The following is a 286454-nucleotide window of genomic DNA, read 5'->3' on the forward strand; positions in this document are numbered from 1 at the left end:
AGAATTTGGGCATTTTTAACGACACTAGAGTTGTATGTTAATTTTAAGTGACTTTGTATGGAAAAGGTGAAGTGATACTTGATTTAGTCGCAGTGAGTATGAGGTTAAGATGGCGCCGAAGAAAGGTCCCGAGGCTGGAGTGCGCGCGCTGGGGTGGGACTGCGCGCTCCCGTGAGGGATAGAGAGGAAAGGATACTTCCTGTTTTGGTGTTTCGGCGAAGACAAAAGTCCCTTTAAGTTCTGCGAGCAATTGTTTCCACCCCCTGTTTTTTTCCCCCCTCATATTTTCGAGGGCGGAGTCCGTACGAATTTCGTATAAAAGAGTCTATATTTCTAGTTTTCGGTTATTTTACAGTTCGGAATATTACGCTGGCTAGGTGGATATGAGCAAAATGCCAACAGAGCGAAAGTTTAATGATGTGGGATTTCATTTCGACGTTAAGGAAATGATAACCGTTGTGTGACTCATCGATGTCTGGGTATAAGTAAGCATGTTAAATGTCACGGGCTTGAATGCTGTCAGTGTCCGCCATGTTGTCGTCCAGCGCCTGGGCTTCCACGGCTCGACGAGTAAATGGCGAGTCGGTGCCTTTGCGCCGCTGACGCAGACGTGCCCGGTTTCTTTTGCGGGGAAGCTTCCCAAGACCCCGCTGCTTTTTTCCCACATGCTCGGGTCTTTTGCAGTTACGTATCACAGGCTTATTTTTGAAACTTAATTTTCTCTCACATCGGAGTGGAATGATCGCTGACCAATCTAGAAAATGATGCCGCAATAGTGGTAATTTTTGGGGGAAAAAATCTCCGGTTAATCCCTTACAGACCGTACATTAACATTGTAACTAATAACTGCTTAATTATCTCGATTTTAAGTGCAACACTTACATGAAATGCTCTGGATTGCCAACTGTTACGTTAAACAGTTAACAGTAAGTCGTCGTTGCTTTGTGCCGTTTTCTTCCACGCACCAAATTTAGACCTAAATGCTGCGCGCCGTTGAAAGGTTTAATTTAGCTGGGAGCTGCACTTGCCTGTGGTGAAGCCAGGAGATGTAGTGTAGCTGTAACGGCTTGCCCCGTCCAGAAACTGTAGATATTTTTTTTTTGTCCAGTGTGTTTGGAATTTCCCATGCTTTAGACAGTCTAGTACATATGTCACACTTTCATTGGATTTGAATATGTGAGTGTTAGGCTTACCTGGTCTTTTTGTCCCGATAAACAGCAAGACTAATCAGATACACCCTGCATTTTCCCCTTTTGCTGTTATTCACCAGTCTGGTCCAATACTCTGCTTGTGGGAATAACCTCTGTGGCAGATCTGTTATTCTCTCTGAGATCAACTTTTTCCCTGGGTCCCTATGGTACCACTGCTGTAATGAGAACAGAAACAAAATTGTGTGAAATGTGGTAATCGTTCATTGGCAATTGAGCACCAGGTTGGCGATGTCAGGTCTGTGTCGTATGCTGATGTGCGTTGACATATCTGCTCACTACCACCAATAATTCAGTCTAACCGCTTCTTAAAGTACCGAATTGTTCTGGCTATTTTATGCTCTGTTCTCCGAGTCTTAATGTTCTCGGATTTAGGAAAATTCTCGTTTGCTTCTTTCCCTTCGTTGTGGGTACTTTTTGCAGAAAGGGTTTCTGGGGTATCGGTGAAGGAGGCTGTACAACCCCCCCACCCCACCCCTCCATGTACCTTACTGTATGTCCAGTTAAGCCAGTACTCTTGTTGCAGTTGCTACCATTTCCGGTATAGCCAGGAGATGTGAAGAGTTCCACAGACAAACTCCCTGTTTGAGCAGCTGCAAACCCATATTTTTCCTGTCCTTAATAAATTGTTACTGCAAAGTAGTTTGATTACAAAGCAGAATGATCATTAAAATAATGTAATTACAACATTACAGTTGCTCTCATCTTCAAAATCTCTATGAGAAGGAATGATGCAATGTCATGTATGAATACAGTAATCCTATGTTGGGATTTTACAAGCCACTCATTAAAAATGAAATGGTGTGTGACTGCTACAGTTTATGTACAACCCAAACAGCCTCTGCAAATAATATAGCCTGACTAGGTCCTTTGTATGGCCAGGGATACAGACTTCTTAAGTCTCGATCATTTTATTGTGGAAACATTTTAAGTTTACAATAGTCACAGAAAGAGTTTTATTGCCTACCTGATGTGAGTGACACCGTTCTGCAAAATAATTACCCCTCCCCCAGTATTATGTGTTTTTCGGTTTTAAATGTACAGCTGTTAATTCTTCAGTGTTTAACATCTGTGGTTTTACACGCTTGCATTGACATTTCACCTGTAATTTGCATACATTTCTTTTGTAAATGTACAGGCGGAAATATTTACACCAAGTATTTTTGAACGCTGGTTTTAATAACCATCCTATGTACATTTTCAGTCGCACATGCTTAATGCAGCCGTTACTTATGCAGGATAATACATTTCCCTCCAGATAGAGTCAATATCACACATGATGATTTCACCATTTCTTTGTGGGGAGTGGGGGGGGTTATGCTGAAGATTAGCAACATTATCAGTATAACTGCTTGTCAGATTAACACCTCCAGCTAACTTAGACATGGTGGGGGTACATTTTAGTTTTGTAACCTCATTGGAAACAGCATTGATAATTGTCTCGTCCACGTGTTCCGTTTTTATTTTGCGGTCACATAATTTGCACTGAAATCAGTTCATGCTTTTATGTTTGTAACACTAATAAAGTGATAGTTGCATTATATTACTGAACATGACTCTATGTGTGATTTTTTTTTTTGCATAATGAAATTGCTTCTGGACTGTCAAAATTATAAGCTCGAAGGATAGGTGTCTGTCCCTCGTATATTTACATCGCTGCAGCAGAATAACAAGTCTCATTTTGGAAGCTAGCTATCAAAGAAGACATTACCATTTTCAACAAGAAACACAACTGTATAAACCTACTACAGAAATAAACACTATCTTCTGCTTTGGCATGTTCCTGGTCTGTTTTCCACGTATTTACTCTTCAGTGGGACTTTGAATTCAACAAAGATCATTGTCTCCCTCCAGTGGACAGACAAACACAACCTGCATCTGACGGATATACTCACCTAATACGTATTATATAGGGGAAATACTTTTCTCTCAATCAATAAAAATAATTTAAGACGAATAGTTTTTATGATTGAAGGAGGAAAATACAACTTGTGGAAAACTGCCAAAATACTTAAATACGAAGAAGTTATTTCATCACAAGTATATTTTTTCGTGGTTCGTAAAACGCCATCCATCCATCCATCCATCTTACAAGCACTTGTCAGCTAGTGAAATTCGTTATATGGTTTTGAACCAGGGTTCAAATCGGTTACATTTTAGTTACGTAAGTCCTCCTTTAAAAACGGAGTCACCCTTGGTTCCCGGGATCCAACTGAAAGCTCACGCATCTTACGTCATGTATAAATTATTTACGATGATATAAACATTTATGCGCCTATCTTCCAACGGCTTACACAGAACGGGGTGCTCGGAGTGGGGCTACTGGAACATATTCCATGCAGTATAATGCAGAAAACGAGGGAAAACCCTGGATGGGGTGCCAGTCCCACGGAGGGAGCAGTAATACACTCTTTTTATTAGCATTAGGAGCGAAATGGTGCTTTACATTCCCACCCAGTAGATGGCGGCATGCCATATTACCCTACATACTAAACCTTATGGACGGGTAAATAACATGAAGAAGAAGCTGGGCCAATCACAGAGCCTGTTGTTGACATGTGCACACACAGTCGGAAGAAGAAGGTGACATTTTGAATAAAATAGATGTTTTCAAGGTTGTGAAAAAAGGAAAGGACAGGGACGGACGAAGAAAATAGTATAAGATGTCTTCTCTTGGAAGAGTTTTATCTGTCTTCAGAGAAGGGACACGACTTGTTAATCGTGGACCTCAGAGAATTGTCGTGCGAAGGTAGGTAAGCACGTTTGTGTTGTAGGGGGTAGCTAGTTTGAATAGCCACATCGACAGAATGTTTTTTTAATAGGCACTGTTTTTTTCTGGTTTGTTGTGTTTATTATTTTGCTGTCTCGTATAGTTCTGTGGGTTTTATAATTTATATGATTTTAATCCTGGAGAATTTTGCTACGTAGCTTGTTTGCAGACCACCGTTGCTCTCAGTTTAACAGTGTTACTGTGTGACATTGAGGTGATCTGTGTCAGTGAAAGAAAGGCATTATTCTTATAGAAAAATGTTCCGTCTCGATTTGTTTCTGGATCTGGATTTTTAGTGAGGGCAGTAGGGAGTGTGATGGACAGGATCAGGCGCTCGTAACCCCATTGCTACTAATTGTCGAACAATAATAGTAATACCGAGTTAAATGAATTGGGATAAACCGTAATTTGTAACCAAGCAATTGCAAAATTTCAATTTCTTGTCAGTGGTTCCTAGTCTTCTCCTTTCGCTCCCAGCCGATCTTGATGTTTCGTCTCTTCCCTAGTTAGACAATGTAACCTTCAACTAATACTATATCCCATAATTAGTCTAGTTGTGTGATGTGGAAGAGAAATGACCTAATATATGAAATGGCTATGTGGTGATTGGGAAAATCTGGTTTAGTGTAGGGTATGTAAACAGAACTGCTACTGTAAAATATTCATGTAAGCTACAGTGTGATGATAACCCTTATATATTATTACTGTTATCTACTGGTATTACGTATGTTTTGTATATCCTCAAGTGTGTGGCATGTAGGCATGCAGGCTGTTGGTTAGCAGGCTGTTCTTTCCGAAGCTTGACTTTTGTGTGCATTTACAGAGCAGGTGGTGAACCTCACATAGAGGCCCAGTACCGGCAAGCCCCTCAGCTCACTAGAAACCAGCAATTCCAAGCAGAACTACTCAGTGGTGCCATGTGGTTCTGGATTCTGTGGCACTGCTGGCATGATCCAGATGCAGTGCTGGTAAGCTGGGAGGATGTTAACTGCCAAGTCCCAGAATGGGCCCATTTTAGACGACATGTCTTTCGGCTGCCTACTTTAGTTTCCTGGCGGTCAGCTTGCCACTCCTGATGTCACTATACTCTCTGTACACTGAGCTTTTGTTGACCACACAGTTAGACTGTCCTGTAAAATGGAAATTGTTTTCCTCTCTCCTCAGGGTCACTTTCCATGGCCTGATGCCTCTCAGTGGACAAATGAAGAACTTGGGATACCTGCAGATGATGAGGAATGAGGTATAACTCCCCACGCCCCCATTCTAAGGAGTGCATATAACTAGGAAAAGTTTCTCTACTGGGCTTTAATTCTTGTGGCAGTCACATAACTTTTTTGTCTGACTTTTCATTTAAAGTTGACATTTTAAGCTGTTTAACTTCTGTAGTTGAGAGTTTCAAATTAACGTTCAACTAGTGATTGTATGTTTGTAGCAACTTGTATGCATCATAAGATGTGCTTCACTCTGAGACTATTCATTTTCTGCTGCTAGGATCATCCTTTCATGTGCTGGATTCCTGCTGGACTAACTGGTGCAGTCGTTCATCAGTCAGTATTGTAAATAGACTAATAAAGACATGTGGATTCATCCCATTCTGCAAGCTCCTTTGCTTTTCTTGGGTAAAGCAGATCAGATGTTGAGCCTATAGCTCTCAGAATGCAATGAACACAACAAGAAACTGTTAGAACTATTTTAATATTTACAAGCCATTTTAATTCAGAAATTAATGTGTATAAATACACTGAAACAGTGAAGAACTGCAAGACAAAAAATACCTTTTACAGCTGAGTGAATGGAGGAAATTATGGTTGGGTAAACTGCAAATTTAAGTTTATCAAAAAATACAATAGGCAAATACTGTACAATTCATAGCACTGCATAAGACAGACTCTGCCAATTATAATTTAAAAGATTGGCGCCTGATCATATGTGGTTGTTATGGAAACAAAAAGCCAAAGAATAAAGACATAGTGGCAGCTTTTTTTTTTTATCAATCTGACAGAGGGAGGAACAAACATGCAGAAAAACCAAAAAGTAGAAACTTTAGGGCCAAGATTTCCACTAGTGTTGGTCACCTGGATAAGCAAATTGCACTTTTGGCTACTTGGAGGTCGTGTGTAGACTGGGAGAGACCTGGAATTCTGCTTTCCAGTCAGACATGATTGAAAAGGTACCAGCGGAGCAACCTGGGAAACTTGCGCTAAAGGTAGTAATGTCGTCCTGACATCATGTAAGGCCTCGCTTGTTGGTTTTACCCTGTGCTTTAAGTTCAGACGCTCAGATTCGACAGCAGTCACCATGACATAAAAACAACCTTTTCAACTTCCTGCAGCACTCCTTAAATAATTAATAAAAATAGTTCGTTATCGGAATCGTGTAGCGCAGGCAGACGTCAATCCCCATTCACACTCACTTTGGGCCTAGAAGTAGCATTAGCAGGCAAAAGCAATGGATGGCAGAGAGGTACGGTCTGCCGTGCTGGTCTGTGCTGGTGTTTACGATGACCGAGGAGGGGAGAAATTCTGCAGGCATCGGCAGGGATTAGGGATGAGCGGATCGGCGACAAGGACAATAGGGTGCTCTTCAATTCCCACACAAACTAATGTCTGAAGATTACCTTCACAGAGAGAGCAAGAAGCTAATGCTAGCGACAGCGGTGTCGGTCCCTGAGAAAGACTGGCTCAGTGCCCCAAGAACGCGAAACATGGCAGGTTTTGCAGTAGAAGAGCTGTAAACTTTTACCTGAGGTCACTGAGGGTATTAAAAAAAAACCAACATGGGAAGCAGGGAATTTAACTTACAAGCCTCACAAAATCGCCATCTAAAGCTGATGGCATCTTAAAGCCAAGGGTTGGGGGAAAAAGTAATAAGTATAATAAAGCGATTAGTGTGGACAGGATGAAGGTCTGAGATGCACGGGGAGGGGGGGGGATGGGGCAGACAACAGCATGAAAACAATCATGTTGGCTAAAACAGTCATGGACAACCAAAACTGTCCTACAAGGAGGGAAGAGATACTCGGCACACAGGTTCACAACCCAGCCGTTAGCGAGAACGCTGCAGGCTCACCACAGACGCAGGGACGGAGATAGTACAGCACGTCAGCAAAGCAACATGAACTAGGGACTTCAAACTTCAGTTTGTACAAAAGCTAAAGCTAACAGTGACTAGCAACTGAGAAGGAAACCACGAAAGCCAGAAGACCAGCAGTAGTGTCAAACGGATAGCCGCGCGGCGAGCTTCCTCTTCAAAAGCTCGAGTACAAAATCATGTGGACTGATAAAAACAAAATCAGTCCTTTGCATCAAACTGTACACAGGTGTCTTCACATTCAAACAAAACAGTTATTCAACTTTCAATAATAAATACACCATTCAAAAGTCATAAAACAATGCCAACGGAAATACAAAATAAATTAAGTGGGATTTTTCCCTGTACATTTAATGCTTCAGTAAACTTTTTTTGTCCTTTGAGAAACATTTTCCGGCAGACAGCAGCATTCTCAAACTGCAGGTCTTCCTCCCTCCAATAGATGGCGACAAAGAAACCGGCGTTCCTTGATGCTGAACATTTATGAGGATGGTTACTGTATTTTTGAGGTATTAATACATTTTGTGTATGAAAAAAAAGTATAGAAATGACTTTCAGTTATCTCAAACCATTATAAAAGTAGGAGCTGCAAACTCAGCTCGTCTGATTGATATGTGAGATATTTGGAGGGATCGTACTCTGGAGAGCAGAGCAGGCAGAAAAATCACCGGATCACGATGAACTGAATACGGCGATGCAGGGTGGCCACAAGAACATTCCCTGAAAAGCTGCAATGACGGCAATTAATTGAACAGCTCTGTACTGGACTGTGAGCCTCCGGAAAACTGGAGACCCAAGGAAATACGAGTTCTGTCCACATCTTCACCCACGTTATTGCTGGTACGAATGGACCGGGGAGGAGGGGATCAAGGGGACGGAGGTATATGCAACCTTGAGCACCATTTCAAACAGCAGTTTGTCTCTGCACCTTTGTTGTTCTACAATCCTATATTTTAAAATAAAGGGGGGGGTCCACACTGCTAGATGGGGACAGCAGATGAGAGCGGCCCAAGAAGTGGAAGAACACCAGGGGAAAAAAAGAATGAGTGACTCGGAAGTAAAAGCAGGGTCCTCCTACAGTCATTAGTGTACTCTCAGCTCGGCACATCGGACCCAGGTAACCATGTGACCCAGAGGCTTTCTCTGCGTTTTAGCTGCCCCCCCTCCCTGGTCCCCCGAGCCGCCTGGGCCCACAACGGGCCTCTGTGACGTCAGAGACGGAGATGGAGTCCCAGCGATTCCACAGCAAGCAATCCGCGTCAGGTCCATGCGCCTTCCTGTCTTTGTGAAGGAACAGTATAGGAATGCTGTACCCTGAGACCCGAGTGAGGGGAAGGGGGGGGGGGGGGGGGGGCGTCTACCTGCACACGTAGCCCCAGATCCCATAGTAACATAACCCGTAACAGTCAGACTGGGAAGACTGGGAGAGGGTGGAGGTGTGGGGTGGGCTGGGAACAGTCTTTCTGATCCGCTACACGAAGAAGCGACTCTGCCGGTTCAGCTTCAGGATCTTGCCCAGCCGTTGCTTGGCAGTCGCCATGCCCTTCTTGGGTCGCTTACCTGCAGGAAACGTTAAATAAAACAAACCAACCGATAAGGTACGGCACCTATACATACACATGCATAATGCCAACTCCTGCTTTCATCACCATGTACAACCATAGCGCAGCAGTTTAAAAACACAATGCCGTAACCACGAGGTTGTAGGTTTGAGTCCCAGAAGTCATGCTGCACTCGTTAAGCAAAGTAGTAAAAATCGTGAAACCAAAGCAGGATAAATGACTAGCAAAAGAACACATTTTGTTCTAACCAATGCCTAGTTACACTGAGAGGGGGCTGACCTTTCGTGGCCTGGTTACTGACGGGCGGGGGGTTGCAGGTGGACCTCTTGGAGGGGTGCAGTGGGGGCGACAGTGAGATCTCAGTGTACTGGTAACAGTCATCCTGGTGCAGGGGGGTGGAGCTGTCCGCCCAGGATTCTCCACTGTGTTTGTGGGGTCGGAGCTCATCCTGGCACACGAGGAATATTAACATCAACAAAAACAGTAACTATAGTAACAAGAAGTGCTACAGAGTACCAAGTGACGCCACTATCGTAACAGGGCTCCACCTAGTGGACAGCTGGTCGTACTGTAGTGAGGCAGACCAGCAACAGTACCTGATGGTTAAAGGTGGAGTTACTGTCAGAGTCACCCTGACTCTCCCCTTCAGAGACGAGCTCTACTCCGTCTGGAGAGCAGAGAGGAGGAGGAGCTGTTAGAGACAGGCAGATACGCACACAGATGCTCTCCTCATCGGCTGCACACGTACCACACTCAGGTGAGCCGTGAGTTGGGCTTGACCACCAGGGTTCCTGCAAGGTGGCGCCCACTTCAGGCTTGGGGCACAGTAAGCCTGCCATGGACAACATGCCCTCAATGGCTTCTTCCGTGCTTGGTGAGGTGGGGCGTTCCCTGCAGAATACACAAAGTTCATTCACAAAACCAACATTTCAAATCAAGATTTAACTGACATTAACATTTAAATAAACCTAAATGCTTCTGGTATATCTATAAAAAATAGTCTCGGATTAAAAAGAAATTATGCATGGTAATCTTACATTCATAAGCAAACCTTTACATTAAAAAATTTAAATCCACCTGAACGGTTCTACCTATCACAATACATTCTAGAAGATTCCACCATGTTTCCTCACCTTTTGAGAAGCTTGTCTTGATGGTGAAGCCTCTGGCTGGCTTGGTACAGGTCCGCTATGCCCCTCGAACCACCCCGCATCTTGCCTGGGGAGGAATCTGCCTGGCACTCCTCCTCCTCCTCCGCCGAGCTTTCTGAAGACTCCTCTGAGGAGTCCTTTCGCTGGGAACACCATGGCAGTGCAGAAATGCAGGTGAATTTTGGGGCAAGGGGGGGGCAGACAGCAGGCAAGGCGTGGCAGAGGAATGGGGGGGTTACCTGTGCACAGCTGCTGTCGGACGCGGAGTCCGAAAGATCCGAGTGTCCTGACAGTTCATTCCTGAGTTCTGATCTGACGCTTTCCAAAATGTCTGCTCAACACAACAGCAGTATTATAATGGTTAGATGCTGCACTAAAGCTTAGAGTTAGTTTCTCATGCCTGGGGGGGGGGGGGGGCAATTACAGTTGTAGTTTTTTAGCAGGTACTTTTGTCTAAAGAGACGTACAAGTGAAGGCAGGGTCAACAGTCCCTGGCGCATCTGGGGGTGAAGGAGCTTGGTCAGGGGATCGACAGCGACACAACTCTACAAGCCATGGGATTCAAACTGGCGACCTTCCGGTGACAGGCACAGTGTTCTAACCCGCTGAGCCACACACCGTCCAATCACAAACTGATTAGTGGAATGATGTCAGAAGTGAAATGTGTCGACTGTCAGTTTAAGGCCATTTTCACTTTCCTACACGCGCCTGCAGTTCACGCGCAGGGCGAGTGACGGAAACCTCACAGGTCTGTGTCGGACGGTGGCCATGCAACCCGGCACATTTTATCATCTCCGGTGGAGATCGTGCGCATATGTGTGCACCGACTGCATGTGTGCAAAGACATTGACTTCCAGTAGGTGGCAGCATTCATTTTCACAGAGCAGAAGCAATGAAGAAAGAGTAAAAGAAGAATAGTTGTTGCAGGAAGTGCAGAAGTCTCCCCAGAAGTAATCTGTCAAGCCTATTAAAACCATTCAGAAAAAAATATACACATTTTGCTACACTGCTTGTGTTTCTGTTTGTCGCAATACATCTGCCCTCTGCTGGTCTGGCGGAGTATCACTGCTGTACGCAGACGCCAACCATCTGCACTCAAGGAAAAATGTAGAATGCACACAAGAGTGCGCACTCACGATAACGCGCAGACCTACACACACACTGAAAAGTGAAGCATGAGCGAAGCTGTACGTGACAGCAGCACGCCGCTGCAGCTCACCACCAAGGCGGCCAGCCTCTGCTTCCTTCCTGACGGCGCCGGGTGTTTCCTGCCCCAACTCGGCGGCCTCCATCTTGATCTTGGCTTCATCCTTTTGCTGGTTCGCCGGCCTCTCGCTTTGCGGTGCCCCTAAGCTCTTCGCTGTGACGTGACGCCTCTCATCTCTATACAGAAAAAGGTCGGAGGTCACTGTGAACACAGCCGTCTTCACTGGGAAGCACTTGTCCGCGATCGTGCACCATTTGCCTGGAGCTATCTTATTATTTCAGCCGTTAGATGTGTAATCCCCCACATGGCCTGCAGGTGGTTCCCCAGCTTACTTGATGATCTGTCCATTACACATCACCAAGCGCAGGTTGTTCTCCATGCACTTCTCGGCGGCGGCCGTGGACACCGTGGAGGCCTTGTTGAACTTCCCCTTCACCTTGGAGCAGATGGCAAAATCCTACAAGGGGAGAAGGCATCTGACCAATGAGGCTCGTGGATTTGACGAGCGCGCTCAGTACCACTACAGGAATTATTACCGCCGTCTGTGGCCCAGTGACCGTGGAGGGAGTAAGCGTACCTCCTGGAAAGGGGCCACCTCCAACCTCCGCAGCACCTCCCGCGTATGCAGCTCCAAGACGTCTAGGCTGGAGGGCGTCTTGGAACCGCCGTGGTCCCGCAGTCGCCGGGCGGTCCTGCGCGCCCGAGAGCCCCGCTCTCCTGTCGAGCGTGTCACAGGGCACGTGCCGCTCCCCTGAGGTTTGCTTGTCTTGAAGCCGCCACCTACCTGCTCATCCTGTGGCATTGTGGGGGAAAAAAACGGTTGAGTCAGGAGATGGCCGGAGAGCAGATTAAGACCACAATCCGGCCCTGTGCTTCCCTCCAATCCCACCCAACCCTAATCCAGACACAGGGGCCCCTCTGTTCCCCCACAACATCCCTCGTGAGGCTCACCTCCTGGTAGCGTACCTCCTTGGTCAGTTCCTTAATGAGATGGTTGGGTCTGATGTGATCGGGAACCTCACTGGTTGACTCTGTGACCTAGCAGGGTGGAAAGGGGGACAGTGAGGATTACGTAGAGGGAGGCTGCCCCCCCCAGCTTTATTTTCATTGCGCTTTATCATTCCATGGTGGGGTTCTGCATAGAGCAGGTGACTGCAGACCCCATGGAGCTCCAGCCTCTGGTCTCTCACCTCCCTCTTTATCCAGTTCCTCAGCGCAGTGATTAAAGCTTTTACTCCATCCATAAGGTAAGATGGAGGCTGGCAGTTGTCCTCCCGTAATTCTGGAAAGAGCAAAGCAGATGAGGGCTGGGCTGAGAGCGCAGTACAGCGTATTATCTTACACAGACGAAGCCCCTCTCACATTCACCCCCATGCCGTTTCTGCTCACCTTTAAGGGTCTCCAGCAGGTTTTTGGCCACGTACCAGCAGATGGCCTCAAAGTAGGGGAACTTGAAAAGCTCTGGGGTCTTTAGCCGTCGCTCCATCTCATAGCACCTGATGGGGGAGAGGAAAGGCCGGGCTAAGGGGGGGGGAGTAACCATAGACATCGCTGTGTGACCACCGTCAGACGCAAGGAAATTGACTCGGTGTTTCCAGTAGGTGGCAGCAGTGACTAGGAACAGAAGTGAACCAAGAAAGAGTAGAGGGAGAAGAGTAGTAATGGTGAGACTGCCCCCTATCTGCTATATGCTGTGCAGGCAGGCCCTGGCTCATTCTGCCGTAAGGATTTCATAAGGCATGGTGGTGCAGCCTCACACCTTTGGGACCAGGGTTCGAGTCTCCGTCGGGGTTCCATGTGTGGGGAGTTTGCATGTTCTCCTCGTGTCATTATGGGGTTTCCTCCAGGTACTCCGATTCCCCCCCACGATCCAAAAACGTGCTAAGACTGATTGCCTACAGGTGTGTGTGTGTGTGTGTGAGTAAATAATGTGCGAGTGAATGGTGTCTGAGTGTGTCCAGCGATGGGTTGGCGCCCCATCCTGAGATGTTTCCTGCCCTGCACCCATAGGCTCCGGCCCTCCATGATCCTGAACAATATGAGCGGTTACAGAAAATGGATGGATGGATGGTTGGTTTTCAAAACACCGCGGTATGCCGTATTACCGCCCGGTGCCTAACAACTGAAAAACTTTCATAAGAAGTTTAGCCATTTCAGTGCACTGCTTGTATCTGTGTTGGTTGCAATACATCTGCCCTCTGCTGGTCTGGTGCAGTATCACTGCTGTGTGCATGTACCAACCATGGCCAAATGTAGTATGAACACAAGCTTCCGCACACAACTGTCTGCAGACTGAAAGCGCACAGAAAAGTGTAGTATGAACTAGACTTAAGGCCGTGGTCCCTCCCTTAGACAGGAGCTAAAGGGAATGTTCTACATTGCTAATAATGTTCCCCTCAATGAGAGACGATCTCATTCTGCATGCAGGAACGCGACTGGGCTCTCAAAGGTAACCCAGCTATGGCTGTTATTAATCTCTCTACACTGTGTAACTCAACAGTGCGGGAGAAAGCAAAATGAAATCCAGGCTGAACGAGTAAAAGATGGACTGGATTCACTGGCTGCCCATCAGAATCAGCTGGATCGCAGCTTTGTGACATATCAAGGTGACTGCCGGTTCCAGTGAGCAGCAGGCCTGAATCCTTCAGCATTCCCCAACACGCTGGAAGGCGCCGGAAGGTGCAGTCGAGGGCTCGCGCTCTCACCTGAGCTGCATGCCGATGTTAAGGTTGTGAAGGAAGTTTCCCCCAAAGGCCATGCAATCCTGAGAGGTAAGAACAGCGTGGATCCAGCCTGGGAAGAACAGGGAGAGCATGAGCAGCTGGACCTTCTGCCATTCCGGGGGAGTCGCCCCCCCCCCCCCCAACATCTTTAACGTGTCAGACTTTGAACTGTAGAAAGTAGCGCCACACCACCGACGTCTTTTCACCTTGTTTATCCACAAGATCCCCTCTTAAAAGACGTCGCTGCTCTCCTTCACCGCGACTTCAGTGCATGTTGCACTGAGGTATAGGCCTACCAAACCGTAGTATACCAGAACAGTATTATGTGGTGTGCTCCGCTAATCGAATTTACGAAAACAAAAGTTTACACAGATTGCTAGCTTTTGGGTATCACAAAATGCATCTCATAAATATTTTAGTCATACTACTAATCTTCGTACCAAATTATGGCCGTAAATAAATGTCGGTATAGCACTGAAAAGCTGGCGTCCGACCAAATGCTTTACCTGTCATCTGAAGCCCTGGTTAGTGCTGCACATGCACTATCAATATAATACCAATATGATATCGCCCAGCCATAGAAGGACAAATGCTTTTCTTACACATCCCCCTCAATCTCTCAACAGCTGGACTGATTTATATAAAGAGGTGTGGTGCTGGGCGGGGCATTAACCTTCAGCAAATCAGAGCCCTTATTAAGCACTTCAGCCTCCCAGAAAGGAAAAGACACTCATTCCTGGGGTGTCTCACATGCTTCTTCAGAAATACCATCACTAAATACTGAAAAATAAGAGCAGCAGTAACTGTCCTCGTGGTGACTTCATGGTTTAAGCCTGGGTTCCTGGTGCCAGGTTTCACATCCAACCATGGAACCTCTACAGTCAGAGGCAGTACAGGCCATCGGATTACAAGGGTGAAGAAATCAAAAGACATTCATTAGTCTATTTAACAGAAACGAGGTTCTGTAAGGCTCCACTACATCCACACTAGCCATTCTAACTAATAAGTGAATCATTTGGATTTTTTTATAACTAATAGCGGATGTCCGTAGTATACAGGCCGCTAACAACCGCTGTGCTGCATTAGCCATCCGTAGTATACAGGCCGCTAACAACCGCTGTGCTGGATTAGCCATCCGTAGTACACAGGCCGCTAACAACTGCTGCGCTGCATTAGCCATCTGAGGCTCACAGGGCAAGAGAATGTGACCCAGTTAGGAGGCTGGAGATCCACAGTGACCCCTCAAGCGGCAAGCCAACAGCTACACTCACTGGAGGTGGCATCTACCTGTCATCAGTGCTGACTATGATGAGATTACGTAGTTGCCCAAGATTAGGTGAAGCCTGATGGAGGGAAGTCCTAAATCCATTAAAGGCAGTAAACTGAGAGTGAAAAACTCTCTGAATAGGTCTCTGAATAGGTCTGGGTGCGTGACTGCCCCCTTCAGCCCGATCTGAGAGCACAGGCTCTGAAACCCAATCAGAGCAATAAAACAAAAGCCGAGAGCCCAAACTTCCCGCTCTGCGCCACAAGCAGGAACCAAGAGCAACAAGTCACAGAAGAGCTCACCAGACAGCATGGTCTTAACTGGCAGCACAAGCAGCCAATGGGAAGGACGAATGTGTCAGGGGGCGGAGTCAGATGAGAGCTCACCTGTGGGGATGAGGAGGGTGGTTCCCCGCTGCACCACACACTTATAGCACTTGTCCACCTTCTCCCCGAAGAAGACTTCGCTCTGGTTGGGGGAGGAGCTCCACTCCTCATACAGTGCAAGGTTCGCTTGTGTCGGTTCAATCAAGTAAAAAATTTTTTCTCCCTGCAGAGTTGGGGTGGGGGCACATACTTATTGCATGCACCTTCATTTACATTTAATCACTTGGCAGACGCTTCTGCCCAAACTGGCACACAGTTCAGGCAAATGGCAGAAACCACAGAGCTGTTGAGCAGTCGACCAGCCATAAGTGACCCAGGCACAGTGTGAGCAGAATCATTTTGAAGAAAACAGGTGAGCAACTTATTCAGAGTAAAGAGACGGAAGTACTGGGACGAACCTCCAATATGTGATGCTTCGGGACGCTAAATGCTGTAGCCGTGGTAATAAACAACCATCTGACAGGCCCTCATGCAATGATGCTGCTTACCCAGAGTACGTGGTACCACACGGACGTGCCCCCGAAGTCTATGTGGAAGTCCGTGTAGCTGTCCTTCACCCCCATCAGGCAGTACTTCTGCACAAAGGGCTTGGGAAAGAAGGAGTCGTCGGGCCAGTAGTTCTCCACCCAGGACATCTTCTGGGCAACGTCCGGCACCTCCACCAGCTCTGCCATCCTGAAAGGGCATCGCAAGATGGCTACGTCAAAACTGCTGCCCAGACTCGCCACATAAAGCTGTGCAGCTCAGCTTCGCAAAGCATTATGGGCCGGCACACTCAGGGAGCGTAAACGAGCTCCGGTTATCGCCGGCCGGAGTGCCAGTCTGGGTTTCTCTATAGCGTGGAATTAAAGCGACAGCTACTTAGAACTGCCAGCTACAGTAGTGGGCAGAGGTGCCAGACGTCTTTCCTAAGACAAAACTAAACGATACCAGAGGTATACTAATGGTGTAGCAGACAATGCTGACAACGCTGTGAGCGCTCAGAAAGTTTGCACGTGGGAGTGAGGAGACATTTGCGCACTTACTTGGTGTCAGAAAACTCCAGGCTAATGACGTTCAGCACCTTTGGCCGATGGGGACTGCAGAAGTATTTCACAAACTCGCCCAGTTTTATTTTGCTGTCTGCCTGTCTGGCCACGTCAATGACATCAATGACTTTATCTCCACCTGAAAAGGTTTTTTTTTTTTTTTTTTAAGAAAAGCTGATTAGAGAGGGTATAGGGTCCACAAGCAGTGTTTTCCGGACGTGTTTCTGAAATAAGAGAGAGATAAGGAAGTGTGGGAACGCCACAACTGTGGTGAGCTTAATTATTAATGGAAAACAAAAACTCTAATTTTTTTGACCCTGAGGAATGTTTGAGTCCAGGCCTCTGCTTGTTTAATGCTCAGAAAGTCAAATATTAATTCACGATGATGCAGAGAAGCGCGCAGCGCCTGACGACCCTGCTGAAAGACGGCAGTCTCTCTCCTGCTGGTTCGAAATACCAGGCCAGCAGTTAGGAAATGCAGAAAGAGGTTAGTCACTCGCTTCTCCCCCAGCATCTCTGGGGTGGGGGGGGCTGGGGGCGGGGGCATGGTGCCAAGCTGCCGTGTCAAGGCTGGGCACGATCACACCCGCCAGGCCCAGCTGCCCGGGGGACTGAAGTCCTGGAACAGCTGGAGCAGAAAGCCTGCACACAATGCCTGGGACCCCACCCCCTCCCACACGCAAGCGGGGGCTGTAAATCTCCAGATCAGTCCCCCATCCACAGCAGCAACCCGCTGGGACCTCCACCCCCCAATATTACTAATTACACCCACATGACCTTATTCTTCGGCTGAGGATGAAAGACGATGAGCGTCGGCTCGTTTGGAGATTAAATACGAGACCTTGAGCCCAGATTCTGATAGCAGAAAAGCAGAGGCAGAAAGGTAGTTTATTTAACACCGAGGTCATGAGAGAGCTGTACCAAACAGCCGTGCACAGAGGGGGTGCTAGCAGGCCCGAGACTGCAAGGCCAGCCGGGAATCCCACCGGAGGAGGGGAATTAGCCGGCAGCTGGCCTGTGGTGACAGGCCTAGGCTCGTAACTAGGGGTGACCAGAGAGATCGGCGCTTTGCGCAGCTACAGAGCTCACGGGCGCACCCTCGCCCCTGGCCACTGGGGGCGCTAATGGCCAGCCGCATCATCATCAAAGATCCGGGTCTGTGTATCGGCTCCAGCCTTTAGCGATGACAGCAGCGGTACTGCAAGAGCAGTTTTAAAATGTTCTTTACCTCCCCCCAAAATGAATGAATACTAATTAGTATATTATAACTTATTAAAACTGTAGTGTTGCTCCTGGATGCCACTGTGATCTGCGAGTCCCACAAAGGCAACCGCTGCTGCCACCTTTCCGGCAGAACATGACCATTCACGAGGAGAGGCTGCCATGAGGCTCGGTAACAAACGACAGAGCTGACCGTGTCCCACAATGCACCAGAGACCCGCTCAATTAACCTGCCTGCAACTCCTGCCATGCTGATAGGCAGAGCGAGGGCCCCCGTTAGGGTTTCTTCTCCCCACCCTAAGGGTGGCGCTGATCCATTCTGCACTGCCCCCCCCCCCCCACCCCTCCAGGTTGAGCGTTGAATTGCAAAGGGCCGTGTTGATTTCGGCACTGTGAAAGAAGCTGTAATTTGTAGTTTGGCATAGAGTTTGGGAGGGGGGGGGGTCATCTGGGACACGCCCCCACAAAGCACACTTGGCGTGTAACGGGATCTTCCAAGTACCAGGCTACAGGCGGCGACTGCATGGTCAGGGCAGCCAGGCCACTGCTATCCAGAAGGATTTTTATCAGTGAATTAATGCTGGTTTAACGGGTGGAGCCACCGAACCCCATGGCAGAATTTACACCGTCCCAGTTTCCAATAGCAGTTAACTGGCACAAACACTGCAGGCCAGCAGCCATAAGCACTGCGAATAAATGCTAAGAAAAGTAGGGGCTGCTAAACAGGGCTGTGGTGAGCTTAGTATGGCCACTAAACCCAGAATGAAATGAGGTTTCTCTCGGTTTTCAGCACATCCATTTATAGCAGAGAGAACCTCTAATTTCAGCTGCCGCTTGGAAACGTATGAACAGCCGGAATGTTCTCGGGTCACCCCACTTACCAACGTACTCCTCCACATCCCTGACGGTGAAGTCCGCGCTCGGCACCTTCAGTCCCAGCCCGTCCAGTTTGGCCACCATGATGGGGTAGTGAAATCCATGTTTCTCCAGGTACCTCTGGGTCACCTGGCTGCCCTGCAGCTGCACGAAGATCTCATCCGCGCTGCCATGGTAACAAGACAGACACAATCAGAACCTCTGGAAAAAATAAAAGACCTGCGATCGAGCTCTGGTGTTGACTATCAATAAAAAAACCTTTATTTCCCTGCTGAGAATCGTTACATTATCAAGAAGAACAACTTGCTAGATTGATAAAAACAGCCTGCCATAGAGAGCTGTCGCCTGTCACATGACAGAGGACCCCCGCTGTCATTGGCTGGTACCTGGGAAAGGTGCGAGCCTGCAGCTGATGCACGAACACCGACGTGCCAGCCTGCACTGGCAGCGTGCCGTCGCCGGGCTCCGTGTAGTCATGGCGATGCCAGTTCTTCCGCTTCTTCACTGGAAACAGAAAGAGGAAAGGAATTCAGCTCAATTTACTTTTATATAGCATCTCTTACAACAGAGTCACCCCCCCAGACCCATGAGAGGGGTAGGCAGGGGGTGGAGTATAAGTGAAGGATTGTTAATGGTTTCTGGTAACCAACTCATAATCTCCTAAAAAAAAAAAAAAAAAAAACCCTAGTCAGCTTTACTTATTCCATTCAATGTCATTTACTACGTCACCAACAGTCCGTTAGTCTACAGGGGACAATCCATTGAGCAGCCGGGGGCGACCTGGTCTCTACTTACTCAAGGAGGGTCCATGGAGGACATCACAGTTGGGGCAGTGGTAGACATCGATATCCACCGCTTGGTGTTCCTCGACTTGGACGCAGCTGCAAGAAGAGCATTACTGAATGATCCGTTTCAGTAACCCCAGCAACAATGAGCATTCAGTCCGTTAATTTGGACCAGCGCAGGATTAAAAATCAGACACCCTGCCCCTAAGGTGCTATCATCTTATCAGCAGACAATGCACAGCTCCGTCAGAGATCTCTGGACGCGGGGAACCTTCGCTGGGAGGTGAATGGGGAGCCGGAGCCACACCATGCTCACAGGTAAGGCCTGGGACGAGGTGCCCTACCGGGCTTCAGTAACATGAGAGAGACCCGTCCTGGGGGTGTCCGCGTCTGCACTGAGGTCTGGCAGCACACGGACATCTGCGCATTAATGCTGGCTTAACAGCAGAAGCCATAGAACTCCGTTTTATCATTTTTATCCATATGCCTTTACGCAACTGATAACAAAATAAGGATGAAATACCGCTGCTTCCCAGGACTTTCAATAAAAAACTAGAGTTATTGAATTTTGATTAATTGAACCCAATAATTACAGAATGATGATCAGAGGCGGAGCGACAGGACAGGCGAGGCAGAAGATTTCTGGGATCCCGGAGCCCCCCCAGCGCATTGCGGGGGGGACAGGTCTGCTGTAATTGTGCATTTTGTTTCTCACAAAAGTGAAAATTGTTTATTAAATTGTCTTTGTTGATATTAATTTAGACTGAATCAATGAAAAAAGTTAAACCCTGTCCGGGGTGGGGGGGTTGAAGGGCCCCATGGAGTTTTGCTCTGGGCCCCAGAGGCTCTAACATCGCCTCTGCCGAACACTGCTGAACGCCGCTACTGAACGCCTGACATGGGGCTTTTAACAATCTCAAAAGCACTCTCAGAAAATCTACTCCTCCTCCCACTAGTCATTTCAGCAGAATCCTGGCCTTCAAAAAAAAAACAAAAAACCTTTGGCTACCAAAACAATATCACACATTTCTGCTCCGCAATTTCTGGGACAGAGTGAAATAGGCGTCATTCAAAAACACACACTGATCGCTAACCGTAGGAAACAAAACTCATTTTCACTCCTTGCTATGACCTTTTAGGGTATACGACCACATCCCATAACACTTAACACAATTCATTTAGACTTCACATTGAAATGATCGTAATAAAAAGCATTATTAAACATTATTTCAGCATGAAGTCGAAATTCATTTCAACAGAAGAATTTAATGAACACAAGTGCTTAATCTTCACTTTTTTGAGAAACAAACACACAGTTACAGCAGACCTGTCCCCCCCCCCACAGTGTGTGACGAGGGTCAGGAACCCCGGGAATGTCCTGCCTTGCCTGTCCTGTCGCTCTCTCAATATAAATATTGGGTTCAATCAATCAAAATAATCAAAATTTAATACTCGCACTAAACAGTGCTTTGATAAACCCTACAGCACGCTGACTGAAAGGCTTCTTTGAGTTCCGTCATTAGTGTTAAAGGTTTGCTGTTTGTTTTTCAGACCGCTGTCCTATGAATACATGCCTTACGTTTCCTCCGCTGTAGCCATAGTTTTATACGAGTCTGGCGTCACAAACGCTTGTCAGAAGCCTCCTCACACACCTGATCTCTATAGGACTCCCCAAATGAACCAGGGACCTCGTCCACGAATGCAGTGAAGCCACACACAGCTCGAGCTGTCAGGGGCGGGGAAGGATGCAGGAGGAGGCATGATGAAGAGAATCAAAAACAACCTGGAACGTTCTACTAATCCTGATCACCAGATAATAGCCTGTGACTGTTTCGCAAGATCGTGACGATCGATGATTGTGAAGGACCCCAGACAGTCCAGGCTTTTCCACTCTCATAGTCCACCAGTACCAACTATTGGGCATTCTTGATTGGCTGGGAGCCGGGAGAGAGTGAGATTGTGGACCAGCTGGATGATGAGAGTGAGAAACACTGATTTAGAGAGCTAGACGCAGCTGCCACAGGGCACATAGGGAGTTAAACATGGTAGCTAAAGTGAATGGAAAAACAGCAGAAGTCGAACTTGTGTTTCTGCAAGAAATCGAGGCGTCAAACCATTGTGTGAGAGTGGGCCACCTCAGCTGTTTGCTGTGCCGGTGAGCAGCTCCCTGCAGCTGCGGTTTGAGGGCAGGCCCGGCCCCAGCACCCGGCAGGCCGCGTCAGGGCAGGCTCGGGGAGCAGTAAAAAGGCGAGCTGAGGACCCCACTGCGTGCCTGCTGCCCCCGCCGCCCCCGCCACACCCGCGATACGGCTGCCCGCATCAAAAGCCACGGTGTCTCCTCCAGCCGAGGAGTTAGCAAAACAGAAGAGGCACGTGCCATTCGGGGGGGAGGGGGGGTAGATTTCTGCAAAGGCAAACAGAACTGCCTTTTCTCAAGGAGGGGACAGCTTGGGAAGAGGGAGGTGGAATTCCAGGGGGGCCGTTATCAGCTTTGATCTGAGTGTGGTTCCCGGAAGAGGGGGAAGGCAGTAAATACAGCCAAGAGCATCAGCTCAGCAGGAAGCCACTAGCCCTTGGGATAGCAGGCATGCTGCACGCCGTTACTGGGGATCAGGACAAAGAGCACATGCAGAAACCTTTCCTGGTCCAGACCACAGGAAGCCTCTCTGTATTGGCCGTGCTCCGCACTTGTCATCTAGGGCCAATGAGGTCCATTCAAGTCCTTCTCCAGGAGGACAGTCTCAAAGAAGCCAGCTGTCTTCTTCAAGAGGCCTACTGACGTCTTGGCACGAGACTATTCTCACAAATGAAACAATGGGGAATACGTACGGGACGTCCAACATGATATCTAATTCCGGGGGAAAGACCAGAACAACTGTTTGTTGAGGAATTGCTCCGGGGGAGGGGGGGGGGTGTGGTTTAGTAGGTTAGGACGCTATGCCTGTGACTGGAAGGTCGCTGGTTCGCATCTTTGGGCTGGCTGAGTGACATCACCACTGAGGCCTTGACCTGTAAACGCTACATTAACTGGCTAACCCTGTGCTCTGAAATGTTGGCCTGTGTCATTTTGGATAAAAGAATTCGCTTTTATCCATTCCCAGCTCCCCATACACTAACAGAACTGATTCTCGGACAGGACGGCATGGTGCCGTACACGGTCATTTTGAGTTGGCAGGTGAGGAACTCGTGTTGTGAGAAAATGGTCAAATTGGTACTATGGGTGTTGTGTGCAGGTGGAGGCATGCAGGAGGAAGGAGGAGCAGGAGCGCCGGGGTGGAGGACATCATTACACTCTCACTCTACAGTCTGGGCAAAAAGCGGGACAAATGCACCTCCTTGCTCATTAACAGTTGACTGGTAGAAATGCTTCCAGCCCTCGGACACGAGTGAGATACCGGTGCATTTAGAGTGTCTCTACATCTGATGATGAAGCTCAAGGAGAACGAGTTTAACTTGCAGGAAAAAAAACAACCACTGGACTGAAAAGAGCCCTCATGTTTTAAGGGAGATAATCAGAGATGTGGCAGGAATCACACCAACCTGAGTTTTTCCCGGGTCTCCTTTACATTCCCACCCACACATCTACCTTGCTATTGAGGAGATGTTTCCGAAATGCTGCACATATCTCAGGAGCACCGCCCTGACTTCCTCTGCCCCAGGGCTTGGGCACATCGATTTCAGTACAGTACTTCTCATTACTTTCCATCATTCTATTCCCAGTAAACTAGTTCACTGCATTGATCTATATTTCAGACAAATGCAGAAGAGGTCATTACAATCTCTAATGATCGTGAGGCCTCTGCCTACAAAAGCTCTTTGGGACCAGCGGCTTTGCAATCTAGACTCGTTGAAAACACCAGAGTAAGCCTTCCCTGCATACGGTCGGCCTAATGAAGTCTGAAAAAGGGCAGTCGGAGTTCTTTCATACGGTAAGCACTTAATTTTCTTCAAAGTGTGCGTTCATCAAAAAGCAACTCAAACAAACAATGGAGACCTCCTACCAAGCCAAACACCAGGAGGGAAAGATAATGAAGCACCAGTCTAGAAGGAGCACGGACCAGGGCGAAATGCCACTCTCTTCTCAGCTACCGCCTTAACACGGCCACTACTCGGCCACATCTTTTAGCTGCCTTTGTTAAGTGGAATTATTCATTAGTCAAATGCTTTGAGTTGTGAACGAGATGGTGAACCCAGGTCTCTCCAGAAAGACCTAGAAAGGGAACCCAGGCATTTCTGATGGCAGTGAAGATAACGCAGGATTGAGGTGGGCGGGAGTGTCCCAAATCAGATCTCAAAGATCGCACACACCTGTCCCTACCTGATCTATTTCTGCAAGACCTTCTGAAAGACACTTACCCTCAGCTATTCCATCCGAAGAGTGCTGTGTGTTCCAGAGGATGAGACCGTTCAGAGTTGAGGTTTACCTTAGGAGGTGGCTCAACAAAAGGTCTCCATGACAACAGCACACACTGGTAGCTGTGCGGGTGAATTTCTCTGTTCAACCTCAACGCCACCCCCTCCACCAAGTTGCACCAAGCGGCACGGCACCCTTAAACGCTTACATTCGGGGGGCCCGTTGCATTTTAGAGCTCGACAGCAGGTAGCCATCCGATCCCTGCTTTCCAGTAGCCACAAACCTAACAGAGAGCAGTGACACGCACCTGCACACACAAAGGACCGTGCAAACTCGCCGTTTGATGATTACTGAGAAACCCCAGGAGAAACCCGACACAAACATAGCTGTGGGCTCCGGTCCAGACTATGGATGTGTCAGGTGGCAAAGCTACCCAGAGAGCCACCAAGCTACCCCTTCAAGAACATGCAGAGCAGTCTTTTGTTTTCTATAGCAACAGTCAAGCTCAAGTTAAATCTGCCTGAGGCAACTAAACAGAAACTTGCAGGCAGTGAGATATCAGGTTTCTTTTTGACCGCAAGCTCACCTCCCGATTCATCGGGTACTGACAAAAAGCCCCGAACCATGGCAAAGCAAACACAACACCCAAATCTACTCCATCAGAAAATGGATCAGCTTTGATTTATGCAGCATTTAAAATCACTCCTGCGTACCAAATGGCTTTTCTTGCTACCGCATGATGCTCATGCACTTCCCCCTTAAGTCGGGACCCTCTTGAGAGAGGCAGATCGCCTAGAAATTAACAGGGACTGAAGAGTCTTGCAAAGGTATGCAGCACTTGCAGAAACAAGTCTCTCTGCAGCTAAAACCACAACAATCGCAAATGACGGTTGACTTGAAAGGGTCTGCAGACTAATTCAGGGCACATACTATTGAGAATGGCCCAGTGGAAAAGAAGATGTTTTCACAAAAGCGCACAATGAGCAGAGCAAGACAGACCTCCTCATGAGATTAACTGAACGAACTGAGGGTCAGAGAATATCAGTGAAGGCTTCTTTGTTGACCTAGTCGCCTCATTGGTGGAGCAGCAGCAATCTGACAGAGCCTGAAAATGCATGATGAGGACAGAATGTGTCACGTTATAGTTGAGGAAACAAGTCCTGCACGGGCTGACAGGGACCCAGCTTACATCGCAATACTGAGCAAAAACCGCAGGGGTGCTGACAGGTCTGTGTGTAACTCTGGACGCCTACACTGTCATAAACTGATTAAAAGGCTCGCTCACTGCTCAGAACCCAAGATAATGTCTTATACTGGAGATGACAACCTCTCTGATAAAGCCGAGAATGCACACTACACACACGCACACACAGACTGGTGTTGTCAAAAGTATCAATTCATTTGTGTATGAAACGGTTTCAATAAATATTTGTCATGGAATCGATTCTGCCGCTTTCACCACTGCACTTAACTGATACAGACTGTAGCAGGAGTGGCTTCTGGCAGTGTTTTCGGCTTTGTATTCTTTATCGCCATGTTTATAAAGCTTTATGAACGCCTTGTGTTATGAATGTGTTCGTACATTCTTATAGGTATGGCAGTCACAGGACATATTACCCATTTTTCCTACTGGTTAAAATATTTTTCATAATTGGTTAAACATCTATGCATTAATAAGACAATGATCTACATTTACTTTTAGCTATTGGTCGTGCTGGGCTATAGATGATCTGACGATCGGGTTAATTGTCTTAATTATCTAAAAAAGCTGTTGGAGCCAGTCTGGAGACCTGCTACTTTATCAAAATTAATAATTCCTACCATCATTTCTAAATTAGTGATTTCATTTTGGCCCTAATATTTTCTCTTTAAGATGCTGATAAGTCGCTTGAGGGACGTCCCCACAAAGCCGGCATCTAACGCACAGCAATCTGACATTTTCTATTGGCCATAGAGCTGTACTTTCCACAGCCTCAGGCATAACACGCTATTAAAATCCTGGCTTGCACATTTTAATTTCTCACACTGGGTTCTTGGCAGTACGACAAACTTACATAAGACTTTTGCTGTTACAGCACATAACATAATGCTTCCAAGCACTTAGCGTGGAGCCAGACATATAAAAAGGTACAAAGAGTGCTGTAGACCAGGATACAGACCCTGGCTTTGTTCAGCACAAGAAGCAAGACAGAAGCATTAGTGATCTGCTCCCGAGGAGAGCCCATGCATATGCAGGCGTGACACTACAGGAACATGTCTGAGTTGCCTAGTTCCATCACGGAGTAAACATCACAGCAACAAGGTCCCTCAAATTCTGGATGTATGCCAAATCAAAGTACACCAGAGATACCGAACATGCCACGTTCTCTTTCGAAAATCACAGACACGGCTTCTGAACTAGGCCAGTCACTGCAGACGTTCTTCTAAGGTCAGATTTTTGAGAAGGTTAATCAGTCCCAAGCAATAGGTACAACTAATTACCTTAAAACCCACTTAGCAAAGTAAAACAAAAGCTCCAATGGCGACAAAACCTAGACTCATTCTGCTGTTTATAAAATGCATTCAATCACACATAACCTTACTCAGATGCCACCCACAACTAAATAGTGAACGCAAAATAATCTGCAAAATAAATCTCCCGCAATGTCTGAAATGTCAGGATGAAGATATCTTAAATTTGTTCCCTCTGGTAGGTGCCCCCCAAGACTTCGATATCACCCTAAATATTTCGGCAAAAGAATCAAAGTGAAACCAGGTTATTGTCAAACACAACAATGACCAAATCTTAAATAATAATGACATGTGTTAACTGCTGGTAGACAAAAGAAGACACATTATTCAGTCTTTTCCAAATCCGTAATGCACGTTGATCTTAATCGTGCTTAATTCAATCAACTGAAGAAACCTCAGATTGACAGAACACGTTCTTGTAACTAAGACACAGATCTAAATGGACTAAATTAGTTGATAGGCCTATATTCAATTGCTTAAAAATTTAAAATAATCAACATCAACATTAGTAGGCGCAACATACACGTAACATTCATTAACACGATCACACTTACAACACGTGGGCCGGTTACGTTGTTTCAATTAGTGTGCCAATTAAGCGTGATTAACAGTTCAGAAATCGATGAATAACGTGTTAGAGGAGAAGGCAGCGCTGCTCACGTATAGCACGTGCGTGTCTCTTTAAAAGGCCGATCTCCGCGCCGCCGCTAGGGGGCTCTCACCATGTGCCTATTATTGTTGTTAAAAGGGGGGTATTTAAATGTCCAACCTCGACTGTCAATCAGAAGGCCCGACCACCGTTATCACACGATTTTCCCCCTCTTGTATGCTTTATTATATAAGCGATCGGCCAGGCTTAGTTTCAGCTACTCTCAAAACCTTAAAGGGACAAAAGACGAGAGCGAGTAACTCTGACGATGCCTTACATCGCAAACTGCACCGACACTTCTTTGTTTAGTTCTCCGTTAATCCCCATTGAAAGACACGGCGAAATGACACCTCACACTACCATTAAACCTTATCCCCGGCTTGTAAAATAACTAAATATAACTTTGCAGTTCTCAAATACGCGTTAACGGGATACGCGGATAACGGCAGGTTCGTTTTTACACAAGAGTAGCGGGTAGTATCACCCACCCTTTTGCACAGATGCACGTTTTAAACAGCACAGTAAAAATCTGCCACTAACATTACATCGCTCACTGAACAACTTCACCGAAAATATCTGACGTTCGGTTCTAGAAGCATCGTGCCTTTAACGACCACAGCCGCACTTATAAAGCCGGTCATTTCAAACGGCCCTGCTGTATAACTCGATTTTCTCAGTTGGGATTAGGGTAAAAGCAGATGCTTGCACACTCGCTGCCAGATACTTCCCGATGCTCTTCAAAATGGGCATAAATCCCGGCGCTCCGACACCCACCTTAACGTTCGCTCAAGCCGAACCAAAACGGATAAACGAGCGACAGCAGCACAGATAAATCGGCGTGAAGAAGTAAGAAATCTGGCTTAGAAAGCAGGTTGCAGCACCCTATCGTCCAGATCTCCGCGATGCTGGCCATCGATCTCAGGTCCTGTAAACTATTCACAGGCAGAAATCAATAACTTCCCGGCACCGAGGTCTAAGCAGCACTCCAAATCTGCTTTACTTTCCAGCAGCTTTTACGCGTAAAAATAAAAAAGCTCACACTGCTAGCTGCATATTTCAGATGATAGCTTAGCTGCTCACAGCTAAATCTAAGCTTTGCATGCCAAGCCGGACTGCGGATAAACTTAAATAAAGAGCGACTCGGGGCTGGAAAGCCGACAGGCAAGCGGCTTCGGCTAAGCAGGCGGATAGTGGAGGACCATCACATCACAGGTAATACGCGCTAATATTAAGTTAGCAAAGTGTCAAAATGACAATAAAGGCACATGCAGACCCTTTACCTACAAATCGCAACTGACATCGCGCAAACCCGAGTTTTTAAACACCTCTTAAAGAACCACGGGACCAGAGCCTTATGGTATCTTCGCACAAGTCGGTGGATGATAGATTGACTTCGTACCTGCCATGGAACCAGTCCTTACAAATGTCGCATTCGATCATGAACCGGCTCACATCGTACGGCTGCCGGCAGACACAGTACAGCGGGACCGCCGCCATCTTCCTTCTGTCCCCAAACAACGCCGAAACCGAGCGGGAGGGGCTTCCCTTAAACAGTCACGGAAAGACCCGAGGGAAAATCCGAGTAGGCACGAAGTGCCTGCCAGCACCTTTCAGCCGAGTCCCGGCTTTTACGTCAATCGTTCCAATGTTTTTTATTTTTTATTTAATCAGATCATATCCAAGAAACCTTCCATACAAAAAATGCTGTTTTTAATCTGCTCCCAGTAAATAAAACGTTTCAGCTGATTCAATGACTATCCTCCCTTTCCTATCGTGTCTTTAAGGCTCACCTCACACCTGCCCTGTCTATGCGGACTTTGCATATTCTCCCTGTGCTGTGTGGATGTTGTCCCTCAGCTCCAAAGACCTGGAGTTGGGCAGATTTGTGTGTCTAAACGATACGTTCGGTAAGGACTGGCCTGGCCATCGGCCTTTTTGTGCAATTTTGGGTATGTGGGCCACATAATTCATTGTGTGGGACCCAGTCCAGTCGCTAGAGTCATTAGCACAAGTACGGGCACACAGGCATTCTTTTGTTTTCACAGACTACTGCCTTATGTCCCCGAGGTTCCTGGTCTACAGGTAAGAGTGAAACTTGGGGTCAGAGCAGAATGTCATCCATTTACCCAGAATCCCTGGCACAACTCTCCTGGTTAAGGGCCCAACATATGATTATCACGCATTGGATTCAAACCAGTGACCTTCCACACAATCACATAACCCTAACACATTTGAAAAAAATGTACCAGATAAGCAGCTAGAACTTTGAATTGATCAAATCTTTATATCCCGAATCCCATGTCAATGCATTATTTATTAGTATTATTGGTTAATGTACTAAACACTTTTATTATTTCGCATTTTGGCATTGAAAGAACTCTATGAATTATCTATCATACATGCAAAATATAATCGCTGCCGCTATATGACTCCTCTATAGGCAACTTTTTTAAAAGGCAAAGCTTATATACACTTAAATGTATAACATAAAGTTTTATCATTTAGACTTAGGAGCACAACAGTAGCAAACTGAGCCGGAGACATGCTGGCTATCATTAGCTTTTTATTTATATGGTTACAACTGAGCAAAAACAATAACTAAATAAAATAAGCAGTAACAGAAGTCTTGGGTTGCATTACGGTCAAAGTGTGTGTGATTACGCCGTAATTAAATAGTCATTTGTCATTGCACTCCCAGTTAAGGGATAATAATCTGTTATTTTATATTTGTTATAGTTTACAGTTTTTTTAACTTTGTACAGAGTATGAGTATTTATATAGTTATAATACAAAGTATTACTCATAGTTATTTGCACTATTATTTTCTTTACCTTACCTTTATTCCCATTGTTGCACTGAGCATGTAAAGGACAAAAGAATTTCCCTCGGGATAAATAAAGTTTTTTCTTATCTTATCCTATCTTAAGCTTGGGCTATTTAATACATTTCCCGGTCTCCCGCATTCAAAAATACATTATTTTTTTACATGGCTCCTTCTCTGCAACGCAGTGTTATTTTTATATATGTTCATTTTATAGCAACGGAATCGATGGCGATTTCGTCGCGGAATAATCCATGAGTCGGGCGACGGCTGCCATCTAGCGGCACATCCGAGGGGGACAAAGTGCAAAAGTTCAACAAAAGCTTTGGGGCGTCGCCGTCTCGTTGGCGGCGGCCAATCGGATCCCCGGCCGAAGCTTTGTAAACAAGAGAGTCGCACGCTGTCACAAAACATCCGATGGCTGGATGTCGGCGGGCGTCCAAACGTCAGCGAAACACTGGGGTAAGACAAAGTGATGCTTTCATTATATTTATCAGGCTAATGGTCGTGCTGCCCCAAACCTGGGGGATTGTTGGAAGCTGTTCGATCGTTACGCTCAGATCCACAGCAAGTACGATGCTGGCAGGCGTCCCACTATGAAAAAATGATAGATTAATATAAATCTTTATATACATATTGTTTTTTTTCTCGGTCCTTCCTGAAATTAAGATTTGTAATGAAGAGTGTTTTTTGCCTTTTTTTGTATGTGCTTTTCTTTGGTCTTTTGGGTGACTGTTCTGTCTCTTGCGCAACTGGGTCTGTACACGCAAAAGGCATTGGATCCCTATCGTAACGGCTGTGTAGTTTTTCTCGGAAAGTGAGTTTGCTTTACATGCGGATTTACGTCGCAGTGGTGATTTGTGCGGCTGGGATGGAAGATCCCATTTTAAAAGAGTCACAGAAATGATAAAGCACCGACCTTCGTGGTAATTCGTGTCGGAACAGCGTGTACAACCGGAGCGTTACGCTGTTCTTGTTGCAGGGTAACGTAACAGTGAATGTTGTTTGGTGCATAGGTATATGTGAGAATCAAAGAAAGAAAATCTCTTTACTTGCTTAGAGTGTTCGTTTTTTTACCAGAAGGCGACAGTATATTCAATATCTAACTGACAATTACAGATACAAGAAATAACTGAACTTTACTTCCACGCAGTTCCAACAGGTGTATAGAAAGACTGAAGTTTGTAGTCGATTCAGATAGTTGTTTTGGGTGAAAGATATGTCAACAACCTGCTATGTGCACTATATATATATATATATATATATATATATATATATATATATATATATATATATATATATATATATATATATATATATATATATATAACCAAGGGCTAGACCTAAAGAAAGTTCTACGCAGGAATGTTTTCTGTAATTTCACACCTGATGCGCTTTGGGGATTTTATCCCCTTTATTTGCATAAATGAACCAGGGATTATGAGGGGTGAAGGCGAGATGTGCCCCCTGTCAGTTCTCTGTAAGATAAGTGCATTTTTTATTGGCTTCCTACCTCTTTTTCATCGCAAAAGCGTTTAACGCGGCGGGTTCCCGTTCCTCCTTATCGCTGCTGTCATTCTGGCTCGGGGGGAAGCGGGAGCGCGCTCATGCCCAGCTGCAGCGGCCGTGTGCCCGAGCGGGGGCGTGCGACTAAACGGTTAATTGCGCACAGGATGTGGGTACAGCCCCCCCCTCCCCTCCAGCGCCCCACCCCCCACACCCCCAGGCCAGCTGAACAGGATTCTGAACTGAGCTGCTGCTCAAACGCAGTTTCTCCCGAAAACTAGTGCCCTCAAGCAACCTGCTGTTACGGTTCTGCAGTGTTGGATGGAAGCAGGGAATTGGACACTACGATTGGTGTCTTTTTATGATACGTGTGGCTGTAATTTCTCCAAAAAAAAAGCCAGTTTTGAAGGATTTCATTTGTTAAGCGGCTGGATAACTGTTGAACGTCATATATTAGCTGTCAGTTTTTCATTTGCTTTGTCCAATGAAAAGTAGGGAATTTAATACTGACATTGTAATGGACAGTTTTGTGTATTTTACGGACACCGTCCTCGTGTTCTTTGCTTAAGTCTTCTTCAACAGGTTGCCAAAGAACTGTTTTGTAAATTTGCCAGATTTATGATTACGATGTGAACCTCGGTAGTTTCGAATACAGCGAGAGTTTTGATCTGCAGACAGAAAATGTCATCGCTATAATTGAGTCACAGTTGCATTTTGCCTGACATTAAACCGTTAATCTGTGCTATCTGCTTATGCTTTGCAACAGAACATGCACGCAAATTCAGAAGAAAACCTTTCCATTAAGAAGACGGAAAATGTAAAATTAGTGCGAGCCCAGTAAGCTCTAGCTGAGTGGCAGAAAATTTCCCGTGTGGGATGGGTGTTCCCAAACAGGAAGTCACGCGTGCTTTCGCACATCTGCTATTCAGGTGCGTTGGGCTGGTTGGGACACACGCGAACCCAGAACTTAACCGCATGGTGTAAGAAGCATATGAGCTTACATTATCTTTATACTCCGATCAGCCATAACATTAAAACCAGCAGCCTAATATTGCACAGGTCGCCCTCGTGCTGCCGAAACAGCTCTGTCCCGTCAAGGCCTGGACTCCTCAAGACCTCTGAAGGTGTCCTGTGGTGTCTGGCACCAAGCCATTACCAGCAGATCCTGTAAGTCCTGTAAGTTGCGAGATGAGGCCTCCGTGGATCAACACATGTTTGTCCAGCACATCCCACAGATGGCCAATCGGATTGATCCCTGGGGAATTTGGAGCCCAAGTCAGCGCCTTGAACTCTTTTTCAAGTTCCCCAAACCATTCCTGAACAATTTTTTGCAGTCTGGCCTTATGCATTATCCTGCTGAAAGAGTCCATGGCCATCGGAGAATACCGTTGCCATGAAGGGTGGTACTTGGTCTGCAGCAATGTTTAGGGAGGTGGTTCGTGTCAAAGTACCATCCACATGAATGCCGGGACCCAAGGCTTCCCAGAACACTGCCCAGAGCATCGCACTCTGTCTGTCGGCTTGCCTTCTTCCCATAGTGCATCCTGGTGCCATCTCTTCCTCACGGCCATCCAAAAGGAAACATGACGCATAAGACCAGGTCCAGCTCCATGGGGTCAGCATGGACACTCTGACCGGTCTTAGGCCACACAGTCCCATAAACAGCCAGCTGCAATCCACTGTCACCTTTCTATCATAACCAGCATGACCTTTTCCAGCATTTTGTGCTGCAGTAGCTCTCCAGTGGGCTCAGAGCAGAGGGGCTCTCCCTCGCCCCCCATGCGCATCACTGAGCTTCGCTCACCCATGAACCTGTCACTGGTTCACCAGTCAGCCTTCCATAGACCACCTGTGGTAGCTACTGTCCACAAGACCTTTTTTAATAGCTTCCTCTGTGCTGCCATGATCAGTGCATGCTCCTTACCTCCTCCAGGTGTGGGATTTGCTTGTATGTATGCTACACATAGCAGGGGGGGCGAACAGCGGTCTGCTTATGCAGTTCGGAGTTTGCAGTGAGCCTGTCCCAGATATTACAGTGTTCTCCAGCCTGTTATTATTATTATTATTTTTTAATTATGAGCTACATTTGCAGTTCTAATATTTCTAGGGAACTACCAGTCATGACAGGGCAGTTCCCTTCAGTGGGGGGGGGGGTCATTTGCTGGGGGAGGCAGTAGAAGGCGTCGCGATCGCCTGGGTATGTCGTGGCGATTGGCCTGTCGATTGCGATCTACCAGTCACACGCAGAGTTACCGCCGTTCTTCAAGGCTTGAGTAGCTCGACCCCGTTTCTGCTCGGATGTTTAACTGAAGTTACTAAACAACAGAGGCCCAAACTCGCACCGTTTTGGTAATGAGCTCTGTTCACTTACAGGTCCAGACCCTCCACTTTCTCTACCCAGTTTTTTCCATCTGTGCATTGGCTGCACCGTAGGTCTGTGCTGTATGTCCAGTGACACTGACAGACCATTTTAATGGGTCTGGTTCTGTTTTTTTTTTTTTTTTTTTTTTTACGATTTTGCTAATGTTTAAGAATGAGGCAGTGCTGTGAAGGATTTATGATGGTTTTAAGGAGTTAATTTTTGACCTTCCTTTTTCTTATTACTAAAGATAAACGTCACCAGTGGCACGATGACAGAAGTGGTGTAATTTCATAGCACTGTACCACACTGCATATTGTATGTCCTGTTGTTTTTAAGCCTGAAGTAACCCTTTAGATTCATTATGTTCCTTTCCTTTGTCTGGGTAATTATTACTCGAACATGTCGGCCCTGGATTGGTTACTAGTTTGATCATGACATGTATTTGTGGAAGTTTAGTATTTAGAGTTTGCACTTATTTAATTAAAGTGGCTTCTTTTTAAGCGATTTAATACCGACCTCTCGTGGGCATATAATGTATTTACACGAAATTAATAAAATATACCAGAGATTAATTTGACCCTGGTGCATTGTTTAACATTATGAATATTCATATTCCAATCATGAAAAGTTTTGTAAAAAGTTTTTCATTTTCTGAAAGGGAAAGAAACATGGTAACTATATTCTGTTGTTTTGGTTGTAGGGCAAAGGCTAATTAAAGTTTATCGTAAAGATTCTGTGATTAATCGCTTGTGTGGAATATTGAAATACAACTTCGGTGCGTGCATTCCTTTTTATTCATTTACTACATTAGGATTATTCTTTGGCGTAATTTGCTTGGTTATAGAATATTTGTATTGTATTTCACATAGCTTGGAATTAAAAATGCGTCACCTTAAAATTTATAAAGTGAATTCGACGTGAATAGGTTATAAAATAAATATTTATATATTTGTGGCATACGATGTAGTAAATGTTTATGATCGCTAGATGGCATTAGGAGAATAGATTTTCAGCGCAGTGTCAGGAAGAGCGAGTTTGTGCCTCAAGAAAGTTTGAATGATCCTGGGACACAGAGCAGACGCCAAAAATCCCCCACCCTCGCACTCATTTTTCCCCACCCTGCTTAGTCCTAAGAACAATAAAGCACTACTCCATTTTTATAATTAATGTTCCTTCAATAGTCTACGTAAGATGCGATTTTCCGTTTTTTATTCATTTAACCCCCCTGTGAGTGCTACTCGTTTCGCGTAGAAGTGACATATTTATAACCAGAAAAAAATATTTAATGGGATATATTTTATGGTTAGCTGCAGAGGTATAAAGAAGTTGCACACGCTTGGCTTTTCTTCAGAGAATCTTACAGTCCAAAGAACACTTTGGGTTTGATTGAAGCCCCGCGAGTCTAACGCTTCCGCTGCACTTGATAGCTTTTAAATCGTGGTGCAAAATGTTCATTCCCTTAAATCTGTGTCTGTAGATTACCGTGTAAACGGTATTCTGTGTGTTAACAGAAATGTTACGTCGTAATAAAGATTATCTCTCCATAAATATACAGGGTTCGCACGGTCATGAAATCCAGGGAAAATCATGGAATTAAGAAATCACGTTTTCCAGACCTGGAAAAGTTATGGAAAAAAAATATCAGTAAGTTTTCTAAAAGTCGTGGGATTTTAGAGAACTACGTTTTTATATTACCATTCGCAGTATAACCCGTCATCGTCATTACACTTTCCGCTGTTGGAGCAGAACACGAGAGAAAATACAACCACGATACGCGGAGCACTGGCATGAAACGCGCGCTTAAAATGCCGTGTTGACATGCATCTTTATACCGCGTCAACACCGTCCAAATTCACGTGTTAAAAGGGTCTTTCAGTACCGAGATCTACCTTGGCAATGCTTTTCCATTCAAGGCAACGGGTTCAGTCTGTAATGCCTTATTATTTGATTCTGCATCGTGTCTCCTGCGTTGTTTTCTTATTACTATATGATTTAATCACAACCACGGATATCATTCGCAAACATTTCAACGAAGACGTTCGTTGTTTTGTCTGATTTGCTGAATAATGTCTGAATTAGAACGAGTGAAGTAAAAGGTAACAATCTGTGTAAATTTATAATTAAATTGTGTGTGTGTGTGTATGTGTGCGTGTTGTCAAAGTCATACATTTAGTGTGGTCTTGTGGATTAAATAAATATTTTTATATATAATAAATACTGTTAACTTGAAGAGTAGAATGTGTAAGCACCATATGAAGTGCAAATTTCAGATGGTACCAAAGAAAGACGTGAGCGTGCATGTGTGTGTGTGTGCGTGCGTGTATGTGCGTGTGTGTGCGATTGTGCGTGTGTGTGTGTGCGTGCGTGCGTGTGTATGTGCGTGTGTGTGTGTGTATGTGCGTGTGTGCACATGTGTGTGCAATTGTGTGTGTGCGATTGTGTGTGTGCGATTGTGTGTGTGTGTGTGCGATTGTGTGTGTGTGTTCTGAGATGCTGCAGGACACTTTGCAGATAAACACTTAATGTGCTACCTGTCAAATGATACTCTGCTTTGAGTACAAGCTAACAGATATATTAAGATAGAGAATGTGTAAAGTTCAATTTGGGGCACTAGACAGTGTGAAAATAAAGATGGGCGTGTGTGTGTGTGTGAGAGAAAGAAAGGGAGAGAGAGAGTCTGTGTCATTTCAGTGGTCATTGAAAGGAACATATTTAATATATAAAATAAACCCTTTCACAATGGGTATACATTCATTTCTAGCTTATAATTCCACGCAGGTGCTGACAGTTGCAACATGCCCAATGAACTTCCTTCCTGCATAAGCACCCCGCCATTATTTGTTGATTCTGACATTATTATTATGCCTTATTCAGTGTCACACATACTATAACATGTTGGGTGTACTTCAAGTGAACATGATTTCATTCTTACATTTGTGTCACGTATGTCGTGCGTATGTCACGTTAGGTTAATTATAACGCTATGCACAAATAATGTGTCTTTTAGCACAACTTACAGCTTATTAATAGTTTCTTGTTATTGCAAATGTAAGGAATAGTTTAATGACTTTCTATCTCGTGATAGCTTGAAAAGAGTCTAGTTTGGTTAATAATTGTTCAGCTCACCATTAATAGACCTGATGGAGATTAAACTATGCAACTTTTTTGACAGTGTGTGTCTGAACGAGAGAAAAGCAACATGCTTGTCTGTAAAATGATATGCAATGGATGAATGAATACATTCATATGCAAAGGATGAATGAAAGGTCATAGCAGGTGATTCCTTTACACAAAGTACATGTTTGTAATGGTGTCATGTGATGATCACAAAACAACTTAAAGCACGTTATCAGACTCAGCCAACATGTGTGGATGACATGCTTTGTTATTGGGCATCATGTCAAGCTCTGTAGCATCTATACACCAGTAACTCTTCACTTTTTTCACTAGATGGCAACATCTGCCATTTTGGCATCTCGCTGCATTCAGAGAAAAGCCCTCTGATCATCCGGAGGAACTTCACTGTCTGTTTTGTGTCCCAAGTTCTCTCACATGACATGCGGCAGCCAATGGTCAGCCTCCTTCTCAAGCAGAAGGGTAACTGTCAGAGCTGAGGTGTTTCTTAGTACCAAGAACGCAAAAATCGTACAGTCATGCTGACTTACCGCCCAAGAATGAACTCCAAACACGATGAATCAAACGGGTCTTGTTTGGTGAGGATACAAATGGCGCATCCTTTACGTCTGGGGCTGGGCGGGAAGGACATCCGGGAATTTTTACTCTCCTCTGTACTTCTGTTCTTGAGTATTGGAACTGGTCTTTGGCAGTGGAAGATGACGTAAAATTGGTATGCAAGGACATACGGTAAAGTACACATATTGAGAAACACCCCTGAAGTCACTTTGAAGTTATCTTGGTTTCTATGGTAAAATGGAGCTGGGGGGCGGGGGGAGGAGGCGCTGCTGGGGGATCTGAGGGAGGGGGCGGAGTCGAGCGTGAGAGCTTTGGGTGCTGAAACTTCCTGCCAAGGTGGTGGTGTCCTCTCTTTTGGGGAAGGTGGCTGAATATCCCTCATGGGTTTGTGGGCAATGTGGCTGGCTAACATCCAAGGTGCCTACAGCTTGCTCTAGCTAAAGAGCGCACCTCTATGCTAGCAGGGGGCACCATAAGGCCCTGGGACAGCTGTGTCTGTCTCATGGTTGGGGTCAAGATTCTGAAATGGCTCTAGGCATTATTGACGAGTACGGTGCACAGAACCGGGATCAGAATCACTTTAAGCAAGCTGAGGTGAGGTAACTTCTGAGCTCCAGGACCACCGACCCCCCTCCCTCACAGTTCAACTTACAGTCCCTGTGGGGCAACAAGATCCTCTAACTACAGGACTGTTTTCCTGAAGGCTGAAAACCTTGATTAGCAGCCCTACATTCGTTATCTGTTTGATTAATTATGCCTGCTCTGGGCAATATATGAATAGCCGTACTTGAGTTAATGTCCTTTAATTACTCAACATGCATCATAATTATTTTAGTATGAAACATGTGAAGTCGTCTGGCCACGAAGTGGAATTGCCATTGGCTCATGTTCAAAATAAAGAATTCTCCAATGAGCAAATTTACCAAGGCGTATGAATAATTTCTAGACTTCTGTTCTGTCAACAAGTGAGTGCCCTTTGTTTATTTAAATGAGGAAAAACAGGAACAGTGCCCCCCTGAGGCCACTCCTGTAAATACGCCGCCATCCAGCTTGCTCTGGGTACACGGTGCTGTGTGGTGACCCCGGAGGATCAGTTAGCCAGGCAGGGCGCCCCCTACCTGTTCGTCCTTGCGGTCTCCGAGGTCCCACCCACGTTCTCGGAGGTGGACGAAATACCGCAGAGCTTGGAGCTTGAAATGGGTCCACGAGGTCTGAGCAAACAGAGTCGGAGGGGGAGCCGAGCGGCTGAAGCAGCCCATTGAGAGAGCGTCGCCGGGGGCTGCGGCTCCACACAGGGCCCCCTCTGTGCGTGTCTCTTTAAGGCTCTTCGGCTAGTCTAGCTTCCGGCGGCTAATTGGGGCCTTCCCTCTTTGTCTCAAAAGACAAACAGCTTAATTAGGGAAGGCATTTTGGCCGGGCGCTGGTTAATTAAAATAAATAAACTAGCTTGGCGTGGTGAGGTCACAGGCTTGCATGTGTTTGGACCGTATTTTTATTTTGGAGGGCCAATCTCCCCCCGCCTCTTTTCCCTGTGTAGACGACGTGTATCCTTGTGGTGTGTTAACGGTATGCGAGTCCCTCGCTAACGCTGGGGTTTCCAGGCCATCATTAAGGAACACAGTCTCTCCTATGCCATGGAACTTTACATTATTTTATTTATGCGTTCAATTTGTTGTTATTACTATGTTGACCGTCTGATTGTCCTTTTGCACGATACCCCGAAGTAAATTATGCAGAAGCGACACATAACCAGGTAGGAAATGTACAAAACTTGTCATCCCCCCCCCAGGTAAAAATGGTGGAGTTGTGCCGGAGAGCCCATGAAGTATTTCGGGAGTACCTTAAAGGGGGTTCACTCGCAGTCTCTACATGTGTCTGTGTTTGTAAACAAGCTGAAAAACTGTCCTCATGTTCCACGGACAAACTAACACTGCAGGAAGTTTTCCAGAAACACACGTCTGCTCTGCATGCTTGGCTTTGGTTTTTAAGATACCATAACAGCCAAAGTTTTTTCATCATCTTTTAGTTGGCAAGTTAGGCACGACGTCAGAGTGAATGGGGCTGGACTCACAAGATACAGATCGTTTGGGTTGTTAAATTGCAATTTTGATTTTTGTGCAGGGTAGTATCTCCCGAATGTCTTAGGTTTGCTTGTACAAGTATGTTTGCATCTGTGTACGACCGTGTTTTTGGTTTCTGTGTGCGGCGGATTTTGGCCGGTGTTCGGCAGCCTGGGTGACGTGAGGGTAGCGCAGGGTAGACAGGGAGAAACTGTGCCGGCTGTGATAGATTCCTGAACCTGGAGAGTCCTCCCTCCTTCAGAATTGTACCCATTTGCTTTGCTTTCGGCTCAGCCAAATGCCCCCCTTGGGCGGCTTGCTCTGTGCCCTTCTTGTATCAGACTTCTATTGTATTGCCGATTCGAATCTGTGATCCCCCCCCCACCCCCCCCCCCCGTTTGCTTTCTGCTAAAAAAAGAGAAACTCCCCCTGTGCCATTATGGTAGCAGGAAAGATGGAGTTTGAGACATGAGGGGTGAAAATGAGGGTAATTAAATAAACCCACCCGGCTGCCTTTGTTTCTGCCAGAGAAATCCGATGGGCTCCAGATGTCTGCTGACTTACTGATGTCCTGCAAGATGCTATATCAGGCCATCTCAGCTGGGCACCAAGCAGCAGAAGGTCAGCGGGGAGGCCCAGATTGTGTCCTCCTCACTGGGAGGCCCAAGTTGTGTCCTCCTCGATCGGAGGTCCAGGCTGTGTCTTCCTCCCTAGGAGAACCAAGTTGTGTCCTCCTCGCTGGGAGGTTCAGGTTGTGTCTTCCTCCTTAGGAGAACCAAGTTGTGTCCTCCTCGCTGGGAGGTCCAGGTTGTGTCTTCCTTCCTGGGAGGTTCAGGTTGTGTCCTCCTCGCTGGGAGGTCCAGGTTGTGTCTTCCTACCTGGGAGAACCAGGTTGTGTCCTTCTCGCTGGGAGGCCCAGGTTGTGTCCTCCTCGATGGGAGGTGCAATTTGTGTCCTCCTCGCTAGGAGGTCCAGGTTGTGTCCTCTTCACTGTGAGCTTCTGTGTGATGGATGCTGTTTCAGGGTGACATTATATGTCCTTAGGTTCTTGATGTTTCGTCCAAAGTAAAAATATCTTTGGTTAAGATTTAGGAACTGTGCTGCTACCAAGATTGAGCTTCAAGCAGACAATAGGAGATGTCTGGGAGTCTGGGGCTGACAGGAAAGCGGCCAAGTTCATAGCTAGAGGGACAGCCAAGGGGGATAAATGAGAATGGGGGGGGGTGGTTTGCCATAGAAGCATTGATTGCTCCAACCTGTGGCTGTCTCTTACATCTTGCCAGGCAGCACCACCTTCTGATGGGGGTGTGGGCAGGGTGTAGCCAAGTGAGGGCAGGCAAGGATGGGGTGAGTGAAGGGTGTAGCCGAGTAAGGGTGGGATGTGGGTAGGTGTGGGGATGGTGTAGCCGAGCGAGGGTGGGGAGTAGGCAGGGTGTAGCTGGGTGAGGGCAGGGTGTGGGTGGATGGGGGCAAGGTGTGGGCTGGGTTTAGTCAAGCAAGAGTGGGGTGTGGGCGGGATGTAGCTGAGCAAAGGAAGGCTTGTGGGTCGGGTGAGGGCGGAGTGTGGGCAGGGTGTAGTCGAGCGAGGGTGGGATGTGGGTGGGGTGTGGGTAGGGTGTAGTCCAGTAAGAGTGAGGTGTGGGTGGGCAGGGTGTAGTCAAGTGAGAGCGGGGTGTGGGCAGGGTGTAGTCGAGCGAGAGTGGGGTGTGGGCAGGGTGTAGTCAAGTGAGAGCGGGGTGTGGGCAGGGTGTAGTCAAGTGAGAGCGGGGTGTGAGCAGGGTGTAGTCGAGCGAGAGTGGGATGTGGGCAGGGTGTAGTTGAGCAAGGGCAGGGTGTGGGCAAGTGAGGGTGGGATGTGGGCAGGGTGTAATCGAGTGAGAGCGGGGTGTGGGCAGGGTGTAGTCGAGCGAGAGCGGGGTGTGGGCAAGAGAGGGTGGGATGTGGGCATGGTGTAGTCGAGAGAGAGCGGGGTGTGGGCAAGTGAGGGTGGGATGTGGACAGGGTGTAATCGAGTGAGAGCGGGGTGTGGGCAGGGTGTAGTTGATCGAGAGCGGGGTGTGGGCAGGGTATAGTCGAGCAAGAGCGGGGTGTGGGCAGGGTGTAGTCGATCGAGAGTGGGGTGTGGGCAGGGTGTAGTCGAACGAGAGTGGAGTGTGGACAGGATGTAGCTGAGCAAGGGCAGGGCGAGGGCGGGGTGTGGGCAGGGTGTAGTCGAGTGAGAGCGGGGTGTGGGCAGGGTGTAATCGAGTGAGAGCGGGGTGTGGGCAGGGTGTAGTCCAGCGAGAGTGGGATGTGGGCAGGGTGTAGTTGAGCAAGCGCAGGGCGTGGGCAAGTGAGGGTGGGATGTGGGCAGGGTGTAATCGAGTGAGAGCGGGGTGTGGGCAGGATGTAGTCAAGTGAGAGTGGGGTGTGGGCAGGGTGTAGTCGAGCGAGAGTGGGATGTGGGCAGGGTGTAGTTGAGCAAGGGCAGGGCGTGGGCAAGTGAGGTTGGGATGTGGGCAGGGTGTAATCGAGTGAGAGCGGGGTGTGGGCAGGGTGTAGTTGAGCGAGAGCGGGGTGTGGGCAAGAGAGGGTGGGATGTAGGCATGGTGTAGTCGAGAGAGAGCGGGGTGTGGGCAAGTGAGGGTGGGATGTGGGCAGGGTGTAATCGAGCGAGAGCGGGGTGTGGGCAGGGTGTAGTCAAGCGAGAGCGGGGTGTGGGCGGAGTGTAATCGAGCGAGAGTGGGGTGTGGGCAGGGTGTAGTCAAGCGAGAGCGGGGTGTGGGCAGGGTGTAGTCCAGCGAGAGCGGGGTGTGGGCAAGTGAGGGTGGGGTGTGGGCAGGGTGTAGTCGAGCGAGAACGGGGTGTGGGCAGGGTGTAGTCAAGCGAGAGCGGGGTGTGGGCAGGGTGTAGTCCAGCGAGAGCGGGGTGTGGGCAAGTGAGGGTGGGGTGTGGGCAGGGTGTAGTCGAGCGAGAACGGGGTGTGGGCAGGGTGTAATCGAGTGAGAACGGGGTGTTGGCAGGGTGTAATCGAGTGAGAGCGGGGTGTGGGCAGGGTGTAGTCGAGCAAGAGTGGGGTGTGGGCAAGTGAGGGTGGGGTGTGGGCAGGGTGTAGTCGAGCGAGAGCGGGGTGTGGGCAGGGTGTAATCGAGTGAGAGCGGGGTGTGGGCAGGGTGTAGTCGAGCAAGAACGGGGTGTGGGCAAGTGAGGCTGGGATGTGGGTAGGGTGTAGTCGAGCGAAAGCAGGGTGTGGGCAGGGTGTGGGCAAGTGAGGCTGGGATGTGGGCAGGGTGTAGTCGAGCGAAAGCAGGGTGTGGGCAGGGTGTGGGCAAGTGAGGCTGGGATGTGGGCAGGGTGTAGTCGAGGGAGAGCAGGGTGTGGGCAAGTGAGGCTGGGATGTGGGCAGGGTGTAGTCGAGCGAAAGCAGGGTGTGGGCAGGGTGTGGGCAAGTGAGGCTGGGATGTGGGCAGGGTGTAGTCGAGGGAGAGCAGGGTGTGGGCAAGTGAGGCTGGGATGTGGGTAGGGTGTAGTCGAGCGAGAGCAGGGTGTGGGCAAGTGAGGCTGGGATGTGGGCAGGGTGTAGTCGAGGGAGAGCAGGGTGTGGGCAAGTGAGGCTGGGGTGTGGGCAGGGTGTAGTCGAGCGAGAGCAGGGTGTGGGCAGGGTGTGACCAGGCGTGGGCTTCGGTTAGGCAGCTGGTTGTGCACGTGGATATTTTCCTGAGGCCTAACCGGGGATGGCAGGGACAGGGAGTCTCAAATGCTGTCTGCCATTGACATGCACAAGCACACGCACCCGACAGGCGGCTCCCAGAAACAGCCACCGCCTTTGTTGGCTGCTCGCTGGATCTCACACACAGTTAATATGGACTTTTCCCACTGGCTCTGCCAACAGGCTGAAGTCATTTAATGAAGTAGGCCTGAGTGTGCAGGGCCCTGCTCTCTTTCCCTCTCTCTCGCTCCCTCTCTCTCTTGCTCTCTCTCTCCTCTGTCACTCTCTCATTCTCTCTCTCTCACTTGCTCATGCACTCTGACAGAATGGAAAATGACTCTGGTGCATGGGGCAGGACGGGGGGCCCTGCCACCCAGCACCCACCCCCCCAGTTTACAGCACAGGGGCCAGACGGGGGCTTATGTAGCACGTCTGCATAATCAAAACATGCCTCTGTATGCTGGCCAGGCAGAAGTGGGGCCCAGTGGCGCCCCCCGCAGGGGTCAGGCGCCGGGGTCGCGTCACCTCGGGCCCCTTTGTGCGCGTGTCACTTGGGCGCCGTTCACCTTGGGTCCCCGTGACCCCTGCCCCCCCCCCACCGCCTTTTTCCCAGCATTCTCACAAGTGTGTCCCGCGTGCGGGATGTTCTGCTGTCTTGCCAAATATATCTTGGTTCACACGGCTTCCCCTGGCGCCGGCCAGGTCCCCTCCATTTAGGCAGCCATTGATGCACTGAGGAATCGGAGGAGAGAGTTTCCGGGTCTCTCTGCACGTTTATCCGGGTCCTGTCTGCCTTCCAGTAACATGCTGCCTTTTCAGCACCGTGCGTGAGGCTCCGGAGAATGTGCCAGATCTCATGTTTGGTGGTTTGGGGCTAAATTTCCTCTTTGCTATGCATGCAAAGCACTCTTTAAAATCTCTGACCATCTTGAGTGGACCCTGACAAACAGGAATACTGTGTCTCCCTGTCCTGATGCACAGGAATGCTGTGCCCCTCTGTCCTGATGCACAGGAACACTGTGTCCCTCCATCCTGACGCACAGGAACACTGTGTCCCTCCGTCCTGACGCATAGGAACACTGTGTCCCTCTGTCCAGACGCACAGGAACGCTGTGCCCCTCTGTCCTGACGCACAGGAACACTGTGTCCCTCTGTCCTGATGCACAGGAACGCTGTGTCCCTCTGTCCAGACACACAGGAACAAAGTGTCCCTCTGTCCTGACGCACAGGAACACTGTGTCCCTCTGTCCTCAAGCACAGGAACACTGTATCCTTCCATCCTGACGCACAGGAACACCGTGTCCCTCTGTCCTGATGCACAGGAACACCGTGTCCCTCTGTCCAGATGCACAGGAATACTGTGTCCTTCTGTCCAGACACACAGGAACACTCTTTCCCTCTCTCCAGACACACAGGAACACTGTGTCCCTCTGTCCTGATGCACAGGAACGCTGTGTCCCTCTGTCCAGACACACAGGAACAAAGTGTCCCTCTGTCCTGACGCACAGGAACACTGTGTCCCTCTGTCCAGTCGAACAGGAACACTGTGTCCCTCTGTCCTGACGCACAGGAACACTGAGTCTCCCTGTCCTGACGCACAGGAACACTGTGTCCCTCTGTCCTCAAGCACAGGAACACTGTATCCTTCCATCCTGACGCACAGGAACACCGTGTCCCTCTGTCCTGATGCACAGGAACACCGTGTCCCTCTGTCCAGATGCACAGGAACACTGTGTCCCTCTGTCCAGACGCACAGGAACAATATGTCCCTCTGTCCTGATGCACAGGAACACTGTGTTCTTCTGTCCAGACACACAGGAATACTGTGTCCCTCTGTCCAGACACACAGGAACACTCTGTCCCTCTCTCCAGACACACAGGAACACTGTGTCCCTCTGTCCTGATGCACAGGAACAATGTGTCCCTCTGTCCTGACGCAGAGGAATACTGTGTCCCTCTGTCCAGACACACAGGAACACTGTGTCCCTCTGTCCTGATGCACAGGGACACTGTGTCCCTCTGTCCGGATGCACAGGAATACTGTGTCACTCTGTCCAGAATCCTGAATTTTCCTCGATGCTATTTTTTTATTCATGCATTTGCGGGATATTTGTTATTTTAATTTTTCCCTGCTCTGAAAAATGAGATTCAGTTTATTTATTCGACTGGTGGGGGGGCAATCCCTGCCCGCCAACAGCGTGTTGCTGAGCAGACAGACGCGGTCCTCCTTTCCGGGCTTTTCCGAGACGATGCCTGTGACCGCTGGCCGCCAGGCGCCCCTGTCATCGGCAAAATTATTATGCTAATGAATACGCGGCGTTTCCCGGTGTGTCCTGTAGAGGCGTTACCACGGAGACGGGGGGAGGATGGGGGGCCACAGCCCCCGAGTGTCCCTAGTTGCCACGTCCATCGTGGATGATGGATGACGCCGGCAGATGTGGGAGAACGTGCCGGAATCTCGCGCTTCGCTTCTCATGGCTTTTCCCCGTGTGGCTGACGCCTTGCAGGCGGTCTGCACCGGCGGTGCCCCCTTGCCTGTCTACCAGCCTGACCTCCACACCCCAGTCTGTCCCCATTCCCCCCCATGTCCGCCGTATAGATGCGCGACTCACCCAGGGGGGCGGGACGTCAATCTCGAGGTCAGGGGGTGCTCTGGCTCCATGGCTTACAAAGGGGAAGCGGCTGTCCCCAATCTTGTGGAAATGACACGCTTGGATCACCTCGGGCCAAGCCTTATCCCTACCCTGGATAGTCCTGGCTCAATCAAGCACTTCGGGGCCTTTGGTGTCTGCAGATCTGCCGGCAAGGATTTCCACTGACGCGGCAGGGGAATGGATACCCTGGCAGATTCAAGGGGCCAAATGCTTTTCAGGGGTCCTTAAAAACTTCAGTAATATGTCATGCCATGTGTATTAGCTTTATCCAGCAGAAGGGGGTCCTCGAGAGGGGTCCTTGTCCCGCACACGCCTGTTTGTGTGTGTGTGAGGAAGAGGCAGGACATCAAAGGGGGGATCTGAGCATGCCTGCCTGGTGTTCCTCTGACGGCTGTTAATTAGCGCCAAGCGCCAACTGTGGTCACAGTGCCAGCTTGGATGAAAAGAGAGAAGAAGGGAAGGAGAGAGGGGCAGGAGAGAAGTGGGGGAGATATGGGGTTAAGAGAGAGGGAGAGAGGGGCAAGAAAGAGGTAGAGAGGAGATGGGACAAGAGAGAGGGAGATAGGGAGACGGGGCAAGAAGGAAGGAGAGAGGGAGGGGAGGAGAGAGGGACAAGAGAGAAGGAGAAAGGGAGGGGAGGAGAGAGAAGGGGGCAAGAGAGAAGGAGGGAGGGAGGGGAGGAGAGAGAGAGGGGCAAGAGAGAAGGAGGGAGGCAGGGGAGGAGAGAGAGAGGGGCAAGAGAGAAGGAGAGAGGGAGGGGAGGAGAGAGAGAGCGGCAAGAGAGAAGGAGAGAGGGAGGGGAGGAGAGAGAGAGCGGCAAGAGAGAAGGAGAGAGGGAGAGGAGGAGAGAGAAGGGGGCAAGAGAGAAGGAGAGAGGGAGAGGAGGAGAGAGAAGGGGGCAAGAGAGAAGGAGAGAGGGAGGGGAGGAGAGAGAGAGCGGCAAGAGAGAAGGAGAGAGGGAGAGGAGGAGAGAGAAGGGGGCAAGAGAGAAGGAGAGAGGGGGGGAGGAGAGAGGCAAGAGAGGAGGGAGGGAGGGAGGGGAAGAGAAAAGGGCAGAAAGCTGAAACGTTTTCCAAAAGTGAGGAATTCTCTGCGGCTTCACAGGTGTGACTGAGCAGGATGCGCGAGTGACCTCTGACCTGTGAGCTCTCAGTGGCTGCATTGAGCGGTTCGCGCTACAGATGCTTCTGTTTACATGCCGGGGTGACCGGGCTGTGGGTGGTTTGAATCCTGTTGAGTTGACAGTGAGCACACATCAGCTTTCATCTGGGGCATGCCAGACTCACAGTCCTCAGTGCGTGTTTGTTTACAGTTTGTTTACAGTGTCTGTCAATGTTTTTACAGAAAAAAGTCTGCTGGAAATGTTATCTTAACTCTTACTAAACAGGCAGCTTAGTAACACGACTTTTGTAAGTCTTGGTTTTGTAGCTTAATACTGAATATTATTAAATATTACATTAGTTAGCCAATGCTTTTACTCAAACCCGTGTTAACCAGAAAAATAACTTAGCCGACCCTGCCGTCCCCACAAGATCAAAAATAACAGGTTTTTATCACATTGTGGGGACATTTACACAATGTAATATATACATGACCACACACACACACACAGTTATGTCAATGCTGCTGGATCTTAAACCCATAACCACCTCCAAGGGAGTAAACAGAGACACAGAGTAAGTCCCCTGTCCTGTGGGGGCCTTAGGTTGGGGTCGGCCTGGTGTCTCCTTTATTGTCATGCCGACGGGTCTGGGGTGCCAGTTGCCGTGTGGCACCGTTCAGGATGCCACTCGCTGGCTACAGCACTTGCCTGCTGCCTGGCACTCCTGCCCTTCCTGTCCCCCTGTCCAGACACAGCTCAGCTCCTCCAGACCCGCTCTCTGCACCCATCAGGGGTGCAGGGGAAGGGGTGATTTTTTTACGTAGTCCGTATGCTAGTCTTTCAGTGACAAGCCATCCGATCACAAGTTGGCCATGGTGTGTCGGAACCCTTTGTGCAAACTTGGTCTCTTCCCAAATCCCGCCTGCTCAGAGCCTATAAATGACACCTCCGCCGACTGATAGGGTGGTTATGTAACGCCACTCTCCAATGCAGCGTCGGCCCTCGCCATGCCTGACTACGAGAATGTGCCACTTACTGTATAAGGCCATTGACTCTGCTCTTTGCAATTTTTTTCCCCGTCAGCCCCCCCATTCTGCGGTGCCCCTGCCAAGTCCGACCACCGGCCTGTTTCCCTCTGTAATGAATACCAATGGCTCGCCTCTGGGATGCAGGAGACACCTCAAGAGTTTATTTACCTTCGAGCCGTCGGCTGTCCTGCTCGTGACTGACACGTTTGGGACAGTTTGTGTGGTGTTTATGTTTTTGGGGGACACTCGAGGAGCCCAGCTGTGTGCCCCCCCCCCCCCTTACTGTGAACCTCATGTGACTCCAGGCCAATCAGCCCCTGCCTTCCTGGGTCTGCCATGAAAGGCACTTGAGCAAAGGATTGTGGGATATGCACCTGCCTGCGTTTGACTCCGCCCTCCCATTTATGACAGGTCTGGTGTCCCCCTAGTACTGAGCCCGAATGCTGCATTAGGATTCCCCTTCTCTCAAGCCTGTGCTGAGTGGCCATTTTGCATTTGATTCGGTGTTTTGAGCGTCCCAGGTCAAGCCCTTTGTGCAAGTTACATGGTCACATCCCACTCTGTTTGTGTGTGTGTGTGTGTGTGTGTGTGTGTGTATGTGTGTGTGTGTGTGTGGGGGGGGGGTCGTCTCTTAATTTTGCAGTAGCATGTGTCCTGCATTGGACGTCTAAGCTCCACCCCTTCCCCTTATACCATATGCTGCTTAGGATTGGCTCCAGTCCCCCCACCCCCCCAACCACATTGGAAGGCCCCCCCCCCGCACACTGCAGGGAGTCGGCTCTGTTACTCATTAAAAAACATCATTCTGCCATTTCTTCAACTCTACCAGTTTCTTCCATAGTGCCGCCCGATAATCCCTGGTATTGCCCAACTGGGGGCGCTGTCCTGCTGACTAAGGTTACTGGTCAGGGGACAGCCTGAGGGGGTTCCCTCTGCCGTCACCTGAAGCCCCCCGCCCTGAGTCATGTCCCTGCCAGCCCTGCTCTGCCCCCTTCAGGTCCTGGGGATTTGGTGTTTTTATTGCCTGCTTTTTAATGAGCTGCTGCAGTCTCGTGGACATTAAGGCAGGTCCTGCTTCTCTGAAGCTCCTCTACGGGCTTTTCTAACTGGCTGCTTATTAAGGCTGTTCAGCGCTTCAGTGAAACTTCCTTCGTTGCTCAGAGTCGCCGTCGTTCTTTGAAGATCTCGCTTGTTTCCGTACCTGCATGCTGCAAGAATTCGTGTTGCATTTTGACGCATTTCCTGCACGAGCATGGCTTGAATAGATGTTTCCCGCAATGACTGCTGTCCATTTAGATGCTTCCTTCTGCTATTAATGAAGTGAGGTTTAATTTGCCTTTTGCACAAGTACAGCTACATTCTTACACATATCCCACCATGCTCTCCTTTAAGAGAGACATACACATATATACCATTGAGAGAGAAGCCTGGGGTTTTAGCACAGTATCAGCCATTTTTAAGGCACCCCTGGAATATTTTGGGGTGATACGAGCTCGAGAGTCTAATGGACAAGTGACTCTTCTGCCGAGGACGGGATTCGATTTCCTTCTTTGAATAATGTGTAATGATCCCCTCAGGAAATCAACAGTCATGCCTCAGTGTCTGGAAGTGCTGTATTAGGTTTTGGATAGACTGTCCTTCTTTGACATCAAACATCTGGTAACCGTGTCTTCATGGGGGTAACAGAGCCCTTCATTTAGGCATCATGCCGTGAGGAGGTCTGCACCATCTTAAAGCGACCGCGTAAGACTTACTGAAGCGATGCTGGGACGAGAAGGGAGACGGCGGTAAAGACCTTCGGGGCAGACATGACCCGGGCTAAAACCCCCGGATCAGGGACAGCGCTAAGAAGTCGGTCTGCGTCGAGCCTGGCACATCTCTCGCTTTCCCACGATGTTCTTGGCACATCTTTGCCCAGGGACAGCCCAGCTGTTTCCGGCTGTAACCCATCGATAGTAGCAGCTACGCGTTTCTCGGTTCCAGTAGCGACCTGCCTTCCGCACTCGGACACACGTGACGACTTCCCACGGCTCGGCCCCGGATTCCCGAGAAGTTCAGACACCTTCCCCCAGAAGGTGACACTGAAACTTCAGTCACTTTGGGTCGTGCTTTTTGAGCCTGTCAGAGTGCAGCGGAGCAGTAGTAAAGGTTAGCTCAGCCGGGTCCTGCTCCGTCTGAAGGATGTTCCGCTGTTTCAGAGTTAGCCAGAGATTGACGGTGATGTAGAATACACCGCAAAGAAGGGAACTCCCAGTGAGGCCTGCAGACGTATTATACCATCTGAAAAAAAAGTCATTATTGACCTACAACTTGGGCCCCTTGGCTGCAGCCTTGGTCAGGACGTTGGCTGTGTATCATTCATTGCAGGATGTTTGATGTGTGCACGCTAACACACATGTGATGCCAGAATGAAGCTGTAGGTCAGTCGATGGTCATGGTGGCCGTTTTATCCCGGAGTGGAGGTGGGGGTTGCTGAGGAATGGGGGGGGCTCTATCTAGGAATCTCTCAGCAGGTCGTAGGAAGGGTGTTGTTATATGGCGGGGGGGGGGGGGGGGGGGGGCACTACAGAGATAAATAAACGCAGAACAGACCCCCAGCAGTAATCATACTGGGGGTAGATGATAGTGGCTTAAGATGAATCCTTTTGTTGAGATGTAAAGACCAACCCAGTGTCACTGTCTGGTTCTCAGTGTTACATAACTCTCTGCCATTAATGACCCTTTTACTAGCAGCAAAACTGCACTGAAATTTCAGTGGAACTTCTTGATTGCAGCCGAATCTTTATTTAACGTCGCACATTTTCCTGCTGCTGTCGTTTACACCTCAGCTGATGATGTCACTTTCTTTTGTGTCCTTCTTGAACCCGAATCGGTGCTCATGAGCCGAACCCCGAAGCGTTCACGCCCTTTAGTGGAAATGCACTGGGTGTCTGCGTCGGGTTAATGTGTGTGACGACACCCCAAAAGCACGAGAGTAAAAACAAACGGCAATGAAACAAAAACTGTGCAATTACAGTGCGGCCTTTATATTCAGCTCTGTTCCCTCTCAGCTCTGTTCCCTCTCAGCTATGTTCCGTCTCAGCTATGTTCCATCTCAGCTATGTTCCGTCTCAGCTATGTTCCGTCTCAGCCATGTTCCCTCTCTGCTCTGTTCCCTCTCGGCTCTGTTCCCTCTCAGCTCTGCTCCCTCTCAGCTCTGCTCCCTCTCGGCTCTGTTCCCTCTCAGCTCTGCTCCCTCTCAGCTCTGCTCCCTCTCGGCTATGTTCCCTCTCAGCTCTGCTCCCTCTCGGCTCTGCTCCCTCTCGGCTATGTTCCCTCTCAGCTCTGTTCCCTCTCAGCTCTGTTCCCTCTCAGCTATGCTCCCTCTCGGCCATGTTCCCTCTCTGCTCTGTTCCCTCTCGGCTCTGTTCCCTCTCAGCTCTGCTCCCTCTCGGCTCTGCTCCCTCTCGGCTATGTTCCCTCTCGGCTATGTTCCCTCTCAGCTATGCTCCCTCTCGGCTCTGTTCCCTCTCAGCTCTGTTCCCTCTCGGCTCTGTTCCCTCTCAGCTCTGCTCCCTCTTGGCTCTGTTCCCTCTCGGCTCTGTTCCCTCTCAGCTCTGTTCCCTCTCGGCTATGTTCCCTCTCGGCCATGTTCCCTCTCGGCTCTGTTCCCTCTCAGCTATATTCCCTCTCAGCTATGCTCCCTCTCAGCTATATTCCCTCTCGGCTCTGTTCCCTCTCAGCTATATTCCCTCTCGGCCATGTTCCCTCTCGGCTCTGCTCCCTTTCGGCCATGTTCCCTCTCGGCTCTGTTCCCTCTCGGCTATATTCCCTCTCGGCTCTGTTCCCTCTCGGCTCTGCTCCCTCTCGGCCATGTTCCCTCTCAGCTATGCTCCCTCTTGGCTTTGTTCCCTCTCGGCTCTGTTCCCTCTCAGCTATGCTCCCTCTCGGCTCTGTTCCCTCTCAGCTATGCTCCCTCTTGGCTTTGTTCCCTCTTGGCTCTGTTCCCTCTCAGCTCTGCTCCCTCTCAGCTCTGCTCCCTCTCAGCTATGCTCCCTCTTAGCTCTGTTCCCTCTCAGCTCTGTTCCCTCTCGGCTATGTTCCCTCTCGGCCATGTTCCCTCTCGGCTCTGTTCCCTCTCAGCTATATTCCCTCTCAGCTATGCTCCCTCTCAGCTATATTCCCTCTCGGCTCTGTTCCCTCTCAGCTATATTCCCTCTCGGCCATGTTCCCTCTCGGCTCTGCTCCCTTTCGGCCATGTTCCCTCTCGGCTCTGTTCCCTCTCGGCTATATTCCCTCTCGGCTCTGTTCCCTCTCGGCTCTGCTCCCTCTCGGCCATGTTCCCTCTCGGCTCTGTTCCCTCTCAGCTATGCTCCCTCTTGGCTTTGTTCCCTCTCGGCTCTGTTCCCTCTCAGCTATGCTCCCTCTCGGCTCTGTTCCCTCTCGGCTATGTTCCCTCTCAGCTATGCTCCCTCTCGGCTCTGTTCCCTCTCGGGTCTGTTCCCTCTCAGCTATGCTCCCTCTCGGCTCTGTTCCCTCTCAGCTATGCTCCCTCTCAGATCTGTTCCCTCTCATGTCCTGCGTCGCCGGGGTGTCATAAATGAACGGTGGTCTTCGCTCAGCTCTTTCAATTGGGCTCAGCCTTGCCCCCCCTGTCCCCCGTCCTGTGCCCTCCTACCCCTGCTGCCCCCCTTCTCCTGTCTGACTCATCTCCATCCAAGGCAGCAGATGCTCTCAGTGTAGCACTGAGTAATGTCTGCAGCCCCCCCACAACTCGGTGAGTGTTTAGTCAGGGCTGGCGGGTGTTGGGTTTATGGGACAAGACCGAACATTGAGGAGGATGTGGTCAGTTAGAGCAGACCAGCATCTTTCTGGCCTGTTTTGGGGAAGTGAGCACCTCCTAGTGTTCAGACAAGAGACCCCTGAATTTCCCAGCCCACTGCTGGCGAAGCGAGATGCCTGTCTGAGCAGGAGCCACATTCAAAAAGGCACTTCAGGGACCCCTTAGTGTAGTGACTGTTTGTGGCCAATAGGGGGCCCCATGCAAGTATGAGTCCTAAAAGCCACCCCCGTGCTGTCATATATATCACATGTCTGCTCCTGTTAGGGTGAGGGGTCGCGGGTCACAGCGAATCACAAGCAACGGGCTGCTTTTGTGGACTTTTCTGCTTCTTGACTTGAGATGGCAGCGTTTCAGCCTGATTAGATTATCACTCGTTTCCTGGCACTGTGTCCCTCCACCGACCCATTTGTCCCGTCTGCCTTAGAGGAACTAAAGCCTCTCGCTTTTCACTTTAGCCTGCCCCCCCCCCCAAAATTCTCCTCTCAGGTCTGTCGAGGTCCGACTTCCTGTTACATAACTTGCTGAAAGTCTGTGATGTCACTCTCTGTCCGGTTTCCCGGCCTGCTTACAGCCACTGCAGGCACTGGTGTGAGGCAGGGCCAGCATTCAGGGACCAGAGGAGTCTCCCCCCACCCCTCACTGGACATACAGTAACACATTCAAGCAAAGATCCCCCCCCCCCCCCAACTTCTCCTTGCTGGCTGCTGTTTCTGGAATGGGGAAACCCTTTTCTTGACAGCAGCTGTTCCAGGGTCAGTCCTCATCTGTTTCCAGCCAAATGTACCCAACTCACAGTACAGTACAGAGTTACAGTTTATGTATGCTTCCAGGGATTTGAACCCACACCCTTTGCATAATCAACTCAATGCTCTACTTGTTGAGCAATAGGAGTTGAACAACTGAGTTGAAATGTTACTGTATGTGTCATGGAGGGCATTAAAAAAATAAAAAGAGGCATGATTTTCCATGGGGGGTGGGTGCCTGGGCACGGAGGTGGGGACGGCCCTATGGTGGGCTGTGCATCACCGCCTGTAAACCTGTCAGCCAGGAACATTGAGGAGTTCTGTGCTGCAGTGTCCCTGCTGGGCACTGGGCCGCCTCACAGCTGCAACTGGAAGAAATGTCTGTGGATTTCACAGCGAGCGGAACCCAGAATGCCTGCGTCACACACAGTCACACACATACGCACAGACAGACAGACACACACACACAGTCACACACATACGCACAGACAGACAGACACACACACACAGTCACACACATACGCACAGACAGACAGACACACACACACAGTCACACACATACGCACAGACAGACAGACACACACACACAGTCACACACACAGAAAGACAGACAGACACACACACACAGTCACACACACACACACACATGCAGTCATACACACACACATGCAGTCACACACACACACACGCACACAGACACACACACAGACAGACACACACACACATACACAGAAAGACAGACAGACACACGCACACACACACAGACAGACACAATGACAGACAGACACACACATACACAGAGACACTCACAGACACACAGACAGACAGACAGACACTCACAGAAAGACACAGACAGACACACTGACAGACACACACACTGAAATATGCTCTATGCTTCTCCATGATATAATTTTTCAGCCCAACTTAGGGACTCTTGTTTGTGGTCGTTCCCACGTGCAGGAGCCACACGGTCATTAATGTGTAATTATGCGTCTGGGTGACATAATCCGCTGCCCCTTTAACCTGAGGGCTTCATCTGAGCCATCATATCATCACAGTCTAGTGAAAAACAAGTACCTCCAAAATCGTATTTCAGGAGCATGAAAAAACACATTTTCTTAGAAGCTTCTTTAGAAAATAAACCTGGAATGAAAAAACAAGTCGCCCTTCGTACCACAAACAGGAACCTTTACACAGCTGTCAGGGAACAGTTTAGTGTTTTAAATGGACTTACGTGGATCGTTGTATGGGAGGTAAATATGTCAGTGTCAACCAGAAATTGATTAATGATGGATTATATTCACAATTTACAATGATGTCACTTATCTAGCGATCTAGTTATGAATGTTAAGATGTTAAAATCAGGGATATAAAGTAATCCATACAAACCATCGTCGTGAATATAAACATTAACTGGAACAAATGGAAATATTCGTTAAATAGATTCATAAAACTTCATAAACATCTTTTCACTGGCCAATTAGATGTCAAATTTGTTCAATAGACAGAGGAGGATGGACACATTCCATCCAGAGTAAATGGTTAAAATAGTCAAAAAGTGGACATATGTGGTTTTCATTGAGTCACAACAATATATTATTTTACCTTCCTATAGGCTGTTGCTAAGTGACGATGTTTCTGTTCACTTGGATCGACCCGGCCGGACCACTGAGAGGAAAACAGGATGCAGGTCAGCCTCTGGGGACAAAATTAGTGTGGAAGTTTGCGCTCAGCAGGAGGACAGGAGGAACGATTCGAAAAGACAGGATCGGAAAAGGAACTAATCGCCCGTGTGCGGGGGACGTTTTCACTGCCGAGGACCAGATGGTCTGGGTGGGAGACGCAGGGAGTCTGCGCTCTTTGTCTTTCTGTTCATCGCGAAACTATACAAATGACCTTCCCTGGGAGTTGTGGGCCTTGCGCTCTGGACTGGACCCTTCGGGGAAATAAGCATGGAAGACAGTAGGTAGCACATGGATGCCATACCAAAGGCTCCAGACCAGACCAAGCTTTCATTCCTTGACCGCATTGAATCACTCCTGGATGCCTTGTGCTTTCAGAAGACCCATTTCCTCTGAGCGGGGGAGGTGCAGGAAGAAGCCTGCTTCTCTTATGTTCTGAAGGTTTATGGTTCACGGCAACGACTGATCGTAAGATCCCACTGTTTACAGTCATGGGCAGCGTGCAGACTTTGAAGCAGTCATTCCCCTTCGGTCTGTAGTGCTTAGCGGCACGTGTGCAGTCCCGGTCCTACTGGTGTAGCTCCTCATGACATACACAGGGACCAAATGCAGTTTGTACAGTTTCATAGCAAGGGAGCTTGACAACGCTTTGATGGTGGTCTGTGTTTGCATGCGGCCATTGGCAAAGGGGGTTTCCATGCATGAAGCATATTTCTCCAGCTTTCCTACTGTCTCTGTCATTGGAGACAGAGATTATCCATTATAGGCTTCCCTTTGTTCAAGGATGGCTGTAAAGAAAGGGTCCGGCCTTTGTCATGTGGCGTTAGCGGTGTGTATTTGCTGTCTATCGCCATTAGATGGCACTGCTGCACGCAGTTTTGTCGTATATTTTCACAGTTTCGACAGTTTCGTTGGAGCTACTCTCGCTGTGTTCTGCTCTCCTCTGATGTAAATGAGGGATCAAAACGTGGAACAAGAAGTCTCATACTTATATACATATATCTCAGATTCATGTGGCCAGACAGGATCTGTTACGATTTATCGTGTAACTTTTAGACACTTAATTTATGGTTTGGGTTTATGTCTTATCCGCAGTTTATGAGCAGTCCAGTCCGTGTGTCAGTTTATCATGTGGCCGTTACGCGCAGTGACAGTGAGATCACAGGACGGCCGCCTCTGCCGCCTGTCCAATCACACACTCCCACTCCCCTGGGGTCTGCTGGGCACGGTCAGAGCAGAATCTCACTGAGAGATAAGAGACAGTAGACATTCATTCATGAAGTCAGTTTGGGGCACACTGGCGACATCATTAATGGGATTTAGCTGGGGGAAAGGGGTGAGACTGTGGAATGCAATGATGGATGGATGGATGGATGGATGGTAATTTGGTGGTGCCGCCCTCAGGGCTGTCGAGGGCAGTTCTCGGGTGTTTGGGATGTGGGTCAGAGATGTAGCGCCATGGCCTGGGTTCTATGATACATTTGAGTGGCGGCTGCATTGGAGAGTTTCTGCTGGGGAGGGGACGAGGGGGGGTTGCCATTCAAGAACAGGAGTGCAGTGTCCGAGGGCACATCTGCACATCTGCAGACAGAGAGACAGCTGCACGGGTGCACACAGCCCCGCTCTGTGAAGGCTCCCCTGTGCCCCCCCCTCCATCACCACAGGGCTCCGATGCTGGCATCCAGCTCCCCCCCCCCTCCCCATGAGCCGATTCCACAGCAGGGCAGCGTCAGGCGAGACCGGAGTCACAAAGTCCCACGTCCCGCCCTTGAAAGGTGAGGGGGACAAGTGTGGGAACTGGGGGGGCGGCTGTGCCTGAGCCCATGTCACGTCTGCCTGCTGGCGGCTGTGGTGACGAGGCGGGCATGACTCTCTGGGGCTCCGGTTGACAGAACGAGCACCAAGACTCACCACGAGTGATTTCTAATGTCACCCCTGCACTTAAGACTGATTACCACTAAATTACCTCTCTGGAATAACAGGTGGACGTGTGACTCACCCAGTGAGGTCATAAAAATGCTATTTGAAATCATGATAATTATTTGCATTAATTTGAGATTGTAATTAGCTGATCGCTTTGTGCAGTGTGGGGTTTTTACGATTCCGCCGTGTGCTGTTAACACGCCATCTGCCGGACTCTGCCGGAAAAATAGGTGAACTGTAGGTGACTGGTCAGTGCCTGAAGCGAAGGAACAGCTTCAGTGCTTAGGCAGGGGTATCCTCTCCAGGGTATCCTCTGCGGGGTATCCTCTCCGGTGGATCCTCTCCAGGGTATCCTCTGCGGGGTATCCTCTCCGGTGGATCCTCTCCGGGGTATTCTCTCCGGGGTATCCTCTCCGGTGGATCCTCTCCGGGGTATCCTCTCCGGTGGATCCTCTCCGGGGTATTCTCTCCGGGGTATCCTCTCCGGTGCATCCTCTCTGGTGGATCCTCTCCGGGGTATCCTCTTCGGTGGATCCTCTCCGGTGGATCCTCTCCGGGGTATCCTCTCCGGTGGATCCTCTCCGGGGTATTCTCTCCGGGGTATCCTCTCCGGTGCATCCTCTCCGGTGGATCCTCTCTGGGGTATCCTCTTCGGTGGATCCTCTCCGGTGGATCCTCTCCGGGGTATTCTCTCCGGGGTATTCTCTCTGGGGTATCCTCTCCGGTGGATCCTCTCCGGTGGATCCTCTCCGGGGTATTCTCTCCGGGGTATCCTCTCCGTGGTATCCTCTCCGGGGTATTCTCTCCGGTGCATCCTCTCCGGTTGATCCTCTCCAGTGCATCCTCTCCGGTTGATCCTCTCCGGTGGATCCTCTCTGGTGGATCCTCTCCGGGGTATCCTCTCCGGTGCATCCTCTCCGGTTGATCCTCTCCAGTGGATCCTCTCCGGGGTATCCTCTCCGGTGCATCCTCTCTGGTGGATCCTCTCCAGTGCATCCTCTCCGGTTGATCCTCTCCAGTGCATCCTCTCCGGTTGATCCTCTCCGGTGGATCCTCTCCGGTTGATCCTCTCCAGTGCATCCTCTCCGGTTGATCCTCTCCGGTGGATCCTCTCTGGTGGATCCTCTCCGGGGTATCCTCTCCGGTGCATCCTCTCCGGTGGATCCTCTCCGGTGGATCCTCTCTGGGGTATATTCTCCGGTTTGTGTGTGGGTAATGCAGGTGGGTAGCAGGGAGTCACCAGTCAGCCAAGTTTTTCCCACCTCAGCTCGAACACCCAGAACACCCAGAACACCCAGAACACCCAGAACGCCCAGAGCAGTGTTTCCCAGTCCAGTCATCGGAGACCCGACAGACAGTCCACATTTTTGGGGAACTGTCTGGCAGGGAGCTCGGACGGGGAAAAAAAAACATGGACCGTCTGTGGGTCCTCAAGGGCTGGGTTGGGAAACACTAGTCCAGAGGATAGTTTCAAAGTGATGGTGGTTGTCGCCTGTCAGGCAGCAGTGGTGGTTCCCCTGACTCCTCTGTGCCCCGGTCTCGCTGTCTGCTCCATAGTCCGGCCTCACAGACCCCCATCGACATAGACGGTGCTGCTTGGCGGAGCTAAGGGGGCCCCGGGAGGTCGGCTCACACTCCTGTTCTGCAGACAGCGGACAGCAGGCTGGCTCTAGGGGCCACGGAGCAAGTGACCCTGCAGCCAACACTTCCTGGCATATCCGATACTGAGGGTCAGTGGTCTGGGCAGAGGGGATTTGTAGCAGAAACATATGTAGCTTCAGTTAGTCATAAAAGAGTATAAGTGCATAAGGAAAAAAAATTGTGTAAAATTAGCTGAATTATCACTATGAAAAAAAATAATAAGAGCCTGATCTATGTATCATCTAACAAACCTTAATGTTTTAACTAGAGATGACAACGATGCGATACCCAGATCGGTACCAGCAAAACATGCTGGATCGGATATTGGAATAGTGTCAGAGTAAGAGTGCGATCCGATTTTCCAACAGAGATATGTTTAGCCTGAAAAATCGAGAGGGGTCGAGCTGCAGATCTCCGTAGAGCCACCATCTGATGCTCCACTGGACAGCCAGCCAGATTTCACAGTGTCACACGGCAACTTCAACTTTCATGGTGCTCACCAAATCAACGAAAGCGCGAAGATGCTTGTAGCCTTTGCGCAGCGTAGCGTAAAGTCAGGGGTAGGTGTTCAGCCACACGTGTGTCTGAGCTGCCATGTCGACTGGGGGGACATACAGTATCCCGCTCACATTCGTATATTTGATACTTTCGGTTTCGGTAATTCTCGAGTTGGTCATGAACAATTAAACAGGAATATTTTTGGAGCTTGCTGAAAGATTACAGAAACTCACAGACGACGCGTAAACCCAAAACAATAGTGAAAATGATTTGGATCACATGAAATCACATAATATCTAAATATTATTAATGCGTAATATTTGTTAGTGAATGTGCATAGTATATACGTATGTTGAATATTGAAAGTCTCGGCATGTGTTCGTCGTGCATCTTCGTCTCAGCAAGCAGCCTCATGTATTAACTGTCTCTCTGGCTGTGAAATCTCACGTTTCTCACAGTAACTTTTAAACTTTCCCATGCCATTAATTTTGCATTTTTAATAATCGGTCCAAAACGTCGTGCTCCCAGTGCATATAGCAGTATCTTTGTACATACTGGGGCATAATTTAGTTGGTTTGTATATTATATAAAAAGATCTTGATAGGAATTGACAAAGTAATTTTCATGCAAATTGTACAGTACCGTTTGTTTAGAAATGGTAATAAATAGACTTTGTATGTGTCACGATTATGGGATGAAAGACTCGGAGGGCAGGCATTGTGGCGAAACAAAAGGGGGTTTATTCAACTCAAAGAACAGGGACTGGAAATGAATCAGGATCACGAGGGATCAAAAACGGGAGGAGTGGAGCAAGCAAGGGCACAGACAACAAGAGGGATCAACGTCAGTGACCAGACTGGGGAACACAGGGCTGGGAAGCACATAAGTGTGAGACTAACAAGGGAACCAATGACAAGCAGCTGAGAGTGATTAACCTGAGGGTTAGGAACGAGAGGCAAGATGGGAGGGACAGGGAGGAAACGTGCAGGAATATAAAACCAAGTGTCGTTCAGGCTAGCAGATTGTTTACAGGGCGCAATGTATGTAATTAGTGCTGATTTTCCTTAAGTCTGAATACAGTAAAATTTATACAAACTTTGATGTCATCGGACTTCTTTCTAAAGTTTTATCTGCTCCGTTGAATATTTTATCCTGGAGACTTATATGCACTTTTTGGTTAGTTGGGATACATATTTTTTCTGATTGATTTCTTGATTATATTTCATTAACAACAGGTTGCACAATTTGAACTTTAGGATTTTGGTTCATTTCTGTGAAAGATAATACTGAACAAAACAAAGCGGCAGATTTGTGTAAAGTGTAGTGGCATAACTTTGGTCTGAGTCTCATGACCATAAAGATCTGCATTTCTATGGAGGATCTGCACTGCGTTAGTGTTCCTGTGTGACACATGATGTACAGGGTGGGTATCTGGGGAAATGAATAGGAAGGAGTTATAGGGAGGTAAACCCTGAGCTTAACAAAGTAAAGTTTTTGGGTTATTTGAATTAGTCTGTATACTTCAGTTCATGCCTCCGGTTCCTGCTGGTGCAAATGATTGGTCAAAACCATCAGGAAATGGTCCACAGGCTCCTCCCATTACAGCCAACAGCTGCTGGAAGAGGAGGAGCTGCGGCATTAATATCACCCCAGCTTTATGTGAAGTTTGGTGGAAGGAGGAGGTATTGTCTGCAAAATATTCTCTATGCACCATGCAGCATACACAAAAAACAACATTAACAAGATATTAGGGTATATAAGGTCAAAAATAGTACAGAGGGATCCTTGAGGAAAGTGCTTAACACAGATTGCCTGAGTAAAATATTCTGTTCTGCATGTGAGGCTGAAACCTTTTTTTTTGGCCCCAGGAAAGTCACCTTGGACTACCTGTAACAAAGCGAGATGACTGTCGCGTCTCACGTTACGTCTTGCGCTTTTCACCGATTTAAGACAGTTTTTTGAGTTCTTTGAAGACAGCCACCGTAGCCTTCGGCGCAGGACAGGTGGGTGTGTGGGTGGGCCCTAAAATAGACATAAAAAGCATGTTAGATTTTTGCTGCTTGGAGGAAGAGACGGCTTTCTGGAACCTTCTGCTTTGCAGATAAGCCATTCTCATGTCGGGCCTCAAGTAGAATGTGTATCCCGGAGACCTGCAGCACTGCTCTGGTGACGTTCAGGGGGTGTGGCCTGCACAGGTGCAAAGGCAGCGGCATACAGTGCTGGAAGTGCTGCATGTCAGCAGAGAGAGAGAGAGAGAGAGCGAGAGAGAGAGAGAGAGAGAGAGAGAGAGGTTCCTTTCATCTACCACACATTTCACAAGAACAGGCCTTGGTCAACAGATAACCTCATTTGCACTGTGTTTTTCTGTTTTTGCTGTGGGCTGACATTCATTTCACGTGAGCCAAAAACAGCTGCATGCAGAGATGTATTTTTAACCCTTTGCGGTGAGTGCCGGCTGCCCTGCGGTGCGTTTATCCCTGGGTCTTTGGGCAAACTCACCCCTGGAGTCTCCCAGAAGATCTTAGGACAGTGCTGGGGACGCGTGACGAAACCAGAGCAGACAGGCAAGCACTGGGTCGTCTGTAACCTGGCTGCTGCAGAGGGGATTGGGGGGGGGGGGGCTGTATGCCTCAGTGGGCGGGACACTTCAGATGTCAGCATCCACACTTAACTTTAAAAAGCCGGGGTTCGGTCAACGATGACAATTGTGTCCCTTGGGGAGACGCATCACAGAATTGGAAAAAGACCATGGGCTGTGCTGTTAGACGCAGTGTCCTCCCCCGTCGCCCTGTAGTGGTTTGGGCCACTGTGAACCCACAGGAGGGCAGTCTGGGCCTAAAGATAGGACATGGTTCTCCAGCCGGGGGCCCCACGTGGCCCCAGTCAGACCAAGGCCCGGCCACCCAGCTCAGCTCACATTTCTTGATTTCTAAGAATGTGAGGCAACTGTTGTTTTGATATTTATCTAGAGTGAGGTTTTTTTCACCTTCTATTTCAGTATTGGCGACATCACGCGATAGGTGGCCATACCATTCTGCAGAAAGTACCCATTAAGACGCAGCTAGGTGACCACTGCAAAAGCTGGGTGTTTAGAAATAGCAAAATTCTCAATAAAATGCGCTTCTGTCAGTTAAATAACGGGAAATATTGTGTAATATGCTAAATTAATTAAAATACATGCTTCATTCAAAGGCCACATGTTTCCAGGCAAGAAAACAGAAGTGGTTTCTTTAATGTAATGTGAGAAATTGTGCCTCATTTCATTCAGTAAGTTGGGGGGGGGTTGTAATGTCAGTTGAGTATCCATTTGTTCAATTACCCTTGTAACTGAAGCTGTATTTTTGTAATTGCATATTTATATTAATTATGTCTAGTTAATTATTTCTGAGAGAATAACACGCGTGATTGACAGCAGCTTTCAGCAGAAATCGGTCTTGCTGCAGACGGCCAGTGTTGCTCACAGAAGATGTCAGTGTGCTGGAACATTCAAAAATACATTTTATTGTTGCTTATTGGGATATGAACCGTAGCTGTGCATCCATCCATTTTTTAAACCGCTTATCCTACTGGGTCGCGGGGGGTCCGGAGCCTATCCCGGAAGCAATGGGCACGAGGCAGGGAACAACCCAGGATGGGGGGCCAGCCCATCGCAGGGCACACTCACGCATCATTCACTCTCACACGCACACCTACAGGCATTTTAGCAAGTCCAATTAGCCTCAGCATGTCTTTGGACTGTGGGGGGAAACCGGAGTACCCGGAGGAAACCCCACGACGACATGGGGAGAACATGCAAACTCCACACACATGTGACCCAGGCGGAGACTCGAACCCGGGTCCCAGAGGTGTGAGGCAACAGTGCTAACCACTGCACCACAATGCCGCCCCTGAACCGTAGCTAATATGAATATTTGTTTAATGCTTTCATACACATTTAGAGAGGAGGGAGTACCTGGCCAGACGGCTCAGCTTCATTACACAGTCTTTTGCATAAAAAAAAACAAGTTATTTACAAAGTTATTCAGGAAGTGGCTTTCAGGCAGCAGCACCGCTTATATAGTTGCTGGATGTTACACTGAGATGTTTAGTTTTTGTTAGATTCTCAATTCTAGATGTTCTACGTACTGTGTCGTTCATTTGCTGTGGCCAGCCATGTCTCATAGCATCCATCCTGGTCCCTGGAATCGGATTAGCTTCTGCAGATCTTAATTAAACATCAACGCAGTGGCATTTTCTGGTGTTTTCTCTAGTGGTTCCGATTCTGAAAAATGGAAAAGTTTCTAAAGGACATGTAACTGTACTAAAGTGCATAATTTCATTCCTTATGCGTTATGTTTGTTTTGTTGATGGAGAAACAATAAAATGTTCAGATTGTATTGAATTTTAAGAAAATATGAATTTTATTTCCATAAACTGTCACATTAGTTGAAACAGAAAAATATTTAACATTTATAATATTTCAGTTTGTTTTTCAGGAACTAAAATGATTTTTTTCTTTGTAAATAAATTATGGATGTATAAGGTAAAGCTATCATGCAGGCAAATATTGGTATAAGTGATAAACATGATGAATGTTTGTTGAATGAATGATGAATGTTGAACAGAAAGACCATCGAGTGCTTCCAGCCATGAAGAGCTGTATTTTTAATGGGAATAATTTTAGTGTTAAATGGGTAACTGTAGGGGCGGCATGGTGGTGCAGTGGTTAGCACTATTGCGTCACACCTCTGGGACCCGGGTTCGAGTCTCTGCCTGGGTCACATGTGTGTGGAGTTTGCATGTTCTCCCCATGTCATCGTGGGGTTTCCTCCGGGTACTCCGGTTTCCCCCCACAGTCCAAAAACATGCTGAGGCTAATTGGACTTGTTAAATTGCCATAGGAGTGCATGTGTGAATGGTGTGTGAGTGTGCCCTGCGATGGGCTGGCCCCCCATCCTGGGTTGTTCCCTGCCTCGTGCCCATTGCTTCCGGGATAGGCTCCGGACCCCCCGCGACCCAGTAGGATAAGCGGTTTGGAAAATGGATGGATGGATGGAAATTTACGCTGTGGTGTCATGCTGCTAAGTCAGGTAGCCTTTGCCAAATCAAGACAATAAATCATTAAAAGGCTTTTCTTTGAAATCACCAATATTTTAGTACTTAGGGTTGATTGTCCCGTTTCTCAGCTGTCATGGGTCTTGTGTAACTTTCACGTTTGAGGCACTAATTTTAAACGTGTATCATTAAAGAAGCTACGCAAATAGCACTTACATTTCTGGTAATAGTCCGGTTCCCGGAATGCGTTTTGTTATGCTGTGATGTTGTGAGGAATTGATACTACTCCATGACTGGAGTCGAGTTCCCTCAAAGGGTTGCGCTTCTCATTGACCACACGAGAACTGAAAGCCATTGGTGGAGCCCACTTGGCTTTTGGTATGAGAGCCCTGGTCTGTGGTGCCAGTACCACCAATCTGAGGGCCCACTGGGCTCTTTGCTGCGAATTGTGGGTCATTTGTGTCACTGGCTATGGGGGGGGGGGTTTCATCCATAGATTTTTCTGAATGGGGGGTCTCCCTCCATAGATTTGGGAATGGGGAGTCTCCCTCCATAGATTTTTCTGATTAGGGGAGGTTTCCCTCCATAGATTTTTTTTATTAGGGAAGGTCTCCCTCCATATATTTTCTTGAATGGGGAGTCTCCCTCCATAGATTTTTCTGATTAGGGGAGGTCTCCCTCCATATATTTTCTTGAAGGGGGAGATCTCCCTCCATAGATTAGGGAATGGGGAGTCTCCCTCCAGAGATTTTTCTGATAAGGGGAGGTCTCCCTCCATAGTTTTTCCAAAACCAGGGTTAGCATCCATGGTGGATCTTGACAGTATTTTTGGGTGGGGTTCAACCATCTTCCCTACATGCCTGATCAGTAACAAGAATATTTCAGAGGGCTGGTGGAGACGCTGAAAACCTGCCATGTGTCGCCAAGCCTTCACCTGATTTGCCGGTTGCCCTTGGCTGTGGCTGGTGTACCTTTCGTGATAGTGAGGCACATCCTGAGGCGGGTAGCGCGGCCGTGAGAGGCTACAGAGCTTTGTCAAGCTGTTTCCCTGGAAACCCACGACAGCTCAGGGTATTGGTTTGTGAAAGTCGGGTTGCGCTAAGTGACAGACATTGGTTATGATGTTTTTCAATTCTGTTTTTCTCAGCTGCAAGGCAAAATGAATAGACTGGAAAAAAAATAGCAAGCTGTTTTTGTGCTGTTAGTGTTGTGGTGTAAGATGGAGCTCAGATTGGTTCTGGGAGACTCACAGCACTGGTTGATTCCTAATAAATAAAATCTGTAGTCTCATAACTAGTTTCTAATCACAGCATGATAATCAAACTGAAAATTGTCAGTCCAGGAGTAATTGTACTAATATTGTACTATATTTATTATTAGTTATTTTCTCTTTATTTCTTTACATATTAAAACCAAACCTGTGCTAATATGTTTGCATGTCATAAATGATTTTGGGCTCTTTGGAGAAGGTAAAGAACTTGTGCTTTAATATGAATTACCCATTGTTCTAGTATTTGTGGTTACAAACATAAAGATTCTTAATCGATTTGGTCTTTGGCCCCAGCTGACATAATTTTGGAGAATGTAACTTGCCAAAAAAAAAGGAAATGTATTGGCAGAAAGTTCAGTAAAGACTGGACCAAAATCAAACTTATTGCTATTGTTTTGAGTGTCTTAGTTGATCATGCACTTAATAATTTCACTTATGGTTGTTTTTTCTAATCTGTTTTCATGCAGTGTCATTTTTGCCTCTGGTTTTGGGATGCTGTTGTTAGTCCTAGAATACGTTATAAATCTGTTAATTTATTAGCCCCACCATGCATTGCAAATCCTTTTAGTTCCTTATTCCCAGAATGCACTGCAGCCTCTTTAAGTAATTAGCCTTGTGTTTCCTGTGCTTCCATGTGGCAGTTCCATGCAATTCTTGGCTCCGCTAACGCATCTTGGTGGCCCAGTTGTAGAGCTTTTAAGAACTCGTCAATATGATCAAGGGGGCCTCCTGGACCGGAACCAGAAGGGCTGCGTATGAAATCACATTCACTCAGAGGAGCCAGATGTTGGGGCTGCATACTGTACAGTGCATCTGTCGGTGTGGTGGCCCTGTGGGTGTCCTCATCCTGCTGCTAATTGCCATCAGCATGTATTGACCTGGCTTGATGGGCAACAAGTGACCGTCAGGGGGATTAGAGGGCAGGTTGGCGGAGAAGCATCGCAGATGTGCAGAAAACTTCACTTGCACTTCCTGGTGACCATCGCTCTGCGTCTTTGAAGTACTTTTACATTTTGTTCCATCGTAAGAAACTGATAACGCAGCATTTCTGAAATCCAAATGTTTTTTTAGGCTGGTCTCATTCCATCTACTTTACTTCTTTCTGTTTTGACGCACATGGGGCTTCTTGATTTATCCGGAACATAAACAGGGGAGATGGGAGGGTCACAGCGGTGTGTGGGGTCTCCCCTGTGACAGTTGTCCGCTGCCGCGTCTCACTTACAGACATCCGTCTGCCGCTTCCGCCTGCCCCGGCCGTGCCGAGGTCACAGCCATCTGTCCGGCCCGGCGGCTGCCCGCTGTGACCCGCTCTGGGTGATGGTCCGTGACGTTTGACCCCTGCTTTCCAGGTCGCGACCCCCACCTCATGCTCCCACGAGCGGCCATCTCCAAAGCAGGCTTGTGTTGGGTGCAGTAGCCTGGGTAAGTGATGTGTGGTGTCTGCACCCACCATGACCCCCCCCCCCCCCCACTCTCGGCAGCCCATCCTAGGAAACATGGGTCCATCTAGAGGAGCCTTACATCCTGTTTTTTTCTCCCAGCCTCTCTGTGCTTTCCCTCTGCTTGTCTCTATCCTCCATCTTCATCTCTCTCTTTCTCTCATCATTCTGTTCTCTCGGTGGTGTTATACAGTACATTTTGTTGAACTGTAACTTGTACAGAACAGACCCTTACCGTTTATCCATTCAGCATAACTCTTTGCATTTTTTTCTTTGAAGTTGTACACTTCTCCCATGGGAGAGAACTTTACTCCAGCAGGTTAGCAAATACGTTCTTTTTATTTCTGGATTCCGGCACTTTCTGCCAATCGAACCTAATGACCCCAGAGAGACGGTCCTCAGTCATAAGCAGCCAGTGTGGTCCAGTATGCTGGCGGACGTGCATTAAAACCAGCCGTGAGCAGAAAGTTTGTCTTACTCTAAGCAGGTCAATGATATTTGCAGTTTCTGTGGTTTTAGTTAATAAAATACCTTCCAGAGAGAGCGTGAGAGATAAAGAGAAAAGAAGATAGTGAGACAGTCTGGAATTCAGGAAATTGAACTTCCCACACGGTCGATCTTTTCCAGTTCTCAGGAATTCTCAAGACTGGAGAGCAAGGAGGAACAATCCGAGTGTCTGGCCGACGTTCCGTTTTCTAGGAACGAGGAGTCTTGGTATTCCAGCTGTGCTGATGGAGTAAAAACGCAGGAGACAAGGGGAAGCGTCGGTCCGCGGAGTAAGGGGGATGGATTTAGGTCTCATTTTCGTAAGGGGGATAGCGACGTCGGCCATCCTCAGCCTCTCCCACCGATTCCTCCTGTCTCTCCTGGGCGTGAAATGGCACTTTGGGTTTCATGTTTCAAAATGGAAGGATTTGGGGGGAGGCTGAGATAAATCAATGACCCATCTGTATTCCTTGTGCTGCTGTGAACGTAGAGGATGCTGTCATGATGCAAAGTGGGATTTATGAGGGAGAAGCTTTGGGGGGTGGGATGGGACGCCTGTGATAGGGCAATGCGCTACTTTGGGGGCGCAGTGCGAAGGGGAGGCAACGTGGAGAAGGAAGGGGAACAAGCCGCCGAATAGAAGGATGGCGTGTGAGAGGACGGGTTAGTTTGGGATATGGGACGCTGTGTGTAGTCAGACACTGGAGTGTGGGAAACAGGATGCGGGGCAGAGGAGGGGAGGTGAAACTCCTCATCACATGCAGCCTTGGTGTCGTCAGCCTTGAGAGCCATATCAGCTAGGGCCCCCTGAAACATGCAAGGCTGAGCGCGACCCCCCCCCACCTCCGGACAGGTGCCTCTCATTCCCCGCTGAAGGACAAAGAGAAGCACCCAGGCGGTGTGGATGCTCTGAGCTGAAGGGGGTGGAGTCGGGCTCAGCTGTCCCTCTGGTTGTGGCGGGGGGCGGGGCTTTCTGCCGGAAGGGGCAGGGGCAAAAGCGCGGTTTCTGCTTCTAGATGTGCGCATGGTGAGCATTTCAGAAAGCACAGATAGCGACACGGCGCGTCGCTAAGTGTCCCAGCATCGCCCCCCCCTGCTATTCATAAGTGACACTGCGACACTCCCTCCATAAGCACCAATGGCGGTTAGCTGTGCGCATAAGGCCAGAATTCAACACGATACTCTGTTGCTGTTCTGAGGCTCCAAAGCGAGCTGCTTGTTGCTCCGCATTACTGTTGTGTGCTGAGATGTTCTCAGGAACCAGCTCCATCTATGAATCAGAGCTGCGTTGTACTGGATCGTGATTGTGACCTTCGCGGCACTGCAGCCAAGCTGACAGAATTCTGGGCGGAATCTCGAGTGGAAGCTGGAATTGTGCTCCGGCCGCTGAGATGCGGACGAGCTCCCGGAAGACTCTGTTATTCACGGGAGCTGCTGGTTGGTCTTCCACTCTCTCTGGAACTTTGCCGTGTGATGTGCTTAGAAGAGGGTGGGTTTCATGGCTGTGTCCATGAGGAGATGGACCTTTGGAGACGTCCAGATGCCACCTGGGAGGAACAGGAAGGAGGAGAGCTCCAACTCCCCAGCCCCTGCGGGAGAGACGGCTAGCGCCACCTGGCAGAGTCTAGAGCTACTTACTCATGATACAGGGGAGCGTAATGTTCCTGCCCGCCCACAGTGTAACCCTGCCTGCCCACAGTGTACCCCTGCCCGCCCATAGTGTACCCTTACTCGCCCACAGTATACCCCTGCATGGAAGGGACAGTACCTCAGCCCTGCATGGGGAGGGACAGTACCTCAGTCCTGCATGGGGGGACAGTACCACAACCCTGCATGGGGGGGACAGTACCTCAGTCCTGCATGGGGGGGACAGTACCTCAGTCCTGCATGGGGGGGACAGTACCACAGCCCTGCAGGGGGGGACAGTACCTCAGTCCTGCATGGGGGGACAGTACCACAACCCTGCATGGGGGGGACAGTACCTCAGTCCTGCATGGGGGGGACAGTACCTCAGTCCTGCATGGGGGGGACAGTACCTCAGCCCTGCATGGGGGGACAGTACCTCAGCCCTGAATGGGGGGGGGGCAGTACCACAGCCCTGCATGGGGGGACAGTACCTCAGCCCTCCTTGGGGGGGACAGTACCACAGCCCTGCATGGGGGGACAGTACCTCAGTCCTGCATGGGGGGACAGTACCTCAGTCCTGCATGGGGGGACAGTACCTCAGCCCTCCTTGGGGGGGACAGTACCTCAGTCCTGCATGGGGGGACAGTACCTCAGTCCTGCATGGGGGGGACAGTACCTCAGTCCTGCATGGGGGGGACAGTACCTCAGCCCTGCATGGGGGGGACAGTACCTCAGCCCTGCATGGGGGGGACAGTACCACAGCCCTGCATGGGGGGGGGACAGTACCACAACCCTGCATGGGGGGGACAGTACCTCAGCCCTGAATGGGGGGGGGACAGTACCTCAGCCCTGAATGGGGGGGGGACAGTACCACAACCCTGCATGGGGGGGACAGTACCTCAGCCCTGAATGGGGGGGGGACAGTACCTCAGCCCTGAATGGGGGGGGGACAGTACCACAACCCTGCATGGGGGGGGACAGTACCTCAGCCCTGCATGGGGGGGACAGTACCTCAGTCCTGCATGGGGGGGACAGTACCTCAGCCCTGAATGGGGGGGGGACAGTACCTCAGCCCTGAATGGGGGGGGGACAGTACCTCAGTCCTGCATGGGGGGGACAGTACCTCAGCCCTGAATGGGGGGGGGACAGTACCTCAGCCCTGCATGGGGGGACAGTACCTCAGCCCTGCATGGGGGGGACAGTACCTCAGTCCTGCATGGGGGGGGGACAGTACCTCAGTCCTGCATGGGGGGGACAGTACCTCAGCCCTGCATGGGGGGGACAGTACCTCAGCCCTGCATGGGGGGACAGTACCTCAGTCCTGCATGGGGGGGACAGTACCTCAGCCCTGCATGGGGGGGACAGTACCTCAGCCCTGCATGGGGGGGACAGTACCTCAGCCCTCCTTGTGGGGGGGGGGAACGTTACCTCAGCCCTGAATGGGGGGGGACAGTACCTCAGTCCTGCATGGGGGGGACAGTACCTCAGCCCTGAATGGGGGGGGGACAGTACCTCAGTCCTGCATGGGGGGGACAGTACCTCAGCCCTGCATGGGGGGGGACAGTACCTCAGCCATGCATGGGGGGGACAGTACCTCAGCCCTCCTTGGGGGGGGGGGAACAGTACCTCAGCCCTCCTTGGGGGGGGGGACAGTACCTCAGCCCTCCATGGGGGGGACAGTACCTCAGTCCTCCTTGGGGGGGGGGGGGGAACAGTACCTCAGCCCTGAATGGGGGGGGGGACAGTACCTCAGTCCTCCTTGGGGGGGGGGACAGTACCTCAGCCCTCCTTGGGGGGGGGGAACAGTACCTCAGCCCTCCATGGGGGGGACAGTACCTCAGTCCTCCTTGGGGGGGGGGGGGGAACAGTACCTCAGCCCTGCATGGGGGGGACAGTACCTCAGTCCTCCTTGGGGGGGGGGGGAACAGTACCTCAGTCCTGCATGGGGGGGACAGTACCTCAGCCCTCCATGGGGGGGACAGTACCTCAGTCCTCCTTGGGGGGGGGGGGAACAGTACCTCAGCCCTGAATGGGGGGGGGGAACAGTACCTCAGCCCTGCATGGGGGGGACAGTACCTCAGCCCTGAATGGGGGGGGGACAGTACCTCAGTCCTCCTTGGGGGGGGGGGGGAACAGTACCTCAGCCCTGAATGGGGGGGGGACAGTACCTCAGTCCTCCTTGGGGGGGGGGGACAGTACCTCAGCCCTCCATGGGGGGGGGGGAACAGTACCTCAGCCCTGCATGGGGGGGACAGTACCTCAGCCCTGAATGGGGGGGGGACAGTACCTCAGTCCTCCTTGGGGGGGGGGGACAGTACCTCAGCCCTCCATGGGGGGGACAGTACCTCAGTCCTCCTTGGGGGGGGGGGGGAACAGTACCTCAGCCCTGCATGGGGGGGGGACAGTACCTCAGTCCTCCTTGGGGGGGGGGACAGTACCTCAGCCCTCCTTGGGGGGGGGGGGAACAGTACCTCAGCCCTCCATGGGGGGGACAGTACCTCAGTCCTCCTTGGGGGGGGGGGGGGACAGTACCTCAGCCCTGCATGGGGGGGACAGTACCTCAGTCCTCCTTGGGGGGGACAGTACCTCAGCCCTCCTTGGGGGGGGGGGAACAGTACCTCAGCCCTCCATGGGGGGGACAGTACCTCAGTCCTCCTTGGGGGGGGGGGAACAGTACCTCAGTCCTGCATGGGGGGGACAGTACCTCAGCCCTCCATGGGGGGGACAGTACCTCAGCCCTCCTTGGGGGGGACAGTACCTCAGCCCTCCATGGGGGGGACAGTACCTCAGTCCTCCTTGGGGGGGGGGGGAACAGTACCTCAGCCCTCCATGGGGGGAACAGTACCTCAGCCCTCCATGGGGGGGACAGTACCTCAGTCCTCCTTGGGGGGGGGGGGGAACAGTACCTCAGTCCTGCATGGGGGGGACAGTACCTCAGCCCTCCATGGGGGGGACAGTACCTCAGTCCTCCTTGGGGGGGGGGGGGAACAGTACCTCAGCCCTGAATGGGGGGGGGACAGTACCTCAGTCCTCCTTGGGGGGGGGGGGGAACAGTACCTCAGCCCTGAATGGGGGGGGGACAGTACCTCAGTCCTCCTTGGGGGGGGGGACAGTACCTCAGCCCTCCATGGGGGGGGGGGAACAGTACCTCAGCCCTGCATGGGGGGGACAGTACCTCAGCCCTGAATGGGGGGGGGACAGTACCTCAGTCCTCCTTGGGGGGGGGGGACAGTACCTCAGCCCTCCATGGGGGGGGGGGAACAGTACCTCAGCCCTCCATGGGGGGATCAGTACCTCAGCCCTCCATGGGGGGGACAGTACCTCAGTCCTCCTTGGGGGGGGGGGGGAACAGTACCTCAGTCCTGCATGGGGGGGACAGTACCTCAGCCCTCCTTGGGGGGGGGGGGAACAGTACCTCAGTCCTGCATGGGGGGGACAGTACCTCAGCCCTCCTTGGGGGGGGGGGGAACAGTACCTCAGTCCTGCATGGGGGGGACAGTACCTCAGCCCTCCTTGGGGGGGGGGGGGGGACAGTACCTCAGCCCTGCATGGGGGGGGGACAGTACCTCAGTCCTCCTTGGGGGGGGGGGAACAGTACCTCAGCCCTCCTTGGGGGGGGGGGGGAACAGTACCTCAGCCCTCCTTGGGGGGGGGGACAGTACCTCAGCCCTGCATGGGGGGGGGGGGCAGTACCTCAGCCCTGCATGGGGGGGACAGTACCTCAGCCCTCCTTGGGGGGGGGGAACAGTACCTCAGCCCTCCTTGGGGGGGGGGGGACAGTACCTCAGCCCTCCTTGGGGGGGGGGGGAACAGTACCTCAGCCCTGCATGGGGGGGGGGGCAGTACCTCAGTCCTGCATGGGGGGCGGGGGAACAGTACCTCAGCCCTCCTTGGGGGGGGGGGGACAGTACCTCAGCCCTCCTTGGGGGGGGGGGGGAACAGTACCTCAGCCCTGCATGGGGGGGGGGCAGTACCTCAGTCCTGCATGGGGGGGGGGGGGAACAGTACCACAGCCCTGCATGGGGGGACAGTACCTCAGCCCTCCTTGGGGGGGACAGCCTCTATGAGCCTTCAGCAGGCAAACCCAGCACAAATGGAACACAGTGAGGTACTGGTTGTTACCAGTTACTCTCTGACAAATATACACCCAGTTTAAGTTTTTGCTTGACTTTTTCGGGCTTTTTCCCAGGGTACTTGAATGTATTTATCCCTTTGCAGTTCATCCCCGGCTGTGGTTCATGTCTCTAGGAAACTGTGCCATACGACAGACAGTCGGCTATATGTAGCATCTTCTACACGGTCATATGCTTATCCATGCATTTATGCTCCATCTGTAAGTGTGAATAACTGGATTGGTCCGGACTGAGGGCCCCAGTAAGACATACATTCGTGGTGCCCAAAATCTCTACAATGCCGCTGATATTGATCATGCTAATGAATCCTAAAACACTGGTAATGTCCTGAGGTAACAATAAAACTGCACTTGGAACAGAAAAGGATGAAGTTTGGATGCAGTATTTCGTCAGTAGTGTCTGTTCAGGTTTGAAACTGTGAAAGTGTTGACATTCTGCATTTGACATGCCGAAGCACTTCTATATCCATCCATCGACCAATTTTCTGTGTAATTTATTCTGTATTTACAAGAATCATTGTTTATGTTTGCATTTGAGTCATTGTATATGGGAATTTTTAAATTACTCATATTTTCAATATGAAAGTGAAAATTCTGTAAAACCATTCCGCTTGTGTCTGCATGGTTTTTTCCCTAAATTGTCTGTATTTATTTTTCATGTTTTGTGGTTTTAATCTTAAGTCTTTTAATCTGATGTTATATGTAAAACACATAGTGCCATTGGGAAAAAACAGCGAGTGTAGCAGGTATGACGGAAACAGGCTGTTTCAGCCGTACCTTTTTAACTGTCGTTTCTAAAATGGCAGATTTTCCTTCTTGACAAGGAAGTCTGACTAATTAAAAGAAAACGTTCCAAGTACTGTTTCAAATCCTCAATAACAGAACCCCAGAGTGATGCTGTTTCAAATATCCAGTCATTTATATGTGCAACTTTTATATAGGGTAACCTTCTGTTTCATGTAAATTAAATTTGTTCTATAAATATATTCTAAGTCTGTGAGATATCTGTCCAGGTTTGGCATGCTGATCTCACGGCCGTGTTTATGCCTTCATGTCAACGCTGTAGACAGGAATTCCTTTCATATTAGTTAACCTCAAGCAACTCATGCAAATAATTTTGCATCTTTTTGTTTTGCAGTTCCTTTTTTGACTCTGGCCAAAATGTTAGGGGAATTCTGAATTCAAAAGCCTATTTAAAGATTACCAGCCCTTTCCGGGTGTTTCTGTGGCGTGTGTGTGTGTGTGTGTGTGGGTTGGATGTGTTTGTTGTCTTGTTAACTAGTCGTGGGTGTCACACTGCACAGGGGCCCCTGCTCTACTTTATTGCAGAGCTATAATTTTGCCCATTTATTGCTACCAGTCTCAATGCATTCAGTCCGAGTTTCTTACATTTTCTAACATCTAAGGAAGAAGTACTCATGTCAGTATTTGAAACACCGCCTGGACTTTCTGAAAATATGACATCTTTAGGATGTACAGTACTGTGCAAAAGTCTAAGGCAGTCCAAAGAAATGTTTAAAGTTGTTTATCTGGGTAGCAAGTGTACTTTGGCTTAGAACACAAAACTCAGTTTAACATTAGAACATGTGCAAATTAAGAGTAACTCAATAAAAACTAGCAATAATTTCCTCTGTTTTCTAAAGTTACTGATGTCTAGTTGGGTGGCTAGATGAACACCGCTTCAGTTCCCAAACTTCTCCTCAGGGGCACCTCAGCCGCTCCATGATTTGTTAAATTTCAGTGACAGCTCAATTAAATAATTAAATATATTGGTTTAAAAAGTCAGTGACAGATTGACTAGCTGTATGAGTTGTGCTAGTGGCCAAGTCAAAAAATACATGGCTGCACTGGACGGTCGCTGCAAATATTAGGATGATTTTAGCAGAGGTTCTGAAATGGCTAAGCTGACACAATTTGACAGGTATAATATCATAGTTTTACACCACGAGGATAATCTAAACATCATTTTCTTTGCCTGCCTAAGACTTTTCCACAGTACTGTATCTTCCCTATCTGTATTTACGCTTTTGTAACAGCTAAATGTTTGTTTGCCAATTACAAAGCTGGTCTTTTTTTGCGCTTGTACCTTGTTGAATTATTTGACCAGTAAGAGCTAATGACTTGCTTTAATAGCCTGGAAGTTAGAAGTCAAATATGATATAATATATGGTGGGCAGATTGGCATAACTGCTCAGGTCTGATGCTTAAAAAAGGTTAGGGCTCATTCATTTGGTCAGATGTGACCAAGTCGCATTCTGAGGAGAAAAACACTCACAGAAAAGGCAGAGTGCAGCGTTTAGCGTCAAGTAAAAGTTGGGATGCAAGGCTGAGAGCAGAGCGAGATGGTGCAGGGCCCGGAAATCGCATGCTGGTCGCTCATATCGTGATGCGAAAAGCAGAATCCTCCCAGAGATCATAACAGCACAGGCACTGGCTTCAAGAAGTAAGCGAAAGCCGATGTCCTGAAGAGTAGGCAGCACAGCCGGCGGGTTCATTCCGCGAAATCCCTGTACTCACCAGGACGTCTTCAGAGGAGCCGCTGCGCTGGGGACAGCGGTGTCACCTGCCACAGGGCAGCATGGAGGTCACAGATGGACAGAGGTGGCACGTCTGGTTTGTTTTCAGAAGCACCATGAACCAGCGCTGAATGATAAGCATTGAGAGCAGAACTGCAGCAGGTGCGGGTCAGAGAGTGACAGGGGTGGGGCCACCAATAGACTACACCCTCCCCTGTCTCTCTGATTTAGAACATATCATTGGTTAAAAATACGGTTGGCACCTCTTATCTCCTGTACCATAAAAAACGAAGAATCACCCCTGGTCAGCAGTAACAATGGGGGCATCGAGCAGGTATGCAGGTCTTAACAGAAGATTCCAAACAAAACATCAGAACTGTCTTTCAGCTTGTTGAGCGATGTTGCAAAGAAACCCTCTTATACACATCACAGTTTTCCCTAATCTTCTCACAATTCCTGCAAATTGTAAAATTGTTTGAAACATTTGAAGTTAACATTGTACTTCTGCAGACCATACATTGTGACAGATATTGTTACTACGATGACTCTCAGTATTATGACAGTATGATTTTATGCCGTATCATGGGTCCTGGTGGCCACCTCATTGCAGGCATCACTGGAGTGTCCAATGCCCCCCCCCCAGCCTGTCAGACAGTTCCAATGGAAACTCATGCATACACACACACACAAAATGGGAAAGAATGCTGGATAAATAAGTTTAATATAAATATAATGTAAACAATATAGTTTTACTTATTTTTATTTGGGTGCTTTGTGGGAATGCGCCCACCAATTTTGAGACCAAGTCTACTGTGAAAGAGGATGGGGTCTGCACACTAGATGCTGCTCCCAATTTTTTAATACTCTGTTACCTTATGTGATGTTTTAGGCCCAAGCTCGGTCTTGTCTTGGTCTCGCCTTGTTTTGATCTTGGTCTTGTCTCTATGTCACCCATCCTTAGTCTTAGTCTTGTCTAGGTCTCAATACACATTTCGTCTTGGTAATGATGGGTCTCGGTTTACATGGTCTTGAGTACAACATTAGTGTGTGGTGTGGCTGCCCAATGGCGTGACATGACGTTGCAGAGCGTGCACTGTGTGTGGCCTGGCTGCCCAGCGGTGTGGCGTGTGTGAGAGTGGCTGCCAGCGGTTGTAGCGTGTGCAGTGGTGCATGTGCTGTGTGTGGCGTGGCTGCCCAGCAGTGTGGCGTGTGTGGAGTGGCTGCCCAGCGGTTGTGGCGTGTGTGGCGTGGCTGCCCAGCGGTGTAGCGTGTGCAGTGGTGCGTGTGCTGTGTGTGGCGTGGCTGCCCAGCAGTGTGCGTGTGTGGCGTGGCTGACCAGCGTGTGTAGCGTGTGCCGTGGCGGCTGTGCTGTGTGGCGTGGCTGCCCAGCAGTGTGGCGTGTGTGGCATGGCTGCCCAGCAGTGTGGCGTGTGCAGTGGTGCGTGTGCTGTGTGTGGCGTGGCTGCCCAGCAGTGTGGCGTGTGTGGCGGTGGCTGCCCAGCAGTGTGGCGTGTGTGGCCTGTCTGCCCAGCGGTGTGGCGTGTGCAGTGGTGCGGTGTGGCGTGTGCTGGCGTGCCCGGCAGTGTGGCGTGTGTGGCCTGGCTGCCCAGCGGTGTGTGGCGTGTGCAGTGGTGCGTGTGCTGTGTGTGGCGTGGCTGCCCAGCAGTGTGGCTGTGTGGCGTGGCTGCCCAGCGGTGGAGGCGTGTGCAGTGGTGGCGTGTGCTGTGTGTGGCTGGCTGCCCAGCAGTGTGGGCGTGTGTGCCTGGCTGCCCAGCGGTGTTGGGCGTGTGCAGTGGTGTGTGTGTGCTGTGTGGCGTGGCTGCCCAGCAGTGTGGTGTGTGTAGCCTGGCTGCCCAGTGGTTGTGGTGTGCAGTGGTGCGTGTGCTGTGTGTGGCGTGGCTGCCCAGCAGTGTGGCGTGTGTGGCCTGGCTGCCCAGCGGTGTAGTGTGTGCAGTGGTGCGTGTGCTGTGTATGGCGTGGCTGCCTAGCAGTGTGGGCGTGTGTGGCCTGGCTGCCCAGCGGTTGTAGTGTGTGCAGTGGTGCGTGTGCTGTGTGCGCCGTGGCTGCCTAGCAGTGTGGGTGCTGTGTGGCCCTGGCTGCCCAGCGAAGTGGCGTGTGCAGTGGTGCGTGTGCTGTTGTGTGGCGTGGCTGCCTAGCGGTGTGTGCAGTGGTGTGTGTGCTGTGTGTGGCGTGGCTGCCCAGCAGTGTGGCATGTGTGGCGTGGCTGCCCAGCGGTGTGGCGTGTGTGGCGTGGCTGCCCAGCGGTGTAGCGTGTGCAGTGGTGCGTGTGCTGTGTGTGGCGTGGCTGCCCAGCAGTGTGGCGTGTGTGGTGTGGCTGCCCAGCAGTGTGGCGTGTGTGGCGTGGCTGCCCAGCGGTGTAGCGTGTGCAGTGGTGCGTGTGCTATGTATGGTGTGGCTGCCCAGCAGTGTGGCGTGGCTGCCCAGCGGTGTGGCGTGTGCAGTGGTGCATGTGTGCTGTGTGTGGCGTGGCTGCCCAGCAGTGTGGCGTGTGTGGCGTGGCTGTCCAGCGGTGTGGCGTGTGCAGTGGTGCGCGTGCTGTGTGTGGCGTGGCTGCCCAGCATTGTGGCGTGTGTGGCCTGGCTGCCCAGCGGTGTGCCGTGTGCAGTGGTGCGTGTGCTGTGTATGGCGTGGCTGCCCAGCAGTGTGGCGTGTGTGGCATGGCTGTCCAGCGGTGTGGCGTGTGCAGTGGTGCATGTGCTGTGTGTGGCATGGCTGCCCAGCAGTATGGCGTGTGTGGCGTGGCTGTCCAGCGGTGTGGCGTGTGCAGTGGTGCGTGTGCTGTGTGTGGCGTGGCTGCCCAGCAGTGTGGCGTGTGTGGCGTGGCTGTCCAGCGGTGTGGCGTGTGCAGTGGTGCGTGTGCTGTGTATGGCGTGGCTGCCCGGCAGTGTGGCGTGTGCAGTGTGGCGTGTGCAGTGGTGCGTGTGCTGTGTGTGGCGTGGCTGCCCAGCGGTGTGGCGTGTGCAGTGGTGCGTGTGCTGTGTGTGGCTTGGCTGCCCAGCGGTGTGGCGTGTGCAGTGGTGCGTGTGCTGTGTGTGGCGTGGCTGCCCAGCGGTGTGGCATGAGCAGCTTGTGTGCTGTAGCTGCCCAGCAGTGCGGCATGTACAGTGAGTGCGGCGGTGCGGTACGTGTGCCGTGTGTGGCGTGGCTGCCCAGCAGTGCGGCGCGTGTGGCGAGTGCAGTACGGCCGCCCGTGAGCCATCAGTCGGGCTCTTTGTTATCCCACAGATCCGGGGCCTGAGAGGACCCCTGCAGGTGTCAGCTTGAAAATCCTCTGGCGAGCACATCTCGTCCGGGCCGGCCCCGAGCAGAGCGCAGCCCCCTCTGTATGGAAGCATAAATCCTCTGGAATCCTTTTTCATCCCTTTTTTCATTCTGGGGGGTTGAGGAATACAGCGAAAACCCCAGGATGCAGGCGGGAAGCTGCAGTGAAGGAAGGTACTATTTTGGGTGAACAGTCCCATTGTTTGTAGTGGAGGATTCCCTTCCCTGCCTCCCGCTGCCCCCCCCTCACGCCCCCTCCTCACCAGCTCCCGCACCACCCTTTCAGAAAGTCCCTCTTGTCTCCTCATCTGTCGCGACCTCATGGCGGTCACACTCTGGGACGTGTTCAGAGGAGAGCCCTTTATGTTACGCTTCCTATTCACACGGGCTGGGCTCACTTAAAGCCACAGTGTGCCATCGGATGCCAAAACCGGGCCCGGAGTGAGAAGGCCTGGCGGGGAAATGGCTGCGTATCGGGCCACAGCCTTTTCCCGGCTCTTCAGAGACGTACAGACGGGGGAGGTACCTGCCTTTAGGTGGGCCAATGGGAGAGAGTTTCAGCTTACTGTGGTTACGGCGATTGGCTGAATCACTTGTATCTGTTCTCATAATGCGATGACATGGTGTCACCTTAGGGCCTGGATTGCAGGAGCTCATCTTCAGTGTAACATTTAATTTACTAACTTATGAATAACAGTAATGTTAATGGTCAACTACACACACAGACACACAGAGGCACACGTGCACACACACATATACACACACATATACACACACATGCATACACCCATATATGTAGGTAATGTTTTATTCATTGTTTAATATGTAACTCTGTTCTCAAACACTAATGATAAAATGAAACCACATTATCTGTATGAATGTTTAATATTTCGGCCAGTTTAGTTTTTATTGTCTAATCGTCAGTTCAGATATGTGAGTTCATTGTTTTACTTTGCTGCCATGACGCTGTTATCTGTAGCGGCTGATCTTAAATAAAAAAATATAAGTGGGAGGAAGAGGCTTCGTAGGCGCTGGGCCCGGGCCGGCATGCCCACACAGAGGGGCCCCCGCAAAGCGTGTGTGCACCAGCTATGCAGCCTTCCAGTGCACCCACGCAGCCTTCCAGTGCACCCACGCAGCCTTCTAGTGCACCCACGCAGCCTGCTGGTGCTCCCATGAGGCCTGCCGACGTGCTCACGTGGCCTATTGGGGTGCCCACATGGCCTGCTCGTGCATCCACACGGCCTCCTGGTGCACCCACGTGGCCTGCCAGCACTCCCACGCGGCCTGCCAGCGCACCCACATGGCCTGCTCGTGCATCCACATGGCCTCCTGGTGCACCCACGTGGCCTGCCAGCGCTCCCACGCGGCCTGCCCGTGCGCCCATGCAGCCTGCCGACGTGCCCACGCATTCCTGTTGCCATCGCTGCACAGCTGGAGAGTCAGCTGCAGCAACAGGGGCTTCCTGTGTGCCTCTTCACACTGCTTTCTGGGGGTTATTTAGCCCCGGTGGGCAGCAATTCACACGTCCACCATTGGGGGGCGTGCTTCTTTTACTTTGCTGCTCTTTGTTCGTACTTGGACATGTCAGGTGTGTGATTTTGGCATGACTCAGCACTGCCCTCTGTGCTACCATAAGATTGATGTACTTCACTGTACAGTTAGAGGCGACTGATCCAATTTTAAGTCTCATTCTGAACAATCTAAAAGCAGTATGCAGTGCAATGAATGCTGTGTTGTAGCTATGAATTCTGGGATTTATAACTAAGAAGGAATACTATTAGTTTCCATTAACATCTTATCTGTAATAAACCCCTAATTTTAACAAACAATTAAAGTATTGTTTATCGATATATCGATCGATTTATCGATAGAAATAGAATTGTCATCCTATGTTTCGTTTAAAAAAATATTGATAGATCATGAAAATTTGATATAGGCTACTGCCCTGCCCATGCGTTGGCAGTGTAATTTTTTTTTCTATGCTTTTCAAATACATCGTGCTGCCCCCCCTCAGACTTTGCTGTGGCCCCCTAGTGAGCCATAGCCCCCCTGGTTGAGAACAACTCATTTTCAATAAAATATTTATCTGCTAAATATGTGTGTGTTTCTGTTTCTATTAGACTGGATTTGTGCAAATTTTGTATGAAAACAACATTTTTGGCACTTTTGTATGCCATGCAATATATGAGGTCCCCTAGTGGCAGGAGGACCAAGCTGCAGGCAATGAATAAATGAGCCCGAAACGCCACAGTCCGCAGGTTTGTTGCCGGTGAAAAAAACAAACATGCAGCTTGAACCCAGGGAGGGAAAGACTTTTACTGCTATAAGAGAAAATCAAAAGCAGTCGACCATTTTTTTAAGCGTTTCAAATTTAAACTGGGTGGGAACCCAGAAATGGCTGGATGTGGTGGTATAAATAGCCAGCCCGACATTTTGAAATGAGCGATGAGTGTTGTGCAAGTGGGAACGCTCCGGGACGCGGTGTGACGCGGCTGGCGACGCGCAGCAAGCTCGCCGGAGCGCGGCCCATGCGGTCGCATGGCATCCTTGGGAAAGTCTGCAGTCTGGCGCTCGGGGATCTGGATCTCAGCTGGGGACAAATACCACACGGAAATGAGAGGAAGCCGTCCGATGCTGGGAGGCCCACGGACAGGAATGTTTCACTTCAAATGGAAAATGTTTGCAGCTGTTTTTTTTTCCTTCTCTGGCTCCACTTCTCCTTTCCCTCGCTCCCTCTCTTCTTCCCATACAGCTTCTCTCTGTCACTGCGTGTTTGTGTTTGTTTTAAGGCACGCTTTCCCACTCCTCCTCTTTCCTGCCGCGTGTTCCGCTTCCGGTTTGGGCTCATGCGGGCGTTAAAAAGGGAGAAGGAAAAAGGAAAACAACGGCATGAAAAAAAACATGGCACAGGGGCCGGGCCAGAACCATGACGGAACTGTTCAGCCCCCGCGGAACCTCCGAGGAACAGCGCCGGGCTGCTGACGTCCTGCCCGGAACCGGACCCTGCCGGCTGGACTGTGTGAGATGGGTTATGGAGTGTCCACAGGCTGCAGTCCGAGATCATTGTGACTCTGTGACACCCGACAATCCTCCAGCCCCAGTGTCCACTGGGGCCTAACCGTCCATGTGCCAGATTAAACCAGACCCCCCCGGGTAGGCCGACAAGCTCGGATCACAGACGCACTTCTCATGGCAAATTCCTCTGGGCCAGACGCACGGGCCAAACAGATTAGAAGGAAAATATACACCCTGCTTTGTAATTTCACACTTATTGGGTGGGTGGAAAGTTCTGATTTAAACTCAGTCTTTCTCAGGTTAGAGGTTCTGCTTCCAGTTTTGCATGGATATCCTGCTCTTAGGAGGCTGGAACAGCTCCGGGGAATGCTTCCAGCGGATTCACTTCCTCCCAGCATCCTTTTGGCTGGTGCGTTCCCATAATGCACCTGGCCCCGCTGCCGTCCTCTCTGCATCTGTTATAAACATGTTGAATATACAGCATGGTCAATAAGGGGCTCTGAGCTCGAGGCCATTTCAACGCTGTGCTGCGGCTTCCTGTGTCAGATCAGGGGCTGCATATGCTGAAATGAGAGGGTCCCGCTCGTTACCATCCTGGATGGGTTTGCCTTATTCTATCCGCCCCAGCTAACTGGTACCAGTACCTTTCGGTGTCTGATTTCTCGTTCTGCTCCAGACTTCCTTCATTCTCTTTCTTTCTTCGTTTTTCAATTTCTTCCTTTACACTCTCGGTTTCCTACTTATTTATGCCGAGACTATTAAATTTCAAATTAGCTTATAGCCAATTTGTGCCTGGGAGGGATGGGTTATGGCCCAGCGGGATTGGGGAGTGGGAAGGCCATGTGCTCCCAAGACACGTGGGGGGGTTGCGTTGTGAGGGGAGCCTATGAAAGAGTTCACCCAACTTAGCGCCGGCCACTTGGCGAGGTCTGATGTTGGTGCGGATGGTTCCTTGTTGGCTAAGCCATCATTTCTATTTTATAAGAAAAAGGGAATGAGACAAAAATAACCCCCCCCTAAAAAAATAAATCTTTTCTCTGCTGTTAGACCCACAGGGTGTAAGGTTCCCCACTGGCAGGGGCTCGCAGGGCGATGGAATCCGTCCGAGACAAGTTGTTGCTTCCGACGGCGGGATTAGTGAGGCTGTCGCTTGGGGCTTGACGGGGGTAAACAGTGCCTGTGTAGCCAACGCCGCGTTCCTGGTGGAGTATCTGAACGGGGGGGCCGGAGCTGGGGTGGCGTTCCTGTCAGAGTGGAGACGTGGCATCGACGTGCTTCTTAGAACACTCACAGCACGAGGGTTAGTGCCCCCAGACACAGTGTCCTCTGCTCTCCCTATTGGAGGAGCAGTTTGCCTCTTTGCAGGTGCCCTATGCTGGAGTCTCGGCTTAGACCATGCCCACTTTGTCTCGGCCACACCCATCACAACTAGGCCACGCCCCTCACATTCATGGCCACGCCCCAATTCACAATGTCATTCCCAGGCCACCGGAGGCCGCAGGCCCTCTTGCACGACCACCTCTGTCTAGGTGACCCCTTCCAGATTCCTCATCTGTGACTTCAGCCAGGATCGTGTTTGCACCTTAACTGCACCTCACACATTAATTTGAATCCCACATGAAGGGTCATTCTTCTCACAAAGACCCATTTATTTTTGGCCACTTAATGACAAAAGATGCCTTGTATTATAATTTTGCATGCCATTAAAAAAAAAATATATATATATATTCACTGCATCTTGTTTCAAGCGTATGTTTGGCTTCAGAATGTGTCAGCAGTGGGTCTTGTTATGTTGGTGAAGGTGAATGAGGGATTCATTTCATCTAATGTTTTATAGGTTGACAACAGTTCAGGTTCAAAATGCAGAGGCATTAAAATATATCTTGTAAAAAGTCAGTCAGTGGTTATGGGATGCCTCCCCAGCTTCTGCCTGAAAGGGCTGTAAAAAAATCGGAGAAGACATTAAAATGAAAGGGTCTCTACTTCTTATTCGTTGCCGTTTTGCAGGCAGGGTGGGACTTTTTCTCTCCATTGAAAGCCAAGATCCAAGTAAATAAACACTTGAAGACCGTCCTAGATTTTCAGCTGGATTCCCGTATTATGACATCAGAGGAGACATCGCTGCTCCTTGACAAATTATCCATCTCTGTTTATAATTTACAGCGAATTCCCTGTATGTGAAATACATTCGCTTTGTGTGTCAGTCACTTGGAGAGAAATGTATCTGAAGAGGAATCGAGCTCTGAATTGCCCTCTTTCCTGTCCCCATATATTCTTGGAGAAAATATTACGCAAAGTCTTTTTGTAGGATCTCCACTCTAAAACAAATACAGGTAAATGTTAAACGTAGCAACTGAATCTTTCCTTTGGAAGGAGCGCATGATAGAAGGAGAAGTGAATGATGCTTCTGTCCTCGTAAAGCTACTGCAAGGATTGTGGCCTTTACCTTAGACTCTCCTCCATTTATGACGTTGACACTTTTTGGGAGATATTAAAGTTACTTCTAGGGTAGAACAGCACTGTCTGTCTTAGACTTCCAACCTGCAGGCCGGCATATTGGAAAGTTCATGCCCTTAACCAATACCCAACCAACAGCTTGTTTTGCGCTGTCAATGTGCTCGCACCCCCCAAGCTTGATTGTATGTTAACACCCCCCCCCCCCGCCCCTCCACCGAGTGGGCGTGAGCTGCTGGCAGCGGCGCTGGGCTATTGTCTGCCCCCTAGCTTCCTCCTTCTCTTCCCCTTTCTTTCTCATTATTTACTCATTAAGAGGGATTTTGTCCTGACTCCAACTCGTCATGATACCCATTTAGCATGCTCATCAAAAAAAAAAGAAAGTTATGAATATTTAAGATGCGCCCGTGGGCCAGGAATACAGAAAGGGGGGAGAGAGAGAGAGAGAGAGAGAGAGAGATAGAGAGAGAGAGAGAGAGAGAGAGGGGTAACGGGGAGAGTGGGAGACACAGAGTAAATAGGATTAGCTCGCTATGCCCCAAGGGGAAGGAGCGGCTGCTGAGGACTAACGGAGCGGCAGTGGGGGAGGCCAGGCGGAGAGAAAAGCCTCATTTTGATATGCTGAATGGGAGGGAGGCCGATGTGGCTTCCAGTGCCCTGGGGAATGGATTGGACATGCCCCCAGGGTACAGAGAACCCACACAAGGCTGGGATACGGCTGGGGCCCGGGCGCCAGAGGCTCGCTGAGGCACAGCTTGGAGGGAAGGCGGGGTCCCCGACGGCCCCCGGCTGCTGTCCCCCCACCGCGGGGGGCTCCGCCCGCCGGCCTCTCAAACCCCCGAGACCCCGTGCACTCGGACCTCGTTCCAAAAAACAGAAAGAAAGGAGAAATTAAAAACCAAAAAAAAAATTGTGGCAATGCCCCGATTCCATCTGTTGGCACGTCAGGCACCGGGGGACGGAGGCAGTGAGCCAGGGCTGGACCCGGCGGCGTGGCCCAGTGATGCCGGGCCGTGTGTGCCGGCCGGCTCTCCGCACCGTCACAGTGTCTGTTCATGGGGCAAAACTGTGCTCCGGTTCCCTGTCTGTTCGGTGTTGCACTGCTATTAACTCAGGTGAGAGTCTCGAATCTCTATTTTAGAGTCGTGATCCATTTGCCTACTTGGTTGATCATTAAAGGAATTGTTAAGGTTCTGTTGGGTTAATGTGTTTAATTAGTGTTTTTGGCTTTACGTGAGACATAAATGCAGCCGTCACCTTCTGCTGTCACTCACTTGTCAGCACAAACCTTCTGAAATACTCTGGATCAGGGGTCACCAACCTTTTTGAATCTGACAGATACTTCACCGGTACTGAGCCATACGAAGGGCTACCAGTTTGAAACGCGCTCCTAAACTTCATGTATAATAAACATGTTTTAAATGCTTTTTTAAAATATATATTGTTATTTTCAAATCTATATAAATGCAAACGTGATTAAAGAAGAATAGCAAGAGGATAAAATTACATTTTAGACGCTGCTCACTGGTGAGTTGTGCTATTTTTAGAACAGGTCCGCGGGCGACTCATGTGGTCCTTGGGGGCACCATGTTGGTGACCCCTGCTCTACAGGCACCAAATCAGCACAGGTTGGTCAACGTAAGCATGAAGAAGTTGGTTGGTCACGAGTGAGAAACATTTCTGTTGGTTCTGCAGTGAACACTAGGTGGTTATGACTGTATTCAGTACAGTGAGAACATGGACAATAAAACACTCATATTAGTTACAAAAGTGGGATTGTCTTCTCCAGAATGAGAAGCCTGAGGATTTCATCCAAACAGAAACAATCTGTTAATGTGGCTTCATGTTGCATGACGTTTCGTCGAACTTTGGTATTTAATTTCTGAAAATACAGTCTTGGAACTCGGAGGTTATCGCACTCATTGTTTAATAGACTCAAGCCCTTTATGGGTTACAATTGGTCCATGATGTTTGACTTTGAAACCTTTAATGGGTCGACTGTTTGGCAGGAAGAAACAAGCTCTTGAAGGTGCCCCATAGTTGATGTTGTGGTCTTATTTAGAAGGTCCCCTAACTGAGGGGGGGCCCACCACGGTTGGCGTAGGCAAAGTGCAGCGATCCTGAAGGAGATGGCCTGAAGGAGAATTTGTTGCTCCTGCCGAGAATTCCAGGAGCCAAGCCCATTTTTCACATGCTCTATTCTAGCTCCACACCCACCATGACATCGCCCACCGTGTCACCTTCCCAGAATGCACTTTTCTTCTGAACACTAGCTGCATGGATCCTTTTTGTGGGACTCGCTCTCCTTAGCCAGCTGAAGTAAGTCATCCTTGTGTCCGCGGGATATTCTCACAGACAGTGCTGCTGGATCCGGTGCAGTATTGCGGACCCAGCAGGAAAACAAGCTAATAAACACTAACATTTATGAGGATTCAGGGAACGCATCGGCGAATCTGGCGAACGTACGTTTCTTAACAGGGTCGTGAAAAGCCAGAATGAGTCGGCCTGCCCTTTTGTTGCTGTCAAATGCAAAAAGAACTCAACTCTCTCTCTCTGTCTCTCTCTCTCTCTCTCTCTCTCTCTCTCTCTCTCTATATATATATATATATATATATATATATATATATATATATATATATATATATATATATATATATATATATATATATATGGAGTGGCATTATGGGAAGATGTCAAGAAAAACCCCACGTTCCTTGATAGATGCATCATTGTGGATTCTGGACAAAACAAGGTCGTTCTGGAATAGACTGGCTGAAGATGTTCTTCATTTGGAAAATAATATAGAAAGAGTAAAAAACCACTAAATCATCGTCATTTTTTTTTTCATCCACATCTCTCAGCCAGTTTTGACAGCAAGGAAATAAGTGGCATTAAGTTGCTTTTCAGAACCACTGGTTGGAGGGCCTGCCCCAGACAGTACAAAAAGATCTTCACTGTCCATCTGTTGCACAGACGTCTTTGTGATAATCATCACTGTCCACAGCTTGTTGTTTTCAAAGACCGTTTACGGCACCCCGGCGGCTGGAGCCGCACGAAGCCGCGGCACCAGTTTGGCATGAGTCACAGAAAGGTGGTCCACCAGACGTCTGTGAGCGATGGGCCCGGTCTAGTGAGCAACGGTTCATTATGTGGGGGGGGGGGGGGGCACAGACGAGGGAGCGCCTGCATGACGCGCAGACCCCACTCCTATGGGCTGGGAGCTTTCTTGCTTGTTTTTCTCCTGCCCTCATGTCCTTTGTGCCGGTCAGCATTTACTGAGGATGGGTGCACAGTGCCAAGGCGGGACCTCCAATCGTTTCTGCATGATAGCGTGACAGGGTTAGTGGCGTGCGCAGACTGCAGGCCAGTTGGCCGTGAGGCAGACTCCACACGAGTCGGTCTGGGTCGCCTGCCATGACTCCACTGTGCTCTGCGTGCCTCCTGAGATCCCACCGACGCCACCAAAGTCCCACTTGGCCCGAAGGACGGCATTCGGTGCCCCCCGTGGTCTTTCGCCGGGCCGGGCGGCCGGATAGACGCTGGCCGTCAGCTTGATCGCAGGACTGCTGAGGTGAAGGAGACCAGTGGACTCTCCTACCTACAGTGGGCACTTCAGCTCGGCTGGGATCTGGCCGACTCTGGCTCTGGGGCCTGAAACCTCCTGGAGAAAATAGAGAAAGAGAGAGAGAGGGGGGAGTGGGAGGAGGAGAAGTAGGGAACCATCCTCAAAGGCACCACACACGTCGCCACACTTCGCCAGTACAAGGAACCGCAGTTTGTCATCCTTAGGGGGCGTCTGTTTTCCGCGCGATGGTGCGGTCACCGCTCTCCGCCATGGCGCGCTCCATTCGCCTCGCTCGCCCGTAGCGTCGAGCCCCTAGCCGGACTGGGAAAAAGTAACAAACTTGATTAGAGGTTGTGCCCGGAAACGGGTGGGGAAGCGGCCGTCCCAGCGGCCACCTGTATGAAACCGTAAATGGGGCAATGGGGGGGCAATGGGGTCAGGGTGGGAAAAGAGAAGAACAAAGAGAGAAAGAGAAAAAAACACAAAGAGGTGTTGTGGGCTGGATAAGCAAAGGCACTGCATTCCTGCCCCGTCCCCCAGGGCATTATGGGTTATAGGAAGGTCTGCTTTAGTTCCTCTTAATCAACAGGCTCATTTGAAACGTCGCACCCACCCCGGGCCCAGCGTTCAGGCAGTACCTGTAATCAGAGGCAGCCGCTGCCATCTGAGGCTGGGGGTGACCGAGGGGGGTTCTGGACGGCCCCTACTGGACTGCAGCCAGACCTTCAGTCAGTGCAGTTTTCCTCTTTGGCTAGAGCTTGGAATACATTAAGCCATCGTGTTTCTCAGAGCGTGGTACATCGGCTCTCATGTACATGTGTTTTAGATCAGATTCATATATTTACATAAAGAGCAGGAGACGGCACTGCGGGGGGGGTTATTGTTGGTGCCCCCCCCCCTCCTCCCATGGCCCTGCCCCCCCTCCCGAACCCCTGCCTCATATATTTGCAGGCTTACATTGAGCTTACCCAACTTTTAACTCATCTGTCTGGGTAAATCAGCATTCCTGAGCATCTGTGACAATGAGCCTAGCAAGTGCTGATGTTACCTGTATACCCTCAGAGATACTCTTGGGTGGGCTTTGGTTTGACTTGTTAGCGTGACGTTAGCATGATGTTAGCGTGACGTTAGCATGATGTTAGCGTGACGGCCTGTGTCACGTCATAGCTAAGATGCCTGTAGGCAGAATGGAATGACAGAGGTGACAGGAGGGTCATTGTGGTCATTTGTGATGGAAACGTCATTCCTCAGATGTCAGAAAGGGTTGAAAAATCTGGGTTATTTTTTTCAGAAATACTTTTTTTGGTCCTTGATGTTGATACAGTGACTTATATTAAGGTCGTTTATGGGACATATGGATGACAGTTTTGGGGAATTTTTTTCCAGTTCCACTCTTTCATCCCTTGTGTCACGCTTGCATCAAATCCTGCAGTGACTTTGATGTCTGGAGGTGACCTTTCTTGGATGACTGGATAAACACACAGGAGGTGCTCTTCTAATTCTTCACACTTTCTTCCATCAGTAGGACTGTTTTATGTCAGATAGGGCCATCTTCTCTTTTCACCGGTCACTTCTGACAGTGGGCAGAATGGCTTGAATCAAGATGTGTCCTCTTCAGCAACGTTTGCACCTTAAAAAGCACTTAACCTCCCCCCCATATCCATCCATCCATGCATCCATCCATCCATTATCTATACCCGCTTGTCCTGTGCAGAGTCGTGGGGGTCTGGAGGTTATTGTTGGAAGCACAAAGCAGAGAATAATAATAATAATAATAATAATATTAATACATTTTATTCATAATACCCTTTACATCACAAGATCTCAAAGGGCTACAAGTTAAAATAAAAGAGACAAAATAAATAGTTTAAAAGTAAAGTATTTTAAAACCTCTAAGTGGAGGAACCAAAGGTTTTGTTAAAAAGAAATGTCTTTAGATGCTTTTTAAAGCAGTCAGTGGGTTGTGGTGCCCTCAGGATTCAGGGAGGGCATCCCACAGGCGTGGAGCAGCAGCACAGAAAGCCCTATCTCCCATAGTCTTCAGATTGGTTCTTGGTTTGTGGAGGAGGTTTGCGTGCGTAGAACGTGTTGCGCGTTGTGGGTTGATAAGTTCTTTGAGGTAGGGGGGGGAGGCATGTCCATGGACGCATTGGTGTGTAAGAAGCAAAACCTTATAGTCAATCCTGGCGGAGACGGGAAGCCAATGAAGTGAGTGGAGAATGGGAGTGATGTGCTCATGTTCTCGCACTCTCATCAGGATCCTCGCTGCAGAGTTTTGAATGTATTGGAGCCTCTGCAGGCTCTTGCTAGGTATCCCAAAGAGAAGTGCATTACAGTAGTCCAGTCTAGAGGAGATAAAGGCATGGACCAGCTTTTCAGCATCAGATATGGAGAGAATGGGGCGGAGTTTGGAAATGTTCCGGAGATGGTAGAAGGAGGTCTTACAGGGATGGTTGATATGGGATTCAAAGGTGAGTTGGGGATCCATTTTTACACCAAGATTTGTGACTGTTGATGAGAGAGAGATATTGGAGCCAGAGAAGATGATACTGGTTATGGGTGATGATTTTATCTGGTGAGGGGTGCCAACCAGAATGGCCTCGGTTTTGGAGCTGTTAAGTTGAAGGAAATTGTGTTCCATCCAAACCTTTATCTCCTCCAGACAGACGGTGAGTTGAGACGGGGATGATGGGGATGATGAGAGTGGCGTTGCAGCTGTGGCATTTACATAAACCTGTGTATCGTCGGCGTAACAGTGGAAGGAAAGTCCATGGCGGCTGATGGCCTGACCGAGCGGAGAAAGGTAGAGATTGAAGAGCATGGGGCCAAGAACTGACCCCTGGGGAACGCCACAGGAGACTGTGTGTGGCTTTGAGGTGGAGTCACCCATAGCAAGGTACTCCATCCGGTTTGTGAGGTATGATTGGAACCAGCTGAGGGCAACGTCAGTGAGTCCAAAGGTGGAATGTAGCCGATTTAATAAGATGTCATGGTCAACCGTATCAAATGCAGCAGATATGTCCAGGAGAATAAGCAAGGAGGAAGAGCCAGCATCGGATGACATCAGGAGATCATTTGTGACTCTTACGAGTGCAGTTTCTGTACTGTGATTTGACCGGAAACCAGATTGGAATTTTTCATAGAGGTTGTTGAGTTTCAGGTGGTTATGCAGCTGGATGGCAACTACTTTCTCAATCACTTTGGATATGAATGGGAGATTGGAGATGGGCCTATAATTGGAAAGGACTTCTGGGTCCAGGTTGTGTTTTTTGAGAAGTGGTCTTATAATGGCTTTCTTTAAGACAGAGGGGATGTGACCAGTTTGAAGAGAGTGATTTATAACAGAGGTGATAAGGGGACTTAAGATAGAGAGCAAACCTGGACGGGCCACCAACCCACCATAGACCTCCATATATTATTAATTAATTATCACAAGCAGAGGGGTAGCTTGAAATTATGGGCCCTGTTGCAAAATGTCACATTGCCCCCCCCCAAATTTAATAATTGTACATATGGAAAGGCTCCTGTAAAATGCCGGATGCACGGCTGTTATCTGTGACTGGCGCCGTCTGGCACACGCCTCTGTCAGCACCTCTGCAAGGCCGGGCCTCCTCTCTGTCCGCGCTCGTCGATCCTGTTTCCGAGTGACACCCCCCGTGATGGTCTGAGAATAGTCTGCGCGACACCGCCCCCCCCCCAGCTTCATCAGGGTGCAGCGGCACCATTAAACGGGCAGGGAAAAAGTCACGTGCTACCCTACCGCATAACCCCAGTCTGCTCAGACGGCCCAGAGGAAGGGCAAGGCACAGCTACTCCCGGAAAAGTCACAGCGGTCTGCCAAGTGCGCTGATTACGGGTCCGGCCCACTCCTGCTTCAGAACCAAAGCATTGGTGTTTCCAGATCCATTAGCTGAGATAGCGATCTGTTGCACTTGTATCATTTATTTGTCTCCATGTCTGGTCATTTGAAAATCAGTTTGAAGTTAGCCCATTCTATTTTTTACTCTCGGGGTGTTGACGCACGCAGCCTGTTCCTCTGGAACTCCCTGGGCCTGGCCATCGCCGGACGCGGAGAGAAACTGCACCTCGGCCTTTGGCCCCCAGGCCACCCCCCCACATGGCCAGAATGTCGGACCCCCCGCATCCCAGGCTTCCTGAGAAGGGGTCTCTGTCAGAGGCGGGCTAATGACTCACGGGGCTTATCTCCACCCTCGGATCAATAATCATTGACAAAATGAACCATCGCTGTGGATCGCCAGGCAAATCACTGGGCAGCTACGAGGGCCTCGCACACTGGAGGGCAGATCTGCTCAACATATTGTAAGACAGGGAGTCCCTCTATCTTCTTTTATTGTTGATTTATTTTTTAGAAATAACATTACGTAACGCGTCTCAAAGAAGTCCTCGCGCTCTTTCTCCTGTGACATAGAGGGGTTTCTTTTGCTCGCTTCTCCAGGCCCTTGGTCCTGCCATCTGTTGCCAGTTACCCTCCGCTTCTTCGCACACCGGCAGGCCCACCGGGCCCGTGGGAGCCTGGTCTCCGCCTAGCGTTCCCGGTCCGCTTGGGGCAGCTGGGAATTTGGGGAATCTCCCTCGTCGTGCTCTCGGAACAGCTCGAGGTCTGGTTTCCGGGGGTTTCTTTTTCAGGGGTGGACAGAGATAGGATGTGAAGGAAGAAATTGAATTTTGCAGGGGGGAAAATGGAAACAGGAAGGATGCAGATGTAAGCGTATCTCCAGTTTTTGGAGACTCCCTCCCACCTAAGCAAAACTTTAGGGGGCCAACAATGATTTATTTTTAGTTGTTACTGCAGCATTTTATCATTTTATGCTGCAGGTGAGGCCCCAACAATGACTTTAGCCCAGGGGTCTCCACCCCCATAAAATCGACCTTTCATGCCCCCTTACATTTAATTACTAGTAGCCCCACAAGTAGAGCGCGTTCACTGAGCCGGTGTGGGTGTTTGGGAGTTAGCTTGAGGTGGCGCATCATACACTGGCGCTAACTCCCCCCCCCAGACCCCACCCCCCGAGAGTCATACCCATCAGCTTTGCCAGGAAATCTCACCATCGGATTTTAATTGTTTTGGTTGGTGCTGTTTCTGACATGGGGTCCTTCCTTGTTACTTTAGCCTGGTCCCCCCAGGATAGCAGCTCTGGAAGGACGAGACATGCAAACGCGGCAAAAGCCCCCGACAGGCGACCGTCGCAGGATGGGCTGCTAGGCTTGGATTCTGCCCTGGGACATAATGGAGCGCATTATGGCGCTGCTGTGGGCCCGAGGTCACAAGCTGTCTGCTAAGGCCGCTCTGTCTGCCTCTCCCCGGGCGCCCAGTAGCAGAGTCTCACCCAAAGGCCAGCTACTTGTGCCAGGGGTGAACTGGCAGCCCGCTCTGTGACGTGGGCGGGGCCTGGCATCCGACATACCTCCCGGCTCAATCGGGCTTCTTCAAAGGGCAGAATCCCCGCCTAGGAGCAGCTTATGGTGTCTCCGACGTGCCATACTAAGGCTTTGTCTTATCAGCCGGGTCTGACTGGTGTGCAATCTGGACAACCTCATGGTTAACCTCTGTTTGGGCTTCTGTGAAAAAAAGCCGCGTCAGATGCCATCTTTGTTGTTTCCCACCCAGAGAAGTCGAGTCTGTCTATTGGGACAAACATATTTCTGGGCAGGGTTTGCCTCCTTTCGCGAGTGGGAGTGTGTTCGTGTCTCTCTCAGTTCCTGATGGCACACAGATTAGCATTGTGTGTTGGTGAGATGAATGTGTCTAACTGTAACCCTAACGACTTAATTACGTCCTCTCCTTTAGCTGGAATTCAAATAGAACACACCCAGAATTCCCGTGACCCAAACAACAGAATCTGCACTAGGAGCAGTTTTCAGTCTAGGTCTTTATTCGGTATCATTGCTTTTCCAGCCATCGAGGCAGAACAAGCTATTTTCGTCTGAGAGGCCTCTATTCCTGTGGTTCTCATCTCTCTGAGCATGTTCCTCTCCAGGTTATCATCTCTCTGAGCATGTTCCTCTCCAGGTTCTCATCTCTCTGAGCATGTTCCTCTCCAGGTTCTCATCTCTCTGACCATGTTCCTCTCCAGGTTCTCATCTCTCTGAGCATGTACCTCTCCAGGTTCTTCTCTCTCTGACCATGTTCCTCTCCAGGTTCTTCTCTCTCTGACCATGTTCCTCTCCAGGTTCTCATCTCTCTGAGCATGTTCCTCTCCAGGTTCTCATCTCTCTGAGCATGTTCCTCTCCAGGTTCTCATCTCTCTGAGCATGTACCTTTCCATGTTCTCATCTCACTAAGCATGTTCCTCTCCAGGTTTTCATCTCTCTGACCATGTACCTCTCTAAGTTCTCATCTCTCTGAGCATGTACCTCTCTAAGTTCTCATCTCTCTGAGCATGTACCTCTCCAGGTTCTCATCTCTCTGACCATGTACCTCTCCAGGTTCTCATTTCTCCTGGTTCTCAGCTCATCTTCCCAGGTTCTCAGTACTCTCAGTTCTCATCTCTCAGCTCCTCTTTTACGGTTCTCATTCTCCTGGTTCTCCTCCACGCAACACTCAGCACATTCCCAGCCTTAAACTATGGATTCTCAATGGGAGACGGGGTCTGGCGATGGCCCCCATCTGCCTCCTTCACAGACCCCGGCGGGGAACACACAGCGCCCACCTGGCAGGGTGAGGTGGGGTCTCCTCCGGAAGCCAGAGTACCTATTGGACCCCTTGGAGGGCGGAGCCAGCTGTAAATGTCAAAAATGAAAGCAGGGGCCTTGAAACAGAAAGAAATCTGAGCAAATGGCCCCCAGGCAGCTGCCTTTGATGTGAAGCTGTTTCCCTGCCACAGTCAAACTAGCAGAGCAAAGGGGGCGATTACATGCATTAAAAATGGCGGCACTTCATCATGACCTGATTTCACAGCAGCTAAAATGTTCCACCTTCATTTGCTCATGCATTTCCATGGAAGAGGCGGGACAGCCAATAAGAAAAGCCCCATGCAGCTTACATCATATCCTCCCCAGGGGCGGGACATAATCCCCAGCGATCCATTGGATGGTGTGACATGGGCGGCATAGCTTTGGCTGCACGGGATGACGAGGGGGCAGGAGAGTAGCAGACACGCCGTGCGGCAGCAGGAACAGATTCCAGATGACCGTAACACTATCGTGCAGGTCAGGGCTTCTCAAACTTTTTGATGAAATGTCCACATGAGATTTTTGTCCAAAGTTAGAGGTCCAGAGCAATTTTCCATTTTGTTTTTTTTTTTTAAAAAAGAACACTATAGGCATCAATATAGGAAAAATGGGAACTTTTAAAGTTTTGATCATTTCCACTCTTTGTCGTTGGGGAGCGGGGTTGCCAGGTTTAAGCCTTTTTATGTTAAACTATATTGATTCGTAAGGTGCATTATCAGCTCGGTCCAGATTAATTTATGGTTCAGTCTCCATTTGGAACGTGGTTCAGACTTTGAGAACACCTGCTGTAGGGGATTATTATGGAAGTTGCCGGTGATACTTCTCCTCAAACAGAAGCAGGTATCTTACAGTTACACTCTGTTTCAGTATGAATGTAGCTGGTCACTGTCAATATTGGCTTATTTCAGCTAAACAAGCTGTTAGCCAGGGGCAGTTCAGGGATCTGTTTTGTTGTGGGGAGGGGCCAACCTTCTCATTAGCGAATAACATGTTTTGAACTGGTGAATGATAGGGGAGGGGGCACTCTGGGAGCCAATCAGCTTTCAGCTAGGGTGAGTACCCCTGTGGCTCTTTTTATGCCTCTGCTTTTGGGACAAAAGGGACACTACGAATTGCAATACTATAGGTTAGTTCCCTCTGAGCAGGGTGTTTTTGGTCTAATGAGGTAATGCATCTGCTAAACAAGAGTTATCAATAGGCAGGATGTGACATCAGCAAGAGAGACAGGCAGGATGTGACATCATCAAGAACAACAGGCAGGATGTGACATCAGCAAGAGCAACAGGCAGGATGTGACATCATCAAGAACAACAGGCAGGATGTGACATCAGCAAGAGCAACAGGCAGTCTCACATCCTGCCCGCCATCTTCTCATGACCCTCCTGTCTCCTCCCTAGTATGACCCTAACAAGCCACTCCTGTTACTCATTTGTCTTACCTCTCGTTCCCAACCCTCGTGTTAATTACTCCCAGTTAACTCTCGTTAGCTCCATCATTAGTCTGATATATACTTGCTTCCCAATCCTGTGTTTCCCAGCCCAGTCATTGACGTTGAACTTCCCTGTTACCTGTGCCTTTCCTCCCATTTCTGATCCCCTGCGATTCTCTTTGTTTGCCATCCTTGTTCAATTAGTTCAATAAAGACCCTTTCTGTTTCGTTAACATGGCTGTCCTTAGGTCCATCATCCGTCAAGTCGTGACAGACAGGAAGTGACATCAGCAAGGCTGTTAAGAAAAGGCCTGTGTGGCATCTACCTAATCATTAGCACACCTCAGAAAGTATATTGCTGAATTCAGTCCTTAAAGAACCACTGGAGTGACCTAAAAAACCTGAACAGATCTCAAGAATCAAATATTTATAGTCGTTTACAAAATACTGGAGGGCCCATAGTTTAATATATATATTTTTTTCATTATTAGCAACTGATTAAGGACAATTTTATTACAAATTATGAGGATGTGGGTTTGGAATAAGACACTCAGCAATTGAGTCATGTTCTTTACATTAATTAACAGACAAAAGCTCTCAAACCGTATAAGTTCTAAAATTAAGGAGGGGGGGCAACAATGGTCTTCAGCTGTTTGTAACAATTAGTACAGTAGTTTTTAATGCGTGTTCGGGTTACTGCAAGTACTCTGGCCATAGAACTTAAGCAGAAATGCTAAATGTGTCCTTAGCTGCTCTGGTTAATCCTCTGCAGTGTCTCTGCAGTGACATTCTGGTTGTAAATATTCTCCACTAGAGATACTACAGAAGGACCAAACAAATGCTACAATGACTAGATCCTTGCATGAGACGCAAGGCCTTCTAGGCATCAGCCTGGGGCTTCTATCTGTCTGCTGTCCCCCGGACATGGGGGGTGACGTTCATCTGAGCCGGATCTACTTGGGGATTCTTTACAGTGACCGTTTTTTGCACTCCGTGTTGGAAGATGGTCGCATGTGATTTCCCAGAGAGCCAGTGGTGGACGTCTTGGCCTGAGATTCATTCTGTCGGCCCCAAGAGCAGATGCTGTTTGAACGTGGCCACGCTTAAATGGTGGCAAGCATCTTCAGATCCGGGTAGGAACAGCTATTAATGGGCGCATGTGATGAGCAGAGCGATACAGCTGGAACCTGCCGCTACAGGAAGCGAAGATGAAAGCCCTCCGGCGTCTTTTACTGTAGTGTTAATGTGGTTTGCGAGACCAGCACAGAAGCTGGTGCATCAGTACGCCGTTGCACGTGGGCCGCGATTTGTTTGCTGAATTTTAAAGGCCTTTTGAAGATATCAGACCCTGTAATCAGACGCTCTGCACCGCAGCCTGTATACTCGGCATCCCGAGACTCACCATGTCAAAGCGTAAGGGCAGAATAATCCGAGCCAGACTGGGCTGAAGGAGAAGAAAAAGAGACCAGCAGGGGAAGACCGTTTTCGTTTTTGGGATTTCCCAGTCGTGCCGAAAAGTTCGGGGATTCTAGACCCTGTTTTGCGGGGCTTCAACTACACTAATTTTTGTTTCAGCATCCCCAAAAAAATTTATGTTACACTTATACAACCAATGGGGAGCCACTGTGACCACCATCACCGCGTAGCGCCCACCTAAACGATGCCATGGCAGCCATCCTGTGCCAGGTACGCTCACCATGCAGTAGTGAAGGTGGTGAAGGGGCAGGATAGAATTTACCAATTAGATAAAGAGGACGATTAGGAGGCCAGATTTGATAGGACCACAGTGCCGGGACATCGAGGTACCACTCCTACTCTTTTTGAAGATGCCCTGGGATGTTTTATGACCTCAGGGATCCTAAAGATGGCACCATTTTACAGCTCTGTGTCCTCGTCACTGCACTGAGGCATTGTGGTTCACACAGACCACAAGATGGGCTAACCTGCTGGCCAGTGCCCCCATCACTGCACTGAGGCATTGTGGTTCACACAGACCACAGGATGGGCTAACCTGCTGGCCAGTGCCCCCATCACTGCACTGAGGCATTGTGGTTCACACAGACCACAGGATGGGCTAACCTGCTGGCCAGTGCCCCCATTACTGCACTGAGGCATTGTGGTTCACACAGACCACATGATGGGCTAATCTGCTGGCCAGTGCCCCCATCACTGCACTGAGGCATTGTGGTTCACACAGACCACAGGATGGGCTAACCTGCTGGCCAGTGCCCCCATCACTGCACTGAGGCATTGTGGTTCACACAGACCACAGGATAGGCTAACCTGCTGGCCAGTGCCCCCATCACTGCACTGAGGCATTGTGGTTCACACAGACCACAGGATGGGCTAACCTGCTGGCCAGTGCCCCCATCACTGCACTGAGGCATTGTGGTTCACACAGACCACAGGATGGGCTAACCTGCTGGCCAGTGCCCCCATCACTGCACTGAGGCATTGTGGTTCACACAGACCACATGATGGGCTAATCTGCTGGCCAGTGCCCCCATCACTGCACTGGGGTCCACACAGACCACAGGATGGGCTAACCTGCTGGCCAGTGCCCCCATCACTGCACTGAGGCATTGTGGTTCACACAGACCACAGGATGGGCTAACCTGCTGGCCAAGTCACCCCATCACTGCACTGAGGCATTCTGGTTCACACAGACCACAGGATGGGCTAACCTGCTGGCCAGTGCCCCCATCACTGCACTGGGGTCCACACAGACCACAGGATGGGCTAACCTGCTGGCCAGTGCCCCCATTACTGCACTGAGGCATTGGGGTCCACACAGACCACAGGATGGGCTAACCTGCTGACTAGTGCCCCCATCACTGCACTGGGGTCCAGACAGACCACAGGATGGGCTAACCTGCTGGCCAGTGCCCCCATCACTGCACTGAGGCATTGCGATTCACACAGACCACAGGATGGGCTAACCTGCTGGCCAGTGCCCCCATCACTGCACTGAGGCATTGTGGTTCACACAGACCACAGGATGGGCTAACCTGCTGGCCAGTGCCCCCATCACTGCACTGAGGCATTGTGGTTCACACAGACCACAGGATGGGCTAACCTGCTGGCCAGTGCCCCCATCACTGCACTGAGGCATTGTGGTTCACACAGACCACAGGATGGGCTAACCTGCTGGCCAAGTCACCCCATCACTGCACTGAGGCATTCTGGTTCACACAGACCACATGATGGGCTAACCTGCTGGCCAGTGCTCCTATCACTGCACTGGGGAATTGGGGTCCACACAGACCACAGGATGGCCTCCTCAGCAGCAGCCCAGATTTCCTAGATGAATTACCGAATTTGAACTACAGGTATACAGTTTCTGACAAAAATAATTTTTCTAAATGCATTTACCGATTTGTATCATGTTTTTGTAAATATTTTGTACCCCCCACTCAGAAAATTTTAATGTGATTACCACTGGGAGAGGAGCGTCCTGTATTGCTTCAGATTAAAGGTGGCTTCCCTATTGGGGGAGCCTAGAATCAGCCCACTGGGGGTGTTCATCCACCCAGGAGGTCTGTAACGCATCGATACGTCACTGATGTAATAAGCTGTGAAAGATTTTTCTGCACAGCGCCTGTCAAGAAGCAGACACCGGAATGCTCTAGAAAACCCTCACAGTTGTTTCAAAAGCTCGCTTGCAGTCATACTGGTCTTCACACAGAAACAGGCCCAGCTTCGCCTCTCCCTACCAGTCCAGTTGTGATGTTGCTGGCAGACAGTACCGATTTCAGGAAGACAAATGCGACTATGCACTGGCTGAGTGCCGGCAGGAAGCGTAAACAGAAATAAGCGCAAGCAAAGTCTGTAAGGTTCAAGCAGCCTGTTTCGCATTAAGGCTGAAATAATCCATAAAAATAAATTCTCCCAGAGTTACTAGCAGTTGCCAGCATGCCAAGTACAATCTGCAGTTCCTGTCCGCGAAGCTAGGGGGCCGCCAAACGATGGCGACCAGGCCCATAATTAATTAGTCTCTGCTCTCCTGGGTAAGTGGTTTGCTGGGACATTCTTGGAGAGACTCTCCTGCCTTTCTCACGGAACTTTTTTTCTACAGTCAGGGAAAAAGAATCGCATTGTCTTTTTTTGTTTCATAAATTAACGAGGTGAATATCAAGAGCATTCATTCTGGCATTTCCAAGGAGGTGCTGACAGTTGAACACTTTTCCGGGAGGAGGCAGGGAAAAAGCTGAATCCCCCCCCCACACACACACTCACACGCAAAGCCTATGCGCACGTGTGCCCCTCCCTCAGTCATCACTGTAAACGCTCCATGTTACTCACACGCACTGGGGTCACGCCATAAAAAGGGGCGGGGCCACGTGTAACGTGCTGGTGGTCGCCACACGGTCAGCACCGAGTGGGGATCCCGTCTGTCGGTCTTCACACGACGCCCCCCCCCCCCCCCCCCCCCCCCGCCCAATCCTTTACCACTTAAATTGAAGTTGGATCTCAGATCAGAGGACACAGAATGTGTTTTCTTTTTTAATGCCCAGATCCGTTTCCTTGGCTGATCTGTTAAACCCGCCCAGCTGGGGGGGACACTCTCTGTACTATATTTAGTTTCCCTGGTAGTTACTAATTGATGGGGGCCTTCAGCGGCCGGGCAGACAGGGGGCCATGGTGCTCACATGTGGCCATGGTGACTGGGCGTCCTCGGCGTGGGATCCCATTTGCTCCCATGTGGTAGAGGGGCCTCTAGATGGGGCCTCTGGCTTGGACCCCGGCCGTTTCCACATACGGCTTCCGTTAAGCCACAGATAATTGTCTTTATCACAGGAGAAATGCACATTATTACTCTACTGACACTATGCAAGTCAAGCGCTGTCATACAGAACAGTTTTTCTGCTTGATTGATACTTAAAATAACTGTGGATTTATCCACTGATACAGCTGGATGTTTTACTAGGCTGTCATCCACTAAGCTATATGTGGCAAAGCTATATGCGCTAAGCTATACATGGCTAAGCTATACATAGCTAAGCTATACGTAGCAAAGCTATATACGCTAAGCTATACGTGGCTAAGCTATATACGCTAAGCTATATGTGGCTAAGCCATATGCGCTAAGCTATACGTGGCAAAGCTATATGCGCTAAGCTATACATGGCTAAGCTATACGTAGCAAAGCTATATACGCTAAGCTATACGTGGCTAAGCTATACGTGGCTAAGCTATACGTGGCTAAGCTATATACGCTAAGCTATACGTGGCTAAGCTATATGCGCTAAGCTATACGTGGCTAAGCTATATACGCTAAGCTATACGTGGCTAAGCTATATGCGCTAAGCTATACGTGGCTAAGCTATACATGGCTAAGCCATATGCGCTAAGCTATACGTGGCAAAGCTATATGCGCTAAGCTATACGTGGCTAAGCTATATGCGCTAAGCTATACGTGGCAAAGCTATATACGCTAAGCTATACGTGGCTAAGCTATACATGGCTAAGCTATATGCGCTAAGCTATACGTGGCAAAGCTATATACGCTAAGCTATACGTGGCTAAGCTATATACGCTAAGCTATATGTGGCTAAGCTATATGCGCTAAGCTATACGTGGCAAAGCTATATGCGCTAAGCTATACATGGCTAAGCTATACGTAGCAAAGCTATATACGCTAAGCTATACGTGGCTAAGCTATACGTGGCTAAGCTATATACGCTAAGCTATACGTGGCTAAGCTATATGCGCTAAGCTATACGTGGCTAAGCTATATACGCTAAGCTATACGTGGCTAAGCTATATGCGCTAAGCTATACGTGGCTAAGCTATACATGGCTAAGCCATATGCGCTAAGCTATACGTGGCAAAGCTATATGCGCTAAGCTATACGTGGCTAAGCTATATGCGCTAAGCTATACGTGGCAAAGCTATACATGGCTAAGCTATATGCGCTAAGCTATACGTGGCTAAGCTATACATGGCTAAGCTATATGCGCTAAGCTATACATGGCAAAGCTATATACGCTAAGCTATACGTGGCTAAGCTATACATGGCTAAGCTATATGCGCTAAGCTATACATGGCTAAGCTATATGTGGCAAAGCTATATGCGCTAAGCTATATGCGCTAAGCTATAAATTGCTAAGCTATATGCACTAAGCTACGCTAAGCTACAGGCTACTGTTCATTTTTGGGCCTGTTCCTGAGTGCCCCCTGTCAGCTGCAGGTTGACCTGCATTGCGTAGGCAACCCAGAAGCCCCAGATCAGCTGATTTTTTGCAGTATCCTCCGGTCAAAAGGCCCTGTTTGCGTAATATAAACCAGAAGAGTCGATGTGCGAACCGGGATCCTGAAATTCATGGAATCTTTGGTCTGGGGTGGCATGAGTAGGCCCGCGGAGTCGGCCAGGAAGAGGGTTTGTCATCTGTTTTTCGGGAGGGCATTATGGCTTAAGAGATGGAGAACGGTATCCCCTGTGCCCTCTCTCAGTACTGCCGGGAGTGAGATTGTGGTCATCTCTTTAAGAAGTGTGATTTGGTGGTGTTTTTTATAGATCCGTCTTTTATTGTGCATTTGTGTTTGTTGTGCAGTAAGATCACCAGATCATCGGTGAGGTGTGTCAGAGGGCAGCACCCTAGGTAACCCCACCTTAAATGCCCAGTATTCAGTTCATTTCTGTCTGGTTGTAGTCCGGTGGTCTGTGGCCACAGATTCCTAACCTGCGTGTTATTTCATCAGCCCTAATATTAGCCGCTGCGCCCCCTGACACTTGGAGGATGTGTACTAAGCACTCGGGTGTCAGCGCTTTGGTAGGGCAGCCCATCAGTCGTGCCCAGGCGGCGCGACCTGGACTTCAGTGTGGATATGCAGCCGGCCCCCCCAGCCTGAGAAAACTTTGACCTCAGTGGGGAATTTCCAGCATGTCCTCACCCTAACCCCCGCAAAAATCGCCAAAAGTGTTTGTGGGTAGATGGAAGTTTGGAGGGGGGGGGGGGGGCAGTGGGAGGGACAGGGGGACAGAAGGGATGGGGGGATGAGGGGCAGTTTGAGGGACGGGGGACAGGAGGGATGGGGGGATGAGGGGCAGTTTGAGGGACGGGGGACAGGAGGGATGGGGGGATGAGGGGCAGTTTGAGGGACGGGGGACAGGAGGATGGGGGGATGAGGGGCAGTTTGAGGGACGGGGGACAGGAGGGATGGGGGGATGAGGGGCAGTTTGAGGGACGGGGGACAGGAGGGATGGGGGGATGAGGGGCAGTTTGAGGGACGGGGGACAGGAGGGATGGGGGGATGAGGGGCAGTTTGAGGGACGGGGGACAGGAGGGATGGGGGGATGAGGGGCAGTGGGAGGGACAGGGGGACAGGAGGGATGGGGGGATGAGGGGCAGTTTGAGGGACGGGGGACAGGAGGGATGGGGGGATGAGGGGCAGTTTGAGGGACGGGGGACAGGAGGGATGGGGGTATGAGGGGCAGTGGGAGGGACGGGGGATGAGAGGGATGGGGGGATGAGGGGCAGTTTGAGGGACGGGGGACAGGAGGGATGGGGGGATGAGGGGCAGTTTGAGGGACGGGGGACAGGAGGGATGGGGGGATGAGGGGCAGTTTGAGGGACGGGGGACAGGAGGGATGGGGGGATGAGGGGCAGTTTGAGGGATGGGGGACAGGAGGGATGGGGGGATGAGGGGCAGTTTGAGGGACGGGGGACAGGAGGGATGGGGGGATGAGGGGCAGTTTGAGGGACGGGGGACAGGAGGGATGGGGGGATGAGGGGCAGTTTGAGGGACGGGGGACAGGAGGGATGGGGGGATGAGGGGCAGTTTGAGGGACGGGGGACAGGAGGGATGGGGGGATGAGGGGCAGTGGGAGGGACAGGGGGACAGGAGGGATGGGGGGATGAGGGGCAGTTTGAGGGACGGGGGACAGGAGGGATGGGGGGATGAGGGGCAGTTTGAGGGACGGGGGACAGGAGGGATGGGGGGATGAGGGGCAGTTTGAGGGACGGGGGACAGGAGGGATGGGGGGATGAGGGGCAGTTTGAGGGACGGGGGACAGGAGGGATGGGGGGATGAGGGGCAGTTTGAGGGACGGGGGACAGGAGGGATGGGGGTATGAGGGGCAGTGGGAGGGACGGGGGATGAGAGGGATGGGGGGATGAGGGGCAGTTTGAGGGACGGGGGACAGGAGGGATGGGGGGATGAGGGGCAGTTTGTGGGACGGGGGACAGGAGGGATGGGGGTATGAGGGGCAGTGGGAGGGACAGGGGGACAGGAGGGATGGGGGGATGAGGGGCAGTTTGAGGGACGGGGGACAGGAGGGATGGGGGGATGAGGGGCAGTTTGAGGGACGGGGGACAGGAGGGATGGGGGTATGAGGGGCAGTGGGAGGGACGGGGGATGAGAGGGATGGGGGGATGAGGGGCAGTTTGAGGGACGGGGGACAGGAGGGATGGGGGGATGAGGGGCAGTTTGTGGGACGGGGGACAGGAGGGATGGGGGGATGAGGGGCAGTTTGAGGGACGGGGGACAGGAGGATGGGGGGATGAGGGGCAGTGGGAGGGACAGGGGGATGAGAGGGATGGGGGGATGAGGGGCAGTTTGAGGGACGGGGGACAGGAGGATGGGGGGATGAGGGGCAGTGGGAGGGACAGGGGGATGAGAGGGATGGGGGGATGAGGGGCAGTTTGAGGGACGGGGGACAGGAGGATGGGGGGATGAGGGGCAGTTTGAGGGATGGGGGGATGAGAGGGATGGGGGGATGAGGGGCAGTTTGAGGGACGGGGGACAGGAGGATGGTGGGATGAGGGGCAGTTTGAGGGATGGGGGGATGAGAGGGATGGGGGGATGAGGGGCAGTTTGAGGGATGGGGGGATGAGAGGGATGGGGGGATGGGGGGCAGTTTGAGGGACGGGGGACAGGAGGATGGTGGGATGAGGGGCAGTTTGAGGGATGGGGGGATGAGAGGGATGGGGGGATGAGGGGCAGTTTGAGGGATGGGGGGATGAGAGGGATGGGGGGATGAGGGGCAGTTTGAGGGACGGGGGACAGGAGGACGGGGGACAGGGGCCACACTGAAGTGATGACGTGCCTAAAATGTCACTTTTTTCTTCTTTCGCCATATTATCGCCCCCTTGTTCCCATTCCTTCCTTCCCGGTCCGTGTTAAACATACGGAAATTTCCTGAAAAGTCAAGGCACCCTTTTCCCAGCTTGTCTCCCAAATTTCTTCTCAAAGACGATTCCTCACAGGAAAGGTCCTGCACAGGCTGCCATTAATAAGCCCCCCCCCACCCCCCCACATCACCCATCCCCCACCAACCCCTCTGGGAACTGGAGCCCTCACTCAGCACACGGCACAAGGACACCTGTTTCTCATGTACCTTTCCAGTCCTGCTTGTGCAGGTTTCACACAGCAGTGACCCCCCAGGAGAGGCGTCGCTGTGAGCCGCCTGCAGGCAGCTGGGCACCTTTCAGGGCTCTACAGCGCGAGTCGTGGCCTAATCTGTGCCAGGCTCTCCGGCCAGACGGCTGCCGCTGGCATTCGGAACCCGACTGGCATGGCGGCCCTGTGCTCGTGCCTTTTTTTAATTCCTTTTTTTTTAAAAATATTGTTTCCCCCGGTTGCCGTGGTGCATGCAAATGAGGGCCAAGGTATGCAGTGGTTATCTCCCTGCTGGAAAACTCTGTTGCTTCATATAGCTGGCCTCTATTGCACTGGCTATTGATAAGGCTAATGTTTCAGATAGCTTTCAAGTCTGCTCACAAAACAGCCGGCTCCCTTTCATGCTGTTTTCCCAGCCAAGGACAGACAGGCCTCCCCCGTGGGGACGGGCCTGGCTAATCAGTAATCGCCGGCCCGCCGAGCCCAGCGGTCCCTCGGACGGGCTGATGCTGCGCTGGCTGTGCCGCGGATTTGGGCGCCGGAGGAGCTGCCGTTGTTGTGGAGATGCATCATGGGAGGAATGTGTGACTGAGTGACCCGTGCCGTCCTCTTTTCTTGTCACTTTCCTCTGCCGCCGCCACCCGCCTGCCTCCCCCCCCCGCCTCTCATTCCCTGCCCCCCCCATCCCAATCCCTCCCCCTCACATTTCCATGGGGGGAGGCTGTCTCCCCTCTCCACCACACGAGGCCAGGAGTTGCCTGTGGCCTCCGATTCTCGCACACAGCTATTAGCTCCTACCCCAAGGATGGGATGGGGCCCCCCCCACTGCCTTCTTGCTGCCTGCTCTTAGAAAGATCTAGAACACGGCCTTCCTGCCTGTACCTCAGGCATACGGATCACCTACAGTCAGGGATGCAGCTATAGATTTTGGGCCCCATGACAACATATCATATTGGGCCCCCAGCCCAGACCAATCCAACTATGTTCCAAATTTTTTAGAACCCTGTCCCCCTCTTTAGGGCGCCCCTGTCTACAGAGGAACATTGGGCCGATCAACGAATGAAAGTATCTGTGATGTTTAGCCGTTATTTCCACCAGTGAGATGGGGTGGAGGCGATGTCATCAGTTAGCCTGAACATAGATGTGTTTAATTGTGAATGTGACTCTTTAACATGGAATCCTTCAAAACTAATTTCAAATGACTCCCAAAGAGAAGCTGTACACCAACCACATGGCTGAAAGGTTTGCATGACTCTGAAGACAATGCTGAACACGGCAACTGCAGTAAATGAGGATCTGGTCCGGGCCTGGGGTCAAGATCCTGATTGCTGCTCCGCACCAGTGAGGCGATCTGAATGTGGACTGGTGGGTGATTAATGATGCTAAACAAGGATGTAGTAACCTGTTCCCTCAGCTCGGTTCCTTGTGCTTTGATGGAGCTGAACCTTGACGATTGATTTGGAGACCAGACATATATCTGATGTCCGTTCATCGTTCGAGCAAGTGTAGAGAAATGCCAGTAATAAATAACAGGATGTGTGTCTGGGTGCCTGATTGGCAGAGTGTGTTTGAGTGTTGAACTTGAACATATTCTTCGTTCATGTTCAGCTATTTACCCCTCAGCCCTGGAGCATTTTTGGGGGTTAAGAACTTGCACGGGATTCGACCCGGCGACCTCCCGATCACACAGAGAAAAAACTAAACTGCTGTATCCCAGGACCGTCACGGGTCATACACTGAAATCAGGTTTCGCTTTTGTGTGTCTGCGCTGTCATGATCGCCGTCTGCACGTCATCCGGGCCCCACGCGCTTCTCATTACGGCATAACGAGGGCAATATGGAAAAGACCGTGAGCGTTTAATGAACGCCGCCCCGCAAGGGACTCGCTTACCGCTTCACGGTCTTCTGCCTGTTATGGTCCCTGTTGCTGGGCGATGGGAGTATTTTGCGACGCTGGCAGTGATGCAGAAAAGCAGTTGGGTGATGCAGCCCTTGGGCTCGCATGGAAAGGTGTGCCGGGTTGGACCAGCGGTAGTCACAGAGAGCGGGGGGTAGAGGTGACCTGCAACCCGATTATCAAAGCGCGATACTGGTGCGGTCCCCAGGGACTGCGGGACATCTCACGCATCTCACGGTCTTCAGTTTCTCCTGCATGGGGCCCTCTATGCAAATCCAGTGGCTGGCAGATACGCGGGGGGGGGGGGGGGATTTCAGCTCCTCCCTCAGCTAAGGGTTTTATTCAAAGCCCCGAAGGGAAGGACGGAGCAGGGAGGCCGAGCCAACTCAACCACAGCCGCTCGCGCGCTCATTTCTAAACCCCATCCATAACGAACACACACTGAGTGCTGCGGTGCTGAGCGTCATCGAGCCGGTGATTAGCGCCCAGCTCATGTCTTTTTGATGCCTCTCCTTCCTAACCATACTAAGACACGGAAGGGGGGGTCGTGCTCTTCAGCACACGGGGAGCGACTGTACCTTTAAAACGGTGGCAGTCCGCTGGGCCAAGTACAGGAGGGTTAGTCTGGGGAGGGATTCAACAATCCTACTGATAGGTCCCTCTTGGTAGATTTTGCCCATCAAGGGGGGTGACCTGTGATTTTGCAGACTGGTTTTCAGGGAGGGGGGTTCAAACCTGTACTTTTCTATACTGTCACTGTGGCTGCTGTCTCGCACATTTATATGTGGGCATTTCTTCCAGCTCGTCTCTCCTTAATTAGTCGAAGAAGTGAGAGTGACTCGGGGGGGGGGGGGCTGACCGTCTTTTTCCAGGACACCCCACATGTGGCATAATAGGGTTTGCCATGGAGTGAAGGTCAGCGAGGGAGAGCGGCCCGCCGGTCAGTTTAAAGTTTACAAAGATCTTCTCACAATACAGAAATTACTTCCCTTCTATATCCAGTAAATAAATCGTTAATTCTTGTGCTTAAAATGATTCCTTCTGCAGCACGAGCTAACTGCTGGTTACAATTACATATTTGACGTTACATTATTGCTCAGTTACGTCTCAGAAGAATTCCGAGTAACAAAGGTTGACTGTGCGATTTGGGAGGGAAAATGGGGGAGTGACTTACAAAAAAGCCCCCATTAATTTAGCTGATATAATGTGCACTGACATTCATGTTGTAATTACCTATGCTGTGTGTTTGTGTTTGATGCCTGATTTCTGTATATTCCTGCAGATTCTGTTTCTGAGTATAATGGTTTTGCCCAAACCTTTTCAGAACGGGAAAAAAAATTCCGTCTATCCCAGGTGCAAATGTCAGTAAGCTTCAGTTCATGTAAATACGACTTGAAAATCATTTTCTTTCTCGCTTGGCTGCTTAAGCTGAAGACATTTATGTGATGTATCTGTGACGGATACCTAAGCTTTAGAGACAGACGTGCGCTACTAGGTAACGCTCTTGACTACAGCTATAGGTTATCAGGCTGGATTGTTCCTGGCTACATGAAGATCTTCTAGACGGAGTTATTGATCCATGAGTTTCACTAAGACCTCCAAAGCATTAGCAGAAAGCCTTTGTTTTCAAATCATCTCAAATCATCTGTATTTTACACCCCATTGTTTATAAGCAAATATAGGATAGGATCAGGAACAGAAATCATTAAACTGAGTCTCATTTGAATTTCTGACCAATGGGTGACTTTGTTATGATGCGGAAGGAGAACTTCGCCCGGTATGCTAACAGCACCACGTTAGCTTGAAATCTAGTCACGCGCAAGGGAATCGAAGAACGCTGGGTATCCAGGAATGGATCGCACAGATGCCAAGTGCGGTTTGAGTGAGTCAGGCTCTGGGCCCGAGCCCATCTCCATTATTTCTCCCTGCTACGACAGTGACTCGCAAAGCTCAGAATGCATTTAATTTTTTTTTAAATGCTCACACATGCTACAAGCATGGTGAGAAAGACGAGCTGCGGAGAATGGGGTTACAGCCTGTGCTGGTGACGTCGGGGCAGGTAGCTGCAGGTGTCTGCTGAGAGCTGGGTTAACGGTAAGGCTGTGTGGGAACATTCCTGCCTCTCTGTTATGGGAGCGGCATCGAGCTGCTACAGGCAGCTTAATTAAGCTCTCCGCGGCTTGCGGCACATAGCCGGAGTGCCAGTCGTTGCACAATTAGGAACGAAACGCTGACGGGGGCCGGTGTTGCGCCCCGCCCTGCTTACGGCACTTCCTGGGAAAGGGGGCACGCCCTGCATGTCTCATGCCCTCAGGTGAGTCTCACGTGACAGACCCTCTAATGTCAATGCAAACGTAGCCTCGGCTTCGAATCCACTCACACCAAAACCCGACACCGAGCGCCGTGGCATAGAGAGACCCTCCCTAGAAACGGCAAGGAGGACCTTTAGCTTCTAGTAGCTAAAAAAAGCGGGAGTAAGAGCAAGGGGCTTGGGTTGGACTTGAACTCTGCTGAGGCTTCTTGCAAAGGGCGTCCCCCAGTGGCAAAGAGGAGAATCACAGTTGGAGTTAGAGCTGCTGCCGTCCAGTCAGTCTTTCAATGTTGGAAGCTGCAGAGAACATTTGGAAGTTTCTTCCCTGCTCTTGTGCTGTAGTGTGGGAAGTGTGTTGGGTGGTGTGGAGGGGGAGGGGCTGTTTATCACCCGGCTGCATGAGGAACCTTGGACCAGGTTGGACAAAAGGCCAGGAACAATTTAGGAGGGTTAGGATGAAGAAGAGGATCGTCAAACGGTTCAAGCCTCCAACACAAAGAGAAAGACTGATTCATCCAGAAACATCCAACAGTCACAGATGCGTAAAAGGCTTTTCTTAGATAATGTAATAAAAAAATTATGCAACAGGGATTCTATAAAATGTAACATTAACCTGAAATATAGCAATGGCTCTGGAAAATATTATTTCAATACAGGCAAGGAATAAAGAATTTTTTACTGTTTTCCCAGAAGTTATGTCGAGTAACTCCATGCATAATTGGTTATACTCTTAAAATAGTGTCTAACGGATTCCTGTAGCAAAGCCTTTACTGCCTCAGCATTTACTGTGAGGGTGTTGAAAACCTAAGGCTGAAGTGCAGTATTTCATTAATATTATCTACTGAAAGTTTCCATCCGCATTCGATGCGTCACTAATTCTTGAGAGCGATTTTGTTTTTGAGAAAACACTGGGCTCTTTCTGACTCAGAGGACGAAAACGACGGCAGCCGTCCGTTTTTGCGGGAGGTTTGCGGGGAAACTCAGAGCACCGTGACAGAGCTGGGCTTTCCAGTGCCGCCAGTTTTGGGAGGGAGGCTGTGTGAAATCTGGCTCCCCAGCGGAGGTGCGCCCCACACCTGCGTTTATCCGCTCTGCTTTTCACCGCCATACCATCGCCGTGTTTGGTCCGCCATAGTTGGCAGGGGCTGTGTCGTGGCTGTTAACTGGGGGTGGGGGGGAGGTGTTTTTTTTTTTAATTGCAGGCCTTGAGCACTTTATTCACGCCGATAAGTTGGCCTCGCTGGCCGTCCTCGCTGTCAGCTTTGAAGTGGCCGCTCCGGCGGAGCGTCTGGCACGGAGACACGAGCGGAAACAGCAGCGGTCTGGCCGATAGCGGCGAGGCAGCGAGAGATCTCATCGCCGGCCGGCGAGATGAGCCCTTTACAGCAGCCTGCAGCCATGTGACGGCTAATATTAGCCGGGGAAGGCGGGATAGAGAGCACAGCCCCTTACATTGCAGCCGGACGAGGCAGCGGGCAAATGTCAAACAGGCCAGCGAGCATCACCGTGCCACTGGCCGATTCTTTAGAGTCGCAGGGCTGGTGAGCTGGTTCCTGGTGTCCGGTTAAGAGCCCCGGTGAGCATTTCCATTGTGACGGTAACCGGTGCCAGTGAAATCACGGTAAACAACAACAACAAATTTATTTTTGTATAGCTCAGTATCACAACATTACATCGTCTCAAAGCGCTTTACAGCATCCGCACCCAAAAAAACTCCCAAGAAGGAAGAAACCTTGGGAGGGACCAGACTCAAAGGGGGAGCCCATCCTCCAGGGGCCGGCAGGGAGAGTCAAATCGGAGAAATGGTTAAGTGCCAAGTCATACTGTCTAAGTCATAAGATTTGAGACACAACCGGGGAGCAGGGAGGTGATGACAAGCCGGTGCCGACTCTCCCTCCAATCGCCAGGCAGCCAGAAGTAAGACAGCGGGTCACACATGGACGATGACACAGGCAGAACGACGAGCTGGATGCAGGGACGTCATGGGTAGTGGAGACGTCACATGTAATTATTTATTTAATCATTATTTAATTAAACCACGGTAACCTACTTTATTTTTTTCCTCATAAAATACATCATATAACATTTATTGAAAAAGCATAAATGTGATCATTGACTCTACAATTATTTACTTTTAAATATTAAATCTGCATGTTAACATTTTGCCTCTGAGCCACTTTAAATATAAATATAGTTATTGATCCTTTTTAAAAACGTTTTAATAGTTTAATGGTTAATTTAATGCAATTTCATTTTGTAATAAATCTGAGAAGAGTGTTATACAAAATATAACTAGAATAGCTTAAATATACTATACTATACATCTATAATAAAATTGCTTTCACTAAACTTCTAAATACATTTACATATATTTTTTTACTTTTTTGTAGATTTATTCCCTATTTTATAATAATAATAATAATAATTATTATTATTATTATTATTATTATTATTATCCCCATAGGACACATTAGTCCATCTAAATGCTTTGATTTTCTTTCCATAAATTTATTTAATCATGGTTGGAGTATAACTGGATTTATCTTCTGTAAAAAAATTATCCTTTATTATGATTTAATTATTCAGCTGAGTTTAGTAATAAATTCTTAGAATGTTAAATATTTAGTATTGAACTTAATGTAATAATGATTTATTTAATCATTTAAATGTCTGGAATATTTAAATCCAGATCAGTTTTGACTATAATAAAAATTTTTAAAGTTTATTGCTAGTCTGCCTTAGCATCTTCTAAGAAGAATATTTTAGTGCAAACAAATCAAAATTAACATTTTGGATCCTTGAAGATCTCTAATTAGTAGAAAAGATTTCTAATGTATTTCTAGGAAATTCAACAAAAAAACATGAATAAAAACACAAACAAACACAGCACCATTACATAATGTGTTTAACGCCAGTCATCTTCAACTGGGCTATGAACTCAAAACCGAATCCCAAATCTCACAAAGACACGTGATTCACATGAGCATGTGTCTCTGGTGTTAGTGTGGGACAGGTTCCCTCTAAGCCATAAAGCCCCCACCTACTACAAATGCCAGTTTAGATTATGAATCAGTCTGGTTTCCCCTGAGAAAGCGACTGTTCTAGTGGGAGAAAACAGTGGGACTGGAACTTATTCCTTTTATATCTTCATACTTGTTAATTTTTGTACTTTGGGGACTTTGAGGATAAGTGATAAATTTAAGAGTTGCATGTAAAGGCGTTAGAAAAAATAAAGTTATTTTTTTCTGAATGATAATAAGCAAAAATCAGTCTGAGTAACTTGTATGATGTGTGTTGATTAATACAAAAAAAACCCCAGAATTGGGTCTCTCTCTCCTACACGATGCCTGTCGTTTTCCCGCACCCTTTAATCCCCCAAACTGCCCCCACCCCCACAACCCTGTTTGTTTACCTGAAGTTTTCCAATTTATCTGTGCCGTGCTGTGGTTGAGAATCGCGAGCACATACACATGCATACACACTCACACACGCGCACACACACACTCACACACACACACACACGCGCACACACACTCACACACACACACGCGCACACACACTCACACACGCGCACACACACTCACACACGCGCACACACACACGCGCACACACACACACACACGCACACACACACACGCGCACACACACACACGCGCACACACATGCGCACACACACTCACACACGCGCACACACACACGCGCACACACACTCACACACGCGCACACACACACGCGCACACACACACGCAAACACAAACACACATGCACACCAGCCGGGGTGGGGTCAGTCTGGGTGAGGCTTACGTGCCGGTAACCTGTCACACATACAAAAAGGGAAAGGAAGCGATAAAGAGGAAGCGCGTCGGAGAGGGACGAGTCACACCGCTGTCCGAGGAGTCAGCTGACCCCCTGTGCTGCGTGTTGTGCCCGTATTGAGCCATTTTTCTCAAAAATAAACTACACATAAAATACCTACACATTCAAGCAACCTACTCGTAATGTGAGCTGGACTGAATAGTTGATACGTTCTAAAAATAATTAAAATCATGTGACAAAATAGCACCAAAGGAAACTCCCTCCACCCACATCCCCCCACTGTCGACAAGAGACAGCAAGGGGCCTGATGCTCTTATTGCTGAAGGTATGACAGACGCCCACTTCCTTTCTTCTCTCTGGTTCCCGTAGAGGGCGCAAGCAAGGCAGAAGATGGGCTCAGGATGGAGGACAGACTCCAGCTTCCACCTCGAGCTGCTGCTGAGTCAGGGTGCAGCTCCTGCAAGCCGACCCAGTAGCGCCTCCTGTCCCACTTCCTCCCCAGAGATGCCGCCAGCAGAGAGGAAGAAAAGCACGAAACAGCAATGCCATGGGGCGCTGTGTTTTCAAGCGGCCTGGGGGGGGAAATGTATACTTCTTAAATTTTCGAAATCGGACTCTTATCACTAGTGCCAGACACTGACGGGTGAATATTATGAATGAAAGCATCCATGCAGCAGCTTCAAGTAAGAAAGAGTGTCATAGTTAGTGGAGAACTTGGAGTTTAAACTTATAGTCATGTCGACATAGTGAGAAGAACTCGGGTAGAAGCCAGCTGGCTCTTGGATCCAGAGAAGGGATGAACTCTGAACCTAAATCCTTAGCCTCAGCTCGCATGACATGTCGTACTGGGGGTCCATGTTGAGCGTCGCATCAACAGCTTTAGGTGTGAAGGGTCATCTTCAGCATAGGACTCCGATTAAGGCTATTATTGTTTTTTCTCGCCGCTATTCAGAAGATAGTCCACATTAGCTGTCCTCGTTCGAAATGTGACCGTTTGGCCCAGCATTATAATACTACTTAGGAGTAAGAAGCGGTTAAAGACACCAACGGCCGACAGTAGCACCAGCATCATTCACCAGGATGTTGGAATCGTTTGCGCCAGTGAGCTGTTGACGGAGATAGTACATCTTCCTTTCTTCAAATGACACAGACACAGACAAAATAAGTTATCCGGTTGTGCCCATAAGCAGTGAGTCATGTTATGAACAGTCAAACCATGCAAACAGGACACTGGCTCATTTGGAAAAGGAAAATATTTTGCCTTTTGTTTAACTTGCGTCCAACTGTCTTTGGTTCACTTGACAGGTGCACCTCATTTTGAATGATTGCTGTGTGAATGATTAACTGCTGGTTAGCTGTACTAGGCTCCTACATGTATCGGTAACTAGGACACTACGGAAATTAAGCTTGAATCCAATGTTAGGAAGTAAGCAGCGATACCGGCCTATAACGATAAGTGGGACTGGATCATCATTAACGGATCCCCCAAACTGCTGTGTAAGAAAATCTCACTTGCTCAAGCTGCGTCTGCTGAGTAGTGGGTTCTATGGTAATTAAGAGACCTAAGAGTTGGCTTGTGCCTGTCAGCGAAGCCCACAGGACCCTCACTGGGTGGGTGAAACAATATGTTACATACATAACACAGACGACGCGTTAACACCCACGGTGACACGTCAGCAATTAGAGCGATGTCTGCCTTGGGAGTGGATCGCCCTCGATTATCTCTCACCACTTCACCGTGTAAGACTGACCATTTCTTCCGTGGCCTGAGATTCGACTGCCGCTTCCTCCCCGTGTTCCGTCGACGACAGTGGGCCTGGTAGCCCTCAGCTGTCACTGCCGCCCCCCCCCGCCCTTTTGCGTAACGCCACAGTTAGAGAAACAGGTCATGTCCACAACGCCGTGACTTTCGCTGTGGCCGTCATGTGCATTAGCCTCGTCAAACACCCACCCTTCCACTTCCTCCTTGGCCTGCGTGTTTTTTTTTCACAGCTGTGAGGCGCTTGAAAAAATATTGAGGTTAGGAATTTTTTTTTGAGCTTTCCTTGTGTTTTCCTTTGCGCGGTGGACATATTTGTGCATGTTTGTCTGTGTGTGTGTGTGTGTGTGTGTGGGACAGTGGCAGAGGACAGACTCCTGTGCACGCAGTTTGGGACTCGCGGACATGAATGTGCATGCACAAGCGTGCATGCTCCGATCCTATGCATCATGCTTGCATAACCGAGTTTTTTTGCTGCCAGGGGTCAGCATTGCGGCATCTGACCTCTGGGGAGCTAGCAGAGTGTGCCATCAAAGAGAACCGGAGGTGGCCATGGATGGTGGCGGATGGGGGTGGTTGGGGCTGTGTCTGGGAGGCCCGGGGGGGGGGATTATGAATATCCCACAGCTGCTGGGACAGGAGCACTCAGCGCGGACAGCTGATAGATGACGGGAAAGGAAAACCATTCAGGCGAAGCTGTACTGATACACGGCTCACAATGCAGGGCTGAACCCGCATGGCCCACATCTGGCCTCAGCGACACACTCGCTCTGTTAACGGGGCGGGATGTAAATATTTAAAGTGCACGGGTCGCGGAGCCGAGTCGTGCAATCGCCATTCTGGATGTTTATAAATACATTTTACGAGAGATTGACAGAGAAAGGAAGAGGAGGATGGTTAAGAAAAGAGAGTGGGAGATGTCACTGAAGAGGCTGAACCTGAAGGAGCCATCGAAATGCCAGTGTACCCCCCCGGGGCTGAGGTGGGGGGGGTCGACAGGCTAATAAGTCTAAGTCAAGCCAATCAGTAGTTTGTTATGGGGACTGGGGAATGGAGGGTAGTTTCCTGACCCCCCCCCCCGCCCCCAAGGGGTACTCTGTTGTGTGACCCCCCTTTGACCTCCTGAGAACAGCCAGTTGTTTGGACATTAGGTGTGTCTCCTATCACACGTTTTAGAGCGGCGTGAACGTGATGGAAATCCTGGCCACCTTGGAACCTCTGAGTCGGAGAAATAGTACAAGTCTTTGCACCGTTTCTTGGATTTGGTCGTCTTGGAGATCTTGAAGTTTTAGTTCTACAGTGATCATTTCATTTTGAAAAAATAAACACTTGATTGTTTCATTCTGTAGTTAATTTAAAATTGGCAAGTAAACGATGGTAGTGACTGCGGTGATAGAGGGAATGATTTCGTTACGCTCTTTGTGGTTGGGAAACCTTCTTAGAAGTCTTCATCTTTAAAAACACAGCAGACATGACCGCCCACCCAGGGTCTTCTGGGTCGTGCTTGGGGAGGTCTGCCCATGCTGGTGAGCAGGCACTCCCACTTGTCTCCGTGTTTAATGTTGTGCTGTGAATGCGGGCACAAGCGACCCTTTGTGGCAGAGGGCCGGCTGGGCCAGCTCCAGCCCGTGCAGCTGTTTGGAACTGATGGGAGCTTCAGATCGAAGACCCTGCACACAGCGCTGTGGGGTTAGAGGGGACAAGGGTTGGAGAGGGGACACAACAGAAAGTTGCTATGAAGGCAGGATGGCAGGTACAGCTGGGGGCACCAATAGAGATTGTGCCCCATTCAAGGTTATTTACACTTGGACCCCTTGTCCAGACTGTCAGGGTATAAATTCCCTCCTTCCGAGGGTCTGTGTCAGCCTCTTATTTCCATATCCCAAAGGTGCCCCTGACCGCCCAAACCCTTGTCGCCATCGAGTTCCTGGACTCCCAAAGGATCGTGGTCATCGGCAGGTTTGCACAAACCGAGGAGGCTGTTTGTTTACCATGTCGAGTGTCTGGAAGGCAAGGGATGGAATGAGTGAACAGAATCCTGGGCGTCTGTAGGGCTTCGTCTCAATTCGCCAGCACAGCTCAGCATGTTTTCCGCGCAGTGGGTTTTGGTGCTTGACCACTAAAGCAAGGTCATTGCAGGCTGCCATTTGTTTAGGCAAGAACTGTAAAGTCCCCCTACCTGTTTACGGCCTTTGGGATGCCGCTTTTGTCTCTGTGAGCCCTGGTGGGCACCGTGTTGAGTGCTAACATTCTGTCGTTGGGGAGACCCTTGGCTCCACGCTGCTTTCCTGCAGCCTGCACACAGCAGACACCCTAACCCTCACCTCTGCCTCCTTCTGTGTCAGTGCTCAGCAAAAGGAGCAGAAGATAGTAACCGTTTGCTATGTCCAGTCTTGCCCTTGTTCTCCTCTCCCAAGATCTCCATCACTGTCACGTTGCCCTCAGTCCACCAGTGAAATGAAAAGGAACATCTGCTTGATGACAAAAGCCAGAGATAAATGCTAGTAAGACATTTTTACAGTGAGCAAACAAACCTGAGACGCAGCAGGAGACTTCGTGACTGATCCACTGAAAGAAGCCATCCTTGGTATCCCGTGTATCTTCACCCACCTGGCTGTTGACTTCTCTCCTGCATATGATAAAGGTATACATGCCATCTCCACACCTGCACCGCTGCCCTTACAGAGTCCTTACTGCGCTTCTGGGCACTGCAGAGACCCATGCTGGCACTGTGAGTGTTGTCAGTGGTACCCTCTCCTTTTTATTGTTTTCCGGCTGTTTCCATATCCATTCAGCCCTGTCAGTGATGTCATAAGCGCACATCTCCTTCTGTGGATGTGTTAGGCAGCTACAAATAGATTCTCCCCTACACACTTAGTCAACATGAGTTCTCTCCAAATATCGACTCAACCTTTACCGATTTCCTGTTGTCAGTGAAGGAGAAATTCACAAAGCGTCCTTTACAGTAGCACGCACTAGTCCGAATGGCATGCTATTAGAATCACAGAGATATTTATGAAATGGTGAAATTAAAAACACAAGTTCAACTGTAAGAGCTACATTGTGTTACAATTTTCAGCCACTTCCAAAGATCTGCCTAAGACAGATGTTGATGTTTAATTCAAATGTCCTGTACTTTAAAAAAGCCAGTGTCATACTGCACCTCTTGTCATACTGCATTTTTGGAGCATCACCGTTCAATGTGTTACCATTTGAAAGTCTCAGTGCTTCACTGACTTTTTAATACATGTTTCTTGTAAGATAAAATGACTGTGACCTAAATCAAAATAATCTGTGGGAATGTTTTCTCACTGTTGATAAAATTAGAATTCAGTTGTGTTTTGAGAAAAATTGGGAATATAATTCAGTGGTGGTCCTGCTGAGTTTTCTTTTCCAGATGACAATGTTGTACCAGCAAAAATTGCTTAAAATGTACATTTAATCCTGACTGTCCTCATTTAACTGAAGAAAGTAGCGATAAGACAACCACGACTCTGTCATGCTCATATCTTGGTGGGGATTTCTCAATATGCATGCTGACCTCCTAGTTAGGGCAGTACCTTTTGTTGTGTTCATTTAAAAACTCTTGGGGAATTTGGAGCTAAATCGAAGGGAAAGAAGTAGGTGGCCAGACTGAGTTGACTTCAGCTGTATGTTACACTGTTCGGTTTTATTTTCCCCTGTACAGCACTTTACTTGTACAAAAGGTGTTGCTGTGTGGTGGATTGTGCATATTTGCCTATTCTCGGTTTTAGGGACATGTGACCAAGTGTCTTACAGGTGGGGGTATCCTGTCTTATAAGAAGGTAATGAATGCCTGGAGTGGACCTTGCTGACTAATGTCCCTGTGCTTTGACATTCTGGCTAAGGGTGTAATTATTACTGCCGCGGCTTCCACATGTTCATGTGTACAGTATGCTAAGACCTCTCCGATCTTAAAGCCGGAGCCAGCCTGATTTCGGTGTCATGGTTCAGATCAAGTGGCGGGAAACGTGACCCATTTGTCAGAAAACGGGGTGGGTCACACGGTAAAAGCCCCGCCCATTTCAGAAGAATTTCGACGTGACTCGTCATCTCTAACATATGATTCCACACTTGTGTTAAATATCTGTTTCGTTTTTTGGATTAGCCTTCGCAGCTGCTCCCCTAATGCCCAACCGCTCGATGAAAGTGAGAAACAAAGGGGGCTATGGGTGAGTTGGGGGGGGGGGGTTAGGAAAAGTACAAGGATCACCAGTACCTTTAAGGTCAACAGTCTGGGTGTTGTTCACGTGTGAATATTTTATCTGAACCAAAAGTATAACTCAGCATCCTGAGCTGCCTGACAGCAATGAGTCCTTCCTTGAACATTAACCCTCCGTGTGTTCAGGTTCTGCACTGAAGAATAATCTATATTTTTCACCGCAGTGATTTGGCAGTTGAGTATATTCCCAGAAGCCTCCCATTTCACAAGACGCAGTTATGATAGGAGGCGCTGACAGCCAGTGTCATCCATAAAGTCAACTCCTCCAACACACACACACACACACACACACACACACACACACAGTGTAGGTATGATTAGTGGGTAAATAAAGGAAACATCTGCCCCTTCACAGCCGTCACTGTAGCTGAACAGGACAGGCTGGGGGAGGGATGGGGGGGGGAGCTTGTTCTTTACATTCAGTTGAACAACTGCAGCCTGACTGACAACAGCTGCTTGTGGATCAATGGCATGGACGCATAACCACAGAGAGCACTGCAGGGCCCGGGCTTGTCCACGTGCTGGGGCCCGTGCCCGGAGCAGCTGTGTGCATCACCAGGGGTGGGGTAGATTAAGGTCGAGGGAGGTGCTGTTGCTCCGCAAGGGGTCCTGCTACGGAAATCCCCGCCTGACACTGAGGATGCAGCATATACCGGCAGCTAATGACTCACGGCATGTGCCTTGCATGATAGACACCACACACTCTCATTACCTCGTCAAAGATAAGGTTGTGGTAGAAGTTCAGAGGTGATGTTTCACGATAACACAGTGGATTATGTCCAACTGATACTATTGAGAATATGACGTACGAGCCAATCAACTGCATGTTTCTGTGACTTCCGTGTGGCAACGAACTTCCAGTTCGTGAAGGCCATCAGGATTCAAACTCAGAGAAGGTACCAGGGTAGAACGGAACCCTGGGAAGTGGTGGTTTGAACCCAGAAGAGCAGCGGGAAAAGGGGACACTGTCACTGCCGTGAGGGAATACCGCAGTGGATCCCTTTCTCAGACATTAAGAGAATAAACATTAACAGAAGGTCCTTCCCAGGGTTTCTGCTGGGAAGAATCAATCACTTCCTGTCATCATCCCAAGGGATGTGACAGGAGCGATTCTCCCACTGGTGTTTAGCTGTAACAGTCAGTCTGGGACGCCACCATCTCTCTTATTACAGGGACGCATGCAAACAGCACCAAGAATTAAATTCCCGGCCATTCTTTGCTTAAACTGGTAAAGAGTGCAGTATGTCCTGCTACAGTACTAAAACTAAAAAATGAGCTTAACACAGGCCAGTGGCTCTGCAACCTCATTTTTAAATCTAGTTACGATGTAGTGCGAGTATCTTGAGTCATTAAGAGACAATCACCTGGACAGAGTCAGGCTAGGTGAACCCCCTTCACGTTTAATTCTTACTTTCCGTAGCTCGAGCCTCGTCTCACAATATTTCCTCCCTGATTGGCAGAGGAACCTCCATTGTTGGCTTCGTTAGTGCTCAGGTGGCGTTCAACAGAAGTATCATTGGGTTTTAGTTGATGCTTCCAAACTGGATGAAGCTTCTAGGAATTAGAAGATACTTTCCATGCATGCACTGTCCTTGAAAGAAAGATTTTAGCAGGTGTAGAGTTGAAGTAGAACCTCGGATGTAGTGCGGTTTCTTTACGCTAGATTGTCTTCTTGCTGACTCCGGTTGTTTTGAGCCCTGACCACACCCAGTAAGTGGTAGAACTCATTCCTTCTTCATATGTTTAATAAAATTCAGAAATGATGCACTCAGTTCAAAGGCTGGCTTCACTAACATAAGTGTCCTAGTTTAAACTTATCCAGTTTAACTGCACATACATGGCAGAGATAAGTAAGTCTGGAAGAGAACCACCTGTAGTTTGAGTAATAAATCTTTACTAGATGTGGTTTTTGATTCAGGTGGCACATAAGAGTTATCAGTATGTGGTGTTTAAACCAGGGCAGTTTCTAGCTAAATCTTGTTAAGTACACTAATCACTGATTTTTCTTTGGACAGTCCAGAGCCTGAAGAAGTACAGGCATTGGATCTAGTATGTAAAGCTTTTAAATTGACCTGGTCATTGCTTAGTGCACAATAATAGTATATTGGTTAAATTTTTCTTAGTCACCATTTTCTCCACTGAATAACCACACAGTCAAGTTTCACAAGAATGTCCAGAATGACGAAATTGAACTATGCAGAGAAAATACTAATGACACAATGACACAGAATGACACAAATATGAGATATTAAAACATTTGTACATTTTGCTCATTTTTACACGTCATGATGGATGTAAGAAGGACGAGATCCCAGTTTCATGGCTGTTTTCCGTCCCCATGATGAGGGACACAGGAGGTGGGAATGAACCACAACCATTCCGGGATACGTGATGTCCACCAGTGCGATAAAGCTACAGGCTGTGACCACGCCAGCATGCCGCGCAGACGCATTCGGGGTGGCTGATAAGACGAGGAGCCCACCCCCCACCCAGGTCAAGAGATCGCCTAGCTGGCACATTCAGCGGTCTCCTGGGCCCCTGCCCGCGTACCCAGACCACGTGTCGGGGAGAGCAGTTGGGTGTCCCGTCCACGGCATCATGGCTTTCATGCCCCGGCTCAAGAATGTAATTTCATTGTGCGCTATTTCCTGCAGATAAGCTCAAAATTTCTCCTTTTCCTTTTTTTTTGGTATGGGGGGGGTGTATGACGAGGGGGCACTGTGCCTTCGGAATTTAGATGAGATATAATTCCAGAGAAAATGTTTGATATTTTTCATCCGCATGACGTTTGAGAAGGTGAGGACTCCTGATGCTGTTTCAGTCGCCAACATGCACTTCAGAGAGTCACTCTGGCTTCAACCTGGTCCTCTTGTCACCTTGTCCCTTTGGACTCTGAATGAGTGGGTTAATTGTACCCTATATAGAGCTATTATTCTCCTCACCCAGCACCGTCCAAATTGCTTCCAGCTCATGGGTAGATCAGTTAAGAAATCAATTAAGGTAGTTGAGTGACCCAATGGGAATAACTTCAATGGATTTTCACTTCATTTTTCATTTCCTTCCCTTTTAAACACTGACATTTTTGGGGTTTAATTGAAATGCCCTCACTCCTTGTGACTATCACAGTCCTGGGAGATGAGATTGAATCTGTGGACTGGTCTGAGACGACGAGAGATCTGAGCATTTAAAACTGTTAGCTGAGCAAACACTAGTGTCCACTTGTCAACAGTCTCAGAATTTTGAGATCGCTTTCTGGGGCCGCAAGCGGTGAGTCGGGGAGCGGACTGTGGTTGAAGTTTCTTCCAGGAAGCCGTCACCCCCAGAACTTCTGATTGTCTGAAATCCCCGTACAGTCAGTCTGTGTCAAACTCTCATCTCTATTTACTGCTGCTGCTTATGATTCGTGTTACGAGCTACAGACTTGCCGTCTCAGGTATTTTGAGAATGATGTGTGTTTATGTCAGAAAGAAACTACAAAGGTTATTCAATAAATTATTATCAAAAAACAACGTAGACAGTTATGCTCCATGACACTACTGGTCCATCTTACCGGGTCTGGGGGGGGGACAGGATGGAATGCTGTTAAGTTTGGGATTGGAACTTATGTTGACCTACATGCCAGCTACATGCCATTTACCTTCTCATCATGTAAAGAGAAGCAAGAGTCATTTTAGGCTGGGTGTCACTTCCACAGTGGTCTGGGAGGGGGGGGGTGTTTCGTAATGTGAAGTATGGTTCAGAGAAAGTGTGGGTGGGTGGCTTTCTGTACGCTCAGCAGTGATGAATGAAAGTAAGAACCCGAATTAACTGCAGTTAGTTGCGTTCTGCAGTGAGTTTGAACCTGAAATGACTCAAAGTAAATTCCACGGAGCTGGTGTGCCGTTCTCAGCGCATTTGGTGATGAACTCTGGAAATTACTAAAGTACATTAAACTACTAAAACTAAATTCTACTTCAGCTAAGACTCTTCACTGGCTAAGAACCCATGTGGAACTTCAGCCAGATTGGAACTTATGCCCCTTATATGTTGACCTACATGCCAGCGAGTCGAGTCGAACGATTCCTGTTGGAGGTGTCCTCAATATTTGCGCGATGCTCTTCTTTTGAAGTACTTTTCCTTGGTAATTCTTGATAACATAAGCACTGCCACTGTTGTGTTCACTTGCCTCACGCTTACTCCTCAGCTGGCTCCGCCCGGCCCCCGCCCCAGGAGTGCTCGCGTGGCTCACCCCCACTGATTGGATCTACAGGAGTGACATGACTCCAGCTAAGACAAGCTTCTCACAGTTCCATCCTGATCAGCACAATGTCTTCCTTCCTGTGGATGCAGTGCTGTCTTAGATGGTGCCTTCACCACATGGTGATAAAGAGTGCCCCCGGCAGATTCTAGGAGCTGGGGAGGTGATGTGCTGTGTGCCCCAGCTGAGAGGCCAGCCCATGGCCTCAGGGGTCATTCCCACTGAGCGCTAACTGGAAGTGTTGGTCAGAGAGCCTTTCTCCTTCTGCCAAGACAGGGAGTTCTCAATTCTTTGGGGCCCAGTGTTACATTTATCCTGTTCCTTCTGAATCAACCAAACCAGTGAATGCTGTAAAGTGAATTAAAAGCCGTGCTATAGCCTTTCTGAATCGCAGAGCCAGGGGAAGTGCCTCAAAGTGCACAGGAAGGACCTGGTGCCACGTCGAGGGCTCGGCTCACCTGCATCGCCCCGCAGACAATCGTGGCGATCAGCTGCCATTCGGAGCACGGCTCCTCGCGATGCACTTTCATCTAGTGTGCAGCGTGCCTGATTTCCTCCTTTTTCTCTGGAGGCGAAGCGTAAACATGCTGCAGAGGAAATGTTGCAAAGTCAAAGGGAAGTTTGAAAAAACAACAAGAAGAAGAGCGGCAGGCCCATTTAACCTTTTTATTACAAACGCTCTCCTGACCATGCATGTCCACCTGATGCCCCCCCTCCCACACGACACACCACCGCGCCATAAAAACCAAGGGCAGTCAGTGGACGAGAGGAGTGTTCCTCTTGTGGGACGATGGACTGCCAGCTTCCCATCAATTATAACCCTTGTCATTTGGGCCAGAGAGCAGCAGCTGGCCACAGGAAGGCGGGGCTTTCCAGCCTCACCACCAATCGGCTGCCTCCAGCTGTCCCACACCCTTCCCATTCACAATTTGGCCACTGCATGCTTCCTCCAGTAAGCTTTCTTTTTCAGTTCTTCCTTCCTAAATTCTTAACTGCACAGACACCAACCCCTCCCAGCTTCCCCTCTCTCTCTCTCTTTCTTCAGCTATCTCTCCATTTATCTCTCCTGTCGGTGCCCCTTGCTTGGTATCGCTTTGCTGCTGTTGGTAAAGTTGGCATAAATTGTTCTTCTCAGCCCTGTTTTTTTTTCCCTGTGTTGGAGTTTTTTTTCCATGGGTGTCTGTGAGGGTGGGGTTTGCATTTTTGTGCGCTCCATTTTGCCAGGACCCCCAGGCTGCAGAGCAAGCGCGGCGGCAGATCAAACCCATGTAAGCTGATAGCCGGGAGTGCGGCATTACCCTGAAAGCCCCCAGGTCAGGCTAGCAGGGTTTGGGGCCCCCCCCCAAAGTGGAAGCGGAGTCTGGAAGAGGCAGCCAGCAGCTTGGTCCGGCCCATACAGGAAATGTTTTGGGAATGGGGGAAAGTTCCCACAATTCAGTGGGCTTGCTTTTTATTTTTTTTGAATGAGATTTCTTTATAGCTGTTGGGGGGGCAGGGGAATGCCTCAGTGTGTGCTGTTCCCGGTCATGTCATAAATATCGCCGTTCCTCCCTTGACTCTGTGGATAGGAGAGCAGAGTCTGCATGTTGCCTGTGAAGAGAGGGCAGGGCACTGGGTGTCCGAAGTGTCCTAACAGCTTAAAGCCACCAGAAAGACCACCAGAGGTCCAGTGTACTATCAGAGACCATCGACCTGATTCGAAATTCAAACCGGGGGTCTTATGTAGCATTGAATATTGAGCTTTGCAAGAGTTGCCACAATACGATGTGTCACTTCATTAATGCCTTTGAGATCAGAAGATCGGTCGGCTTTTGAGGCCATATCTGTAGACCGTCAACCTTTCTAGCATCTGCAGACCATGTTGCAAAAAGACGATCAGGTTCTGGAGCAACGTATCACACTCTCCGATTGCCTGTCCTGCCTTGTGGCTGCTCCGGTCTTGCTGAAGCAGTATTGCATAACCAAAACTGAAGTCCTGCTGTGAGTGACTCTTCGAAACACAACAACGCGTGACGCAGCCTCCTGCACATGCTAAGTGGCGGGAACTGTGCTGGGGCAGTCATGGTTCTGTTTTAAAGGAACATGAGTAGCGTAAGAGTCTGCGATATATTAGAAGCCACCCTCCTTCCCAGTGCAGAATGGGTCTGTGGGTTTGTGTCCCGTCCATGATAAGGGGAAGACGACGGAGGGTCTGTGATTTGGTGAGTGGGCCCTTGCCGAAGCAGGCCATGCTGCCTGAAGTGCGCTTACGTAACACGGAGTGTATGATTTGCACACCCACCCGCTACCATCCGGGAACAGGGACATCCCCTTCGGGTCTCTAAGTGCTCGGTCGGCCGGTTGGGGATGAGTTACTCTGCCGTTTGGGGGGAAAGGATGTGATCTCATCCATGAAAAATCCAACCTATGTAGTTTGCTGCTCATGATTTAATCCAGGCTTCTCCTTTGTGTTGGGAACCCCCCCCCCACCCCCCCCCACCCCCACCCACCTCCCACACACGCGCACATACGCACAAGCTCACACACACACACGCATACACTTTCTGCAGCCTCTCTCTCTCAACCTCTTGGATTCGGATGCAGATCTGAAAGCAGGCTGGCTTTACTAGCATGACAGAAGTTTCCAGTGTTGCCATAGCATTGTTGAAAATAATAATCTCTCCCTTAACTGCCCCATGTCCGAAAAGAAGTCAAGATTACTAACTACACGCTTTGCTGTCACGTGCTGGATGGGCGTCGTAGGCAAGGCTGTTTTCATAGGGAATCTCAGTCTGGGCTTCACCTACAGGGATCGCCATGACAACCACCCGGTTCTGTCTCCAGTGGTGTTTGCAGTCATATAAACGCTAAGGCAGACAGATGGGTTCCAAAAAAAAATTAAAAATTAAAAACAGGAACGAAGCTTAATTTAAATAGAACTGTGTTTTCTTCTGCATTCATGTCCACAAAGCGTCTTTTAAATGTGCCTCAGTGTTAACGTGCCGAGTTCCGGTGTCCAGCCTTATCTTGAATTGCAGTGGGTACTCCCCCAGGTATCGCCAATCATTCTGTGACAATGCAGCAATCTGTCAGGAGCCTCACCTGCTCACGCCGTGTCTTCAGTGTCGGAACAGCTCTGACGGGGCGTGGCCCCATCACCCAGAGTCCTCCGCACACCTGCCTGTGCCGTCTGTCTCATACAGAGAGAGATGAGAGGAAAATTTAACAGTCATCATGCACCTAGGCTGGAGTAATCTCGATTATCTCCTGCCGAACGTAGAATGGACTAATTACAGTTTACAAGCCACCCGTGAACCTAAACTGGCGTAATCGCAATTTAACAACTTTCCTGAAAGTAGACTTGAATACTCATAATCTACAAGCCATCATGCACCTAAACTGGATAAACCCTAACTTGTAAATGCACCAGCAGCATCAAATGGCCACTTTCTGCCAGTTTACAGGCAGATTTTACCAACAGATTGTCCCTGGCGAGGTATACGCAGCTATGCCTCTCCCTGTTGACCTCAGAAGCTCTAGTGCACTTTAAAGAGTAGTTATACAGCAGGTTTCCATCTCGGAGGGGGCACCATCTGACGCATCCCCCCGCTGTGTGGTCCCTGTGGACACAAACGTCAGCCAGGACTGGATGCCGTTAATTCTGTGCATGCGATTGACCTAAAGTGAGAGTGACGTGCATCTTGAGGTCAGTAAACATCCGAAAGTTCTCCTCCACAATAGTATAGCCGCCTGTTTTCTTAGTTTGATTGCCTCCATTTTTCCTCATTTTTGCGCGATTTCCTGAAACCGCTGGTGGTCTGAAATGATTCACATGTCATTCCTGTAATGACTTGCTACGCCATCCATGTTCTTTCTCTAATCAGCAGAGCGGCCACGCAAATCCCTGTCAAAACACAGGTAACCTGTTCAGTGTATTGATGTGTCATTTAATCGGGGCCTACAGGGGTGCCGGCCCCAGCTGAGAGCTGATTGGTCCACTGGAGTAACCCCTCTCTCCATTGTGATCCAAAACATTTAATTGGTTGGCACTACTATGAATTATGCCCCCCTTATGCCCGCCACCTTAAAAAATCCTATAATTCAGCTTCATATGTGTCCTGACCATATTAAGGAATGTGCCTGTGGAGAGTGTCCCCCCCCCCAGTATTAGCTGGTGTTTGGTCTGAGCTATAAGCTCCCCACACACTCACACCTTAAACACCATGGGGGTAAACAGGCACATACTGGCACTGGATCAGGCGTCGCTCGCGACCCTCCCATAGCGACGTGCACTGCACACATCGTCGTCAGGCTCGCAGTTCAGCGCACTGGCTGATGTGTCACTGTAGTGGGTGAATGATTCATTGGTGGTTGTTTTGAGGTAGCGTGGTGGGGGGGAGATAGATGCAGAGTCGCACCCCAAATAGAGGTGCTGTTGTCATTTATATTGCCCATTTCCCTGACCTCCTAAGCCCCCCACCCCCCGGCCCACCAGAGGTTCCTGCTTTTCATAAAGCTGACGGACGGCAGAGGGACTCCCCCCGGAGCTCGACACACCTCCTTCACGACTCCCTGAAGAATGCTCTGAAAATAAAGTGCACGGATTAGCCGGGAGTACGTTTCCCTAATTGCTCTCCTCCCGTCGGCTCTTTCAGGATGTGGATTCAATGCAAATATTTGCCGGGTAGTTTGTCATTTTCTTTAGGCCATTTCCACCTGAACTACCTGAGCCCATCCCCCGCCCACCCCACCCCCAGCCTCAGCCTCGGTTAAACCTTCACTCCAGAATGTCCTAGATAAAGTCTCCTTTCATGACGGAGACCACATCTCCCCTGCCGTTTCAGGCTCGTCTGGACGCGTGATGGATCTCCTCCCTGTGAAAGACCGTGAATCTCTTCCTATAGTTTTTTTTTCATTTTTTTTTTTTTTGCCGGGAAATGCCTGTGTGATAGATGTTGAGCCTGGAACAACAGCTGAGGGCAGATTTGGCCAGCTCTCCCCGCTGTTTTAGATGCGAGAGCTGTTTCCTCATAACTTGGCTCCTTGTCATGAATGACCTCTTTCATTTTTTCCAATAATAACCAAACTCCTCGACTCAGCATTTCAAACACCGGGGCTGTTCACTCGTTTTTTTCTTCTTCTTTTTCTCAGTCCTCTTCAGCTCAGGCACGGTGCATCACGCCGCTCGCAGACGTAACTCTATCTCGGCCCGGCAGTGAGCGCAGACCCCGCGTGGGCGATGAGCGGGTGGGTGGTTACCTTGAGATGGGAGGGCCCCGAGGGGGAGTGGGGGAGGAGGGGGGAGTGGTGGTGGTGGTTGTTCAAACACAAAAAGGCACCAACTAGCCTTCCTGTTTGCCTGCAGTGTGATGACATCGTGCCTGTTTTCCTGCCGTTTGCTGCACGCAGGGTGTCCGTTCCGGCCCTGGGTGAGGAGGAGCATCTTTTCCCGGAGTCCAAAAGTGCAGCCGGGCCGGCCGTGGGCACGCTGGAGTTACCCTAACCCTAACTCCGGTTAGTGTAAGAGGGAGGTGTAATTACACGCTGTTAAAACACACACGCGGGAAAAAACTGTGGGCTGCGTGGTGTCACGGCTCTCGGCGACCAGGTTTAATGCCCTAAGCATGAGAAAATCCCTCTTCAGCTGCTCTTCAGAAAAAAGGAGCAGCCATATTTAAAATGATATAGAAACTGTGTGTGTGTGTGTGTGTGTGTGTGTGTATCCCATCTTGTGTCCTTGACTTCCTGGGATGCATTCGAGGTTATAGGGATGTATATGGATAAACATGAAAATCCAAGGTGACGTGACAATACGAGTAGGCGGAACCGGAACGTCTGGCTTTTTGGGCAGCATCCCCACTAGCCGGTACCCCTGTGCTAGCTGACCAGTGGAAGTCAAGTCTAGCCAGTGGCTCGCTGCTTTGCGGTGGGTCGGTGCGACAACGAATCCGCAGCATGGCTACGATTAAGGCGCTCGGCTGTTAGAGACAAACTGTTACAAAAACACATCCTGTGGCTTGTGTCAGTGTCAGAAAGTGCCGTCTGGCGACATCCAGCAGGGCGGCGCCCTTGTGACCTCCCTCCTCATGTGACCTGCCCATGTTCCCATCGCCGCATCCTCAGACTGTCGGTGGCAGGAGGAAGCACTGAGTCTCTTGCAGCTGGTGAGGGAGCCGGTGCCTGACGCCGGAGGCGGAGGTGAGGCTTGCCGTGCCGGACAGCACTGGTTCTGGCTGCCTGCCACGGCGAACGATTCCTGTGGTACTGAGAACAAAGCAGATCAAGTGGCAGATCAAACCACGCTGCAGAATTATCTTTTTTGTTTGCTATTTAAGTCTTGTGGGAAAAAGGATGTAAAGCTACATGAATCATCTATGTTGTATGCTGGTTACCGGTTTTTTGTGACCTTTTCCTAACATGTTATTCAGGTTGAGGGCATAGGCGGGGCCAAAATTCGTATAAAGGGGCCAACCATATCATTATCCAATGATACGCTCTGAATTGGTGAGTGACAGGAGAGGGACACTCCGGGGACCAATCAGCTTTCAGGTGGGGCCAGTGCTCCCGTGACCCCGCCCCTGATGTTGTTAATACAAGGAGCACAACACTCTACTGGTGTGTTTCTGTGTGACACATGTGACACGTACAGATGTGTACAGGTGTGACATCCAGAATCGGTCTCCGTGCCCCCCCGAGGATGTGGGATGGGACGCAGGTGGGGGAGGGGTCTTCGAGTGCCCATCACGGTGCTGCTCCTCATGGTCTCTGCTGGTGTGACCCCCTTATTGGAGTGCCCCCCCGATCCTGGCACTCTCCTCCTTGTTGCTTTAGCTGTCTTTAATGGAACACGCTCTTTTGTAATTATGCCTGGGGTGACGATTCCGCGTTGATCTCGGAGAAGCCTGGACCCCCGTAACCCTTCATCTGAATTGCCGTCATTCTGCTTTCTGAGGCCCTGTGCATGTAATGGAGATTTACCAAATATGGGTCTCACCCAGAATGAGGCAACAGTTTGGGAAGATAAAGTCTGTCAGCAGGCTTAGGACCCCTAATCTAAACCCTAAGGGAGCTGTTTGTGGACTCGCTCGTCATGAAATATTTATGTATCCCGCCATCAGGTAAGCACGAAATTCACGACTGCAGGCTTAACTTCATTCTTCTGTGCAGTATATCCCCATTCTTAGGGAACTATTTCAAAGCATGGAATAGATACACACACATGAAGGATTTGTAAGCCGTTATTGATTTAACATGTAATTACAGGGAGGTCATTCATATATATCACTCGTGTAGACGTGTGCATTCAGTGTCTTCTCCTGTTGGTGTATGGAATTACAGCTCTAGGTTACTTACAGGACCTGGGAGATCTGAACTTATCATTCAGCATAATGTGTTTGTAGATGATCAAGCCATGACCATCAGAACATCTGCTGTGTTCTTCCTGGGTCCATTTCTTCCTTCTTCTTTTTTGGAGACCCTGACTATCCTTCACCCTCCACCACCCCCCCCCCCCCCCCCCCCCAGGCGAGTCAGAGAATGGGTGTGAGGGGGGGCAGGGCCGAGGGGCAAAGGAGAGATCAGTCAACAAGTCTGACCTTCGACCTGCAAGGAAGCCCTGAGGGACATGGAGCTGAAGGAGAGCAGAGTGAGGCTCCCCGGTTCCTGTTTGTCCAGAGGGAACAGGATGCTGGTTCTGACACGTGTCCCTCCGAAGACGAGGAATCAGCCACAAACCTGGTGAACCAGCGTCTTCACGTCGCTTCACCATCAAGGTTTTTTTTATTCCACGGAGTGGAGAACTTCGGAACATAGATGGAAAACTCCAGGGTCTCGCCGAGGAGCGCTGTGATTCTTCGTCCGATAGACCTTGGACTTCTCTCTCTTCTTTAAGGGTCTATATATAGACTTTGGGCTCGCTGGCTGATTCAGGAAAAAAGCCAGCATCCCTTTTTATAGACTTTACATGACACAGCGCATATGTTTCTCAGACAATGGCGCTCTCTGTCCCTCAGGAAACACATGTATTAGATTAGGGCTGGGAAGCCAGGGTCACACTCTTGTCAGTAATTGAAATGCAATTACAGATGAGCTAACATGATTACAGAGGGAGTGACTGAAAGGTGAATGCTGCCCTGTGCTGAGCCCAGCTCCTGTCCTGCTGTGGAATTCCAGGGGTAATGAGTTGTGAATGGGGGGCCTCTTTGAAGGGAGGGCGCGGGGGTCTGAGGAGAGGAATCCCGGTGAGGTCTAACTGCCCCACAGCCCACGGAGGCCCCCGGTCCCCCACCACACCTCCAGCTAGGGGCCCAGCAGAGCTTGATGTACATTAACCTCCAGTCGCGTCTGGAAAATATAAATAATGGTCTGTAGACCCTTTAAGAAAGTCCTGTATGGAAGACATTGTGAGTGGGAGTAAAGCTGCCTCAAATATATCTGCCGTTAGGAGTCTTACTCTAGGATCTAATACAAATCACATGATCTGGGCCAAAGATGCTCCAAAACGAGATCTCAGTGTCGAGATCAGAAACGATTCGCGTGTTCGAAGAAGCACAACTTCGGAATTTCAGTCTGATGTGAAAAATGGTGGAACAACTGCCGCAAAATGCGAATGGGCTTTCTGAAAATAAACGGAAACCGCAGTCAGATGGATGGGATCTTCCCACGTATTTGTGAAGCGGATGGCAAACGGGGCCGACCACAGGGGCGATGGTATCTGAGCTGGCATCTGATGGACGGCTGAGGCCAGTGCTGTGGCTACGCTTAGCCAGACGCTGCTCAGCCTGCGTCCTGCTCGGCCCTTTGTGTGAATCCACAGTTGTGTGGCCAACAGCATCCCATGTTACTGAAATGGTCATTCGTGGGGGTTGGACCGACCAAGCGGGAGAACAGCGCTACCCCTGTGCTTTCACTGTGTCCTGATGATGCAAGGAATGTTCTTCGGGGCTGGGGGAAGAAAAAAGCTGAATGGCATCCTTGAGAATGCAGGAATTCCCTGATCCATATCAGTGGCTACCTGGCGGGGGTCCAAGCCCAGCAAACCACCAGTCTGGACCACAAAGACTGGCCGCCTTGCTGGAAGATGATGTGACATGGGAGAAGGCTGTGTGTGTGTGTGTGTGTGTATATGTGTGTGTGTGTGTGTGTGTGTATGTGTGTGTGTGTGTGTGTGTGTATGTGTGTGTGTGTGTGTGTGTGTGTGTGTGTGTGTGTGTGTGTGTGTGTCCGTATCACAATAGTCCACAGCTTATACTACAATGTTCTCGCAGAAAATCCATTGGGTTCTTCTGAACACGTGTCTGGTCCCATACATCCTGCAGCGTGAACAGACCTGTAACGGAGCAGAGACAAGAACAGTGTCCGCTTTTGTCTAATGAGGGACGTTTCGCGAATGGGACAAGCGTATGGAAGCAGTACTGTTATGGTCAATAAATACGTGAAGGTGTAGATTTTGGTGTTAGTCGTCAAGGCCTCCAGTCTTTCAGCTATTTTGCTTTTTTCTTGCCAGGGAACGTGGGTGAAATATGATGCACTGTCTTTATTTCCCTTTAAATGTTTTAATGCTCATTTGTTTCCCCTCGTGTGTCAGACATGCATGCTGTTTCGCGTGAGTCGTGATGCCACATCGCGCTCGACTTTGTGGTTCCGTGTTGGTTCCGTGTTGGTTCCGTGTTGGTTCCGTGTTGGCACCATGACACATGAGCCGTATTTGGTCCTGGATCATTTCCATCTGGATTCTTTGGTGGGATGATACAGTAAAATAAATAAAAGAGCGTGAGCGATAGATCAGGATGACTGGCTGCCCCAGGGTGTCAAGCAGCAGATGAAGAACCACGATCATTATCATTCAAATGTGATTCTGCTGAAAAAAAGGCCCTTGTTCTGTTTCTAAATGTGTCGGAGAAAAGCCCAGAAATCTAAATAAATTCATCAGCACTGAAGGGTCTAGAAACACCATTTGTCTGCCGTAAGCAGGCGGATCTTTTAAGCTCCTCAAAAAATAGGCGAAAATCAGATGGTAATCGAATAATATCAAGGATGCTTTGGAGTTTGATGTCTCTAGATGCCTGATCCTTGGATTCCAGTCATTTCCCCAATTTGGACGATTTCTCACCAAAAACGTGCGGCCGCGGCCTTCAGTGCGTTGTCTTGGTGCAGAAGGTGGTTCTGTATTTACACGCCGCTCAGCGAGTGTTGTGACTGAAACACACCAGCAATCGCCTGCCGCGGGAAGGTCCTGTCCGCCATCCGCCCGGTCGCATTCCAGTCATAATGACCTCTACTCTCCTGCACCTAAACCCAAACAGTGTCACATGTCAGGCCAGCCTGGGGGCCCCCTAGCCCGGGGGCCCCCTAGCCCGCGGCGCTCTCTGATCTTACCCTCCGGAAAATTCTGCTTAAAAGTTCTCACCTGTGGAAGTACTCTGTGTCAGGGTGAGTCGCCCTTAAGATGAGACCACCTGAACACCATTCCGTCACTCACTATTTCTTTCTCTTTCCCCTCCTTCCTTTCTTTTTCCTCTTGTTATTCTTTTAGCTCTCTGTCGAGACCTCTCCCTGTGTTCTCATTGGCTCCCCTGTCGCCCTGCCGCCCGTTTCCTTGTTCTGGGTTCATTGGGCTGGCATGCGGTAGGAATCTTTGGATCAAGGTAATTTCACACTCCCCGACATTTTCCCAGGCCATTAAGCTTCCCTTTACCTTTGTGCTGCTCTGGGAGTAAGATAACGGGTGACCGTGTAGCCGTTAAAAACACAGGCGCAGACAGCGGTGCTAAATTACAGCTTGACAGCGGAGATTCCACAAGGATCACATTATTGCCGTCTGATTTGACTGGGGCACAGGGTAGGATGTAAAAGCCGGATACGCTAATCATTATAAAAGGAGGGTTACTGAGATATCCGGGTCCTTAAGAGCCTTTGTTAGAATTATATATTTGTTGGAATTTAATAAGCATTTACTAGTATCCATAGTCGGTCATGAAGTAATTATACTTAGTTCTGAAGTTAAGAGTGTGTACTGATAATTTCTCCAAAATCAATAGTGTGCTTGACATCCGCGAAAACGTCTTTTATCAGTAAACACATCTGCTAAGTGAACACCTGCTGCATATGTAAAGTAGGCGAAGTTGTGTTGCATTATTAATGTCCTTTTTTGTTCTTATTTTCCTGCCTGATTGTTCTTGCGAAAGTCACTCAGAAGCGTGTCTGTCACTCGTCAACACAGCTGGTCCTGCAGACGAGGGCTTAATGGGGAAGTTTATTCATATTGATTTTTTTTGTAGGGGGACGTGGGGACTGGGCAGAGGAACAGTAGGATGGCTTCCAGTGATACTGTCTTCCGTGGTGGTTACTTTCCCAATCATTCCAGATGAATAGTCGATTGAATACTGCTGGAACTGAGATCTTCTGGTTCTTTCCTGGCTGTGATAGAACCCCTGCCTCAGAGTGATCTTCTTCTGAAGGTTGGCACCGACCTCAGGAGCTCCACCACAAGAAGATGACAAGCATAGTGTCGTGCCTTCACAACTTCGTGTTGAACTTTGGGGGGGGGGGGGGGGGTTGAGATCTCCATCCATTTTGGGGGGTCCGGTTATTGTATTTGCCAGTTTCAGTTATTGGGGGGGGGGGGGGGGGTTAATAACCCCCCCATCCACCCTGTAATTTATGCCTATGTCTCCACCCCTTTTAAAATGCTCACTCATTGTGTGCCAGCAAGAATTTTTATTAAAATGGATCGTTTTGTCTTGCAAAATTTATTTATTCATAGTCACATTCAAAAAAGGGATTTGTAGAGCCAGAATATATAACGTTTATTCCATTCATGAATTATAACACGGACAGATCTGGACCCACAGACAGTGAAAGGGATACACAGGATACAGGACCAAAAGCAGCAAAGTCTGCAAGACACACAGTCTGCAGCAAATAGGACGCGCAGCCTGCAGGACACACAGTCGACAGGACATACATTCTGCAGGACACACAGGATGAAGAACACACAGCCTGTGGGACACACATTCTGCAGGGTACACAGTCTGCGGGACACAGCCAGTGGGACATACAGCCTGCAGGACGCACAGTCTGCAGGATACACAGTTTGTAGGACACACAGGATCAAGAACACAGCCTGCTGGACACACATTATGCAGATACACAATCTGCAGGACACAACCTGCAGGACACAGTCTGAACATTCCTCCTTCAGCTGTTTCTGCTGACTGCCAGTTTTCAGCAGGTGGCCAATGCAGGCAGAGAATTCATTTTTACTTCTTGCATATCAGGTTAATGGAGTGGATATTAAAGGTGTGTAAATGTCCTTGTTTGAAGTGCGTTTAAAAAAATATAACATGATATTTGTAAAGGTTTTGTGCTTGTTTATGTTCTTGTTCTGGTCCCCTGGGTAAAATACGCAGTGGGTCTCTCTCCTGAATTTTTGAGCTAATAGAGTCATGTTCAGTGAAACAAATGTGTCCATCTTAAAAGCTAATCAGTCAATTTAACAACAAAAATAGAGTCTGCCTTCCAGTGATAATTTGGAGATGTCCTGTTGTAAACAGAAAATTCTGGTGCGTCTTCAGCAAAATTTCTGAAGCGTTTCAATTTTTTTTCACATTTGGAGCAGCATAAGTTAAAAATGATTTCTCAGTGACAGTGACCTCACCGGGCCCACAGTCATGTTGCGGGATTCTCAGCCCTGACATGCAGCAGCAACTCGATTGCAATTGCAGGAGTGACCTGCAGTTACCTGAAATTCAGGCTCTGTTAACATGTTCTGTCATGCACCTCCCCCCAAAATAGTCATGTAAGTTCTGAGTGACATTGTCTAGTACATTCATTTAGAGAAGACACTGAGTGGGTGGGAAAGGTATTAATGGTCTAAATAGTTCACATTTTTGCTCCTGCCGGGAACTGGAAGGGAGCAAAAATGTGGGCTGTCTGGCAAGGAACTCGGAGGGAACAAAAACATGCACCAACTATGGGTCCCCAAGGACCGGATAGGGAAACACTGGTCTAAATGGTTAAGTTTACCCCAACTCTGCCTCCCAATACGGGCCTCATCATCCCCTTCCAGTAGCTCATACTTCATTTTGCCACCAGCAAGTAGCATCTGCTCATTCTTTGAAGACCCCTCCCTCCCTCCCAAAAAAAAAAACTCTCTCCGCATGAAATGCTGCAGATGATACCTCTGTTTGCAAGCTTAAACTTGGGCAAGGCGTAGGAGAGAATGAAATACTGGCATGACTTGCTTTCAGTTGGCAAGAAGCACGCAAGAGAAATTGACAGGGGAGTGGGCTATACCCCTCAAAACACCTCGCACCTCGTCCGCCTATGTCACCTGCAGGACCTATTGACCGGCCCTGCACTAAGGCCAAGCCTTTGAAGTCCCAGGAAGAGACCCTGAGATCTGAACTAGGTGTGGTCATCTAAGTACAGTCTCCAGATAACAGTCGTTACACACAGAAATGAGTGCATAAACGGTTACTGGACGATCACAAAAGAGAAATTAAGGCATGTGAATGGTGGTAGGTGAAGATAATTCTGTGGTGACATATTCTGCATGAGGCATATTCTGCATGAGGCATATTCTGCATGAGGCATATTCTGAGAGAAATCTGAGCCTGTTGAGAAATCTGTCCGTCTGAGTCGAGTGGAATAATATGAAGTATAACCTGAGAGCAGCAGCAGATCCCTTTAGTGGGGCGAGTTGTCCTGAACCTCGGTGGACCATCTAACGTCAGACGGTCGACTTGTGAATCAGCACAAAGGAACAGGCGTGGGAAGCCCTTTCTGTCTCAAATGTACATATGCTTGATTTGAGGAACTGTGTTTTAAAGAACCACAAACCTTTAGTGATGTAAGTCAATCTTTGCCTGCAGCTTTTGTTAATTATGTACTTAATTCCAAGAGGAACTTTTATTTAGATGCGTCTGCTACTTGTAGAAATTAATTAATCTGGACTGTAATCAATCAATTTATCAATCAATCAACGAACAAGCATACCTTAGAATTTCAAAAATTTCAATTTTTATTGTGTGTTGAGGACTTATTTTTTCTTGGGTGGCTTCCAGCTTGATTGTGCTGGCAATAGAGCACAATCACATATGAGATGTGCACGTCTTGTGATGAGGTTACAGGCTTATTATGTTGGCGGTGCGAGAGCTCTGGGTTGCAGCATTGCTTCAATTTATAAAGACTCAAAGTAACAGTATAGTCTGAAATCCCAGTGTTAAACCCAGTGTTGAAAACCCAGTGTTAAGTGGTCCAGGAAGGGAGGCCCCTACAGCATTGTTCCATGGAACCATCAACCTCCATACAGCTGCCATCCGTCTTCCCTTGAGTACCGACTCTGGAGCCTCTTCCAAGAGGTTCAGGACACAAGCTTGGGGAGCCACACCTGCAAACTCTCTCTCCCTCTAAATGTGGCCAACTGGTTGAGCATTTTGTGTCTCTTGGTGATGCCTGGTGGCGTATTGTATTTTGAAAACGTTCAGCACAAACCGCTGCCAGCGCAGGTTCAGAACCGGCACCCAGGTTCTCGCTGGTGGGTGAGTCAATGCAGATTTAAATCAGCGCCAAGAACGATGTTGTGTGCTTGGAGGTCATGGCCAGTTAGTATGTTCTCCTTGTGCTGCTGACGACTGCAGACCTTCGCTAACCATGAGAGGCATTTGCATTTGGAGGAAACTTGAGTGTGATGACTGAAGACTGCCAGAAATGTTCTGCTCTTGTGGAAATACCTTCAAATTTGTTTCTTCTTAGCTTTTGGGTCTTTGTTTTGCTGGATAAAGGGATCGAAGATCAGTTTGGTGCTTCAGCTCTTCATTGCTGTGATGAGATAAATTAGCAAAACTCCATCTACCCTAGCTGATGTTCATGTAAATATAAATTGTTTTATAGATCTCACATCACTTGGGTCCAAGTCTGTACTTTGCAAACTCTCTAGTCTCTGTCAGTTTGGTATTTGTGTACTTCATATAGCCGCAAGTGTATTTTGTTCACAGATTCTGTGATAGCACTGATGGGACCCTAATGCAAGCAAAGGGACAGACTGATTACCATGTGCATGGAAACTCTTTTCAGGTGTGTTCATTCCTGCGTTACTACAGAAACATGAGAATAGGAAATCGGTACAAGGTCTCCAGGACCCAGACCGGGATCAGGGATTTTAATAGGGGATGGATGGATGATGGATAGATGAAGGGAAGGAAATAAGGGAGGAAGAGAGGAAAGAAGGGAGGAGCGATATAAGGGAGGAAGGAAGGGAGGGAGGAAGCAAATAAGGAAATGAAAAGGTATTCTGAAATCTACATTGATAAGAACTTGGATATGAGTTATAAATATCATATTCTGACGAAATTAACATTTTTTTGAAAGTCAGAGGCAGACGAGAATAAAAAATCAGTGGGAATGGGTCGTGGTAAAACATATATGTCTGGGTTGCACTCAAATGTTGCTGTTTTAAAGAAGTGTGATACCTTTTAGGATTTACAGATATGCTCTTAAAGGGAATATTTAATGAGCAGTATGAACAATGTCATACATTTTACATAAACTGAATTTTAAAAGTTCTCAAAACATAACGGTAGCATCAGGAAATTATGTCCGTTAAAATGTTAGAACCTGGAAATTTGCACCTTACAGGAATGGGTGCATTAGGTCTGTTTCCCTCATGGGTCTTTCGATGTGTCATTTTTTTGCTATTGTTTGTGAATTCAATACTTATGTAAAGGTGATTATATTATTTGGCATGTTCACAAAGAGTTCTTTCAGCTTCATATTCATAATTATTTCATAACCTGCCTCACCGGAACATGCTTTAGAACTATATAACTATAATTGTATAAAACTATATAACTATAACTGTATAAAACTATATCACTTTAACTGTATAAAACCATATAACTATAACTGTATAATAATCTCCCTGCTTTATTATTGCTGTTTGGAGCTTCGGTGCTCATCTGTTGAAAAGATGATCTTAATTTTTGCATCTTTTTATTTATTAAGAAATATATATAAAAACGTTGATCTCAAGGTTCAATGTGAATATATTCAAAAAGGGAAAGTAGTTGCTTGTCTTTTGATTAAATTACTAAACATAATATAGTGATCAATAGTTTTGCTTTGGGTGATCGTTAAATGTGATTAAATATATTTGTGCATAAATTATCTGTTTAACCCTTTTTAAAAATAACGTTATTCAGACACCATCCCCACTAATTCGTTTAAGGGGGGTGGCAGAATGATTTACATTTTATTATACTTTTAAGTAATTTTATGTCTATTCATTTTATTGTTTTATATAGAAAATGGCACGTAAGGTTCTACATTTTTGCAGCTAATATGTCTTATTGTAATATTTCGTTTGTTTTTCTACTAATGTCACGTTTCCCATCTACACAAAGATAAGTGTACGCAAAAAAACGACTCTGAAGCTACTGCAGCTGCAATTATCAGACTGTATAGACAATCAGGAAAGACTATAAGCCCTTAGAAAACCTGTATTTCGACTTAAGGACTTAACTGTCATAATGGCTGTTGTAGTGATCAAAGATATCATCAATAAGTGAAATTTTCGACCACATAACATTTACAGTACAAAAAAAAATAATACTCAAAACGTAAAAACAGAAAACTCTTTGAGTAATCTACATACACAGTATAACATGGTTTCTATTTAACTAATAAAGCAGCTAACTTCAGAGACACTTCATGCCGTATTATAATAAGATATTTCGGATATCTTATTTCGTTATTCTTCTCTTTAGTGCTTTACATGCTTTATAATGTATTGGTTACACTAAAGTAGACATATACGCATAAAGGAAACAAACGGAGAAGGTATTAGTTTGTTGCGACGGAAGTGCTATCTTTAACGTGCATGGTAAAAAAAAATACGGCAATGTCCTTTAATCACCCTTGTCTATAGCCTAAATGGACGCGATAACTTTCTTTCCTCCGTTAATGGGTGGGGGTAGGGGAACATATGGCACACTGTTACCTTTGTGATCCGACTTCAACATCCGCTAACGTAGTAGCCTAATATCTTTATACGTGGAAAAACTTCAAGTCGCGCAAGTGTGTTCGCCACCTGATACACTTAGTGAAGAATAAACGACGGTGTATCTATGTCTTGAATTAACTAGTGCAGGCTACGTCTGTGGACTTAACAAGATCACAAAGGTGATCTTAGCTGCTTCTGGAGTCAATTCATTTGCTTCAGAATTGCAGAACCTATGAAACCCCAGCGGTGAAGTATTGGGGAAAGTCACAAGCCCGCAGAAAGATGCGCTTCATAGCCCAACATTGGTCTCAATAAAAAAGGCGATTCGTTTGTCTGATGCATTATGTATTTTCTAAAGGTATGTAAATGTTACTTCACCTGCACATATTGATTCATCTTGGCGCGCACCTCATTTCGACCAGACCGGCGTCCGAGGAATACAATTAAGCTGAAAAATGAAATACTCATATGAAAGAATTGCGCACCAAGATATTAAATCAGTTCGTTAAGTATGAGTTCGACCTGTTTGTGATTACAAATGATGTAATCACGAGGGGTGTTTGATGTTCCATATTACATTCAAGTGAAAATGATCGTTTTGTAAATCACTGCTTGATCGATTTATGTATTTTGTTGATAGCGTCTATATATTTGTTGGCTTGCAAATAGCCTGATATACATAAATCTATATTGCTTTCTGTATACTATATTTGCGTTTTACTAACAGTATACAATTAAATATTTCAACGCCCATTCAGGTCTAAAATATCCATGGAAGTAAGAAATTTGAAAATATCTTAAACGCGTCATTGATTTTGCTTGTTAATGTATTATTTGTGCTATATTCACAAGTTTCAATAATTATAAAACAATTACAAAGAAAAAAAACGATTAAGCGCCAATTTCAAATATTTCCATATATGAACTTTCAAAACTAACAAAAAGTTCAACGCTAAAAGCCACAAATCATAATATTTCCCGCAGTATGTTTTAAGAATAGAGTCTAGCCCGACACATACGCAGGTGTTGCTACCGCCTTTGTTCGTGGTCGATTAGGCGACTTTTCTTTGTGAGCACATGGCCTCACCGATTAATAATTTGTAATACGGTCATTTAGGAGGCGCTATCAGCGGAGTAGCGGGATACCGCGGCGGAGCAAGTCTGCCCAGTAACAAACTGCCTTCCATGCTCGCGAGCAATTGGCTATGCAAATTGCAACAAAGGGGAGGAAACAAATGTAAAAACAACTAAAAAATTTTTAAAGAGACATTTACCACATCTACTTCAAGTGAACGTACAGCTTGAGCTCTCTGCTGCTGAGTTGTGCAAACAGTTACCCACTGCATAGTCCGCTTAAGTCTGTTTACTGCTCGTGTACAGGTAAACTGCCATGCTGTGCAGTGACTTTTTTGTAAGAAATGTTATCGGCGGTAGTTGTTTTGATATTGTGTGCGGTTTATGAATAAACAACTGCAAAATTTGTCTGTCTTAAGCTTTTTGTGCAAGCATCACCGGCAGTTTTGACTTTCAAGATATTTAGGATGCCATTTTAATTTGCTGAATAATTTCTTTCTCATTTTGATGTAGGTTAACGTAATATCTGTGGGCTATGTAGAAAGCGTCTTTGCTCACATTGCTGAAGCTACACATCTCCATTCACCATTGCTATCAGCGTCCGTTTTCCAAAGTTTGACAGAAAGTATAAATAAATAGATGATGCTCTCAACACATATACCGTACCGCAGTATCCCTAGTGTGCTATCTCTTCAACACAAGCTCTACGACAATTGCATTTCCTAGAAAGCTATTTCTAGACCGCAAACGTCGCTGCTATGCTATATAAGAGAGTAGTTTAGACCTTTTGGTGCTGCATAATTCAGAAGGAAAGCATGGACCATAACATGACATATTGAAAATGTATGAAAAATATAGGGAGTTTACGAATGCTTTTTCTGCAAACCGTACGTGGTTTTGAAGTAGACAGAAGATTAGCATTTAATTTGGACAATGCAATTCACACACTACAAACACTTTAATCACACGCTATACAAAATATGCACAATCTCTATCATAAATCACATGAATGCATTGCATGCATTTTTATTGCACGGCCAGTGTGTGCTATACATAAGCATTTCACACATTAGCTATTAGTTTGTCAAGTGTGTTTCACTGGGAGAAAAACGCTATTCTGGTGTGCCTATTTTAATGTGTTCGCACGTGTGAGAGAGTCGAGCTTAAAGGGTGGTGGACTGTCTGAGGGTGGGCATTTTATTTAGTCATTATTGCATTCGTGAGACAAATGTCACTGCGAATTTCTACATGAGAACGTCTTCGTCCTGCATCAGCTTACCGAAGAAAAAAATGTTTCATGTGTGCATGCATGGACCGCGAGCCAACTGTTCGACATAATGAGATCCACTGTTTGAGTCTTGCGTCATTTAGAGCAACAGGCGATCTTCGAATGTAGCGACAGGAAAGTGAGAGCAGAGCCGAGTGGAAGGAAAAGTTCACAAGGGGAGGCAGGAGTTCTTGGTAGCCCTGCAGTCTCGCTTGTATGCTTTCCTACAAGACTTCGCTTCGATTTTTTTGTACTTTTCCCCAATTGTCATTGCATGTTTTAAAGAGTGGTCGTATTTGACAAGGAAAGAACTGAAACAATCATGGAACTGCTTTGCTTGGAGGACGCCACCGTAAGGGCTCGTCCCGACCCGAACCTCGTCTATGATGACAGGGTTTTACAGAATCTATTGAGGATCGAAGACAGATTTCTCCCCCAAAGTTCTTATTTCACATGCTTTCAGAAGGATATTCAGCCATTTATGAGGAGGATGGTTGCAACTTGGATGCTAGAGGTTCGTACTGTGTGCTCCGTTTAACTGCATTTCCGCGCTGGTCCCTCCTTTTAAAGCTTTCTGAACACTTTCCTTCTCGCAGCCTGTCGCCCTTTTTCATGTCGAGTGAAAATAAACGGTTTGCAATCTATATAACGAAATGTCATTCACGGTATTCGCCGCTTCTGTAAATGTAATCATTTTCTACACTTTTATAGTCGAGCGACGCTCGTCTCGGAAACAGCGAAGGAGACAGACAGAAATAGTCTCAATACTGAAATTAAAAGACCTTTCAGTTTGTACTGAATGCAAGCCGTGTGGAAAAGGTGCAGTGTGTTTAATTGTTATTTATTTATTTATTTCGGATAAATATTTCCATGCACACGTTTGCAGTCACCCATTCTATAATGCAACGTTAACGCCATGTTGTTTTTCAACAAGGCTAAGGTTACGTTTTTTTCGACGACTTCGTAGTCCTCTAAAGCACTATAACAGTTATTAAAATACACATATTTAGATAGTCGAGCATCTAGACTATACAGATCTTGGTCAAACATACGTGGGAAACGTATCATACATTTTGTATAATTTTTTAAAGTATTTGTCAGCGGAAGGGGTGCGGGCCGTAGCTCTCTTCTACTATCTGTGCTGCCATCGAAATCCGTCATCGAAGAATTAAGTTCGATTATTAATAATCGCTTGAAAATTTCTAGTCGAGAACTGTCGGAAAACACAGAAGACAATTAAAGCTCTTTTTTCATGTCAAATTTGTTCATTTTATTTGCGATCATGATTTTAAATAATTTTTTGAAATAATTATTTTGCCTGGTGCGTGACGCATTCAGCAGCAGCCACACGCTGCTCGGTTTTAATTTTCACGTTTTAAAACATATTAAATCGACCTACAAGTCTAACAATTGTCGGGAATGATGTAAAAATGACTGCCGATCATTTTGAAGTGAAAATCACATCTTTATACAATTTATTTATATTTTTAAATATTTTATGAAAATATGACGAATTAAAAAACAGTTCTCGAACTGAGCTGCATGGGTGTTTTTTGGCCACGGTGATTGTGACTTGAATTCATTTCTTACTGAATGAACTGAAGGAATGCGAGCCTATTAACAGCTTCTGCCTAAGTCCTTCCTTTAGCCTTGTAAAAATCTATTCGGAAATAATTGATAACGTTTTTGTAGCTCAAGGGCAGGTCAATTCGTGACGAAATTGCATCGGTTTCTAATGAGATAAAGCGGCTTACATATTTTATTTTATCTTATGTATTGACTACATGTTTGCCTGAATGCAACATGTCCATCATGATGTGTATTAGTAAATAATTAAATTATTATATAAGGTGAACCACGTGTCGCATTGCATTTAGCTACTAGATAATTCGTTTGTGTCCCTCCCCAGGTTTGTGAAGAACAAAAGTGTGAAGAAGAAGTTTTCCCCTTGGCGATGAACTACTTGGACAGATTTTTAGCCGTTGTTCCCACCAGAAAATGTAATCTGCAGCTGCTAGGAGCGGTGTGCATGTTCCTCGCTTCAAAGTTAAAAGAGACGCGACCATTGACAGCAGAAAAACTCTGCATTTACACAGATAATTCTATCAAGCCGCAAGACCTTCTGGTAAGCAACACTGAGCAAATCATTTAGGCGCATTTTCAGCGAGTGCGGTAAAAAAAAAAAAACCCTGTTTCTCTATATTGCAAGGATTTTCAGTCATTTACATTGCCGTAGCATTGAAGTATTTATCTATTTTCTGTCGTTGGAGAAAATAATTCCGTTGTAGGTTTTTTTAAGGTTATTATATGCCATGATTTATATTTTAATCAGAACGTCTGGCTTTGTGCCTATATTGTTTTAGGGATTTAAATAAATGCGAGTTGTATCTGGCAGATTACCTGTATGAGGTTTGAACGATGCATTGTTACGAAAAGATTGACTCATTTGACGTTAACTTTATATAATACATCAAGACAGCGATCCCTGCCAAAATTTGCATTCGATAAAATAACTCGAGGTATTGCAGTATACTGAGCTCCGAAAACGGTCTCTATTGCCACCTAGCGCCTAAGCTTTTCAGTTAAGCAGCGACCGTACTGATCCCTTGCCAGAGTTCGGATTCCAGCCAAATGGAGGGGTGAAGGGGAGGGGGCGGTTAGGATAAGAAAGGAGAAGGACGAGTGAATTCTGGGTCATGTCGTTGGTTAAACCCTTAATGGTTGATGGTAGGCGAATTAGAAGGCTTTCAGCTTACAGGTAGCCTAACGGTGAGATGTGTTAGCCACCAAGTATGTTACATGCTGTATACCAGCTTACTGCAGTGCATCGCTAATGATGTATTTTGAAAGCAAGAGACAGATATGTGGTCTCACGGTCTTGTCTTCAAGAGGAGAACATGCTGCCTATGATTTGACCAGGGCAGACCATAGCTGGTAGGGTTAGGTTCATGGAGAATGTTCTTCACATGCGAAATCTCTTGATCAGAGCCCCTTGAACTACATATTTGTAATGTTTTCTTTATGTAGTTCACAGCATATAAGTCTAAAAAATTCTTACATATTTCTGTCTTCTCTGGATAAAATGGTGTTTTCTACTTTGGAGTATTTTCTCTTGAGCCATTTTTTGGTGTGGACTTTCCAGTCAGTGATTTATATGGCCTGATATTATTTTGGGAGTTCCTGTTGGATCAGGATGTCTGGTGACACGATAGCATCGCAGCTACTTGCTGAGAGTTAGGCTGACCTACACTGGGGGGGTCTCTGTTCATCCCTGTGTCCCAGGAAGCTCCATCCTGTTGGTGAATCAGCCCTGTAACGCGACTCAGATTAAAACACGCTGGATCCTTGCATTAGATAAGGATTTCCTCCTTGTCGTTATGTAAACATCTTTTCTGTAAGCACCGGATCCCACTCATATTGCAAAAGGGTCCAGGCATAATTCACTGCATGTGGAAAGTCCTGTCCTAGAGTATAGCCTGCATTGCCTCTTTTTTCCAGTGACTACTGTACAGTGCAGTCCTGGTTAACATTACCCTGGATTGACTGTACACTGCATTCCTGGGTGACTTTGCAGTGACTTGCTCTACAGTGTATTCCTGGGGACTTTTGAGCTAAATGGAAAGTGCAGTGCAATTCCAAGTAACTGTCTAACAAGTGCGTTCCTGCTAAACATTGTACAACCCTGGGTGCATGATGTGTTCTTGGTTGACTTTGCACTGGATTAGATGTCAGGTATGTTCATGGGTTCTGTTGTATTGGAGTTGGCATACAGTGTGTTGCTGGGTTACACTGTTCAGTCAATGAGGGATTGCTTGTTCTAGTCACGTTTGGGAATTCAGGACTGCATATGTGTGGGCTGAGATGGTGGACCAAGGTTTGAGGTCCAAATCCCGCCTCTCCACCCACCACTGCTGTGTCCTTGCGTGTCCTTGTGCTCGCTGGAGATCTTCTGGAGTGACACAGCTGCTCAGGATGCGTGCGAGGACAGTCAGGCTTAGACTCTCTCTGCATACCTTGGGTTTCTGAGTACGGGGGAGGGGTCTGTGCATGAAAGTAAAGTCGAAAGGCAGACTGGCCTGGTTCAGGGAGGGGCTCTCCCTGAAAGCAGAGGGGGTTTTCATGAACTCACTGCCTGCTTTCACAGCATCTCTGTGGCCTCTGTTTGGCCGATGGGTCATCGAGAAAGGAAGCGGATGAGCAGCTCTGTTTGATGTGACAACTTGTTTTAAAAGCCACAGATGTGATGGGTACAGGCTCAACTGCAGGAACTCGCAGTGCAGAGGAGTTTCCGCACGCATGTCCATCGCATGCATGTCTGTTGCACGACAGTTGCTGACTCAAGCAGCACCTCAGCCTTCATGCCCACTTTGCTGAAGTCTGAAAATTGATTTTGACTTCTATGGGGCCAGTGACCCATTGGGCTCAGAGGATGGATGAACTGGGCTGGAGGTTTCCCAGGGTCAAACTCAGGCAATTAAGTATTTGGTGAAATCCACATCTAACTGACATTAAAAGATGGGACCATGACACTTGATTTATACCTCTGCATAGAATCTACGCCGCAGATAGCCACGTTGCTGTGTACCCCCCCAGAAAATAAACTACAGGCATCAGGCTATGGCTTAAGCTACAGTGTAAGGGAGGGGCTATCGACAGTGTAGATGTTACGCAGGAGTTTACGTCGTGTGAAGCTCTTTGTGTACGCCATTGTTTGCACAGATGCTGTCCCGGTTACCGTGCTCTGAGTTACGGTACTTTGACTTTACGATTCCAATTCAGTTCTGTTTTTCATTTTCAGTACATTATCCAATAAAATGACATGAATGTGCCCAGCTGTAGGCCAGGCTCTGATGTTTGTTAGGGTTAGTGCTATGTACTATTTTAAAATGCTTTTTATTTTCTTTGTGCTTTATGATAGATTTATCATCGAACGCCCATCTTCTGTATACGGAAGAGGATTTAAGTATTAAGACCAAAGCATGTCCAAAAAATAAGATGTGGCCAGCCAACTGTTTACAATGAATCATAAAGCTTTCTTTGAGCATCTCAGGTTGTTCATACTATCATTCATTACATAGTCGTTTACAAGTCTTTGCTCATTTTCTTCAGTATAAATGGACTACTTTCTTCCCTTGAGAGTTGTTGGGGGGTAATTGCTGACTTCTACACAGTTGTGAAGTCAGACGGACAAAGGGGAGTTGTTACGTAGCACTGGCGTGTGTCCAAGCCCAGAGATCTGGGAAGCTCTGAGGATGAGTGACCCTCCTCCTTCAAAGGAGTCTTTTCTAGGATGGAGAACTGATATCTTCACAAGAAAATGACAGAAGACAAACAATATGTAGGCCTTTCTTATGAGGAGCTTTTGGGGTTTTGGCAGTGTGACGTCTGGATTCGCCAATTTTCACCAAGGCCTCATCACTGTCCTCCCAAGTGACCTGCGTTTTGCCTGCTTTGAAGTGGGGGTATGAGTCGTTGGCTAGACACTCTGCAACGTGGTTGATCTGGACTTATGGCTAGCTTGAGTGTGAGGCTCCTCACTGGAGTGAACTTAAAGCCTGCTGAGTGAGACACGGCCTCATTGGATTGCAGTTAAAGCCCATTGAGTGAGATGTTGCCTCATTGGATTGTAGTTAAAGCCCACTGAGTGAGATGTTGCCTCATTGGATTGTAGTTAAAGCCCAGTGAGTGAGATGTTGCCTCATTGGATTGTAGTTAAAGCCCATTGAGTGAGATGTTGCCTCATTGGATTGTAGTTAAAGCCCAGTGAGTGATATGTTGCCTCATTGGATTGTAGTTAAAGCCTATTGAGTGAGATGTTGCCTCACTGGATTGTAGTTAAAGCCCAGTGAGTGAGATGTTGCTTCATTGGATTGTAGTTAAAGCCGATTGAGTGAGATGTTGCCTCATTGGATTGTAGTTAAAGCCTGTTGAGTAAGATGTTGCCTCATTGGATTGTAGTTAAAGCCCACTGAGTGAGATGTTGCCTCATTGGATTGTAGTTAAAGCCTATTCAGTGAGATGTTGCTTCACTGGATTGTAGTTAAAGCCCAGTGAGTGAGATGTTGCTTCACTGGATTGTAGTTAAAGCCCACTGAGTGAGATGTTGCTTCACTGGATTGTAGTTAAAGCCCAGTGAGTGAGATGTTGCCTCATTGGATTGTAGTTAAAGCCCACTGAGTGAGATGTTGCTTCACTGGATTGTAGTTAAAGCCCGCTGAGTGAGATGTTGCCTCACTGGATTGTAGTTAAAGCCTACTGAGTGAGATGTTTCCTCACTGGATTGTAATTAAAGCCCATTGAGTGAGATGTTGCTTCACTGGATTGTAGTTAAAGCCCAGTGAGTGAGATGTTGCTTCACTGGATTGTAGTTAATGCCCACTGAGTGAGATGTTGCCTCATTGGATTGTAGTTAAAGCCCACTGAGTGAGATGTTGCCTCACTGGATTGCAGTTAAAGCCCACTGAGTGAGATGTTGCCTCACTGGATTACAGTTAAAGCCCAATCCTGTGTCTGAACCTAAGCCTGTAACCAGAAAAGGAGGAACAGCTGCTCTAGTCATAAGACCCTAAGTAGCAGGTCTCTACAGCCTGACTTTCTGACTCTTCCGTTTCACTTACACGTCTAAAGAAGACACATGGACTTCTGTCATTCAACACATGTATCTTTACCACTGTAGACCATGGGGAAGTTGGAATTTACAAGATGTTGCCCGTAACTTCAACTTAAGTTGCTTAATGCTCAATTATACCAGTTTTTGAGGTCACTGATTTAATCAAATCAGTCTGTTACTGAGTAGCTGGCTATATTTTTCATGATAAATGAGCTATAATGCTTTGATATTGAAGGACCATCTTAATCATTGATACGACTTGAGTTTTTGACAGCTTTTGCTTTCGTGGAATACCTTCGGTTCATTAAGCTTTGTTTAAACAGAGGTTAGTGGTAGGACATATAGCATTTGTCAGGTTATTTCTTCGCTTCGAAAAAGATTTTCCCCAGTCCCACACAACCAGGATACATGAGAAGGCATCTTCTCAGACTTGAACTGGAAATACTGCCTCACTACTTTAAGCCTGAGCGATGAGTCTTCTTGAGTAACACTGAGAAGCCGTAGATCTCAGGATGGCTGTAAGTCATGAAAGTTTTTTCAGGTTTGCTTGAAAAATGAGTCTGTTTGCAGTCTGTCCTTTTGCTCTGTGACTTTAGTTGTATATCAGGGAGTCAGGGCAGGTCATTACGGACGCTTTAGAGCAGTGGTCACCAACCCATCGATTGAGATTGAGTGGTAGATGTTTCACACTTTCCCTATAGCTCTCTAATGTAATATGAAAATAAATAATACATCTCAATCCAGCTGCATTTTTCAGTGGAGCAGGTGCTGAATTAAAGTGACCAATGACAGGAGAGTATCGGCATGTTCATCGTCGCACATATCGATGTGTGGTACTGGTTGGTGTTAGTTTGCTAGGTGGCTAACAATTAGCTAGCATAGGCTCCACAAAAGAAGGTGAAAACTGACAATTTCCATCCAGAACGGGAAGAGTTTCTTTTTACCTATGTGAATGACAAGTGTATGTGTATATATATGTATGTCTTTATTTTTGGCGTTGGAAGGACATTTAGAATTGAATTGTTACAATGTTATTTTGGATGAATCTGAGTTGTCTTGTTCTCTCAAGGCTTAAATAGTTAGTTCTTGTGTTTCATCGAGGCTGGGGTTAGGGATCTCAGGCTTAGAAAAGTTGGTGACCACTGCTGTAAAGCATAGAACCGCTACAGGAGTCAATGGGTGAAACTTTTGTCTAGAGAGTTGTCGGTTCAAGCCTTTATGTGATCCTCCATATTGTAGCTTTGGAGAATGTGGTTCTCTGTGTTCAGTGTGATAATATTTACTTTGCTTCCCTTGAATGTACTAGTCAGGAAGCTGGCTAATATGCTTCATCCATCCCCTCCTAGGACTGGGAACTTGTCGTCTTGGGGAAGTTGAAGTGGAACCTCGCGGCTGTCACCCCCAATGACTTCATCGAGCACATTGTCCGGAAGCTTCCGCTGCCCGAGGATAAGCTGGCGCTGGTCCGCAAGCATGCTCAGACCTTCATCGCCCTTTGTGCCACAGGTAGGCCCTCGGTTTTGATGTGTCCGTGTCAGGGTCCCGTCAAAAGGGCGGAGGGGTTTTTTTGTGGAGCTGCAGGGCCTGTGGCACAGAGGCCGAAAGGGTAGATCGGTCTCGCTAAATCTCAGACAGACGTCAGCACTCTTATTCGCCACAGGTCTCTTCCCGCATCTCTCACCACAGCTCAAGTCAATTGCAAGTGGTCACATGGGAGTCGGCACAAGCAATTTGCTGTGATGAGGGGCATCTTAATGCCTCCATGGGAACAGCTGTGGATACCCTCCTTTAGCCACATGATAATACTGTACATCTTGAGTAACAATAGCTACTGCAACCCCATTCTGCTTTTTCTTGGGTCAGTTATGCTTGACTGAGATGCATTTCTCCCCATGGTTGGCGTGAAAGAACCCTGGCTAGCAGAGTGCCGGAGGATGTCCCAGGATATCACCTTTTTCTCCTCCCACGGCTTTCATGTCTTGGGAGTACCGAGATGTCATGACACTTCAAAGGATGAGAAAGGGCCACCTCCCTGTTGGTGCTGCTGTCATCCGTGGTAGCTGTTTGGCTGGGAGTCAGGTGGAGATCACACAGGGAGTCACTGGAGAGATGCAGGTGATTAATGGCCGACAGAAGGAGAGGGAGAATGAGCCAGTTTCATCACCGGCGGTCGTTTTGGTTTGGAATGTGGGTTTTCTTCCCATTCTCAGGCTTTGCTCCTCCTCCAGGGCATGGCGTTCTGCCCCGGTTGGGGGGCCATTGTAGTGTACATCTCCCAGCCTGCCTCTCTCAGTTGCGGGATAATAGGTTCCAGAGGCAATCATGCCCCCCTCCAGCACACTGGACCCAGCCAGGTTGGCTCCACCCCATCCTCCACCTAAACTCTGCCCCACCCCCTGTCCAACCAACATTCCGATATCAGCAAAGATTAATGTGGCTGGTTTGGGGTCCTTGTTGGGGGGGTGTCACTGAATCACTTTAAGGATGGTTCAGTTTTTGGGTTCGAGGTACCTGAAAACTCATGAGAAATTCATCAAGGAGGCTGGAACTGGGCTCGTAGACTTGCTGTCATCTCGTCTGACAGATGGCGCTGGCCGACAGGGTTTAGGGGCGTGTCATTTAGGGGGTGCGTTTGTTTGATTATTTGCCAGGTGAGACGCGGCATGGCGTCCGAGTCACAGAGCGGGATGTTGTTTGCGAAGCAGCCATGTCTGTGCCGTCGCTCCCCAACAGTACATCTCCTGGATTAAATTCCCCTAAAGATCTGCTGAATGGGCTGGATCTGGAAGCCGAAGGGAGGAATTTCCATGGGGATTTTTAATTGCGCCGCACTCAGCCATCCAGCTGCTGCACCTTCAGCTTTGTGACCATTGAAATTCCATTTCAGCCACCCCCCCCCCCCACACTTTTCTTTAGGACTTTTATGAACCAGGCCCGCTGTTGTTAAAAGTAAGAAAAGAGTAAAAGGGATGGGGGGGTGGGTAAGGCAGTCCATTTTTTATGCTCCCCCGCTCTTGATGAAACGGTTCCGTTTGAGGCACTTGGTGGGATTCTGTCAGACGCCGGCGGCCAGCTCAGTATTAATTAATAACATGGTTGAGCCTTTCAGGGCTATGCAAATGGGCCGTGCCTCTGCTGCAGGCGGGGGAGGGAGCGGACAAAAGGCCGACCCTCCATTTCACATGCGGAGGCGTGCGAGGGTCAGGGTCGGTGGGCGCACTCCATAGGACACGCCGGCACTGCTCGGGGTGGCCCCCGAGGAATGGGTGGGAGGGGGGTTGGCTCATTAAGGGGAGATTATGCTGAAGCCTTCCAGGGAGACGCCGAGCAGCTCTTGTTTACCCAAACAGGGGTCTGGGACTCGTTTCGGAGAACATGCTGGGAGGGGAGGACCCCGTGGTGCCGTACGGGGATGCCAACCTGAGGTCGTGGGTGAATCAGCCAAGGACCCACCTGCTCGGGCTGGAGCCAATCCCACTCCGCTTTCTGACTGGACCCAGTGCTCTGTTGACATTGTCTTGACTGCGTTAGTGGAAAGTGCAGTATATGTTTAACCAAAGTGAGAGTGGAGGTCAAAAAAGGGGGGATTCCAGGGGACTCACAGGCTTTTTCTGCTCATCTTTTGTCTAAACTTATTTGTCTCTTGTACCCAAATGTCATCTACAGGCCTGCCTAGTAATATGTGTATGTTTGAAATGGTCATGGAATCAGTCAACATACTGTGGCCATTTTAAACACTCTCTTTATCAACTGGTGCCAGCTGTGATTCACAGCTACAGAACATCCGGTCATAACTGGCGCAGACTCAAACCTCAGCTCACATTCTGTGGAGCTTTTGAAAACTTGAGGTACTCTGAAGAGCTTTAGGACTGAGGAAGTGAAGATATTTGGAATTCTATGGAACTCCGTGGGATTTTTTGAACTTTGAAGAATTCTGATGACCCATGGTGTGGAACTCTGTGGAACTTTTTGTACCTCTGAGGAACTTAAGACCAGTGGAACTCTTTGGAACTCACTGGTTAATTTTGAGGAACTCTGATGACCTGTGGATCATTATGGAACTCCGTGGAACTCTTTGGAAGCCTGAGGGGCTGAAGAGCTGTGGAACTCTATGGAACTGTTTGGTACTTTTTGAAATTTGAAGAACACTGATGACTTGTGGAACGCTCTGGAACTCTGAAAAAGTCTGAGAAACTGTGGAGGGCTGTGGAACTCAAATCAAAGTCATTGCCTTGTTTTCCACATTATAGTACTTTTTTTTTAAAGTATTTTCATCTGAGTATCTCTCTGGCCAAAACTGGGAATTCTTCTCCTATCAAAGTATACCCTTTTCTCCACTGACTTTCAGCATAACCTGCATCTCAGTTTTGATTGTACCGAAGCATGGATTTCGTGATTAAGGCCTCTCCTTGTCCAGGGCCTGCCTTTTGGATTAAGGCCTCTCCTTGTCCCGGGTGTGCCTTTTGGATTAAGGCCTCTCCTTGTCCAGGGCCTGCCTTTTGGATTAAGGCCTCTCCTTGTCCCGGGTGTGCCTTTTGGATTAAGGCCTCTCCTTGTCCCGGGTGTGCCTTTTGGATTAAGGCCTCTCCTTGTCCAGGGCCTGCCTTTTCGATTAAGGCCTCTCCTTGTCCAGGGCCTGCCTTTTCGATTAAGGCCTCTCCTTGTCCAGGGCCTGCCTTTTGGATTAAGGCCTCTCCTTGTCCATGGCCTGCCTTTCGGATTAAGGCCTCTCCTTGTCCCGGGTGTGCCTTTTGGATTAAGGCCTCTCCTTGTCCAGGGCGTGCCTTTTGGATTAAGGCCTCTCCTTGTCCAGGGCCTGCCTTTCGGATTAAGGCCTCTCCATGTCCAGGGCGTGCCTTTTGGATTGAGGCCTCTCCTTGTCCAGGGCGTGCCTTTTGGATTAAGGCCTCTCCTTGTCCAGGGCCTGCCTTTTGGATTAAGGCCTCTCCTTGTCCAGGGCCTGCCTTTCGTATTAAGGCCTCTCCTTGTCCAGGGCCTGCCTTTTGGATTAAGGCCTCTCCTTGTCCAGGGCCTGCCTTTTGGATTGAGGCCTCTCCTTGTCCATGGCCTGCCTTTCGTATTTAGGCCTCTCCTTGTCCAGGGCCTGCCTTTCGGATTAAGGCCTCTCCTTGTCCAGGGCCTGCCTTTCGGATTAAGGCCTCTCCTTGTCCAGGGCCTGCCTTTCATATTAAGGCCTCTCCTTGTCCAGGGCCTGCCTTTCATATTAAGGCCTCTCCTTGTCCAGGGCCTGCCTTTTGGATTAAGGCCTCTCCTTGTCCAGGGCCTGCCTTCTGGATTAAGGCCTCTCCTTTTGTTCATGGCCACTCTGTGGAATATATTGATACCCAGATAGAACCTAGACTGACCTGCACTGTAGCGTGTCAGGTCCGTGTCAGATCTGTGTCAGTCCGTGTACCCCAGCATGCCAATGACAGAAGCATAAGATGATTGCTCATAAACACCCCCTTCACTGACTTATGAGAGAATATAGTTTTACCTGAGAGCCTTGGCTTTTAGAATGGAAAGACTCATGAACCTTTGGTCCTGTTTTGGTACTTTTCGAAATTTGAAGTTATTTTGAGGTCAAGACAACGAGCAAAACAGCAAACAGAACAGGAGCAATGGAAACGTGCAACTGTTGGGTTTGGGTTAGCGCTGTTTGGGTTAAGGTTAGGGTTAGGTTTAGTGTCTGGATGGGAGGATTGGGGTTAAGGTTAGTTTCTGGATGGGGGGTTAGGGTTAGGTTTAGTGTCTGGATGGGGGGTTAGGGTTAATGTCTGGATGGGGGGTGTCACAGCCATCCCTAGGGTGTTTGCCTCAATGCTATCGCTGACATCTTCTTCCATAACCCCGCCACACACTACCCTCAGCTGCCACTAGAGGGCAGGGATCCTAAAACCAAAGCCGCTTTCCAGTTGCTCCAGCCGGCTTCTGGCCTGTCTCCCCGTCCCACAGCTTAGCCGTGGGGAGAACGGAGTGCTGTTTACTTTTTAGTTATTCCATTGCAGAAATTCTGCCCCGCGTGCGAATGCGCAGCAGCATCCTGCCCCTCGCTGGCCGGCAGGGAATACAGAGAAACCTCCCAAGGTCCCAGACGAGACATATTCCGCCTTCTTGTTTATATACCTTCCTCGTCAATCAATGGATTCCATGTCCTGGGATTCTGCCTTTTTTCAGATTAATAGCTTTCATGTACTTGAAGGATACAAGCACTTGATTTATTTCAGTTTAAAACCCACCTTCTGGCTGGTTTTCAGCTTTCCAGCCTTAATGAATTTCCAAGTAGAGTGTGTGTACAGGGTATCCCCAGCCCCCCACTCCCCCTACCCCAGCCGTAGCAATGGGGGGTGCCGGGGAGGAGAAAGGCCTATTGAGGGCAGATCGTGGCACTGCTTTTTTTTGGGGGGGTGTACGTTTCACAGGAGTCCCCTGTCCCCAGTACATGCTGACTGGCCCTCCATACGCATGCCAATGAGGACGGAGATGATGCTCACCCCCCCTTCCCACCCCGCCCCCCACCCAAGGCACACGCACATTTGCTGTTCCTCGATAGACTTGTCTTGTCCCAAATACGGTAAATCTGCTAGCGGCACACGGCCCCCCCACCGCCCAAGGCGCCTGTGTCTGTTCCTCAGTTTTTCTACATGTTTCGCGCTCCCCAGTGACCCCCCCCTGGAAGGTTACAGTTAGGCCCTGCTCTCTCTGGCGGGGGCTTACCTACAGACCAAAACACTCATTACAGTTTTAAACGAAAACACAACATTCTTAAACTTGAGAGAAAAAGCTATGGATGTTTATCTGGGATGGTGTTATGAACCAGCCCCCTTCACATCGAAACAATGACTGTTATGAGGTCCCCACTGACCCATGCCTCAGGTGGTAATGTACATGTATATGTGTATTTATCTGTTAGTGTTGTATATATATAATATTTAATATTTTAATGTATATATATCTCACTAACCTGTGTGTGTGGAGTCATATTTTCCATATATATGTTCACTGATTTGTTTGTTATATTTTATGTTTCTAATATATGGGGGGGGTCGCTCGCCAGTCCCCAGCCCTTAACACAGGACTGGATTATGCATTAATTTATTTGTCAACAGAGACGTAGGTGCAGCAGCGGGTCTGACGCCACACGCTAAAGAGGCTCGGCTGCCTTCAAAGGGGCAGCGCCTGGATTTGGCAGGCAGACAGCGAGGCAGGGCCCTGCAGTGGGGGCTCGTGTGGGTCGCCTCGCAGCTGAATGTGGCCCCAGGTTAATACAGCAGCTGTTTTCGCGCCCCGGTCCAGTCCGGCAACAGAGGACGGGCGTGCAGAGGAGCCCAGGGAGGGAGAATCTTTTCTTTGAGGGAGAAAGCGCACGCGACGGGGTCCGGACCGGAGATTGACACGGAATAAGGCGTCGTCCCCCCCCCCCCCCCCACAGGTTGGCCCTGAAAGTTGTCTTCCCCCCCGACAGCCCTCTGTGCGGCCCGGAGCTCGCGCCCATATTGGCAGAGAGTCCCGCCGTTCGTTGTACCTTCAGGGCGAGGGGGGCGGCTGACCAATACGATTCCAAAAATAAATAACAGGGTGATCGTGGCGCTATTCGAAATCGTCGGCTGTTGTGAGCCTGGGAGGGGAGGGGCCTGTGCGCCATTCAGCTGGCCCAGAACCTGCCGGGGGGGCAGATTTGGAGAGACCCAAAGACGGAGTGAGAGACAGACAGATGGAAAGGGAGACAAGGGAGCGTGGGGGGCAGGGGGGGGTTTGACAGACCCCGCAGAGGGAAGCCTGACGCCTGTGTATGTGTCCGTGTCTATGGATTATGTTTATTATACATTGTGGGGACCAAATGTTATTTTGACATTTTTCAGGTCCCCACAAAGACATATGAATGCAATCAAAAACCTAAAAATGCCAAAACTCTTGTATTTTGTTTGGTTATTTATCATTAAGGATAGGGCTGGGTGGGAGTTAAGGTTTTCATGTTGTGATTAGTGTTTTCCCCATAGAAATGAATGGAGAGTCCCCACAAAGATATAATTATAAACTTGCATGTGTGTGTGCGTGCGTGCGCATGTGTGTGTGTGTGTTTCTCTTCTCCAGCCCCCGCGCGTGCGTGTGTCCGTGTGTGTCTGCGTGTGTGTGTGCACGTGTGTGTCCATGCGTGCGTGTGTCTGCGTGCGTGTGTCCATGCGTGCGTGTGTCTGCGTGTGTGTGTGTGCGTGTGTGTCTGCGTGCGTGTGTGTGTGTCTGCGTGCGTGTGTGTCTGCGTGTGTGTGTGTGTCTGCGTGTGTGTGTGTCTGCGTGTGTGTGTGTGTCTGCGTGTGTGTGTGTCTGCGTGTGTGTGTCTGCGTGTGTGTGTGTGTCTGCGTGTGTGTGTGTGTGTGTGTGTGTGTGTCTGCGTGTGTGTGTGTGTGTGTGTGTGTGTGCTCTTCTCCGGCCCCCGGCCCGTTCGCAAGCTGTCCTATTTGCATTATGAATGACAGTCAGGGAGCCGCTGCCTCTGACCACACGTGGAAAAAAGGACCTACAGCAGTCAGGCCTGGCAGCGGCACTGAGCAGCTCTATTCACCCGCTTTCCAAGAGGCGGGGGCCTGTTTTTTTTCTTCTTCTTCTCTCTCTCCTCCTTTTCAAGGGAGCACACGAATTACTCGGGGGGGGGGGGGGTGGAGGCGGTGGGCGTTTGGGGGGTGCCGAGAAGCGGGTAGGTGGGGGGGGGCTCTGCTTTTCAGCCCCCTCACAGGCCGAGCGAGCCCTCATTACCCAGGACTTCTCTCATTAGGGCCCGGCGGCGCATGGAGCTTATGGAAAATGCGGGCATTTGTCACCTGGGGAATTGGCCCCCACCTCAGGTCCGCTCCTGTTTGGACTGTTCATCCGGCTCTTTGAAGTGAGCGTGCCTGGCCCCCGCGCCTCACTAATTAAACATGCCACCCCCCTTTCTAAGGAGCATAGGTGGGCCAGGTATATCAGTTAAGCTGCAACAATAAACGTTGCAAAAATTAAAGCTTGTGGCTGTCTGCGCAGACGGCGTCGCAAAAATTAAAGCTTGTGGCTGTCTGCGCAGACGTCATTACACAGAAGGAGTTTGTATTGGGCCGCATGCGACGGCGGTTTTGATGAATGATGGTAATTAATTGCTCCTTTTCATCGCCTTTGCAGAAGCTTCTGATTAAGTAATTTGCCATCAGAAAGACATGATGGATGCTGCTTAAAAACGTCATTCGTTTTGGGGTGCATTGATAATTTGGAGTCCGGCTGGGCGTATCCTTGAGAATCTTACAGAAATGTCTTGTGTCTCCATTTGCCGGCACCCAGATCTCCCGTGTCTTAAACCACCCCTTTGTTTTGCAACCTTCAGAGTTCAGTTTTGCGATGCGTCCACCGTCCATGATCGCCACAGGCAGCGTGGGAGCAGCCATCTGCGGCCTCCAGCTGGACGACGCCGACCGGTCGCTGTGGGGCGACAACCTGCCGGAGTTGCTGGCCAAGATCACCAACACGGACGTGGTGAGTGGGTCGCCTGGGTGGGGGGGGCGGGGGCAATTTTCTGGATGCTTAGGGAAATGAAGTGCGTTACGGGTTCGGAACAGTGGGGGGCGCCGTGGCGGTGCCTGACCTAGCCAGTGGTCATTAATCATCTTCTCCAAAGAAACATTCATGCTGATCTTGGGGGCCAGACTGCCCCCGAAAACAAACAGCAGAGGATTCGCCAGCAGATCGCAAGCAGTGATTCGTCCAGGAAAATGAATCTGGAGAAAAAATTTGCTAATAATTTATAATGATAATACGTTGAATGACTGACACAAGCCACATAATATCTTCAAATAGCATTTTCAGCTGACCTGTAGGGGGTGCAATTGCAGGCCTGGTAAAATTACCTGTGGTTGGTGGGATAGGTGACTGGGGTCATGTCGAGGTTAGAAATGGGATGGGACCCTTTGTGCGCTGGACAGATGCCAGCTAGAGAGTGATGCTCATAGTCGATGATCTGGGCTCAGACCCGTAGCTCCACCGTCCCTCCTAGTCTCTCCCTTTCCACGGTCCTTCGAAAGCACATATGCAGCCGGCCTTGGCATGCCAGTGTTAGAGCTGAGGTCAGGGGCCCCCGCGGCAGAACCCCCAAAAAGGCTTTTAAATGCTGTCCCGTGACGGGGGTCCCATATGATCTCCATATGAGCTGGGATCAGCTCCCCCTGAATCGAGGCGGGACATGACGCCAGAATACAAGGGGGGAGAGGCAGGAAGCCTGTGTGGCTGGCGGTGTTTGGGCCCAGTCCAAACACACTTGGGGGGCACAGCTGGGCACTGGGGGCCTGGCTTTCATCAGGGCAGAGGCGCGCCAATGTGAGTGCGACTCGGACGGAGCGACAGAGCGGTCATGCCCGAGCTCTGGGGCTGAATTCCACCGCTGACCTGTGAGCGGCATGTGATCCAAGCTTTTAGAGTTTTCTGGGGTGGATGTGTGTCACCCAACCCCCCCATCTGAGACGCTGTTTCCCCTGCTAGTTCACATTCTCTTCCCTAGAGGGAGGAATGAGAAAGACAGAAGGTCCATACGTATGAGTAGACAGTCAGCCTTCAGCCCCACAAATTCCCACTCCTCCCTCAGCTCAGTGAATGAGAACCAGAACCTCACACCCAGTGCTGGATATTGCACTGCATCTGATCTGAACCGCTAGTTGTGTGTGAATCAGTAGGTTATGCCCTTGAAATGCTCCAGAGACTGACAGACTTTCATTTATACATCACTTTGGATGAAAGTTCTAGCTAGATACCGTCGTATTCAGTTCTCAAATAGCAAGGAAAGCATCCCCAGGTTCTGCCTTAGTTTTACCTCTAAGGTTTTATCAGTTTGAGGCCATTTCATAGTGTGGTTCTCTGGCGCCCCCTGCAGGATCCCAGGAGGCTGTCTCTCTGCGGGAAGGAGGATGCGGTACATTTGAATGTGTTTTTGTGTTAAACCTCCGGGCTAAGCAGCATCCTCACATGGGCCTCGCGTTATCTGTTCTTTCAGTGCTGTTTTTACCCACTTCGGGCTGTGTGTGTGTGTGTGTGTGTGTGGGGGGGGGCTGGTCGCTCGCTCGGACATACAGCCCGCAGGTTTTACTGAATGATGCTACTGCTTTCTCCTTTTTTTAATCTGCGGGAGAAGAAGCAGATGACATCAGAGCCTTGTCTTCCTCTCTGTGACTGCCTGTCTTCCTCTCTGTGACTGCCTGTCTTCCTCTCTGTGACTGTCTGTCTTCCTCTCTGTGATTGCCTGTCTTCCTCTCTGTGACTGCGTGTCTTCCTCTCTGTGACTGCCTGTCTTCCTCTCTGTGACTGCCTGTCTTCCTCTCTGTGACTGCCTGTCACCACTGGGAAAGATGAACGGTGACGGTCCGCCGCGAAGTGAATGAACGGCCAGCTGCACTCCTGCATCACGTGTTTCACACACACATTTCGTTTATATATATATACTGAACTTTCGCTTTAAATGGAGTCAGTTTCTGTTCTCCAGCGTCGGCCTCCGCATTCAGACAAAGGGCTTCCTGTTGGTTTGACGTTCTGGTTCCAGCCCAGAACAAACGGCACAGAAGCGGCAGTGTGGAGCCACAGTACAGCCGCTGCAGCATGGCGGCCGGCTGACCCCCGTCGCTCGCGTAGCGCGGAGGGGCCACGGTGTCGGGGGAGGGGGCCTGTCCACAACAGTGCTGAAGCTGGACACATGCATTGTGGGCTGTGGATGCCGCACCCTGAAAGGCAGAACTTTCTTCCACACGCCCCTTCCTGTGGATCCCTGTGACAGGAGATAGAGGAGAGGGCCAGGGAGCTGCAGTACTGCAGTGATCCACTGGGGGGCGGCATGTTCCACTCTTGATGGTAAATGGTAAATGGACTGCATTTATATAGCGCCTTTCTACTCCTACGAGTACTCAAAGCGCTTTACATTTTATGCCTCACATTCACCCATCCACACACCGGTGGCAGAGGCTGCCATGCAAGGTGCCAACCTGCTCACCGGGAGCAATTTGGGGTTCAGTGTCTTGCTCAAGGACACTTTGATGGGGTCAGGAGGAACCAAGGCTCAAACCTGCAACCCTCCGTTTGCCGAACGATAGCGCTACCTCCTGCGCCACCATCTCCCCCTTGATATCCATCTATTGTTACTGTGGTCTGCAGAGGGAGCTGCGCGACACTTTTAAGTGCCCCACCCTGCCCTCCGCTGGCAGCATTTTAGTTCCCATCTCCCACAACTGTACCCGTCTTACCACAGCCTTGACTTTTATCTCTCAGTTTCCTATGCTTCAGCTGGAATAATGACAGAGACTGAAGGTGGTGGGAGGGGCGGGGGGGGGGGGGGGGGGGGGGCAGGGAGCGGGGGCTGAAGGTCCCCCCAGGAGGCATCTCGGTATCTGCCGGTCGCACTTTGAAGCTGTAACCTGAGATGTCGGCGACTTAGGTGCAGTCCCTGCGCCCATGGGGGGTGGGGGTGGGGGGTGGATAACTGGCTCTCATCAAAAGTGCTTCCTTACTGTTCCCAGAAGACACAGGATATAATTAACATGGCCCTGGTAGTACCTGTGTTTTCAGCGTCGTCTAGGCGACTGTGTGTGTGCATGGGGCCGAGGGGGTTGGGGTCCAATCCGGCCCGCTGAGATAATGCCTGGCCATGTTCCTCAGCCCAACAAGGCCCATGCTGATGGCAGAACTGCGCTGGTGGTCTTCCAGCGTGTGCATACCCGCCGTGAGGAGCACCCGGAGGTCGCAGGACCGCTCAACATTTTTATTATACTCTGCAAGATGCATGCAGGTCCGTCGCATAGAAGGGAGCGCTTTCCGTGAACGCTGCAGCACTGTGTCCTGACGCCTTACCCAGAGGTGCAGCACGGACAGCTGCCTGAGCACATCTGTCTGCCTCAGAGGCTGCACCTGATGCCCTAACCGGCCAGTATCCCCTAGTCTCACTCATTAGCATAACTGATTTTAGGATGGGGGGTGGTGAATAAGAAAACACCTTTCCCAGCATAACTGGTTCTAGGGCCTTCCTGGGTGAGGGACAGCGATGGTCTCGCTGCAATGGAAACAACATTTTTTGTATTTTGTTACTTAATTCCTGGCCTAAAGACTGTCATATTTATGCGTAAATTATGGCTTTTATTGCACGGTATGTGACTGCTGGGCGTGAGAAAATGAGTCATGTGACCCATAGGGCGTAGGGCAGCACACCTGTACTTACATGTAGAGGCAAAGCTGTGTTAAGCAGAAGTCTGACATAAAGCCGCGGTGCTAAAATACACGTGGATTGGTGTAGAGTCCTAATGAAACAGGGCATGAATGGAAGCAGATAGTAATAGATAGACAGACAGACAGACAGACAGAGACGCAGACAGAAACAGACAGAAACAGACAGAAACACAGACAGACATACAGACACACAGAGACGCAGACAGAAACAGACAGAGATGCAGACAGAAACAGACAGACAGATATGCAGACAGAAACAGACAGAGATGCAGACAGAAACAGACAGATACACAGACAGACAGACAGACACAGACAGACATACAGACAGACATACAGACACACAGAGATGCAGACAGAAACAGACAGAGATGCAGACAGAAATAGACAGACAGATATGCAGACAGACACAGACAGAGATGCGGACAGAAACAGACAGAAACACAGACAGAAACAGACAGATACACAGACAGACAGACAGACACAGACAGACAGGAAGATTATTAATCAGTGGAGGGAAATTACATTTCAACATTACAACAGCAAATACAAAGATGATAAAACGCAATATAAGATCAAAATAAATTAGAAAGTAATTGTTACCGTGTGAGGAATGTATACTAATGTGCAAAAAGTACTGACTATCTGCTACAAATGCAAAATAGACCTCTACAGAAGCACACTGTCACTGTGGGGGTGCCGGCGATGACCTTTGACCCCTGTGCCACATGTCACAGGACTTCCTGAAGGAATGCCAGGAGCAGATCGAGCAGGTGCTGGTCAACAGCCTGCGGGAGGGCCGGCGGCAGCAGCAGGAGGGCGGGAGCGCGCGGGGCAAGGCCCCCGAGGAACAGGACCAGTCCAGCACACCCACGGACGTCCGGGACGTCAACCTGCAGTGAGCCGGCAGGGCGGGGGGGGAGAGGGGGGGGCGGCAACAGAGCAGCGCACTGACCAATCGAACCCCCCCTCCAAAACAAAAAAAAATGACAAAAAAACACACACAGAACCCCAACAAAAAGTGCTTGCTAACGTTCCTCTTCTGTCTCCTGCTCCCAATATATCCCAAAATACAACCTATTTTAGATAAAAAATTATTTTTGAAAACAATGAAACAAAAAAGCCCTGTGGTGCCTCCGAGTTACAGAAGGGAAGCCTGTGTTTTGTGTGGTCGCTGTTTTTGATTGTATATGCATCATAAAATTATATTTAATAATTAATAAGATATAAACAGTTTATGAGCTTTTAAGTATTGTGGGTAAACGCTGCAGGGCTGCATGCATGAGGTGAACACAGGGGCTGTGGAACTTAATGTGTTATTTTGTTTAGTTTTTTTTTTTTTACCGTTCTTGTGCAGACAGATACTGGGGGGGAGGGGCGTTGGGGGTGTCACCACCGGCCTCCATGGAGTGTGGGAGTCGATGCTCCCCCCCCGAGAAGGTCAGGAGGGCTCTTACTTGCAGTGTAGCTATGTTTAAGAGGAATTTAACAATGCAGAATCTCATTACGGTAGTTAATGTTAAATGTATTATTATTATTATTTTATTATTATTATTATTATTATTATTTTGTCAGTTGTTTCGTTTTTTGGGCAACTGCGTTTGTCACTGTAAAAGTGACAGTGACTTTTTTGACCTGTTTTCTGTTGAACACACCTGTGTTCAACCAGGTGCGATGCGGCTGGGTTGCCCGCCGTTTGCGGCCAGGGATGGATGGGGGGGGTCGATTAGGATGGGCCCAAAGCTACGATCTTTAGGTATTCTTGTTCCACCTGACAAGTTGCCAATGCAAACCCCAACAGCGCCGTTTGATAGAAATGCCTTAATCGCGATCATTCTGTGTTGTTACCCGAGTCATTCGGCCCACCGGGCTGGCCCCGCCTCACCTTGGTGAGGGGCAGAGAGGGGTCTGAGGGGCGGTGGCAGTGCAGACGCTGCTGCGTTTGGGAGGAGACCTGTGGAGGCTGTGAGCTTAGAGTTAGGGTGAAAGACAAGACCGGAGGAGGAAGGGCGGGTACTGTGAGTGCGTCCTCACAGTGCAGCTCAGCGTCTTATAGTGTCTCTTCACAGTCCCATGAGGCATGGGTCACCACATCGGCACCGACACGTTACTCGTATCCAAAGCAAAGCACTTTGAAGATGCTTCCCAAGGGACACGCAAAATGGTCGTAACGAGGGGAAGTGCGACCTTCTTCTGCGGATCTTTCTAGGCTTTCTGCTTTATAGGGCTGGTTTCCCGCTCAGTTCTGAATGCAAAAGTGTGTAGATGTTCCAGGTCACTTCTGACACCAATGACGAGGACAGTTCCACCCAAGAAAAAGCAAAACATTCCAAAAAGCAGCTTGCGGCCATACGGTCTGACCATTTCGTACAGTATACAATCTAAAAACAAGCAAGACCAGCGCAAATGAACTGAAACAAACGTGTGAAAAGGCTACAGACAAGGTTCACCATTTGAATTTAGGTTCTTCTCTGAGCAAACGAAACATTTGTTTTACTTGAATTTTGTCTGCTTCACTCATAAGATCACTTGGACAATGCGAACAGAACATTTAAGGTTAAAGCCACCTTTTCCCTAAATGTTAGTTTTTTTGTTTTTTTTTTGCACAGTTGATGTTTCGCTTTGTAAGCTGTTATTTGTTGGAAGCTGCCTGATCCAGGTGCCCTTGACTGCTGTGGTGACCTCATCGGGCAGGCTGTGTTCAAACCGCATACATTAAAGTAAAAGGCCACGCCCCTGCCCACCCCCCATCGCTGCTTCTCAAGGTTTTCTTGGCCTGGGATTTGATCTGCACAGCCCCCCCCAGCCCACAGAGGGTACACCAGCAGCAGGGACCGCCTTTCAATCCTGCAGAATTCTTGGCCCGCTCGAAACAGTCTTTTAATATTCAGGGTGGGGGGGGGTCAGGAAGGGGGCGGAGCTAAGGCTTCAAGCATTACACCTTTAGCTAACTCGATAGAACCTTGTGAATATTGTAAGGCTCCCCCCCCCCGCCTCCAGCACCAGCGGGAGCAGAACACCCCCCCCCCCCCAACGCCTTACCGTGTGTTATGCTTCCTTCTGGCCAGCTGCATTCTGCTCGATTGTGATGCTCATTTGCCATGTTCATTTGCCATGATCACAAGAAATGTGCACGCCTTACATTTTTTTTGTTATTATTCTGTGTTGTTTCTGTTGTTTAATGGGGAGGGGTTGGGATTTGTACCGGAAGGGGGAGAGGTGACTCATATGCCTGAAGGGGAGGGTAGGTCTGGGCCGGGCAGTCACACCTTACAGGGGGGAAGGGGGTAGAAATAACATTGCTGGACTTTTGTAAGTAATGCTGTCTATTCAGTGGACAGCTCACATCTAAGACAGCCTGTTACTTTCTAACCCAGACAGTGATCATATTGGAGTAGTTCTAGGGGCAGCCAGCAGGTGGCAGTGTGAGGCGCGACTGGCCCGACCCCGGGATAGATACTGTATTCCAAAGTGAGGAGGGCAGGAAGCTGAGGGATGATGTCATCCGGTCCTTGTATGTGTTTTTATATTGTTTTTTTTTTGCGCTGCTAAAAAGCTATGATTTTGTTTTCATTCTTATACACAAATAACATTACTTAGTTGTGATGTGTCACTTGAGTGTGCTGCTATTTTATAAACATTTGTACTATAATATATTTACGGCTTACGTGAAAAAAAAAATCAAAATACTGAAGTAGATGGTAAAAAGAAGAAATGGGTATTTGACAGGAAAGCTCTGTACAGTTTTTTGTTTCTGTGTTTCGGATAGCATGTTACTGTGGCCCTTCCTCTTCCTCATCACATCCTGCAAATACGGTATTTCTGTACCTCAGGTTTACTGGACAAATGAACGGATTTCCTTTTCATTCATTACCTCACAACTCTACAGTCTTTTTTTGTTTTTCAGGGAGCCTGGGAAGTTCATGTGTAAATAAAAAATCTCGGTCGCTCCGAGATCTGGGACGAATTTGCTCGCAGCTGGAGAGACTTTAGGCTCCCGCTTGGACTTTATCGTAGTGGAAGCCCCCACACACCACCTCCATCTCTTTGCCCCCCCCCAGCCCCCAGCTTGAAATCTAGCATTGCAATCTTAACGGTGCTAAAAGTGGTGTGCGAGACTACCAGTGCGCTGATGGCGGAGATAAAGGGAGGGGACTTGATTTAGACTTTTCATTTATTTCTCTTAAGAGCTGAATGGATCGATAACTGCAAACTCAATGATGTCAACTGATGGAAGACATTGGCGGTCTGAGCAGTCATGGATTACGTCTGTAGCGTTCACTGATGTAGCTGACTGATTGCCGTTTGCCACAGGCTCTCTTTCACAGTCCTGGTCAAGCCCAGGAATGAAATCTTTAATATGGAGTGTGCTTCTCCTGCCTCGGCAAGTCCCAGTAACAGCACTCATTCCATTCCATTCCATTCCCAACCCTTTCCACTATGAACCACATCATGTACCTCAGTAATATCTGTTGCACAATCTCTGCTCAGTAAAAGTCTGCCTTTGATGAGGGTGACACCATACCTGTTCAAAGTTATGCTCGCAGTACGAGTTGGGTAGAGGGCGGGATCAGTTGGTAAGTACTGCAAGTAGGGGGTGTGGAGATAGTGGATGTCGAATGGAGAGGAGGTCTTCACTGGTCCTTGGAGTCCAAAACAAGCTGTAGGAAGGCAGGGACCCAAAAATCAGATCTCCTCTCCATCCCACCCTACCCCCACTCCACCAGTAGACTCAAAAAGCATCTACTTGGTAGGGGGGGGGGACACTGGCACTTCTGCTGGCATTCTGATCTCCCCCCCCCCCCCCCCCTTGGTGCCCAGCATTATCTAGTCAGACACACATCCCTCCAAGACAAGTTTGAGAACTCGAAAGGTCTAGTAAGTTAGTCAGTGAGTCAGTTTTGAAGTTAATATTGAATTCATTATTGTCAGCTCTGTGTGGTCACCAGTTCTGTATTGATCTGTTTGGAAAGGGTTGCTTTCAAGTGATGTGAAGGATGTAGGAATGCTGTACTGTCAATAAACTCACTCAATGAATGAATTTCTGATCTGTACTGTGCTGTTTATTTTTCTATGGTTTGTGAACTGGGGCCCCACCCTAGTGCAGTGGTTTGCATTATTGCCTCACACCTCTGGCTTTGAGTCTCTACTGTGGCTCCATTAGTTTTGGACTTTGCACGTTCCCCCCCCCTCGCCCCCCAAGTCCAAAAACATGCTGAGGTTAATTGGAGTTACCAAGTTGCTCATAGGTGTGGTGTATGAGCAGGCTCTGTGATGGATTGGCGCCCCACCCTGGGTAGTTTCCTTCCTTGCACCCCCCATAGCCTCTGGACCCCCTGTGACCCTGAATACGGTGAGCAGTTACAGAAGATGGACGGGTTTGTGAATTAAACTTCCAGTTTTTCAGAGTTATTTAGATGCCCCACCAGCAGGTGGCGTGCTGTGTGGCTCCGCATGACGACACCGTGCTTGTGATCTAAAGGTTGTTGATTCACAATCCCAGACACTGCAGGGTGATTCACCATTAGGTCCCAGACCAAGGCCATTAACCCCCAGTTGTTCGGGAGACTCTCTGATCCTGTCTTTTCTAAATAAATGTCACTTTGGATAGAAGTATGTGTCACATGAAGCCAGCGTGCTGCAGGCTGTGGATGATTCGCAGGAGATGCTCATCCACAGAGTGCAGGATCGTTTAGGGGAAGATCGCATGATTGCAGCTTCGACACTAACGGCCAGTGCTCCAGTGACATTTCCCTCATATTATGTGTATCTTACATGCAGTCACGCTGTGTGAATCAGTGATACAGCATCACAGGTCAGCATGTTCCAGAGGCTCTCAAAGCACTTATATGCTGCCCTGTTCTTGTTAAATCTTAATTAAGCTCTTTTCTGAATAGGGCAAGTGGTTTTAGAAAATGGATGGATGGATGTTGTGTATATTGCAACGTAACTGAGAACTGGTTTTCTTATAAACCAGCAAGCAAACAGTGGCACACCTAGATCCTGGAAATCAGATAGGATTTGTAATAGGAGCTCACGCCTAACGTAGTGTCTGTTGATTCAACACAGATTTATTCTACAATATATAACTATATAATGAGAAAACACAGGGTAAATATTGATTATGTGGGAGAAAGGGTAAACAAGGGCCGAGTGTGAGTACGCCCTCATACGTTTGAAGTCTATGTTCTTACCTCTCTGCGGTCTGTTAACTTCCGTTCTTGAGCTTTCAGTAACCCTTTTAATAACACGCTTTAATTTAAGGTGAAAAGGCACCATTTCAAGAAGTATGCTTTTACCAATATCCGCTCCACTCCGCCTCCTACGGAATCATCCAATCAGTGCACAGTGTCTTACGTATATGCACGTGCACATCCAAAGTTTACTCCCAGAACTCCACGATATTGTTTTAGCTCTGCCCTTGGCGTGCAAAAATAGGATTTCTGTAAAGAGCTGTCGGGTTCTTGGAAGGTCGAGTGGTGTGTTATATATTATATAGGGGTCGGGGAGGAGAGGAGCCGTAATTGAATGGCGGAATTGAGAGACCGGCAATCACACGGACATAACGGTTGGTGCTGCGGCTGTAATTTGCGCTGAAATAGGCAGCTTTAAGTAGAAACTTCAGAAGAGCTCCTCCGTATGTGTGAGCTGCGAGTGATCATCCTAATCTGTCTGTTAGGCTACCGCTTCTTTACCCATTTTTAAAGTGTCCTGCAGACTGACTCACCGCCACTAGGGGGAGCCCCAGCTTTCTCGGGTTAATGGATATTGCATTAGCGGCTCAGCGCAGTTCCATGAGTCAGCAGAATTTTAAGTTAGCGGTAAAAGCCTTTCATTTGGTGTGTCATTTAATTTACAAAGTCTCTATATTAAGGAGAGCTTACTGACACATGCCTTAAGGTGCCAGCCCACTAACACTCGATGGCACCACGAAACCATAAAAATTAATGACGAGGCATAGATTCCAAACCAAAAATAAAACACATTCTCTAAAATAACACCTTTAATAAAATAACAGGAACTCGATACATGTATAAATGCGAAATGCTTAAAAAAACAAGCCCATCTGTCTTTCAACTATTTATACAGTAGTGGGTCATAGGAGGCCCTATGGCTGGCAGCACTGACTGCGGTACAGTGTGGATGGGCTGCCGGTCTGTTTGGTCTGAAGATTACTGGAGTACCTTCCCACATTAAGAACAAAAAAGATCAATATAAGACATAGCGACAGCTTCTGTTCAAACTTTTTTTTTTTTTACCTTTTAAATATGTTTCCGCTGATTTCGACACCCGGCTGATGTGAACTAGCCTAACAACATCAGAAATATCGTACAGTAATAATAAATTTAATAAATAAGAGTGCTTAGGTGAGTACGCCCAGAAAGACCGACAGATAGGGAATAAAACAGCTGGTTGAAAAAACGTCGATCTTCGTCACTACCGAGGTAGCATTACTTCACTTATGCTGTAAGATAGTAGTGTTAGTTAGTGCCTCTAAATTGTCTATATTGTACGTTTGATTGTGTGCCCTGCGATGGACTGGCATCCCGACCGGGGTGTAAACCAGCCTCATCTGTCACCAGGACCGTGACCGTGACCCTGACTGCGGTGAAGGACTGGAAAACTTTTGGGGTAGAACATCAGCATTGTGCGAATTTTAATCTCCCAAGGAAACGAGCCGTAAGCTGCTGCCTCCATTTAGCCAAATATAGATGCAACATCTCGATAATTTGCTCCAAGCAATGGCAAAGAATTAAATAAATGCAGCAACCACCCTTAAAAAAAACAAAATTTTATTGTAGTTTTAGGAATACAGTAGACTCCTGTGCACAGCACATACGTAGAAAAATAAAAGGAAACCCATTTTATATATATATTAGTATTCTTACTCTCGTTGTCATTTTTTTCAGAAATAAATGATTGGAGAAGTCTGTTGCTTCCTACTAATTTACAATCGTAGTAACAAATCGGAACTAAGGCAGAAGGTGAGGTATATGTTAACAAAGAGAAGGGGGTCGGAGGAAGCACATCCCCCTCAGTGCAGGAATACGAGACTGATAGCGGACGCACAAACAGCACAGACTGACACTGCACACCTCCTCGCGGGACCCGGAGGGGGGGCAGGCGTACCACCCTCAGCGGCTGCCCTTTTGCCAGAATGTCGTTTCGTATATTTTCATTGGCATCTTAAGATCACCCCGCCCTCCAGTTTGTCACGTTGACGGTGGTGCACAGTACCCCCCCGGCAGTACTCGCACACCAATGAACGCGACGTCGTCAGGTTCACACAATGCTTCTGTTTGCAATGAGGAAAGTGTCCCGCTGTCCGCAAGGACAGGCAAAAAAAAACCGAAATGAATGTCTACATATGCTACAAATGAGTAATAAATATATAAACAAACAAATACACTTTCGACACTACCGCCCCGGACACTGAAGCTCCATAAGAATGAATAGTATCCTTCGGTGTTAGGTTACTTTAAAGCGGAACCTCCCATGTTGAGGCACAGGGAAGATCCAGCATATCACACCCTGACGGGCTGTCTTCACTGACTTCTGACCGTCAGCTTTCCTGCCCTAAACTGTAAACAGTCCGTACAAAAAGCTTCCTTAATTTTGGCGCAGCTCACTTTGAAAACCTCCTTGCAAAAATGAGGAAATTAGTCTTCCTTACCACGTCCCATTTGCCTTTTCATGAACAAAATAGTCCCACTCCTGGACAAAGGACCATTGGCTCAGAAAGGGTTGAAGACCAGCCCTTGTATTCAAGTAGACGGCAGACATTTTGTGGAAAATAAACAAGCATGGCAGAGCCCTTGATGAACTGCACAGTGACTCCTCTCCATCCCACACAGACTGTCACTCAAATTAACATCAGTTCACCTTCACACTCACCAACAAATACAGTAACTATTGCTCTTTTGGCATAATAAAAGCATATTCCCAAAAAAATAAATTAAATTAAATTAAAACTGAATAAAACACACAAGACCGATCTTCATGATCTACAAATTACCAGCCGTTGTTGATATTTTGCAACCAGAAATATGATCTGCTTCGGCAAGTCAAAGAAAAACATCAATCTTATGCTCTGGTTTTCATCATTCCAACATTTTTTACAGTGTTTTTTTTTTTTTATTATTATTTGCTAAGCAGCCACTTATCTCAAGCACCTTACGATGATTGCATCTATAGATTTTACATATTTTGTAACCCATTTCATTCAGCAAAACATTTCCTGGAGTCAAGTAGTTACATATAACAGCGGTTCCCCAGGTCAAGAGCATCGACTGCAAGTCCTGTGTACAATAGCCTAGTACTCAATATCTTTTAGTAAAGTAACTGAAACGTACTTCGGACCAAGCATTTCGGCTCCAATGTAATGTCGGAAAAGTTGTAAAAGCACATTTCTTTTCCCAACAAATGTTCGTTTTCTTTGGGATAACAAGCTACAAGCGACTTGCCAAACCCAACTTCAACAACTGGCTGAGTCTCCATTACTGAATGCATCTATTTACAGAGTGGGGCGGGGGGGAGACTCAAGTAATCATTTCTATACTGAAAATTACCTAAAGCCTCGATCTCCATTCACATCTCAACCCCGTCCCTGATCACGGATTCAGGCCTGTCACAGGCGCATAAAGGAGCCAATGGAGAAGCTTAGGCAAAGCAAAGGCACCGCATGCTCACACGGCAACGGGGCTGCGCTCAACACCTCTCGGTTACCAGCAGCGGAGGCGGCAGCAGAGCTCTTAAAGGGGCCGGACGGAATATAAAGTTTTGTGAGCATGATGTCATGCAACCTTTCAGGAGGTGGCCGGTTGAGGTAATAAAAAGTATCGATTTCGCCTTTAAAAGCTAAGGATATTAGCCATACCAATGACAGGATGAAGCTTCTACCATTTACGGCAAGCACCCATATAAAGGGGGTGTCAGGTAAAGCCTGCACCCCCTTTATATAATAACAATAATAAAAATGATAAGCAGCAAAGTATGGCATATATATAGGTTCTAATACAAAGTTAACTACCCAAATATACATATATGAAGACAGAATAGATACCATTAGTTATAGTAGCATTTTGCAGTCAGTGTGTATTTGTATGAATGTGTGCATATATATGTACAGTACCAGTCAAAAGTCTGGACACACCTGCTTTTAATGCATCTGTTTTAGCTGTCAGTCACCTTATGAGGCAACGAAGTAATACATGTCAAAAGGTTCCAGATGTAGCCACCTGGGATGCTTCTCCAACAGCCCTGAAGGAGTTTCCACAAGTTCTGGGCACTGGTTGGATCCCTTGGTCTTTCTCTTTGACTCCCAAACCAGCTCTGAAGGGTTTAGGTCGGGGGGCTGTGGGGGCCAGGTCATCTGTCACAGCGCTGCATCTCTTTGCTCATTCACAGGATAATACAATAATAATAATAATAATTGACACTTTTATTGATCCCCGTAGGGAAATTGTCTTTACGCCTCCCACAACTTGCTCTTTTTTTTCATAGAGGAAGTTGTCTGTGAAGGGCTGCCACCTGCGACCTTCTGATTACAGGCACACAGGCTTAGCCCACTGAGCCACATGCTGCCCCCTACAGAACTTACATAAGCTCCAGGTGTGCTGAGGGTTGCCATCTTGTCGAAAAACACATCATTTTTGGTAGGTATGTCCAGACTTTAGATTGGCACTGCATGTATACATGTATATATGCACACAGGCTGGGAAAACATGCACGTGTGCAAATTAGTGAGCTCCTGTGAGCGTAGCTCATATCCGTGGGAGGAAGTGTGTGACCGTCATGGCCGGCGTGGCCCTGTTGCCCCTCTTGACGCGGCCGTGCTTGCTGAGCGCCATGTAGAAGCCCTGGTAGGCCGCAGACTCGTAGGCGTTGTAGTTATTTGGCAGCAGGTTCTCCTTGAATTTGCACTCGTCAGAAAAGGTTGCCTGATGGTTGAGGAGGCACAGTCAGTGACGTGGTGAAGTACAGGCACACACACACGCACACGCACACACGCACACACACGCACACGCAGTAGTCTGCGTACACATGACACCAATTCATTCCCGTCAGTAATGTTTTACGAGGCTATACTTGCACCCAGCTGCGTAGCTAAAGATTTTTGGCCGCCTGACAAAATGTCACCTTGGGCTCCCTCCCCCGCACCCCCCCCGTTACATTATAATTTTATCATTTTACATTTTCCAGGGCCCCTGAATCTGCTGGGGTGTCCATGCCCCCCATTGTGCCTCTGCTTATGACTCGCCTTTTATGAGCCAAAAAATATCACCCCTTCTCACATCTCCTTCTGATCCACAGCCCCCCATTCAGCAGGTCTATCATGAGTTATGCCCCCCAGTATGATAAGCAGTCGTGTGTCACCGTTTCACCTCCTGACCAAAGGGCCACTGATCTCGAGGTCAAAGCCATAACTGCCGATCAGAGCCGATTCGGCGGCCGCCCTTCCGTCCAGCGGAGGCTGGGCACTCCCCGGAACGCAGCCCCTCCCCCTTCAGACTGCAGAGATTGTTAAATTCACCCACCCATTAGAGCGATCAACTAAAAATCTCATCAAATTATATATTTAATCGATGATTTAAGCATAAAAGAAAGTGGGTGATTACAGAGCGATTCTTATTACATTATATAACACTTTCAGTGCATCCAATTTTAATTGAAACATCTGCCCGCTTAAGCACCGGATAGCTTTCGACACCGAAACGCCTGCGTCCACAAATACGCCTGACATAAATTAATTTTCCTTGATAATTTCGGCAGTGAGCAAAAAGGAGCTGCGTCGCTTACATGCGCTTCTTAATGCCCCGGTTGTCTATTCCCGCATAAATCCAGCGTTATGTCGGTTTGACAGGTCCGTATTCACACGCCCAATATGCGCTATTTCCGGTAGAAACGGCGAGATCCCGCAGCATCGCAGCCCTAAGACGCGGTGCACAAGCGGCCAAAAACCGCTGCCAGTAAAATCAGCTTAAAATACCTCTCTAATGCGAAAGGTCAGCGATGAAAACGAAAAACAGCGGAAATCCCCCGGGATGCAGGACTATTAATATTACAAGGGATTCAATCGCCATTATGTCGCTCGCATTTTTCCTAATACCTCCCAATATTGCCTACAAAGAATTCAATGATAACAAATGATGCCCGTTTTCAGTGAAACTGACCAGTACTAATATTTAACAGCAAATTTCGCACTTACACAATGTTAACACAAAGAACAGGCTTAAAGTGTATGGAAATACGTCTATATACACACACACGGCCGTTTGAATTAATAGCAATGGAACAAATCAAAGTCATGGTTATCTTGGAAGATGACAAAGGTCATTTCTAAAATAACGATCAGGTGCAATGAATCGGATTCGTTTCGTACAATAGAACATGCGTTAGAGCACCGTCACACACAGACACACAGACAGACACACACATATAGAGTTAAACGCATTACACACAGTCTACAGAATCCCCGATTTCAGAGAGCGCAATAATCTGGCTCTTAGTCTCAGAAAAAGAGATTAAACTGTGCATACCTACCGTTCCGTACAACCTTCCTCTGCCGTTCATTGCGACAAATAGGCCACTGCTGACTCCGTACAAGCTAACGACTCCCCGCTCTACCGTGGAGATTTCTATCAGGGCTGATCAAACAAAACATCATACGTTACACACAGCAAACGACACCAATCACACCGGCACTGTTCAAGTATTACAAGGGAATCAAACGGCGTGCAGTGCGAAGCGCGGGCTGTAACCTTGCAGGACGCCCTTCTGCTGTCACCGTTTTTGTTTTTGCGCGCATTTTTCAGACTTTGCATCTATTTCTTTTATTTTTAAGAATCCCCCCCCCCTCCCCCGCAAGTGCAGCTTCAGCCGCTCATAACTACCCCTTACTGGGCCGCAGAAGGAGCCGGTGTAAAAATAAGTTGGCATCTATATTCGTCCAAGCATTCATGTAATGTTTGAGGCTAGGAAGACATTTATCACTGATGGATACCTGGTTTTTAATAGATTTGTCTTTGCTTTAAGAGCCACGCAAATGTTGCCTACCCTGCCGATTGAATATCATGCAAAATAACACGGATACAGATGCCACTCAGGTACTAATTACTTGCGGGCACTTATGTGTAGTCTATTGCATTACATTTCTGGATGCAACTCACTGTACTGGTTCTCATTATGTACACCGTTAATCCTGCCGTCTGGAAGGATCTGAAGGTGAAACCCGATGCCCACATTGCAGTACAGCCTCCGCACTCTCTTGATGCCCAGCAAATAGTCACTCTCCCAGTTCAGGTCCGATTTCTCCCCCGAGATTCCCAGAATGGAGTGGGAGAACAGGGTCTCCCATCTTTCCTCCAATATACTTGCATTAGTCCTGCTTGGAATAGGATATGATGACACAACCCCCACTAAGAACCCTAGAACAATCGCAGTCAACGTCCAGTGCGTGCCGGCCTCGTAGGACATACTGATGAGGAGCCTTTGCGCAATGGCCATCCGGTTTACCTTCGGGACACGTGGTCAAAATTAATGGCCCTAAAAATACCACTCTTCTTGTTTTTCGTCCTTCGGCATGCTGGCAGAAGCTTATTTTTGGAAGGCAGATCAGGATTTCGGGCATGAAACGAAAGCCCGGGAGGAGATGAGAAGGAAGCGAGAGCGCGGCAGAGCTTGAGGTGGTGGCGGTGGTGGTGATGATGATCATGTTTTGCCGCTCGGCGCTTCTCTCGATGGGCAACGCTGGCCGTGGAGAATACCTCTCACCAAAAACCTATCTCACCTTGCCTGGCATCCGCATATTCGTGACATCACTCTGACTTCATCGTAGCTCCGTCAAAACTGAACAGGCGAAGGAAGGAAAGTTACAAGCCGGCAGAGCGGAGCCGAATCGCGGAACTGCAGCGTCAGCTCAGCTGGGAGCTGGGAGTTGGGCTGAATGCTCTCCGTCCACATGCGAGAAGGGGAGAGATGCGCCTCACTGGGTGCCTTTGAGCGATCCCACAACGTGATGGGCACTTTGGCAGAGTCCAAATTGGGCCGGTGGTCATATGTCTGAGAGGAGGCTTCCTTATTTAGAATAACGGTTTAAAAACAGTGCAGCAGTCACAGCAGAGCAATGGCAATCTTGTGGGACACTTCAACTGCTGCCTTTTTGAGACGTTTATAAAACACAAATTATGGATATTGCAGTGTAATATATCTTTTACTAAACTGGATGGATAATAAAAGCATCGCGCATAACCCGAGATGCTGCGTCCTTTGAGGCTGAATATTGCACCCTTAGCGTACAAAAGACGCACAGAGATATGGGGATTTTCCCTACCTACTATAGCACGGAATAAAACTGTCCGTACTTCTGTATCGCGGCTCGTAACGTATTTTGCCGGTGCGCTGGAGACAAGGGGTCCTGCGTGTACCATAGCAACGCCGAAGGGTGGCGCTGTTTCACACGAAACGCTTATCCAGCGCAAAGAAGGGTAACCTACACGTTTTGTAGGTGTAACGGCTCATAATCATAGGAAAAATCCCAAAAAACAAGTGAACAAGTAGAATCGTCAAAATACAACATTCCACATACACAGCGTTTTAATGAAACATCTAACATTCTCAGCTTAGGAATACCATCGTTATTAAGACGCACAGGCCTACAGCAAGACTGATGCCGATGAACAGAGAAGCATAGGAAAACAAATAATGGAATAAGGTTTTCAGAAAAGAAAGTATAGCTTAGTATACAAGGAAGTTTGTGGCGAGGGAAAGTCGAATAAACACTTGGTCGTTTTAAAATCATTCAGAACATTTATTTCAGTAAAAAAGTCAGACTTCATAATCACTGATCTTTGATTCTTAGAAAATCAGCACCCGTACGATAAAACAAATGCGACAAAACCGAGTGAGACGCAACTCACAGGGCATACGCTCGTGGAATTGTTTATACATTATGTTTACATAAATATTCCCTGATTTGGCATTTTTAATGAAACACAAAGAAAATGGCAAGTGTAAAATTACCCCCTACACACCTGAACTTGGTACTGCAGACACCAATTATGGTAAATACAGAGATCACATATTAAATAACTTTAATAATAATTATAGGCCTACAGAAATAAACGCCTAACGAAAGAATAACACAAGAAAATCACAAGAATAGTAGCCTAGAATGAAGTGCTTACAAAATGATTTCATGATCAGAAAACAAAAGGCATGATACCTCCAACCGACATGGATACACAGGGATTTCTGTAGTAATGTGCAAAGTTACCGGAGATTTGGCTAAAACAATATTCATTTGAAGTCTGCCTCAGATAACAGCCCAGGTCGCATGTACCAGAATGCTGAAAATTAAATAAAATGCAAAAAAGTATTAGTAAGTGTGACGTAAAGCCAGTTGCTTTCTCTTGAAGGAGCAGCTGCCTGTTCAGGCTTTGGTGATGGAGACAGGGGTGCAGACCCTGCCCGCCCTCACCATAACCCCCTGTGCGACCCCTCCCTCCCATTTCAATACAAAACACAACATCCTCGAACACTCAGTTCCCAGCACTGGTGGACCATGGCGTTCTGTGACGGGACATTTTCAATCGGTTTCTTTTGTTTAACAAAAAGTAAAATATATATCTAAACCACCGCAAAGCTTCTAGCCAGCTGTGTCAAGTCTTTGGTGTAACCTTATAATCACGTATATAAAAAGCAAAAATTAAAAGGCAGCCTTCTATGGCATTTCAGGTAACATACTGCTGCGCTGTGCAAACACTACAACTTAAACACAGGAAGATGATAGTCTTAACAGTCAGTCATGTCAGATTCCCCGTTGCGGGTTAAATATACATTATTATTATTCAACAGCTTAAAATGGCCGACATAAAAGTAAACTGAATCATGTAATTATTTATCGTAAAATTCATACTGGGAACACAAAAACAAAGTGGCACCTTGTAGTCCGTGCTGTCACAGCTTAAATGAGGTCGAGCTGCTCTGACCTTCGGTGGAAAGCAGCCGGATATCAGAACATCGGTGGGAGGGGGGATCGTGCGCACGAATCAAGCGAAATGATCTAAACCCGCAGGGTCACGACACATCCAACACAAACGAGCACGATTAGAATGTGTGCTTACGACTTTAGAAAAATAAATACATATCTAGAAATTACAATAAAAATTCCAGGCACTTTTTGAAATAATTACGATAATTAAGTTGTATTTTTAATCACGAAAAATATTTTCTGAGACTTAAATATTCATTAAAGCTAAGAAATGCCCTGAAAATTGGCAGTACATTGCACGAAGGTAATATTTTTACAGAATGTATGTTATAGTGACGTCGGCCACGTTGTGGTCTGTGGGGGCAGCGCGGGTCATGCTTAGGCAGAATCCCCTTACAGCTTTTTAATAAAACGCGCTTTTAATGCTTCACAGCCAGTACGGCAAGAGATTGAAAAAAAAAACAACAAAATTTTAACCCCGAAATGAATCGCCACACAGAGAACTCGACGTCGGATTTAAATAAAAGAAACCAACACCATATAAATATCGAAAAAGCGCTTAAAATAAGCACAGGATTCTTGCTGTGCAGGTGCCCACCCGACAGCTTACGGTCGTAATTTGTAGCTGCACGTCTGCGCTGTGGGCTTCACGAATGGTTCTGGGCCCTGATCCAGCTCCACACTGCGGCCTGTGCTTAATCAGAGCGTCACCCTAAACCGCCACCAGCTCTCGAGTAACGTCCCACCGCAATACGCAAATTGGCAGAAACTTGGGAATAAGCCCTCTGCCGAGCGAATCGCAGTCACCCATTTTACAGCATATCAGAGATGCTGCTCGATGAACATCAAACCAGAAATCTGTCCCTCTGCTCAGTCAGACATTTACTGTAACTGCATATGAGAATAATATGTTGTTATGATGAGTAAACTGATTGACACTGATTTAAACTCATAAAAACATCCCCATCTCATGAGAAACAACGGAATCTTCTCACAGGATTCTGTCATATTAAACAATGTACGGCATTCTGCGATGGAGAATCCCACGTTTGTCAAAATGGCATTAAAAACCCCCAAAACGTCTGTGTAATTTGATGAAATGCCGAACTTAGAAAGGGCGAATCGCACCCAATCTGTCTCACCAGCTTTAAACTAGCGACACGACAGGAGCAAGGAGAACTGAACCTAAATCGGAACCAGACTAAAACGGGTCGCCACAGATATTCCTGTGGGGACAGAAGATGTACTTTTAACACAGAACAAAGAAAAACGTAGACGTCGTGCACGGTTAACCACCAGCATGGTGATCCAGGCCAGTAAACAATGACAGGATCTATTTGGTGCCTTTAATGGTTACCAGGGCAACGAAATCCACAAGATGGTCCAAGCCAACAAGCGTGCATCAGGAAAGTGCATCAGTAAAGCCGATGTCGGGAATGGAAAAGCTCCTAGGGGAACCAACGGGAGCGGAATGTAAATGGCCCAAATGGGTCAGTCCGGTTCAGCAGGCCGTGGGTCCACTGTGGATCACTCACAGCAGTGACAGAACCGGGCTGAGAGCCCGAGAGACATGTCAGTGCTAGATACACAGCCGTTAATGCATTTCTCATGTCTGTCTGGGAATACTCGAAAGTCAGGGTGTGCCAGAGGCGGAGCCACAGGGGTGCTGGTCACAGCTGAAAGCTGATTGGCTCCCAGAGTGCCCACTACCCTGTCACTCATTGATTCAAAACATATCATTGGCTAATGATAAGGTTGGTCTTTTTGTGTCCTACACCTCAAAAAAAAATCCTAGAGTTACCTCTGAGGTGTGCTACAGGTCTCCAGGTTGGGGGTGGGGGGGTCTGCCTAACCTGAGATGAAAAGGTCAGAGATCTTTTAAGTACAAGCATCAAGCACCGGCTGACACCAAACTATTCATTCCACATGGACGATGGCCAGAAAGACCAGGCTCTGTAAGGCCGCCTGTTCGCACACAAACGTAGCACAAAGCTAACATACACTGTTGGGCCACTGGGCTTCCACCAGCCAGACAGAGGCCATGGGAAGGGTGTTCCAGGCAGTGGAGGCCAAGATCAGACCTGGTTCTCAGTCACGGTGGCCTACCACCCACCCCCCACCTCTCAGGCCCTGAGGTCCCTCTGGTCAAACACTATATGTTTCCCAAAGTAGATGGCCATGAAGCCGAACAGGGTGGAGGAGGCCATGTAGGCGGTGACCGACTTGGTCAGCTGGACGATGGTGCCCATGAAGAGCGTGGGGAAGACCTGAGACAAGAGGAAGGTGCTGTCCAGCACGGCGAAGTCCAGCCCCATGCCCCGTTTGCCTGAGACAGGGTCGAGCGCTGGGCCGCAGGGCTTGGCGCAGTCGTCGTCACCACCGAAATGCAAGCACCCGCTGACACTGTCGTGCTTCAGACTGTGGAACCAGGCGCCCTCCTCGCCGCCGGCCTGCGTGGGGGCACTTCTGCTACGCACGCTTCTCACTCCTGGCATGTAGACCTGAAGAAGGGAGGCAATGGCCAAAGGTGAGACATCGGCCCAGAAGATCCGGGACAAAAACTGCCCGTTTACGAGCAGGAGGGCAAACAGCAGGAGTTAAATATTAACACTCAGAAGTTCTAGTGTATTTTTAGGGCGGACTAGTTATACCGGTCGGCTTTCTGTTGCCATGTTATTTTCGTGTTTACCTGATCTGCTGGGTCAACATCACGAGAGCCTGGAAACAGAAAGAGCAGCGCGAGAGTGGACGTGCAGGTGGGTGTGGCCGTGGAGCCGGGCTCACCTCTGCCTCCTTGTGGTAGTGACAGGTCAGCATGTAGGGCAGCGTCTGCAGCGTGGCGTAGGCGAAGCCGGTGAGCGCCGACATGGCGGTGACCAGCGCCACGCTCCTGGACAGGCAGATGACCAGGGCGGAGGCCGTGAAGCTGGCCAGGCTGCCCAGGTAGACGTGGCGGGAACCGAAGCGGCGCACCAGCCGACTCATGGCCAGCGAGAAGACGGTGGAGGTGGTACACTGGAGGAAGAGGCCCAGGCTGCCCACACGGATCCCTGGGGGGGGGACAAGCAGGTCATGCAGCTTCTGCTGACTGACTTACGGTACAACAGCAGAGGGGGACCGACCGTAAAGTCCACAAGATTCATAACCTCTACAGGTCTCCCTCCATCCATCCATCCATCCATCCATCTGTTCCACATAAACACTAACTTGGGTCCCGGTCATCCTACAGCTTATTCCCGGAAGGATAGGACACAAACCCAAGCTGGCGCACCATGGGGGGTGGGGGGGGGGCAGTTAGGCGGATAGGATGATCCGAAGGACCCCAAATAATTTGTATCGTAATTAGATTGGTCTGGGTTCATTTCTATGGGGAAAACCTTAACCCCCACCCAGCCATAACCATACCCATAAGTAACCAAGCAAAATACAAGAGCATTTTTAGTTGTTTCATTGCAGTCACAGATTTTTATTAAACTGAGTTGTCACTTATGGGGACTAGAACGGGTATTCATCACATTGTGGGGACATTGTTAAGGCACAACTTATAGAATCGGATTCTATGCGTATTGTTGGATCGTGACCATGGTGTTCAGAAGGAACCGACAGAGACTTGGGGCAGAACATGAGGTGAGGGGTGGGTGGGGGGGCCTCTCTGACCCAGTCAGTTACCTGCTGTCAAGCCCAATGTTATATAATTTGATGATGGCACTTTAATCCCGGAGAAGCCAGTCGGTACTAGTCAGTGCGAAAAGTACGAGCATATCTGGGCATCTCCACACACGTCAAAGCATAAATCGATACGCTGCAAACACGCCGGAATATCGCTTTACGAGCATCATATAAAACGCTATACTTGGGGAAACACTGCTGCCTTAAATAGTCAAAAGAGCCCCAACGAAAAAGCCGTAAAGTCAGTGGGTGGGGGGCCAGTTTAGGAAGGTGCTGGCAAACGGGGTGCATGTCTCTGCCGCTCCCCGCCAGAAGGCCGACGGGGACAAAAGGGGGGAGCCGTTTTCATCCCACCCCCCAAAACGTCAGTGTGAGGCTCAAACTCACGAGCAGCGAGGTTTTTAAATGACACAGCAGGATGTGGTTTTGGGGGAAGACAGAGGGGGGCGACACTGAGCGTAGAATGAGGAGGGTGGATAAAGCGGCATAATGGATGGGAGGGGCAGGGGAGGGAGAGAGCCGGTTTAAACTGGATATCTGAGCACTTAGGAGGGAGAGGGAGAATAATTCATGTGAAGTCAGTCCGAAGTAAACAAGTAAACAAAGAGAATGACTAGTTTGAGTAAAATGCCGGCTGGGCTGAATGTCACAGAGGAGCAGTTCAGGAAATCCGGTGCTGAAAACGACTGTGGCAACTGGTAAACACAAGCATTCTGGAATCTCTCTCTCTCACACACACACAGCAGATTCTTTAGTCTCATTGTGTTCAGAGTGTGACGTCCCGCCCCAGCTGACATGCATCTCTCAGTTAGGGTCACAGAGATGGAATCAGCATGGGGGCCAGAACACAAGAACATAGCCAGGAAACCCCCATAGCAGGGGAATGAAGGGTCATCCAGCAGCGGAGAGTGACCCCCGCCCGCCTGCGGGACAGGTGGCCCCGCTGACCGGCCAGCAGCAGAGAGTGACCCCCGCCCGCCTGCAGGACAAGCGGCCCCGCTGACCGGCCAGCAGCAGAGAGTGACCCCCGCCCGCCTGTGGGACAGCCAGCCTCGCTGACCGGCCAGCAGCAGAGAGTGACCCCCGCCCGCCTGTGGGACAGGCGGCCCCTCTGACCGGCCAGCAGCGGAGAGTGACCCCCGCCCGCCTGCGGGACAGCCGGCCCCTCTGACCGGCCAGCAGCGGAGAGTGACCCCCGCCCGCCTGCGGGACAGGCGGCCCCTCTGACCGGCCAGCAGCGGAGAGTGACCCCCGCCCGCCTGCGGGACAGGCGGCCCCGCTGACCGGCCAGCAGCGGAGAGTGACCCCCGCCCGCCTGCGGGACAGCCGGCCCCTCTGACCGGCCAGCAGCGGAGAGTGACCCCCGCCCGCCTGCAGGACAGGCGGCCCCTCTGACCGGCCAGCAGCGGAGAGTGACCCCCGCCCGCCTGCGGGACAGCCTGTCTGCAGCTGGCACTGGACCTACAGCATGTGATCGCACACAGGACATTCCTTTACACCCCAGGCTCAAACAGCGTCACTCTGTACACGCTTTCTTACTGAGCCACACAGTTACACTTACATTTATTTATTTAGCAGATGCTTTTACTGGAAGGGAATTCCTGGAGCAACTGGGAGTTAAGGGCCTCACTCAAGGGCTCAATGATGACATCACTCTGCTGACCCTGGGACTCAAACCAGCAACCTTCTGGACATAGGCACGCCATCCTAACCTGCGGAGTCACACACCGCACCTAGTAGAGCAGCACAGGAGCCAGTAAGTCCCAAACTGTCTAGGACTGTTCATATCCCCCAAATATTACATCACTACTTAGGTACAAGCCCTTGTACCCTAACCCTGCACAGCTGGGACATACATAAATATTGACCTTATTCATTTAACACTCTGACACTTTGGTAGCCTTACTGCGTCATGTACATATGCTAATATTTCCATGCAGTTATCTATAATCTTGTCTTACGTTTGTTGTGCCTTCATGACCCATATGCTGTGTCAGTCTTGGAGTAACGCAGGTCAGCACTGTACGTAGTGCACATACTATAGAACTGTCTATGTGACAAAACTGATTTGATCTGAACTAGTTTTGTAGGTTGGTGCGGCAAGTTGGGGGGGGGGGGGTGGCAAGCTGACAAAAGAGCTGAATGAGATTGAGTGGGGGTCACTCACCTTCTTCGTAGCGCTGCCTGGACGGTGTGCCAGGGGGGGCGCTGGGCACGCCCTCATACAGCCCCTCCCCCACAAAGTCCGTGTAGAAGAGCACGAAGGACATGACGGCCATCCATCCACAAAGCTGCGCTGCACACAGCCGCCGCATGACCTGCGGCACGTCGCAGTACCCGCGGTAGGCAGCGGGGGTGATGGACCAGCACGCGTGGAGCAGGCAGAGCAGTGGGCTGGCCCCGGGAGCCCGGGACCTGCAGTGACCCGGCGGCCAGCAGGAGAGTGGGAGCGCAGTGCAGTGGACGGCCTCCGGGGGTCCAGGGTCCAGAGCGGCATGTCGTGTGGGCGGCTCCTCCACGGACACTTTCATGGTGACCAGGACACTTAGGATGAAGATGAGGATGAGAACGGCGAAGAGGCTCTCCTCCTGGCCCCCCAGGTAGGCAGACAGCACCCCCCCGCTCCAGTCCAGAGTTGGCAGCAGGTATCCCACGCAGCCCCCCAGGCTGACCATGAAGGAGAACATGGAAAAGGCCTGGCCGCACGCTTCCTCCTCACCATACAGGTCCGAGAGCAGCGCCTCCAGCGGCGTGAAGCACACCTGGCCGCAGAAGTCCAGCAGGCCCACGCCGAGGATGAGCAGGCCCACCTGCAGGGGGTGCCCTCCGTGGCCGAAGTGGGCGGCCAGCACGTCAGCGTGCGGGATGATGAAGAGGGACAGCAGCACGCCCAGCGAGAGCAGCCAGATGAAGGGCCGACGGCGGCCGAAACGGCTGGAGCAGCGGTCGCTGGCCGAGCCGATCAGCGGGATGAAGAGGAGACCCAGCACTGGCCCGATACCTGGGGGGGGGGGGGGATTCGGCGGGGCACAGAATGAGGAGAAAAGCGTCAGGCAAGGGGGACGAACCAAAGCAAAAGATTAGCAAAGAGGTCAGCGCTGGGGCAGGTCCAGTAGGCAGAGCCAGAAACCGGAATCCCCTTCCCTGAGAAAACGGTGTGTTCCCATCACAGCACGTTAATGAGTAACTGGCAAGTCGGAATAATCATGGCCGGTAACTTACTGCCAGGCAGCCAATCACTGGTGCCCACCTAATAAGGAAGTCAACATACAAACAAAGTACATGAATTATTCTGAGCGGCGCTCGGTTAGGGACTACCAGAGCCTCATTGTCGTGTTTCATTCTAGTTTCTGGCTGTTTGGAACAGCAGACATCTGAGCTGAGCTGATATGTACCTGTTAGCGCATGATTAATGGAGGCTTAAATAAATCCCTAATAGTGAAGTTGATCTTCAAAACGTGACCAACTATAAAATAATGTAACCATTTAATTGGGCAGGTTCATGTTTATTTTCTGTATTCTATTATAGCCCTGTAACTGTAGGCCTTTCATTGGAGGGTTAGCTGCAGGTTAAAGCAAACTGAGAAAGTGAGGTATGCCCGGAATCCGTCTGGGATCCACCTGGGATCCACCCGGGATCCGCCCAGGATCCGCCCTGTTCATTAACTCCCAGTTTCTGCGCTCTTCAGCTGATGCAGATCTTCATGGCCTCCACTGTGCTCACCTATTGCCCGATTCATACACATGGGGGCCAATGTCCCCCCTCGGTCCTGCAGCTAGAGGAGTGACGGACACAGGACAGCCCAAGAGAGAGTCACACGCCTGATTTGGGGGGGCGGCGTCCGCAGGATGGAGCGGAATGTCTGCTTGTGCTACTCAGCAGCCCAGCGCCAAGTAGTCAGCAGACAGGGGGGGAGGACAGTCATACCCCCCCTTATACAGCACATGCCCACCCGACCCGTCCCACATCAGCTGCTCTTCTACAGTGGGCCAGTGAAACGCAGAGCAGCAGGAAGGAGTAACAGAAAAATATCTGCCTCTCCATCAGACCGACTGTTACAGAAATGTATGCATTTTACCGTCCTGCAAATCGCAGACGTAACAAGAACTACAATGCTGCCATATTAGCGAACAAAGGAAGATGGGTCAGGTGTCCATTTCTTTAGTGACACAGGTATATTGTTGCTAAGCAACCTGTATAGCTTAGAGTGTCATGGTGTGAACCTTTTATGAAATGAGTGGTTCAGCATAAATCCCTCTTCTGGGACTCTATCCTAATGGCATTTTCCTCTCAAACGCATTTCTTGAGGGACCACACTTCCTACTTCATTTTCATGTTTTTAAACCCATGAAAGCTGTAACTATCATTCTAAATCCCCAGAGACCGGTTCGATGTTTCATTTTACCACGCTGCTCTGTTACATTTCCCACCTTTGTGACCCCTTGTTTATATAAATGATGCAATAACAATTCATTCGCAGAAGCACAGATATCTATTCTTTGTAAAGGAAATGACTGAATACCCATAACACATGTTTAGGAGAAAGCTTCTACTTCAGCTTCTGCTAAAACCTCCAGGATCCTTTTCAAACGTTCCATAATTCATGGTCTCCCTATCGTGCTCCATCAAGCTCAGCAGGGCAGTTGCAGGTTTACCTAACACCATGGTCATGTACCGCTCCTGCACCCCCGCCTCCAGCAGAAGGGGGGGCACATGGGTGATGCCCGCCGCCACACAGATCTCCAGGCCGCACGTCAGCGAGTTCAGCAGGACCAGATGCCAATGAGATCTCCATCCAGACATCTTGGTTAGAGACAGTTGGCCCCACTTTCTACCGCGAGTTCCAAGAGCAGGACAGCATGGACCAACGGATGGGCGGGAGCTGAGAAGGCGGGGGGGGGGGGCGTAACAGCGGTCACAGACACCGTGGAGGCTTCATTCTTCCCGGGCCATGCTGGACCTGAACCAGAAAGAGGAGAAAGATCCTGAAGAGACACAGAAGACATGCACCAAGATGATTTGGTGAGCTTGACTCAAAATTCTGGAGGACAATTCAGGGCCTTGAACAAGCTCACGGTTCAGCTTCCATCCTCAAATTTCTACAAAAGTTCCTTTTGCATCACTCTGGTCTGCCGGTCTGCAGTCTCCCTGTCAGCCAAGGGATGTTTTGAATGAAAGTTGAAAGCTGGCCAATAAATCATTTGATGTTTCCAGGCAGAGACATCAATCTCGAGGGCAGCTGACCTCGACCATAAGACCTGCGCCTTTAAAAGCAGCCGGTTTCCCGGCACAGCGAGTCAGTGCCACCATCTCTTAGGAAGATCAGAACCCACAACCTGAGTCAGAAGCTTATTGTCACGCAACGCAGGCTGGTAGAAAATTAGGTGGAACAGCTCGCCACTGTCAGGGACATGACCGTAGGCAATTAACTATTATGGGCAGAGATTAAATACAGGACACAAAATGTACCATTGGCACAATGCGATTTTGGGGGTTTGTGCAGATTAACGCGGTAGAACATCAGAAGCAATAACCTTGAAAGAATACATGACCCAGCATCCCAATGACGACACTGCGGTGGCCCAGCGTCCAAGACAACATGGCCGTGCGAGCCATGGGGCAGGACACAGGGGGGCGCTATCTGAGGTGACAGAGCACAGAGATGAAGGGAAAGCAGAGGATACCAGCTCTGCTTCTGGGGAGAGTTTTCTCTCCCATCTATTCCTCAGTTACTGGAGAAGGCATTATAGGACAACCCTGAGCTACAGATCTGCCCATCAAGCTGCCCAGGGAGGAGCCTGTGGGCAGTTTGTCCGAGCTTTGGCCCGCGACTACATGCCTGAGCAACAAACAGGGAGAAATGAAATCCACAACGGTAGTCATCATTTTCACTCTCCCATCTTCGCAACGCCCTTAGTCATTATGATGACTGACGACACAAACTGTTAGTGCGAGCCGACACAGCTGGTGCAAAGTCACATGACTTTAAGGATGGGCTGTACTAAGTGGGGGGGGGCATTATCCCATAGGAATAATTTATGTGTGACAGCTGAATTGGATTTACAGAAACAAGTACAATCATTTTTTATAAAGAAACTAAAATGAAACACAAGTCATACTGGAGATATGCCCCAAAATATGCTACAGTGCTTTGGATTGTGCGGACCGCCGAGCACATCATCGGCAGCTCTCTCCCCAGCCTGCAGGACACTTACACTTCCCGCTGCATCCACGAGGCCACCAGCAGTGTGACTGACCGGTATCTTCCGGAAGAAGATTCTTCAGCATCAGAAGCAGGTCTACACGATAGCTTCTTCCCCCAAGCAGTCCGGCTCCCGAACAGCACGCTGCCCCCCCCCCCCCCCCACTTGACGCTCTACTACACACCCTGTGCCGCACTGCATGACACTTCATATTTATTCATTCCGATCCCGTTAAGGCTGTTGTCGTGAATATCTCTACATCTATGCATACCGGGACCTTTACACACGTACTGCATTCTTGCACAACTTGCCTTAATTTGCACGATATAACTTGCTCACTTTACTTGTATATATGCACATTCATACACATTCACAAATATATGTATATAGGTGTAGTGTAAATGATCACCCCTCTCACCCTCATTGTGATCTGTCTTGTGTGTTTTATGTTGCACTTATGGTGATGCAGACCGATATTTCGTCTCACTGTATACTTGTGTATTGTTGGGATGCCAATAAAGCTCTACTTACTTACTTTGGACTGCTTTTCTCAGACAGGAACTCGGGTCTCAAAGAAATGGTTATGTACCAGTCAGGACCCTATAACCCATCGCAATCCCACGCCGCCAATGCAGGTAGCTCAGCCCTGCCGCGAGCACCACTGACATTCCCTAAAGACTTATTGATCTCTATTGCAAAAGCAATTCATCACCCCTCACTGGCCCAGTTTCTTTCACAAAACAGGGTGATCAGCACTTTGGGCTCTCTCACCTCATTACAAGCACATTTCCAAAACTTTCTCGCCTAGAAGTTGGCATTTTGGACAGGAGAAAATCACAGAGGATGAAAACCGGCATGAAGAATGTGTCAGCGAGTCAAACGGTCTGAGAATGAGGCGTCAGTCCCAAGCGGGGGCCCGTTCGTTTGGAGCCTCCTTGCAGCAGCGGCGGCGTCAGGCTCCTCTCTTGGCGCCACCCCCCACCCCCACAGCCCCCACAAGTATATCTTCCCACCCATTTATAAGGCTTTTTAACTCCAAGTGTGAGACTCATTATTCCAAAAAGTCAACATCGCCATTTGCCAAAACCTTGGATTTAACGCGACCACCCAAAGCACGGCAGATGCCAGGAAAACATCTTTAAAACCAGTAATCCGTCAGGAGCCACAATTAAAATCTCTTCAGCTGAGAAATATTAACACATTCGGACATGTAAGTTGCTGAGATACAGGCTACCATGCAGATTAGTTAATTGTGATGTCAGTCAATTTTGTCTGTCCAATCTAAGGAAATGTGGATAAAAGATGGAGAACAACATGAGCCACAGTTTCCAGTAGCGAACCTATGATGGTCTTTTGAGGAACCTTCGTGAACCATTCAGTCATTTTAAGGCTTATCACCATGGGTTACCTTGAAAGAAATCAGCAACACACTTCATGGAGAAATCTTATGTCAGGTTTACATATTATTATTATTACTTGTTATTATAACAACAACACTCTTATTATCATTAATAACAATAACAATAAAGTTATCCCTCCATGAGGGCCCAGAAAAGGGCCCACAAGCATCAGTAACTTGATACGCTAACCATATCACGACCTTCAGGAACTCACCGCGCTAACGATATCACGACCTTCAGGAACTTGGCGCACTAACAATATCACGAGCGTCAGGAACTCGACGAGCTGACCATTTCTCAAGCGTCAGGAACTCAACGAGCTGACCATTTCTCGAGCATCAGGAACTTGACGAGCTGACCATTTCTCGAGCGTCAGGAACTCGATGCGCTGACCACTTCTCGAGCATGAGGAACTCGACGCGCTAACCATTTCTCAAGCGTCAGGAACTCAACGAGCTGACCATTTCTTGAGGGTCCGGAACTCGAAGCGCTGACCATTTCTCGAGCGTCAGGAACTCGACATGCTGACCATTTCTTGAGCTTCAGGAACTCGACAAGCTGCCCATTTCTCGATCATCAGGAATTCAATGCACTAACCATTTCTTGATTGTGAGGAACTCGACACTCTGACAGTATCATGAGCATCAGGAACTCGACGCGCTGATGATATCATGAGAGTCAGGAACTCGACGAGCTGACCATTTCTCGAGCGCCAGGAACTCGACGAGCTGACCATTTCTCGAGCGTCAGGAACTCGATGTGCTTACAATATCACGAGCGCCTGCAGCCCCCCCCCCCCCCAACAGTAGAGCAACTCTGCGCTTCTCAGCTCCCAAGCCCAAAATCTGTGCTTCATCCTTGGTACAATGCCCCACAAAGCCCCCCCATACACCCAAGACTGAGAACCACAAGTTCACACAACCTTACTGAACTAAAACACCCGATGCAAACACCTGCCAATTACCTGCCTTACCTCAGCCTTATGGAGGAGCCAGACAAAATACCCCCCCAAAACCCCCAACTAGGGATGAATTTAGCAGAGCCAGACCTCAAGGTAATGCATGGTGATTACACTTGCATCCAGGCGAGTACATCATTGACATCTCGGTGCATATAATTACAGCTTTGGAGCAAACATGGAGAGTGAGAATCTGCACTGGGGGATCAGCTGGACCTTCCACACCCCCAACAGACAGCCTCAAGGGGTAAAGCATTTCTATAGCTGTATATGCTGCCCCAGCCACTCAAGATGAGGGGGGGGGGGCATTCTTCCTCTCCCCTGTGGCTTTCTCCGAGTCTACAACTGTATAGTATCAGTTTAAACTCCCCCAGAGCAGGGCTGCAGTAACCCGTGTGAGAGTCTATGAGCAGGTAAAAGCAGGAGAGCACAGAGCATCATCGCAGCCCAGGAGCTGCTTTTAGCTGAACAATTTTCAACTGGAATCTTCCCTGAGCAGCTCAGGGGCTAAATGCATTTGCTAAGATCAGATATGGCCTATTTGTTTTCTGTGACTTAACCTGGGAGATCAAATTCACTTGTATGAAAGTCAAAACTCCAAGCCTCTGTACCTGAAAAGAGATGAAAAGGGAAAGCAACTGAAATCTTCATCAAAGGATAAAAATAGCAGCCATTTGAAGCACAATCAATGAAGTTTCAGGACAGTCTAGAAAAGGAAAACCTTGACCTCTGACCCCAGATTAATTCATGCAGTTGATGGGATGGCAGAGTTTACAATTATTCATGATCGTTGTCATTACCATAACAGGAAATCATGCCGAGGGACTCGCGAAAACTCTTAGTGAAGGAAAACTAGACCAGTAAAGAAAGAAGACGCAGAGGTTTATGAAACTGGAGCTCATTGATGAGAAACCCTGTCTGGGACCTTGTACATGCAGACTGACAGGGCGCTCACCGCCAGGGAGAAGCCCGTAATTCACCTTGGTTTTGTAATGAGATTAGAAGCCCTCATACCAGCCAGTTAATAATACACAAGCACAGGATGCTTCACGTCCCAAATTCAGACTTCAGGTTAACAGGATGTTCGTTCCGGTCTACTGATATAACTGGAATGTTGCACACGAGAAAGTCAAGGCTTGCCTTGGCCTGACACGCAATCCCACACCCAACGGACCCTCACACAGCATCTGATGGGAGAGCTCCATGCCGACTGAAACCTCCCAGCCCAAAGCTGCCATCTGGATCCGCTTCCTTGCCGAGTCCCCCACGGAAACAGGCTCGATATCCGAGCCCATCCTCCAGACACTCGTTCGGACTAAAGATGAGCGGACGTGTGGTGCCAGTTAACTGCCAAGCTCACTTACAGCCCATTGGTCAGGCCTGGCTGGCCAGAGGTAACCTTGGGCCGGGATACCGGCTCCCCTCCCCATCTCCTGCGTACTCTCCTGCACACAGACCTTGCCCCCTCAACCAGCGAATCACCATCCTCCTCACAAGCCTGCGGCACCAAGACACACACTACTTACAGTCACGTGAGGAGCTGGATCTTCGCTTCAGCTGAAATTTGGCTTATTTCATATAGTGCCTTTCCTCATATGCTTCTCCATCCCCTCTGAGCTACGAAGTTCCTGTGCGCGGACTGAGCCGGCTTACGCACTCCCTCTAGTCGTAAAGAGACTCCCTCCTTTTTGGAAGATGACACACACATCCTTCTTCCACTCCCACTCTCTCGCCATCTATATTCACCCCCCAGGCCCCCACTTATGGGAAAACCCTTAAATGCTGCAGAAGAACTTGTGCGTCCCAAGAGACGCAGGTCCAGCTTGGCTGAGCTCCCCCCTGCCTCAAATGGACAAATGGTGGGGGGTGGGGGGGCTATACAAGCTGCTCTAAGACAAAGAGGGAATTCATATCCACCCCACCCCACCCCCCCGACCCCTGCTTACTCTACAAATCCATTAACACCACCAAAAACTGTCATCGCATCAACCCTGTATCATGTTTAACTGCCTGTCAGGTCTCTCCCCAAACACAGACGAGGACCGGCTGGCCAGCTCAGAGCACAGCACCTTCAGGGCCCCAGGCCCACACACCCCCATTCGGGCACTCAGGCCCCTCAATCTGACGGATGATGCCACTGATCTGACAGCCCGAAGGTCAGAGTGGACGTTGATCAAAGGAGAGTCCGTCCCGATAGCCTGCTCCGCGGCGGATGGTTCGCGTTCACCAAGCCAAGGGGCAGCTCCCGAGAGAAAAGTCTGAGATGCACGCTGACAGCTCCAGTGGCTCTGGTGACATTACCCCCACTGGACCACGATCCACCCTGGGGGGGAGCAAGGAACTATCTTTCCAAAAACACTTCAATAAAAGCTTCACTGATACTACTGAAAGCAGAGAAGAGTATTTCCTTAATGTGAGGTCAACTAAGCCGGAGGACACCCCTATTAATGTGGAGTGACAGAAAGCTACCGGTCCTCCATCAAAGCTCTGCAGGTCCCTGGATAGACAGACAGAACCGCAGCAGAACTGGGCAGCTTCACAACCGGTCTCATCCTTCCTCACAAACTGAGCCACAGGTAATTATTTTATGCCCTTTCTGAGGATCTCGGTCTGAAGAAACAAACATAAGACACAAGCCACCTTCAAGCAAGGCGTGCAAAAGGCATCCGGAACGTTCTGTACATCAGGCAGCCACAGATTAAACTAAAGAAGCTGACTTGACCCAGAACAGTAACAACAAAGCAGGCTTTGAAAATAATTTCCTCAATCACTTAAACCTACTAAACCTGTTGGTTGCAATGTTGCAGTTTTTGGACAGAAACAGCTATAATCTGACACACTTGAGCCATGGAACCATTAAGGTTTATTATTATAACGACAGAACAATCCAGCTTTCAGGTGTTTATAAACAGCAGACACAGGTTTTTGCCCAAGATAAGCAGCGACCTGACAGTAATCATACACGTCTTTTCCTGCCACTCAGTCAACAATTCAGCCAAGAGCCTCATTGAACTGAATAAATTAATGAGCAGAAAATATAAAAAACAGATTAATTGTGATAATGCATTAGGCCATATTTGATGGCAGGAATAATTTGTGTGAAGCTAACAATTAAAGGCACATGATTGCTTGTTATTGTCGGTCATCAACAGCCAGGAGGCAGCTTACTTTAGCCAGATGAAAGCGTTTCATTGCTGTATCTCGTGCACCCTTAAATCCGCCGTGGCCGTGGTAACGAGAGTTCTTATCTCTGCCCCCCCCCCTTTATTTTTTGTTGTTTCAACGGTGCCATGAGTCTCTCCCTGGAGTCACAACAAGTAGAAGGACACGCCGTCAAAACATGACAGGTTCTCGAAAACAGAACTAGCATGACGACTAGAGATGGGAAATGCCATGGCGGTCGGGAGGGAAGCGCTTCAGCAACGCATTGTTTTGTGACGCAAGATGACTTCCTGTCGCTGTGCTTGTTTGAGAGGCTGATGGAGAAATGCTTCTACTGGAAAACCAGCTCGGCCTTTTCACTTAGATTACTTAGATTACTTAGATTACTTAGATTACCTGAAATCATAACACATCACTGCAGAGAAAGGACCTGCAGTGTAGTTTGAAATCCATCCATCTATTTTCTAGACCTGCTTGTCCTATGCAGGGTCACGGAGATCCGGAGGTGAAACAGACGCACATAGACACACACAGACACAGAGACACAGACACACACAGACACACAGACGCACACAGACACAGACAGACACAGACACACAGACGCACACAGACACAGACAGACACAGACACACAGACGCACACAGACACAGACAGACACAGACAGACACAGACACACAGACGCACATAGACACAGACAGACACAGACACACAGATGCACACAGATACAGACGCACACAGACACAGACGCACACAGACGCACACAGACACAGACGCACACATACGCACACAGAGACACAGACGCACACAGACACACACAGACACAGAGACACAGACGCACACAGACAGACACAGACGCACATAGACACAGACAGACACAGACACACAGATGCACACAGATACAGACACAGACAGACACAGACGCACACAGACACAGACGCACACAGACACAGACGCACACAGACGCACACAGACACAGACAGACACACAGACAGACACACAGATGCAGACAGACACACAGACACAGACAGACACAGACGCAGACACAGACAGACACAGACGCAGACACAGACGCACAGACACAGACAGACACAGACACACAGACGCAGACACAGACGCACACAGACACAGACAGACACAGACGCAGACACACACACAGACACAGACGCACACAGACACAGACAGACACAGACAATCACACAGACACAGACAGACACAGACAGACACAGACGCAGACACACACAGACACAGACACAGATGCACACAGACACAGACGCACACAGACAATCACACAGACACAGACAGACACAGACAGACACAGACGCAGACACACACAGACACAGACACAGATGCACATAGACACACATTTATTTATTTATCACGTTAAAAACCAAAAAACAAAAAAATTATCTGCTATTACTCAGGCCTTGGACTGCAAATGGAAATTTCTGGAAACTTCCAAATAATTTTTTTGATAACTGCTGTTCCTCTTGCATAATAACCCTGAAGACACCAGTCATCTGTATCCTACATCTTCGCTTTGCACAGCTGTCTTACAGCCCAGGGTATGAACCCAGAGTCATGAAGAGTTCAGATACACAAGACGAGTGCCATCTCCCAACCCAGGAAACAGACGAGCATGATGAACAGCCGTCAGCGGGACACAAAGAGAGTGATTTACTGAGTTGTGGTCTTTCTGTTGGCTTGGCGTTAGTGGGCGGGGCCACGTAAGTGCAGAATTAACACGTGTTGACTCCACAAGACAAATCCCATACTAATTATGCACACTGCAAGTCAAAGTAATATTTAACCTTACGAACGGCCCCCTGACTTTAATCAAGGCTTCGATCCCTCTAAACAGCTCTCAGACATCAAAGACCATGTTGCCTGACAGTGAACCACGAGCAGCAACATAAAAGAAAATCTCCCATCTTCTCTCATAGTTTCCAGAGTCACGATGACATGGAGAACTTGGACCAACAGCAAACCACATAAACAATTTATCCATTTAGATGTAGGTCTCTTACTTCCCCTCTAGGCTTTCAGGGACGTTTCGCATCAATGGTTACGTTGTTTTTGTTCCTTCCGCATCTCAACGGCATTTTGCTCTACAAGCAGAGCCCAGTCAGGCCGATTTCAGCTCCGGGGTTTGTGCTTATTGCAACCATCTGGCCTCGGCATTATCGCCCTGGGAACAAGCGTCATAAGAGAAGCCGGCGTTCTCCCAGCCACAGGGCAGCCTACCCACAAACACACAAGAGCTCCACCAGTGCCGCGCCAAGCGAATGCGTCTCATTAGCGGACGATGAGCAAACGAGGGGGGTTTTATGTGGCTCAGTGGGTTAGGATGCTGCGTCTGAGAGCGAAAGGTCGCTGGCTCAAATCCCAGAGATGGCACATTCCACTTTTGGGCCTTTGAATAAGGCCGTTAACCCAAGGACTGTGTGACCCTGCTTTTGAACTGTACGACGCTTCGGATAGAAGTGTCTGCTAAGCTAATAAAACTGAGAAAGACTGTGTGGGACTGTAACCCTGTGGTGTTTGAGTGAGAGTTTCTCCTGACGGAGGATTAGGCTCAGTTCAGCCCTGCACTGTGTCAGCACTGGGGGGGGGGTGCTGTATAAAAGCTCTCTATGAAAGCAGCCAGGTGAGGTGGCCAGAAGTGACTGGATCGCTGCTGGGGGGGGGGGGGGGTCAAGTGAGCTACGAGAAGAGAAAAACCTGTTGGGTGGCAGAACAATAGGTTTTGTTCTGGGTTCTTTCCTATTGGGAGCCACATACCATTAAATGTGTAAACAGAACACATGGCTGCCAATAAACCCGCAGGGCAGGTATGGGGGGGGGAGCATCAAAACAGCCGGCAGGTCCCGCATAGAAACCAGGAGGCAGGAAGGGCCCCCAAAACAGCCCCCAGGTCCCGCATAGAAACCAGGAGGCAGGAAGGGCCCCCAAAACAGCCCCCAGGTCCCGCATAGAAACCAAGAGGCAGGAGGGGCCCCCAAAACAGCCCCCGGGTCCCGCATAGAAACCAAGAGGCAGGAAGGGCCCCCAAAACAGCCCCCAGGTCCCGCATAGAAACCAAGAGGCAGGAAGGGCCCCCAAAACAGCCCCCAGGTCCCGCATAGAAACCAAGAGGCAGGAAGGGCCCCCAAAACAGCCCCCAGGTCCCGCATAGAAACCAGGAGGCAGGAAGGGCCCCCAAAACAGCCCCCGGGTCCCGCATAGAAACCAAGAGGCAGGAAGGGCCCCCAAAACAGCCCCCAGGTCCCGCATAGAAACCAGGAGGCAGGAAGGGCCCCCAAAACAGCCCCCAGGTCCCACATAGAAACCAAAAGGCAGGAAGGGCCCCCAAAACAGCCCCCAGGTCCCACATAGAAACCAAAAGGCAGGAAGGGCCCCCAAAACAGCCCCCGGGTCCCGCATAGAAACCAAGAGGCAGGAAGGGCCCCCAAAACAGCCCCCAGGTCCCGCATAGAAACCAAAAGGCAGGAAGGGCCCCCAAAACAGCCCCCGGGTCCCGCATAGAAACCAAGAGGCAGGAAGGGCCCCCAAAACAGCCCCCGGGTCCCGCATAGAAACCAAAAGGCAGGAAGGGCCCCCAAAACAGCCCCCAGGTCCCGCATAGAAACCAGGAGGCAGGAAGGGCCCCCAAAACAGCCCCCGGGTCCCGCATAGAAACCAAAAGGCAGGAAGGGCCCCCAAAACAGCCCCCGGGTCCCGCATAGAAACCAAAAGGCAGGAAGGGCCCCCAAAACAGCCCCCAGGTCCCGCATAGAAACCAGGAGGCAGGAAGGGCCCCCAAAACAGCCCCCGGGTCCCGCATAGAAACCAAAAGGCAGGAAGGGCCCCCAAAACAGCCCCCGGGTCCCGCATAGAAACCAGGAGGCAGGAAGGGCCCCCAAAACAGCCCCCGGGTCCCGCATAGAAACCAGGAGGCAGGAAGGGCCCCCAAAACAGCCCCCAGGTCCCGCATAGAAACCAAAAGGCAGGAAGGGCCCCCAAAACAGCCCCCAGGTCCCGCATAGAAACCAAAAGGCAGGAAGGGCCCCCAAAACAGCCCCCAGGTCCCGCATAGAAACCAGGAGGCAGGAAGGGCCCCCAAAACAGCCCCCGGGTCCCGCATAGAAACCAAAAGGCAGGAAGGGCCCCCAAAACAGCCCCCAGGTCCCGCATAGAAACCAGGAGGCAGGAAGGGCCCCCAAAACAGCCCCCGGGTCCCGCATAGAAACCAAAAGGCAGGAAGGGCCCCCAAAACAGCCCCCGGGTCCCGCATAGAAACCAGGAGGCAGGAAGGGCCCCCAAAACAGCCCCCGGGTCCCGCATAGAAACCAGGAGGCAGGAAGGGCCCCCAAAACAGCCCCCAGGTCCCGCATAGAAACCAAAAGGCAGGAAGGGCCCCCAAAACAGCCCCCAGGTCCCGCATAGAAACCAGGAGGCAGGAAGCAGCACTGAAAACACACAGCTGGCCTGTGAAACAAGCAACTATGGCTTCCAGAAAGTCAGTCCACAGTCTGCAGAATCAAACATCTGACCTGGGAGATTTCCTCAAGAGCTACAGCGAGGCTACAATTCTTGGAAAGGCAACACCCTCAAATATTAACCTGGCAACACCGGTCCTCCTCCCGGTACTAACCTACAGGAAAACAAACACAGGCATGCTGTACCTGTCCCAGGAGAGCCAAGGCCCCGAAAGATGCATGTGGCGTCTGGATGCTGGCTGTTCTGCCCTTGAAGGTGTGCCTGAACAGAACTGTCAACGTCACAGAGGGAAGCGAGAGAGAGTGCAGAAGATGCGATGGCCAATGCTCACGCAGAGAGAGCAAGCAGATGCTCAGATATCCTTTCAAAGAGCAGCTAAAATGCCTGTTGAGGTCAAACCCCTGAGATGAGGCAAGACAGGCAGCAGCTTTGGGAGCTGGGCTTCATCTCTTTATCGAGCCGGTATATTAGGGAAGCCCTTCATCATTTACATTCCCTGCGAACACCCTCATCGCACACGGAGACTCCCATAGTCCAACGGGACGGACTTTGACCTTTCGGGATCGCAAATGGTCTCGGTGCCTGCTGGCGATGATGACAAGCCACCTGTGCGAGTCAATATTAGCATCCGGCTCCTAACAGGGGGTGGAGGATATTTACACAGATTCTACCTCTAACCGTATGCTCAGATACTTATGATTAACACACCAATTTACCGTGCATCATGCAGCACTCAGGAGACCACGGTGTTCTGTAGAAAGTGTTAAAAAAGTCTTTGGTGAGGCAAAGACTCGCACATTTAGGCTGTCATGCTAATCGGCCAGTTTAGCGCTAATGCTGTTGTTCAGGAACACAGTAAACATATGCATCAGTGCAAATCGGAAGAGCCAGGCATGAGAGCAGGCAAACGCCAAGCGATGGGACGACAGTGGGTCCCCTGTCCATAATAATGGACTAATCTCGACATCGCTAATGGACGTGATTCACAGCCATTCAGAGGATATTTTTTGTTTAGTCGTAGGTACATTTATACATTTATTCAAAAGCTTTAGCGAGGTTTTCCACAAAGGGACCCATATTGGTATTTAAAGAGAAGAGAGTCTCCATGGAGCAGCACTTAATCCGTTATCCATTCGCTTAATGTCGCCGGGAACAGATGGCCTGACAGAAGCGTCGGCGACGGAGGTTTGGGGAAAACGCAGTCGACGTAAAACACGGGGAGAAGCTTGACCCCCCCTGGATGAGTACAACAGAACAGCAACACAGCCGAAAGTTCCGTTACGGGCCAGGCGGAAGGTTGGCTTGGATTGTTCGAGGAACAGGCGAGGCAGAGGTGGCAAGGCAGAATGCCGCACACGTGATGGATGTGCTTACGCTGCACCGGCACGGCCCTCGGAAGCTGGAATGTCCACATTTTCCGAAACAATAAAGTCATGGCGTGAAGGGCGCCACACAGGAACCCTGCATACCTCACATGGCCTTTATCTGCAAGGAGACAATGTGTTTGCGGCATAAAAAACACTTTATTGAATATTGCTTTAACAGTGATTCAAGAATTAAAATAGATTATGTTGCCAAATTCCTCGAACACAGTGGCTAAACCAAGCAATGTGTGTCACAAAGTGTGAAGAGTCAGTCCCCGAATTGCAGCGTGTCACACCCTTTCTGGTGGCTGGATATCACCAACTCATCCCACCATACAATCCATCACCAAACAGATCAGTAACGTCTGCAGGAGGCAGGATGGCTGACAGGAACTTTAAATTGCAAATAGGCAAATTAAGCATTTTCTATAACTCCTGAACACCACAGAGGTAAAAACTCTTATCAGCTGCCATTTACGGCAGAATTAGTCTAATTGCTTGGGGAAAATAGAATGACTGATGAAGACTCTTTGGCTGTGATTTTAACAGAAGTTCCTGCATTTACAACAGTCAGGATAATCTTTCTAAACAGACTAACATAACATTTTATTTCCTTCTAATTCAGGTACAATGGCCATAATGAAGTCGCTATACTCAAATTTTCAAAATATTATAACACAACCCAATAGGCCAAATAATAATAATAATAATAATAAATCCCAAAGTTTCTCCAGAAGGAAGGACATCATCGGTTGGCCCATACATAAAATCAATCGAATCCATAACATGATTAATGCCGATTAATCCCTTCCCAGTGGCTGAATAAACATCTGGAAAGCCTCCTTCACCGAAGCCTTTCTCCTGACCCTTATAAATGCTCCCAGTATATTCCGTAAATACTGCTATAAACGGGTTTTAAAACTTTTGTAACTGCCCAATAAAAAGAAACTGTAGTTTACACGGCAACTGAAAAATGCCGAAAACAGCAAGCAGACTATTAATAAACACATTTAAAAGGACAGAAGACGTTTAATTTCGTTAATAATCCTTAAAACCAAACCCATCGATTAAGTCTGCAGCAACAGGTGAAGTGAAGAGTTGCGTGCACCGTGTAAGTCAAAGCGGGTTATACCTGCAAACACGTCTACATAATAAATACTGAATGGACAAACGCCGCATCCGTTTCTGTGCCTTGTATTAGAAACTAAACAAATCCCACATAACAGTCAAGACGCATCTGAGCTCCTCCATGTGTCAAAACAAGCAGAATTTCAGCAAAGTGCTCGCAGCAACAGGGAAGGACCGTAAGCTTCAGATATCTGAGCCAACACGGTGCAGATTTATCTGAAAACCAACAAAACTTATTCATCCGAGTGATAAAGAAACCCATGTGTTAAGCACTACAGTAGCAGCGATACCGGTTCGCCGGCACGTTTCTAAACAAACAGCCCGCTTTCTTTACGCCGGAGCCGGTCCGCCGTCCGGAAAAAAATCGACAGAAACTTAGAAAGTCGATACACGAGACCGATGTATCACGCAGGAAACGGAAGTTATTAAAACATACTGTTAAAAAGACAGAGTAGATGATATAATTATATATGCCGGATAAAGGCAGAGCGGCATTCCGCGCTTCTCACACCGACTACCTTGCAGGAGCGGCAGCCGGAGCCCCGCGCACCGACCTGTCGCCGTTTTCCGTACGATCCGCTGGGTGCCGGGGACTCGGCGCCCGGTGACGTGATCAGGGAAAATGCGGGCAGGACAAAACGGGAATGCCCGGCTCCACGGAGAGGCGCGGCGTTTTCATCACCCGCTTCTTTCCTTTATATTGCCCCCCCAGCATTAAATTATCATTTTTTTCTTTATTCGGCAAAAAAGTGGGAATACTGGGCGCCGTATTTCTCCATACGGGCGTCACATGTTCCATTTCATAACCCTTTTCTGCATAAATTCATAGTCACGGCTGTTTTAAAACACATCAGTGTTATTCATGCTTTCCAGCGTAAGGCTGCAAATGGTCGCTTCTATAGTGCTGTGGTTCTGTGATTCATATTTTTCATGCTATAAAAGACGGACACAGAAGTACCTTCTAATTGAGGCTATTTAAAGTCTGAAGCCGGACAATCATCTTACTATTATTTGCGTTTTATTGGCGTTGACTGGGAAGGTGCAGGGGAAAATTTACTCACAGATGAACTGACGTGAAAATGGGACATTTAACGCAGGAGACCGCACATTTACGCAGATCCTGACCGCCTCTGACCGCATTACTGACAGTTATTTATACAGACAGACGAGTTGCAAGCTTTGGCATGATACTGACGAAAATGATTAGCATGTAACAGGGTACAAGGTACAGAATAATAATTGCATGAATTACTATTTTTATTCATAACAAAATGACGCTATTTAACGTAATACAAGAATGAAGTCCAGCGCGCCAAAAAATAAAAGTTGAAAATATGACATTAATATAAATTAAGAGATTTAATATATCACAGAAGTGTCATAAAGTCTTTTTGGCAGACTCAGAAATGATGAAACAGTCGGGCCATGAAACACTGGGGGATTTTTACCCCCCAAAATTACTGGGAAATAAGTACCGCTTGCTTTTGCAAAAAAAGTTTGACTTTCTAAACTACACATCTAACCTGAGACATCTTCAAAAGAAAATCTTACAGGAAGACGTCGTTTCCCGTCAGTCTGCAACGAGTCCTCCTTCGCTGGAACCCTGTCCCGCGGAGACGCCACCCAGATAGCGTCATGTCATCGTTTCAACGCTGAATTATAGTGAAATCCGTTGAATTATGGTCAGTGTTAAATTATCACCCTTGAAACTGAATTGATTTTTGGTCAGATTTTCAATATTGAAAAATTTATGGTGGCAAAACCTTGATTCAGTGTTGATATAAAGTGAAAGATTGAAGATCAACGTTGTTACATTTACATTTACATTTACAGGACTTGGCAGACGCCCTTAGCCAGAGCGACTTACATAAGTGCTTTGAGACTCTGCGATGAATTTCCGATGCTAGCTCAATAAGGACCCAAGCTATGAATACCATCTGAATGAATACCATCATTGTTTCAACTTTTTTGTCTGATATGGAATCAATGTCATTTCAACATGTGTGTGTGCTGTCTGGGCGCGCACGCGTGCACGTGGGTGATGGGGATCACGGGGTGATGTTCTCCCCGCGGGAAAAGGTGATAATCCGTCCTGTATGTAATGTTTGATTAATCATTTGTTACAATTTGTTACTCTGTATGGTAAAAGTAGGAGGTAGGATTTTATTGTCATTCAATCGCGACGGCAGACCATGACAGACAGATGGGCGACTTAATTTAAATTGCAATATTTCAGAAATGTATTCTTCTTTAAACCACTGCATTGCAGCTAAAGCGCGTGGGCTATCTATAGACATGGTATCAATCAGCAAAGCTTTTTTTTGTTACACCCAAAGTTCCTTGCTGAAGAACTAAAAAATAAAAACTGGTCAGTGTCAAAATGCCCGTAACATCATTTTCGAAGGGCAAGCCAGGTGCGGTGTCAGATAATGGGCGCGGACTCAGCTCCGGGGGTGTCGCACCTGATCTGGGGGGAGTTAGTGTGTGCTGAGGAAGGAAAACTATCGGGATTCCTGCTTGCTCAGTCATGTCCTAGGAAAGGAATAGAAGTTGAATTGCTCAACAGTGGATTGGAAGGCTGAACGTGCGAAGAGGCGACATCCCCGCGCAAACATGATGTCATAACATCAGCAGGGTGTGGGGGCGTGGCCTGGTTTGGCCCTATGAATTTAATACCACATCAGGCTGCTCAGAATAATCCCACGAACAGCTGATATTTGACGATGTGTTCCCGTGCCAAGCTCTCGCCCCCTGCTGAGCGATCTGAGCATTACCCACAATTCCAAGATGGCAGCCCTTGAACAGCAAAGTTCTCTTAAGCACTTTTCTGCTGTTGTGCCAAGCAAGGTGATCCACTTATTTGCCTTCTCACTGGACTGGGATGCTGAATGTAAGGTGATGCTGTAGCACAGGGTAACAGCAGGCTCGAGGCTAGCCTAGGTAAAACCAACCATTTTTGTAGCACTAACTAGTGTTCTGACCTGTCATTGAAATATTGTCAGACAAAAACAACAAAAACATTATTTTAAAACAATAAAACACATCAGCGTTGAACTGTTTTTGAGCACCCTTGATATGAAATGCATGGCATTTCATTGTATCCGACTTTACTAATCATACACAGGCTATGGATTATAAAGCAGATGGTTTCTCGGGGTTTGTCATGCAAAACAGGCCGACAGTAACGGAGAAACAAACCTTCACAGCATATTCTGGTTCTGGGTCCGGGACAGCATGAAAACGGAAAAAATGCTCAATCAATGATCAAATGGCAGGCGTGCAGGGTTATATTTTACCGCATAAGCATTTTCTTTTGGACTGCAGATACATTGACAAAGCATTTTGCATACAATGAAACTGTCAGTCAATGATTTTGCGTGAAAGTCTTTAAAAAAATTATCATTAGGTAAAGATAAGTTAAACATGAACTGCTTATAAACATCAAGAAGTTCATTTACAAGAAAATTTACGATATATATCCAACTAAGAAATATTATTGACAAAGAGGTGACGATTATAAAAGTCTCTCATGGTCTCCGCATATCAGCCCCAAGTTCCTTTGATTCTGTCTCGCACTTTGTTGTGGTTCTGATGTCTAAACCATAATTGACATTCTGCCAGGTTTTTTTGTCTGTTACTAAATGCCTGCTTAAGGATCATAGCCGGAATGTCCCTCTTCATTCTTGATCAAAGTTCCTGCAGCGCTTCGAAACTGCCGCCATCCGTACGCTCGTAATGGCGCCCTCTGGTGTTGCAGGCGTGGAAGAACGACCTCGTCTCTGCACCTGCTGGGCAGCACACTGCAATGCAGCAGACGGCCAGCTGCAGCATTAGGGCTATCGACATTAGCAGAAACCTCCTTCGGTGGCGTTTTCGGGTGACCCTGATTGGAAAGAGAGTTAGAGGGGCGGAGTCCTCCACGCTGTTAAATATGTGCTTTCCAGCTTATCGTTATTGCTTGTAATATATATTGAAAAATAATACATACACACACAAATAATAGGCTACATGTATATAGGTTATATTTATACTTAACATATAAAATATCCAGAATAGCATAGTTCAATTAGATCCTAAACAGAGATTTACACAGAGTCGTGTTGCTTTGGGTCAGAAGTTCAGATATTAATAAAGCTATATTTGTTAGTCAACTTGTTAACCCTCCCAGGGTGTGTCAGCAAGCTAGGCTGGCCCAGGACAGAAAACAGCATGTCAGATTGCCTGTAAGATCTTAGAGGTAAGAGGTGATGTTGGGCGAGAGAGACTTGGGGATTCTGGCCGGCTGTCAAATGCGGAAAGAGGTTAATGGAAAGTAACATCTGCGGAGCCCATATGCTGTGGTGGCTTGGAGGCACAAACAGGCGTCACATATAAGGCAGCCGTCCGCCATGACAGGTTGGTACACTGCACCCTCCCCACCCCAATGCAGAATAGGGCAGTGGTTTGATGCTGCTATTTTCAATGGTGTTGGGGAGTCGGAATGTGAGTTTGGAGAGCTGGGCCCTTTGACCTGCCAGGCCCATAATCACAGTCCGCGCGCGTGGCCCCCCATGTACGACCCGCAGGCCGACCTGCCGTTGCACACGCTCCTGGCCGGCTCAGGTGCTCGGCGTGCACCCGAAACCTGCGAGGGGGAGCCACGCAGTACCGTCGGCCATTCAAATATGAAACTGACGAGCCCCCGGGGGCTCTGACCAAACGTGTGGAACGGGACGTCCGCTACGGGGTACCTCCCCCCATGTACCTTGTTCAAAGGTGAAATATAAATCCCGCCGGGTGGGGTGGGATGTTCTTAAGCCGTCAGTGGGGGTGTCTTAGGAGAATACTGCAGGAACCAGCTCAGTGACAGTAAGAAGTGATGGTGACCACAGTGGGTACTGAGTGGTCTCTCAGGATAGGAGCCCCCACTATATATATATATATATATATATATATATATATATATATATATATATATAATAGAGCGTAGGTAGCAATTGCAATGAAATTGAATCCCAACATCTCATCTTGTACTCCCGCGAGACGTGCACGCACTCATATGTAAGGTCATCGGCCTTGTAGACCAAAGTTCTTAACCCCAGAATCTGCCTTGGGCCACCATAAGATTCACTCCCACAGGCATATATATATCCTCACACAGCCCATTTCACTCTCCCACACATGCATTTATACATAGTTATGTCTGTCTCATGGGAGAGCTGGACAGGATACCCAAGGATCGAATTTAATGGTACTTGCTATTTGTACAATGACAATAAAGCCATTCTATCTTCTATCTATGGATGTATCATGTAATAAAGAGTGATATGGCGTGCAGTAGACAGTGATATGATGCGGTAAACTGGGTTTGGGTTATACACGGCAGAGACGTCAGCCTGGTGCCTTCTACGTGTCACGTGGAGGTCACTCCTCAGCTTGGGGGGTGGGGGAAGCTCGGTTCAAATGCGGCCTTGACCTGCGACGACCAAACCACTCACGCATTCACACAGACGCCTTATCTGCTCCATTTGAGGAATCCCGCTACGTGTGTCTCACGTTGGACCTTGAGGCATCATCGCTATCACAGATAAGGTTCTGGTGGCGAGAGAGATGGGGGGAGTGTAAGCAGGGAAGGTGCAGGTAGGGTGTCAGCTGGGCGCTAAGATGCAGAATCGCTGTTAAAAAGGGGAAGACTGCGGTATTTTTACATCTGTAAATACTTGTTTGTTCCTGAGAAGAAAATAGTATTCACTGCATATAGTTCAGTCAGTTGAGCCGCTAAGCTTTCAGGAGTGAAGACAGGCTATGCTATTCATAAAGCAAACATATTTGTACGACTGACCTCTGTTTTTTACATATTCTGCAAAGGTATTTAAACATATAACTTGCGAACTCGCAGTTGAGATTAGAGACATCAAAAATATTTGAACATCAAACATTTCAGTGCTTTATTTAACAAGACAATGGTGGCTTTGCACACAAGGTTCTTTTGTTCAGGTTCCGAACCCAAACAGGAGGAGGAATAGAAGAGAGACTGAACACCAACAGGAAGTGCAGCTCTCTGGGCAGTGGCACCTGGCTAGCTGGGTGGAGGGGGAACGGGCGGCCCACCTGGAAGATTAGCACACACTTCACTGTCAGCATGCCTAACCCTCTGTTTATGTCATGGAGCATCTGACGTGCTGTTCCTAAGGGATGATTGGATAGTTAGTGGATAGGCAGTCCCCTACACCCAGTGGTGAGCACGGCTAATCAAAAAGGTAGCTTTGATATCTGCTAATCCGTTTGCTCCAAAGTTTAATTCCATAACGCTAAAAAGGCCACTATATTATTTAGCAGAAGCTAACGATAACTGCTAACTGCTGACTTTAGTATATGAATTCAGCTTGGGTTTGATTTTAGGCTCTGAAACCCTTAAAAACATACCCAGAGAGCTGAAATTCTAACCTGTTTAGTAATTAAGTTCCGCAGGGCTGGAGTGGTTACCTGGGGGTATTTAGAACTTACTCAATTGGGGATTGTTGGATCATGTCTCTTGAATAAATTTTCTTTCATTCATATTCCATTTGCGAGATATAAGCATTTTTGTCGGAGGAGTCCTAGTCCGCCACTGGCTCATGCTGACATTTTGCCCTCAGTGAAGCCGCTTGGGGACTACAAACATGGCACCGTTTACCCGGAACCAGGAAGGAGGGTCTCAACTCTTTATTGGTCTATAGCTCTGTCAATCAGAACCCAGGAAATAAAGGAAAATACCCAGGGCCTGAAGCAAGATTTCTTACTTAGCCAGATAACTTGTCATATTTAAGGTAGTACTGTATGGTAGTGAGTAAGCAAGATATCCAGCTTTGTGATACAGGCCCCAGTTCTCTGCTTAGTTCAGGGTACACCAGATTAAACGGACTTTATCTTCGTTCACTTCCATTTAGCCCTGACTAACCAATCACTTCTTGTCTTTATACTTAGTCAGCCAATAGCGTCCCAGATACACTGTTGCAGACACGCTCACAATAGACCAGAGAAAATATGTGTGCTTTTTGGATTTACAAACATGTTTGACCTTTTACCATTATTTACCTGCGAAAAAATGTTAGAGAATTTACAGTTAGCGAAAATGAATTCAGAGGAAGCTAATTGGTCTGGTGACCGGTTTCAAAGGTAGCGGAAATGCTAATCTGCTAATGAAAAAGTTAGCTTCGCCAATTAGCGTTTAGCGGATTAGGGGAACCTTGCCCAGCCCTGCCCCCACCCTGCCCATGATGACCCAAGGGCCCTTGAGCCAGGGCGCTTAACCCCAACTGTTTCAGGGACCATCTGACCCTGCTTTGGATAAAAGTGGCTTCTAAATAAATATAATGTAATGTAATGCCCAGACTTGAGCCTCATACCACCACGTGACCAAAGGCCATTTACTGTCGCTGGGACACTAATTTCTCCCTTCCTTCCTGGTAAGGCTTGGTCTCCTGCTTCTTCTCAGGCATCTGCCTGCTTGTTGTCTTGTTCCATGTGACCTTTACGCTGGAGGTGGCCTGGTAGACAGTTGCTCCATTGCCATGTCTTCCTGCTCTCTCATGGGGCCCTGGAGGGGAGCAAGTTCACTTCCGAGTGCCATGAGAGGTTCGTCATCAACAGCTCCATGTGTTCGTTTGGAGTTTCACAAGGCTGGACACTGCCCACCTCTCTGGCTACTGGAGCTTCACTGGGCAAGACTGCAGCACACAGTTATCAGGCACTATCCTGTAGAATGAGCAGTATCTTTAATTGTCCTTTGCTTGTATCATCAAGGCCCTGGCCTCCAAGACAACACCTAACTCACATGAAACCTCTTGACCAGCTTCCAGAGGACCTTGTAGATGCAAAAGAAGAAAAACTGTTCTCCACATTAAAGAGGTATATCAGGACCGGGATTGGAGGGAGAACATTCTTCCTTTAGAAACAATCTGTGTTCTCTATCAGTCTTCATGTGAAGAGTATGATGGATGTTATAAATATTTTTTTTTCGCTCCCTTAAATATCCTTGGCACCCTGCATGTGTATTTCTGTGGCCCCCAGTAAAATCTTAATGACCCCCCCTGTATGTGCCCTAGCAGCAGATCGGCGGCCCTGTGTGACAGCGGGTGGAGTTCCCCGCTTTCCTTTTATAAGTCTGAGCATGTGCCCTCAGACTGCCTGCCCTGACTCACAAGTGAGATCGCAGATGATCTGGCTGACCTTTCCTGAAGCCTGAATACGGGGCCCTTTCACACCAATATATCTGCCTCTTAAAGTGGACACTCCTCCATCTTCCATATGCTCATTCCACCCTTCCGTGCGCTCATCTGAAATGTCCTGGAGAATTGTCACGCTTCGTAGGAAACACGGAGGAAGGGAAACGGCTTTGATGAAACGTGCTAAATGAATCTGAACAAATCGTGCTTGTCAGCTCACCGACTCCCTCGTCTCATTTTGGCTGATTTCCTCAGGTCAGGCCTCAGCTCAAGGCCCATGAACTGTAAAACAGTGCCTGTTAGCTAACTGCAAGAAGCTTCTTATTTCTCAGTAGACACAACAGTTTTCTCAGGGTTAAACAGGGTCCAGTACACATTATCTCATTCATTTTTACAGAAAATATAATAAAGAATATTTGTTTCATGTATAGAGATACGAACAACCATTTCAGTACAAAAAGTAGTATATATGTCAATAAAGTATATATTCAAAAAATGATATTAATTATTTTCTGTTTACATTGTTCTTGATGGATTATATCACAGAAGTAACAGCAGCATCAAGCGCCATGGATAAAAAATGCTTAAATGCTAAATGCTATTGCTTATAACACAAAGTGTGGGCACTGAACTCTAGAGTGATGTCTGTCAATGATGTCATTGTCTGCCTTGTGATGTCATAGAGGAACCAGAATACGAAGGGGTCTGCCAATCAGATCACTCACATGTGCACAGTGCTAATGGGAAACGGCAGTGGGAAATGCCAATGGGACTCTGCCATGGCAAACAACTACAAAGCAGTATCCAATAGAACATGTTATGGATAACACAAATAACACAACATAAGACAACAACAATTATTAGTTTAAGGCAGCACATGGCACAGGGCTGGAGTACACCTTGGAGGGGATGACTGTCCATCACAGGCACATAAACACACTACAAACAATTTAGAGATGCCAAACCACCAAAAACATCTGCTCCAGGTGATCACGGTGTAACTGTCCCACCCGGGCAAACTCTGCCTGTGCCCTGTGTTTCCTGGAACTCGTTCCATATCAGAACACTGGATGAGTGCCTCGGGAAAACTGACAGATAAAAATAAACTATGTGTTTTTAGTCTCAGCTCTATGACACTGCCTCCACAGAGAGCCTCGTAGCAACCATGGTTTATCTCTGATCAAGCCTTTGCCTGACTACACGGGCCCAAATCCTCAACATCCACAACTCTACTTCCTGTCCCACAGAAGGAGCAACTGTGACTGCTGAACAAAATAGCAGGAATGACATGAGCACAAGGAACTGTCTGACAGTAAAGCACATTATAAAGACCAAAGCCGATCTCTAGGTCACCAAATCTACTTGCAGTCAAACCATGAAGATGAGCATGTGGTAGCCTAGAATGCCACCATTGAAGGGGCACCCCCATCAGCAAGTGGATATAATGCTGCGTTCCATTTATCTCAAATGTTCAGAGCTGGGTATGACGTCACACCCGAGTTAACCGTACTCCAGTACAGCAAGTCGGAAAGCCATTTAGCAATACCTCTTTCAAAAAGCAAGATTTCTTGCATAGCCGGATAACTCCAATTTAAATGGCCGTTATCTTACTTCACTTGCATTTCACCCAGACTACCATAAATCTGACAAGTTATCCAGATAAGCAATAAATCCTGCTTCCTGAAACAGGCAACAGTTTTATCCCGGTTAATTGTTAGCCATTGTCAATGACAGTATCAGTTGATAACAGCACATTACGCAGTATTTTACACATAAAACACCGTAGCAACAAGTCCACAGATAGTGGTTGGACAGTACTGTGTGTACGACCGATTTAATGAGCTACAAATAAGACATAAGTGCTAATAAACAAAAAAGTACAGCTTTAACTTCGGAAGGGTGCAGCCATCTTGAATTCTGATGTCAGGGTTGTGTAGATTCCTCCAACTTTCCAAGTAAGAATTCCGACTTTAGTAGGCGTTCCAATTGACATTTCTGACTAGAAACTCGGAATTTCTGAGTCACGAGCGTTAAATGGAACGCAACATAACTTTGGTGGGCGGAGTTCAGCTATCGCGCTACTAGCAAAGCTATCTGAGTATCTTAATTTGTGGATTAATTTTCACTAACTTTGAAAATCAATAGCAGACTAATTAGCCTCCGCTAAATTTAGTTCCGCAAACATTTTTCAAAGGTAAAGTAAATAAACATTTAACGGCCAGAAACGTTTGTACATCCGAAAATCACGTGTATTTATTACGGTCTGTTGTGAGCGTGTCTGCAGCAGTCTATCTGACATGCTGTTGGCTGATTATGTGCGAACACAAAACGTGACTGGTCAATGATGTCAAACTTAAGGTAGTCTGGGCAAAATGTAAGTGAATGAAGATACAGTCCGTTTAAACTGGTTTACCCTGAACTAAGCGGAGGACAGGGGATTGTATCATGAAGCTGGATATCTTGCTTAGTCGCAAACCTTGTCGGATTTTAGGCACCCTAGTTTAAACTGACCTTATCTTCGTTCACTTACATTTATCCTACACTACCTTCATGTACAACATGTTTTGAAATGACTTTAAAACATCCTTTACCCTTTATCCTTTACCCGATATCCGGCTAGGCATGAAATCCTGCGGTGAATGCGTACTTGACCGTACTTGTGATCTCATGTACCCATTTTACGTCATCATCCACTGCCATGCTCACTAACTCCCCCGTTCCAATACTAAGAACACAAGTGCAGGTAAAAATCCCTGAATGTTGGTCTTGATCCTCCCCAAATATCAAGGATACATCTTTGGCACCATTGCCAAAAGGTACCAATCCCGTGATTTATTGCGCCCCATGTTTGTTCTTGGAAGGCAAATTGCGAGACCGTTCTTGCCAAGACCACAAGCACAGCGTTTGCATTCTTGATATCGAGATTCACCCCTGCTTCGTGATACAGGGTCCCTGGTTGTATTTTCCGGGTTCTAATTGACAGAGTTATAGACCAATAATGAGCTGATAATGAGGGGAGCCAGGCACCACTGGTGAAACTTGCTTAGGGCTCCATATGGTCATCAACCTTAGGCTTAGAGTGGGGTAGGGATACTTGGTAATGCACCCCACACTCTGTCCTCCAGGGCTCTCTGGCACCCCCCTCAAAACCTGCCCATATCCCCCCTTTCCCATACTTATCTCTGACTAAGGGCAGGTATGTCATATTGGCCTTTTTATCTATTTTTTTGCTGTCTTTTAGTTTCACCTATTTTAGATTCAACTGATGTGATTCGTGGTCATTTATTGCCAGATAGAATGGGCAGAAAAGTTTAATTAATTAAAAATGTCTTTGGCTGCTTTTTCAAAAAGGGCAATCAATTCTTAGAGATGCTGCCGGTTCAAAGTATTATGCAACATCTATATTTATTAAATAAGTTTGTATTGTTCATACGCTTCTTTTACACTACACTTAAGAAGATCGATACGGCATACTGATCTTTCTCCATAAATGTGGTTGGCTTTTTTTTTAAAAGAAAGAAAGAAAGAAAGAAAGAAAGAAAGAAAGAAAGAAAGAAAAAGAAAAGGAAAATCAACCGGAGCAATAATGAACAAACTAAGTGCCCTAGCGCCCTCTGTTGGACAAGTGTATGCAGTATTTTAATAAAGAACAGGCTGTTCCCTAGATCGATGAGTTTCCCGCACAGCTGCATTGCAGCTACAGTGAGATCCAGTTGCACACCTTCATTTTTCTAGGTCATTTTAAAATGATTGTTTTTCTTTCCAAAGACAGCACCTCATACTACTAAATGACGTGTTTTAAGCAAACTGGCGGTTGTAACCGCTTTTCACAACCTTGACTGGTGACCCGAAGTTGCAGCTTTGGGGAATCTACTCTGCTTCTCCGCGTCAGGTCTCAGACTCGCCAAGCTGCCTTGGTCATGTGCAGAGATCATTAACCTAAATAATGTACAGCAAATGCACGATGGCTATTTTACATATAATGTGCTGTTAAAAGTGAGTCACAGACATTGACGTGAGGAGGAAGTATGTGCTTAAGACAAAAATGCAAAGGTACAGGATGATTTCAGAGCGAGCGCAGAAGTGTGGCAACGTACAAATGTCAGGAGGGAGCTGCAGAGTATTTACAAAATTAACATTTTGAAAGATTTCAATGGGGCGTAACGGGCTCGTTCTGCGTGGTGCGCCGGCATCAAAGTAAATTAACTGGCAAGTTTGCATGAATGTCCTTAAATTGCGCGTGCTAAGGGGTGCGTGATGGGCACTGATCCCCGCGCGGGACGGAAGCGCAGACGCCAGCGAGGCTGACAGGACGGCGTTCACCGATCACTGTTATCCAGCATGAAGCAATGGGCAGCGATGAGCATCACAGCCCGAGCTGCACAGTAAGTACAACAGCATTCCAGCGTTTGTATAGGAAAAACAACCGTCGCATCGGGTTAACTTGCAGACATTTATTGCTTTGCCGTGAAAATGAATAACAGAAATTGTTCCTCTCTGATGTCCATTATATTGTAATTCTACTGTTCGAATAAACGATGGAAAAGCTGCAATGTATATTAGGTATGCAGTCAGTTTTTTATGTTGGTGTGGTTATTGTCTCCATTATTAAACTGAGTTTTTAAGGAGCAGCAGAACACATTATCCCCCATGAATCGAGGTTGTTATGTAATTAGATGTGGGTATATATTTGGCGCCTATGCACACCACAACTATGCTCATTACTTTCTCATTTAACCCTGTGGACTCCTCGTATACTTTATTTGCGTCCAAAACGGGCTGTGTGGTCCGTCGCTTTAACTGAAACGCGACAAATGTTGAATATCCATTATTAATTACTGAGACATATTCACAGCGTGGTTCTAAGCCATCTGCCCCAGATCTCGGCCTCCAGGGTGATTTACCCTTGGCGGATTTGGTATCGTTAATCCCTTTGAGACAATGCAGCGGGAGAGACTGGAAATGATAGCCCATCCGGTGGGCAATCAGCCGGGCTCCCAGCGCACCTCTTCCCAGTAAACCGTGCCTTTCTAAACGGTAAACGGGATTCTGTAGAGAATATCGTGTACTATAGGTAGCTGATTGACTACAATTGCTATTGTTTTGCAAGGAAATAACAAGAGAACGATGCTGAAAGAGAAATATATAAGGATTCCGTTTAGCTGTAGGTGGCGGAATGATCTTCCATGTTCGACGCTTATGGTACGAGTTTAGCTTCGGTTATGTGCAGTTTGCGCGCTTTTCCCGCGCAGTTTGCGCGGTCTGCCAGCGGGGGTCAGTCGCCTCCCACTCCATTACGATTGTCAGCTGTTGCATTACTGTTATGCTCACACCCTAACCCCACAATTATCAGGAGAGTGGAAATATGTGTTAAAAGGCTTCCATAAATAAATACATGTATATAATAATGAGTAACACTTTACTTAACGGAGCGAAAATAACTCAGTTACCGCTGAAGAAGAAATCATAAACAAATATGGTCGCTACTTGAGATTAAATATACGTCATGATTCATTAATGATGAAAGAACATGAGATCAGCATTTCACGTGTTATTCATTACTTGTTCCTTCAGTAGTTCACAAAGGTTCACAGAATTAACAAGTACCATGTATAGTAACTGCTTGAGATAAAAGGTGCGTCACGATTCATTAATGATGAATTAACATGAGATCAGTATATAACTAAAACTTAGTTTGTGGTTAATTAATACGCGAGTAATAGTATAATACTCTATAATTTATGCCACATCAAGTAAAGTGTTACCCATTAATGATCATCATTCAATTACCTATAGACAAAATATATTCTATTTCAAAATTTACCCTAAAATGTGTACTGTATTACAGGAAAGAGTGCCTAATCTAAAGCTAAATATGATAGACTAACGCAGGCATTAACTTACAATATTGTGTAATTTTTAACAGCACAGATACTAGAAGTGATCTGGAGATGCTGAATCAGCAGAGAAACAGTGAGCTGCCTTTGCTGAGTAAGGTAGGATCATGACCATTATTTCATACCCGATATGCGATTTCAGATCCTAGGGGGAACTGCTGTTGTACCATTGACGGGGCATGCTGACAACTTAACTGTAATCGGACGGAAATGTTAAAAGAGTCAGCAGGTGAAACAATGAGGTCTACATTGAGCCTCGGACATACTGTCAGGAAAGGAGCCTTCTGCAAAAGGTTTTGGGAAGGAAGATCTGAGCAACTGCTGCATTTTACATGTCAGGAGTATCGTAACGGCTCTGAATTTCTTGCTGATGAAGGTACCCATACGATTCATCAAGTCTTGTAGAATCACCTGGGAACAAATTCTGTCTTGCTGATTTCTGTGTAAATGATGGATAAGCCTTTGCACATGTGAAGACAGTTAAACGATGCACTTTTAAATTCCTATTTTATAGGCACCAGTTAAGGAGACTTGAATATCTTCAGCAGTATGTGAAGTCATAAAAAAAGTGGAACATAGCGTTCCCAGATGTGCTGGTAATGTCTCTCCATGAGGGGATGCTCTACAGGCACAAAGGCAGGGGGGGCTACCCTCTGATTTTACCACAGTGGTTCAAATGAATGCTTACTAGAGATTCACCCATGTATCAGCCAACTGATGCGGAAACAATCAGTCATCAGCTGATGGTTAAAGATGAGCCGATATTTACCACTGATAATTCCCTTTAAAAGGGTGACCCATATTGCTATGCACACCTGCACACTAAAGTTAGAAAAATATCTGCTGTGTGGAATTATTTTAACGTTAGCGAAAACTACTTTAGAAATGTGTTTTGCATTTTTGTCCGTTGTAAATATTAGAAATATGAGATTTTTACATTTATAAGATATAGTGGTCTGGGACTGTTGTCGTATGGTTGGTGTTTTCTTCCCAAAAAATAAATACTTTTTCATAGTCTTGGAATGTAATTCATTTTTTTTTTTTTTTATTTGGGCAGAGTGTCCCTTTAACTTTAAGCATAACCTCTCAAACAATCAGTATCAGTGTCAGTTTTTGAAATAATCACCTATCGGTATTGGCCAGCAATTTCCTTATCAGCACATGATAATGTTTACACTTTGTCCCATAGAGCCTAGAAAAATTAAATGCCCAGTTACAAGTGTAGCAGGAACCTAAAACGACTATGTAAATCAAAAGACAACCGTAAGAGCATTCAGGGAGGACTAAAGAACAGCTAAGGGATCACAGAGTAAGGCTAGCAGAGGTGTTTCTGGAACAGAAAGAAATCTTGAAGCATTTCTTGAAGGTTGAGAGCAGAGGTGAACATTTCAGGTCCAGATTACAGATCAAGATTTTGTTTCAACCAACCAGTTGAGGATTCTGTGACTGTGACTCTTTATACTCAACTGGTTGGTTGAAACAAATTCCTGGTTTGGATTTGTACTTTTTGGGCCTGAAATATCCACCTCTGGTTGAGAAGGAATCTGATGACTGGATGTCATTTGGTTGCTCATTCCACCATTGATGAGAACCATCTAGGGTGAGAAATCTCTCACGGTGGACGGATCTCAAGGTGGCATTGGCCAGCTGACCGGAGAGAGTATGATGGGGTGTTGGTCTTGATGTAGATGGGTGCTGATCAATTAATGGCTCTGAAAGCCAGAACCAAGGATTTGAACTTGATTCAAATACCTATGTGGAAGCAATGAAGGCAGGGAAGGAGGGATGAAACATGAGACCGTTTAGGCTAACTGAATCCCAGATGTGCTGTTGCATTTTGAGTTATCTGCAGTGATTTGTCAGCACAAGCTGGCAAACATGTTAGTGAAGAGTTGCAGTAATGTAGCCGCAAGATGATAAGTGCATGGGCAAGAAACAGATGCCTGTACTCAAACAGATTAGGCCTGATCTTCCTGATATTATACAAGGTGAATCTACAAGACCAAGAGGCAGCTGCTTTGTGGTCAGCAAAGGATAGCTGGTGACCTGTCATTGCCCATAGGTTCCTAGCAGACCATAATGGAGAATCCAAGGCGTACAATTCATGGCATATAGTAGGGTATAAGGTCACCATTTGTCGCACAACACTGAGCGTGGTCACAGTACATGACATGGCACTAGGGATGGTTTCAGATTTTCTTTGGTGGTGACTTTACTCCATAGGTTTGTGTGAAGAAATGTTTTCTATATTCTGATCTAAGATCATCCTCAGTCATTTTTCCTGAATGGTCTTTTGGTCTTGAGTCGGTCTACCCAGTTGGCTTCCGCTCAGCAAATTCCACCTTAAGTGTTAGACGTGAGGTATACAGTCACTATAAAGTATAGTTTGCAAAGTGGATTTTATGCTGGTTCCACCATGGGCGGAATGCATCAGTTTTATTTTGGGTTTTGTTGGGCTCAGATACCTTAGTTTTGTAAGCACAGTAAATCCAGAAATAAGTCAGAGATTTACACACCCTTCCTGTAAGACTCAGCAGATATTTTTTTTAATAAGAGGGTTTAGTGCCTTAGCTCCTAAGGATCTAGCACTTCTAGCAAGTGGTCTAGCGTGTGCTTGAGTTATGTGGCCCTTGGCGGTGGGGGAGGGGGGGGGAGGGGAGGGGAGGCAACTGTGTACTGCTGTGGGATTTATGAAATCCATGGATCACCTCCAGCTGATGAAGATTTAATGGTCCGTACCACGGTGGGGGGGGGGTGGCACTGATATATGGCTTCATGAAGATTTGCTTGCCAGTTCGACCAGCAGCTTGAATGTAAGCTGTGGGAGCATTTGTGAGAAGCACTGAGCTTTAAGGCTACTGTCGCCTTGCATGCTAAGACAAAAACGGGCAAAAAGAGGCACGAGCTGTTAAGCTGGACCCCTGTGTGGAATAGAGAAGCAGGACAAGAAAATGGAAAGGAGAGTTTGACCAAAGGAGCAGTGGAATAGACCTGGAATGGAACTCCCTCTAAAAGCATCTGCCTCCTGCATAGCCTGACACCAGGAGACTGGTTTAAAAAAAGACATGGTAAAAATAGAACGGGGAACCTTCGAATGTGCAGTGAGGCTTTGTGCCACCACGGGAATTCTGAGCACTGTGGACACGCACCCTGTCTTCACTCTACAGTTGGGTCAGGAGACACAGCACCAAGTCAGGGAGGCCAAAACTGCAGCAGGACGGGGTCGAAGGGCTAATTCAAGGAGCCCCACTGTGAAGCTTGAATTACTCTGGTCTACAAAAGTTAGTGTGTTAATTCAATATGTCCAGTGTTTGCTTGAGTTCAGCACAGTCGAGGTTAAGTTATTATTCTGTTTTGTGTATGAGTCATCTGAACTTTACAATGTGCTTCAAAGTAATTCGCCTCTTTTTTACATCTTTCTGGGGTCTTGTGACCGAAGGCGTTGTGTTGTTTCTGTTTTCTGGACACGCTGCCTGGGGAACCTTGAGTCAGGTGCAAGCAAAGACACTCGAAAGGCCCTGTGTTCCATCCGATGGCCCCAAGGGTCGTGTCACATCAAGTTCCTCTCTGGTTTCGGCCAGTCCTACCGGCTCACCATATCTGCGTATGTACGACCGTCAAAGTATTTTCACACGTCACGCTTCCATTGCTGACGAGTCAGTGTGGCTTACGTGCAGGGCACTCTGGTCTCCATCTTCTGCCAGAGCAGACTTTCCCCTACTGTCTGTTCCCTGGGGACCCAGCTGTGGAAGGCTGCCCCTTATCCCGCTGAACCCTCTCACCCGCTAATGTTTCCCCGCTGACATCGGACACTCAGAGCAAAAGGTGGTCACTTGGCTGGCCCGCAGTGGCACACCACACAACGTCGTATCTGTGTCAGATGGTCAGAGTGTGTGCAGGCATGTCTGTTTACACACGCGTTGTGTTATCCTCCTCCTGCTGTCAATTGAGCTAACTCTACCAGGCATGTAGTGGGTACAAGCCGAAAAAAGATAGCTGTACAGTGGTTGAGGGGGATTCATGCGGACCCTTGCTGAAATAACCCTGGCTACAAATATCCAACGATTTATCTTTAGGCTTGCTGTCCAGACAGGATGGCGAACCAAGTTACATGGCGATGCGAGGAAGGAGCTCAGGACTTTACTGAGATGGAAAAAGGCTCGTATGATCATTGTAGTAAAACACTCAGTCATCACTCTCCGACCCTATAAAACGGGAGAGAAAAAGAAATCAAGACAATTATAGCACTATACCAGACTGTGCAATCATTAATCTTTGCTTCTGGGGTTTGAATCACATTGGTGTGAATTCTGCAGGCAATCTGAAGGACATCAGAGGACACAGAACAACTGTAAGGGGTATGAGGTGATTCCTTTTTTGTTCATCACATCCATCCTGCATTCTCTCCAATTGCTGGGTATCGTTTCTAAAATAGGAAAGTACATAGCTATTACAAGTTCACCGCCAACTCATCAGAATGATGGCTAAGGCGCTTTGCGTCGTAGGACCCCGTCACACTTGTCCTTGGTGCAAGCAGCCTCGATAGCAGCTACACAGCACTGCGTTCCATCCTAAGGCAGGGCGTCATCTGTCACATTGTTCCTCGGGACCAGGATGGAGTCGTGGCCATGACACCTGTCATGCAATTTGAGCTCCAGTCAGGACCAGTGCACCGTCCCGCTCCAGGCAGCTAATGAGCTCTAATGGGATTTGCCATGGGACTCTGGGCAAACCGTGCCTGGGAGCTGGAGCAAGTAATGAATGCACACATTTGATACACTCAAGGTTACCAGCGGAACCCAACCCCATACCCCCCAACTGTGTGCCTGGAATACAGATCACTCGCCACCCAGACATGTCCCACGGAGGCACAATAAGAGGCAGAGAGGAATCATGCTCAGAGGAGAATGTGAGTCTATCCTTGCTCTAGTCCATCTCCTGACCATTTATGTGGTATGGGGGGGGGGTGAAGCCTATTCCACGTGCCACAACATCAACCTGGACAGGATACACCCAACTGATGGGCAACTGAGAGATTCAAGATCCCATGCAGGAGGACACTGGAATACTCAAAGGAAACTCACTCAACATGCAAACTCTATTGACGGGGTAGGATTCAAACCAACCAACTCCGGAGGTGTGAGGCAAGTGCGCTATCCCAGAAACCCCCAAATCGCAGCATTAAATCAATACATTTTGTAGCTGATTTAACTTTTACATTTTCAGTGTTGAGGTGCCACAAAGCTATTCTTAAAATGGAATAAGGACTAACCCTACAAAAAGCAGACAGGCTGTCTTGGTGTACTCAGTCCCGGAGATGTATATTCATCCAAGGGTGTTTGGTTTGAACATTGGTGGGGTTGAGGTCTCCACCCATTTAGGGGGAGACATGATTATTGAGGGGGTCATATTGCCCGATTTTGGGGAGCCCCCCCCCCCCCAATTTATGTTCATGTTTACATCTCAGAGCTGGATTTGGAGAATAGCAGCGTGGGTTGGAAGCTGAACTCTGACATTTGATGCTGTCCATGATGCCCTGTGGTCCACCGTGGGCCTGGCCTTCTACAGATAGTCTGATTAGAGAGAAACCCAATCAGATTGTAGAGGAGGTGGGTCCAAGCAACCAAGGGAGGCTAACCCAAACAATCAAATGTCTTGGTCCCGCCTCCTTTAGGTTTAGCCCTCACAACATTTTTGTGTAAGTAAAACTCCCACAAGCCTACGCTGCATGGCATGTTTGGCCCGATGGCTAGTGTGAAAGCTCTCATCATACAGTGATACTGTGAAGCCTTGTTCTCCAACTCCAGGACCATGGACAGCAGCCGGCAAGTGGCCCAGTTTGTGGCTCAAGGCGAAGAAGCACATGATGTGTCACACACACCACGCATCCAACACCGTATTTGGGTGCATCGTCCAGAGGCAGTCACAGTGCTACCGCAGATATTTATGGGGATTTGACCGATCTCGTGAAATGGGCTGATGTTACTCAGGAAGCAGGATGGACACGCATCCATTTTTTTGCCTATGTGAGAAGTCTTTGAAGTAATTGTGACATTCTATGAAATCATTGACTGATGACTGCTCACCAGCTTTCTCTGGAGAAAAGTCAAAACGCAAACCGCATCCCCAGTCCGATTCAAAACAGCAACAGAAAGCCCAGCAACAGAAACATATCGTATAACATGCCTTGCTGGGGATGCACAAGCGTGCCAGGAACCCAGTCCAGAAGGGTAATCTGGATCCAACACTAACAGCACCATGCGTCACCTCCATGTGGTCCAAATGGGGGATCATGTTCACTTTTACTGGGCCAATCTAAACCCTACACTCCTGGACTGCACGGTCTAAACTCACAACACTACACAAGGAAAGTGGTCCCTACCATAATCTTTCAAAGCCTTTTCCAGGAGTAAACAAAACTAAGTATGGGCCCTTGTTCTGTGTGAAGAGGATATGGTGAGGTCAGGTCAAAGCTAATGAATGCAGGCCAATGGAGGCCAGGTTGGGCACTGCTAGGCAATCCTGGGAGCTCCCGGCACATAATGGGGTGGGGGGTAACTGCGAGAGCCGCTCAGAGTAAGATGATGTCTCCTCATTCTGTTCTTGGTCAAACAATAAAGAGAATGTGGTGATGCATGACCATCTAAAGATGTGGCACTCTCTCCAAGTACACTACATGACTAAAAGTATCTGAATTAGGGGAACGGGTTAATTATGCCACACCCACTGCTGACACAACTGTATAATCAAGTACACAGTAACACAATCTCCTGCAAGAAATGTTAGCAGCAGAATGGGTGGTTAGTACCGAAGAGGTCAGTGACTTTCCTTTTGGCCCATAATAGGAGACCATCTTTCCAACACATCAGTTTGCCTTGTTTCTCTGCTAGAATTCTGCTGCTCAGTCACAAGTGAAGTGATTGTGAAGGTCAGGATGTCTGGGAGCAAATTACGTTACAAAGTGGTCAGATACACATGAGGGTCCAGATCACCCAACAGCAACACCCAACCTGAACTGCAGTTAATCCCCCCAGCAATGTTCCAACGTCTAATGGAAGACCTTCCCAGGGATCATTATAGCAACAAAGGGCCAATGGACTTCGTAGAATTACCCTTTGTTTCAGAATAAGATGTTGGACAAACTGGCATCCACATATATGTGTACATAGTGTAAAAGAACGTTTCAGTCTTTTGCTGCATTTTGAATTGATCGCTTCCTTTTCTGGAAAATAGAACCATCGCAAAACAATTAGTGAATCAGTCGGCCCGTCGTGAGTTAAATCCCAAATGCTTATCTCCTGTTTAGTCTTTACGTCATTGAAATAGCAGAGCATGACAAGCACAGTGCAATTAATAGTGCATGTGTGGGTGTGCTGCGTTTGTACTGTTCGTGATTCAGATCATGAGCGGACAGTCGCGATGGAAATGGAACTTACCAGCCAGTGACGTTAAGGAGTGGGTTACACTGATGTTCATTGTATTTGACATTTGTAGCTCATTCTGCTAACTCTCAGGACAAGACTAATATTAGAGGTTTTTGTTGTCTGATCTGGATTAATCTATGAGGCATAAATGGGTCCAAACCACACTCTCCCTCTTTCACACACACACACACACAAACACAGATTAGGTATCCATATCTTTGTGATGATTCTACATTCATTTCTATGGGCATAACCCTAATCCCAACTATGACAACCATAACCCCTTAACCAGCCCGAACCTTAACCATTTTAAGCATTAAACATTTTTAGTTGTTTGATTGCAGTCACAGATTTTTATAAAATTGAGTTTGCCCTTGTGGGGACTGAAAAAATGGTCCCCACAATGTCAAAGTAACACACACACATACACGTGCATGCACACACACACACAGACACATGCATGCACACACACACACAGACACATGCATGCACACACACACAGACACATGCATGCACACACACACACAGACACATGCATGCACACACACACAGACACATGCATGCACACACACACACGCACACACACACACACACATGCATGCACACACACACACGCACACACACACACACACACACAGAGTCTGGTCCTCTGGCCTTCCTTTGGCACTACACCATTTCTTCTGCAGTATCCTCCAAACCCCAAAATTTTTGAATGCAGGGGGGGGATTAAAATGAACACTGAGGGTCTCACTGGATTATTGGGCAGGAGATCGTTAATGCAGAGCCAACATGCATCTTCCAGCTGTCGTGGTGCCCTCCTTGCAGGAGCGTATTCATTGTTCTGTTCTCCATTGTTCTGTCATACTCATATGTGTGACCTAGATCGTTCTGGGATGAGATCCAAGGACCCACAGACATGGCAGCAGTGTGGATTTTCCCCAACCTGCCTCTGATGCACACACAGTGTCCTGCACTTAACGGGAGGTAAGATAAGCAGGACAGACTGTGGGTTACGGGAATGAGGAGGCTGACCTTAACTACCTGCCATGCCACCTTCTTCTAAGCTTCTTTGCCCATCTCTGGGTCTATTTCTGCTTAGCAAAACTTCTCGGTCTCGGATTTTCCACAGCTACGGTGTGAAAGTGCCCAAGGGTCTTCGCATGATACCAATTCTCATTTCACTTTCTGATCCAAAAATTTCTGGTTTGGTACTAACATTACTGCCTATACTGATGTTCATAACCACAGTCTCCTAGGATTGAAAAATGGCTATCCTACACAAATCATAGCACATTAAAGAATGTTGGAGAGCTAGGGAGGAAATCACACAATCACACAAAGCATGACATCATCAGGAGTGTCCTAAATCTGAAGAGAAATGGGGGCATCGAATTCCTGAGTCATATGTCAGGTCGTCTTCAAAGAAAAATGTGCCACGTGAACAAATGACAGAATTTTACCCTAAAATTCTTCTGCTAGTGACATTTTTAGACTGCCATCCATCTTGTGCTCCCTCTCAGAAGGAAAAACATAATTTCTGTTTTATTTGCCATGGACAGTGTAATCCAGGCAGCTGTCCAACACAATCCGAATTTTAAAGTTCAAATTCATTACCATAAATGAGTATGGATCTTCTTCCTCAGACTGAGTGCTTACTTCTGTAATGCGATATCAGAATATATTGTTTTCCTCTATCAACCCGCCTTTGGTGATAGATCTACTACTACCCATTTGCTGAATGAGAGTTTCATTCTTTTTTCTGTATTAATTCTCGCCCCCCTAACCTGTTCCGATGGTCAGGGTGCCCAGGATTCCCTGAGTCGGTTCTCTTGTTTCCAAGGTAATGTGAAATACAGTAAATCTCCCACGTCGGAATGACCCAGGTGGTACATGACTAATACGCAGGTGGAAATCGTTGAATAAGGAAAACGTCATAACTGATTTCCCAAGCCTCTGACAGTGTGGTTTCTTTCATAAATACAACGCTGTTCATTTTGGGATGCCTGTCACCCTTATCAATAAAGTTATCATGATTTTTGGGAAGTTGCAGTCTACCTCCAGAAGGGCTTGTGATGACTATGACTGCAGTCTGCTGGGGGGCCGGGGTGTGGGGGGGGGACACATAGGACCTTTGAAGATAACCCACCTTCCTTCATTACTTTCTTTCTTTGAACTTTTCTGAGAGATTAGGATGCAGGTAGGACTTAGGCGAGAGTGACGAAGTGAGTGACCATTGTGGTGTTTAAATGTCACCTTCGAGGGGGACAGTACTGTGTCTGAGATACAGTAACGTGGCCTTGAGCTGTGACTCACGCGTACAGAACCAGGGGACTGCACTAGAATGCCATCAAGGTCCAGACGGCTTTATGAGAAAATAAAACGTGAGCTCAACAGTGTGGGTCAGTTATGGTGAATATTCATAGTTTTCTGTTATATCACCGGACCTCTGCAAGCACGGAGACTCGAAAATGCCCCTTTCCAGCGTGGCTTCCCAAATGCCGTGCAACAGTTTCCATGACTACTGCTCAGAGATGTAGAATTCCAGTTGGGAAGGCAGAGCGGGATTCAGAGTATACGGTCTTTTCTGTGGGGGTCCACGGGGAAAATGGGGGCTGTTTTACATGGGGACAGTATAAATGTTTTAATGAAAGCGCAACAAGCAGTTGGAATATGATTACAGGACTGCTGTAAATATACGGAAGATGAACCTACAGCAATAACATAACACTGTAAGCCAATTCCACTTTTGATCGGGGGTATATTTACATGGGAGGGGATCGTAATTGATGGATAAGGGGAAACAGCCAGATAGACAGCTCTGCGTTGACGAACAGACCAACTCCATGCCTGTTCTTACATAACATCCACTGTGCTCATCCTCTTATTCAGTTCCTCCCAGGTGCCATTAGTGCGTGACGTCCCCCCGACGATGACACACCGAGCGCTGACGCACATTAGGATGAGAGCATCGTACCTGAGAAAGTCTGAGATGTGCCCCCCTGCCCACACACAGCTCTGAAAGCTCTGTGCTTTCGCTCTTTGAGTCTCCTGCAGCCACACAGCCAGCAAACCCACCTATCGATTATTTTACCAGCTAACACTGAGCATCCCACTACACACGGGCTGCCATACTGAAAGTACTGAGATACTCTCTCCGCAGGCGGAAGCTGTAAGCACTGTGATTTATGAACAGTCCGTGTTGCGTTGACCGACATGAAACAATGACAGCAGCGTAGAGGAAGAGGGGGGATAATTTAATCACGCACTGAAGTGTAAATGGCAGGCTCGGGGACAGCGAGAGTAAAAGACGCAGATGCATGCTGCGCGCGAGCATGTAGTCTCCGGTTTCCAGGAAGATATTCGAAGATATCGGCACTCAAACAGAAATTCAGAGTGCCTCTTTTACATAATTCTGTAAAACTGCATTATTCTCTAAAATTATTCTTCATTGTTTTGGGTTCACATTTCATTATTTTAAAGGTAATTACTTAATTACACGAAATGGGTTTGTACAGGAAAAAAACATGGAAATGTTTTCGTCTTCTTTTTACAAACGTAGTAACTCATTTAGCCTTCAGCAGTAGCTGGGATTGGGAAATAGTCCCACCAGGGGGTAAGATTTAAGTAATGATTTACTGATACAGACTTCTTTTCTCTACTTAGCAAGCAATACATTAACATCGAGTTCTTAGATATTAAAATCTCGGCATAGCTATTTAAAAAGTTGCAAACCTGATAAATGCAGTCGATCAACATGTTGTATGTACTTGATTGAAATGTGCTATTCGAATAACGAAGGCACAGCTGATTTTAGGGGGATCTCCAGTCTTAATGGAAACCTTCAAGAGTGGCGACGTATGCTGACTTGCTGGGGGCGGGGGGTGGGCTTCAGTATATAAGGGCCGAGCCTGAAACACATGTGTGCGTGTCACGCGATATGTTTACAGGCTGATGCAGTCAGATTTACCCCGGAGCGTCAGTTTACAGAAGTCGATGATGATTAGGATGCAGATAAAAACAAATCTATATCGAGACTCACAGCTGTCAACCACGGATGTCTAAACAGGTGGCGACTCCGCGCAAGTCGAATATACTCACCGCTTTGCCTAGCAACCCTAAACTGCTGACGACGGCTTTTGCTGCCCAGCGTGCAGAAGTGCGCCGAAGACGGCAAGGAAAAGTGCAACGTGATCGGCTTGCAGTTTTCAAAATTAGTAAATCACTCTTCCGTTTGATCCATCTGCTGCCGAACACCATCGGAGACCTGACGCTGGAAAAAACGAAGTTAAGCTTGTGAGTTCGGTCCAGGAGGATGTGCAGGTGCGGTGCTGGTGCACTCATCTGGATTTAGTGCAGTCTGGGACTTACTTTGAGCTTGAGCACGATTTTTAAGCGGAATGTTTCCCGAAATAAATAAGGTGAGAACATATTTCACTTATGTATGAAGATATGCAGATGCACCCAATTAAAGTATAATACGTTCGGCAGTATTAAGTATGCCTATTGCATTATCTTCATTTGAAATTAATTTTATGAATATGAATATATATGAATATATTTATATTTTGCAAGTTTGCTTAGTATGCGGTCTCTATGGAAATCATGTTATGCTCAGTTTTCAATGATTCGAAATACATAACAGACGCAGTCCGTCCGACAGAATTAAATTATAAACGAAATTAGTTTATAAATGACATCCGAAGGTAGTTTTTGGGTGATATATTAGAAACGCCTAATCCCATCCGTGTAGATACCTTGTAAATATTAAGTCTCATACTCCAACATGACCAGCACCAGTTTTACATCTGTGATCCACTGAGTGCATTTCAGAAATAACCGAGTGTTGGAGATTATAAATATTTACACGCAGTTTTAATAAAGTGTCATAAGGGACGAAATAGATGTTTTATGGGTAGGCGCGGACTGGCCATGGGGCAGTTCAGGAAATTTCCCAGTGGGCCGGTCTAATGGGGGCCTGCCGCTGGCAAAAGATACCAAGGGGAACCCCCCGCTCCCTCGATCAAATTGGTATAAATTCCGTGGCTACATTTCGGTGCCAGTCCGCCTCTGTTCTGTTACTTTCTGATTTGAGCGCGGGCAGAAGCATCCAGTGGAAATATTACATAAATAAATCATTATATGTTATATTTAATGTTTAAACCGATTACCCCTCCCTCCAAGAAAAACTATATTCAGATTTGCAATACCTATAGTAATTTAGCTTAGCATGCTAAGAGACTAGCAACAGACAGGTACTGACTGGCATAAGGCTCTGTTTGGCGCTTCATTATCTCAAGCAAAACTGACTAGATCATATCAACCCAATACTTAAGCAGCAATGTTACTGCAAATTTAGAAACTACAGTTGTTTCTGATGCCATTAAAATCTCTGAATCTTTATCCGAATAAACTGAGGTTTCTGAAAAGTTAATGAAACCGTGCACATTGTGGAAAAGATGACGTCTGTTGCATTATGTTTATTTTGTACAGTGTCAGAATCCATTTAGCGTTTCCATCGTCATCATGCTCAGATGCACTGTCTGCTTGCAGTAGGCTAAGGAGTTGTTCCTTATTCGGTCTTTTCCGTGTCCGTTTGCGGTTGAACATACCTGTATGGTTTAATGCATTTTCATGCTGACCCACTTAGTGCCTCCGAGGGATTCTGAATGTGGGGGCAGGGGACGGCCCTTGAGGAGAGGGTCTTCAAAGCTTGAGTTACTCAAAATATAGCACGTGAAAATATATTACAGGGAATATTCTGACTTGATCTCAGATTCTGTATGGAACATATAGTGCTTACACAAGCCGCAGTTGGATGAGCTGCGGGGGGGTTCGGAATCCACCCCAACCTTTTTAAGACCTCCTCAGAAGCATGTGAAGCTACACTGTTAGGGTAATGTTTCTTCTCCTTTACAGTCTTGTAGTACGGCCAGCAATGCACTTATTGGGGCACGCCGGCATGCGGGCAGGTGTTATAGTGGGATTTGGGCAGGTGTTACAGTGGGATTCTGGCAGGTGTTACAGTGGTATTTGGGCAGGTGGTATAGTGGGATTCGGGCAGGTGCCAGACAGTTTGGCATGCTGCCTTTCAGGTGTGACTTCTGATGTTCTGCATCAGATGGGCTGAACCCAATAAAACCCTACAGTGATTTTGTCCTATTCCAGCGTGTCATAGCCTCACAGTCCCCAAAGTTTACAGAACCTGGAACGATGCTGGATTCCCCTCAGCCGCGCCTCCTAAGTGCTCTAATTAATCAGTTGCTTAGAAAGTCCAGCTTGAAATGTATATCAAAACCAATGAGAGCCAGCACCCTGCCCCCCAGGCCTCTTTGGAACTGTGTGCCCCCCAGTGAAAGAGGTTTACCCCTCCTCCCCTCAGAGCAAACTGAACACTGGCTGCCTTGTGCTCAATGGAGTGTTCAGACAGTTGATAAGTACTGTGGGTTTAAAGGGAAAGAGAGTCATCCTAGTGAACCCACCATCACAGTGACGATGTGCAGAAGTAGGGATCCCCTTAGAATGGTATTGGTATGGCCCAAGACCACACGGCTCTCAACCTTAGTCTTTTAAAGTTTAATTCTCTATATTGGTCTCATGAAGACTGTCAATTGTGGCTCAGAACATGGGTCTTTCACTCAGTCAAGTGATGAACTATGCTTAAATCTTAGTTCATGGGGGACAAGGGAATGTGAGCCCCCAGCATGTGGCCTGTGTGCATGTGCCACGTCTCAAGAGTCACCCAGAACGTCGTTGTTCTTCTCTTTCTCACAGTCTACAAGGCTCGGTGCTTTCCCTCACTCGCAGAGAGAGCGTCCGCTACTAGGGACCAACCGGCCCTATCCACAGGTGAGCATCTAAACACAGCAGCAGCCCAATTTCCATGTCCCAGTGGTCCTCAGAGCCAGGCCAACAACAGGGTCAGTCCTCCACACTCCGGACCTTGGGGGAACTACTGTAAAGATCTTCCAACGAGAGAGCCCCCTGACCTCCAACATTCTCAATAATCTGCAACGAGAAAGCCCCCTGACCTCCAACATTCTCAATAATCTGCAACAAGAGAGCCCCTTGACCTCCAACATTACCAATAATCTGGCAACGAGAGAGCCCCCTGACCTCCAACATTACCAATAATCTGGCAACGAGAGAGCCCCCTGACCTCCAACATTCCCAATAATCTGCAAATGAGAGAGACCCTTGACCTCCAACATTCCCAATAATCTGCAACAAGAGAGCCCCCTGACCTCCAACACTACTAATAATCTGGTAACGAGAGAGCCCCCTGACCTCCAACATTCCCAATAATCTGCCAACGAGAGAGCCCCCTGACCTCCAACATTCCCAATAATCTGCCAACGAGAGAATCCCCTGACCTCCACCATTCCCAATAATCTGCCAACGAGAGAATCCCCTGACCTCCACCATTACCAATAATCTGCCAACGAGAGAGCCCCCTGACCTCTAACACTACCAATAATCTGCCAACGAGAGAGCCCCCTGACCTCCAACATTCTCAATAATCTGCAACAAGAGAGCCCCCTGACCTCTAACATTACCAATAATCTGGCAATAAGAGAACCCCCTGACCTCCAACATTCCCAATAATCTGCAACAAGAGAGCCCCCTGACCTCCAACATTCCCAATAATCTGCAACAAGAGAGCCCCCTGACCTCCAACATTACCAATAATCTGGCAACAAGAGAGCCCCCTGACCTCCAACATTACCAATAATCTGGCAACAAGAGAGCCCCCTGACCTCCAACATTCCCAATAATCTGCAACAAGAGAGCCCCCTGACCTCCAACACTACTAATAATCTGGTAACAAGAGAGCCCCCTGACCTCTAACATTACCAATAATCTGGCAACAAGAGAGCCCCCTGACCTCCAACATTCCCAATAATCTGCCAACGAGAGAATCCCCTGACCTCCACCATTCCCAATAATCTGCCAACGAGAGAATCCCCTGACCTCCACCATTACCAATAATCTGCCAACGAGAGAGCCCCCTGACCTCTAACACTACCAATAATCTGCCAACGAGAGAGCCCCCTGACCTCCAACATTCTCAATAATCTGCAACAAGAGAGCCCCCTGACCTCTAACATTACCAATAATCTGGCAATAAGAGAACCCCCTGACCTCCAACATTCCCAATAATCTGCAACAAGAGAGCCCCCTGACCTCCAACATTCCCAATAATCTGCAACAAGAGAGCCCCCTGACCTCCAACATTACCAATAATCTGGCAACAAGAGAGCCCCCTGACCTCCAACATTACCAATAATCTGGCAACAAGAGAGCCCCCTGACCTCCAACATTCCCAATAATCTGCAACAAGAGAGCCCCCTGACCTCCAACACTACTAATAATCTGGTAACAAGAGAGCCCCCTGACCTCTAACATTACCAATAATCTGGCAACAAGAGAGCCCCCTGACCTCCAACATTCCCAATAATCTGCAACAAGAGAGCCCCCTGACCTCCAACATTCCCAGTAATCTGCCAAAGAGGGACCCCCCTGACCTCCAACATTGTCAATAATCTGCAACAAGAGAGCCCCCTGACCTCCAACACTACCAATAATCTGGTAACGAGAGAGCCCCCTGACCTCTAACATTACCAATAATCTGGCAACAAGAGAGCCCCCTGACCTCCAACATTCCCAATAATCTGCAACAAGAGAGCCCCCTGACCTCCAACACTACTAATAATCTGGTAACAAGAGAGCCCCCTGACCTCTAACATTACCAATAATCTGGCAATAAGAGAGCCCCCTGACCTCCAACATTCCCAATAATCTGCAACAAGAGAGCCCCCTGACCTCCAACACTACCAATAATCTGGTAACAAGAGAGCCCCCTGACCTCTAACATTACCAATAATCTGCAACAAGAGAGCCCCCTGACCTCCAACATTCCCAGTAATCTGCCAACGAGGGACCCCCCTGACCTCCAACATTCCCAATAATCTGCCAACGAGAGAGTCCCCTGACCAGGGGCGCCGCTAGCAATTTTGGGCCCTATGACAAAATATGAGGTTGGGCCCCCCTACCACACCCATTCAGATCTCTGGGGGCCCCTAAAGGGCGTGGGCCCTTAGAATTGTCCCAACTTTCCCCCCCTTAGCGGCGCCCCTGCCCCTGACCTCCAATATTACCAATAATCTGCCAACGAGAGAGTCCCCTGACCTCCAACATTCCCAATAATCTGCAACAAGAGAGCCCCCTGACCTCCAACACTACCAATAATCTGATAACAAGAGAGCCCCCTGACCTCTAACATTGCCAATAATCTGGCAACAAGAGAGGCCCCTGACCTCCAACATTCCCAGTAATCTGCCAACGAGGGACCCCCCTGACCTCCACCATTACCAATAATCTGCCAACGAGAGAGTCCCCTGGCCTCCAATATTACCAATAATCTGCCAACGAGAGAATCCCCTGACCTCCACCATTACCAATAATCTGCCAACGAGAGAGTCCCCTGACCTCCAATATTACTAGTAATCTGCCAATGAGAGAGCCCCCTGACCTCCAATATTACTAGTAATCTGCCAATGAGAGAGCCCCCTGACCTCCAATATTACTAGTAATCTGCCAATGAGAGAGCCCCCTGACCTCCAGCATTCCCAATAATCTGCCAACGAGAGAGCATCCTGACCTCCAATATTCCCAGTGCATTATTTGTCAGTTTTGTAAAATTTAACTCCAATGACTGGTAATGAAAATCCATGCACTCTGCAGCCTATGCACTGCAAGAAAGACGTGGATCATTTAGCCTTCTGTCCCAGTTTCAGCACCTCCTAGCAAAGAGCAGTGCTTACTGGCAGCCACTCCTGGCCTGATACATACTTACATAATAGACATGCTTCTCTTTCAGGATGAATGTGCTCTGTTACAGAGTAAAGCCTTATTCAGCAGTCTTTCATTGTACTGTAGATGCTTGATACAGTATTATTTACCACATGCCTACTCTATCAAGTAACACGTGCCTATATTTAGCTGCTGTCTCTATGCCTCATAATCAGGCTGGCAGTTTGACCTGTTCAAGGGGCCACATGTGATAAGATGCTGTTTCCAATAATAGGTTGGCTGCTTCAGCACGCTACTAAAATCAATAGCGATCCAAAGACTGAAGTTCAGGGGGGTAGGGGTGGGAGTGGCGGGGTCCAGTCCCAACCTGCAGTGCTGTGACTGGAGCCCTGAAGTTCCCAGATGGGTTTGTACACAGTATCGTCAAAACTATATGGATACCAGTAGCCCAGCATCTTATTCTAAAAGCTGGGGCTATATGTGGCTCAGTGGGCTAAGTCTCCGTGCCTGGGATCAGAAGGTTGCTGATTCAATCCCGGATTTGACAGAATGGCTTTTGAAGGAGACTGCTCTTCACTGCCGGGCTTACTCTCACTTGTGTGTATGTCATGGAGAGCAAGATAGGGTAGATGAAAAGAGAATTTCTCTATGGGGATCGATCATGTATGAAGTTACTCTTCTGTGAATCTGTTAGACGCTGGAGCAGGGCTGATGGGATTTGCTGCCATTCATGTTGGGTGTTGCTGTTGGTTGATCAGGTCCCTCAAGTCCTCATGTCATGTCCTTCCACTTGGTAACTGAAGTTGCTCTCAGACTTTCTGACCTTGACAATCACTTCACTTGCAGCTCTAGCAGGACAGGAATGTGGCAACATGACTTGTCGGCAGGATGGCATCAGCAGTTATGGGGCCAAGTGGAAAGTTGCTAACCTCTACTGCTGAAGCATCCATTGCGTTGCGTATGTTTGTGGTACTGTGTGCTCAATTATACACCTATGTTAGCGAAGGGCGTGGCTTATCGAGAGAGGTGTCCACGTACTTTTGACCGCATGGTGTATGTCGGGCCTGCAGTACACAGTGAGACCTAGTGTGGGCGGGGGGCTGGCTGGTTTCTCTACTGGGATTATTTAACACCCCACCACTTCCTTTTCTCACTGTAGAGGTTGCCACAGCTGGACGTGCCCGTCAAGCAGATGGTGGCTCGGATCCAGTTGCAGCACCAGTCCGAGGGCATCATGCCCCAAATCGGCCACAAAGGGTTGAGGAGCAGCTGCCAGGTGATCCTGGGGAGAATCTTTAGTTCCATCCATCCCTCCATCCATTTTCTGTTACCACTTATCCTGTTCAGGGTCGCGGGGGGGTCCGGAGCCTATGGGTACGAGGCAGGGAACAACCCAGGATGGGGTGCCAACCCATCATAGGGGACACTGTTCACTCACACATATCTACGGGCAATTAGGTAACTCCAACCAATCACAGCACGTTTTTGGACTGTGGAGGGAAACTGGAGAAGCCCCACGATAACACAGAGCGAGAACATTCAAACTTCACACACATGGAGCCAAGGTGGAGCCTCAAACCTTGTTCCAGAGGTATGAGGCAGCTGTGCTAACCACTGCGCTACCATGCAGCATAAAACCTGACGGGAGAAAATACGATATTGGCTGAATATAGATCAGTCATTAAGGTATCGACTGCTTGGTGGCTCAGGGATTAGCACTGTGACCTCACACCTCAAGGGTTGTGGGGTCTAATCCCCCCCAGGCTCTGCATGTGCATGTGTGGAGTTTGCATGTTCTTCCCTTGTCTGTGTGAGTTTCTTCTCACAGCCCAAACACATGTACTTGATGTGTACCTCTTTATGTCTGTGTGTGCCCTGTCATCGATCAATATCCCGCCCGTGTACCTCTTTATGTCTGTGTGTGCCCTGTCATCGATCAATATCCCGCCCGTGTACCTCTTTATGACTGTGTGTGCCCTGTCATCGATCGATATCCTGCCCGTGTACCTCTTTATGACTGTGTGTGTCCTGTCATCGATCGATATCCTGCCCGTGTACCTCTTTATGACTGTGTGTGTCCTGTCATCGATCGATATCCCACCCAGGATGTCCACTGCCTTCTGCACTATGCTGCCTTTGCTGCACCAGCGAAGCAGTTATAGAAAATGGATTGGTGTATTCAGTAATAAAAACTCCACACAGAGTTCTCGACACTTCATATGTGCTACAGGAAAGTCTGTCAGATACTGCAGTAATTGTAAATGTTTTTTATTGTGGATGACGAGTGACCAGTCCCACCTCTCTTCTTCCAGCAGGGCCGGCAGAGAAATTCCCAGTGTCCTGTACGCTTATCTGCAGCTGCCACTGGCAAAGGCATCTTCAACAAGTGTGATAAAGAGAGGTTCTTTGAAGGACAAAGGCTCCCCATGTTACCTACAGGTACACACCTGTCGGAGGGTTAGAGGGTAGGGGGAGGGGCATATGGGCTAGGAGGAGGGGCAAATGGGCTAGAGGGGGGGGCATATGTGCTAGAGGGAGGGGCATAGTGGGTAGGGGGAGGGGCATATGGGGGAGGGGGAGGGGCATATGGGGAGGGGGTAGGGAACATCACATGATGGAACTGTGAAGTCTTTTGTTTTGTCATCAGCCAATTTATATAATGAGGCATTATTCTTCTGAAAGCTACCAGTGAGGTAGGTGTCAATGTTAATTTTGGCATGAATTTTTTTTTTAGTTTTAGTCTTAGTCACTTAGTCTTAGTCAGGGCAAAAACCGTGGGGTGTGAGTGTGAGCATTGGTTATACTGGAAGCTGGCATTTGCTCAGACATGAACCAAGCGGGAAAAACGAATCATCCAAAGAGAAAGGTGGCTGGTGACTGAGAACTGGTACGTGTGCTTATGCGTATGTGAATGACGGGTTAGAAAGGATAACAGCCAATGCTTGGAGATGGCTGCTGTGATATAGGTTGTCTGCCCAAACAGGGCCAGCAATTTGGTCTCATCTTTACTTGTCAGAGCATAACAGACATTTCACGGTAATTTTCTTTGTCAACCATTTTTTCATTTACGTTGTCATTACAATTTAGTCACGAAATATAAGGTCATCAGCGAATACTTATCGCCAAAATTTTCGTTGACGAAATTAACATGCTAGGTGTGTTCAGCAGAGAGTCCTGTTGACAGACCTTCTCCCTCTGCATCTGATTTCCTGCTCAGAGGCTCTGAAGAACTTCCAGGACCGGCTGACGGAGTTTGAGCAGGAAGAAATCATGGACTATTCCGAGATCTGGTACTTGGGCCTGGAGACTAAAAAGATTGCTGGCTCCCAAGGAGCAGGACAGAACTCCGGCTATGATGACGAGCAAGGGAACTACATAAAGGTAGCTGTCACGCCCAGTGTCATTCAGTCATTTTATTTGCTATTGTCATAATTACTGATCACACAAGTTAAATACACTGATAACATGCTAGCAGTGTTTCCATGGAAACATTTGCTAAATCGTATTGTGTGCTAGTAATCATACATCATTCATGTGACCCAATATTTGAGCGCATAGAGTATGAGTACTATCCCTAAAGATACTGCACAGTACAGTAAAACCCAGGACTTCACATAACCTCCAGACCCTAGTATGCTTCCACTTCAGCACACTGTTTCTCCAGGTCCTACACGACCACATCAGCTACCGCTTCGAGATCCTTGAGGTCATCGGGAAGGGATCATTTGGGCAAGTCCTGAAATGCCTGGATCACAAGAACAATGAGCTGGTGGCCATCAAAATCATCCGCAACAAGAAGAGGTCAGCCTGTCACGAGGTCGCGGGACAAGACGTGGTGTCCAAGTGTGCAGTGTGATTATGTCAGAGTGACGGTGTTTAACGCTGTTAGCTGTGTGCTCGGCGCAAAGCCATTCAACGATTGGTGGGGATAGCACCACCCTTTAAAGCTGCTGCAGCAGTAGTTTAAACAGGGGATTAAAGCGCAATTCAGATTGATAATCCAAGCCAATCCATTTGGATTTTATCGATTTGCTGTTCAGGGCCGAAGTTTGTGTATGTGTATTAACTCTTCGAGATGGTGTTTACTCTTTGGCTGCAGGTTTCATCATCAAGCATTGGTGGAGCTGAAGATCTTGGAGGCGATACGGAGGCGAGACCGAGACGGCTACCACAACGTCATCCACATGAAGGAGCACTTCTACTTCCGCAACCACCTCTGCATCTCCTTTGAGCTGCTAGGGTGAGTGCTGCAGCTCCCTGACATCATCCATCCATCTATCCATACATCCATCCATCCATCTTCCAACACTTATCCTGGTCAGCCCTGAAATTCATGACACACAAACAAATACTTTAACTAGACTATGCTAAGGTTCCTGTATGAGCAGCATCGCCAAACCTGACCTGTTTTCCTTACTGCGTATGAAGAGAGACCACGACGCCCACCAGTAGCCGAGCTCCCCAAAGCCGAGCTCCCCAGCCCGCCCAAAGCCGAGCTCCCCAGCCCGCCCATAGCCGAGCTCCCCAGCCCGCCCATAGCCGAGCTCCCCAGCCCGCCCATAGCTGAGCTCCCCAGCCCGCCCATAGCCGAGCTCCCCAGCCCGCCCATAGCTGAGCTCCCCAGCCCGCCCAGCCCGCCCAAAGCCGAGCTCCCCAGCCCGCCCATAGCTGAGCTCCCCAGCCCGCCCAAAGCCGAGCTCCCCAGCCCGCCCATAGCTGAGCTCCCCAGCCCGCCCATAGCCGAGCTCCCCAGCCCGCCCATAGCTGAGCTCCCCAGCCCGCCCAGCCCGCCCAAAGCCGAGCTCCCCAGCCCGCCCATAGCTGAGCTCCCCAGCCCGCCCAAAGCCGAGCTCCCCAGCCCGCCCATAGCCGAGCTCCCCAGCCCGCCCATAGCCGAGCTCCCCAGCCCGCCCCTCCCGCCCATAGCCGAGCTCCCCAGCCCTCCCATAGCCGAGCTCCCCAGCCCGCCCATAGCCGAGCTCCCCAGCCCACCCATAGCTGAGCTCCCCAGCCCACCCCGCCCGCCCATAGCCGAGCTCCCCAGCCCGCCCATAGCCGAGCTCCCCAGCCCTCCCATAGCCGAGCTCCCCAGCCCGCCCATAGCCGAGCTCCCCAGCCCTCCCATAGCCGAGCTCCCCAGCCCGCCCATAGCCGAGCTCCCCAGCCCGCCCATAGCCGAGCTCCCCAGCCCTCCCATAGCCGAGCTCCCCAGCCCGCCCATAGCCGAGCTCCCCAGCCCTCCCATAGCCGAGCTCCCCAGCCCGCCCAAAGCCGAGCTCCCCAGCCCGCCCCGCCCGCCCTGCCCTGGCACGTCCTTCTTCAGCTCCCTCCTTCTTGGCACAGCAGCGGAAGGTGGCAGCAGACGCAGGAGGGCGGGGATCCGATCAGGTTCCCAGAAATGGGCCAAAGTGCCATCAGGTTTCAAACTTAGCTCCTCAAAATAACTTCGGGGGTTAAATAGCAGTCGCGTCCCATCTAGGTTTGTAACGTCTTTAGCTCAGGGCATAAAATAATTTTTTAGCAGTAACAATAATATTATTATATAAATATCTATCACAGCCTTGCTCATGTTAATTTAATCTGCAGTAAAGCAACTATATATAGTATAATTTTTTTATGTACATAATTATATGCAGTTGTACTGACTACGAAGAAATTATGTTATATACTAATTTATCTTTAGCGAAGGTCTGATGTTGCACAAAAACATCCAAATAAATCCAAATAAATATCTTCCTTCCTTATTTTTTCTGTACTGATTAGTGGTGCAAAAGTTACTCAAATTCAATATGAGGGTCTAAACTGAGTTGATACCTCCACCTATAGGACAAATCTTTAACTACCACTGGATGAGAGTCGTAGAGCGGTCCACACACGGTGAGTGTGTGCGAGGTGGCGGTCCAGCGGCCTGTCATCCCTGCTTTCTGCCTGCAGGCTCAACCTCTACGAGGTGATCAAGAAGAACAACTTCCAGGGCTTCAGCCTGACACTGATCCGACGCCTCGCTCACTCCATCCTCAAGTGCCTGCAGATGCTGCACAGGGAGAAGATCATCCACTGCGACCTCAAGCCGGTAGCACTGTTCGCTCTCCACTTCCTGGTGCCATGAATTATGGGCCGGCCGTGTGGCTGTATGCGTGCTACGCTCTGTGGTCTATGAACAGAAGGACGCCGATTCAAATCCTGTAGCCTACAGAGTAAATATAAAAGCACTAGACCCTTGAGCAAGACCCATAACCCCGCAGTGCTAGTGACCGGCTGATCCTGCCCTCTGATATTCAGTTGTACGTCGCGTTGAGCAGTGACCACCAGAGAACCCTGATCACAGCTGTTTATGAAGCAGCTTCTCATGGCATTTAATGTCTTGAATTTAATGTCTACTGCACAGGAAAAAGGGATGGATGAGGCATTTGATCGATGAACTGATCAGAGAACAAGGTTTTGCTCTTTCTCTCCGTAGGAGAACATCTTGCTGACACAGAAGGGACAGTGGAACATCAAGGTTGTTGACTTCGGCTCCAGCTGCTATGAACAGCAGAGAGGTGTGTGGTTTTCTCACATGTGGGACTACAGGCATCTGTGTGCCCCTTTTCCTTTGAACAACCTGTCCGCAACAGCAACTTTTCTGTCCGGATGGCTGCAGTGTACACCTACATCCAGAGCCGCTTCTACCGCTCCCCGGAAGTCATCCTGGGACACCCCTACAGCATGGCCATCGATATGTGGAGCCTGGGTTGCATCCTGGCTGAGCTCTATACTGGTTACCCACTCTTCCCGGGGGAGAGTGAGGTGGACCAGATGGCATGCATCATGGAGGTACCCACAGCATTCTCCATATATGGTTTAATGGGACTGAATCACTTGGGTGAATCTCAATATACTTGTGTTCTCATGTACCCGTTTGACATGATCTTCCATTGTCGAAGATCAGTTCCAATACTAAGAACACAAGTATAGAGGACAGTAAAAATCCCCAGATGTCGGTCTTGCCCCACCATAAATATCAAGGATCCATCGGCTGCATCCTCGCCAAACGAGATCGATCCCATGATTCATTGCGCCCCAAGTTCATTAAAGGTACTTGAAGGCAAGGTAGCAAGACCGGCCTTTCCAAGACCAAGAAATACGGTCTTTGCACTCTTGGTACTGAGATCCAAGCCTTGTGTAAATCCAGACTGGCAGAGTCACATGAGAATTAACAACACTGCAATTTTTTTCAGATGTTGGGAACGCCGCCAGATGACTTTGTCCAAACAGCATCAAGAACAAAGTTATTTTTCGGTGAGCAGTTCAACTGCCATCCATGCATCCATGCCTCTGTAACAGAGCCAATAACAACTTCATGGAGGCAGTACTCAGCTGAATCATTATTCATGACTGTAAGATGCAGATCTTGCCCTGCGATAGGCTGGAATCCCTTGGGGGTTAAGAGCCTTGCTCAAGGGCCTACAGACATGAGACTATTCTGCCAAGGTCAGGTGGTGAACATAGAGCTAATTCATTGGATAGTTTCGCTAACTGGCTAATTTATGATCTTTCTCAAGATTCTCAAGGGAACCCCAGGAACCTGACGAACAGCAAAGGCAAGCTGAGGACGCCCAGCTCCAAAGACCTCGGCACCGTGCTGAAGACCAACGACGTGCTTTTCCTGGACTTCCTGAAAGGCTGCCTCGTGTATGTGCAGGCGGGCTGCCGCCGTCGCTGTCCGGGGGGTCGTTCCTGCCGTCACGGCAGCCAGGGAGTCTGCTTGACGTGTCATCAAGTCTGTTGTCTACTGCCGTGCAGATGGGACCCGGCGACACGCATGACTCCCGCTGAGGCCTTGCAGCACGACTGGATTCTGGAGGGACGGATCAACAGGTCACGCATCAGGCACCGGCCTCTGAGATATCATTCTGTGAGCCAAGTCAACTCGGAAATCAGAAACCAGCATGTTCCCACCAGAGTAGTAAATAATAGGACAGGTAAGAGGACTATCCCGCAATGCTCCTTCCCGGCTGGAAAGCCGTAACTTTTACAGTTTTTCCCATTTAATTCCCCATAATAAAGTTTCCTGTTAGCTGTTTGTTTTATTGAGGTCGTCATATTGGTGTTTGTTAATAGTAGGGGCATACACATGCTCTGTCTGTCACCAATTCAAAATCATTGGTTAATGAGAAGGTTGACCCATCTATATGAATTATGGCCTCTCTTATGCACCCCAACTTTAAAAAAATTGTCTAATCGCCCCCGGGTAAGGAGGTCTAATTTGATTTGTCTCTTCGCTGTCCAGCAGAAGCGGAAGACTCAAACAGCCCGGACAAGGTCAAGGGTCAGAGTGAAGGACAGGGAGGCAGTACAGGGAGTGATGAGCGTCTGGGTCCGACTGGGGAGTCGGTGGTGGGGGGCACCAGCGAGAGCAATTCTGGCAGCTCGGTGGAGACGGCAACCCAGCCGGTGATGGGCGAGAGGCCGGTCCACATCATCATTGAGCCCAAGTCTGAGCCCGATACAGACAGCGAAAGCCTGGGGCAATCTTCTGACCCCTCCCCCGCGGTATAACAGCCAGGGCAGGGTGCTGCATGGGGGTCTTACATGTGTGCGGGGCACATAATCTCTCAGAGCTGGTCACCTGACTCCTAGGTCATAAGGTCAGCGACGCCCTCTGCAGGAGACGTGGTTTATGTGTCACTCAGATCTGCAGAGCGACGGGAGTTAGTAGCAACAGCAACATGCAGGTTAACTCTCCGGATCCCAGTGACAGATTAACTGTTGTGTCTTTACGTGGAGGCACTGTGCTCACCGTCCGTGTTTCTGTTTTTTAATTAATAGCCGAAGCCAAACTAGATTGTTAGGAAAACTGTAGCAGCTGCCTGACGCCAGCTATGTGTACCATGCATATGCTTTGCTCTAAGTCTGGGAAGCCTCAGAGAATGTATGGAGCCTGACAGTGGGTGCTGTCAGGGCAGAACGCTCCTCTTCGGATCTGTGGACTGCTGGACACCTTCATCCGGATTGAGGTCCGAGGTGACCAACACTCAGAGCCCCTGCAGAGCGTTTTGAAGATGCAGGAGTGTTTAGTAATGCAGAGAATTTCCAGTCGTCCCGTAATTGCGAATTTTCTGTTGGATCGATGTTCCCTCATTGCAGAAGCACAAACACATTCTTTGCTCTGTGCCTCACATCAGTATTTTTTTTTTGTCTCGAAAATGTGAATCTGCGTCATTCAGCAAAGTTTGAAGCGCAGAGACTGGATACCTACTAAAGTCCGATGATAAATTCAGTCATGGTCAACATTGTTATTTTATCTGTGTCCCACATGTGGGAAATTAGAGTATATTTTTCAGTATTTATGTTCGATCACTGGTTTCTGTTTCATAGTTGTTTCGAATAATAACACTTACTATGTCATGTGTTTATATATTTTATTGTTAAAATTAATGAGTTAGCAGTGATTCGATATTGTAAGATTTAGATATTTCTAAAAAAACTTTTTATATGTTTTGCTTAATTTTTGTATTCCACGCAAATAATAATGTATATGTTATAGAGAGGTGAATAGGTTTTACTTGTTCACCAATAATAATGTACATGTTATAGAGAGGTGAATAGGTTTTACTTGTTCACCAATAATAATGTACATGTTATAGAGAGGTGAATAGGTTTTACTTGTTCACCAATAATAATGTACATGTTATAGAGAGGTGAATAGGTTTTACTTGTTCACCAATAATAATGTACATGTTATAGAGAGGTGAATAGGTTTTACTTGATCATCAGTAGTTATGTGTAGGTTATAAATGAGCCTTTAATGATCCTTTAATAGTTTTTTATCTAATCTGTTACCTGCTGGAGCTGGGGTCTTTTACTGTAATCAATAGTGGGTAGGGGGGGCACCCCCCCTCGCCTTAGCCTATTTGCCCTTTAGATAACAGATATTCATGCCAAAATTGCAACAAATTTATCAAGCTCCCCCTTTTACGTGGGAGATTGTGTGTCTTGCCTGGTGAAGGTGGGTCTTTATCTGTAAAAAGTAGCTTTTATTTGCGTTGAGATTTACGCTGTTGGTGGGAGGAACTCGGCAGGAAAGTGACAGGCAGGTGGCCTGTGCCTTTCAGCATTCAGAGTCCTGGCACTTCATGCCACACACCCCCGGCATATGTGAACTGGACACTCCAAACTTTTCCCAAGCCAGCGAAATGCTGTAAATGGTCACTGCTTCTGGGTCACCGGTCAGCCCCACCTTCAGAGCTGCTGAAACTTCCCTTGTGGTATAAGCCAGCTCTGGAACGCTACACGATTACAAAGGTACAAAACTCTGGAAAGTTATAAAATGGCAACCAGTGCCGTAGACTATTTCCTTATCTCTTCGGAATGTAGGATGTATGGAATTTTATTCTGATGAACAAATCTAAATCGCTGGATATTAATCATCCAAAATTATTGCGATATTGAAATGAAAATTGAATTATGTATGAATTAAACAAGTATATTTACCTAAATAAAAAAGCTGTTATATATGGTGCGATGTACTAATGCACAACATATGAATGTCTTTTATATGTGTAATAAAATCATTAATAAAACCTAGAGTGCTACTCATTTTCCCGCGTCCCTGACACAGGAAATCGTTCTGCAACTAAATAAAGCGCAATGTTATTTAGAAATAACTGGCCTACATATTCCTAAAAGTCCTAATTTCCATCCATCCATTTTCCAAACCGCTTATCCTACTGGGTCACGGGGGGTCCGGAGCCTATCCCGGAAGCTATGGGCACGAGGCAGGGAACAACCCAGGATGGGGGGCCAGCCCATTACAGGGCACACTCTCACATGCACATTTACGGGCAATTTAGCAACTCCAATTAGCCTCAGCATGATTTTGGACTGTGGGGGGGGGGGAACTGGAGTACCCGCAGGAAACCCCACGACACCATGGGGAGAACATGCAAACTCCACACACATGTGACCCAGGCGGAGACTCAAACCCAGGTCCCAGTGCTAACCACTGCACCACCATGCCGCCCCAAGGCCTAATTTATTTCAAGTAAATAATGTGTCACGGGAAGAGCAACTTATGTACATTTCAACTGACTGAATGAAAATAAAATATTTAGTCAGCATACGGATATTCATCTTTTCCGTTTAAACATCCACAGCACAAACACTGTTAGCAAGTTTGCGAACAAGACAAATTCTCTGCTGGCCTCTAGTGATGGTAAAGCAGCACATGGGTGGAGGCCCTGAAATTGACAGGTTGATGGTAAGATATCAAGTCATGAGAGTAAATTACGGGAGATGGGTGGATTTATATACCCTGCCAATAATAAAAACCAGCCCAAGTTACAGCCTTGTGGAAACCTCAACACACAAAAAAAACCAAAGAACTTATTGTGGAATTCAAAACTGAGCACGGTGCCCTTTATAAACGTGGACAGGAGGCGAGGCCACTGCCCAGGGGCCCTTGGGGTGCAGGGGGCCCGTGGGGCCCCTAGCCCAAAACAATTTGCAACACTTATCAACAATGTATTTTTGTTTGTCTATTTTAGAGGGCCTACATTCTTTGATCCTCTGCCTACAAGGGCCCCTGACCCTATAGGGAGGGCGTTTGGCTGCCAAGGGCCCTTGAATTGTGGTGGTTGTGGTGGGGGGGGGGGGGGGGGCCTCGCGAACGTATTGCCCAGGGGCCACACAACCCATAATCCGTCCCTGACCTGAAGGCATCATCCGAAACCCCAGTCGGCCCTGTTTGCCCATCTTACCATCAAGCACACAGTACAGAGCCCTACAGACATGAACGTTACGGCTGAAAAATAGCTGCTTCCCATGAGCGGAGGCTGGACTCTTCGTCTGTTTACGTTGCGTTCTCGTGCTGTTCCTTAATAACTGACATTTTGTTTACACACCGTCACCTTATTTTACATTTTATTCAGGTCTGGAGGTATATTTTGCCCACATTTTACTTGATTTAATTTTACAATTTCCAAAGCATTGTTCCTCAAACCAGTCCTCAGTGACCCCCAGATAGTCCTTGTTTTTGCTCTCTCCCAATTCCCTGGGAGCAGGAAGGCAACAAAAATGTGGACCGTCTGTGAGTCCCGAGGACTGGTTTGAGAAAAACTGTTCTAAAGTATTACTACACTCTAGTCTTATTCATTAATTGACCTTTCACATTTGTCTTTGTTGTTCTGTACTGATGCTGCTATTAGGAGTGAGCCAATCAGTGTTTTGTCGAATGCACATTTGGCCAATGACAATGCAGAATTCTGAGTCCGGTATATCACAGTTAAGTTTACTGTATTCATCACATTGACAGTAAGCTACGGAAAACAGATCTAAAATTAATAGGCCTAAATAGTATGGAAGGATTACCAAAGTGTATAATGAAATCCTACACCACACCAAAGTCCAGGATACGTTGTGGACAAACGGATGGATCACACCAAAGTAATTTAATTATTAAATTAAAGTAATTGTCATTTTGACCTCAGGAAAGTGAATCCCGCGGTAACTCGACACCCGACTTCGTTACGGATGTTTTTTGGCCTACGAGTGACGCCGTAGACCGGTCGCGTCTGCACTGGAAACATGGCGGCCGGTGTTCTTGTCTGCCGTCCTACGAGTGTCCTTTCCAGACTTTCCAGTAAGTGTTTGTATCATTATCTAAAGTAATCTGTATAGAGGCGTATGAGTCACCAGTTTTTGTACATCGCGTTTTATGCGAGTAACATTTATTGGGTTCTGCGTTTTGCAGTATTTTCAAACCAGGCCTGTGCGGTGCCCAGTGTTATTTAGCTTTAGCCCGTCCTTCACATTAATTTATCTAACAGCGTATTTAGCAGTCAGGAATGGGAAATGCAAAATCAGCATGCAAGTCCAAGTGTTTTGTATCCATAAAGTTCATATGTAGCTTTATAAGACATGCTGCATGGCCCTGTATATACCGCTACAAAGCATAGGTAAATTGCTTGTTGTTCTGACCCGAAATGGTCATTAATATCGTATTGTATGTACAGCAGTCAAAGGTTTCTTTGAGTGCTTGATTTCATGATTTCAACTATGAAGCGTAACACACACACGGTTACAGATAGTCTGTGATTTGAATGAGGCCGATAGGATATATTTGGTACCGTACATTAGATATCTGCTTTTCCCAGTTCTGGCTTGACTACATCTACAGAAGCCACAAGAAGCTTTAAAGCACAGGATGATCTTAAAAAACGAGTTCAGACATTAAAACTGTGCCTTGCACAGCTGCTTACAGTTTGTGGCGGCGTAAGAACCATTTGGCAGTGAGATAAACCTGGAAGCCCGGGTTGCTATTATACAGCATCAGGCCTCCTGGTGAGGATTCTAGGGCCAGTTTCTTGGCGCTGATTGGTCTGTTAGCCCAGTTCTGCTTCTCCGCTGCAGGCGCTGCGTCCCCAGCGGTGCTGCCGGCCGTTTGTGTGACTGTCCAGCAGCGCGAGGTCCACCATGCCGTTATCCCTCACGGGAAAGAGGGGCGCTCTTCGGTCAGTGGAGTCGCAGCCACTGTCTTTGGAGCCACCGGTTTCTTAGGCCGATATGTGGTCGGCCGTCTGGGTGAGTTTCAGCTGGTCTTGTGGCTCTTAAAATACCAGCCAGCAGGAGTATGGCCAGTGTTGCCAGGTGGCAGGTTATTTTATTTTATCTGATGACACACAGATCCCCCCTCCCCATTCAGGCAGTAGGGGTCTGACTTCCATACTTATGCTGTTGTCCACAGGGCGAATTGGATCCCAGATTGTGATTCCCCATCGCTGTGATCAGTATGACATCATGTACCTCAGACCAATGGCGGACCTGGGACAGATCATTTTCATGGTGAATATAAACATCCTCCATCCATCCACCCATCTTCTAGCCACATAACCCAGTCAGGGCTACGGCAGAGACCTGTAGCCTGTTCCCGGGAACCTCCCAGGGAGTCCGAATGTCAGAATGTATGGGCACCTGTTAGCCTAACTGCATATCGGTGCCCCGTGGGAGGAAAATCGGAGAGAATATTCAATCCCCACACAGGCTGGAGGTGGGAGTCGACCCATAACCCTGTCGGTGTTCGAGCCACTGTGCCTTCAGAGTGACCCAGTATGAGTTACTCAGTACAGTACAGAAAAGTACATGCTGCATGAAATGCTGCTTGATGGCCCGTTAGCTGCAGTGCCTCCCATAATGACTGTGGCACTGGCAGTCTGTGAAACACACCTGAATACTGGGAAACGTCTGTAAAGCAATTTGTCCAAAACATTCTGATGCCCTGAAGTGGAAGAGAATGATGTATAAGGAGTGTTTCAGTTTCTACATGGTAAAACCAAAAAGCACAAAAAACATCCTTTAATAAACAAGAAACATCCTCTAATTAAAACCAGAAATGGGTTGTTTGATTACAAATCTAAAACTGTGGAGTGCAGAGGCTAATAAAACCATAAAAAAGACATATATTTAAAGAATTACACACACACACACAAACAGCCGTGGAAAAATTTGAGACCACATCACAATTGTTTGCGTCACTCGTTTCTCAATGTAGGGCTGTGTGTCTCTATAACACTTTTTTTTTTTTTTTTTTTGCAAACTGCAGCCTGGTTCTTCTCCGTTTCTCATTAATGAAGGGCTTCTTCCTTGCTTTATGGGACTTCAGTCCTGCCTGATACAAACTGTCTTGGCAGTGCACTTCACACCTGCACTTACTGTTTCCTATTCCTATTGAAGATCACTTGAAGTCATCCTCCGATTCATGAGAAACTGCCTGATAAGTTGACAGTCATCTCTGGCATTAGACGGTGGCTTCTGCCCTCTGCCTGGCTGGATTTTGGTCACTGCCAGTGTCTCCTGCTTCACCTTGTTCTTGAGTCCTGCTGTCTTAGAAACTCTGAGCCAGGAAGCAGCCTGTTGCTCAGTGTAACCTTCTGCCAGCAGAACCACTAATAAACCGGGATATAAAAATGCAGATTTGTTTAAAAATAGAGTTGTCTCCATTTTTTTTCCCACAGGTGTGTATAGCAACGCACACAATGCGTATGTATATGTGTTGTGTGTGTATATGTACTCAGTGTATGTATGCATATATAATATATAATTTTTTATATATGTCTTTCATGCATTTTTATTATATGCCTTTGTCCCGGTCATTATGGAGGGTCCTGTATTTCAGAAGCCTTAGCTTGTGTGACATTGAGCCATGACTTGCAGTGGAGGACGTGCGGTCCTAATGCCCTCTGCCCATGTTGTGTCTCAGGAGTGGGATGCCAGAGACAAGGAGTCCATCAGGCATGCCCTGGCTCACTCCGACGTGGTCATCAACCTGGTAGGGAGAGAGTGGGAGACGAGGTGAGTCCTGGAGAGTCCCAGCAGCTGCGGGCGCTCTGTTCGCTGAGGAGTCTGCGTCATTCTCTGTCACTCGGCGCCACTGTGATACCCGCTGCTGCATGGTATTGTTCAATGCAGCAGACATGAGTCGGAATGCGGAGAGAAATCTCGGCATTTATTAGGCAGAGCAGCGAGCTCTGTAATAGCTGTCAGTGACTGCAGCCCATCCACCGAGTGCCTGTTTCTCAGGCCGTAGCTATCAGTGTCGGGGAAGGTGAAATATGTGGGGAAACTCCCAGAATTCCCCAGAGAGGTGGGACGCCTGTAATGTGACACTGTTTAGTTATCAAGGCTAGGAATTGTATTACAATGTAAGCTTCCAGGGCTAGAAGCTGTGTGCCTTCGTCTCCTGTTACAGTGTAACTGGGTAGGTCATGTGACTCTGACATGGAACCCCCTGCTGTTCACTCTCCAAAAGGAACTACGGGTTCGAGCACGTCAACGTGACGATCCCCCAGCAGATCGCCAAGGCGGCCCGGGAGGCAGGCATCGCCAAGCTGATCCACGTGTCTCACCTGAACGCAGACATCCGCAGCCCCTCCAAGAACCTGAGGACCAAGGTGACCGGGCTGCCAGGCAGCGGTGCCTGAATGACGCGTCACTCTCTGCCCTGCTGCCCCGCCAGTCAGTGTGCTGTGCCTGGCAGTGAACAGGCAGATAACCGTTGCCAAGTAAAAGTGTTAAGTGCCACCTTAAGATCTCGAACCTCTACTCTGTTTTCACGCAATGAAAGTATAACAAGCTGAATGGGATAAAAATAGCAATAATTCATTATTGTCAGTCCAGTTATGGGAAAGCTGAGAAAAGCTAACTCTAAAAATCATTGGGGCCGGGTCATCTCTGCAGGGTGCGTCAGGTGCGGTAAACAAGGCTGACTCACGTTTTTACTTGCGTATGAAGGTGCACCAGTATGTTCTACATGCAAAACTCATTTGTCTGTTAAACGCATTTTATATCACTGCACTGGCGAATTCTCAGATCTGAAGGGTGGCGATTAATTTTCTTACAGGCCTGTGTAATGTGCCTAAATGAGGTGCTTTACAAGTCTGGGTCTAATAATTGGTAAATAAGTCAATTTTATAAAGAAACTCAATTTCTTTATAGAAAGAAAGTCATGAAGATTTGTGAACGCTGTCAAAAAATAGCCGAAAGTCTTGTCTTTGTGTTTCGTTACTGTTAAAAAAAAAACAGCATCTTATTTATATTGTTTTAACTGTTTTAAAATTTTATAGTTATGAAGATTTGTTGCTTACACAGTCTGTTTAATATCCATATACTCTTGCGTTGCATATTGCACTGTTTGCTGGCATGGTATTAAATGTCAGCAGGCAGAGAACATGACCCTGTGCCACATTCCCGCCCCCGTGCCTCATTCCCGCCCCCTGCAGGCCGTGGGGGAGAGCGCTGTGAGGGATGAGTTCCCAGATGCCATCATCATGAAGCCATCAGAGATGTTTGGGAGGGAGGACCGGTTCTTCAATCACTTTGCCAGTATGAACTTCTTGATGATGCTATTGACATTATTTATGTTTTTTTTTAACTCTGTCTATTATCTACCATATTTAGAAACCACACACATCCATTCATTACCTGGTACAGGGTTGGAGTGACATATTGTAGATATTGTGTAATGATGGCACCGATTTGACACTCACTATCGTTATCAGCCCGATATCACTAAAAATATTTCGGATTTCAGAGGGCTGGTTCAGTAAGACACAAATCTGATTTTCCATTGCTGACTGGTCTGTCCGTCCATCCATCCATCCATCCATCGTCTGCTGCCTATCCAGGGCTGGGTTGCAAGGGCGGTAATTAAGCACGGATTCTGAGACCCTCCCTTTCCCCAGCCACCTCCTCCAGCTCCACTGGCGGAATACCAAGGCATTCCAGGCCAGCTGACAGATATAATCTCTCCAGCATGTCCGGTGTCTGCCCCGAGGTCTGAAACACCACCCCAGGGAGCCTAGATAGATGCCCAAACCACCTCATCTGGCTCCTTTCGATGTGCTCTACATTGAGCCCCTCCCAAATGTCCGAGCTCCTCACCCTCTCAAAGGCTGAGCCCAGACACCTTGCAAAGGAAGCTCATTTTGTCCGCTTGTATCCGTGATCTCATTCTTCCGGTCACTACCCGGTGAGTGTAGGAATGTAGTAAGCTCCGCCTTCCTGCTCAGCTCCCTCATCGCCACGACATAACGAAGCAGCCCGTTCCGTCAATCTCCCTCTCACTCCTTCCCTCACTCCTGAATACCCCAAGATATAATATTTATATATTATATGTATTATGTGCATAGTATGTGTGTGTGTGTGTGTGTGTGTGTGTGTGTGTGTGTGAGGGTGCATATATATATATATATATATATATATAATATTGAAAGTCTCTGCATGTGTTCGTCGTGCATCTTCGTCTCAGCAAGCAGCCTCATGTATTAACTGTCTCTCTGGCTGTGAAATCTCACGTTTCTCACAGTAACTTTTAAACTTTCCCATGCCATTAATTTTGCATTTTTAAAAAATGGGTCCAAAACGTCGTGCTCCCAGTGCATATAGCAGTATCCTTGTAGGTACTGGGACATAATTAGGATGGTTTGTATATTATATAAAAAGGTCTTGATAGGAAATGACAAAGTAATTTGACATGCAAAATGTAAATTACTGTTTGTTTAGAATGTACTAGACTTTTAATGTTATCATTCAGGCCATCAGACTCGCGTATTTGCGCAGCGCCTCGTGTAAGTAGTTCTGCATTTGAACAGTAAAATTTGTGCAGACCTCAGACTTGTTTCTTCATTCTTAAGTTTGGTTAATTTCTACTTGGCTGGGATATACAGTGATATTTTTATAATTGATTTCTTGATTATCTTTCATTTAGTAACAGGTTGCACAAGCATCACATTGGGACCGGAATCGTAGCGCCATCTATGATGATGAATTTTGGCTTCATAATGCACCTTATGACTCGGACCTCTGTACTTGGCTATAGATCAGATTTAGCTGTTTGTCTGTTAAGGGAACATAAGTGTGTTTTGTCTTTGACAGACATGCGTTGGTTTGGAAAGGCTGTGCCCCTAATCGCCTTGGGCAAGAAAACAGTCAAGCAGCCTGTCCATGTGAGTGCTGAAGCATGCAATTTACTGCCTGCTGCCCATGTCTGCATGAGCTGATCCCCCCCCCCCCCCCGACTCCCTCTTTCCAGGTGGTGGATGTTGCCAAAGCCATCGTCAGTGCTGTGAAAGATCCAGATTCCAATGGGAAGACGTATGCTCTAGTTGGGTAAGTGTTAACTTCCCCTTTTGATAATGGGAAGCATTTCTCACCCGAGGTTGTGTCAGTCGGCAGGTACATGTGTCCTTGTGGCAATTACAGGCTCCTGTATGATTGGTTTCGCTCCTTTATGGATGATGATGTTGACGTGTGCTGCAGGCCAGCCTGCCCTCTCAGGCTAACGACTCCACTAACTCCCTCTCCTCAGTCCCCATCGCTACCTGCTGCATGATCTGGTGGAGTACCTCTACGCCGTGGCTCACAGGCCGTTTGTGCCCTACCCCGTGCCACGTCCTCTGTACCAGTACGTATGGGCCATGCATGAAAAGCTCAACTGGATTTGCACTCCTCAGTCACGTTGTGATGGAAGAAATCGGGACTCGAGCCAACAGAAACTGTGCTGTTTGTCCGTCATCATTCGAAATGTATAATTTCTCCCCTCTCTCTTAGCTTCGTTGCAAGGTTTTTTGAGCTCAACCCATTTGAACCATGGACGACACGTGACAAAGTGGACCGGGTAAGGAGCTCCAGAGACAACCGGGCTGCCTGTTTGGGTCTTCGGGCTCCAGCAAGCTGCTCAGTCCTCTTCAGATTTCATTGTTGGCGCTGCCCATCAGCATTTTAGTGGGTTTAATTAAGTCGGTGCTACCCATTCTCAGCAGGTTCTGCTACATCAGGGGGTAATTTCTCTACTGTGTTTCCATCAGGGTGCATCTCTTCTCTCTTTCCTGGGAGTTCCCGGGCTCATTGATGTTCCTCTTCCCCATTAGTTCCACACCACAGATATGAAGTACCCTGGTCTTCCCGGCCTGGAGGACCTGGGCATCGTCCCATCCGCCGTGGAGCAGAAGGCCATCGAGGTCCTGAGGCGTCACCGCCGCTACCGCTGGCTTGAGGCCGAGTTGGACGAGGCCAAGCCGGCCAAGACAGTGGATTTCTAGCCTGGGAAGGCGCTGACTTGTGTGTTTGTTTGCTCTGTCAGCTGCTACCTGTATATACACTCAATCAGAAGAAATAAAACCTATTTAAAGGTCAGGTTGTTGTTTTCATTTAGGTCTTTCGAGTTGTATTTCAAGCAGATCTGCCACGATTACTTGGTTAAAGCATCTGTTAGGGTTTTATCTTCTTCTAAAGAAACTAACCAGCCTCTGAACACAGAACAACACAGACAGCTGCCATGACTTTTTACTTGCTGCAAGGGAAGTCCGGTCCTGACTTCGAGGTGTCGGCCTCTCAGCCTGACACAGCCAACCTCTAAAGAGGAACTCCCCTCGCAGTATCGTTTATTGAGGTACACAAACAGGATATGCAAATAACATTCAACATTGTTTATCACCATGTATGGGGTGGAAATATTCAAGCGACAGTTCTTAAGAAGGGTTATTGCTAAATTAAGATCAAGCTACTGCAGAGTGTTATTTCTAATAAATGGCATCTAGCAAAATGACAATAAAAAAAGTACATATTTCTCTAACAGCATCCATTGAAATTAAAAAAGTAAATGCATCTTAAAAGAAGCCAGTCAGGTTTGACAAACTCACCCAATAATATGATATTGGGAGTTCAAAATTGTTATATTTGGCTATATACTTCACCAATAGTTTGTCAAATGAGTCAGTGGTGTTGCCGAGTTGATATAAAGCAGCGCTGACAAATCGTTTGCTTTTGCTGAATATAGTTTCTATGGAATACAAGACATTTCCACACACTTATTTTTGTTTCCCAGAAACGCGCCACATGGTCAATGAGTGAATCCAACAGCAAAGATCAGAATTATGATCATTTCAGAGGGCGTATAGATAGGTCATGCAAAAGCAGTGAAGTAACTTTTAGATTGATATATCAGATGAATCTTCAGATTAATTGGTAGATTGTTCGATTATTGATCTCATTGATAGTAACAGCAATCATATCAAGCATATTTCAAGTTGAACTGCAGGTTTTTACATAAGTCACAACACTGTAGTCTTGTATTTGCGTCCGATAATGACTGTTATCCTTCTGGTCTTAGGACCACCTCACCTAGGAGGTACGATGCTTAATATCAATAAAGCTCTTTATAGATGGTCTATGTCTGACTGTGGGGAGTTGGAATGAAGTGGACATAATGCTGCTTATGCATTACCTTTCCCTGAAAAAGTCCAACATTGCGTAATTATGAGTAAATATAATGACAGATCCTTGAGTTTACTCAGAAGGAAGGGCTCTTCAATGGCCTGACGTGGCGAGAGAGTCCAAAATGACGAAGACAAATATTGGAACTATTCCAAACAGGGCCTTGCAGAACCAAGTAAGTGACATGAAATGAATTGTACTCATGTTCTTAAGGTACCCTGTTATTACATACGGCTGTTTCTAATGAATGCAGGAAATTTGCATTACTGTGGTTATAAGCAATGTTACGTGTTCAACAGCCTGCACTCCAGAGCTCACTTGTGCTACTGAAGGCCAGTGTACCAGCATGCCAGTGTGCCAGCGTGCCAGGGTGCCAGCATGCCAGGGTGCCAGCCTTTTTCTCAGAATGAATTGATTTCTTTTCAATGTACTTGGACTTGATGACTAATGGATTTTTCATGGCTCCCACGTTCCCCAGCTCTGTCAGATCTGCCAGTGCCTTCTCCACAGATTGAATCAGGTCAATGACTTTCCTCGGCTGGTTCCCCTTCACTGGAGGCATATTGTCTAGTTCTTCGAGGATTTCAACTGTAATGGTGGACTTGTTGCCGTATCTATTGTCCAGGACCCTGAACATGTCAGCTGCTGTTGTATAGGTTGAAAGTCTTAATTCTTTTGCAATGGTCTCGCTCACACTCTCCAGAAGCTGAATCTTCAGAACTTCAGGTGAGCCAGTGGGCTCCCCCTGCCTTTGCAGGCTCTCCCAGTCCTTTCTCCACCTGTAGAACTCTCTCTTACTTCCCTGGAAGACAGGCAGAGTAGTTGGTTTTATCTTCACAACAGGTGGTGGTGGTTGGACAGGTTTCCCACTTGTGCCTTGATCAGCCAGCCTCCTTGATATGGCAAACTCTGCTTTTCTCAATTGTAGCCTGTTGTGGGTTGCTCTCAGTTCTTTAAGTCTCCCAGCCAGTTCATCTTTTGATGATTCGGGGATCCATCTCTCCCACTCAGACATTGCTGAGATGGCTGCGTTTATCTTTTCTTCCAATAAGGTGAGGTGAACTTCATAGCCTTCTAGATTGTCACTTCTGACTTGAACTCTGTCAGCTTCATCAATTGCTTCTTCTGCTTCAAGAATCGATGTTCTAAGTTCGTTCTTTCCATATCTTCCCCATAGGTTAGTTTGTACAATGTCCCTTACTTCCTCCATTTTAATTTCTGCATCTTTTATGGTTGTCTTTATGTCGGTTTCTTGCTGCTTATCAAGTTCTGCTTCATTATCCGGCGCCTTGACATCAGCCTCCAGTCCGATCCTGTAGTCCTCATTGGAATCAAGCACTGACCTGAACCGGTCTGAAAGTTTTCCAAATTCCTCCTTTAATTTGGCTCTCAGCATGGTGTTTGCTCCCCTTGAAATGAAGTTGGCCAGTTTGGTGAAGCTGCTCTTTGCAATCGTCCTCTCCTGCTTCAGTAGTTTGACAGTCTTCCCCAAGACCTCTTCTGCCATCTTTATTTCCTTCTTCCGTCCACAGCTTATCTGGTATGAAACCCTTTATCTTCCACTCCAGGCTGCTCCGTTGGTTATCAACTGTTAAGTTCCACTCTAGTTCCACTCCAAAAGGGCACTCCGGGACAACTCTTGATTCACCTTTTGTTAAGTTTTATTTACCAACTTAGACTTGTTGGTTTCAAGTTAATCAACCAATGTTTGAACCGTCAGGTTGATAACCTACAAAGCACAGATACAGAGGTTCACCATGTCATTCTGTAAGATGTTAAAACAATACATGAGCTTTTTAGATTACATTAATTAAATTAAGGTAAACAAATGAACCATTGTAAGTATTTCAAATGAATTAATAAAATTAATCTAGTGAATTAAGTTAAATCAAATAATAAATTTCATTAAATGCTCGCTTCAAACAACAGAACAGTTAAACATCAAATGTAATAAAGACAATCAAACGTCTACAAGCTTTTTCATTTTAGTTCTTTTTAACTAATATAACCTAATAACATTTACCAACCATTGGTGTCTTTGGAGTAAACTCTTGAGTAGTGCTTGCTGTGCTGTTCCTTTGCTTGTTTGAAGACTGAGCTACCATTTCTGCTCAGGTGTTTCATTTGTGATCAGTAGCCATTTTGCTGGTGCATTATGGGAAATGTAGTTCTCGACGGTGGTGGCAACCTTAGACCTACAACTGTTCACTTATAACCCAACACTTACATTTCTTACATTTTAGGTTTTTTAACATTTATTCATTATAATTCTCATTTCTGGACATAATAGGAATATGAACATGTTACTTTTTATAGTCACTCTGAACAAAAAAATTCCAAAAAAAAAAAGTCAGTGATATTCAGATTGGATTCAGTGTGGATTTTCTTCTGCTTCAGATCCAGTTGGGTTGGCTACATTCCAGCTGGAGGTGTGAACAATGAAACTACAGTCAATAAATCCCAAGCAAATACAACAACTACATTTGAGCAGATTCCACGGTGATACATGTCAGGCAATCGTCTGGTGACATCCCTGAAGACCACAGAGAAGAACAATGAGGATCAGTTGTGTACGAGGGGCTGTCGTATTTATGGCCATGGCCGTTATTTCTTATATCCTCTTTGCAAAAAGAGAAATGCATCCCCAGGAACAGAGTCTACACCAGGTCCAGCAGAGGGACAAGTCTCAGAATCGGGAGGTCATGGATAAGCTGCAGATCATGGAATCTCACATGCACAAACTGGGTGAGTTCGGACGGAGTCCAAAGACGGAGCTGTGAACTGTAACTGGCGCTAAAACTAAAACTACGGGAAAACCATTTCGTAAACAAATAAAATATACGAAAAAAATAAAAATTTCAAACTAAACGAAAACTGCGAATATTGCTTCCAAAAATAACGGAAATACCTTCTATTACCATTTTTAAATGCTATTTTGAAAAAGTGATATTCATTTTCATAATGACCATTATTAAAACCGATGTTTGCCCGTCTCATGGATATTGATAAAAGGGAAAACGAAAAACAAAAACGACGAAAACCAGACTGAGATCTATAATATAAACTAAACTGGATTTCAAATAAAAATGATTTCAAAATCATTTGAAAATAGAAGCTAAATTTAAAAATATAAACAAAAACTATAGTAACACTGGTAATGACCATCGTTAAGACTTCAGAAGCCGAAGGTTTTCTGTTAAGTTTTGCAGTAGTTCCAATATATATATATATATATATATATATATATATATATATATATATATATACATATAAATAAAAATATATATTATACATATATACATATATATATATATATATGTATAATATATATTTATACAATAATGTATAAAATATATTTCATAAAAAATACTTTCATAATCATGTAATTGTTAGAAATATGCAAATTAATATTTTTCTTTAAAGTAAATTATAATGAAGAATTAACTTGTAATTAAAAATGTCATTGTGTCAATGCAAATATCAGTTCCTTAGTTTGATTTTCTGAGGTCTGCTGATAATCCAGTAGCCATTTAATAGAATGTGCTGGAGTTCTGTCTTATTTTGCATTAGCACTCGTGCAGCTCACACATAAATCACTTCAGTCTTTCTGCAGAGTACAGAGCAAAATGAAAGCGAGAAGTATCACTCCTTTTATTTATTATTTACCAAAGTGGACATGACCACACATTTATAAACTAACCAACTAAAAATAAGTCTAAAGTCTAAATTAGCTGCCTAGTAAATAAGTGTCACACGGGGTATGGCGTACAGTATCTCTTTTGCACAGAGACACAGCATTTTGAAAACCGCAAGCAATTATTAAGTATAAGAATTAATATATATACACTTAGAATGGTGTATACACCTTACACGTCTATTGGTCAACCGGAATTAGCGTTCACGCCATTAAAGGGGGTGGAATAGATTGAGGGTGGTTGTTCTTTCTTGGGTTGGTTCGGGAGGGAGGGGAATCCCTTGGCTGTCCGCGGTTAATGTTGGGGGAAATGTGGTGTGCCCGTCGCTGATGTTAGATCGGCCGCGGGCGAAGATAAGTAGGTAAGAGTGAGGTGGGGGGATGAATGTGTAGGGAAGTTAGTTATGTGTGGGCGATAGGGAGCCGGGGAGCGAAGTGCGCTTTGGGGATAGAGCCTCTTCCTTCTTCGGGGGAAGGACCGGGGGGCTGTGTTGCCTCTCCCCTGAGAAGTAACCGTCCTTTTTAAGATTTCTCTGTCTTTTTGTATGAATGTGTGTGGTTGTGTCGATTTTAGCCGGGGTTTGTAGTAGAGTTGTTGAGGGTGGGGAAGGAGACTGATGGGGGTGATTTGGGTGATATACGGAGTGCAGTGCTTTTCCCTCACCAGATTTGTGTATTTATAATTATGGATTTTGTTGGCGTGATCTGATGTTGTGGAGTTAACACGTGTGATGTATTGCCCCCTACTGTCTGGTGTTGCCCTCTGGGAAGGATTGTGATCCCCGGCTATTACATTAAATAAAGTAATATTCTATTTATACCCTTGGCTTCGGTGTCTGGACCTCCCCAGATAATTTTATAAAAAAAGGTGGTGGCAGTGATTACCAGTGAACCCGTTTAAGTTGTAGCGGACCTAGGAGTTTTTAGTTCGCTACACTAATTACACTGGTGGCAGCAGTGGGATCGCTGCTAGGGTTGATTGTTGCAGTTTGGATAATTGACCGGTAATGATGTCGCAGCGGGAGAGCGTGCGGGGGGAAGCCACCTCATCACTGGCGTCTTCGCAAGATGATCAGCGAGAGATTCCTGGTGCGGCAGCTCGTGTTGTAAGTCGTCCGGTTTTTATGCCCGATACGTTTACTGGCGTAAATAGAGTGGTCAGACTGGCTTGAACAATTTGAGATGGCTGCTGTAGTAAATATGTGGGATGACGGGATTAAGTTAAAGTTCCTGTCTTTACTGTTGTCTGGTAAAGCGAGAGAAATTTATGGGGGTTACCTCCACAGGCTCGTGCAAGTTATGCGGCATTGAAACAAGCTCTGCAGGCGTGCTTGGAGCCTAGTGGGAGTGCTGACTGGCATCGGGCAGAGTTTGCCTCTCGTATCCGGCTACCAAACGAGTCGGCTCGGGAGTTTGGTACTGCCCTTAGACGTTTGGTTGTGCGTGCTTACCCTTTAGTCGATTATGCCACCAGTGTAATAAGTGTAGCGAACTAAACTCCTAGGTCCGCTACAACTTAAACGGGTTCACTGGTAATCACTGCCACCACCTTTTTTTATAAAATTATCTGGGGAGGTCCAGACACCGAAGCCAAGGGTATAAATAGAATATTACTTTAATGTAATAGCTGGGGATCACAATCCTTCCCAGAGGGCAACACCAGACAGTAGGGGGCAGTACATCACACGTGTTAACTCCACAACATCAGATCACGCCAACAAAATCCATAATTATAAATACACAAATCTAGTGAGGGGAAAAGCACTGCACTCTGTATATCACCCAAATCACCCCCATCAGTCTCCTTCCCCACCCTCAACAACTCTACTACAAACCCCGGCTAAAATCGACACACAACCACACACATTCATACAAAAAGACAGAGAAACCTTAAAAAGGACGGTTACTTCTCAGGGGAGAGGCAACACAGCCCCCCCGTCCTTCCCCCGAAGAAGGAAGAGGCTCTACTCCCAAAGCGCACTTCGCTCCGCGGCTCCTTATCACCCACACATAACTAACTTCCCTACACATTCATCCCCCCACCTCACTCTTACCTACTTATCTTCGCCCGCGGCCGATCTAATATCAGCGACGGACACACCGCATTTCCCCCAACATTAACCGCGGACAGCCAAGGGATTCCCCTCCCTCCCGAACCACCTCGGTCCTCTCTCCACCCAAACCAACCCAAGAAAGAACAACCACCCTCAATCTATTCCACCCCCTTTAAAAAGACATTCCTCCCCCCCTCAGGTGCAACCCATTAACAATCACACAACAGATACTCTCCACAACACTCACCACAATATCAAGTCCATCCATCCATCCATCCATTTTCCAAACTGCTTATCCTGCTGGGTTGCGGGGGGTCCGGAGCCTATCCCGGAAGCAATGGGCACGAGGCAGGGAACAACCTAGGATGGGGGGCCAGCCCATCGCAGGGCACATTCACGCACCATTCACTCACACATCCACACCTACGGGCAATTTAGCAAGTCCAATTAGCCTCAGCATGTTTTTGGACTGTGGGGGGAACCAGAGTACCTGGAGGAAACCCCACGACGACATGGGGAGAACATGCAAACTCCACACACATGTGACCCAGGTGGAGACTCGAACCCGGGTCCCAGAGGTGTGAGGCAACAGTGCTAACCACTGCACCACCATGCCACCCCCCAAACACACATATATAACACAAAATAAATGACATGAGTTACATTCTCCATCCTGCCAAAAATCTTGGGACCCGCTGTCTATTTTTAGCCGCGCGCTCCCGCCTGCGGCAACCTTAAACTGCCCGCTCCCGTGGGATCCCAGTCCCAATGCAGGGCTCTACACTGAAGCACAAATCACTATAATTAGAACTACACATTATCTATACGAACAGCCTATATTCATTAACTTATACAGACATTAATCAACTCATCCATTCATTAGTACATCGGCATAGCTAACTAAATGCGTCCTGCTGGCGAATGCAGCCGGGTTATATTCACTCGCCAGGCAAACTCGCGGCAAGCGCTTATACAACTTTAACAATCTCCCCTAACATCATATAGGCAATGTGTAACACTTGTATAATTCAACATTAAATGCTCACATCAGCAGTGACTTCTGCTTCAACTCGCTGCTGTAAAGAGATGGAAAATGGCAACCTCCACTTTTACCCGACAACCTCTAAAAACTAGTATACGCTGCAATAAAAGCCCCATATGGAAACAATACAGTCCACGTTATCAGAGCAAGAGTCCAAAATCGTAGGAATTCACATTTGAGCAGCAAATGTGCAATCAGGGAATTCTTCCAGCATTGTCATCGAGGTTCCCTAATGCTGGAAGACAGATTAGGTGTACACTTTACCCTTCACCAGGACTTCAGCAGTTATCATACAGCCATCTTGACCTTACCAATGGGCCAATGAGTCCTGGGCTGCTGCAGATCGACGATTTGGACCACAGAGTCCTCAGTCAGGTTAGCTGATGGCCTATGCCACTTCTGATGGGTCTGAAGTGTGGGCAGATAGTTCCACATAAACTGAACCCAGAACTGGTCTGCCAGGGTTTGACAGTGGTGCCATCGCCGCCGCCCCATGACTGCCGGTGAATGAGCTACCTGAGGTAAGGTAGCGTCCCGCCGCCCCATGACTGCCGGTGAATGAGCTACCTGAGGTAAGGTAGCGTCCCGCCGCCCCATGACTGCCGGTGAATGAGCTACCTGAGGTAAGGTAGCGTCCCGCCGCCCCATGACTGCCGGTGAATGAGCTACCTGAGGTAAGGTAGCGTCCCGCCGCCCCATGACTGCCGGTGAATGAGCTACCTGAGGTAAGGTAGCGTCCCGCCGCCCCATGACTGCCGGTGAATGAGCTACCTGAGGTAAGGTAGCGTCCCGCCGCCCCATGACTGCCGGTGAATAAGCTACCTGAGGTAAGGAAGTCGCTTGTCAAAGTCTTGGATGAGTAGTTTTGTAGCTAGATGTTGCAGATCCAGGACAATAGGATGTATCTCTTCCATGTCTGAGTTCTGCATCCTCTGCAGTCTTCCTCCGACTCGAATAACATCCAGCAAGGAATCTCATTCCGGGGCCAGACTGGCTAGCTGACTAAGGCTTGGTAATATTTTGCGCACCCTGAGAACTGCGACCTCTTCTGGGAAGCTCTGAGCTTGACATCCGCTTAGCACTAGAACTTCCGTTTCACGATATTCGATGGATTGACTGTCTGCAGTCTTCATCGTAACTCCTTGATATGCCCGTTGGGCAGCTTTCACTAACTCCTTCAATGAACTGAATTGGGTAGCATCAGGGATGCCCCTGGCTAATCCGCAGAATACAATGCCTTTGAGTTCAGTTGGCCCTTGGCTCTTATGACTGGATTCTGCCAGAGTAAGAAGGGACTTACCCCTTGTTATGTCGTCGCCTAAGGTGGGCTCCATCGGATCTGCTCGGTTCTGACAAAGCCACTGTTCTGTTGCTGGGGACCTTGCTTCAGTCAGCAGATGGGCTACCACTGTCGGCTGATTACTTGCCCGTTGCCTGAGATCGAATTCTCTTCCAGCCACTCTCTGCTTCTCAGCGGATATGCAGGGAAATCTCTCAAGACAATTATCCACATAGAAGCTCCGTTGCACTGACTATAGAGTGTCGGAGAAGTCTTTTTGGTGTTCATGAGTATGCTGCTACAAAGCAAAGATGGCACAACAAGGACTGCTTGTAGTGCCAGAAGGCAGTACCTGCAACTCCTACACGTTTGGGGGGTCGGCGCAATGCATGTCCCTCTAGATAAGTTGAAGTAATGGCAGAAGGCAGACCTAATGAAAGATGGAGTGGATATCTCCACTCACTGTAACCAGGTGTTGTCTGAATCGCAGGAGAACACCCAGCAGTGATGGGCCTAGTGCTGGGCCAGGCAGGAGTTGCTCATCAAATTTGGCATGACTGATTGTATGGAACCATCAAGTTGGAGGGTTCCCTTCCTCAAGAGGAGGGACGTGGCGTGGTGACAAATCCCCACAACGCTGATTAGCTGGGTTTTCACCTCCTGAAGCTCTAAGGCCTCCTGGTCTTCACGGGATCAGGTGGTTAACTTCTTGTTCCTGAATGGCAGAACATCAAGTTGCTAGAGTTTTTCGACATTCCGAAAGAGGAGGTCATCTGAGATAGTGACAGACACGAAAGGACACTGTGGGGTGGAAAGGTACTCGGTGCTGTATCCCTGAGCGCCTTGTAGTGCCCACCCAAGGGCAGTGTGGATTGCTAGCAGGCCGCTTTTAGTTCCTCCAGGTACTGGCTCAGTAGCAGTGATTAGCTGGACGTGATCTGATCCGATCAGTACCAATGGCTGTACGTTGGAGAAAGACTGTAGAGGGACGCCCCGTAGATGTGGGTGCTGTTTCTGGAGCTTATGAACTGGGTAGGTCTGCTCAATTAAGTCCAGACAGTCAAAGCTCCCCGGATCTTGTAGCGCTGGCGTGGATTAGGGGAAACCACTTCTAACAGATATTACCAAGATTCATGTACAGGGGGAGTACAGACATCTCAGGTCATGGACAATTATTGAAGTGTCAGTCGAGTGAATGTCAGTTCCATCTTCTTTACGATTCTGCATGTTATCTTCATAGGTAAATCAAACAAGTACTGCTTAAATTTGCAGGTGTGTGTTAGGGGTGTAATGGGTGGAACGCTGTAGTTTATGTGGTTAATATGTTTGGAAAAAATGTCCCATGCATGTATTTGTGCTCAATCTATATTTCATAATTGTGAATCTGTTGTAAATTCTTCCGATTTGGGACTCTTGCTCTGATAACGTGGACTGTATTGTTTCCATATGGGGCTTTTATTGCAGCGTATACTAGTTTAGAGGTTGTCAGGTAAAAGCGGAAGTTGCCATTTACCATCTCTCTTTACCAGTGTTCTATAGTAACGAAGTAATAATACTTCACTACTGTACTCAAGTATGTTTTGGGAGTGTCTATACTTTACTTGACTTCTTTTATTTTGTCAGCTTTCAGTTTTACTTCACAATTTACTTCATTAATTTCCTAATAGAAGTTTGCAAAACCTACAGACTATTTCCAAAGTAATAGAACTGTTACATACATGTAAATGCATGTGCAGACGTTTCTCAAATTGAAAATCTCATGCCAGCCAGCTGCCCAGCTGGCAGCCCTGCTGTGGGCATTTAAGAGAGCCAGTTCTTTCACTCGGCAAGGACACCGAGAGCAAGTGTGATATGAAAATGCCTTCATGAGAACATGTGCCACGTTTCTCGCAGAATATCTAATCGGCGATGTTCTGAAAAAGGACCCGTCTTCGAAATCAACAAAGAAGGATAAAAACGGAAAGGAAGGGGTGAAGGCAAAGAAGCTGTATCCAGACTCGTATCTCTTCAAAAGATGGGGCGACGACCTTTCAGAAGCAGAACAGCAAGAGGCGGAGGAACTTTTCCAGAAATATGGTTACAACACGTTTCTCAGCGATAGGCTGCCACTCAACAGGAAGCTTCCGGACACCAGACACAGCAGGTGACCCGTCTCTCCAAAGCTTGGCATCCAGTAGGGGAATAATGCAGATTGTCATGTGACACATCTGTGACCCATCATGTTTTTGCCTCACTTAATAACAAATGCATCTGCGTTCCTTGTGTACTGAGATACTCAGCTTAATACAGAGAAATCGCAGGGTAATTCAAACTGAGCGACAAAGTCTTGAAGTGCTGTTAACATTCCATCTAATCTGCAAAAATATGCAACATATTCTATTTATTGACAGTTTATCAGCTTTATATAGTTTATATAGGAGGGTTAAGTGTGACACCAGGAGAGACAGGAAGCCCCGGTTTGTTAATTTCATAGATCGGAGTGATCAGCTGGTTGCTCTTCTCTTCAGTTTGAAAATAATATCAAACATACAGCCGAGGAGGAATTAAGAATGACAAACCCAGTGGGGAACGTTCTCTCTCCAGGACTGGTTTCTGAGGCAAGTAGAGAGAGGGAAAGGAAGGGTTTGTGCTTATTGAAGTTTCAGAGATAATTGGGGGGTGAATAAGTAGGATGCATTCAGTGGCAGAACAACCGCACACTGGGTCCCAGGGGCAAAAATTCACAGCTAAGGCCTCCGACGGTTGCAGCAGTTGCGGATGATTAAATTTAAGTAGCAACCAAATATCATTACCATGCATTCCTGTAGTTACTAAAGTCTGCAAACATGATTTTTTCATTAAGTACATGCCTTGACAATGGAGTTTGACTACAAAACATTACAAACTATTACATTTTAAAATTATTTTAAGTATTGCACAAAATATTTTATGATTCCCACCATAATGAGATTATATAGATAACAATGACAGATATAAAAGTAGCATGTCATAGGAAATTTAGGCCTGGGGCACCTGCCCCTCTGCCCTGCCTACCCATCTGCCCCTGGATGCATCATGAAGTTAATTATTGGTGAGCTACAATGGTAAATGATGCAAGAAGGGTAATATCAGTGTCTATTTGATATGATGGTTCCATTCAGACTGTCTGACTTCCTTTTTGACTCTGTCACTGCCTAGATGTGTGGGCAAAAAATACCCAGAGGACCTTCCTAGCCTGAGTGTGGTGCTGATCTATCTGGATGAGGCTCTGTCCGTCATCAAGAGAGCCGTCCGCAGCATCGTTGACAGGACCCCAGCCAGACTTCTGAAGGAGATCATACTGGTCGACGACTGCAGCTCCAATGGTTTGTATTGCTAGATTTTCGTAATAATTTAATGAGAATGTCATAATCAGGGAAAGTGAACCTGTCCGTACGCAGACCAACATGGCCGTGGCGAGACTCGTCTGTGTCCATGGTACAGAATGATATAGAGTTTAAAAATCTAGTCTATGTCTGCCGTGCTTGCATTTTGAACACAATGTCAGCCATGATTTATCATGTTGTTCATCCCTGGTCATAATGCACGGCATAATAAGAAGCGATTATGATTTTTTTGTACTGCGTGACACCTGTGTTGAAAAGTATATGACTTCACACAAAATTTAGCATATAAGGTTAGCAAATGAGTAATTAATTTAATTAAAGGCAAGTTCTTGTAGCGTATTATCAGACAGAGAGATCATTCCATGTGTTTTACAGATGTAGAATCGAGATTACGACAATAACTGCAAATATGACAATAAAAGAGTTAAAATAGTGCAAAGAGAATCACACTGAAGCTTATCAAAGGCTATTAAAACAGGCCAGGTTTTAACTTCTTTTTGAAAACTGGCAACAGTTGGGGCAGATCTGATGTCCATGAGAACTGCTCTAGGCGACACTAGCTGAACTGGGTCAGATCTATGAGAAGTGAATTTGATTTATGAGAAGTGAATTTTAGGTCCAACCAATTAAGTGATCTATATACAACAAGCCAGACTTTGAAATTGTTCCAAATTAAAATAGAAAACACACAAGCATAATTAAATCTCAGTTCCTGGCCGCTGTGCTCGTTCAGCAGCGAGCTTCTGTTTTACCCATCTTCTTACATCATCATACCGCTATCACAATCATCATCGTACCGCTATCGCAATCATCATCGTACCGCTATCGCAATCATCATCATACCGCTATCGCAATCATCATCATACCGCTATCGGAATCATCATCATACCGCTATCGGAATCATCATCATACCGCTATCGCAATCATCATCATACCGCTATCGCAATCATCATCGTACCGCTATCGCAATCATCATCATACCGCTATCGCAATCATCAACGTACCGCTATTGCAATCATCATCGTACCGCTATCGCAATCATCATCGTACCGCTATCGCAATTATCATCATACCGCTATCGGAATCATCATCATCATACCGCTATCGGCACTGCGCAGATGCTCTAATGATGGCAGAAAACGCGGACGCGCTCGCTGCTGTCTCACCCCATGCCTGCTTCACCTCAAAAGGCTTAGGTTTATTTTTGTAAATATGCTTTATTTTGATAAAGAATACAAGTCACAGTATACAGTAACAGGCAGAATGATGTTACAGTCATAGCTATCATTTGACAAAGTGTGACAAGTGAAAAATTTTGAATAATAAGGTTGGTATACAAGCTCCTAAATTACAAACATTGAATACAATTAGTATTTTTTACTCGTAAAAGCCCTTCTGATAGACTCGTCTTTCTCCTCTTTCATCCCATGTAGCTTAAGTAACCATCTGCAGCTGAACATCCGCGACAATGACCCTCAGGGTCTTATTTTCTGCTTTCAGCTTTTCCACCTTTTCCTTCAGCAAAACTACTTTAAAGTTGCTGTTCACCCATGTGGATAACAAAGTTGATTAACCATTGTAGAAATGATGCAATAGCCTCTGGGGTTGACAAAGACACTTTTTCAATGGAAGAAACATTTTCAAAGAAAGCTTTGGAGGTTTCGTCATTCTTTACAGAAAGATCTTTGATAACTTTCAGTATTTCATTTGTGTCACTATGTATTATTTTTTGTTGCTCTTCTTTTAGTTTTTTAAGGAGAGGAAGTTTCTCCGGCGTTTCTGGCAGGGGTTGAGCTAAATCATTATTGCAACCTTTTGGTTCCAGGTCAAACCACGGCAAAGCGATAGTTTTGGATACATCCATTTCTTCCATCATTTTTTTTCTAACAACAGGCCAAAATCTGATTTTTCAGATTAGTGAAATGAATTTGGACACGCCCATAACTACTAGTTACGCTTTACGCTTTGCCTTAAATCATCAAAATAGAGCCTAAAGTCTTTAACTTTAGCTATGTTATGGAGATCTCAGAATGCTGATATAGCTTTTATTTGATCAAGCTAAGATCTGCATCCATTATTATACCAAGATTTTTTACATTTTTATCCTGCTATCTAGGTAAGCACTAAGTTTCTGCCTTCCATCTTTGTTCCCACACAAAACAATATTTGTTTTATCTTTATTTAAATGAAGGATATTTTGTTGCATTCAGTTATTAATCTTTTCAAGGCACAGACACAGTAAGTCTGTATGACTATAGTCAGTTGTGAAAGAGTTAGATAGACATGGGTGCAGTCTCACCATGGAGAATCTCACCAAGTGCAATCATGTGCAGGTCGAACATCCAATGGGCCAAGGATAGATCCCTGTGGGACACTGTATGTCACGGCAGTTTTCTCTGATTCATAATTGCTGACAGAGACAAAATAAAAAGCATGATTAAAAGATGTTTTGCTCTGCAGAGGATCTAAAGGACCCGCTGAATGCATACATCGCTTTCATACATGAAAAGTCGCCTGGTTTGGTGAAGATGGTGAGGCACCCAAAGCAGTTGGGACTGGCTGAAGCTCGAGTGTCGGGGTGGGAGGTGGCTACCGGAGATGTGGTGGCCATCCTTGACGCTCACATTGAAGTCCATGTAGAATGGTACGAACAGCTCTCATTACCCATATAATATAGGCCTATTGCCATGAAAAACACTTCTGATAAACACGTCAGTAACTTGTTCCATCTACTTCTGCAGGGCAGAACCGCTGCTGACTCGAATCAAGGAGGACCGAACTTTGGTACTGAGCCCTGTTTTCGACAACGTGAAATATGATAACCTGGAGGTCATCCCTTATTATGCAGCAGCTGATGGTTTTGATTGGGCTCTGTGGTGCATGTATGAATCATTCAGACCCGAGTGGTACAAACTCAATGATCCATCTGAACCTGGCAAGTGAGTAACACACAGACTCTTTCGCAGTGAAACATCTATTGCAATCTCTATAATCCAGCACTGTGAAGCAGTCATCCGTTATTACTACAATAAACACAGTTTTGTAATGTAAAGGTTAATGCACGACAAACCACGCTTGAAGCGCCATGGTTACTACACATTTGGCTTAAATGTTTGTACCTATATAGAACATTTTCACACTTACTAGCTGAAAGCACATTTATATTTATATTTAAACTACCGTCGTTCATATAAAAAATTGTCTGTTGCTAAAACGATAAGCTAGTCGTTAGTTCAAAATTGGCTGGCATTAAGCCCAAAGATTGGCTTTTTGGTATAAATGTGTAAAACAAATAGTACCTATATATGTAGTACCTGTGGTATAAGCTGGTTAACGTACTTTAGGTTATGCATTGTGCATTTTAAACACACAGCTGCCTGACAAAGAAATGTAAATACATATCATCAGTCATTGTATTAATTTAGCTTAATGTACCTTTTGGTATTAATTTGCATTATGGGTTTACATGTTATTAAAACTGGACATGCATGTGACTTGTCATGCCCGGCTCGTCCCATCCTCGTGTGTGCCACGCCCCCTGATTATCCTCGTGTGTGCCACGCCCCCTGATTATCCTTGTGTGTGCCACGCCCCCTGATTATCCTCGTGTGTGCCACGCCCCCCTGATTATCCTCGTGTGTGCCACGCCCCCTGATTATCCTCGTGTGTGCCATGCCCCCCTGATTATCCTCGTGTGCTTCCCCGATCTCGCCCAGCTGTGTCCTATTATTTTCGCCCAGTCTTGTCTATTTGAGTCTACGTCTTGCCTTGCTGTTGGTCCATCATTGATGTTAGAATCTTTGAGATGTCCCGTTCTCCCCGTAGTTGTCTTCCCCCTAATAAAACCCCGTTTGTCCCGACTTTCGCCTGCCTACCTGATCCTTCCTGCACGCCTGCCTGATCCTTCCTGCCCGCCTGCCCATCCGCTAACCTGCGACCCTGACATGAGTAGGATAGGCAGATTAAACAGGACTGTAAAATATGACTGGACTACAATAAATCAGTAAATCACTTTGGTATTAAATTACCAAATTACACAGGTGTTAAATTACACAGGTCTGGTCCTTAGTCTGAAGCACTGATATTGTGTAAGTGATTTGTAGCAGTTTCTTTGTTTTTATGCTTTCAATTAATTTTTAATTGTAGAATTTTAAAGATAATAGCGCATTGATTTACTATGGTTACAGAAAATGAATCGACATACTTCTGACCAATCAGATTGTAGAATTCAGCAGTATTTTGGTATAAATTTTTCCCTTCTGATTTGCAGGAGTCCATCCGTCATGGGAATTCTTGTGGTCGACAGGCTTTTCTTTGGAGAGATTGGATTACTGGATAAAGGAATGAAAGTGTACGGTGGGGAGAATGTGGAGCTGGGAATTCGTGTAAGTTCAATGGAAGTGATTAATCAGATCATTTCACAAGTTACTGATGAAGTGAAGTTGGTGCTTCAAAAATCATGTAAAACATACAGTAATATGCAAGAATGTTATCCGAGGTCGGGGCAAGCAGGGGCAGCAGTCTCAGCAGGGAAACCCAGACGTCCCTCTCCCCAGCCACTTCATCCAGCTCCTCCAGGGGAATCCCAAGGCGTTCCCAGGCCAGCCGAGAGACACAGTCCCTCCAGCGTGTCCTGGGTCTTCCCTGGGGCCTCCTCCCAGTGGAACATGCCTGGAACACCTCACCAGGGAGATGTCCAGGAGGCATCCTATGTAGATGCCCGAGCCACCTCATCTGACTCCTCTCGATGCGGAGGAGCAGCGGCTCTAGTCTGAGTCTCTCCCGAATGACCGAGCTCCTCACCCGATCTCTTTGGGAGAGCCCAGCCACCCTGTGGAGGAAACTCGTTTTGGCCTCTTGTATTTGCGATTTTGTCCTTTCAGTCACTACCCACAGCTCATGAACATAGGTGAGGTTAGGAACGTAGATTGACTAATAAACCGAGAGCTTTTCCTTTTGGCTCAGCTCCTTCTTCACCATGACAGACCGATGCAGTGCCAATATCACTGCTGACGCCGCACCGATCCGCCTGTGTATCTCCTGCTCCATCCTTCCCTCACTTGTGAACAAGACCCTGAGATATTTTAACTCCACTACTTTGGGAAGGACCCCATCCCCAACCTGGAGAGAGCACTCCACCCTTTTCCGGCAGAAGACCAGGGTCTCGGATTTTGGAGGTACTGATTCTCATCCCAGCCGCTTCACACATGGCTGTGAACTGCTCCAGTGAGAGCCAAAGGTCATGGTCCGATGAAGCCAACAGAACCACATCATCTATAAAAAGCAAAGACCTAATCCTGAGGTCACTAAACCGGACACCCTCAATGCTCTGGCTGCACCTAGAAATTCTGTCCATAAAAGTTATGAACAGAATCGGTGACAAAGGGCAGCCATGGTGGAGTCCAACCCTCACCGGGAACGAGTCCGACTTACTGCCGACAATGCGGACCAAGCTCTGACACTGGTCCTACAGGGACCGAACAGCCCTTATAAGGCAGCCCGGCACCCCATACTCCCGGAGCACCCCCCACAGGACTCCCCGAGGGACGCGGTCGAATGCCTTCTTAAAGTCCACAAAACATGTGTAGACTGCTTGGGCAAACTCCCATGCACCCTCCAAGAGTATAGAGCTGGTCCACCATTATAATATAGTTAGCACAGTTGCTAACTATATTAACAATTTACGTAGCTGGACCAATGCAACTGAATGGGTCCAACTATGTAAGTTGCTACCAGGAGCTTTTGGGAAACATACCCCTGCTCACTGGAACGGAGTTTGGTCACTAAACGAGGAGTGGTTGTAATTTTATATCTCAGGCTTGTATGTCTCCTGCTGCAGGTGTGGTTGTGTGGAGGCAGCATAGAGGTGGTACCCTGTTCCAAGATTGCCCACATAGAGAGAGCCCACAAACCTTACCAGCGCGACTTAAGCAAGACCATGCTGAGGAACGCTCTGAGAGTCGCCGAGGTCTGGATGGACGAGTACAAGTCCAACGTTTATATGGCCTGGAACATTCCCATTAAGGTGCAGTAGCTACGGTGGATGGGGATGGATGCCAGTGGTCTTCTCACATATTTCCAGGCATTCCATAAATTTTTAGCTTTTTGTTCCCGTCTGCTTGCCTTCAGGACCACGGCATTGATATTGGCGACATCTCAGAAAGGAAGCAGCTGAGGGAGAAACTCAAGTGTAAACCCTTCAAGTGGTACCTGGACAATGTTTATCCAGCCCTGGATCCTCTCGCCGGCCTCACTGCCTACGGCACAGTACGTTATGCTCGGGGAAATGCTGCCGTTGTATTTACAGCTTGGGCAGGACAGCGAGGCTGGTTAATAATAAGGTGTCTGGTGCTTATCAAATCCATGGGTATTGTCAGTCTGTCAGTCAACATCTGGTTTAGGAGATTTACAACGTTACAACAAGTACTGCTCTCACGATGCTCTGCTTGGCCAAGTTGGTGAAAAGCAGTACGTGAGAGAGATTAAGGGCCCTGTGGCTCTGCATTCACTGCCAGGTGGCCATTTCTGGGCCACGTCTCCTCCATGATCTGCTGTGCCTTCTGGGGTCACACCTTCATGACATGTTTTTTTTTTTCTAAATATGGTTTTATGGCCAAGTTGGTGACAAGAGGTATGTGAGAAAGACTAATAGGGAGGGGCAGGATGAGGAGGGGGGGGGACACGATAAAAGATTCTGGCAAACAGTCAACCGAGTCAGGTGGGGGACCAATGCTATCTACAGCAAAGATGGAGAACTATTGAGCCCAACTGGGGATATAGTCAGGCGATGGAAAGTATATTTTGAGGATCTCCTGAATCTACATTGCAGCTTTCTTTAAATCAGAGCTAGATAAGGTTTAACAACTTTAAGCTAAGTTGAGTTCTCCCCAAACGAGCTTGATGGGCCGAATGGCCTCCTCTCGTTTGTAAATATCTTATGTTCTTGTGTTCAAACTCCAGTATTATTTAAGCTTTATCGCCATGTCGTGATAACACTGATGCATTGTTAACTGCCCCTCCCTATTCACTTAAGTTACTCTGGATAACAACATCTAAACATTTCTCTGTACAAACACCCCTGCCCTCCCGGAATTTCCGGGAATGTCCTGCCTGTTGATACCCATGCATCTGCGGTCAGTCACGCGTTCCCGATTCCCACAATCCTTCTCCAAAGATACTAAAATAGCTCTGGGGTCTTTGCTATCGCGCTCGTGCTCTTGCTCTAAAAAATAAATGTCCGGGATATTGTGTATAATCTGATTTGCCTCAGGGAGCCACTGTCAACATGCCGGAGACGGCATATTTGCACTGTCCGTTTTAGTAGATGTGTGTCTTGATTTCATTTGTGTGTTTTTTTGCTGCCTGACACAATTCAGCTCACAGCTACTGTACCATGTGACCACAAAAGTGTTCTTTTGGTTCAGCAGAACCGGTCATTTTAGTTTCGTTGTAGCGCAAAAAAGGTTTATATCAAAATATTAAAATACACCCTGTGGATACTCTCCCAAGTCTTCCAACTGAAAACGATACATTCCATGTACTTAATAAAATATCGAAATATTTTTATTTACATAAAGGAACAGGACATGCTACTCCTCCCAAAACTTTGAAAAAAGTAATACTGTGATAAAATTCCATCACTATCCAAAAAGTGAAAAATAATTTTACGTCACCAGTATATTTTTGCCCTTGACCTCACTGGAGAAAAGGTAATGTGTTACATTACTTAATTGTTACCACCAAATGTAGTGGAATCACAGTTTGTAACGCCTTACTACCAACACTGCTAATTTCACAAAGCATAGGGAATCTTTTATCCATCGAGTCTCCGCCTGGGTCTGCATGATCTCCCCATGTCGTCTCCCCATGTGATCATACACCCATTCTCCTGTCTACTGATAGCATCTGACATCTAACTGAACAATGGAAAGATGCTTTATGACGTCATCTATTTAATCAACTAGAATTTATGTTATTTAGTTTTTTAGTTAACATCTCTGTGTATGACTGTGGTTTGTATGGATAAGTTTATATCGCTAATTTTTAATACTGATAGCCTCACAGTTAGCTAATAACACTGTAAATTGTGACTATAAACCGCCATTAATTACTTTCACTGACATTTTTGCCTCTGACAACAATCCATGTAAGTCCATTTGAAACATTAAACCGTTCACTGACGGCTGTTTGAAGATAAGTTTCTATTTGTGGTGCTAATTAAGGGCGTCTCATTAGGCTGTTTTAGGTATATTTGGTAAAGTTGTTTGGGAAAATGTGCTTTTTCTCACTACATTTTTTTGCAGACGTGTGTTTTTCATTGGACAGTGATTGTATAGACCACATTTGCTTTTTTTGCTATTATTTAGTAAATTAAGCTCATGAGTAATAACATTTTTACGCTGCTTATTTCAAACCGGCAGATATCTAATGACCTAAGGAGAGATTTATGCCTCGATCAAGGAACCATCCCAGGACATTTACCCATACTCTACGGATGCCACAGATATTCACCGCAGGTGTGTATTAAGATTAAGCAACTATAAGCTTCATTTATAAGCAGACATTGAAGAAGAGACCTAAATGTTCACAGGACACGTTCGTCTGCCTGAGGGCTGGATTAGGATATCCTGCTTTAACTGAAGACTCACCATTGGCGTAATTGTTCAGGAACTGACTTCAAATCATATTTTTAATAATTTATATGAATTCGTGACTACTTGATCATCTTGCTGTTATCTCATTTATTACTAAACATAAGGTCACTCTTTGTTTGTGTATTCCATTTCCACTGAAATTTCATAAGTAATAAACCGATTTAGTAGCACAAACATACTCTGACAAGTTCAAATTTTGCTGAAAAATGGCACTGCACTGTGGCCTCAGACCTCCAGTGTTGCGAATTTGGAAGCAGCTGCCAGTTCTCTGCGTGTCGACCAGCTCCTGCCTGCAGTGCAAACAAACACGAGAGCCGTAACAGGTGTCAACACCAGGGCAAATTCCGACAGACACCTTGATCAAAATCTCATTTTGTACCACGGAGATAGTATTTTGGAAATGTAGCCGAAATATTTTTTTCTTTTCTCAGTCAAAACATTTTGCCTCAGACACCTCCGTGCGTGTGCGGACAGGCTGACGGTCCCCGAGCAGAAGTAGCGTAACCGCAGTGTCCCCCTATTTGCACAGCACTGTCAGTTTTACTCCAGCGGACAGATCCGCGTTGGCCACCTGGCGTCACACAGGTATGAGGTGCGGCGCTGCCTCGTAGACCTCGGCGCTGGACAGTCACCCGGCTTGTATGACTGCGCGGAGGCTCAGAGTAAGAACTTCCACATGCTGTGGGACTTCAAACAGGTGATTTTACTGGCTATTTCAAATGACATGGCAACCACTTACCTTATATACATCGGCTTGGATGATACATAAATGTATTATTACGGTTTTTCTGAATTGCTAATGCGTATTTCGTGAAACCTCCCGTACTTTTCTCAGAGCGACGAATGCAAAACCCAATTTTCAAGCTACATTCACGAAACCTTCGACTCATCTTGCAAAATCAATATGCTGGAGGTCACTCATCAAGCCTGTCAGTACATAAACACCACTGAGCAGAAAAACAAAAAAGCGAAAACGCTACCAATGACAAACGTTGCAGAAACGTTTACTTCGGATGTGGTCTTTTGCAGGATGAGCTGCAAAATTGGAAATTGGAAAAAAAGAAAATGTAATTTAGCTAAAATGTTTGTGTACAGTTATAAATAAACCAATATGTAATGTTTGCAATATCACTCCAAATACATTTGGCCTTTGTGGCCTATTTTTTTAAATTTTGCATCAAAGTTCGCCAAGGTGTGAAATGTGTTGTGATAAATGAGAATGTTTAGAGGTTTACAAAATGGGCGACTCAGATATGAACAGTGTCTAACTACAAATTGGGATATTTTCTAAAATGCAATAAAAACAAAAATCTGCGATTCTTAATTCACATGAATCACATGAATACAAACGTACAAAGAAAAGACTTTCAGCAGTTTCACTGGCCGGCTTAATTGTATTTTGTAAATATCTGCAACGCTACAATTTGATGGCTGCAATGGGAGGCATATTTACCATTGTGTTACATCCCCTTTCCTTTAATAACACTTTTTAATCATTTTGGAACTGAGGATAATAATTGTAGTAATTTTGCAATTGGAAATTTTGTCCATTCAAGACTTCAGCTGCTCAGCAGTCCGGGGTCGTTGTCTGAATCTCCTCTCTATGTTTTTCCAAAAACAAGCTGAAATCATCCGACCACAGCATACGGTTCCACAGTCTTTTGGTCCATCTGAGATTTGCTTGGGCCCAGAGATCTTGCCAGCATTTCTGCATATAGTTGATGTAAGGCTTCCTCCTTGCGTTACAGTTTGAAGTTGCATTTCTGCATGCGGAGACGGACTGCGTTAAGTGACAATGGTTTTCCGAAGTACCCCTGTGCCCAGGTGGCTGTATTTGTCACATTAGCATGACAGTTTTGCCACCTCAGGGTTCGAAGATCACACACATCCAACAGTGGGTTCTGTCCTTGCGCTTTACACGCTGCGATGTCTCTGCATTCTCTGAATCTTTTCACAATATTATGCTAGACCTAGATTCTCTGCAATCTCGCATTGAGTGAATGTTCCTTTTGAACTAACAATTCTCTCACAAATTCTGACACAAAGGGGTGAGTCGCGACCCATCCCTGCTTGCAGAGACAGAGCCTTTAATGGATGCTACTTTTATACCTAGATATGACATCTCACCTGCTACCGATTCACCGGCTTATTGTGGCGTCTCCCAAATCTTATTTGAACTCTGTCTCAACTTTTATCGAGTACATTGCAGCCATCAAATTCTAACTTGCATATATTTACAAAATATAATTAAGTTGGTCTGTGAAACTGCTGAAAATCTTTTCTTTTTTCTTTTGTCAGGTAAATACAAGTTCACGACCAATTCACAAAATTATAATCTACACATTCCGCTAGATCCATCAGTGCTATGAATGTTAATGCCCCCCCCCCCCCCCATTAATGTACCTGCTGTCCTTGTAGGGACAGGCGATAAGGAACAGGAACACAAACAGATGCCTTGAGATAAACATCGTCCAAGACTCCGGCTACCAGCTCGTCACGCGGGAGTGCAGCGGTCAGCACTGGACAATGCAGTATAAAATCGCGGATTTCTGAACGGGAGGTAAGCGTGTGGCCAGTTCCAAAGCACAACAGGAAGCTGTCATCCCATTCGGCTGATGGATTTTTATTTTTAAAATTGAGATTAAGGGCTTTACAAAGAAAAGAAATAAGAGGGAGTGGAAATTTACCCCCCTAATGTAAAGCAAAGCACACGGTGAGATGGGCTATCTGTCATATGGTCACCTTACAATGTTTTCCTCTAAGAACTATACAAACGATAGGAGGCCATTCGGCCCATCAAGCTCGCTTGGGGAGAACTAAACTAATAGCTCAGAGTCGTTAAAATCTTATCTAGCTCTGATTTAAAGGAACCCAAGGATTCAGCTTGCACTACATTATCAGGAAGGCTATTCCATACTCTGACTACACGCTGCGTAAAGAAGTGCTTCCTTAAATCCAGCTTGAAATGTTCTCCCGCTAATTTCCACCTATGGCCACGAGTTTGTGTATTTAAACTAATGCTGAAGTAACTATTTGGTTGAACAGCATCCAAACCTGTTAGAATCTTATATACCTGGATCATGTCCCCCCTCAATCTCCTTTGCTTGAGACTGAACAGATTTAGCTCAAGTAACCGTTCCTCGTATGACATTCCTCTAAGACCAGGAGTCATTTTTGTGGCCCTACGCTGCACCTTTTCTAAGGCCACAATGTCCTTTTTAAGATATGGTGACCAAACCTGCACACAATATTCTAGGTGAGGTCTCACCAAGGAATTGTATAATCTTAGCATTACCTCCCTTGACTTAAACTCCACACACCTGGAGATATACCCCAACATCCTATTGGCCTTTTTTATTGCTTCCCCACACTGGCGAGAATGGGACATGGAAGCATCAACATACACACCAAGGTCTTTCTCATGATCAGCTACCTTTATTTCAGTGACACCCATGAAATACCTGTACTTTATATTTCTGCTCCCTAGATGGAGTACCTTACATTTATCGACGTTAAATTTCATCTGCCAGGTATCGGCCCAGTCACTAATTAAATCAAGATCCCGCTGTAGCTGCTGAGCCACTAATTCAGTATCTGCTACACCACCCACCTTGGTGTCATCTGCAAATTTCACCAGTTTACTGTATATATTGGTATCCATATCATTTATGTAAACTAGGAACAATAGTGGTCCTAAAATCGAACCCTGTGGTACCCCACTATGAACGCAGGCCCACTGTGACATTGTGCCTCTTATAACTACTCGCTGTTTCCTATCTGTTAACCAGTTATCAATCCAGGTCGCTACGGTACCTAAAATACCTGTCGCTTTGAGTTTAAGTAGGAGCCTCTTGTGGGGGACAACATCAAAAGCCTTTTGGAAATCTAAGTAGATGACATCATAGGCCTTCTTATCATCAACTTCCTGAGTAGCTTCCTCAAAAAGCTCCAACAGATTTGTTAAACAGGATCTACCTCTCCTAAATCCATGCTGGCTATCCCGCAAAATGTTATTGGAGTCCAGGTAGTCTACAATTTTCTCTTTGATCATAGCCTCCATAACTTTACCAGTTATACAAGTTAGACTGATTGGCCTATAGTTAGACAAATTACTTCTATCCCTTTTTGAAAATAGGCGTTATGAAGGTGTGCTTCCAATCAGAAGGTACCACACCTTCAGATAAGGATTTTTATTGTATCCAAAGCAAACAAACCCAAGTGAACATATCTGCAGAGCAAACAGATAGTCATTTATCCTGCCTTAGCCTATAGGTGCTTCTGCAGGGGCAACCCTGTGCTGATATGCGAAAATACTTGAGTCACAGTGATTCAGACAGAACAAAAATTAATTTGAACCGAAATAGAGTTTTATATACATTTCTGAAGTAACCATTTAAGATACGGCCCATACTATTCGAGACTTTACTAGGGAATGAGCGGGCATGAGAAATGCGGTACGTGGCGGATAAATCAATGCAAATATATCTGCCCCCCCCCCCCCCCCAGACAGGCAGTCCTGTCCTCCCCCAGCATTGACACAAGGTGGCTCATATCAGACTTGTGGATATTACAGCTCCCCCCCCCTAATCAAGTCCCATTTGGGAGCTGGGAGAGAGCAAAAACACGGACATCTGTGGGTCTGAGAAGCGGAAATGCTGCTTATAGAGACCATCTGAGCTTTCCTTTTTAACTGGGTCACTGCCTAGGTCTGTGAGCAGAGAAAGCCCAGAGGACCTCGCTGACCTCAGGCTGATGCCGATCTATCTGGATGAGGCTCTGTCCGTCATCAAGAGAGACGTCCGCAGCATCATCGACAGGACCCCAGCCAGACTTCTGAAGGAGATCATACTGGTCGACGACTCCAGATCCAATAATTTCTTGCACAATAAACTGTATGATATTTTCTGAGGCATTTTATTGCTTGTAGTCAGCAGCCTGACAGCCAATCAGAAGGCTCCATAAACCACTTGTGATCTAGTTCACAGCTCATTTTAATGTGTGATAAGGGGTCTGTGTTCATATGTAGTCCATTTGATTTGAGAGAAAAAAAAATAATAATAAAAAAATAAACGAACAACAATGAAGATTTCTCCAGACTGGACCAAGCAGAGCACGTAAATTGTGTAAAAGTTATTTATTCTAAGAAATGTACAGTTTAGAAAATACTTCAGTCCATTTCCAAAATAATCTATGTCAGTCAAGAACTCGTAAACATCACAGGAAAGATGGGATTTTGTGTTTTTATCCTACTACTGAGGTAAATGTTGACTGAACAAGAGTCACATTTATATTAAGAACAAGTCCAAATATACAAAATATAAGGAACAAATAAATATGTTTCACATTAAATCCAGTCTAGCATTTCCTAGTGCAGACAAACCAGACAACAGCAGGGGAAGATGAATACAGAACGCTAACAGAGATCAGGCTCCTGGGTGTTATACCCAGCGTGTCCACCGTGTGGCAGCAAAAACTCAATTTCAATGCTGATGTCCTTCATACTTACCTCCAATAACAACTATTGCTTAAAAAAAAAGGATATCATATGATGGACGGCTCTGAATGTTTCTGCTTTACTCCGCACAAAGGACCGTCTGTTTGCAGGTACAGAGACTGCAGCTCTCCCTCTCAGTTATCATTTTGAAGTCCTAGGAATCTTCAAATACTTAGAATAACTGACACTCCTTTGCCAGGCATGGCTCAGACCCTGTGGCACCTGCATGAGCGAGGGGAGGGGAGCGGGCCCCCCCCCCCGAGAGGCTCAGGGCGGCTGTGGAGCCAAGGAGGGAGGTCGAGGGTGGGATCGGGGGCAAGGCGATAAGCGAGAGAGCCGGAAGGCCTCTGAGGTAGATGAAAATGCCATGGAGGGATCGCCACAGTCCAGAAATGATCATTAACAGCACAGTAACTTTCACACGAGAAATAAACACTCCCAGACCATGGAGTCATCTGAGGTCCTCCACGGACAGATCCCGGAGGAGCACTCCATGCAGTGGTCCCCCTCCAGAAATCCTCGTTTTCCTAAACCAGGATACGTCGGCCCTCCTAACCTTTAAACCTCCCCGGATTTTTACAGAGCAGAGAGACCGCAACCAAGCGTCCGGTGAAGACAGCAGTCATTCTCCCAGTAGACTGAAGATATATATATAAAATTTTATATACAAACACATACATACACACAATCCAGCAGGACCTCGTCAGCATGAACTGATGTGGAGTTATCCATCAAATAAGTCATTTTAAAATACCCGTATTAACACTATACCCTGAGGACGTTCAGCTTGAAAAAAGCGGGTGTTTGCTTGCAAAAATCTACTCAATATGACTAAACCCTAAATGAAATGTGCATTTATCATACAAGCAGCTACAAGAGTTTAAAAAAACACTCAGTTTAAAAACCTAAGAACACGCCAGAGAGACAGATTTCAATGCATGTAAGATCATGTAAAATGTGAAGTAGTCTGTGGCCACTTGTACACCTTAACTGAAGCGAAAAACACTAACGTTGTACGCTGTGTATACAAAGCGTCGAACGAAAGGTAGAAAATAAATAAATCCAAGGCCACTAATTCCAGTATCTGAAGTATCATTATCCAGTGTGGTACCCAGAAGCAGGCGGACTTAACGTTTTTACAGTGAAGGCAAAATCGGAGGGACACCACAACTGTGTCAAAACAAGGCAAGGCAGCACAGGGGCCCGAGCGTCCGCACAGGGGCCCGAGCGTCCGCACAGGGGCCCGAGCGTCCGCACAGGGGCCCGAGCGTCCGCACAGGGGCCCGAGCGTCCGCACAGGGGCCCCATGCTGCCAATATTTCATTCATACATTCAACGAGTACACAAAAGGCCAAGAGGCTGGGGTTCGGCGCTTGAGATACGGCGGAAGTTCACTGCAGTCGCAGAATTCACTGCACTCGCAGAAGTACCGGCTGTCGTGGACCTGAGTGAGACCACAGAGCCGCTCCAGTGTTGGATGGGTGCTGGACTGACGGCTGGCATTCAACAGCAAGCAGAAGCTCCCGCGGGGAGTAAGACACAGATAAAAAACTCTCTAGATGCAGTAAATACGGGCTGGTGGCCCTGCTTGAGGGCTTGGGGCACTGCACACGCATGCACACAGGCAGGGAGCTCCGCGGCTTTCACTTCCATTCACTCGGCGTGCAGTAAAAGCCGCGGCCGGGCCGCATGACGCAGAGTTCCGCCTCCTCACTTCCCCCGGGGCTGTTCACACGCCCTGCTTGCCGCTGTGATCCCTGGGCGAACCGGCACACATCCTCTGCTGCCTGTGGGGGGAAAGGGGGCGGGGTGAAGAGCCTCAACCTCTGATCATGTGGAACATCTGGTGAATTATCTACGGTTTGGAGTAGCATCTGCTGAATAAACTGTGGCAAAAATAGTGCGGCGCTCCCCTTACCCAGGGTGAAGGTAGTGTTCAGGCACCACGCCTCTCTGGGGGACCATCATGCCCTGGAAGTGGCCCCCAGCTTGAGGGTGTCTGTATGGGGCCATGCGAGACTGACCGCCAGGGTAAGGCAGGTGCTGGGGGCGCTGTAGGGCCTCCATCAGGTGCGGGTGGGGTCGCTGAGGGGCATAGTGACCACCAGGATATGGGTGGGCTGAATAGGGAGGATGAGACATCATGTGGGGGGGTGGGGCGCCGCCCTGCTGCATACCAGGATGCATGGCGCGGGGGTCGTACAGGAAGCCAGGGGCGCAGGGCGGCTGGCCGGAACGACCTCGGGCCATGGCGGTGTGGCTGTCCAGGTCCAGGATCTCCTTGGGGCTCTCGGATCGGTCGGGACCTCCTTCCACGCGAGCCACTTTCACCGGGCTACCGGACTCCCGGGTGTCTGCCGGGCCCTCAGGCCGGGGGCTCGGGGAAAGCAAGGAGCCCCCCGCGCCCTCCGGGGACATGCTGCTCTCCTTGACGTGCCCAGGGCCGTTTGGGGCGACGCTGGTGGAGACGTAGGCGTTGGAGGGCACGGGGTGACAAGGCTGGTAGGGGGCAGCATGCCACTCCTCTGACGGAAAGCCACCCCGCCTGCCACCCTGGGCCTGGGGGTAGTAGTGTGTCTGCTGGTACGGCGGGAACATATTTGAGTTTCCTTGGTGGCTAGGGGCGGCCATGTGGTAGGGATACGTCGCCCCCTGCCGGTGATAGGAAGGATACTGGGCAGGGCTGGTGTGGGGGTTCACAGTCTGCTGTAGGGGCTGGCTGGGAAAAGCCTGGTGGTTTGATGCGGGCAGCGACCGTCCGACGGGCAGGCGGTACTGTGCATGGGGGGTACTGCCCATGCCAAACTGGACCATGGCCCCATTTTCCTGCCCTTGGGGGTGGGGGGGTATGTGAGATGCTGCTGGCCCTCGGGGGCCATGTGGGGGCCTGCTGTGGCCTGGATGCTGCGTCTCTGGGCTGAAAGTGGGCTGTTCGTAGTGGCCATTGGGGGGTGCTGGTGACCTCATCATGGCTGGCCCAGTGTGCTGCTGGGGAACAGGGCTGCCGTTTGGGGCCTCCCCTGGCCTCCTGTCCCCACGTTCCAAGGGCCCGGGGGGCCGCGGAGCAGCATGGCCCGGGGCTGTGGGTGGCCGTCCGGCATGTGGCAGGTTTCGAGCCGCACCATGACGCGGTGCATTCTGGGACGCCTGGTGGTGGGGAGGCTGTGCCATGCGGTTCCCCTCCCTGTCACATGTCTCTGTGCCCTGGGGGTGTCCCGGCGCCGGCTCTCCCTTCCCCCGCTCTAGCTGCCTGTTCACGTCTGGGCCAGACGGGCTCTGAAGGCCCCCGCCGGATTGGTCAGGGTGCTCTGTGGGGCTCGGGACGGACCGGCGCTCCTGCTTGGCCGGCACCGGTGCCACTCGGGCCGGCTGGATGGCCGCCGGAGGCTCGACGGGGGTCACACCTGGCGAGATTTGGGACACAGAAAGCAAATGGAAACTTTCCTATTGTTGTGGAAGAAGGAAACACCCCCCTCCCAAAAAACAGACGGACACCGTGCAGCTCATGAATATTCCACCAGCCTCTCGCTGTGAAAATAATTAGCGCGCGATACGGGCGACCTGCTTGCTCCAGGGGCTGATTCCCCCACGCGGCCCCCCTCCCCGACTTACCTTTGGGCACTGGGTCCAGGTCGTCAGTGGACCGGCCATCACCTCCGCTGTCCCCGGAGAGGCCGTGCTGCCGCATTTCGAGTGGAGGCAAGTTGGGCTGCAGGCCGGGGGCTGGGGTCGCCTGCGGGGGCTGCTGGGGAAGGGGCTGGCGGGGGGGGCCGGCAGGGGGGGCCCTCGAGGAGGCAGACAGCTGCTGAAGGGCAATCATTTCCGGGCTTTCCAGCATGGACGCCAACAGGGGGCGTGATTCGTGGGGTGGCCCGGGGGGGCGCTGTGACACAGGCCCTGGGGAGTGGACGGAAGGCATTCGATATGGCCCATTGAGGGCAGGGTACCTGGAGGGCTGCTCTGGCCATGGCTTGGGGGGCATAAGGGGCCGGCCCACCCCAGAGACAAAGGCCAGCTGGGGGGGAGGGTTTCCCTGGTCCTCATTGGCTGGGCCACTCGGCCGCTCGTGTCCCTGGTTGCCCATCCCAGACCACACCGGGGGCATCCCCTCCACAGGGGGGCAGAAGCGAGTGAACGAGTTGTGCTGTGGTGGGACATCTGAACCTGGGTAGCGGCTTCCTCCTGCATGCATGACCTGGCCCTCGGGACGCCGATGCACCGGGTGCAAGCTGCCCTCCTGTGCCGGGCTACAGAGGCCCCCTGACTGCAGGGCCATAGGCCGAGGACCCAGCGAAGGGCCGTGAGTGGGACCCATGTAGGAATGGGGCGGCTGGTGCTGCGAAGGCAGCGGCCGGGGCTTGGCGTCCATCGGGAAGCGGGGGCCGAGGTGCTGCTCTTGTCCAGGTGGGTGCTGAAAGAGCCAGTGGGGGTGGATGAGCGACTTGAGGCCAAAGAGGTGAGCCAGCTCCCTGGCCCCGCCCACAGATGCCCACGACACCCCTACCTGCACGTTGAAGCTGGGGAGGTGCCACGAGCTTGGCCCCCCAGGCCCGAAACCCACCAGGCCTTCTGGTCTGAACCCTCCAGGTTGCGGGTCTGGTGGTCTCTGCCCGCGGAACATGAAGCGCTGGCCAGACGGCCGCTGGAGCTGCTGCTTCATGGAGAAGGGCAGGAGGAAGAGCCAACAGGTATGGATCATCATCATCATCATCATCATCATCATCATCATCATCATCATCAGCACCATGCATGCCACCAAGCAACCCACCACAAGGTGGCACCGTCAGCCTGTCTGCAGTCTTTTCATTATTGTGCCAAACCACATAATTTGGATATAAAAACAAATGTCAGGGACAGTCTTAATAAAAAATAAATAAATAAATAAATAAATTAACCAATAATTCTCTGACTAATGTGTAATTTTTAACCCCCCCCCAGTGCCGGTGTCCCCCCTGTGACAGCATGAATGTGATGGTCCCCATGAGACCCCCAGGGAAGGTGGCACCTACCATCTGTGCTGGACGATAGGGGTTGGGCCCGACCTCAGCTCCAGGACGTGGCTGTCCCGCCTGGAAAGGCGGACCTCTCAGGGGCCCATTGGACCACGGAGAGGTGGGGGGTGGTGGGCTGGATTTTCGTCGGTGTTCCTCCTGAGGGGGGCCCCCTTTCCCGCTCTGGGAGTCCCTCCGGCGCCGGGCTGGCTTCTCTGCGGCACGGGTCAGGCTGTCGAGTGCCGCCTGTCCGCCTGAGCGCTGGACTCGGCTCCTCCGGCGTTCCCGCCGCTCCCTGTCCTCACTGCTGATATGGAACTCTTCGTCCGTGTCTCCCTCCTCCGAGGGGAAGTGCTTGAGCAGGGCCTTAGCGAAGCATCGCTCCAGGGATTCAGCCATCATGGTGTATTCTAGGAAATAACAAGGGGTGGAGCTAATGTCTATGCACACGTGTGTGTGTGTGTGTGTGTGTTACACCCATGAGACTGTTGGAGAAAAACCAGAGCTCTCTCAGTGTGTTACACACTTAGAAACACACAGGCCTTCATTTCTTCAGCATATGTATATCACTGAACAGGTCAGGGGGCCCCATGGTGACCTCTGACCCCCACACCCCTCCCCTGAGAAGGCCCTCAGACGGATGACTGGCTCCACAGAGGCTCCTAAGAGGGACCGGGCAGGAATGCCTCTCGGCAGAGCCCCCACCAAGCCTGGCTCCAGTTCACAGGACCATCTACTCGCTCTCCATTAATCAAAGTCACATGGCCTACAGACCCACGTTCCACAGAGACCTTTAGCCAAATCAAGCTGCCCTCATCTGCCCAAGTCAACGTCCAGTAACCCAGAGAACCGAGTGCGGCGAGTCTTACCGCTGTCCTCCCCGTTATATTCCTGGCAGTTCTCAAACATCAGCTTTACGTCGGACACGAACTCGTCCTTGGCGATGTACTCGCCCTCGTTGAGCTTCTTCTCGATGGTGGATAGGTCCATTGGACTCTGCACATAACAAGCAGTGTTTCTCTCCAATAAGGACTAGTGGCTACTTCATTCACGTCTCCTAGGTTTGTGCGGGCTGTGGCCGGTCTCCCACGCTCACCTGGATGATCTCGTGATAGTTGGGGGCGTAGGACTCATCCACAGGCTCCATGAAGGGCCATGCATCTTTGTGGGCCTTCAGAGCCTCCAGCACTAGAGACCAATCAGAAATTAAGGTGAATCCCTCATCCAATGAACAGCAGGTTAAAAGAAAAAAGAAAAAAAATGACGTCACACGGATACATGATCATTATAAGAGAGGTTTCCGTCATACCTTTGTACAGTGCTGTGTAATCGTCATCGATTTCATAGCTAAAGTGCAGACGAAAGATCAAACAAAGAAAATCTAGTAAATCAGATGCCACATTCATTGACGAACCCCAAACATGGACATTAACAGCTTAGGAAACTACGGTAGCTTTGAGTTTTAATTTAAAATCAGATTTTTATCCAACAACCCAGGTTAGAAGCTCAGATCAACATTAGTCAGTGGCTGATTTCTGGGGTTAAATGAGAACCAGCTCACGCAATTGCAGGTCACCAGGACTTGGTATTACAGGGGTAACTAGTACCACAGCTATCATGGGGGATGGGGGTCACATGGATTTATGCGGGGGGGGCGGGGCTGTCATGTAAATTTGTGGATTAGTGGTAACCATGGCCACGGCGACATAGCGAGCTCAGGCAAGAGACTGGCGGAGAGCCCTTACAACTCCTTGGTGCGTCGGGCCCGACGGATGGGCGAGTGCGGCTCCAGATGGAGCAGCTCTGGAGGAAGCTCCTTGCCCTGGGACAGCAGCCAGGCCTTCTCCTCCCGCTGCTTCCGTCGACGGGCGCGTTCTGCGGACGGGACACAGGATGACGCCGTCGGAGGCGGATGTCAGGGCGCAGGGCCAGCGGCCATGACACGCTGATAATGGCACTTTGATGCAGTCGCCGCTTATCCAACCCTGACAAGTGGCTTTGGGCATAAGCATCTCTACAGAAGGACCAGGGTGGACCATCTCACTTTCCCTACAGAACTTGCTGCCTGAACCTAAAGTCAGGCCTCACCTTCACCCCCAATTAAGCTTCGCTAAGGATGCATCCAAAATGGCATACCTACACAGTACATACTAAATTTCATCAGAAGGCTGCTACGCAACCATTAATGTAGTACATACTGCATGTCCGCATGTGAATAATATGCACGCACTCGGACACACTGCTGTGGCCATCTTGTATATTACGCAACGTGATGTAGTGATGTAGCTTGACCCCAGCAAAAAGAAAAAAAGCAACTTGTATAACAGGGTATTGTTTTCTACTTAAATGTGTACAGGGTTTTTCTCTGCCATCTTGACAAAAATTTGAGCAAGTGACATTCTTCATTTCTCGCTGCAGTAGCAGTGGCCTTGCGTGATCTATACTGCCTCATCTATCAAAGTTCGGCAGAATGTAGTATGTCGTCTGAGTACCGTTCACGTACTCTCATCCAGACTGTGGATTTGGACATACTGCACTTTGCATACTATATTTTGCCTACTACTTAGCAAGCAAGTATGTGATTTTGGATGTACCCTAACTCTACATGAGGTAGAGGGGCCAAAGCGCCTCATTTGAAGTGCCTTGATCTAGTGAGGGATATTCCCCAGGATCCAAAGGGCCTCCAGAGCCCGAAGCTCACCCTCCACGGCTTTGACCCGCTCCAGCTCTTCACGCTCCCGCTCCTCCTGC

General features: G+C 48.0%; 9 protein-coding genes and 2 long non-coding RNA genes across 27 annotated transcripts in view; 5 read left to right on the top strand and 6 right to left on the bottom strand.

Moving 5' to 3' along the window:
- The first annotated feature begins 3748 nt into the window (after window positions 1–3748).
- ndufb2 (NADH:ubiquinone oxidoreductase subunit B2) lies at window positions 3749–5570 on the top strand. Its single transcript, XM_049019772.1, has 4 exons — window positions 3749–3957; window positions 4802–4946; window positions 5143–5218; window positions 5470–5570. Exons 1-3 carry the CDS (start codon window positions 3872–3874, stop codon window positions 5215–5217), a joined length of 306 nt encoding a protein of 101 aa, XP_048875729.1. The 5' UTR covers window positions 3749–3871; the 3' UTR covers window position 5218; window positions 5470–5570.
- An 84-nt stretch (window positions 5571–5654) lies between these two features.
- Window positions 5655–28309, bottom strand: LOC125746066 (lysine-specific demethylase 7B-like). 3 transcript variants are annotated; one of them, XM_049019670.1, is made up of 20 exons: window positions 28188–28309; window positions 19285–19370; window positions 18876–18993; window positions 18495–18655; window positions 16390–16531; window positions 15853–16039; window positions 15365–15527; window positions 13694–13781; window positions 12378–12484; window positions 12179–12270; window positions 11955–12026; window positions 11566–11781; window positions 11321–11445; window positions 11001–11164; window positions 10021–10112; window positions 9764–9924; window positions 9379–9521; window positions 9227–9297; window positions 8910–9078; window positions 5655–8628 (listed from the first exon to the last, which is right to left on the bottom strand). In XM_049019670.1, the coding sequence occupies exons 1-20, from the start codon at window positions 28283–28285 to the stop codon at window positions 8540–8542; spliced, it is 2544 nt and encodes an 847-aa protein (XP_048875627.1). In that variant the 5' UTR covers window positions 28286–28309; the 3' UTR covers window positions 5655–8539. The 3 variants fall into 3 exon arrangements, with proteins under 3 accessions (XP_048875627.1, XP_048875616.1, XP_048875637.1); XM_049019659.1 differs by having other exon boundaries at window positions 11940–12026; XM_049019680.1 differs by lacking the exon at window positions 28188–28309 and adding an exon at window positions 27563–27846 and having other exon boundaries at window positions 11940–12026.
- A 1585-nt stretch (window positions 28310–29894) lies between these two features.
- Window positions 29895–167751, top strand: ccnd2a (cyclin D2, a). 3 transcript variants are annotated; one of them, XM_049010146.1, is made up of 5 exons: window positions 29895–30071; window positions 144792–145007; window positions 150839–150998; window positions 158845–158993; window positions 163448–167751. In XM_049010146.1, the coding sequence occupies exons 1-5, from the start codon at window positions 30027–30029 to the stop codon at window positions 163610–163612; spliced, it is 735 nt and encodes a 244-aa protein (XP_048866103.1). In that variant the 5' UTR covers window positions 29895–30026; the 3' UTR covers window positions 163613–167751. The 3 variants fall into 3 exon arrangements, with proteins under 3 accessions (XP_048866103.1, XP_048866182.1, XP_048866022.1); XM_049010225.1 differs by lacking the exon at window positions 29895–30071 and adding an exon at window positions 115676–117724; XM_049010065.1 differs by lacking the exon at window positions 29895–30071 and adding an exon at window positions 135091–143396.
- On the bottom strand, window positions 97876–99158 carry LOC125739819 (uncharacterized). Of its 2 annotated transcripts, none has more exons than XR_007397342.1 (4): window positions 98896–99158; window positions 98503–98570; window positions 98239–98442; window positions 97876–98034 (listed from the first exon to the last, which is right to left on the bottom strand). It is a non-coding gene; the product is annotated as an uncharacterized LOC125739819 (long non-coding RNA). The 2 variants fall into 2 exon arrangements; XR_007397353.1 differs by lacking the exon at window positions 97876–98034 and adding an exon at window positions 98062–98170.
- Window positions 167752–170486: 2735 nt separating the features above from the next.
- LOC125749740 (fibroblast growth factor 4B-like) lies at window positions 170487–176824 on the bottom strand. Its single transcript, XM_049027192.1, has 3 exons — window positions 175880–176824; window positions 175254–175357; window positions 170487–173650 (listed from the first exon to the last, which is right to left on the bottom strand). The coding sequence occupies exons 1-3, from the start codon at window positions 176214–176216 to the stop codon at window positions 173474–173476; spliced, it is 618 nt and encodes a 205-aa protein (XP_048883149.1). The 5' UTR covers window positions 176217–176824; the 3' UTR covers window positions 170487–173473.
- A 674-nt stretch (window positions 176825–177498) lies between these two features.
- Window positions 177499–201853, bottom strand: LOC125748113 (solute carrier family 45 member 3-like). Of its 6 annotated transcripts, XM_049023961.1 has the most exons (6): window positions 201581–201853; window positions 200040–200055; window positions 187027–187331; window positions 184538–185371; window positions 181486–181751; window positions 177499–181202 (listed from the first exon to the last, which is right to left on the bottom strand). In XM_049023961.1, exons 3-6 carry the CDS (start codon window positions 187172–187174, stop codon window positions 180825–180827), a joined length of 1626 nt encoding a protein of 541 aa, XP_048879918.1. In that variant the 5' UTR covers window positions 187175–187331; window positions 200040–200055; window positions 201581–201853; the 3' UTR covers window positions 177499–180824. The 6 variants fall into 6 exon arrangements, with proteins under 6 accessions (XP_048879918.1, XP_048879942.1, XP_048879911.1 ...); XM_049023985.1 differs by lacking the exon at window positions 200040–200055 and having other exon boundaries at window positions 201617–201853; XM_049023954.1 differs by lacking the exon at window positions 200040–200055.
- Window positions 201854–206145: 4292 nt separating this feature from the next.
- On the bottom strand, window positions 206146–211906 carry LOC125744212 (uncharacterized). Its single transcript, XR_007398330.1, has 3 exons — window positions 211840–211906; window positions 207117–207229; window positions 206146–206636 (listed from the first exon to the last, which is right to left on the bottom strand). It is a non-coding gene; the product is annotated as an uncharacterized LOC125744212 (long non-coding RNA).
- A 1072-nt stretch (window positions 211907–212978) lies between these two features.
- LOC125749556 (dual specificity tyrosine-phosphorylation-regulated kinase 4-like) lies at window positions 212979–242252 on the top strand. 5 transcript variants are annotated; one of them, XM_049026955.1, is made up of 15 exons: window positions 212979–213633; window positions 215175–215244; window positions 229341–229415; window positions 233539–233655; window positions 234692–234818; window positions 235597–235760; window positions 236044–236180; window positions 236479–236619; window positions 238314–238452; window positions 238840–238921; window positions 239023–239195; window positions 239600–239660; window positions 239924–240053; window positions 240165–240343; window positions 240655–242252. In XM_049026955.1, the coding sequence occupies exons 1-15, from the start codon at window positions 213590–213592 to the stop codon at window positions 240918–240920; spliced, it is 1905 nt and encodes a 634-aa protein (XP_048882912.1). In that variant the 5' UTR covers window positions 212979–213589; the 3' UTR covers window positions 240921–242252. The 5 variants fall into 5 exon arrangements, with proteins under 5 accessions (XP_048882912.1, XP_048882895.1, XP_048882921.1 ...); XM_049026938.1 differs by having other exon boundaries at window positions 212981–213633; window positions 240652–242252; XM_049026946.1 differs by having other exon boundaries at window positions 212984–213633; window positions 234695–234818; window positions 240652–242252.
- A 2599-nt stretch (window positions 242253–244851) lies between these two features.
- On the top strand, window positions 244852–252050 carry ndufa9a (NADH:ubiquinone oxidoreductase subunit A9a). The gene is made up of 11 exons (XM_049026309.1): window positions 244852–245001; window positions 245772–245942; window positions 246106–246203; window positions 247618–247709; window positions 248167–248308; window positions 249137–249239; window positions 250791–250861; window positions 250948–251024; window positions 251224–251319; window positions 251466–251532; window positions 251786–252050. The coding sequence occupies exons 1-11, from the start codon at window positions 244947–244949 to the stop codon at window positions 251954–251956; spliced, it is 1143 nt and encodes a 380-aa protein (XP_048882266.1). The 5' UTR covers window positions 244852–244946; the 3' UTR covers window positions 251957–252050.
- A 3731-nt stretch (window positions 252051–255781) lies between these two features.
- On the top strand, window positions 255782–278121 carry LOC125745291 (probable polypeptide N-acetylgalactosaminyltransferase 8). The gene is made up of 12 exons (XM_049017989.1): window positions 255782–255875; window positions 263093–263342; window positions 264377–264543; window positions 267025–267208; window positions 267306–267503; window positions 268835–268949; window positions 270404–270589; window positions 270694–270831; window positions 272985–273080; window positions 273748–273915; window positions 275637–275778; window positions 277925–278121. Exons 1-11 carry the CDS (start codon window positions 255833–255835, stop codon window positions 275769–275771), a joined length of 1680 nt encoding a protein of 559 aa, XP_048873946.1. The 5' UTR covers window positions 255782–255832; the 3' UTR covers window positions 275772–275778; window positions 277925–278121.
- Window positions 278122–278337: 216 nt separating this feature from the next.
- LOC125745276 (cat eye syndrome critical region protein 2-like) overlaps window positions 278338–286454 on the bottom strand; it is a 26167-nt gene continuing 18050 nt past the window's right edge. Inside the window, exons 9-19 of one of the 3 annotated variants that reach the window (XM_049017980.1) lie at window positions 286405–286454; window positions 285449–285578; window positions 285013–285050; window positions 284800–284891; window positions 284573–284699; window positions 283722–284113; window positions 283217–283366; window positions 282325–283123; window positions 280916–282116; window positions 280631–280832; window positions 278338–280499 (exon numbers count right to left, since the gene is read on the bottom strand). The exon at window positions 286405–286454 is cut by the window's right edge and continues 107 nt beyond it. In XM_049017980.1, the coding sequence (XP_048873937.1) occupies window positions 280649–280832; window positions 280916–282116; window positions 282325–283123; window positions 283217–283366; window positions 283722–284113; window positions 284573–284699; window positions 284800–284891; window positions 285013–285050; window positions 285449–285578; window positions 286405–286454 (3163 nt within the window). In that variant the 3' untranslated portion in view covers window positions 278338–280499; window positions 280631–280648. Of the gene's footprint in view, window positions 280500–280630; window positions 282117–282324; window positions 283124–283216; window positions 283367–283721; window positions 284114–284572; window positions 284700–284799; window positions 284892–285012; window positions 285051–285448; window positions 285579–286404 lie in introns of all 3 variants that reach the window. The other 2 variants (XM_049017970.1, XM_049017961.1) reach the window with 2 other exon arrangements.

Source organism: Brienomyrus brachyistius, chromosome 1 (assembly GCF_023856365.1).
Source record: "Brienomyrus brachyistius isolate T26 chromosome 1, BBRACH_0.4, whole genome shotgun sequence".
NCBI lineage: Eukaryota > Metazoa > Chordata > Actinopteri > Osteoglossiformes > Mormyridae > Brienomyrus > Brienomyrus brachyistius.

Excerpts from the sequence above, each read along its gene's own strand:
- ndufa9a (XM_049026309.1), top strand. The coding sequence starts at position 244,947 with ATGGCGGCCGGTGTTCTTGTCTGCCGTCCTACGAGTGTCCTTTCCAGA. Across the intron at positions 247,710-248,166 it reads GGGAGAGAGTGGGAGACGAG|GAACTACGGGTTCGAGCACG; the intron begins GTGAGTCCTGGA and ends ACTCTCCAAAAG. Across the intron at positions 249,240-250,790 it reads GTTCTTCAATCACTTTGCCA|ACATGCGTTGGTTTGGAAAG; the intron begins GTATGAACTTCT and ends TGTCTTTGACAG.
- ccnd2a (XM_049010065.1), top strand. The coding sequence starts at position 143,205 with ATGGAACTGCTTTGCTTGGAGGACGCCACCGTAAGGGCTCGTCCCGAC. Across the intron at positions 143,397-144,791 it reads TTGCAACTTGGATGCTAGAG|GTTTGTGAAGAACAAAAGTG; the intron begins GTTCGTACTGTG and ends GTCCCTCCCCAG. Across the intron at positions 145,008-150,838 it reads TCAAGCCGCAAGACCTTCTG|GACTGGGAACTTGTCGTCTT; the intron begins GTAAGCAACACT and ends ATCCCCTCCTAG.
- LOC125746066 (XM_049019659.1), bottom strand. The coding sequence starts at position 28,285 with ATGGCGGCGGTCCCGCTGTACTGTGTCTGCCGGCAGCCGTACGATGTG. Across the intron at positions 9,925-10,020 it reads CCGACAGCAGCTGTGCACAG|CGAAAGGACTCCTCAGAGGA; the intron begins GTAACCCCCCCA and ends TGGTGTTCCCAG. Across the intron at positions 8,629-8,909 it reads CAGTAACCAGGCCACGAAAG|GTAAGCGACCCAAGAAGGGC; the intron begins GTCAGCCCCCTC and ends CGTTTCCTGCAG.
- LOC125749740 (XM_049027192.1), bottom strand. The coding sequence starts at position 176,216 with ATGGCCATTGCGCAAAGGCTCCTCATCAGTATGTCCTACGAGGCCGGC. Across the intron at positions 175,358-175,879 it reads ACATAATGAGAACCAGTACA|CCCTGATAGAAATCTCCACG; the intron begins GTGAGTTGCATC and ends TTGTTTGATCAG. Across the intron at positions 173,651-175,253 it reads GAGGAAGGTTGTACGGAACG|GCAACCTTTTCTGACGAGTG; the intron begins GTAGGTATGCAC and ends CTCAACCATCAG.
- LOC125745291 (XM_049017989.1), top strand. The coding sequence starts at position 255,833 with ATGGATAAGCTGCAGATCATGGAATCTCACATGCACAAACTGG. Across the intron at positions 263,343-264,376 it reads CCGGACACCAGACACAGCAG|ATGTGTGGGCAAAAAATACC; the intron begins GTGACCCGTCTC and ends GTCACTGCCTAG. Across the intron at positions 264,544-267,024 it reads CGACGACTGCAGCTCCAATG|AGGATCTAAAGGACCCGCTG; the intron begins GTTTGTATTGCT and ends TTTGCTCTGCAG.
- LOC125748113 (XM_049023985.1), bottom strand. The coding sequence starts at position 187,174 with ATGTCTGGATGGAGATCTCATTGGCATCTGGTCCTGCTGAACTCGCTG. Across the intron at positions 181,752-184,537 it reads CAGGCAGCGCTACGAAGAAG|GGATCCGTGTGGGCAGCCTG; the intron begins GTGAGTGACCCC and ends TCCCCCCCCCAG. Across the intron at positions 181,203-181,485 it reads ACTACCACAAGGAGGCAGAG|GTCTACATGCCAGGAGTGAG; the intron begins GTGAGCCCGGCT and ends TCCCTTCTTCAG.
- ndufb2 (XM_049019772.1), top strand. The coding sequence starts at position 3,872 with ATGTCTTCTCTTGGAAGAGTTTTATCTGTCTTCAGAGAAGGGACACGA. Across the intron at positions 3,958-4,801 it reads CAGAGAATTGTCGTGCGAAG|AGCAGGTGGTGAACCTCACA; the intron begins GTAGGTAAGCAC and ends GTGCATTTACAG. Across the intron at positions 4,947-5,142 it reads ATGATCCAGATGCAGTGCTG|GGTCACTTTCCATGGCCTGA; the intron begins GTAAGCTGGGAG and ends CTCTCTCCTCAG.
- LOC125749556 (XM_049026938.1), top strand. The coding sequence starts at position 213,590 with ATGAAGCAATGGGCAGCGATGAGCATCACAGCCCGAGCTGCACA. Across the intron at positions 238,922-239,022 it reads CTGCTATGAACAGCAGAGAG|TGTACACCTACATCCAGAGC; the intron begins GTGTGTGGTTTT and ends GGATGGCTGCAG. Across the intron at positions 240,344-240,651 it reads AGTAGTAAATAATAGGACAG|CAGAAGCGGAAGACTCAAAC; the intron begins GTAAGAGGACTA and ends TTCGCTGTCCAG.